We start from the raw sequence: 265536 nt of genomic DNA on the forward strand, positions 1-265536 counted from the left end.
TAACGCCACAGTATTTCCTGTTTCAGATGACAGGGCTGGATATAGAGAAAGACCAGATCATTGAGATGGCTTGCATCGTTACAGATTCTGACCTGAACATCATTGCAGAGGTGGGTGATTTGTTTTTTTTTTTTTTCATTGCATAATAAAACTAAGCATAAATCCCATGCATTCAGAATTAGTGTTTGTGACTTTATTTAATATATTTTACTTTTAGGGGTGATCTATGTACTATTGTTCACCTATAAATTGACATAATTGGCTTTATAGTTAAGTTCATTTATAAATTATGTTAACTTAATTCGTATCATGTCTGTTTTTATGCGTACTGTGCTATGTGTATATATGTTTATTATTGTCACTAGTATACCAGTGTCAAATTTCTATCCTATGACCACTAGAATGGACAATAAATGTTTAAACAAATAAATGTAACATTATAGCCACGCAGTGGAAGGGGGGAAAAAATGTGTTTTTCTTCCAGGGAAAATCCGAATATTGATGACTCGTTGCACTACAAATTTGTCCAATCAAATACAGCCTAGGACAAGAATGTGCCTCCCCCAAAATACCATGTGCATGTAATTTGTCTCACCCCAAATAAAAATATGTTAATGCAAGACAAATGTCTATTACACTAGGCCTTTAAAGCTATTGCATTGTTGGTTGTTGTAGGGACCAAATCTGATAATCAACCAACCAGACGAGCTGCTTGATGGCATGTCAGACTGGTGCAAAGAGCATCATGGGAAGGTGAGTACACATTGACACACCTGCGGAGTGTTTTCTGTTTGTGTGAATGTGCCTGTCTGTGCTCGATGTGTGTTGTGTGATTGTGTTCCTGTTTGATGTGCCAGTCAGGGTTGACTCAGGCTGTCAGGGACAGTCTCATCACTCTCCAGCAGGCGGAGTACGAATTCCTGTCTTTCGTCCGACAGCACACGCCACCCGGACAGTGTCCTCTCGCAGGTGACCAACAACCCGCTTAATGTTTTGTCTTCCTAATATGAATTTTTTCCTCTCACTTTTTGTGAGTTTATATCTCCCAGTTCTAACTTTTTCTTCAGAATTGTGAGTTATAAACTTGCTTTTACATCCCGAATTTTTTTGTTGTTGTTGTTTTTCAGAGTTCTGTTTACGTCTCGCAGTTTTGACGACCTTTCTCAGAATTCTGACTTTACGTTTTGCAATTCTTTTCTTTTTATGAAAAAGACTTTTTATCTCACAATTTTGACTTTTTTCCTTTAGAATTGCAAGTTATAAACATGTCATTGTGAGTTTACCTCCCCTTTTTTTACTTGCTCCTCAGAATAGCAAGATACATTTGCTTGCATTTGTGAGTTTTTTTCTTAGAATTTTAAGAACTCTGTTTTGACTTTTTTTATTTTATTTTTTTTTTTACTTTACATCTGACAATTCTTTTTTTTTTGCCACAGTAGAAAAATAAAAAAAAGATTTCAGATTTTTTTATTATTCAGATTTTTTGTAATTCAGATTTCTTAGAATCTCGTAATTCTGACTATATTCTGAATGAATGAAAAAAAAGTCTGAATTGTGATATATAATTTGTGTGGTTCTTCATCCACAGGAAACTCTGTTCACGCCGATAAGAAGTTTCTGGATAAGTACATGCCGCAGTTCATGCGACATTTGCACTATCGCATCATAGACGTGAGCACTATTAAAGAGCTGTCCAGGTATTTTCCCCATTTAGGTTTAATCAGATGACCGAGCAACCTCTGTTGCCACATTAATGCATGCAGACATGCTTCAGCATGAACTAAAGAGACTGTTTTAAAAAGTACAGGAAGTAGGTGGTAATATTAAAATACTTTATCCTTTTTTTTCCCCATTCTCTTTCCTAGGCGATGGTATCCAGAGGAGTACAGTCTTGCACCACAGAAAAAATCATCACACAGGTCTGTGTGCATCACATAGGTGTTTTACAGCGCAGCTGTATTATTGAATGCCATGTTAAGCATAGCAAAGGATCCTTTCATGTACTCCTTAAATATTTAAACCTAAAGAAGAGCTGTTTTGTCTAATCTCAGAATGATGTTGTGTCCGTTTGAATTTTCAGGGCGCTGGAAGACATCCAGGAGAGCATAAAAGAACTGAAGTTTTACAGAGCGAATGTTTTCAAAGTGAAGGAGAAGAGAAAAATAGTCGAAAATGGTGATAAGACATCTGTGAAATAATCTCCAAGATGATCTGGAGTGGTTTTAGGATCTTGTGCCGAATTCTCACGTTTGGATGAAAGCCTGTGCGAATTTTGAGAGAATGAGAGCAAAGCTTCACGTCGACGTCCCAAATGTTTGTTTCCTGTTTTATTCGTTGAGTCTGCAAGTAGCTTAGTTTAAAAAGAGAGAAAAATCCAAAAAGTTCAAAATGATGCAAATAACTCATTGTTTTGAACAAGTTGCTTTTTATCCTTTGTGTTCCTCTTTAGAAATCTGGTTTGCTGCTGGATCATGTCAGTGTGCAGTAATGAAACAAAAGTGTGTTTGCATAAGTTCTTCTGTCTGAGAGTGTTGTCATTACACCCCTTGTTTTTTGAAATAAAAATCATTTGTTGCGGTTGTTGGACGGTATTCAATATGGTTTTGCTGAAATTTTGTTGCTGGCCTATACCTACAGTAGTTGAACCATACAGCAGATGGCAGTATACAGTCAGGTACAGTAATATCTAGAGCACCGGTGAGTGGGTTGACGAGTAAAAATATAACGTTTTTGAGACCTTATATTCAAGTTCAATATTCGCTTAAAAGGATATTAAATTGAGGAAAAATGGGAGGAATATTATATTATCTAGAATTAAATGAAAAAGCTGGCTGAATGGTATATAGCAACTACCATATTAGTTTCACTATTGCTTCATCTAGACATAAAGTTATGCTGTTCCGAATTTCGCCTTTCTCTTTATGGCAGGCGGATGTGCGGGAGGATTTAGTGACGTCACCCGACGCGAAAAGTTGTTTGAGGCAGCGTAAGTTGCAACGTTTAATTACAAAGACTGAACTTATTGTCTGTAGAATAATATGGCTTTGTGAACGTGTACAAAAATACAACAAACCCTAATAGCACAGGTACATCACAGAGATGTCTATTTGATGTCTGTATTTACATCTGCAAGACATTTTTTAGAGTGTTTGCTTATCTGCAATACGTCTATTGGACGTTTCCTATCAGATGTCAAATATATGTTCAGAAAATGTCTTTATGATTTAGAATGTATGTAAAACTGACATCTGAAAGACGTCTGTCAGACGTTTGTACACAGCAGATGCTTTCCAGATTAAGAGATCTTTAACAGACATCTTGCAGATGTACGTGTGCTATCTGGGAGGGAAAGTAAGCAGGACCAAACTGCTCAGGGATTGAATTTTTTGTTGTGACAGGGTTTGACAGTTTCCCCTAATAGCACTCCTACATCAAGGAGACGTCTGAATTTACATCTAGTGTTTGCTCATCTGCAATACGTCTATGGGACGTTTCCTATCAGATGTCTAATAGACATTTAGAAAATGTCTTTAAGATGTTTATGATTTAGGACAGAGGTGCTCAACCCTGTTCCTAGAGACCTGCCTTCATTCAGAGTTCAGCTCCAAACCTGATCAAACACACATGAACCAACTAATTAGGATCTGAAGGAGCACTTGATAATTACAGAGAGGTGTGTTTGATTAGGGTTGGAACTAAACTCTGCAGGAAGGTAGATCTCAAGGAACAGGGTTGGGCACCCTTGATTTAGAATAAAACTGACATTTTAACAACATTTTGTATGTGCTTTCCAGATGAAGTGTTCTTTAACCGACATCTTGCATACCTGTGTGTGCTATCTAGGGCTTAATCCAATAATTCGGAACTTTACCATATCTGCTATTTGTTCTTCTAGCTAAACAAAACACACAATCTAGTTTCATTGGGATGTCATTGCCTCTTTAACACTCTGTCGAGATTGGTAAGCGTTGCTCTCAAAAGTCACTTTGTGTTTTATGCTGTTTTAATGTGGCAGGGACTGCCGGGACCTCAAATCCTGTTTGGTTGGAGCAGCCCAAGGTAACATGAGCGCTCTGCCTGTCACTGCTGCCACTGGAGTATCGCAGGTTTGATTCTACTGGGGAAACTTTAAATAGAGAAACACTGGGCCAATGCATAAACCATGTACTGTAGCTTGTTGAAAAACTTCTCTCATCTCTCCCCATCAGAACCTTTCTCCCAGAGGATGCAGAATATCCTCATTAGTGTTCAGGACAAACAGCTCATATCTGGACATCTCTGTTTGTCAGTGAGTGTTTGCTCTAGTCAGGTCAAATTATTTAGAAACACATTTTAAATTGTTTAGCAGTGCTTTTATCCAAATCGACTTGCAAATTAAGAAATATCTCAAGCAAATTCTCATGAGAGCCAACAAAATTTGCAGTACACAATGCCAGTTTTCATGTGTGGGCTAAAGTAGTAGATAGCGTGTTTATTTTATAAAGTCCCTTTGTTTATTGCCATGGATTAGGTAAGTGGTGCATCTTCAGCAGGTTCTTTAAAATTCCGATAACCTCAGCAGATCAGGTAAAGATTAGCTTGTTCCACCTCAGTGGAACAGAGAAAGTAAAGGTTCTGGAAAACAACTTTGTACTTCATTGTGAGGAAGCCAACAAAATAATTTTTAAAGGGATAGTTCACCCAAAAATGAAAATTACTCTATGATTTACTCACCCTCAAGCTGTCCTAGGTGTGTATGACTGTATTGTTTCAGATGAATACAATCAGTGTTTTATTAAAATATGTACTGGCCTTTCCAAGCTTTAAAATGGCATTTTGAAGAGATTTTGAAGCCCAAAAATGTGCATCCATCCATCATAAAAAGTACTCCTCATGGCTCTGGGCAGTTAATAAAGGCCTTCTGAAGCAAAGCGATGCGTTTGTGTAGGAAATGTATCCATATTTAAAACTTTCTAAACCGCAATCTCTAGCTTCTGCGAACTGTCGTATGTGCATTCACGATAGAGTACCATTCTGGCGAATGATGTAGGACATAGACGTAAGCTCTGGTGAGAAGTGACGAATGCAGAAGCACAAAGGAGAGAGTAAAACAAAACACCAGTCACAAATTATAAGTGCAAAAAGAGGATTTGTAAAGAAAAATGTCAGGTGATTGTAAAATAAGCCAAGAGGATACTGTCTTTCTTTTGCTGTAAACAAAAATTTGTTCTTGCAAGACTAGCATATTCTGACAGGAACGCCACTCTCTAGTGAACCAATATACGACAGTTAGCAGAAGCATGAGATTACATTTTAAAAAGTTTGAAATGTGGATATTTTTCTTACACAAAGCAGGAGATTACATCTCAACCCCAATTATAAAGTTTGGAAGAGACAGGACATTTTTAATATAACTCAGACTTTACACCTAGGATGGCTTCAGAGTGAGTAAATCATGGGATAATTTTCTTTTTTGGGTGAACCGTTCCTGTAAATGTCCACAAAATGCTTTTTATTATTTGGAAAACCAGCTATGTACTTGTCTTCTTAAAAATCCAGAACTCAGTAACCTACGATGTAACATTAACAATCATTTTTAATTTCCCAAAAAACAATTGTAAAGATCTTTGCTGCTCCTAATGTAACATAGAAAAGAACCTTTAATTTTAAGAGTCTGCAGTCTCTGGCTTGTCAATTTCAGAAGAAAGTGGTACATTCCTTTTTTTAGTCTGCTCGAGGTATCGCTGCTTCATCTTGCAGGTAAAGGCCACCCAAAACCCAAACCATTTTGAAGAGACCTCAAACCAGTTTTTTCCAGTCCAGGTACAGTAGATGGCTTTTTTGTAGCACTACTTCACCTAATCATGTTTGTTTATGATGCAACAAATTTGATTAACGTTCTGCTGCGTCCCAGGACATGTATAGGTGGGAGTGTCTTTTCTGTGCACATGCTGTTTTGTTTTACACACTCTCTCTCTCTCTCTCTCTCTCTCTCTCTCTCTCTCATCTCTCCTTCTGACAAGGACCAACAGGTGGAGTCCAATTATTTGGTGATTCTCCTGATGACTGCACTGTCCTGCACTGGAGCAGTCCCTTCTGCTGAATGTGGTTAACTTGGTGGTGATGTAATTTTTAAAAAACCTTTAGTCCTCTTGTGAGAGGATCTATTTAACCCAGACATGTGAGTTATAAGATTAAGCTTTTTTTGTGTTTGTTTCTTTCTTTTTTTGTAAGAAGCTGTAGGGAGGTAGTTGCCGTTTCTTTTATCTACCTTTTTCTCCTGTTTCACAAGTTCGCTTGCCCATTCAGTCCTGATGGGCAATGGTAAACAAACTTGGCTTGCTGTCCTTAATGGAGGCTCAAACCTGAGGCCGAGTTCAGTGCCTAGTTGAATTACCTAGAGGGAGAATAACCGAAACAGAGGAGAAGGGGGAGGTGAAGGGTTGCTGGAAGAACTGATGCTGGGACGGTGCAATGAGAGCTGCTTATATAGACTCGTGTTGATGATTGACAGGACTGAATAAATAGGCTCCTCCCGAACCTATGTCTGGAACTTCATTTAAGGTTAGGCAGGGAGGTAGTGTATGAATTTGTGTTTTGTTTTGTTTGTTTGTTTGTTTGTTTGTTTTTGTTATAAGCTTAGGTTGATTGCTTTGTGGAGTTAGTCTGTTTCGTTTATGTTGGTATGTAATAGTTCTATAAAATCGTATACCAGTTTAACATGTTCTAGTGTGTGCCAGAAGATTGTAGTTATTAGTAATTTCTAGATTTAGTAAGTTTAGTAATTTCCTTATAAGTGGCTTTTTATACTCGGGTGGGTGTGTGTTCAGGCATCGTTCGGTTGCTGCTGATCATTTCTGAATGGCCCAGCATACGGGGGATTTCCTGAGGGTGCCTGATGACTCAAATTAAGATAGATAATTAAGACTTTAGGAGTGAATGAATGTGATGAATCGGCTTCTCGTACACCAGCGTGAAAACGTTCTCTACACTCACACACAAAGCAGAAAGTGGATTCTCTAAAAACTGTAATTTGCCTATTTACGCACTTAATTGCTTACTCTAATATTTCCGCTGTTTGCATTCATTCGAGGGCAGTAACAGGAAAGTGTGGATCATGACGATGGACTAAGAACAGATCAATACATCATGAATTCACAACCCTGAACCAACAGGAGCTCACGTAATTACTGACGAAGCCTTGTAATTTATCACTTTTATTCTGACAGGCTCCTTACACTCATTAAAGGTTCATTAAATTTATGTTCTGAAAAATAGCTCACATTTTCGGTAATTTAAGTACCTGCCAATTATCAGCAGCTGAATTTAGCTAGACCTTAATATCACCGAATGCTCCTTGTGTTGATATTTATACATTTGAAATAACCAAAAATAATACAGCCCATGTCTTTGTAAGTGCAAACTTTTGTGTTATTTGTTATTCTTCATTATTTGCAGTGAGACGTCTCCCAAAGCCCTGAAACAGATGAGACGCGGATCACATCGGCTTTGATCAAAGCTCTAAATCAAAGGTGAACTCTGAACATGAATCTCACAGATGTTTGTGACACATGTCAGGTGAGATAAAGTGCGTTTTTATAACTTTCAACTATATGAGCATTATCATTTCACCTGTATGTATAGAAAAAAATCCACATTTCATACTTAATTAGGATGAGATTCTCTAAATCTGGATTTAGAAAGCACAGTTTTGAGCTAAATCTCACACATTCACAGGTACACACAGGCTATTTTTGCATGCTAACATGCTACTTTGTGCATACAGAGTTTCAGATTTATAAGTAAAATACGATCTGTGGAAATTTAAGTTCCTAAATAATGACTACAGCAACTCCTTAGCGTAAAGCGCTTGATTTATGTTATTTAAAAAAAAAAAAAAAAAAAAGATAAGTAGATGGTGCATAGTACATATAATGCCATATTCAATTAGTAAGTAGTCAGCTAGTGTTCCATTCCGAACGTAGCCGAACGTAAGTAATCATAATTTGAGCTGATGTTTGGCACTATATATGGGATGACATTTAGCTGGAAAATTAGTCTTAAGCACCATGAATTTCTGCATCAATCATTTGTCATTGTAAACGCAATCCAGTGGAAGTATGCTAGCGTTAAAGCATTTAGCTCTATTATGCTGTCAGTCAGCGCTGATGTCAGCATTGTTCTCCAGTCCTGCCTGCCAGTCCAGACCTTTATGAGGAGAGTTTATCCAGTGGAGCAGCACAGGCCAAAGTGACAGACGCCACTCAGATCCTTCCACCCGCAGACCTGCAACACCGACTAACAGAAATGTTCTGTGCTTGACTATAGACACATATTGTAAGTAGAAGCAGACACTTTTTTTTGAAAGAAAATATGATTTGTACATACAGTGTACCCAGCACTTGAGACATTTAGACGTTCATATTAAGTGTCCAAATACATTTTCAGTCCACTGCAAATATTACATATTATTTGCCAATAAACATTTATTTCCTAATTTTGTCTACAGGAAAGGCTTTGATGCAAACGTCTGGAGTCACTTGGCACAAAATGTGTTCGCAGTACTCAAAACCTTTCTTTGAAATATGACCTGAAGTTTCATCATTGCAGTTGATTTAAGGTGAAGCTTTATAAATAACAGGTAGGTTCTGAGTGAAAAAATAGAAGGAAAAGGTGGGGGGGAAAACACGAGCGCCGCGAAAATCAAAACGGCGGGAGCCTGAGGGAATTGTCCTTTAATGAAAGGAAAAATAGGGCATGTTACATGCTAAGTGAGAACGGGATTAGATGTGCAGAGAACAAGAGAAGTTGAAAGGAACAGGTCATGTGGTTATTCAAGGTTGTTCTGTTTGGAAACTTTTGCAGAAGTCTGACAAAGCACATTTAAACATCAAAATTCAGATTTATACTTTCAGGCCATTTTGAATGTAATGAGGTGAACCGGGTTAGAAAATGATACGTCTGTTAAATCAGATGTGTTCAGCAGTGTCTATCTGGATGTGTTCTCAACAGGATAATTATAACTTTAGTTTAAATTGATGTACTAACTAAAACTAAAACTGAAATAAAATTAATTAACTATATAGACATAATAATAATAATAATAAAAAAAAAACTACTAAAACTTTACTGAAAATGAAATAATGAAAATGGAAAAAAAAAATGTACAATTTAAAACTAATTTAAAATATTAATAAAATCTATAATATTAATACTGGTTCTCAAACATTGCCATTTGTGGTTGGGTGAATGTAGGATTTTTATTGATTAGATTTCAAATAGGAAATGTATGGAAGTCTTTTTCTACCACTGATTTTATATTTATATTACCTATTAAAAAAAGGTCATTGTGAATTTTATCTCACAATTCGGACCTTTTTCCTAACAATTTCGAGTTTGCACCCTGCAATTCTTCTCAAAATTGCATGATGCAATTCTGATTGAGTTTCCATCTCAAAATTCTCTAAATATAAACGTAATTGCAAGTTATAAAGTCAGAATATAAACTCGCAATTGTGACTTTTTCAATTCTGACAATTGCGAGTTATAAAGTCAGAATGGTGGGATATGTTGGCGCCAATAGCCTCATGGTTAGTGCGTCGACATATCGCGCCGTTGCGCTGCGGGCATCCTGAGTTCGAATCCAGGCTCATGGACCTTTCCCGATCGAACCCCCTTCTCTCTCTTCCACTATACTGTCCTGTCTAAATAAAGGCATAAAAACACCAAAAATGAATCTTTTAAAAAAAAAAAAAAAAAAAAGAAAAAAAGAATACTGGGATATAAATAGCAATTGCGATATATAAACTTGCAACAGTGACTTTTTTTCTCGCAATTTTGAGTCTGCATTTCACAATTCTGACTTTTTTTTTCAGAACTTTGAGATAACTCACAATTGAGAGAAATAAAGTCAGAATTGCAACATAAACTCACAACTGTAACTTTTTTTTCTCGCAATTTTGAGTTTGCATCTCACAATTCTGAGAGAAAAATTTAGTGATACAAACTCACAATTCCTACTTTTTTCTCAGAATTGTGAGAAACTTGCAATTGCGAGTTATAAAGTCAGAATTGTGAGATATAAACTCGCAATTGTGAGTTATAAAGTCAGAATGGTGGGATATGTTGGCGCCAATAGCCTCATGGTTAGTGCGTCGACATATCGCGCCGTTGCGCTGCGGGCGTCCTGAGTTCGAATCCAGGCTCATGGACCTTTCCCGATCAAACCCCCTTCTCTCTCTTCCACTATACTGTCCTGTCTAAATAAAGGCATAAAAACACCAAAAATGAATCTTTTAAAAAAAAAAAAAAAAAAAAGAAAAAAAGAATACTGGGATATAAATAGCAATTGCGATATATAAACTTGCAACAGTGACTTTTTTTCTCGCAATTTTGAGTCTGCATTTCACAATTCTGACTTTTTTTTTCAGAACTTTGAGATAACTCACAATTGAGAGAAATAAAGTCAGAATTGCAACATAAACTCACAACTGTAACTTTTTTTTCTCGCAATTTTGAGTTTGCATCTCACAATTCTGAGAGAAAAATTTAGTGATACAAACTCACAATTCCTACTTTTTTCTCAGAATTGTGAGAAACTTGCAATTGCGAGTTATAAAGTCAGAATTGTGAGATATAAACTCGCAATTGTGAGTTATAAAGTCAGAATTGCGATACATGAACTCAAAGTTTTGACTTTCTCAGAACTGCATGCAGTTCTGACTTTTTCTCAGAATTGTGAGATATGAACTCTCACAACTACTTCTAAGGAAAAAAAAGACTGATATGTTCTCAGAATTGCAAGTTTTTTTGTGAGATATAATTGTGACAACTCAGAGTCAGAATTGTGAGTTTATATCATGCAATACTGAGTTTATAACATGCAAATGCACGTTTATACCACAATTATGAGGAAAAAAAGTCAGAATTGTTTGTATCACGCAATTCAGAGAGAAAAAAGATCAGAATTGTGACATGTAAATTTGCAGTTGAAAACAGGCTTCCATAGAAATGTGTAATGCATTTTTAGAAAAAAAAAAAAAAAAAGCATAATAAAATTTTAATTATATTAGTTAAATATTTTAAAGCAAAATTCAACTGGAATTCATGTTTATTAATATGTTATTACAATGTAATAGTGATGAATGGGGATTTGTAGATTGGCTGATATTAATGAAAACAAATATATAAAATTTAATTTACTGTATATAGTACATAATGTGATCACAGATGGCACTGTTTCCTGAGGATGTGCCTCACTATAGGGAAGTTCATTTTTCCCTGAAAGATCAATAATTGAAGCCAGTGGCAGGTAACAAAGGCAGGTGTCATTCTGATCGGGTGAAGGTAGCGGGACATTTAGAGAATTAAAGTCACAGTGATCTTGTGCTAGACATCTTACAAAGGCCTGGCAGGCTCTTTATATCTTTCTTCTTTTCTTTTATTAGAACGGCCTCTGAAGGTCATCTCAAGCATTAGAGCGGTACTGCGCTGTTCCACGTGTCTTTGGGGGCTTTGGGACCGGAGGAATAAAACATCTCATCTGGAGCCTTTGAAGCGGTTTGCAGCTGGTACGTCTGACTCACGTCTCTTCTGCCGCAAATCGACAGATCTTGTTGGGTTTATCCAAAAATCCCTAAAAATTCCCTAACATTACGCTATGCCCGTCAGGTAGATGGTTAGATGTGAGCTAGATTTTAATTAGATTAATCCTTCTGACTGCAACAAGAAAAGAAGAAATTCATTCTGACTGGTTGCAAAACAATGCTTTTTTATTTCCCCTTCTTGTTTTTCAGTGAAAAATAAAAAGATAAATAAGATAAGTTATATTAAAATAAACTTACTTGAAGCAAAGGTGTGTTTGATAATTGAACATATTTCAAAATCTAGATTTAATGCCAATTTCTATATAATATTTAATATATTAATGCCATTTATATATTGGTTTTGTCTTTGTAGGCATGAATGCAAATTAAATTAGATTCATGTTAGATTCATGATTAAAACAAGGCATGTTTTAATAACGTAATGATACTATTTTAGTATTGTGTTATTGTTAGTATAGTGTTTTTATATATATATATATATATATATATATATATTTATTTATTTTTTACATTTATATATATATATAAATGTAATAATTGTTTTAATATTTGTTTATTTACTGGAAAACAAAACAAAATACTGATTAAAAGATAAAACTGATTCCACATTCAGGACTGCCCCCAACCCACACGCACATAATTTACTCTCAACCTCTTTAGAGCTTCTGAAAAATTATGTCCCATTGATTTTGTAGGCGAAGAGCAGTGGATGAAAGTTCAGGCAGAGTAATGTACACACAGAGTGCTGCATGCCAACGAGAGAGTGAGAGAGAGCTGAGGAAAGATGCTGACGTGATTTTCTGTTCTATGTGATTGTCTCATCTTGTAAGTGACGTTATGGATTGAATATTGACATGCACTTGAAACAGCCAGCACAACAAGGACGCCGGCATTTGGACAGAAATCAGTGCAGCATTTTGGAACAAAGCAGTTGTGAGGAGAGACAAGCGTTGTAGGAAGGTTGCAGCGTGTCTGTAAAGGTTCTCGCACGGGAACAGGAGGTTTTAAATTATGCAGGGCTAGCCAAATAGAGTCAGGATGTCACTCTGCAGTATGTCTGTACGGGACAGGAAACACGGATAGACGGACCGCTCGGGGGGGGAAAAAAAAAACAGAAGGGCCAATCCTGTCAGTGGCTTTGACACATTAGTGCCGTTTATAAAAGAAGCCGACTCTCAATACGGACAATGCTGAGGTCAGCGCTCCACCTCAGCTGCCCTGCAGGAGGGATTGTGCCGGGCTGATGTCCACTATCAGCTGTGCGATTAATCTCTTTATATGGCCTGGTCCAGTACAACAGATCTGTTTAGTGTAAGCAGAACACATTTAGCAGTCTGTTTACTAAAGGTCAGTACACTCCGACTAATGGCAATCATTACGAGCCATAAAAATCAAAAGAGTAATTGGTTATATGAGGATTCAGGTTGAGGAGCTTCGCTTCAGTCAGCAATAAATGAAAAAAGGAGGTCATATATTTTCAGTCTTGCTGCAAATTGATTGAAAATTCAATATCCGCCTGTCTTAGATGATAGAAACTAGTGAGTGTGTTCATATTTAGCTTTTATCATTCTGAAGATTCTTTGAGTGGTTGTCTTTCTCTTGTTCATGATTCATCTGAGTGATTAGATGGTCAGTATTCAGTTTAAGAGGGAAAAACTAAAGCGGGATGCATTGTTTGGTCTTTTATTAATCGGACACTGAGGACAAAGTTAAAAATGAAAGCAAAATTGACCAGATTTACTTCATAATTGGCTTTAATGTACAAGATCTATCACTCCACATTACGCCAGAGAAACAAATGTTTAATTGCTCCGCCTCTAAAAAGACTTTTTGGCTGATGTCCTCCGGGCCCATTGTTCTGTTACTTAAAGTAAACAAATAGCCAGATTTCAATTCAGGTCTAATCAGTGCGGATTTGTGGTTTTTAACACTGCATTGTCCTTATCCGGTCAATTCCGGGTGGATAAAATACCAAAATCATTGATTATCTTGTTTGTTTCTGACTCCTAAATGTATGTCACATTACGAAAGTAAATGGTTTGCAAATGCCATTTCATTTTGACTTTTTAATTACAGCGTGCCGACATACAGCCATATTGCACAGCCGTAGGTAATCACAGTGTGCCAATATACTGCCATATTCCACAGCTATGAGTGTGATATTGCATTTATACAAGTTCAACAGCATGAGTGTGTAAATGCAAAAGAAACAATAGCGGAGTATTTTTTTTAAAAGCCCTTTTGTACAAATTACTACTTTTCGGCACAGATTCAAATCTCAATTTGACAGTTTATTAATTATTAATTATTAAAAATTAATATCTCCGTTATTAATTTGAAAACGTCAGTTTAGAACTAGTAACGAAGGAACATTGAGTTACTTCATTAACAGCTTATTGTATTACTGTATTAAAAGATTTCTGATGTCTGTCAGATTTACCCAATATTAATTATATCTCATGTTTAACCACTATAGAGATATCAGAGCCAGTGGCAAATTCCAGAAGATCTGGCCGAGGTGAGGCTGCTCTTGGCGGGTCCATAAGCACTGAACGGCGGCTGACACCAGTGTGTCACCAGTTTAAAGGGGTCCATGGTTTTCCCGTGAAATTGGGCTACTTTAACACCATTGCCGCAGGTTGTTTGTTATGTCCGCGGGTTGAAGCAACCTCAGTAATGTTATATTTGGCCCCTGCAATGCTTTTTTTACAGGGAACCATGCAAAAAATGTGTATTTTACCCCCCAACGCAATTTTTACTGGGGGACCCCCCTTCGCAACGTGATTGGGATACTTTTGGCTAGTTTTGAGTAGTATTTGGCTGGATTTTGTTAAGAAAACCTGGCAACCCTGGCTGACCCCCTAGAGCTCACATCTCCAGAAACATCAAAGCAAATTTTCAAATAGACGTTATCTTTATTAACAAACAGCATATTTGAAGTCTAAACAAGTACATTCTCATCTAAAACTATAGTCCATGACACAAAAACAGTATTACTTAGAAAACTGTAGTGGATTTGGGCCATGGCACTTGCTGTGAGAAATACCACAAGCATAATGATACAAATGGTAAAACGTTTGGAATTGTGATATCAAGAGAATATTGCACTCCTCATTTTTGATTAATTTAATGCTTCCTTGTTGAAAATAAGAAATCTTACTGATATATCTATATTGGCTGTTGCAAAAAAAATCATTCATAATACACAATCTCATTTTTTGCTTTACTGTATCTCTTCTTTGTGCCCAAGGTAAGTTTCCTCCGTAATGATTTGCAGGAGCTTGAAGTATTTGTCCTAGAGTGATCTCCACACTGCTGGTCTGGTGTTGTTGTTTTTTATGGGACGCTCTGAAATGGCTTTTTTTGATAGACATCGCCGGTTTGCCTCCAGGTCTGCTGAATTGAATATATCCCTGTGTACTCAGCATTCCAGTGTCTCCGTATCACCATGACAACTGCTATTGTCTGCTGTCACTCCCGGTCGTTTTTAACATCTCATAGTTCAGTATTCAATATTTTATCACCTGTGACCTATTTTAATCTTTGCTTCCATGTGATTTTTAAAAATACATTTTTCCATTCACTGGAGATAAAGGCACTGCAAAGTGCAAAACCATTTGAAAGCCTCTCGTTAATAGTTAAAGTGTCTGTGCGCCCATCCCATCTGAGCCTGTGGCCGCTGACTGATCAATAACCGATCTTGTGTCTCACTGACTCCAGATTGCTTTGCAGTCCCACCGCTTTAATTGAGCGTAACTTTCTGTGCTTTTCTCACAGGATGATCTGGCAGATGGTTTTTAAGAGTTCCTGCGTGGGTTGAGTGGGTGAACTGCAGTGCATCCCGTGTGCCAGCTGTGGTGGGCATGGAGCCCCGTGTGCTTGCGCTGGATTGGTCTAGAGAGGATTTCTCACACACTCTCATTCTGATCCATTCAATACACACTTGGAATTCAAGTCTGATTCATCTCTGGACTAAACGTTTTGAACTTATTTCTCTTTTTCTGCCTTAAAGTCTTATGGTACAAAAGCTGGCACTAGGTTGGTACCCTTGCAAAAAATACCTTTATGTACCATTTAGGTGCTAAAATGTACTTTCAGGGGAAAATAGGGTACAAAGAAGTACCTTTTGAAAATATACCCCCCGCCACCAAAGTGTAGGTTGAGCATGCATGGTTTTCGTTTAAATTAATTGATTATTTTTAATTTAATTAAAATATTTTTTTATGCTCATAGTTGTCTGACCACATTTTAAAGGGGTCATATAATGGCAGCTATTGGCTACCAAATCTTTGAGAGTAAAAAAAAAAACATATTCAAACAGAACCAAATTAAACCCTGCGACTCGTGACAATACACTGATGTCCTAAGACACAAAACGATCGGTTTGTGGAGAAACTGAACAGTATTTAATTTGGATTTTACTCTCAAAGATTTGGGAGCCACTGACTGCCATTATATGACTGACAGACAGCAACGGTTTGAGTTAAAAAAATCTTTGTTTGTGTTCTACTGAAGAAACAAAGTCACCTACATCTTGGATGCCCTGGGGGTAAGCAAATAAACATCAATTTTTCATTTTTGAGTGAACTATCCCTTTAATGCATGTTGGCAGTATATGTACACATCTACCATATAATGATAAAAATCCATGCAGTGGTTTTTAATTAATCTGTAAAAATAATATCCCCTTTTTCAAATCGAGCTGTTCTCAGATGCCTGTCATCCACAGAGGCCTCTCCCACGATAGTTGATTGACATGAGCGTCTTACCTCAGACCCGCCCTAAATCAGCTGTAACAGTCCAACCTCCATTGTTTTGATGCCGGAGCAGGGATGTAAGTTAGACAAGAATATCTCCAATTGAACGATTGCAGTGTTCTGCTGCTGGATGTAATAATGAACAAAGTAGTTGTCATTTACTCCCGACATCTGAGCCGCTGAAGACGTATGTTTGTGAAGGGAATGCGCCTCCCAATCTACATAAATGCGTCTATGTTCGCACAAATCATTCGTGATCCAGCTTCACCTGCAGAAGAAGTGAGTATAAGGGTTTTTGTTTTGAATCTCTGCAATCACCTTTCCTAATAAGCGAGCAGAGCTCATTTGCACTTAATGCAACAATCCATCAGAATGAGTTGATTTTTGCAGAATTCTTTTTGACAAGGTAAAAAGGGTGTTGTTTTACACTACAATTGAGAATTTTTAACCAAAGTATATTATAGAATTTTCATTAAGACCCTAAAGAATCATATCAAATTGTGGAAAATGGGCATCCGACGACCCCTTTAAGTTCTCTTGTGAGTAGGAACTTCGCAGCAGGACTTGAAGGTATATATCTCTGGCTCTGCCCCTTTCGCTTCTTCCCACTGTGATTAGTTTGTGTGCTTATGCTGGTGTTTTTGTTGCATTGCCTCATACCAGCTGTGTGTGTCTGTGTGTGTGAGTGTATTGCACTGAATCGCTGCATTTTTGCTGACCATCTGCTTTACGGTGTGTCCTTCAGGGACAGCTCCTCTAAGTCAGAGTCAATTCAACACACCATACACAAGTCAATATCTACCCTCACACTCTCAAAACACCTACAACGCTCTTTAAAAATGCAGCGCTCTCTGAAGTACACAAACATTCGGGATATCAGACAATGTAATTGCACCTATCGATCAGAAATCTTATTGAATGTTACAGCACAACTGTTGTTGACATCCTAATTGTATTTATTCTCTCTTGTGTAGGTGTTATGGATAATCACGACTGTCATAGTGCAGGTAAATTGCCTCTGTATTGTTTTTAGGTGTAGTTCTCTACAGTGCAGCTGTGCAGGAAACCAAGCTTCAAGGTGACTTCTGTAGCTGCGCTGGAGCCAGAGACACAGAATGTGTCTGAGACGGATCAGTTACAGGGTGACAAATTCAGCACTGAATCACAACTAGTCTGGACCTCTCATTCACTTCCTCTCGCTCTCTCTTTCCCATTACTTAGACCACAGATAGCTCATGTTGTGTTGTTCATGTCAACCTCTATATCATGTTATATTTATGTGATATAAATTAATTGATGCATGTAGCATCGGTAAAGAAAAGAGTTTGATAGCAATGAATAATAAAGTAAAAAATGATTCTGTTGATTGTTCTAATGTTCTATTTGTCTGTCCATCCAGCCATCATTCTAACATTCTATTTGTCTGTCCATCCATTTATCCATCAATCCATCTATCTATTAATTGTTCTAATGTTCTATTTGTCTTTCCGTCCGTCCATCCATCCATCCATCGTTCTAATGTTGTCTGTCTGTCCATCCATCCATCCATCCATCTGTTGATCATTCTAGCATTCTGCTTGTCTCTCCATTCATCTAACATTCTATTTGTCTGTCCATCTGGCCATCATTCTAACATTCTATTTGTCTGTCCATCCATTTATCCATCAATCCATCTATCTATTAATTGTTCTAATGTTCTATTTGTCTTTCCGTCCGTCCATCCATCCATCCATCGTTCTAATGTTGTCTGTCTGTCCATCCATCCATCCATCCATCTCTTGATCATTCTAGCATTCTGCTTGTCTCTCCATTCATCTAACATTCTATTTGTCTGTCCATTCATCCATCTTTCTAACATTCTATTTGTCTGTCTGTCTGTCTGGCCATCCATCCATCCATCCGTTCATCTATTTATCCATCATTCTAATGTTCTATTTGTCTCTCTGTCTGTCTGTCCATCCATTCATTATTTTAACATTGTTTGTTTGTCCATTGATCCATTCATCCACCCTCCATCCATCCATCATTCTAACATTGTTTGTCCGTCCGTCCGTCCATCCATCTATCTGTTGATCATTCTAGCATTCTATTTGTCTCTCCATTTATCTAATGTTCTATTTGTCTGTCCGTCCATCCATTCATCCATCCATCGTTCTAACATTCTGTTTGTCCGTCCATCCATCCATCCATCTAATGTTCTTTTTGTCTGTCTGTCTATCCATCTATCTGTTGATCATTCTAGCATTCTATTTGTCTCTTCATTCATCTAACGTTCTATTTGTCTGTCCATCCATCCATTGTTTTAACGTTTTATTTGTCGGTCTGTCTGTCCGTCCGTCCATCCATCATCCATCCATCCATCCATCCTCATTCTAACATTCTATTTGTCTGTCCATCTGTCTGGCCATCCATCCATTTATCCATCGTTCTAACGTTCTATTTGTCTCTAAGTCCGTCCATCCGTCCAACCATTGTTCTAACGTTTAATTTGTCTGTTCATCCATCCATCTGTTGATGATTCTGATGTTCTTATTGTCTGTTTGTCCATCCATCTGTCGATCGTTCTGACATTCTGTTTGTCTCTCCTTCCATCCATCCATCCATTCATCCATCTTTCACCCATCTAACATTCTGTTTGTCTGTTTGTCTGTCTGTCTGTCCATCCATCCATCCATCCATCCATCTTTCTAATGTTCCATCCATCGTTCTAACGTTTTATTTGTCTCTCTGTCTGTCTGTCCATCTATCCATCCATCCATCCATACACCCACCCACCCATATAGATTTAAGCATAAATACATTGTCTGAGCAATAAAGTCTAAACTAGTTTGAAGTTGTGCACTTTGTTCCATTGTTCATTTCAAGTGTAGACATGGTGTTCATGGACATTCTGCACATGTCAGATCAGTAAGTAAAACATGAGCATCCATTAGTATCTTGGTTCATGGAAAAATCAATCGTGTTCTGTCAGAGCAGGAGGAGTAAAATCAGACTGGTGTAGCATGTCTTTGGTCTGTCTGTCAATGCTTTTAGAGTCAGTATGCAGCTACTGCTGAGTGTCTTGGTCAGAGCAGAGCTGTAATCTGGGATCTCATGTGGATGGGCTGCTGGTGTCAGTGGAGTTGATGTGAGAGCTGCTATTACAGTACTGAAGCAAACTGAAACTCTATTTAAAGTGAATTGTGGCCAGCAGCCATGTTCCTCATGGAAGGGGTAAAAAGTTCATGATCAAACTTAAAGTGTACATTCTTCCACCAACTGACTTCAGTGGTGAACTAGAGACAGGAATTTCAAAGTTCATAAGTTCAGAGTGTTCATTTATTTATTTAGTTATTTATTTATATATTTCTTTATTTCCTGAATGTTCAATATTATATATATATATATATATATATATAAAATTGGTGTAGCTGTTGGGCAGTTTTACTTTTTATGTCATATTTTGTAATGTAATGTATATTAGATGCTTAATAACCAAATTGGACTTGCAAGATTTTACATATTTAAATAGTCTGTTGTATATTCTTACTGTGCAGTTTTTGTTTATTGCAAAGCAAGATTTGCATTTTAGTTTTCACATCACAGTTGGAAAGTAGGAAAAATGTTGTTCTGTGGAGCTCTATTATTCAGTTAAACAGCAGGGTATTGGAAATGAACAGCACGTTTAACTGCACAAAGCCTGGCAGTGTGGCTCTCTGTTGTATTGAGTCATTTGATAACGGTAACATGTCTCAGACTCTGCTGCAATCCAGGGGTCCCATGCGTGGCTTCACAGGAGATTCAGAGCTATTTTTGCAGGAAATTTGGGTCAGCGGTTTATTGTCCTCTTTAACCAGCATCTTACATCCACTGTAACATACAGCAGAAGTTCCTTGAATGCCACAAGAGGTCAGGAATAATCGGATTTCTTTGTACAGAACTCCAACAGACATTTTCTCTCTTTCTGGACCAACGTTAACATATCAAAGACATATTGACTTCTTTTAAAAAAAATTTACAAGAAAATAATATTTCCGTCTTTCTACTTAAGAATGTAATGTTTAATTCTAAGTGTTACTTGAGGTTTTTTTTTTTTTTGTAATTATTTTTGAAATTTTACCAAAAAAACTTTTGCAGTGTATCAGAATCTTCCAATTGGGATCCATTGCATAAGATGTCCAAATGTCGCTTAGAGGACTTGAAGATCAGTGTCTGTCTTGTAAAAGTAAGTCACACTTTTTTATATAGTTATTTACAACTTCATATAAACATATTTATAATTAATGTACATATTTTTTTTATATTTATTAATTATATATGATGGCGTATTACAGTATCTGTATGCACGTATGGTCTCTAAGAGGGGAAAAAGTCCTCTATGCAGGACAAAAATGATTGCTGTTTGAAAATTCTGAGGTGAACATTTTCATTTCACTTTAGCCAAAGTTAAACATTCCAACTTTGTCTAATATGCTCAGAACACACATTTCTAAATCACATTTACTGTAGCCAACTGTTTGCTTGGACTTAATTAAGGGCCCATTTGTTTGGAAAGACAAGACGGCAGCAGCCGACCAATGGGCTCAAGCGCAACTAATTCTCCTTAAATATTATTCTCATATCCTTCCCAAGTAACTCATCACTCGATCAGCTAGTGACGGCAAACAGTGTGAGCAGAATATTCCCACACTGCTTTGAGAGACGTGAAATCCATGGCCATTAGGACCAGACCACTGCAGCAACATCATCTGCAAGTCTAATGATGTTGGCAGTTCATGCCGTTGCGGTATTTAATGAATTTAAATAACCCAATTTAAACAATGACATGCGTGTGCGGGGAGATTGATGTGCCTGTCAGTTAAGGAAGGTTTGTCTGATGATGTGGGATCCCATCTCACACTGTAGTTCCCATAATGCACTGCTGGAAATGGGGGGGAGGCTGTTAAGCGAGGTTTGGCCGTTACTCATCTCACATAAAAACGCCACGAATGCTGAAGCTCGCACATACAATGCACACCTACTGATGAAGAAAATCGCTAAGATAATCGCTCGGGGTTAATTAGTGCAAAACCTAGTCTGCCATTTGGAAATAATCCTGTCAGATCTCTTGATTGTTTACTTGGTTTGTGAAGATGTTTGCTTATTTTATTCATTCCACACTTGTCTAAACACACATGTTCTTAGCCTTATTGATGATTCATCAGTGCAGGTTATTCATGTTGACTTCAAGCAACTCTTTCAGTAGCATGCTATAGCCTTCAATTCGTTAATGCATTCAATATAATAAACTAACAATGAACATTTTTATAGCGTGTCTTAATCCTAGGTTCATATTTATTTTATATACTTACTGAAAATTCATGCTCATTCCTAATACATTAATTTAATTCATACAACATTAACCATAATTAATAAATACATTTATTAATACCTTGTTGTACAATGTTACTTCTATCTGATTTAGCCATTACAAATAACATTTTTGGCGTAACGTAATGCTTAAATATTTTTTCATTTTTTGACATTGTTTACATATAAATAAACTAACTGGTTAAGTTAATAAATGGTTCAATTGATACCATGTTGTACACTGCTGTTTCTACCTGTTCTTGGCATTAAAAATGGTATTAATCGGTGTAACCTAATGCAGTCAGGTTGATTCATTCATATTACAATATTTTTCACTTGAAAGCTTATTTTTTTCTTTTTCTTTTTTTTTTCTTTTTATGGATTACATGATTATATTATTCATAATTTATTGATTTTCCCCAATTCCTCTTTTTCATCTTTAAAATTTTCCTTTCTAAAATAGCCTACCGCTAACATACTGTACATTCTTCAAGTTTTGTGGACATTCACGCAAAGATCAGTCACTAGTCAAGTGGCGACACAGCATGTGACCACTGGATTTACGAAAATCATTTCAGGTTTAAGAAGAGTTTCAACATACTGACACATTAATTTTTTATTTTAATTATCACTCTGTAGGTTATTTAACTATTATTAAGTCTTTAGTCTTTCAAACAGATTAAAATGCACCAATTCGCGCAGACTTTTTGTCATCTGATCCTCTTTCACCTAATATCAGACTTTTAAGTCTAATTAAGACTTTTAAGACTAATTACCAGACTTTTAAGAATCAAGTACCCCTGAGATTTGAAAATAAATATTTTAATTAAGTATCACATTTGCATGTTCATTGGTTCTCTGACATAGGTTATGGTCACATGACATGCAGGTAAACAAATAAAATATTTCTTTTGTAAGTGTTTTTTTTTTTTTTTGATTTTTAAAATTATTTATTTTAGTTTAACATTTTTTAAATGTAATTAAATATTAGCTTTTCATTAAACTCGTAAAGCCCCTGGAAACCTTGATGTAATATAAGGTTTAATGCACAAGCACAAATGTAATATATTTTCTTACTCTTTGTATTTTTATGTCAATATGCTACAAGATTATCCTACTAAAATCAATGTGATGAATCACATTGTTAGGTCAAAAGTAATCTAAAAGTAATATGATTATATTACCTACAATGTGTAATGTAATGGATTTTAATACAATTTTTGTCGTGTCATTTGGAATCAAAAACGGATTACAATTTGTAAGTAATCTACCCAGCTCTGTTGATATATTTAAAAATTACTATTATTTTCATATTGTGTTAATGCTATTAAATTGCTTCTATTTTATTTCCTGTCTTTCAGATTATAAATATTCATACAAAGACATTCTCTAAACTGCAACTAATGCCATGTTCCTTGAAGCTTTGTGATATCAATGTTTTTCAATACTCTCTGTTGTCATGTCTTGTTTATATCTTCTGTCTGGATCACTTTCATGCTTGGTTTCCTGTCTATTGTGTTTGGGCTTCCCTTTTTTTCTAAATAAAATGATTGACTTTCCTAATACTCGCTCTCATGTTGGACGTCTGTTTCCACTCAGTTTGATGAGCTTAGGTTTGGCACAAACACTAAATTTTTCTGATTTAACGCATGTCAGTTGCAGGGAGAAAAAAAAACTCTAGACATCCCTGAAAGCAATTGCGTTAATTAAAGCTCACATCACAGCGGTGTATGTGTACAATAATGTGTTAATATGCTTGGAATGGATTCTGTTCACTCTCAGATATTGTTTTTTGTCTTGCATACAAAAAACTGACTGACATTTATCTGTTTCTGTTGTTTTCTGTTTATTAGGGCTCTCTACAAAGAAGACAGCAAAGAAGCTCACTAGGTTTTTGGAACAAGACACTCATTTTTCTTGTTCTTACTCCGAGGCCTTGAAAATGGCCTTTGAGAAAATAGACCTCATCTTTGAAGGGAATTGAATTGCAGGGCCTTGAATTTTTTTGGCTTTCCTTTCATTCAGTCAGTGTTCCCAGGTATATTAAGGTTGCATTGTACTTTTAAGAATCATTCCGTTTCAGAAGCGGTCCATAAAAGCTTTGATTCACTCTGATCATCCAGGCAGCCACTTCATAGCTGTGTCCTGATTGTGCTTTCAGATTGAATCAAGGGAAAATACAAAGATGAACCAGTACCATCAGAGCTGGAGAATGTGGCGTGGACCTCTGGTTTTTCATCACCGCAAATTCTAGCAACACCGCATGCCAAAAAGATTAAGTACATGGGAAAATCTGCGGAAAAAGAATCATATTCCCACTTTCAAGTTAGGATATCTTTCAAATTCCTCCAATGTCGTAACAGAGAAGGATCTTGATTAATCCCTGCTATGCTCTCAGGGAAGGTTATTAATTGAGTGGTTTGATGAATGAACACTTGCGTCTGAATTATGGGTATTCTGCAGCAGTAGAGAGCTTGCAGATTTACGGCGCTCTCCCTGGTGATGAGGGGTTTAACTTCTCAGTCTGGAACGCTAAAACCAGAGGAGGTTTTGGAAGAGAGTTGTTGTCTGTCCTCCCTTTAATGTGTCTGTCAGAAGAGCGCTGGGTAACAATTCAGAAAAGAAGCTCATTTCCATCTGAATCTGAGGCTGAAGTCTCACTGGCCGTTCACCATCACCAATTTTGTCCCTGACATTTTTTGAGTCCTGGAAATGAATGAATGAATGGATTAATGGATTGTTTTAAAGTTTTAAGGCCTTCGTGAATAATGCAATGACCTCGGTGTGTTCTAAAGAAGCTTCGGAATTTCTTGTAGGGACACGTGGCCATTTTGTTTTTAGACATTTTCTTTCTGTCTGACCTAAATTTAGTTGCTAAACTTGAGTGCCTTGTAACTGAGGCCGTGATGAATTAATAATCACGGCAAAGAACTTTGTCCTCAATCTTTAGAACTCAAAATAGTTGATTGATAGTGGAGTAAAACATATTGTACTTTTTGTGGTTGGCTACACCACAAGTAACCAAACCAGCCTGGAAACTCTTACGCTTGATATTTTAAAGCCGTCAGATGCTTTAAGATACGGCATCTGCCTGGTCCAAAATATGAAAATTCTGTAAAATCGGCATCTGCGGCAAACTGTAATCAGGTCATGGCAATAAGTCCTGTCCTCCTTCACTGCTCCTTTTCAGGAGACCTTCATGAATAATCAGAGAAAAAAAACAGGCCACTGTTGCACTTTGAAGTTTTCCATGCAACTAAAAATAATCCCATAATGCATTATAATGAAAAACTATTTGTTGGTTCCATCACTGTGGATGTAGTCAGAAAGCTTTAGCGGTACACATACCCAAATCCAGCCGCCTTGGAGAGAAACTGAGGACATTGTACTTGAAAGTGTAAGAGGTTATTTGCATTTTGACTGACATGTAGGGTCAGGGTTAGCCATCAGATCATCACATATGAGTTATATAGATATATATGTATGTACACACATCCTGCTCTCTCTCTCTTTTTTTTTTTTTTTTTTGCTAACTTGTACATTTTTCCTGTTCCATTCTTATAGCATTCTGCTGAATGGCAAGTGTCCCATTGTGAAATCAATGTAGTTTTACAACATGTCTGGCTTTTAGACACTGAGGCTGCATTTACACTAGTGTGTGTTTTTTTTTTTTTTTGTTTTTTTTTAAACGCATAACTTTTGCTACAGTTACGCCTATCGTTTACACTACTCTGGCGTTTTCAACCCTTGAAAACAGATTTTTGAAAACGCTACAGACCCCGTTTTAGTTTGAAAACTCTGGGGCTGCGTTTCAGTGTAAACGTACCAAAACTGAGACTTTTGAAAACGGTGTGGCTACCCACATTCGATCTGCGTATCCTTGATGATCATGTAAACAATAACGTTATGCTCATTATTGTACCCATAGATTTCTGCAGGTCGATGCGTCATTCGACCGCTCCAAGCATGTAGACGCGTCCGCCATAGGGCATCTACCTATACATTTCTTTGGTTGTACCTGTGTGAATGTGACATGTGTTTTCGGATGTGTGGTGTAGACGGAAATCGTTTCTGAAAGCAGAGAAAACACTAGTGTAGATGAGGTTCGTTTTCATTTTATGCCATTTTAAAATGAAAACACACCAGTGTAAACAGGGCCTGAATAACCATGTTTTCTTTTTCCTACAGCTTTACCTTTAACATTTCCTCTTTATACGCTGGGACATTGAGGTTCTTCCTAGGTGCAGTCACATGTGGGGAAAAAAATGTTCATTGTTCGCTGTCAATAGTGTTGCGATGTCTAAAGCACAGCTCACAAGGCAGTCATTCTTAAACCAAGTGACTTTCTGTTGGTCAAAGTGGTTATTAATTAGCTTGACAAACCTGAAGCTTACTCTCTTTGATTTGATTTGATTTGCAGGGGTGACATTACAATCTGAATTGTGGTAGCAGTGGGTTTGTTTACGTATTTTATTAAAGCATAAATCTGTACCCTGGTGAAAAAACCAGCATATGCTGGTAGGTATGTTTTAATGCTGGAATGCTGGTTAGGTAGGTTTTGATGCTGGTTTAAGCTGGTCCTTTGCTGGTTTATGCTGGTCCTTGACCAGCAACATGACCAGCAAAAACCAGCAAAGGACCAGCTTAAACCAGCATCAAAACATACCTACCAGCATATGCTGGTTTTTTCACCAGGGTACACCACCATTCACCTTTTACTAACAAATACTAAATGTCCTTAAATAGTTCACAAAAAAAAATGTCATTATATACCATCATAAATGATTGTACATTTCATTCAAATAACATTTACTAAGCTTTTTCCCAACACAGACTGTTCACAGAGTCCATATCTGGCTTCCGGTCTTCCGCCCAGCTATTTTTAGCTGTACAAAACAGTTCATTTTGCTGCTTGATATTGCAAATTGGTGTGTTATCATATTATTTTATGTTGTATTATTACCTTAATTCTGAGCACACTGGTTTGTAGTGCAAACTGTTTTACCGTTTACTGCACGTTGTTATTCTTCTGGTTACTTTCCGCTTGCGTCACCCTTCCGTGTCCAAACGCTCAGATACCACGAGAAAACAACAAACGGCGCTAATATACACTCACAATATGATTTAATTCTACCCCCAAAAATCATAATGTTCCCCTTTAATTCTATACCGAAATCCCAGGTAGTCAGACAATGAAAGTGTACATATAAATAAATAAATAAATAAATAGTGTTTGGGATGCTGTGAGCAAGGTGTACACCCTAAATTTGAAAACGTTTAGCTTAAATGTTTAATCTGAATAAACAGGTTGTTGAAATGGTATTTTCAAATGAAAAAAAATTAAGGTTTGGACCCGGAAACAGCATTCGTTGGAGCTGCAGTGTTGCCTAATCCACAGTTTTCCCGCGGAATTGGGCTACTTTAACACCTCGGGTTGTTTTTCATGTCCGCTGGTTGAAACGACCTCAATAACGTGATATTTAGCCCCTGGAATGCGAATTTTACTAGGGAACCCCTGCCAAAAAACGTGTATTTTACCCCCTGGAACGTGATTTTTACCGAGCGACCCCCTCCAAAAGGCTTACATCCGCGTTGAAGAAAAAGGTGGACACACAACTGGTTGCAGTCCTTTTATGACAAAAAAAGCCTTTTCCCTGAAAAATAAACAACTAGCCTAAATAAATAAATAACAGAATAGTGGCATAACGTAAGGGTATGTAAATAATATAATTTACATTTTCGGGTGAAGCATTTCTTTAATTGCCACATTAGTAACATGAATAAACTATCGATCTCACCAGCCAAATTAACTACTCTTTGCGTTAAAAGTCTCTAATTGGTGACTTTATATCTTTAATTAGACCATTAACAATTAGCAGTATCCTTCATTACTTCAAAATGTCATTAAATTTAGCTTTACTTTTCATTTTTATATTTATTAAAAAATGCATTGGCTACTGATCTGTTAATGGCTTTTAATTAAATTTCGGTTATTATAAAGTACAATCATCTCATTGCAGGAGCAGTAGAGAGACTCGCATCCAACGGTCATCTATCTACAATACATGTGTCCCGGACAAGGAAATCTGCAAAGGAAAGTGTTCTCCTTTAACTGCAGAGGTCTCCCCATCCCCTCACACACCTTTACCAGCCTGTGGTTCCTTCCTACACAGAGCAAGAGGCGGAGGAGAGGACGGAGATCGGAGATACGCATCCTAGTTGAAGTCAATGAGAACTTCTCTTCGGAGGAAACGGGCGTTTGTGAAGGAGCGTCAGGACGTTTGGAGATCTCAGAGATGCTTTTGATGGTCTCAGCCGGTGATATCGCTCCGTTCATGGTCAGAACAAAACTGAGAGACCATTTCAATGACTCAATGTGCTCGTTTTGAGGAGCAAAGGAGACGTTTCTGTAGGATTCTCAGTCCGGAGACGTGATGTCTGTCAGCGTGCGTGCCCTGCTCTTAGGTAAGTTTCCTCCTCGTGCTTGTGAGTGATGTTTTTGCAGCTCCTGTCAAATGTGATTAGTTGTAGAAATTTAGTAGAGCGGTAGACTTTGTAGTAGTTGATTTGGCTGGTCATATCGATAGTTTCTAATAATGTGACTTTAAAATCAATTGGCAACAATAAGCGATCAGATTATGGCAAGCCGTTTTAACATTTTCTATTAGCGAACTAATATCTATTTTTATTTTACTAGTAGGGCTACTTATCTTAAGTACTCTTAAGTATTCCAATAGTGACTAGTATCTTTTTGTTTCCCTAGTAACTATTTGCTAGTGTGCATTAGTATCTTTCTAATTAGTCTAATGAATTCTATCCTGGTTACTAATCGCATATTTTTATCATTGAATTATATGGGGGTCTGTTGTTAAGAAGTCAACTATTTATTTCCGATGCTATTCCAGTTGTTACTGGTGTCTTTTTAAGTTTTACTAAGTACATTTAATTGTTTACTTGTCCTGTGTAGTTAACTAGTCAGAATTATTTTATAGTTCAATCTTATTATTAAAGTAGAAAGTAATTAAATGTTAAAGTGGCATGCCATAACCAGGTATTGGGTACTTAAGTCTTCCTTTGTGTGCTGTATTATTCAGCATCCGGATATATTATGCATTAATTTATTAATACCTTCCTGTCTATGAATTAAGCTTTCATGTGTTGTCCACAAGTGTTCTTGAATGTGTGTTTCTCAGCCTTCTCATAAACTCTCTGCATTGCAATATTTTAACTGATACTGTACTGAAACTCATTCAAGGTTGAAATTGAAGTTTAAATGTACTTTTTCCTTTATTTCGCCATATCTCTACAATTGAGATACAGATATTTAGTATTTAAGTTTTACGACACTGAGTGAAATCAGGTGAAAAGAGACGCATTTTTGGTTTGAAGCAGCATTGAAATGTCTCTGCGCATTTTCCAGACTGCACATTTTTGTTAAGTCAGGTTCCTTCTATCATTTTATGTTAAAATATGTAATAAAAAACAACTGTTTAAGGCCAAAAGCTATTTAAATGTCAGAAGTCTCTTTCGGTTATGTTCTGTTGCAGTAAAATAGGCCAGTGAGTCAAAATCATCATTGTGAACAAAGAATCGAATGACATGTGATGTGAAATATTGCTATTATCATGTTAGGGTATCTTACATTTCCTTTCAGTCCTCTGTAAGATGATTTGTCTTGCACACCTTCGCAAACACAGACCAATCAAATCAATTGATGTATGTCAAACACTATTGTGACAACTGTTTAGAATAGTTTGCAGTGACTGAATATTGAATTTTAAGGAACTGTGACTCACCGACCTTATCTGGCACATTTTACCTGATGGCCTATTTTACCTGACATCATCCCAGATTTGCATGTCCTTAAGGAAATGGCAGTTCTTAGTTGCATGTCAGCGAAATAGTAGTAGTAAAGTTGGAAAGCGTAGGTTTAGGCTTTGTTTCTGTGTAAGTGAAATGCAGCATCAGCCCTAAATGTTGCTATTGTCATGACATTTATATGTGTCTTATTTCCAGCTGTGGGAGAATCAATACGAGTTTAAAGTTGTAAGGCGTTCTACTGGTAATGTGAATCTGGATGATAAATGAAAAAAAATATAGGGTGAGAGTTGATGTTATCTGTTGGGAATTAATTGTATTGTGAAAACTGTTGAGAGGTGTTTGGAGTAGAGCGGTTGAAAATTAAAAGGGCTTTGAGTTATTGTATCTTGATGAGAAATTGCATAAAAAACACTTTTTGATTTGGAATAACTTGCACCGATTAATCATTCCCTGTAAGACCACAAATATGTCTTGTAGTGTTTTAATGTTGAGTAGTTCTGTGGCACTGCATGCACTCTAAAATACCACAACCTGTGTGCTTTCTTTTACTGAAGTGTTGTGACTAAACAATAAGCGGCACAGAGAGGCACGAGGAGCTTGAGTCCTCAGACTCGCGCACATACAGCAGCAAACGCCACAGCAATTATCATGATGTGCGCTTTCATTAGTTGCATTAAAACAACTGTGCTAGACAAGCCGTGCAAACAACACAACATATCACGACACCATCATCCACACCCTGCAGATACGCCAACACAACACAAGACTAGCTATCTGTCTGCCTGTCTGTCTAATGGCATTGAATTTTCATTGGTTTGGGCTTTCTTCTGGAAATAATTGATCATTGCCTAATAGTAAAGAACATCTTATTCCCTGTAGCAGCAATTATCACTCCTGCAGTCCTAAATAGATGTTTTGTTTGTTTGATTGTTTCCTCTCTTCACTGTTGCTTTAATAGTGGAAATTCACTCATGATGAGGCAGCAATGGCAAGGTGATGCCAAACCAAAAATGTGTTACTATTCAGGTTATATTCTCGAAGGACTAAATAGGTTTTTTGAGACCTACACTACCAGTCAAAAGTTTTTGAACAGTAAGATTTTTTTTTTTTTCATGTTTTTTTTAAAGAATTGTCTTCTGCTCACCAAGCCTGCATTTATTTGATCCAAAATGTGGCAAAAGCAGTAATATTGTGAAATATTTTTACCATTTTAAATAACTGCTTTGTGTTTGGATATATTTAAAAATGTAATTTATTCCTGTGATCAACGCTACATTTTCAGGATCATTTCTCCTGTGTCACATGATCTTTCAGAAATCAAGAGACATTTCAAGAAACATTTTTTATTATTATTATCAATATTTAAAACAGTTGAGCACTTTTTTTCAGGATTCTTTGAATGGAAAGATCCGTGCATCAGCATTTATCTGAAATAAAAAGCTTTTGCAACATTATACGCTCAGTCAGTGCAATATGTTTTTTGTTTGTTTTTGAAAGAAATTATAAAAATTAATACTTTTATTTAGCAATGATGCTTTAAATTGATCAGAAGTGATGATAAAGACATTTGTAATGTTACAAAAGATTTCTGTTTCAGAAAAATGCTGTTCTTCTGAACTTAATATTCATCAAATTTTTTCGAATTTGTTTTTAATAATAATAATAATAATAATAATAATAATAATAAATATTTTTGAGCAGCAAATCAAAATATTAGAATGATTTCTGAAGGATCCTGTGACTTGCTTAATGAGGCTAAAAATTCAGCGTTGAAATCACAGGAATAAATTACATTTTAAAAATACATTCAAATAGAAAGCAGTTATTTTAAATAGTAAAAGGTTTTTTTTTTTGCTGTACTTTGGATCAAATAAATGCAGGCTTGGTGAGCAGAATTCTTTAATAACAAAAATCTTGCTGTTTAAAAACTTTTGACTGGTAGTGTACATTCAGATTTGATATTGTTTATGCTGTTATATTGTATTGTATAATATTTATTTATTTATTTATTTATTAATTATCCAGTTTTAAGATTTGTGCAACAAAATGTTAGATGTATACAAATTAGGCATGCACAGTATATTGGTACCATGTTCAATTATCTGCCTTTTTCTTTTTTTTTTTTAATTTTTAAATTTAATTAAATTAAAGTTGTGCATAGATGATATTTGCCATCATGTAATGTTCACTTCAATAAATAAATAAATGCACCTAATAATTTAACAACATTGTTAAATTTAATATTTAGCCAGTTAAATGAATATCCATTAATTCCAAAAAATGTAGCATTTAAATCAATTAGTTGGTGTTTTATTTTTAATTTATATTGACAAAGTAGTATAAAATATTAACATCAGCCCATTATTTATTTTTATTATGGACTTTATTGATATCAGCCAGAATTTTTATATCACTGCATCCTTAATATAAACAAAAGCTTCGCATTGCTTCACATTCACATTTGTTGCAGCATCTCAGATAAAGAGTTTGTTATGAAGCAGATCTTAGATCACTCTATTTTTAGACAGATCTCCAGGGGCAGCAAAGTATCTGTCAAGTATAAAGATGACATGGGCATCTAGAACCAGAGGTCAGGAAGTGACATCCTGCTGTGTGCTGCCTTCCCTTTCTGCCTCTCTCTCTCTTTCTTTCTCTCTCGCTCATTCTTGCTCTCTCGTTCTCTCTCTGCCCTGTGAATGTTGCTGTCAAACAGACTTTAATAACAAAAGCTACATGTAGCGTTCTGAAATATAGAGTATCTCCTTACTTGACCTCAGTGTCTCTAACCCTACCCTTGATAAGACCATGACCCGTTCACCGCCCATTCACCGCCAACATCTGCCTTTACTTAAACAAATGCAGTGAGACAATGGGATCATTTGCGTGCTGTAAAAGAAGAATCTTTCTCCGTGTCATAGCAAATGTTTTTCTCCCTAATATTTCATGGCAAAATTACATTAATATTTAATAGTTTGTTTATAATTTATTAATTTATGCTTGCTAAATGGATGTCCCCGCATTACTTTTTTAGACACCATAAATACTGTATAGTGGCTTCAGTAATGAAACCATTTGTACAAAGAAACTCAATACACTTCCCACAGGATTATGAACCATATTAAAGCACCACCAACAAAAGCTGGGAGAGACTAGCCTGTGTGGGTGCGTTTTTGGATGGCTTTTGTAATTTAGTAACTTAAGTCAGGAGCTGTACTGTCTTTTTTTTTTTCTTTTCAGCACCTAGCTCTAATTTAGCTCCTGATGAGCCCGGCTTCACATGGACTGTGTCAGCCGTGTGTGTGTGTGCGTCCCTACGGGGCCACAGTGCTGTCTTTAATTAGTAGAGCACATCACAGCAGGGCCGGCCCTCACTGAGAGCCGTGTCGTTCCGTTCAGAGAAATCACAGTGACATCCTTTCTCCCACCAGACACACAGCACCAGCCACTTACCTCCTCTGTACACACACACGCACAGTTTAACATGCACAGACTCGTGCACATGCTGGTATCAATCACACAGCTGTACATGTGCACAACACATCCAGAAAACAGTCCGGCAGTGTTGCTGTATGTGTGAGTGTGTGATGAGCTGTTTTGATGGGTGTCATGAAAGTGTGATGTTGTACCTTGCCTTATTGACCATAGGACACCTTACGCTTGGAAAACAACGTGACTAATAGAAGATAAAAAATACTTAAATTGATTATAATAAGAAATAGTTTTGAGCATGTGTTGAGTTCTTCATGTGACACTGAAGACTGGAGTAATGATGCTGAAAAATCAGGTATTCTGTGTTAACATAGAAATAAATGGCATTTAAATATTGAAATAGAAAATAATTGTTTGAAATTGTAATTTTTTTTTCACAGTATTACTGTTTTTAGTGTATTTTCGATCAAATAAATTCAGCCCTCCTTTATAACCTTTTTAACCTTTTTTTTTTTTTAAATGTATGTGTGTAAACAAGCTTTTTGCTGTTGCACTGTACGCTGTAAAAAACTATTTGAGTCAACTTAAAATAATTTGTAACCTGTCTGCCTTAAAATTTTAAGTTCAGTCAACTCAAAAGTTTATTCAACTTGAAACGTTAAATTATACTAAGTGACAACTTGGATATTTGAGTTGAATCAACTTAACATTTTAAGGCAGCTGGGTTACTTACCCATCTGTTAAATTTAGCAAACACAAATACCTAAGTTGTTACTTAGTACAACTTATTTTAGTTGACTGAACTTAAAATTTTAAGGAAGCAGGGTAACAAATGATTTTAAGCGGATTCAACAAATTGTTTATTTTTTACAGTGTACACATACTATACAATTCAGAATTGTTTCAGTATTTGCTTCGGTGTGCATACATTTATCAGTTATGTGGGCTCCTAATGTCATTTTTGGTTTACTTTTGGTGTCCTTTTTTTTTGGAAAGAATCTAATTCTCTTGAAAAAAAGCTTGCAGGAAGTACATTTTTGTGACAGTCACCCTTCAGTCTTGTGGTTTACTTTGCTGGATATAGGAAATGGTGACAAAATGAACACATTAATATACATTTTATGAAGTATGCGATTTATAATCGCGATTAATCACAGAAAAGGACGTGATAATTAAAAAAAAAAAATGTTATCTATTGACAGGCCTAATACAAGATTATATACTATTATATATGGAGTGCAACCACTAAATGCAAGACTTTTTAATAACTGAATAGCTTTGGAAATGTTTTTAGCATACTTTTTATTTTAAATACCCAAGCCAGTGATTGCCTTGCATTTCATTTCATTCCTTGTATTTGCATTTCATTCTATAGACAAAAATCTAATTACAATTTGTTAATGACTCCTTATGTGTTCCACAGGGGAAAAAATGACATTTTGATTGGATAGCTAAATTTTTCTACCTGATCTCATGACGGAAACGTACCTGTGGGAACTTTTTCGTGAGATGTGAAATATGTAACAATAAGTACATATCACTGCAATGTCCAACAGAAATGAATGTACTTTTTAAATCAAGTCATATTTATACTTTTCACAAAAAAAAAAAAAAAAAAACCCAAAATGATCTCATGATGAAAACGTACCTGTGGAAACCTTTTTTGAAAGACTCGAAAAACGTATTGCCATGTACGTTTCATGTCATATTCAGTGTGAAATGTCCACTGAGTGGCACTAAAAGATGTTAGTTTCTTTCCCCTGGAACAAATGTCCATGCTTTATGTGATGCTGGTTTTGAACATGTCACCGTAGTTCTGACTTGAAATAACTAATGCTCCATAACATTTTAAAATATCACTACAGCGTCCAACAGAAATGAACACTTGAGGCAGTAAAACAGCGAGCACTTGTAATCTTTTTTGTACAGCTCCAGTTGTAACAAGCTCACTTGGTAGCTCAGACGGCACGGAACTGGGATGCAAAATCCTTGGATACGAATCCTGTGAAAAACATAACTTACAATGAAAGAGCTGAAAGATAAGAGTTTGAAAAACAAGCTAAAATGGCATGGTTTTATATCACGTTTGCTTTTATTCATACTTGAGTAGGTTTAGGTGTAGTGCAGATGCTACGTTATTTTAAAACGTCACAGAGCATTAGAGTTATAGCGCCACTCAACGGACATTTCAAGTCAGAACCAACGTCACATAAAACATGACACATGTACGCTCATCTGTTCCAGGGGAAAAAAAACGAACACTCTTTTTAGTGCCACTCTGTGGACATTTAACATTGAATATGTCACAAAACGTACATGGCGGTACATATTTAGCGTCTTGCGCAAAAGTTCCCACATGTACATTTTCGTCATGACATCAGGTTGAATTTTTTTGTGAAATGTAGGGCTGGGCGATATGGCAAAAAATTAAAATCTCGTTTTTTTTTTTTTTTTTAAACTAGTCAACTTGAAAATATAACTGTAAATGCAACTTGAAAATGTAACATGATTGAAGTAATTTTTTTCTTTATTAACCCTCGATTTAAAAAAAAAAAATTCTATTTCAAGTGCACCACACATGAAGTTGTTGCATGATGTTAATGCTACACAATTCACTTGTTAAATGTCTTTGCAGAAAAGATGCGTGAACTACAACTACAAACATACATATATACATACAATATATACATATTATATGTTAAGAAATTAGGAAAATGCTTTAAAAAAAACCCTCAAATGTCAAGTTAATTTAAATTCAAAATGACGAGGTATAACACCAGAAGACTATTATTAACTATAAATGTTCTGTAAAAACAATGAACAGCAGCTTTCAGTCTGTCACTATGATGCAAACATGAAATAAGACACAGTAGTTTTTTTACAGGTTTTTTTTATTCGATTGCACTGCTTTTCCATTGTTTTTTGTATGTAAACATGGACGCTTTTGACTGAAGCCCTCGCGTCTCTTGCAGCATCTCATGCATGAAACTGCATTATAAAAATGTGGCCCTCAAGTTAAAAGAAGTTCACTCCCATCTTCTTGCATGTTTTTCCTATTCCACTGCCTGCGTCACGTCTTTGTCAATACAGTAGCGCATTCTGTGTGAATGGCGCCCTAAGCGGTTACTCATGTGCGCCGACATGCGGTTGGAATGTTCTTTTCTCTTAACGTTGGGTAATATTTCGATTCAAAATTGCAATTCCCCAATTTCTAAAAAATAAAATTGTGGCAAAACATTAAATTAATCGATAAAATCTGAAAAATCACCCAGCCCTAGTGAAGAGTGTAACTTTTTTTTTTTTTTTTACCTACAAAAAACATGCAGTATATTTGATAAATATTTTTAAGGATAGATAAATAGATACTATCATGAGAGCATAGAGTGGGCTTGTAAAGGATGTTTTTCCGGCCCTCTGCCTGTCCCTGTGCTTTTAGTGTATGTTGGTCATCATTGCTTTGAAGTGTCCCATGGCACAGGCCGCTCTGACCTACAAATCTCACGGCACTCAGAGACACGAGTGAAGAAAGCGGCCAGCAGATTGCGGAGGAGCGTTTCAGGCCCAGAGCTGGAATGATCTCCTTTACTTCTGGTTTTCCTGAGACACCGTGAAACGGTTTAGATTTACCGTAATCCAAACCACATGCTCTCACCTCACGCTTTCATTGTGGAAAAACCAAAGTATTTCTTTCAAAAATATTTGGGGGAGGTTTGCATTTCAGCTTTAACTCTGGATTTATAGGCGGCACGACGGGATGATGTTACCTGAGGCGCTGGCAATGATTTGCAGGGTGTTTTTTGGGAAAACACTTCTGATACTCTTAAGTTTATCTGTATCTCTCACTTGGTTTTTTATTTTACTTTTGACCACCCTGAAAATGAATTCACCCATTTGGATGTTTCTGTAAGAGTCGTGTTTCTTTAAAAACAGGGGAGGGTAAACAAGAACGAGTATGGAATATTATTTGTTCTAAGGTTTTTGTGCCAAGAATGAAAACTGAAATCACACCCCTCCTCCAGGACATTTATTAACTGCTGTCCACCAAAACATGGCGTCCGTTTGATAAATGAGCAAAACCTTTTAATATGAGAAGCCAGGCAAACAAAGAATGATGGATGTGTTCAAATGCATTAATTAATCTTGTGCATTACTTAGTTACAATTTAGAGCCTATGAATAACATCTGCTGTTGATTAACACAGAATTCTTCTTATTTTTTTTTAAATATCGCAGTAATATACAGTGGAAACCTGGCAAGCAAGTGGCTGGAGAGTAGAAAAGCAGAAATATGAAATGTTTTAAAAGCACTTATGTGAATTGTTTTTTGAGCTGTCTAAATATTTTTTTTTTCTCCATGCATGCACAAACTTTTAGTTATGCATTTCTGATGCATAACATTGTAGTTGCCACACATGCTGGAAGAAGCTAATGAGGATTTCTTCTCTCCCTATTTTTTTTTTTTTTTTTAACAGAACATATGGCACCAGCACTTCTGTTTTTTTTACGAGTCGTTAGACATAACTTCTTAATGAAATTGAGCCGTTCCACTGCACTGCACATGTGTGCATTTTTTTGCTCTAATTGCTCCTGTTGCATCAATGCGTTCTGTTCACCTACAGAAACAAAAGCAGCAGCAGTTTTTGCCATCTCACATCGCTCATCCCTTCAAGGCTAATACACCCAGAAGGAACACCCGCAGTCTGCATTTGGCAACTTTCTGATTATGGTGCAGGATTCAAGATGTATTTAATATTTGGTGTCTCTGGAACATAATACAGCACAGAAAGCTCTGGGAAAACGCTAGTGCATTTGATATGTTGTTTTTGGGCTTTTGCCACTCTTTAATGATATATAACATGAGACTGAAGGGAAACTGCAGTGGAAAGACAGATGGAATGGGATTAGAATACGGCACAGACTAAATCAAACCCATCACTGCATCCCATTTCGCATCCTAAATGGTATGCAAGCCTAAAATTAGTGCATTTTAAATCATTGTGTGCTAAGAAATTAGTGCTGGGTGAAATGGCCAAATTTTTCTCCGTATTAATATCAGTATTTAACACAAGTTTCAGCTACGATTAATGGGAAAATAAATGTTTTGCACATGTTCGTTAAACCTTGAGAATAAATGTAAACAAAACATGTTCACAATTCAATAAAGTCAGAATTTTGAAACGTAAACTCAAATTGACCTTTTTTTTTATTCTTTTATTCCATGGCTCCATAGACTGCTACTTGAAAACCATCATTTTCTACATCCAGATAAGCTCCACCCACAAAAACATCATCACTGTTTGCAAACACTGAATTGGTCTATTGAGACAGTATATATTTAAATTACATGTGTTTGAGTTTGTGCATTGGACAAAACCACGCCATTCATCCACATAGACATGCAAAACATGTAGACTTATCATCGACATGCACTGACTGGCTTTTGTCTTGTTTATTTCTGCTGTGTGATAGGCTGTTTGATTAATCCATATTAAGTAAAAATGTCCAGAGTAAATGTAAATCGCAGTCTTGATATGATATCATTCATTGCCCCGGTATATAAGAAATGGTATTCTAAAAAACATAACAGGTTGAAGTCACACAGTTCCCGCTTCTAAACTGCAGTATTAGCATGTAAGTGGACCGCTGAAGGGCCTGCCTGAAATAACCTGAGTCTCTTGTCAGTAAAATTGGGCTCAGCCTCCCCAGCCCTTAGGAGCTGACACCTTCCTCCTATTGTTAGTTAAATACTGAGGTCTTTGTGTGTGTGCTGTGAAAAGCTGTATTTTAAAAGGACTGTCTGGTGTTATTTGCGGTACGGAGGAGGACGAGTCAATACAGGTGCTGCCGCAGCCGCGCGTCGGGCTGCTGTTTCCTGCTGCGTCTATTCTGAGCAGCTTTACCTTGGCGTTCATGCGGTGTGACAGCTTAACTGCAGTGCGCGTCCGTGCTGGAACAGACGAAAGGCGAAGGTCTCGCTCAGATGCCCGGTCTTCCTCAGCGTGAGACGAAATCTGGCATTTAAAAAGAGGCATGCCATTTACTGCGTCCAGCAGCAGAGGAAAAACAAGATCCTGGGAGAAATCTGGCATGGGATAAAGGTTATGTTGATAAAGTCGTTTTTGCTTGATTTTAATATTTATAGACCAAGTTGAATTTCTAATAGAAAGATATTAAGTTTTATTGGCTCTGAGAAATAAGGTGGTTTAAAGGCATAGTTCACTTAAAAAAAAAAGACTGTCATCATTTACTCACTTTCATGTCGTTCCAAACTTGTATAATGTTAATTCCAATGGAGGGAAAAAATGAGAAGTTTAGTAGTATGTTGACGCTGAATTTTCAGTGTGCTTCAAAAACACCACACAAGTAATTGTAAGTTAATGTAGTCCATATGTTGCAACCCTCTACAATGTGCGTAAATCTTCACACTGGGCGACTAAATGATGTCTAACATTAGCCATTGGCTAATTAATTCTTATTGGAGGCTAAGTTGGAGGCTAAGCATAAATTTAGCACAGATGTATTTTGTCTCACCAAACACTCTGACTGAGCGCTTTAGAGTTTCACTCTCCACCAAGCAATCTGTGCTATTTTTCAATTAATTTCAATTTACGCGCAGCGTATATGACATAGAGGGTACTTTAGTGTGAAGGCGCACGGCACGACGCTTTGCTGAGAGCGCTGTTTCTAAGACACGCAAATAATGAGAGAGAGTCAAAATAACGACATCCGTTGTTTTGTTTTGTTTCTTTTAAATCCCTATAAATCATTAGCATTTTCTCATATCAAGCCGTCCTTAGATTCTTGTCTGTGTGATGTCACACAGGCCCAGGCCCCTCCCACGATTGCTGACTGACATGGCCGTTTTAGCGTAGACCCACCGTGAGTGAGCTTTAAACAGTTTGCCATTGTTTCGACACCAGAGTAGAAGACAAGACAAGAATGTCTTGTAAGCGATTGTTGGATGTAATAAGTTGTCATTTACTTCCGACATCTGAGCCATTGAAAATGCAGTGAACTACTTTTGTTTTTGAAGGGAATGCATCCCCCGATCTACCTAAATGTGTCTGTTCACGCAAATTATTCTCGATCCAGCTTCACGTACAGAACAAGTGAGTAAAAGATTTTTTTTTTATTATTATTATTTTTTTTTTTAAATCGCCTTTCCTAATGTGCTAGTTAGCAAGTTCCGCGGCTAAGGTGTATAGTCAAACTGCTCGTCACCCCAAGGAAGAGAGGGGTGGGGTGAGCAGAGCTCATTAGCATTTAAAGGTTTTAATTTAACGGCATTTAAGCATTTAACGGCTCACTGTAAGCAGAGCTGTTTTTGGACAAGGTAAAAAGGGTGTTGTTTTACACTACCATTGAGAAATTTTAACCAAAGTATGTTACAGAATTTTCATTAAGACCCTAAAGAATCATATCAACTTGTGGAAAATAGGCCCCTTTAAGAACAACCATAAGATACTGCTGGTTTCTCCAGTAGTGGGTGGAACTAATGCACAAACCGCAGTCTCATTGGCTGGCACTCATCTGTTGTCGCCCATGGTTTGCTTTCAGCAAATCAGTTTGAGCGAACACAGACAACGTGATTAATATTCATGACCCCAGCAGCTCATTAATTCTTAGTGAGTTTTCTATTGTTATTAGTAGTAGAATCAGTCTGGTAAGTAAACTAAAAAAAAATTACTTGCCAGTGGTGATTCTATTGCCAAGTTGTGCGTAGAGGGTTGTGTTGTATTTAAAGTCATATGACAGCTTTGTTAGAGTTATTTGTTATTATACTTAACTAATACTAAAACCATTAAACAGTTAAACTTTAGGTACTAAAATAACATCAAATAATAAAACTAAAAACTGAATTTTAAAAAATGACATAGAAATATTAATGACCCAGCAACTTAGTTACAGAAAAACTACCCAGCACCTGGGTAAAAAAATATTAAAAATAACCAAATAAAATGACCCAACAGGCTCAACCCAGCATTTGAGTTAAAGAAGAAAAAAAAAAAAATATATCTCCAACATCACCAAATATCCTTTTTTTCTAAACATCTCCTTTTGTGTTTAGAAAAATAAATAAATAAATAAATAAATAAATAAAAAGACAGGATGAGCAAATAATGACTATTCCTTTAATCACTGGGAAACATCATAGCTAAGATCTTTCCTGAAGTCACAATAACAAGAAATCCATCGAAGCGAGCAGGACGCACAAGGGCCTTCCATTGGCTGAATGTCTCTTGATTAAACAAGCATTACTCATGTCAACAGCGTATGTCTTTTTCTCTCTCTCCATTGACCTCTCCTCTGTACTGCTCCTGTGACTTTGACTAATGCTGAAACCAGGGCAGAGTTTCCACTGCCTAGCTTTAATGAGCTAATTAAGTCCGTGGCTTGCAGTTTTAAAGTAGCTGTTGGTAGGCAAAGAAAATCTCAGCAAACATGCAGACTTTAGGTTCGCATGGAAGAGCATCTCTGACAATATAGACAGCACAGGCTTCTCTCAGCGAGAGAAAGAGAGATTTTAGTATGGATCAAACCTCAGTATTATGCAATGATAATAAGCAATGTTTCTTGAGCACCAAATCAGCATATTAGAATGATTTTTGTAGAAACCTATGACTGAAAACCTTATGGCTGAATGGTTGATAATTCAGTTTTGCATTACAGGAATAAATTCCATTTTAAAATGTATTAAAATAGAAAACAGTTATTTTAAATGGTAATAATATTTCACAGTATTGCTGTTTTTACTGTATTTTAAACAAATAAATGCAGCCTTGGTGCACATAAGAGACTATTTTTAAAAATGTACAAAAAAAAAAAAAAAAAAACATTTACAGACCTCAGAATTTTTGAACCGTATAGAAGTGGACCAGACTTTATGCCAGGAGTCAAAAGCATGACTGTGTAAAACTAGACCAACCAAACGAACTGCATTAGCACATCTCAGCATTTATCTGTCTATTACACAGATTATTTAATGATGATTGTTTTAATCTAGCGTGTCAGTGCTGTGTCTGCAGAAAGACCTAAACAGTACGTCTAAAAATAAAATAACAGTTGAAATGTGTCTTCAGGGTAAGTTTGTGTATTCTCATTAACGTGCAAAGATCTACATGACACAAGAGATTTTGACCAACTTTGACGGCGTCGTCCGATCTCGTCTGACTCATGTGAGATGAGTGATGCATGAGGGGTCTGTTGATAATGAGTCTGCATTCTTTGATGTCATGGATCAGCGTTAGAAAGGTCCGAGATGACCTTGCATTATGCAAACGCGGGACACCTCACTCTTCATAAGGGGATGACTGTATAGATTCTATGTGCATCGTCGAGTACGTGAGCAGAAAGCTAGCTGGAGGGAACAACTGTGTGTGTGTGTGTGTGTGTGTGTGTGTGTGTGTGACTGCTCATCTCATGCTGTGAATGTGTGAGAGACAGATGTCAAGGTTAGCTGACAAAAAGGCACAGTGCATTCTGCCTTAGCGTCTGATCTTCAGAAAACGAGAGGAAGACAGAGAAGGCTTCTGCGCAATGCATACTACACAGTATATACTATATTCTTTCTATTTTTTTGTTGTTAGCACATTAAACAGCATACACAGGGTCCAATTTTTTTTGGGCACATCTGCCACTGGCAAATCAATGAAAAAAAAATGCAACAGTAAGTATTTCTTACCTGCTTTTATTAAGATATTTTGTTAAATAATGTTATTTTATTTTATTTTATTTTATTTTTTTGTCCCTGAAAAAAATACTCAACTGTTTTAAATATTGATAATAATAATAATAATAATAATAATAATAATAATAAATGATTCTTGCAAATCAGCATATTAGAATGATTTCTGAAGGATCATGTGACACTGAAGATTAGAGTAATAATACTGACAATTTAGCTTTGATCACAGGACTAAATTACATTTTAAAATGTATTAAAATATATAACAGTTATTTTAAATAAAATATTTTAAAACCTTTTGGCTGGGTGTGTGTGTGTGTGTGTGTATATATATATATATATATATATGTGTGTATATGTACGTGTGTGTGTGTGTGTGTATATATACACACACATATATACATAGTAAATATACACAGTACACAAAAGCATTTATTTTGGATGCGATTAATCACACTATTTTATTTTTTATTTTATGAAATGAAATGAAATGAAATGAAATGAAATGAAATGAATGAAAATTTCGTCATTTATTCACCCTTATGGCATTCCAAACCTGCATGACTGACTTCTGCTTAACACAACTACTGAAAAAATGATGATTACCAATTTTAAAAAAAATGATTACCAATTTTCTTCAAAATATCTTCTTCTGTTCCAGAAGAAAGTCAAACAGATTTGAAACGACATTAAGGTGTTGACAGAATTATCAGTTTTGGATGGACTATCCCTTTAAGACACATACACTAAAATTCAGACAAACATTCTTAAAATTAGATCGACACCATTTATTATGTTGCAGTTCCTAGAGGTTTCTGGCTGATTGGCTAATGCGTAATTTTAAACATATACTAAACAAAGCCAATTTTTTTCACATTTGTGGCTTGGCGAGTGTTAATTTTGGACCCCAAGTATGTATTATGCAACACATTTTCCAACAAATGTTTACTACATAAGCTCATCACATTGCATGTTTAATTCAGTAAGTTGCATCTAATTAATCTCAGTAATAGCTATAATTATTCTGCATTTTAATTCAAGTTGTCTAAAAATAGCAGCTTTTAGCAGTCTGATCTAATAATGAATCCAAAGGTTGCATTAAAAATCAAGACCCATAATACTTCTGATTTATTCGTCATATTTGGAATGGAGGTTCATGTTGATGGCAGTGGTTTTTGAGATATAATACTATACAATATGCTTTTTTTGTAGCTACTAAACATTGAACATCTGCATAACAGATTAAAGGAGTAACAAAACATGCACATACTATGCACACTGTATTGCGTGCTGCAGATGTAGTGAGAGTAGTGTGGTAGGACTGAACAGGCAGAGAGAAGTGAGTCTTGCCTTTTTCGGAGTAAGAATATTTGATTTCCTTTCATTATCTGCCAAATTGCCGCTGTCTTCTCTTCTAAGTAGAGCCAGGTGTTTGGCAGGCTTGTCTCTTTCTCTTCTACTTTCCTTTCTTTCACCTTCCTGTCTGCCTACCTGGCTTCCTGCCTCTATGCAGTACTCTGGCTCAGCTGGAGAGGTTCGTCTCAGAGGACATCCCATCGGACCCCTCCCCTCGCTCTGTTATATTACAGCATGTCATGTTCCCCATTTAAATGTCAATTGGACTAAAGATGCCATCACTGCAGTGTGATCACGTCCCCTGTCCGTGACACTTTTATGAGAGGCAGAGCGAGACTGTAATAACAGGACACACACCCGCTCTTACTGTCCTGAGTGAGCGAATGAAAATAAATCCAGGTTACATTTCATTCTAAAATTAGAAATTGCCTGTTTTAGAAAGTTTAAGGTGTTCTCCATTATGAGTTGTATCTCGGCCAAATATTGTTCTATTGTCCTAACAAACATTACATCAACGGAAAGCTTGTTTATTAAGCTTTCAGATGATGTATAAATCTCAATTTTGAGAAATTTACACTAATGACTGGTGTTGTGCTCCAGGGTCACAATTATTTTGTCAAATTACTGTAGTATGCATTCGATTTCTGTGCTTTACAGTAAGGTTTAATTGTCATAAAAGTAATGTTAATAATCTAAAAATTTGAAATTTTCATATTTTCATGTATATACACTACCAGCCAGAAGTTTTTGAACAGTAAGATTTTTAAAGTTTTTTTTAAAGAAGCATCTTCTGCTCACCAAGCCTTTATTTGATCCAAAGTACAGCAAAAAACAGTAAAATTCTGAAACATTTTTACCGTTTAAAATAACTGTTTTCTATTTGAATATATTTTAAAATGTAATTTAGTCCTGTGATCAAAGCTAAATTTTCAGCATCATTACTCCAGTCTTCAGTGTCACATGAATCTTCAGAAATAATTTAATATGCTGATTTGCTGTTCAAGAAACATGTTTTATTATTATTATTATTATTATTATCAATATTTAAAACAGTTGAGTACTTTTTTTTTTCTTTTTTAGGATTTTTGATGAATGGAAAGATCCAAAGATCATCATTTATCTGAAACAAAAAGCTTTTGTAACATGATATACTCTACCATTCTATACACATATATATACATATATATGTATATGTATATATGTGTGTGTATATATATATATATATATATATATATATGTGTGTATATATATATATATATATATATATATATATATATATATATATATATATATATATATATATATATATATATATATATATATATATATATATATATATATATATATATATATTTGGTAAAGAGATTATAGAATTAATACTTTTATTTAGCAAGGATACTTTAAATTGATCAAAAGTGATGATAAAGACACTTATAATGTTACAAAAGTTTCATGTTACAGATAAATGCTGTTCTTGTAAACTTTATATTTATCAAAGAAAAAATATGCTCAGCTGTTTTCAACATCGTAATAATAAATGTTTTTTGAGCAGCAAATCAGACTATTAGGATCATTTCTGAATGATCATGTGACGAGTAATGATACTAAAAATTCAGCTTTGAAATCACAGGAATAAATTAGATTTTAAAATATATTCAAATTGAAAACAGATATTTTAAATAGTAAAATCTTTTTTTACTATTTTTACTACTTTTTACTGTTTTTGCTATATATAATTGCTCAAAATAGTTATAAAATTGTTTTTTTAATATCTATATAACATTTAAAGTGTACTATATAACATATTATTTTTATAAAAAATAGTTACAAAAATTACAACAATATATGTATATGTATTCATATCACACACACTTTATTTAATTAGAATTTTTAAAATCTTATAAAATTACCATTAGAGTTATAGCAAGCTTAAGCCTATTTATCAATTCACCTGAAGTCAGCAGCTTTCATAATTAATGTGGCTTTTTATGTTTGTTTGTTTGTTTTACCTCTCATGTGCTCAGAGAGAGAGATGTGCTTGCTCAAGTCAATTAATGCTGCAAGGGTCCTCACGAAATCAATGCAAAACTGCTGCGCTGATTTAATTATTTCCCGTCTCACACACGGGAGAAAGAGAGAGAGAGCAGCGCTTAGGAAGTGAACCAGAAAAAGAAACACACTCAGCCTGACCCTGAATTTTTGTCCATTTTAGCAACAACATCTCCTTTATCATTGGATTTTTGCACAACCGCAGTTAAATGCTTGATTTTTTGTGTTTGGTTACAGAACAAAAGTGTGCTGGAACACTAAAGCCACATGCTTTTGCATAAATTGGGGTTTGAGGCACATAATCAATAATACATAAATTCCAATTGCTAAAGGTCACTTATTGAGCTCATTTCCATAGTAACAGGATTTAAGTACGTCCCCAAAGCTTCGGACCAATTTTAACATGACGATTGTGCAGTATCGATCAATTACCAGCATGATGCAGTCGATTCAAAACGAATAAAGAAAATAGTTTAATAAATATTGACTCAACTCTCTGGAGTTTGTTGAAGTCAGCACTCTGTCTGCATTAGTGCTCCTATTTTGTTATAATTTTTTTCATCATGAAATCGTTCTATTGAAGTTTAATTTAAAACTATTACATTTGTAGATGACTCAGACAATATCTGATTATGACTATTTGATCAGACATGCATTTTTAACAACAGTTAATGGTTAAAGAGTATGAATACGTAAATACCATATGATAACTGGATAGGGCATGCAATATAATGAGGTCATATAACATGACATGAATGGAACAGATTGGAATTAAGTTGTTATTAACTAAACATCCCCTCAGTCATCTGCTCTCAAAGCCGTTGGGATGTCAAACTAAGTTTTCACGCATCAAATTTAAATATGCAAATACACAAATGAGATTTAAAAGCTATGGTGCAGGGCATCTTAATTACCCATCATCCCAGTGGTAAATAAGAGATGCACAGTCCATGGTCTGTCCAGATGCTGCAGGTGAGATGATGTCATTGCCCAGGTGTTTGCATGCTGTGAAGCCTTCCTGTTGGTAATACTGTGCGGGTGAGGTATTTCAGGTCTTTAAATGTGTTTTGTGTGCACTTTTTGTGAACAACAGCAGTTTTTCCTCTCTTTTTTCTTCTGGTGGGTTTAGGTTTGTTGTGATGGCTCTGTAATGAGCTCACACTGTTCTGTCTGCTCATAATAACTCCCAAAATGTTCGTATCTCTCCACAGTCTCCGGTGGATATCTGCGCAGGCCTTTGAAGTTCTCTCGCACTATTCTGAGTTCACTCATGTGATTCATTTAGCTTCAGTTTTGGGTCCTCTGTTTTCACCGCACTCCTGAACTGATGCAAATACGAGAGGCATCGGAGCGCCAATTAACTTCGAAGCTCATTAGGAAACAAAACAGAATGGAGTGGCACCTACAGTAATGGTACGGAGAGTGAACACAGAGGAGCAGATTTGTTTGTCTTTTTAAGTTCTCTGCTCTTTTTTCCCCAAAGTTCCACAGCATTTATTAAGAGGTGGTTGGAGAAATATTTCATAATATTTCACAATGAGCTTCTATTATTCTCCTATTAGTCCCATAAAATGATTTATGCTGCAGCTGCTTTGTTAGTTTTATTGCAGACGTTCCTCAGGCGTTTTTTGGTTTCCAAATGAATATTTAACAAAAAACAGCTTTTCACCCCAGTGAATTTAGGTAGATTTTATTTTTCTCCATCTAACACCTAACGTTTGAATATGCAAATGCACAAATGAGATTTAGAGCTTTTAGGACAAGCGTAATTTCAGTTTTTTATACAACTGTATTTGAGTTTGACAGCAACTGGTCAATGATTTGTTACTATTTTAGTTTTAATATTATAATATTAATATTTTTTGATGTTTTTATTTTTAGATTTTCTGTTTTCATTTTAATTTTACTTAAAGTTTTAGTAATGTTGTTGGGTTTTGTACTTTTAATACTTTTTAAAAATATCTCTGCATTGTTTTTACTATTTTTATTTAAAGTTTAGTTTTAATTATTGAAGTAGTTTAACTAAAATAAAGAATGAAACTTAATTTATTTCAATAAAGTTCATGGTGACACTTTACAATAAGGTGTCATTTGTTAACATTAGTTAATATATGTGAGAGTCTGGACCACTTAAGTAGCACGGGTGTATTTGTAGCAATAGGCAAAAATACATTGTATGGGTCAAAATGGTCAATTTTATGTCAAAAATCTTTAGGGTATTAAGTAAAGATCATGTTCCATGAATATACTTTGTAGATTTCCTATCATAAATATATCAAAACATAAATTTTGATTAGTGATATGCATTAAGAACTTCATTTGGACAACTTTAAAGGCGATTTTCTCAATATTTAGGTTGTTTTTTTTTTTGTTTTTTTTTAAACATCCTCAGATTCCTGATTTTCAAATAGTTGTATCTCAGCCAAATATTGTTCTATTCTAAGAAACCATACATCAATGGAAAGCTTTCAGATGATGTATAAATCTCAATTTCCAAAAAACATGAACAAAAAAATGAACAATACATTTATTACACCATTTATTAATCTTTGCTATTGTTAATTAACAAAAATACTGTTGCTCATTGTTCACGTTAGTTCACAGTGCATTAACTAATGTTAACAAACACAACTTGTGATTTTAATATGCATTAGTAAATGCTGAAATTAACATTAGGATCAATAAATGCTGTGGAAATATTGTTCATTCTAAATGTTAAGTAATGTAGTTAACTAATGAACCTTATTGTTAAATTGATTTGAATTTTTTTCTAATTTTAGATTTAACTGCAACTGTAATGACTCTGGTTCACGTTGTTCTTTTTCATACGTTCTTCAAAACATCTCCTTTTGTGGCCTGAAAGAGAGGCATTTACTTCTCTGTGGATTAGAAGAGTAATATCGTCGCTGCAGTTTTTGTTTGATTTCATGCATTGTCTCTTGTGTAATGAAAGCAAAAGCTTGAAACCATTCAGAGAGCAACAGTAGAAATGAGATTTTTCAGTGTCAGTCTTCGTTTCTTGAAAGCACACGGCCGTCTGAGTAACTCTCCATATTTGGATGTTCCTCACACAGTTTCTCTGTGATATTAATGAGATGCTACAACAGAATTAATCACCGTCTTTGTGGCTTTCCACTGTGAAAAGCTCTTCATTAGAATACAGCTCCTTTATGCTGCAGTAATTCAGTGTCTTTCTTTCATAATTCTGCTTGACGATATAATTCAAGCGTTTATCATCCACAGACAGAGAACAATGTCCGTTATATTTTTCTCGGTGGACTCTGTGTTCAACTGAGCACTGCAAAAATTTTACTCCACTCAATAAATTCCACTAAGATCAGGCTGTCTTGACTGGGGTGAGTCGTCCTGATGTGGCTGAAACAGTGCTGATCTTTATGTACTTCCACAGGATTTAAGGTTACTATAGATGTTTAGTTACAATTTAGTTTGCCTAGTTTGTACTTTAACTTGCTATGCTGTGCTGTACTTGGAGATGCACCGATATTACAAATCTAGCTGAAATAACAAGCCAATACCAATAATTAGTTTCATTCATCTAAATACTAACCTAAAACCAGTTGTTATAAATGCTACAGGTGAATTTATACATCACAACATTATAAATGCACACTAAAGTGTAGGGTTAGGAAGATTTTTCTTTTGAAAGAATGTAATGCTTTTATTCAGCAAGGATGCATTAAATTGATCAAAAGTGACAGTAAAGACATTTAAAATGTTTAAAAAAAAAAAGAGATTTTAAATATGAAATGAAGTTTCTATTAAATATGTACTGGTTTATAAAATAATAAATAAGCAGGACTAATGTTTTCAACACTGATGATAATAAAACTGGAGAAAATACTGCTAAAATTTCAGCTTTGTCATCACAGAAACAAAATTACATTTTAAAATATATTCAAATAGCAAACAGTTCTTTTAGATCATAATATTCTTTCACAAAGTTACAGTTAAATTAATACAGATGTGGTGAGCCAAAAGATATGCCTGTAGAAAATGTACACATTTAAGAAATATTTAATCAAACAATTATTGGTGTATTTAAAGATGAACTAGTCAGGAGCGTTAGATGACAGCAAAGTAATCTGATTGTTTAAATATCCATTACAACCAATCTTGTGCATCCCTGACTATATTATACTGTTTTACCACTATATACTATACTACTGACTACTATACTATACTACTAGTTTTTCTGAACTGTTCTTCTACTTTGAAATAAAAATTTGTTGATTCAACTTAAAATTATTTGTTCGTTTTGCTTTAAAATGTTAAGTTCAGTCAACTCAGATAAGTTTAGTCAACTTGAAATGTTAAGTTGTACTAAGTGACTAAGTGAAGAAAGCTATTTGAGTTCACTTAACAAAAAATTTGGTTTGTTATGTTAAACATAAAAGCTGTGTAAGTTACCCAGCTATCTTAAATTAAGTTGAATCAACTCAAATATCTAAGTTGTCACTTAGTACATCTTAACATTTCAAGTTGACTAAAATTTTTTTTGAGTTGACTGAACCTAAAATTTTTAGGCAGTCGGGTAACAAATTATTTTAAGTTGACTCAACATATTGTTTTTTTTACAGTGTAGTGCTACACTACTGAGCATGTAGTTAGAAAATAGTGTCACTTCTGTTAGTTACATTTAGTTCCACCACCAGATATTAGTGTGCAGAGAAAGCGAGAAAGAATCAAGCTGGCCTCGGTGGGACTCAGTATGAATCCGGTAAACCCATGGTCTGTGGCCAGTGGTGTTGGCAGTGTAAATGGTCGGCTCTCAAGGCCTCTGTGAGCCCAGACATGGCACATTGACTCAAAGGGGACTGGAGGGATCAACAGAACATGTTTCTGACGATTGTACAAATGTGTTCCACAGCCTGAGCCTCAGAAGTCACATATGTTCACAGACATACCGGCCAGCACCCCTCACATGTGCCAGCTTTTGGTGCTATGCTTCTGGACCATCCGAGGTGGGTACTGTTTGTAATGGGTATGAAACTGCAGCAGATGAAAGCAGATTGTTTTTGTATCTTGTGGGCACTGGCTGGAAACGCAGATGTCCTGGAAAAATAATAATTGGATTGTAAACAGGCTTCTCATTACTAACATTCTGATTTGATCAAGCTTGATAGCTGGAACGGACAATGACGCTGATGGGACGTTTGCTTGAAAATGCTGATTTTCTAAAGCAAGACATGAAGCTCATTAGGGAAGTGTTTTGGGAATAAATATGTCCATTAGACTTCAGGAAGTTTTGACCGTACTAATAATGCATCCTTTTAAAAAGGAAAAAGAGATATTAACAATGTTGAAATTTGTTTTAGCATTGGATCAACCACAAAGCTTTAGCTCCTGCTGCACTCTTAAAAACCTTTAACATTCATGAAACCTTTTTATTGCACAAAAGGTTTTTTTAAGAACCGTTCACTCAAATGTTCTTTGGGAACCAAAATGGTGGTTCTATGCCATCACAGCTGAACCCTTGGAACCTTTAGTTTGGAGCATGAGGGTTTGGACAGCCAGAGCTCTGCAGTGCTCTCAGAGACGGCCAATGATGAGAAGTTTATTAAACACATCACACAGGCTGTTAATAACAAATGGGAGACACACTCTGAGGCCGTATGGGAGCTAGAAACAACTATTCCACTGGTGTGTGTGTGGGTGAGAAAGAGAGAGGGCATTCTTTACACACAGCTTGAGGTGTTTCCCATCTGCCACATGGTAATTCCGACAGCTTTCACAGTAACAGAGATGGATGAACTGATTACATTTACAGTTTTCTATCACAACTGCCCGTTCTTCCTGTTCTCCTGTTTCTAGATATCCAGCATCATTCTTTCCTCATCTGATGCTTTCTCAGAAAAACATACAGTACATTGATAAATGTTTCTTGAGCACCAAATCAGCATGTTGGAATGATATCTGAAGGATCGTGTGACACTGAAGACTGGAGTAATGACTGCTGAAAAGTCAGCTTTGCATCATAGGAAAAAAATACATATTAAAATATTAAAAGAGAGTACTGTACTGTCATTTACAATACATTTTACTGTAAACCAACCCAAACCTGGTAGTACAGTATATACAGTAAAAAATGATTTAACATATAATTTAACTATGATAGTGTGGTGAAAAATGCATACATTTATATCTAAGAAGAAAATGTGTATGTTTTTATAATACACTATGCTGTTTTATATACATATACAGCAAACATTTTTGGTTACTACAGTGATCAAAGGTACGGAATCACTCATAACTCGAGTGTCTTAAATCGTTGGTATCCTTGGCTCATGCTGGACAAAATGCACGCCCTGACAAAATTTTCGGGTATTTTGCATTTTTTAAAAACTACTTTTGCGAACTAGCCCTAGGCTTTAAATATAAATAATTATCAAAAAAACTGAATTTTTGACTCCTTGTCACAAATGGACGCCAAAACTACTTTGCCAAACTCATAATGCGTATGTAAGAGCTGAATCTGAGGTCACATGAAAAAAAAGTCACGTGACTTAGCCACTTGGTGGCGCTACAAAACATAAAAACGGCCATAACTACGCAACCGTTTTTCCTATTGACATGAAAATCAGCACGCACAATCTTAGTCCAAAGTGCCTCAAGTGTCTATAAGGACATTTGCGTGTCTAAAAAAAAAAAAACCTGGCTGCCATAGGTCAATGAACTTTGAGCACCTGTTAGACAAGCTTAACGGAGGCCGATCGGAATGAAGCTCTGTAGGCCTGTTTGACTCACGGCCCTGGAAAAATCAGCCACAGGGGTGGATGATATCACATTTTTCAAGGGAGTAAACGATTGTATATTGCACTGTTTTTAACACATACGCACAATATTGGTATCATACAATAGACCTCCTCATTCCGAACAGCTTTGCCTCTAGAACCACTGCTCTCGAAATGCTCAATCTGGAAAAAAAACACTGCAGCACAATTCTCTGGACTCTCTAGGTCATTGGTTATCAAAAAAATGTACATTTAGAAAAGGGGCCTGTCCAAATATTGAAAAAAGCCTATAATTCCTAAACGCGAGCTCGAAAACATGAAACTTTGTAGGCACATGCGTTTAAACAAGCATGCAAAGTTTTAGAGAGATCGGGCCACAGTAGGTGCTATAACAGTCATAAACGTTATAAAACATATCTCTATGGTAAACTGCCAGGATTTGCTAAAAATGCTTTTTAATCATTGATTTAGGTGGTTACGGGCTTGCTAAATATGTTATGTCTTAAATGCCTTAAGTGCTTGAACTCCGTTAATTGCTGCTTGCAGCTGTATTTTTTATATTTTGTTCTAAAAGTAGCAGCTTGCAGCAAGAAGGAAACTCTATCGCCCCCTTGAGTACTGAGGTTTGCTGCTGCCACAGTAACGCAAGAAAACACGTTAGCTATGTAACTGACACCACACACTTGCACAGAATATGTTTCTGCCATTAGTTTACTCTGTGGTCTCTCTTTCTGCTCCATAGAGGGGATCCAGTTTATAAATGGAGGAAATACTTTTGTGTGTCTAACACTTCTCTCCTTTTCCCTTTCTCACTGTCAGTTTCTTATTATGATTCCAATATAATTCTTCACTATTCATGCATAGCTTGACCACCCGTAATTCCTTTATCGATTCATTCATTTACTCATTCGTATTTGTGAATTGAAACCCATCATGTTGGAAAAACTCATCTTACGTTCAGGATAGAGAGTGTTTGTCCACATTGAGTTCCACGTTTTTTTTAAACTCAATATTCCATTACCGTCGTGGCTCATAATATCCTGCTTTGATTGGTTTCAATTGTCTATTTGTGAGTAAAGTGATTGCAGTTTACCGCATCTCAGACCGGAGACCACCTCTGATCTGTTCAGGAGCCAGATCAATTTCCATATCCATCAAAACCGGTTCCCTTTTGGATTAGCTGCCAGCGCCGTCGTCGTGGCTGATCTATACGTGCCTCGGTGGCGGGCAGAGGCAGATTACGCTCAGGTTTGAGACTCCTAATTCACACAGGCGTTGGAGTCTTTCCGCCCACCTGACAGACGTGGAATGCCCAGGGCTCTGAATGATGATCACAGTTAACATGACAAGCTGTGACTATCAATCGCTGCGGCCTGATTAAAATACTACGTGACGAATCGTATTTACCGGCCAGAGGTGCTTTTCATAGGAAGCGATGCCTGGTTCCACATGTGGGTGTGAAGCTGAGGTCAGCGGCGCTCTGTCGCATTCATCATAGATCTCCCGAGAGCGCGCTGTCATTCTGCGGTGAACGCAGACTCGCTTTATGAAAGAATAGTAGTGGAAAACCTCCTTGCTGGCAAGCCGTGATTTGTCTTTTATAAAGAGAGAGGAATTGAGAAAAAAATTAAAAGAGAAAATTGTCCACTAGTGCATCTGCACTTGAGTTACAATGCGTTTCAGCGGCTTGGTGGTAGAACATAAATCTGAGTGCAGTCGGAGTCATAAACTGGCAGGATATGAAACCCCAGCGTAGTGCATGATGGGATAGTTTACTGGGTGCTGTAAAAGTGCCTCAGATCACCAAATATCCCAATTATTATCTCTTAAATACTTGGCTAGTCTGTTTTTCTTGCGTAACGCAGAATTCCACTCTGATTTAAAAAGAAAAAAAACAAAAAAAAAAAAACACAATGCTGGCAAGAAATCCTGATATACAGGTTGAAATCAAAATTTTACATCCCCTTTTCAGAATGTGCAAAATGTTAATTATTTAACCAAAATAAGAGGGATCATATAAAATGCATGTTAATGTTTTAGTACTGATCGGAATAAGATATTTCACATGAAAGAAGTTTACAATTAGTCCACAAGAGAAAATAATAGTTAAATTTATAAAAATGACCCCTATAAAAATGATTCCTAATACTGTGTTGTTACCTGAGTGATCCACAGCTGTGTTTTTTTTTTTTTTTTTTTTTTTTTTAGTGATAGTTGTTCATGAGTCCTGAACAGTTAAACTGCCTACTGTTCTTTAGAAAAATCCTTCAAGTCCCACAAATTCTTTGGTTTTTCCAGCATTTTTGTGTATTTGAACCCTTTCCAACAATGACTGTATGATTTTAAGATCCATCTTTTTACAGTGAGGACAACTGTGTTGTCAAACACTCACTAATGCTCCAGAAGAAAACATGATGCATTAGGAGCTGGGGGTGAAAACTTTTGAACAGAATGAAGATGTGTCCATTTTTCTTATTTTGCCTAAAAATCATGTTGTTTCATTTAGTACAGCCCTTCAGAATCTACAGTAGATAGCTACATGCTTCCTAGAAGGCAAAATGAATAAATTTACCCTGATCTTTAAATTCAAGAAGTTTTCAATCCCCGGTTCCTAATGCAAGGTTTTATCTTTTTAAACTTTTGAACAGGACCATTGTTATAAATTCATTTATAAAATAGTTTTGTTTGTGGACCATATGTAGTCATCTTTTATGTAAAATATCTTATTCAGGTCAGTACTAAATAAACAATAACATGCAGTTTGTATGATCCCTCTGTTTTTTTGGTAGAATAGTTAACATTTTGCAAATTCTGAAAGGGGGGTGTAAATGTTTGACCTTTTTGACCTAGACAAAATACTGAAAAAAAATTTGCATGTGTTTTTTTTTTTTTTTTTTGTTGAGTAGCATATTGAATGCATAAGGTTTTTATGCCACATATAATATGATATGCATCTCAAACTTGAGGAAAAAGTTCTGATAGCTTGCAATGTAAATCAATAAGATTTTTAAGATGAAAAGAAGTTTAGAAAATTTTAATTAAAACGTGGATATAAATAAAATAAAATAATATTAGATGTCACTATCAGAAATCTTCCAATAATATGTCTCGCAATAATATGGAAATATATAATGCACTGCAATGCAATGATGATTGAGTGATGAACAAATAAACGTTCCTCAAAAACCTGATCATATTAAATACTCAGAATATAATTTTTTTTTTTTTCTAAAAATGATGTATGGATAATCAAGTAAACCCAAGCTGCTTCACTCCAGTAAGTGTTCATCATTAAATAGTACTAACAATATAAAAGTTATTCTTACATTTACTTTTTAAATAAAGTAATGATTTCAAAGCAGGAAGATGTGTACCATGACCTGAAAGCAGACATTTTTAGAAGTATACTAAAAGTCTTTTTAGCTGCTAAAAAACTGAACTGTCAATTAGATGACAGAAGGCATGTAGATTTTTCAGCAAAGTTTTTATCACTGATCATTTTAAGGCCTTAGAGGTTTGTGAATCAAATATCAAATATGATACAGTAGGCTTTTTAGGGTTAACCTTGGTCAGTCAGCAGCATAACCAGAAATTTTGGCTGAAAATCACATGCTTGTCAAGCCTGGTTTATGCTAAATAGATTTTCAGCACAGATTTTCTTGTGTTTCGCCTGCAGTGCAGCATTCCTGTGAAGGATTTTGTTTCGTCACATCTTAATGGCGGAAAAGACATTCAGCTTTGACAGTCTATGGCTCGCTGCACATCTCTGCCCCTTTCCCGCGTTTAATATGACCCAGGCTCGAGAGTATGTGGATATTGAATTATTGAGAGTGGATAGCTTGACCTTTGCTAGTGATATGAATCAAACATTAGCGAGAGATCCAGCTGAAGAAATTTACAGAGGCCACATCTAATAAACGGAGGCCAGCAGGGTGAAGAGAAGTGCTGAGGCCGGAAAATCCAGAGATCCATTACCCAATAATTCATCTGGAGGAAAGGCGGCCTGGGTAACCGCAGATGCAGTCGATCCCGGGGTGGAGCGGCAGCAGGAATGGGCGGGAACAGTCCTGTGGGAGTCCTGTGGCTTGCTGTGATGTGCTCTGGTGGAGTGCTGTCATGATTTGTTGTGTTAAAACAATCTCCACTGCATTAAGTACTGTATGCAGCACCGTGTTTGGATTTAGCTCTGATAGCAAAGCTTTAAAGTCTTATGTTTCCTATATTGTTGTGTATAGAGAGCAGGGCTGGGCAGAAAAATAAGAATTTACCCACCGTTCAGTTCATGAGATGAGGGATTGAATTGATGGTGGAATTTAAATTTCTGACAAAATGGACACTACTGTTCAAAAGTTGTTGGGTTCTTTTTTTGTTGTTGTTTTTGGAAAAAAGATTCTTCTGCTCACCAAGGCTATATTTATTTTAACAAAAATACAGTATAATTCAATGTAAAATAACTTTTCTATTTTAATGTTATTGTAATTTATTTGTGTGATGGCAAAGCTACATTTTCAACAGCCATTATTTCAGTTTTTAGTGTCACATGATCTTTCAGAAATCATTCTAATATGCTGATTTGCTGCTCAAGAAAAAAATTATTTCCTATCAATGTTGAAAACAGTTGTGCTGCTTATTGGTTTTGTGGAAATTTCCAAAAAAGTCTTTCAAACATTGATTTTAATTTGTCTAATATAATTTTAGACATTTTTCTCCATATAATGGACTGTTATGGTGCCCTGAGTTTGAACTTCCAAAATGCAGTTTAAATGCGGCTTCAAACGATCCCAAATGCAGTTGTAAATGATCCCAGCTGAGGAAGAAGGGTCTTATCTAGTGAAACGATCGTTATCTTCATAAAAATAATACAATTTATACACTTTTTAATGTCAAACGCTCGTCTTGTCTTGCGACCTCTGTTTTTTCCCAGGTCATGACAGTTAGGGTATGTCGAAAAACTCCCATCTCATGTTCTCCCTCAACTTCAAAATCGTCCTATAACACTGTTTTATCTTTTTTGTTAAGGGTGTTTGATGATCTTTGCATGTTTACTTTGCAAAGACTGGGTTGGAACTTCTGCAGCGATGTAGGATGATTTTTTTTTAATGATTTTTGAGTTTTTCGACATACCCTAACTGTCTTGAGGCAGAATAGACAGAGTTCAGGCAAAGCAAGACGAGACAACATTTGAGATTAAAAAGTATTTACATTTTTTTTTTTTTTTTTTTTTTAATGAAAACATACGATCGTTTCGCTAGATAAGACTCTTCTTCCTCGGCTGTGATCATTTACAACCACATTTGGGATAGTTTGAAGCCGCATTTAAAATGCATTTTGGAAGTTCAAACTCGGGGCAGCATATCAGTCCATTATATGGAGAAAATTCTGAAACGTTTTCCTCAAAAAACACAATTTCTTTACAACTGAAGAAAGAAAGACATGAACATCTAGGATGACAAGGGGGTGAGTAAATTATCTGTGAACTGTTGTTCTGGAAGCAGACTTTAATGTATCTGAAAATACCCATATGTTTTGTGTATTATAATATTATGGGTAATTCATACTTAAAAATGAAAGAAATTTACTAGAATTTCTTTAAATCTTATTTACATCATTCTACTCCTTGCAATTACAAATATAATTCTGTATTCTGTATTCAATTCAAAATATAGCTGCAAGCAGCAATTACCAGGGTTCAAGCGCTTTTAGGCATTTAAGTACATATGAAAGAAGACATTATTTAGCAAGACTGTAACCACCTAAATCAATAATTTTGCTGTGGTGCGATCCCCTTAAAGCTTTGCATGCTTGTTTAGAATCTCCTGTCGCATGTGCTCACCAGGTTTTGTGAAGTTTTGAGTTTTTCTTTAGGCTTTGTAGGATTTTGAATAAATTTGGATAGGCCCCTTTTATAAACTACCCCATTATAGCTTCCCAAAGGGTAAATTTCAACTTTTTTTTTTTTTTTGGATAACTAATGACCTAGAGAGTCCACAGAATTGTACCGCACGCAGTGTTTTTTTTCCAGAAAAACCTATGACTAGTTGGCAAAAGTACGTTTTTTTTTTTTTTTTTTTTTATGTTTTACGTTTTTACATTTTCTTAATTTAAAGGGGTCATCGGATGCTAAGTTCACTTTTTCTTGTTGTTTGAACATTAATGTGTGTTGGCAGTGTATGTACAAATCCTATAATGATAAAAATCCATGCAGTGGTTTTTAATTAATATGTAAAAATAATATCCCCTTTTTCAAATCGAGCCGTTCTCAGATGCCTGTCGGTGTGCCGTCACACCCACAGAGGCCGCTCCCACGATAGTTGATTGACATGAGCTCTTGCCTCAGACCAGCTGTAACAGTCCAGTAACTTTCCTTGTTTCGATGCCGGAGCAGGGATGTAAGTTAGACAAGAATATAACTCTGATTGAGCGATTGAGGTGTTGTGTTACTGGATGTAATAATGAACATAGTGGTCATCATTTACTCCCGACATCAAACATACGTTTGTTTGTGAGGGGAATGCGGCTCCCGATCTACATATATCAGTCTATGTTCGCGCAAATCATTCATGATCCAGCTTCACTTACAGCAGAAGTGTGTATAAGTGTTTTTTTATGAATCTTTGCGATTGCCTTTCCTTATAACGTGGTAGTTAGGAAGTTTAGTGGCTAAACACGGCTAAATGCGGCTAAAGTAAACAAATGCGTCATTCCACAGAGAGAAGAGTGGGGCGGGGTGAGCAGAGCTCATTTGCATTTAAAGGAACAACCCCTTAGAACGAGATGATTTTTGCAGAGCTCATTTTGGCAAGGTAAAAAGGTTGTTGTTTTACAAAACCATTGAGAAATTTTAATCAAAGTATATTAGAGACTTTTCATTAAGACCCTAAAGAATCAAATGGGCATCCGATGACCCCTTTAACAAATAATTTGATGGACAGCTGTGGTTCTAGAGGCAGACTTGTCTGGGATAAGGAGTCCTTATAGGCAAGTCCTTAGAGACGCTTGTGGCACTTTGAACCATGACCGTGCACTGCGATTTCCATGTTTATAGGACAAATGGTTGCATAGGTATACTAATTTTTAAGTTTACCCTCTTACAGTGCCACCAAGTGGCCAAACTCCTTGATTTTTGTCTCATTGCGTTAAGGAGTTATAGGTATTTTACTACAAGTGGCCCCAACCCTTTCAAACGTTTTGGCATTGCTTTTCGACGGTGAGTCAAAAGTTCAACTTTTTTTGGATAATTATTGTTATTCACTCTTCAGAGAATCTTTCTGCACTGGTTTGGTTACGATCAGGCTCCTAAAAAACCTAGGACTAGTTGGCAAAAGTTTTTCAAAAAATCCAAAAATTTTACCCACACCATCAAATCTGAGGCGTTTTTTTGTCCGGCGTGAGGCAAGAATTCCAACAACATAGGTCACTTGAACCTGTGACTGGCGGTTTAGGAGCTATGAGCGATTATGGATGTAAATTTAAGTGTAAAAGGCATTCTAATTTTAAATCTACTCTGACGCCTGGTAGTGAGATATATAGTTTCTTGTTTATCATCAAACATGTCAAGTCAAACTTGCATTATCAGTCTCATTTAAAGTCAAAATGCCCTGGAAGACAAGAACTTTTTTTAACTTCTTTCCAACTAATGATCACTGTCTTGATGTAAGGGCAGCGTCCTGTAGTCTAAGTCGTGTAGGAGCAGTGATGGTCTGTACCATTCTCCACTGTCTCCTGAGGTCAACAGTCCAAACACAGCTGGAATGTGTACTGACGTTTCAGGACGACAGCGGTGAACTTCATACTGTCAAAAGTCACAGATGTTTGAGTTTAAACTTTCTGCTGGAGTCAGAAAAAGCAACAACTTGTCTTGTTATTTTATTTTTGGCTTTCTGGGTAAAATGAAGTGTCAGATGATATCTTCTTGTAAACTTTGTTTTAAATATATGTTGTTTTTTTTCATTCATCATTATTTGTCAGTGATTGGAGGCCAGGTTGTGTTTCCCGTCTGTGTCAAGCACTAGTTATATTTTGCTGGCTCTAAAATTAGTTCTTTTTCCAGAGACACCAGAAGCAAATCCCTATTATTCTGTTGCTGGTTCCTTCAACTCAGTGAACAGAGTCAAAATAAGACCCGGGAATATTCCTTCTTATAGATTGCAATCACAAATGATGCTGCCATTTACTTCTTATCTCATTATAGTCACTGACATTCATGCTTAATTTAGTCATAAAGACTCAATATTATAGAACGAGATGATGCATTTAATTTATTACAGGAACCTGAAAACGTCAGAATCTCATGTAACTGCAGGAAACGCAAGAATATGTTGTAAATTATCTTTAATGGTGTCCTCGTCAGAGCCATCTTCCTCCCGGCCTGACAGTTGACAGACTCCAGGGACGAGGCACAAGTCAGCACAGATTAGAAAAGCCCGGATGATAAACGGCCTCAAGTGTATGGCAAGACTGACTTTGGGTGGGGTCAGTCTTGCAACATTGCATCGCTGAGTTTGTTTAACGGCCTAGTCTTGGGGGTCCTCCACTGCACAAACCCAGCCTGTGGAGTATGTACACTGGAACTTGTCCCAAGAGACTCTGCTTCTACCGGTGATCTTTATGGTCCTCGTAAAAACCATAGCAGGAAATCTGTCTCCACCCTGATTGTAAGGTCAACTACACTACCTCCTCTTGCTGTGAAGAAATGCTTTGTGACATGGCTGAGCGTTTTAAAAGATTCAGCCTGTATTTCTAACACTATTCACAGGAACTGATGTGTCACTTGATGTTCAGTTGACCCTTCTCCCCTTCTCTTTCTCTGTATATATAAACTACAGTGTGCGTGTGTAACTTTTGGTGACAAAGGTCAGAACTCATTTTATGATGTAGATTTTTGAGGTGCATTCTTGTCATGAATTAATCTATTACTGTTCCTACATAATTTGTAACAAAAAACACTGGTAAAATATCTATTTAGGACCTTTCCAATGATATATAGGTGGTCATGACTAAAATAGGATTTAATTGTAATACAGTAGAGTAAACTTAGGCGTCCATCTGAGGGGACGGTGACAGTTAAGGTACTAACATGTACCAGTTAGGGGTAGGTAAGGTACAAAGATGTACCTTTTCACTTTTGTACCTTAGGGTACTGCCTCAATGACAAAACTTTACCTTTTTTCTGAGAGTGTATATATTTCATTAACTGTTGACATTTTTAGTTCTTTATTGGTAAAACTGAAAACAATTTTACAGTGTGTGTACATATTCAACAATATATAATGTTAACATTTTTTTAATTTTTTGTAATCATATTTTTGATCAAGAAAATGCAGCCTTGGTGGTGTATTTTTATTTTTTAAACATGTTTATTTATTGAATTTTCCAAATTGTATGTAATATTATAAATATTACAAGAATTGCTATTAAATTTCACAAACAATTGCAAATAAACAGCAAGTAACACATTGAAATATATTAGTTGTGTGCAATTGTGTCTTCAAAGTTTTTTTTTTTTTTAATTCACATCCCAGTCTTGGTTAAATAAATTACTTAAATACATTACTTACACTCACTATCAGAAAAAAGAAAAAATATATCTATTCTAGATTTTTACATTGACAATATAATCAATATTCTATTTGTTAAAGCATTTTTTTCTCATCAAGTTTAAACAATGTATGTTATTTGTGAATTATGTTCAGCTATTCTTTTAATAGTTAAGTTTGAACAATTTTTTTTATGTTTTTGGGGTCAAAGCTCAGTAAATATAGGTCACAGACACAGAGATTTACTTTAAATTTTACCAAGCTGATTATTCAGTAAAAACTCCCACAGATTAAGTTTTATTTTGACAAAACAATGTGATTATATCTAAGTGTGTGAGTTGTTTACTTACTTTTTTAATCAGTCTTTCCATTAATGCCTTTATATTGCAAACATGGAACCGACATGAACACAAAAGGTGGAATTTAAAGGTGCAGTGTGTAATATTTAGGAGAATTTATTGGTAGAAATGCAATATAACATACAAAACTATGTTTTCAGAGGTGTGTAAAGACCTTACATAATAAGCCGTTATGATTTTATAACCTTAGAACGAGCAATATATATCTACATACACCGCGGGTCCCCTTACATGGAAGTCGCCATTTAGTGCCGCCATGTTTCTATAGTAGCCCTAAACGGACAAACTTCTAAAGAGCGCGTTTCGTCAGTACGTTGTTCTACCAGCATCGTGATCCCATCGCACCCCCTCCTCCCTTTCCCCTCCCACAAGCCACCGCATCCCAATGCCGTGTTCGGAAAGAAAGTTGTGTTTTAAAGGCAATAAACATTAGATGGAAAAATATATATATTTCATTACTTTCTCTCGCAGTTATATCATTAATTATACTGTATATAAATTGCGGGCATCAGGGGGCCGCTAGTAATGTGCATGGCATTGAAACTGATTTCGTATGCACGAACGCATTTCACTTTCACTTTTCATCATGATGTTTCACTGTATCCGATGCCAATTTGGTAGACGTCGCCCAACCCTACTAACTGTCATACAAAAAATCTAACTAAAGTCAGCGAATAAACCTGAGACAGTGATCAATGAGTAACAATAATATTCGCAATAACATATTGGTTTACTGAAAACCAATATGTTAAGTAAATATAATTCTTTGACTTACCTTTGTACAGAAACCTCATCGCTTGATTGGCTACTGTCAGGTGTAACAGACGATGACATTTTTGTTCTGTGTCAGCTTCTGTAGCTTTTGTATGCGTTTCGAAAGGGCGGGGTGAGCGGGGGACTTAGCCGTTGGTTGAAATTCGAATCCTCACTGCTAGATGCCACTAAAAATTACACACTGCACCTTTAAGGCATGAACCAATCACAGCTGATCAGTTGATCATATCCAATCATATCGCGATGGAGGCATTGCCTCCTCTCACAAGACTTTCCCTCATTAATTTTCAATTACCCCCCACCAAACTCAACGCACGCTTTAGGGGGTCTGTTAAAACTCGATGGGCTCAAGGGAGGTGAGAGAGATGCGGACTCCTGCTGTAACTTTACCTGCTGGTTTCACTATTGGACAATGTTTCTTTAGAAAAATTAATTATTATAATTTTTTTTTCTTCTCATCCAATATTCTGAGGAGACCTTGCCTCCTTGGAGGAAACGCCACTTAAATATATGTATATAATAATCGCTGATGGTAAAATCTTGGCCTGCACTGCAGTTCATTCTTATTGGCCACAGCTTCTCCAGCAATGATTTAATCATTTGTTGTTGTTGAATCAGGGGAAACATGTCGTCATGGTTTTGGCATTCGACCGGCTCCATCACAGCCTGTGAATTCTGATCGAGGATGACAGGGATTGTCAGCTCTGCTCTACACCACATCGTGACTTAAAGTACAGTAATTGTGGCATTTATTCCCTAATGGAGAAATACAACATTTCTGTTCCTCCAGACTGTTTCTTTGGGTTACTGTGGAGTCTCCATAGGGGATTTCAAATGTGGTTAGTGATGTAGAAATCTCTAAGCTCAAAACAAACCTGTTCGCCCTGCGTCGAGCAGCCAGGTGGACAGACGGTATCCGTGGCTGTCTTGTCTCTAACTGTTATTCACCTATCCATGAGTGATTGCACCGTCTTGATGTATCTGCTCACGGTTCAGTGGCCGTGAACGAGAGGAGGCTGATTTAGTGCTAATGAGTTAAGTGATGACAACACAATTAATACTGTTTGCTTCGGTTATTCTGACAATGAGCGCTTTTGGTGTTCCAGGTCCAAGCATGTGTAGTGCTGGAAAAGATGTTTTTAGTGCTGTTTTAATGCTCTATCTATCTATCTGTCTATCTGTCTGTCTGTCTGTCTGTCTATTTATGTATCTATGATAAACCCAATATATATATAAGTTTTCTTGAGAAGCGAAATAGCATATATTAGACTTTACAGAAAATATAATGTAAGTACATTTTGTTTTGTTCCATTTGCAGATTTTTGCACTAGTTCCAAGCATAAAACTTGCTCCATTTATTTATTTATTATTGTCTCAGCCAATTTTTGCAGTGTAGAGAATATCTAGTGTTTGTTTCAGCAGACTGAGGCTGAGGTTTGCACTGATTCTGCCACAGGGATTGTGTTTTATTTATTTGCGGGCAGTTTTAAGCAATTGGAGGCTCTTAAAGGATTGTTCTGGGTTTAATTACAAACTAAACAGAAAATAATTTAAAATCATCAATCACTTTAGATGATTTTAGATGAGCAAAAATTGCTCTTATAATGAAGAGTCTCTGGGGAAATGTGCACCTTTTCAGGGGGCAGTCATGGCCTAATGGTTAGAGAGTCGGGCTTGTAACCCATAGGTCGCTGGTTTGATTCCCACACCAGCAGGAATTGAAGGTGGGGATTGTGAATGAACAGTGCTCTTTCCACCTTCAATACCATGACTGAAGTGCCCTTGCACAAGGCACTGAACACTGTGTGTGTGTGTGTGTGTTCACTTCTCACTGCTATGTGTGTGCACTCATGATGGGTTAAATGCAGAGGACCATTTTTGAGTATGGGTCATTATACTTGACAATACGTCATCACTTTCACTTTTCACTTTCACTTTCAAGTATAGAACCTGAAGAATATGTCATGAATAACAGTCATGGTTTCCACAAAAAAAATAAGCAGTATAACTGTTTTCAACAAGTAATGCCTATAGAAAATGTAGCTTTGCTATCACATTAATAAATTACATTTTAAAATATATAAACCTATAAATTAATTACTTTAAATTGTACTTTCACAATATGAAATTGTTTCTATGTTTTACTATAATTCTGTGTAATTCTATATCTTGAATCAATTAAAAAATTGGGCTTTGGTTAACATTAAAAAACGTATACATATTTAAACCCATTTTTCTTCCATTGTAAGTACAGTACTGTAAACACAATTTTTGCTTGATTCAAACTTATTTTCAATGGTTTTTAACGGCATTGACCTGATGCTGTTGATCAAGGTTGACTTGTTTTGAAACTGGAACATTCCTTTAATAAACCCTCCAACAAGCGGCCTTGTTTTTCTTCGGTAGACAAAATATATCTTCTAGACAAATGTGTCAGTTCAGAATAGTTCAGACAGTTTGATCACTACGCTTTTCATCTATACAATGTTCTTTGTTATTTTTGTTATAGTAAACAACAAAAGTACCTAGCGTGTCCAAGCTGAAATGATTTTTTATCCTCTGTTGTGTTTGAAAGCAGCATCTCAGGGTGGAAAGGGGCTCCAGACTGATTTCATTTGATGGCTCGTGATGTTTCGAGCGTTTGACCGACGTCTTGCGGCTGTGAAATTGATGATGAATTGTGATGGAGGTGTTTGTTTTTATCATGGTGTGGGTGAAGATGGATGGATAACAATCACAGCTCTAATGGCATGACTGATTCTTCCCTGCACATATGGCACTGCTTAAATGTGTTGTATTACAGAGTCTTTTCACGTGTGCTGTGTTTGCTTGCACTCACATTTACTGGAAAAGAGATTGGACAAATTGGCAAAGGATTTCACATCTCAATCGTAACTGCTGGGTGGAGAAGGTAAAAGGTTGGCTTTTTTGTCTAGTGCCCTGCAGGAACGAAAAGCTCTAGCCCACTTTTTCCACACATTGTTTTAATCTAGCTGCAGCGGCTGAAACACTAGCCCAGCGAGAGCTTAACATGAGAGCTTCATTCATCTGCTTCCAAACTCCCGGCGTGCTTTGGACTCCTCGCATGTGGAGAATGCTGCAGATCGCGGCCATGAGCCGTTTACCTGAGGGACAAAGGAGGTCATGATAGAGTTTAAAAATGGCTTGGTTTTGGGCTGAATCCAAATCTAATGTTGTTTTATTGAACATCATAAGGCAAAAAGTGTTTCCTTGTTTGTTTAATAAATTTGTTTGAACACAAGGCTCCAATGCATAGTGCTGTTGTCACTCATTTCATATGCAAAGATGTTAGCCAATCATAATAGGGCACATTTACATATAGGCTCCAAAACTCTAAAACGAGTGGGCATCATAGGCACTCACCCAATGCAAAGGCTGTTCCAAATGATATTCAGCATAATTATGCTGTCTTTTAAGAAGCCTTGCCAAATTCCAACATGTATCCGTCATGAAGATGGCAATTCCAGAACGTTTAGCTACAAGCTCAGTGGAAAAAGTCCATCCAAGTTATCAGACACCGCAAGACAGGTTTTTTTTTTTTTTTTTTTTTTTTTTTTTTTTTTGAAGGAATGTGCTTACAGTACATTTCATTCAGCACCAAAAAGTAATGCTAAAAATAAAAACATTTTTACTAAAGCCAAACTACTGGGAATCAGATATCCTATTCAGTTTGGACATTTTGTAAAAGACCCTTGGGAAATACAGTTGAAGTAAAAAGTTTACATACACCTTGGAGAATCTGCAAAATGTTAATTATTTTACCAAAATAAGACGGTTTATACAAAATGCGTGTTATGTTTTTATCTATTTTTCACCTGAATAAGATATTTCACATAAAAGATGTTTACATATAGTGCAAAAGAGAAAATAATATTTGAATTTATAAAAATGACCTTGTTCCAAAGTTTACATACACTTGATGTTTAATACTGTGTTGTTACCTGAATGATCCACAGCTGTGTTTTTTAGTATAGTGATAGTTGTTAATGAATCCCTTGTTTGTCCTGAACAGTTACTGAACTGCCTGCTGTTCTTCAGAACAATTCTTCAGGTCCCACAAATTCTTTGGTTTTTCAGCATTTCTGTGTATTTGAACCCTTTCCAGCAATGATTATATGATTTTGAGATACATTTTTCACACTGAGGACAACTGTCTCATATGCAACTATTACAGAAGGTTCAAACACTCACTGATGCTCCAGAAGGAAACACGACGCATTACGAGCCTGGGGCGGGGGGTGAAAACTTTTGAACATAATGAAGATGTGTGCATTTTTCTAATTTTGCCTAAATCAATCTCATTTTTTTTGTTTAGTACTGTGTTTCAGAAGCTAAAGAAGATACTTTCATGTTTCCCAGAAGACAAAATAAGTAAAATTTACCCTGGTCTTCAAATTCAAATCTTTAAAAGTTTTACCCCCTGGCTCGTAATGCAGCGAGTCTTCTTCTAAAGCATCAGTGAGTGTTCGAACCTTCTGCAAGGTGTATGTAAACTTTTGACTTCAGCTGTAGGCTGTAAATAGAAATCTGTATCGTTAATCCTTTTGATTTTTTTTTTTTTTTTTTAAACTTTACAAAAAATCTGATCTTTCATTGGAGAATAGGAATTTAAAATGGGGGGAAATCTCATTATAAAATAAATGGTTTTCTCTAATACACATTGGCCACAATTAATCATACAGTTTTATTCAATACCTTTTGCAACCTCCTTTTGCAAAGCTAACAGCTCTGAGTCTTCACCTATAACGCCTGAGGAGTTTGGAGAACATCTGACAAGAGATCTAATTATTATCTAGAGGTACTTTACTTTATTTAAACAGTTTTATTACAACAGTAAGCAATTTTTGCCATAATTAAAAGTAGTGTGAGCCAACCACTGCAGATGAGGTGCTATAAATACATGAAAAATGCTATATTACACGCTGGATACGCTGATGTGCTCATTTTTTCAGAGCTCTACCAAAGTTTATTACCCTGAGATCACCAGGTTTTGGATGAATGATGATCAAGGTCTTAAAGGAATGATTCGCCCAAAAATCAAAATTCAACCTCATTCCGTACCTCTATTACATTATAATGGAATTCTGTTAAATATCTACTTTTGTTTCTCAAGTATGAGAGTGAGAAAATGAAGACAGAACCACTTTTGCATGAGTTATCACTAATGGTTTGGTCTTAAAGCTGGTTTTAATGCAAGTGCTGCTTTTGAGTGCTGCGGTGTACAAATAAGAGCACTAAAAGTCTGTTTTTAATTAGCGTGGAATGTCGAACGTTCAGCAGTTGAGTTGTTTCCACATTGCTCTTTGTGAACACCCAGAGTGCTTTGCTGCCATGCTAGTGAAAGGCACCAGACAAATTGTTCTTGTCACTAAAGTGGTTTGCCCGTACCGCACGATTTTAAGAGCATCCGTCATTCTTTGCATCGCAAAATGGAAGGTCCAACCAGATGATCCAAACCACAGTTATTTTATTGTGTGTACCAGCAAATTTATAACAAAACTGTTTAGACTTCAGGGCTTACATTCCAATTAGTAAACTTTTACACACTATTGTCCATGGTATTTATTTATTCATATTTTTATACCATTCTGCATGTGGTGAAACAACCCCAGCCATGTTGTCTAACCCCTAGCATAGTAAATTGCATTAGATGAAAAGGGAACTCGACTTGACTGCGAGGGATACAGTAATTTGGCTTTTGTACGAGCCGAGCTGTTTGTGTTGAGCAGTCAGCAATGGATTCGGGAAGACAAAGATGCATTCTCCCTCTTCCGCTTTCCCCCACAGTCAGCTACATTTTCTACCTAATGGGCATGAAAGTTGCAAATTGCAGCAAAATGGACGTGGCAGGATAAAAAGTGTATTAAAGTATTGATCGGAGCAGGTCAATGGCAAACTGTAGCCCTCCATCAAGCAGACAGTGGAACGTGAGCAAGTCTGGTCTGCTCTTTTTGTTTGCACTTTGATTCGGGGTGACTGTTTGTGTCCGGTATTGATAGATATGTTTAGCTATTGATTTTAAGATTTCTGTGGGAAAAGTGCTATAGTTATTGATAAAATGCAATTGTGTGCGGGGGCCGGGGAGGTGGGGGATTCACTAAGAATGAATTGTGGTCATGATAGCGCTGTTTATGTGCAAGTGCTGTCTGTATTCACTGGAACAATGATGTGAAAATGCACACTTTGTATGCTATACTATACAACATTGCTTCACCACTGTGATCCAGATACCTGAATTGGCTCTTTAAAATGCTGAAAGTGCACTTGACTACAGTGCACGGCTTGATATGTACATGATTACTATTTTTTTCCTTCTCATTTGATTACATAAATTACTGCTGTCAAGAATGTAAGAAGAGAATGCCATTGATTAGCTGACATTGACAAGTGTATATATATATATATATATATATATATATATAAATGTGTGTGTATATATATATATATATATATATATATATATATATTTGTCAATGTCAGCTAATCAGTGGCACGGGACGGTTTTAAAAACTTTTTTTCTCTTTTCATAGGCGGAGGTTACCCCAACTCCAGTAAGAAACCTAATGCTAGTGTAATCTGTTAACAACGCATATTATATACCCGGCTTTTTAGGCAAGTACCAGATGTATCATGTGTCATGTGTCATGTGATGAAATGTTTTTAATACGACGGTAATAAAACCGACATTTTACATTTTTGACATGAAAACAATTTAATAAAAACATTGTAAGTTAGGCCTGTGTAATTGTAATGATTTCATTTCAAACAACGAATAAATTCTATAGAGAAAGTGAGCAAAGAACACAGTATCAACGGAGCTTTTTGAAACTCCGAACCAGTAAACCGCTGCGTTGCAAAATGATTCACTGTTTCAAAGCGCCCCAGTCGGATCGGGAATCATTTGATTCAGAACGGGACTTCAAAGCGCGTATCACGAATGATTTGATTTAAAGAGGGTTCGCGGGATGCTTTTATCCCCACCGGCGATTTAAAAAAAAAAAAAAAAAAAAAATTTCAGCAGAGGCAGGGATGCATAGACCAGACGGGGAGAGATATATGTATATGTATACGTGTGTATGTAGTATTGTAATTTTACATTAATAATGTATTAATATTCAACAGTATATTTTATTTGTGAACTTATGTTCACCTATTCTATTTAATAGTTTCCTTTTTACTATTTTTCAATTTTTCGGATCATCATTTATCAAAGCTTGGTAAATTGGTAACAGAAACAGAGATTTCACCACACTGATTATTCACTAATAACTCCCACAGATCATGCCATTTCAAGTCTTATTTGGTGTGGTTATATCTAAGTGTGTCTAAGTATTTTTCATTCTGACTGATTTGCGAACATGGAATTCGCACAAACACAAGAGGTGGGATTTATCGCATGGACCAATCACAGTCAAACATAACCTGTCTTATCTAGTCATATCGCAGTGGAGGCATTGCCTCCTCTCATGTGACTTTCCCCCATTTATTCTCAATTACCCCCCCCACCAAACTCACAGCATGCTTTAGGGGGTCTAAAAAAAACCTCAATTGGCTCAGGGTAGGCGAGAGAGATGCAGACTCCCACTGTAACTTTACCTGCTGGTAAAGTTGTCAGACAATCAGTAATTGATACTTTTTAATTTTTTATGTTATGTTTTGTTATATTGGCATGGTTTTATTTTTGTACTGCGATTTATTTTTATTATTTTTATTTTTCTCTCTCATCCAAGATTTTGCACAGACGTGGTGCTTAATTAAATAAAGACTCTGTTTGACTGGACTGTAGCAGTAGCAAGGTGGACTTGATGTTGTCAGACATATCAGAAATCAGGTTTCCCTCTGGGCTTTGATCCTGTGGCTGATCCAGATCAGGTGGAGAGAGAGACAGCTGAGTCCAGCCATCAGAGTTCTCCTGTGATCAATCTTTCCTTTTCATTCATTTCTTTGCTTTCAACATCAGTACCACAGGAAATCCTGAAGGGTTTGTTCGATCTGCTGAGGGGGTAAGGTGATACTGTATCCCCAAATTCTTTTTAGTCCAGATGTGTGAAATATTGCATATGGTGTCGTCAATATTGCAGCGTTTCACGCTGGTTGTGTGCTTGATCCAGAGGTATCTGCTCTGCAGTGCAGCAGGTTTCTACAACATCATCTCATTAAAGAAGAGCAGGACATACAGTAGTGTGTGTTTTCATGGAAGTGTCTTTATATGCTGTCAGCTTTGTGTGTCTGACTGAAGGAGGAACTCTATAATGAACAGTGAGCCGTACAGAGAGATGGCAGCTTCCTCTCTAATGGACATGCACTCATTGACCTCAGTTTCGCTCTGATTACTAGCATTCTTCTGTGAGTGCCTAAAGAAGAACTTGTAGCTGGTCAGGATGGTCTCGCAATAACCATGTAGTTTACTTGATTGCAGTTTTTAAGCACTGGTCAGTTTAGAGATACAACTTTTGTGCTGTGTTTTAAAGAATTAGTTCACTTCCAAAATAAAATCTTCCTGATAATTTAACCCCCCCCCCCGTCATCCAAGATTCTCATCTTCAGTCAAAACAAAAATTAAGGTTTTTGAGAAAAACATGACTGTTCATTTCACGAAATAAGACCCTTATTCCTCAGCTGGGATCATGTAGAGCCCTTTGAAGCTACATTGAAACTGCAATTTGTACCTTCAACCTGCTAGTCCCCATTAAAGTCCACTATATGGAGAAAAATCCTGGAATGTTTTCCTCAAAAACCATCATTTCTTTTTGACTGAAGAATGAAAGACATGAACATCTTGGATGACGTGGGGGTGAGTAAATTAACAGGAAATTTTTATTCTGGAAGTGAACTAATCTGAACTTTAAACAAGTTGCATGTTTTAAAACCTTCTGTGAGAAGTTTCATCTGTTTTTTCATCAAGTTCATCTAGTTTTTCCTGTTTACCATAAAAGAACATGCTGAAATTAACTTCATATCACCTGCTGTGTGAATGTTTTACATAATCATATACAAACGTATATAAAAAAAACCCTACCAACCCCAAATGTTTGAACAGTAGTGTATATATTTTGGCATTACCATATTTTTGCATAATTAGCAAAAATTTACATAATTTGTATAATTTTTTTTAGTGAATCAGGTGCAGTGTAGACTGTTTGTTTGCAAAAAAATGATTTGATTATTCATGGATTTGGTTTGATGCAAATAAACTAGATATTAGTAGATACTAGATATCTAGATTACTAGATATAGTCCACATATTTCAGATGTACCCACCTGTAAATATCACTGGCTAGTCACGTTAAATCAAGTAGGTGCCCTGTACCAGAATAAGTTGGACCAAGTTTTATGCCAGTGTTTAAAAGCCTTGGTACTAAATGAGACGATTTCCTGCGAAAGCCCAGGAATGACGCAGGGCCATGTTAGTTTTGATTAAAAGCAAGTACATGAAGCTTTCATCATATAAACTAACCTGTGGAGCTACTGTAGTTCATACAGCAAAAGTTTGATTATAAGACTCGGTTCGTTATGTTCCTTGTCACATTGCGTTCGGCGTGTACCAACAGTGAGGCAGATGATCGTGTTGTTTTCTCTGCGTGTCACCGAGAGTGATTGACACATGCGGTGTTCAGCTGGAGATAATGAGCCTTTTCACATGAGTGTCATCGCCTGCTTGAACACCTCCAATTCAAATGAGATGCTCATCAGCCTCCAGAGGCCCAGCTGAAAACCAGCGAAGACAGGAGTCCAATCCCTGCCTCAAGAAGTATTTTGTATTTTGTTGTGCCTTCTTTTCTTTTCGTATACCAAGCACCCTGTGGTTCGGATGGTAGCGTAGCGGGTACCAGGGCAGCAGGTAGCGTTCATGGGTGTTGATGCCACGAGCTGGAATCTCGGCAGCAGCGGGAAGGGATTAGAGAATTCTTCCTGCCATCAAAGTGTCGCCTGCAGTCACTGGAAAGAAAGGCTTGGGATTTAATGGGAAGGAAACATTCCTCACCTCAGACCAGATAGAAGGCAAAGTGTTTATGTAAAATATTTGATTGGGAAATGTTAGTGGTGTGATTTCATTAGATAGATGAGCTCAACAAAGAAGATAAACTCAGATCTTTAAGCATGATATTCCTATCTCTAGATCTGATATTTTCCTTAACTGAATGTCCCTGAGGTGATCACAAACATCATACCAGATGAATATATTTGAGATTTGATACCATGTGTGAGTGTGTGTATGTGAAAGTTTACTTATTAACAAGACACTGCCTGTCTTACGACAGCGTTTTAGTGCTACGTTAAAAAATCATTTAAAAAATATTTCAACATTATTCTCAAAATATGAGTTTAATCTCGTAGATTAAACTCATATTTTGAGAATAACGTTGAAATATTTTGAGAGTAAAAGTCGGAATTACGAGAGTGAAGTCAAAATGTTTCGAGAGTAAAGTCGAAATGTTTTGAGAATTAAGTCGAAATTACAAGAATCAAGTGGAAATGTTTCGAGAAGTTGAAATGTTATTGAGAAATGAGTGGAAATGTTTCGAGAATTAAGTCAAAATGTTTTAAGAATTCAAAATGTTTCGAGAATAAAGTTAAAATTTTCGAATTAAGTCGAAATTACAAGAGTTAAATCATAGCAATTAAAGTTATAATATTTTAAGAGTATAGCCTGTGCATGCAAATAGCCCGGATTAGGAGCACCAGGAGAAGTTTCCAGGCCACCAGAATTTATCTGAATAAGTGTAGGATTATTAGCGGAAATCATATTGTGTTATAATCGCAGGGACAGTATGCTTGGAAATAATATTTCACATCTTCAATTGCATTCATTAGCCTACACTGTAAAAAATAAAAAACACAATTTGTTGAGTCAGCTTAAAATAATTTGTTACCCTGTTGCCTTAAAATTTTAAGTTCAGTCAACTAAAATAAGTTTAGTCAACTTAAAATGTTAAGTTGTACTAAGTAACAACTTAGATATTTGTGTTTGCTAAACTTAACAGATGGGTAAGTAACCCAGCTGCCTTAAAAAAATTTAAGTTGAATCAACTCAAATATCTAAGTTGTCACTTAGTATAATTTAACATTTCAAGCTGAATAAAGTTTTTTTGAGTTGACTGAACTTAACTGAACATTTTAAGGCAGCCAGGTAACAAATTATTTTAAGTTGACTCAACAAATTGTTTTTTACAGTGTATTTGTAATGCGCCAGCCACCCAATAATAGCAATAAGCTTTGTGCTTTTGGTACTTTTAATATAAAACAGTCTCAGCTTTCAAAATCTATCAGTTTTATGGTGAAATGTGTCTTGCAATAATTTGTTTTCACACTCTTTAATGTGGCGGGACAGATCGCAGTATTCATGTGAATCAACCATCTTTTTAATCACAATGAGACATTCATTTTATTAAATTATACTGTTTTTTTTTTTTTGTGAAATTTCTTCCATTTACTACACAAAAACATCTGTGGCGTTGTCACACTTAGACGAAGCACACGAACAACGACGTAAATAAACGAAAAGTATTTAATAAATCCAACAGGGAACACAGGAGACACAGGAACACAGGGTAGTAACATTAACGTCCGACAAGGCAAGAGGGGAAAACACACGCTATATATACACAGACTGATTACAACCACAGGTGCAGACAATAAAGGAAATACCAAAACACACAAGGCTGTAGGGGGAATTGATGGGAGAAACCAACTAAACAGTTCAGGGGTGTGACATTACCTCCCCCTCCCGGAAGGCGCGTCCTCGCGCCGACAAACAGGAAAACAAAATGTACAGTCTTAGGAGGGGGCTTCGGCGGAGGACGGACTCCCGGGAGGAGGGCAATAGATGGAGTCCAGGGTGGTGACGGAATAGTCCAAGGAGGTGATGATGGAGGGAGGAGCCAAGGAGGAGACAGGAGAGGGCTGGAGCAGGAGGAGCCAGGTGAGACCCAGACCGCAGCCATGATGGAACCCCACGGTGGAGCCGATGGAGGGAGGAGCCATGGTGGAGGAAGGGCTGACGACACCATGGGGCCGACCGATGGAGGCGGAGCAGGTGGTGGTAGAGCCTGAGGCGGAGACGGAGAGCCGATGATCCTGGGCGACACCGAGGATCCAGAGGGCCCAGGTGGAGCCCAAGGCTCTGGCGACCGAGGCGGAGGCGGAGATCCGGAGGTCCGCGGCGGTGCCGGAGCGACAGAGGACCGAGGCTGTGCCCGCGGGAGGGAGGAGGTCCACAGAGCCGGAGGGACGGAGCGACGAGGCGCAGCTGGAGGAGTGGAGTCCAGAGGCGAAGGTGGGGCGACGACTGACCAGGGCGGAGCCGGAGGGACGATGGAGCCCGGTGGAGCTGGTGGACCGACGGGCGACGGTGGAGACGAGGGAGCTGAGAGACGGGGTGGAGCCGCAGGGTCGAAGGGCCGAGGTGGAGTCCAGGACTCAGAGGCTGGAGGCGAAGATGAGGGATCCTCCAGCCATGACACTGATGGAGACTGGCAGACCTGCGGCGAACCCACCGCACAGATGGTGGGCTGAGGGTGAGCAGACGGGCTGCCAGGAGACAGCGGTGGCGGGACTGAGGCCGCAGAAACAGTAGACAGAGGGAGGGTGGGTGGGAAATCCAGGCAGTCATGTAATTTAGATGGTGGAAGGAGAGCGGGCATGTCTTCATATATATCTACAAAGACATTAGTCAAATTTTGTTCCAGACAAATTTGTCCCAGATCCAGGCGATGCTCACCCTCAGTGGTGGTGCAGTGGGCGGTGCTGTCCTCAGCACCCTCACGCCCATCAGGAACGTCCACCGTCGCAGGCACTGTGGCCGGCTCTCGCACCTGGTCAGACGCAGATTCCTCTAGCTCCGTGGCGATCGCTCGCTCTGTCACTCTGATGGGCGATGGCTCCAGGGTCGCGCTGGTAGCGTTGGATCCGTCTGCGGTGGGCTCGGGCTCGTGCTCCGCTCGTGATGGAAGCGAGTTTCATGGAGTAACTGGTGTAAACACGACGGAAACAAAAGACTGAAAAAAACACGACAAACAAAACGGGGAGGAATACGCAAAAAAAACTGTATCAGTCGGACGTTCTGTCACGCTTAGACGAAGCACACGAACAATGACGTAAATAAACGAAAAGTATTTAATAAATCCAACAGGGAACACAGGAGACACAGGAACACAGGGTAGTAACATTAACGTCCGACAAGGCAAGAGGGGAAAACACACGCTATATATACACAGATTGATTACAACCACAGGTGCAGACAATAAAGGAAATACCAAAACACACAAGGCTGTAGGGGGAATTGATGGGAGAAACCAACTAAACAGTTCAGGGGTGTGACAGGCGTCCAATCTTTCATTCCTCACATGTATTAAAAACAACAATAAAACATTCTAAAGGTTGAAATGTGGACTCCAACTTGTTGTCTTTTCTGAGATATGTAAGTGACTATTGACAGTAAATGAAAAATACAGTAAATGAAAAAAATATTTAATGTCTTCCATTTATTATCTGTAGCACGCCAGCCACCCAGTAATCGCAATAATTTTGTGCTTTGTTGCTTTTAATATGACAGCTCAGCTTTCAAATTTTGTCAGTTTTATCACGAAAAACAAATTATAGATGAGTTTTTCTCTTCATTTCAAGTTTTTCGCACAATATAAATGTGAAGGAATATCAGAAGGAATTAAAAAAAAAAAAAAAACAGTATAGCCTAATTTAATGAAACGAATGTCTCACTGTAATCGGAAAGATGACTGATTCAGATGCCACTTAAATTGAGGTGAATACAGCGATCTGTCACGCCACATTAAAGAGCGTGAAGCATACATTATTGTAATAGACATATTGTTTGTATTTCACTATAAAACTGACTGATTTTGAAAGCTGAGACTTTAGAATATCTCCCTGTGCTTTTGCATGCGCAAAAGGCTAGAATATACTCTCAAAATATTATAACTTTAATCTCGTAATTGCTACAAATTAATTCTCGTAATTTTGACTTAAAATGTTCTCAAAATATTTTGACCTTTTTCTTGTAACATTTTGACTTTATTCTTGTAATTTTTACTTTATCGTTGAAAATTTCGACTTTATTCTCGAAATATTTTGACTTTATTATTATAATATTTAGATTTTATTCTCGTAATTTTGACTTGATTCTCAAAATGTTATGACTTTAATCTCATAATTTTAGATTTATTTTTTTTTACGTGGCACTAAAACGCTGTTGTAGTATCTCATGTTTTTCAAAGCAAAAATGATTTCTGTGTGAATGTAATGCATAATTTTACAACATAATCTTACGTAGCTAACATATTTGCAGAAGAAAGAAATATAGGAATTGGAACGACAAGGGTAAGTAAATGGTGGGCTATGGGGTGAACTTTCCCTTTAAAACAAGTTTAATTGGGTAAATCGCTATCTGTAAGTATAATAGTAATGTTTGAGTTAGTTTGTAAACACAACTAATCAGGCATCTGTCCAATACGAATCCATTTTCAGCTCACTAGTTTTTTCTAAGCTAGAAACACAACTGTAAATTAGACGTGCTCTGGGGTTGTTTTTCGCCTGGTGTTTTGTGAGAATGAGAGAGCAGAACCATGAACCTGCACTTGACCTGTCAGCGCTGCGGCCAAAGAGCGATTGTATTTACTGCTGCGTTTCTGGACACTTGCTGTAATGCACCACTGGTCTTTGTCTTTTTTATAGCTCAATGGACTCATCTGGGCAGCGGAGACATAAAATACAGCTTTAATGTGGAGCGTTTCACTCTGGGAAGATGTTCACATGAGACGCCAGACTTTCATGTGTGATATTAAACTTTTAAACTGCGCAGAGTGTGATATTTCAAGAGGATGTCCGAACCTTGACAGATAAATGCAGTGTAAATCGGCTTAAGATGAACCATGTGCGGCGCTGCGCGGGTAAAGCACATTTATCTGTATATGTTCTTGCCTTTCTCCTTTCTCTCAACCCTCAAATACACTCAAGAATACATCACCCACCTCCCCCTCTTCCCGTTCGTGTGCATTTACAGTTTCCAGCAAAGCTGAGTGAGCACAACAACAGGGAAACAAAGTGCCTTCTCTCATTCTCTCAGTTTTCACCTCTGTCTTTGCTGAATCGAGAAGGCAATAGACTGGCCTCATCACTCCAGAGTTTACTCTAGTGTTTTTTCAGAAAACTATAGAAAATAAGAGTACAATTTTAGATGTTCTGAAGAAAATGAGATTTACATGTAGTTCCAAACCTGCACTCTGAAAAAAATGGGTGTATGATCTTTTACAAAGAAACAGCAAATAACACGGTGAATTAAACTTAAACTTTGGAGTTGAAGACTGAAATTGTATCTTCTTGTATTCATAGTGATGGCATTAAATGTTGCATGCATTGCCAAAAAAAAAAACATTTTGTTGTCCAATATAAATATCTAAAAATCCTTAAATCAAGGTACATTTACTTGACATGCAAATATAAAATGAAGCCTTGAAAACTGAACTCTATTAAGTGAGTTGATGCTTAAAACAAGAACAAATTTCTGTGGGGTATGAAAACTTTTGAATTAAGTAGAATTTTCTTTGCCCATTGGCAGATATTTATTCTTGTTTTAATCGTAAATTCATTTAAATATTATCTCATGTCATCTTGCTTCTCAAGTAAATATATCTTGATTTCAGAATCAGACATTTGCACTGCACATCACTTTTTGCTGTGTTTTCAGAAAATACAGTGAAAGTTATTTCCATGACGGCATTTTAGTACCACGTTTAAAAAAATATATATAATAATGATAATCTAAGATTACGAGATTAAAGTCATAATATTTCAAGAATAAAGTTGAAATTACGAGAATAAAGTCAAAATACTATGAGAATAAAGACAAAATATTTTGAGAATAAAGTTGCAAATTATGAGAATAAACTCTAAATATTACGAGAATAAAATCTAAATTATAAAGTTGAAATGTTTTAAAAATAAAAGCCATTGTACAAAGATGTTTTTTTTTAACTAAAAAGTAATAGAGATTTGTTAGAAGTTGTATTTTATTTTACTTTATTTTAGTATAAAACTAACAGCATTGCATTACACTAAATACATGAAACTAGACAACTTATTTTATATAAACGAAGCTTGAATCAATGAAGTGAAACAATCAATTAATCAATTTTCGCACCGTCTGAACGAACTGACTCACTAAAATGAATCAGACCTCCCAGGCTTATATGAGGGAGGAAGGATGCAGAGATTTGATCTTGCTCAACTGTAGAGCTGTGTAAATGAATTAGTAATGTAGCATAACAAAATGCTTCGTCGCTAGTTTTTTACCCGCATTGTATTGCGCAACTTGCTAGAAAAGCTGTAGCACAAATGGTGTGGAAAAGGTTGCTCAGTGAAGTTTAGTACTTCTGAACCGCAACCCTCAGTATGAGTGATAGTCGTAGTGATGCAAGAGCCATTAATTAGATCTCAGCTGCAAGATCTTCCGTCTGTTTTCCTCTTCTTGCTGGAAATGTGAAGGTTGCTGTTGGGTGAGAGATCACAGCTCTTTCCCCTGGTGAAGCCCGAGTGCCAGTGTAAAGACAGGGAAGGCTATGTACCATGACTTTGGACAGTTTGAAGGGTATGGATGTGATATGTGCTATTGGCTGCTCTATAATAAGATTGCTGAGATCTGTGGGGAGGAGAATTTACTGGAGCACAACTCCCCCTAGGGCATCTTCATAGAAATCTGCTTTTCCACCAGCTTTTGGTGCATCTCAGCCAAGCTGCTTGGTTCCTATTGTTAATGAGCCGCTCTTTCACTCTCCTTCCCCCCAGCCTGAGCCACAATGCGCCAAAAGGGGCTAGAAAATCTCAAGCTGCAGCTGATGGCAGTCCAGGAGAGGCAGAACATGACAGATGAACACTCAGCCTTTCTCGCTCTGCAGGCATTAACATGGCCATTTCTTCCAAACCTTTTCCAGCTGAGAACTTAACATGACCCGGTCCACTGGCACCTTCCTTACCATTTAAAAATAGATACGTGGATACCTCTGTGTGCTTCATAGATTTCATACTGGTGTAGTACTTATAGAGAAATGCTCCTTATGTGTGTTTCCCAAATGCCTTTGGTGCACCAATGAGCACACAGTGGCTCATGATTGGTTGACATGAATATCTTGAGCCAATCAGTGATCACTCTGTTTTCAGAATGGAATGCTAGCATACTGTTTACTTCATACTACTTAGCGTAAAAAAATATTATGAAAATACTTTAAAAATACTATGTGATATTGTGCATTATGCAGCGATTACGATTGTAAAGTGTCCTTGATATTTGGAAGTGCTCATTATAATAATAATAATTATAACAATACATTAATTGATTAAATAGTGTGGTGTTTATTTATTTTAGTGCTGTCAAACGATTAATCGGATTCAAAATAAGTTTACATAATATGTATGTGTACTGTCTATATTTATTATGTATGTATAAATACACATACATGCATGTATATATTTAAGAAAAAAAATGTGTTTATGTATTTAATATACTTGTATAATATCAATTATATGAATGCAAATATACACATGTAAATACATGTAAATATTTTCATAATATACTGTATACTGTATGTGTGTGTATTTATATACATTATACATGATGAATATGCACAGTAGACACATATATTATGTAAACAAAAAACTTTTATTTTGGATGCAATTAATCGCGATTACTCATTTGACACCACAAATTTATTTCTTTATTTGTGAATAAATAATAAAATCTAAATACAAATATGTATTTATTTATCTTAATAAGATAAGAATTAATAATAAAAATATTTAGCATTTTTAATCTAATCCTGAGTAAAACCAACTTTGCAGTCCAATCAAATGAATTGTCAAGAAAAAGATCTTAAGATTTGTAGCTGATTACTTCTGGTTTACTTGTCACACTGCATATGGCTGGTCAGGTTGAGTGCATTGCATTATGGGAAATAGTACATAATAGAATGTTGTATTACACATTTAAATAAATGTAGCATTTCATCCAGGTATACTGTGAAATAGTGAACGTCTGAACTTGCACAATTTGTTCTGAGAGCTAGCTTTTCATATTATTATACTGTATTTTAAAACCTCTGTAAGTCACACATCATTTTCTTAATCTTAACTTCGAGGCAGCAATTGCCAGATCTCTATGATTTTACTGCATATCAAAGATAGATTTCCACGACACCGCAAGGCCATGCAGATGAGGATTTATCTGATCTTATCATTTCCTTTGAAGAACAACCTGATCATCGCAGTGTGTCCCATATTAAATCTGTGGCCTGCAGAATTCACCTGTTTACATCAGAACCCTTTTTAGCCGGCTTGCATTTTAACCCATTTAACACCGAGATGCTTTTGCTGAAAAGTCTCTTTGATGTTCTTAAAATATCACATGGTATGACGACATCCCGCATTAAGAGGAAAAATTAAATGTTCAACATGCACCGTTCTGATAATTAACGGTATTGTGATTTTAATTAAGGTGATAATTGTGTTCGAATGAGACTGGGGCCCTATATTTTTAGATTTCCATCTTTTCTTAAAATTATAGTGATAATACATGAGATAGAAAAGATATAATTTAGCTTAATCCACACCGTTGAGGACAGACTGTCAAAGTAGTAATTTGTGGTTTTCATGAAGCTTTTATAAAAAATGGTAACCAAAGGTATGAGTGTTCCTGTCTTTTTTTTCCAGCCCAACATCAATGATTATTGGTATGATTTTCAAAAGATTTGGCACAGTAAATGTTTTTGAAGTGTCATACCATAATTTTTTTTTTTTTTTTTTTCAAATACTCATAATCAGACTGTAGTTACTTTTTTATGTATTACATGATTTATTGGATCACAAAACCAGTCTTAAGTATCACAGGTATATTTGTAGCAATAGCCAAAAATACATTGTATGGGTCAAAATTTTCGTTTTTTCTTTTATGCCAAAAATCATTACGATATTAAGTAAAAATCATGTTCCATGAAGATTTTTGTAAATTTCTGCATTAATAAATTACTGTAAATATATAAAAACTTAATTTTTGATTAGTAATACACATTGCTAAGAACTTCATTTGGACAACTTTAAAGGTGATTTTCTCAATATTTGGATTTTTTTGCACTCTCAGATTCTAGATTTTTAAAATAGTTGTATCTCGACCAATTATTGTCCTATCCTAACAAACCATACATCAATGGAAAGCTTATTTATTCAACTTTTAGATGATTTATAAATCTCAATTTAAAAAAAAATTACCCTTATGCCTGGTTTTGTGGTCCATGGACACATTTAAATTTATTCAATTATACAAAAATTGTAGTTAATCAAAAGTAATCTGGTTATATTACCTACAATGTGTAATCTAACGGATTGCAATTTGTAAGTAATCTACCCAGCTCAAATGCAAAATTTGGATACACAGGTGACTAGATTTCTACTAGATCTGGTAACAATTATTTCTAGTGTGACAAATAAACCAAAAGCGATCCGAATCATCTCCTTGACTATTATTTGTTTAACTGCCAAAGTGAAGACATTTACCCCAAACTGAATTAATGTGAAGTAATTGCATTTGAAGCATTTACGCTCTGCAATATGTTAACATACTATTTTTATATAACAGTATGCAGTGCACTTTGATCATTGCCCAAAGCAAAGACATTTGATAATTTGTCTCACATTATCAGGATTATTCAAGCAGAAGGCTGTTGCATATGGCTGAGGTGTAGAGTTGTCTGCTTGTCGTCTGCCTGTGTGGGCATTATTTCTGCAATCAGAATGCATGCTGGGAATTAATTAGCTTGGCCTTCATTTAGCTGCCTCCCTGTGTTAATGTAGAGAAGTTCAAACGCAAAGGGTGTTAAAGTACAGTCGCGGCACGGTGGGACATCCACTCTTCGCGTTTTATCGCTTGATGAGTGGAAAATGTGCCATGATGGGAAACGCTGGGAGGCTGTGATGGTTCAGAATGGGGGGAAATTGGGGTTGTAACACAGATTAGCACAGATTCCGTACGCCCACAGATTCAGCTTCAACCGCAATAAATTCAGAAGCACAGCCTTCTTCGTCTCCAGCAATTGCTAATAGTCTATTCCCTCCCCTTCTGTTATTGAGCTGATTTGCTGTTCAGTGTGAAAAGTGGCCGCTTAGCCGTTAAACCTTTGTCCAATTCCAGGAATTTATTGGAGAATATAACAATGATTGTCTTCATGGAGCCTCTGAATCATCTCCTCTCTGCTCTGGATAAGAGCGCAGTGGATCAGTCGCATGAAACCCCCGACGCCCCTCTCTAAAACCTCCAATCTACCTCTGCAACCTGCAGTAAAGCCAGCTAAAGCCCTTCAGTCCTAACTACTCCCTGGCATCGGGCCTTAACGCATCCTCCTCTCTCTTTGTCTCTCTCTCCACAGTATTGCTGAGTGTGCTTCAGGCAAACGGCCAGACGGAGATGAAGAAGGTGGTCGGAGACAACGCCACGCTGCCGTGCCACCATCAGCTGTGGCAAGCCGACATCTCCCTGCTGGACATCGAATGGATGCTGCATAAGTCCAGCTCACGGCAGAAAGTGGTGAGCGCGCGTGCTCGTCCGATCTCCCGCCACTGCGACATTGCGCTGCTGAAGCTGGCCTTCGCTGTTCGCCACAGTCCCTGATCTGCAGTGCAGTGCTTTTTTGCTGCGCTGATGGGAAGGGTTGTCTTTCTGTAAACTGCACCATCAACTGGTGCTGCAATCAGCAATGTAAAAACTGCTCGCTTTTAATATGTCACTGCTTTGCCTCGCATCACCCCTAACAATTACTTTTATGACCTAATGATGTGGAATTGGCCCTGGGACAAGTTTTACATTTTAATCTGGCCACGACTCAAGCTGCTCCCTGAGGTCCTTCCCGACACAATATATCCAACAAGAAGGGGTCAAACCTTTTGTCGATTGAACTTCCTGCCAGTTATGAATCATTTCAGAGCTATTTTTCTAAATGGCATGTAGCTTTTTAATGAGAGAAAAGCTTGATTTTAGGGGTGAGTTTTTGTTCTGCTTAAGTGACATTTTTGAGGACTATCTCTAAGACCCTTTAGCGCCACCAACAGTTCAAACTTTCAGCTGGATGGTTGTAGTTCATACACTACCATTCAAAAGTTTGTGGTTTTTAAGATTTTATGTTTTTGAAAGAAAAACACCAAGTCTGCATTTACTTGATCAAAAACAGTAATACTGTGAAATATTATTACAACTTAAAATAGCTGTTTTCTTTTTTTCAAATGTATTTTATTCTTGTGATGCAAAGCTGAATTTCCAGCATCATTACTTCAGGTTTTAGTATCACATGATCCTTCAGAAATCATTTAAATATGTTTTAATATGAACATTTCTTATTATTATCAGTACTGAAAACAGTTGTGGTACATAATATTTTTGTGTAAATCACACTGACCTGTAACTTTTGATCAGTAGTGCAACTTTTGAATCGAATGACCTGGTATTTATTTTATTATTATTTTTTTTTTTTTTTCATTTTATTCATTGGATAATTTTTCCAATTTTGACTAGATTTTCTATCATTTGTTTGTTTGTTTAAGCAGACTGTCGCCAATTTTTTGTCACATTATTCTGAGAACATGCAAGTCAAAACGATTAAAACCCTTTTTGATACAGATGCATCAATAGTATTGTGGGTGATATTGGTAAATAATTATTTTCATGTTATAGCAAATATTGAAATCCTATACAATTTTTGGAATGTAAAAATTCTAATGTTCTCTTTTTAATTAATTGAAATAAAAAAAGAGATATTCATTTTAATATGAGCTAAAGTTGAAATTATGAAAATAATCAAAGTGAAGCCATTTTAAGATGATTTTGGTGAAAATGGCTGAAAAATCATAGAAACAACCACTAGTAATATGATTTAATGGCTTATCACTTTTGACCAATTGGTGGCACTCTTGTCAAGTCAGTGTGGTGTGTTTTCTGTTTGTGGTGACAATAGCACACACAAAGTTTGATGTCAATATGTCAAAGCTTTGCAGAGATACAGCCTTATTTGTTGCGTTGCTATCCAAAATGGGTTTAGTCTAGTATTATGAAATCAATTACTTTTTGTCAACACAGTCTAAAGATGATCTGCTTTGATTTTGGTGAAAATCAGACGAACGGTTGAGGAGGAGTTTGGTTTTCAACATAAATCAAAATGGCAGAGAGGAAGTTCGGCCGACATTATTAATGTTTAATGAATGATTTATTACTTTCGACCAATAGGTGGTGCTGTTACCAAATTTATGTGGCGTGGTCATTGTGCAAGTTTGGTGTCAACATGTCAAGGTTTTGCAGAGATACAGCCTCAGATGCAGTTTGGCATGATTTGTTAAACAATAGCGAACCGTACCCGAGGCTTAAAAAGGCGGTCCACTTATTATTTGAGAAAAATGTGTGTTTGTGTGTGTTTCACTTTCCTGCCAAGGGTGACTGACGTGCTGCAAGCAGAAAGCTGCATGTCTCATTTCTGTTTGGCTTCAGCATTCTTTAGAGCATTTGCAGTACATTCGTAAGATAGACGTAAGTGCTTTTATGCACTGAAGCTTTGTAAACAAAATGAACGGTCCAAAACTTAAATATATAAAAGTCCAGAGAGCAATGTTTCGCATTTTGCCGCCTTCTCCTGCGCTGCTGTTACTAAGCAACAGGGTAAACAGCTGCTGGCTTGATGACATGAACTGCGGTTCTGACCCAAAAAAAATAATATAAACGCAGTCCAGCGGGGGCAGGGAGAGGGGGGAGCAGTTGAACGCAGGTTCGGACCAGGCAATCGAACCAAGTGTGAAAGCACCCAAAGACACAAGTTTCATAACGATACGCCAATGCGTTCGTAAAATATAGCAATTTATGCCAAAACTTGGGTATGGTTTGACTCTGCATGCTCCACCAAATCTAAAGATACCAGTGATTTTGGCCAAAGCATACAGAAGTTATAGGAAAAAAAATTTCATATCTCCTGACCATTAGGTGGCGCTGTGCTGAAAGAGTGCAAGTAGCCTCAGGTCATGGTTGTTATAACACACACCAAGTTTGGTCTCAACACGCCAAAACATTGCGGAGATACAGCTTTACATCTATTTTTGCGTGTTTTTCGTCAAATTCGTTCCCACATTATTTGAGAACGGTTTGACTAATCAACTTGAATTCCATAACTTTGTGCCAGCATGGCCTAAAGATGATCTGAGCCAATTTTGGTGAAAATCAGACAAACCGTCTACGACAAGTTCAAAAAAGTTGCTTTTTTGATTTATTAAAAATAGCAAAAAAACTTCACATTAAGAGTTTTACATTTTGGTGTTCTTTTGACTCAATATGAGCCAAGGATTCAGAGGAAAAATTATTTTCCTTCTAGACCTTATGGTTCAAAAGTTATTAGCATAAACATGAGTGAAAATTTGTAAAAGTGGTGGTGCTAGAGAGTTTGAGTTAGAGACTCCAAACTTGCTATGTTTAATGTTGAGACTGTCCTCTATCTCTGTGCCAAATTTCATAACATTCCCACAAGCAGTTCTGTAGGCTGCCATAGACTTCCAGAGCAGAAGAGGAAGAATCGGCAGAAAAATATATTATTTTAATTGCTTAATTATTGGTGTTTTGTTATATAATGGGGGGAGAATTACCTTTTATCATTGAATAGGGCAGTTTCTGAAAAAAATGCATTTAATGTTGCTTTACAGAATGAAGTTGAGTATCAGGGACACCGAAAGACAAATATAACCAAGCGAGGAAAGGCTTGATTCACAGTGACATCAGAGTTTAGCAGACTCCTCCTGCAGGCTGTGTGACTCAACCCTCACTGGATTGCGCCCCTAGCGCAAAGACTTTCACAAGCTTAATCAAAGCAGTATTTATTAACTCGCAGTATGTTTCCTCTTTCACCAGGTGATCACATACTTTGCGGGTCGGATCTACGACCCCAACGAGAGCGAAGCTGGGCGGCTGTCCCTGGCGGGAGACTATCTAAAAGGCGACGCTTCGCTCTTGATCAGTGACCTCTCGCTCACCGACTCCGGAGAGTACATCTGCAAGGTCAAGAACGGCGGGAAGTACTACTGGAACACAGTCAAACTCATCGTGCTCTGTGAGTCTTTGGCCCCGCAGCTTGGCTTTAATTAACTCCTCTTGTAGGCCTGGGGAATGATAAAGACATGACAGATGCTTATGTCACGGAGTAAGGGGTCCAAAAATAGCACCAGGATGTTGTCCCTGGGCGTAGAGTGCCAGTTGTGCCCTGATCCTGGCGTGAAATGACATTCAGCGACTGCGTGACAATAAGAATGACACATTATGCATGATAGCATGGGAAAAAGCAGTCATCACATGTAGGAATTTACATAATCTACAAGACACACTACATTCGAGCTTCCAAAACACATAAATCAGTCTTAGATACTCAATCAACATGTATCAGTTCGAGTACGTGTTGAATAAACGCATCCTCCTGCATAGAAACATTATACGTCTGTTTTCACCCCATTGTTTCTTTCTGTATTCCCTCATTCCATCTTAACCGCTTCACCAGCTGTATAAAGACATTTAAGAGCACCACAAATTTACGCATGCATTTGTACAAATGGTCCGTGGCTTTCAAACGACACGTTCGATTCCGAGGGGCAAACATTAGCATTTGTCTTGTTCAACACTAAGATAATGGCTTGGCAGAGGACGCAACTGCAGCTTCCTCTGTGCGCCGTAAGTGATCCTGACAGAGTCGGGAGATGGAGGGGACCTGCATCCCACTCAGCGGCTGTAATTGCATCCCCCCCACGAGTGCCGGGGCAGAATTGTCCTTGCTCAGCAGATAGAGGCGGCAGGAGCAGATGCTGATGGCCGAGGTGGGCAGGAGCGGGGGGTTGAGGACCGAATGGCGAACGGGTTGTTTTACAGATTCACGTTATAGAGCTCGTTGGCATCACACTGGTTTTTAAAAGGTTCATGATGTGAGGAAAAAGAGATCTAAATGGGGAATGATGCAAAAAGGCTAAAAGTGCATGTGTGAGTGTGCAGATCTGATTTTACATAGTCTAAATGCTTGTTCTATTATAATTTAAACTATACATTTTGCAATATTGGATTTTTTTATATGTGCGCCAATCCTTTGTTAAATTTCCAGCTACAACGCCTATTTAATATAAAAGCAAATTTTTTATTGGATTTCCAGCTAAAATGCCTATTGTGATATAAAATTCACAGGATTATCCAGGAGTATATATTACCATGTGGTTATTTAATATAAAAGCAAATTTTTTGCTATAAAATTAAAAAAATATAAAAGCTAATTTCTTGCTAAAATGCCTATATTGTGATTTAAAAAATTGACATGAGTATCCAAAAATATGCATTACCATGTGGATATTTAACATTTTAGACAATTCTTTGTTGAATTTCCAGCTAAAATGCCTATATTATGATATACCATCCACAGGATTATCCAAAAATATGCATTAACGTGATTATTTAATATGTAAACCAATTCTTTGTTGGATTTACAGCTAAAATGCTAATTTTGTAATACAGAATTCTCTGAATTATCCTAAAATATGCATTACCATGTGGTTATTCAACACAGAAGCCCATTTTTTTAATTTCCAGCTAAAATGCCTATATTATGATAAAAAAAAAATAAAAAATCACAGATTTATCCAAAAATATGCATTACCATGTGGTTATTAAATACAAAAGCATTTTTTTTGTTGAATTGTGGTTAACATAAAAGCCTTTTTTGTTGAATTTCCCGCTGAAATGCCTATGTTGTTATACAAAATTCACTTAAATTATCCAAAAATATGCATTACCATGTGGTTATTTGGTTATTTAACATAAAAGCCTTTTTTTGTTGAATTTCCAGCTAAAATGCCTATATTGTGAATACAAAATTTACTTAAATTATCCAAAAATATACATTACCATGTGGTTATTTAATATAAAAGCCTTTTTTTGTTGAATTTCCAGTTTAAATGCCTGTATTGTTATACAAAATTCACTTAAATTATCCAAAAATATGCATTACTATGTGGTTAACATAAAAGCCTTTTTTGTTGATTTTCCAGCAAAAATGCCTATATTATGATAAAAAAAATCACAGATTTATCCAAAAATGTGCATTTCCATGTGGTTATTTAATACAAAAGCAAATGTTTTTATTGAATTGTGGTTATTTAACATAAAAGCCTTTTATGTTGAATTTCCAGCTAAAATGCCTATATTGTTAATATAAAATTTACTTAAATTATCCAAAAATATACATTACCATGTGGTTATATGGTTATTTATTATAAAAGCCCATTTTTGGTTGAATTCGCTGATACAAAATAACTCATAACATCATGTTTAATTTACCTATACCATGTGTGTTTTGTCTGTTTTGCAATGTAGTGAAGCCGTCCAAACCACGCTGTTGGATGGAGGGTCGTCTGCTGGAAGGAAGTGATGTCAGACTAAGCTGCAAGTCCACAGATGGTTCTGACCCAATCAGCTACAAATGGGAAAGAGTCTTAGACAAAGGAAAATATGCTGGCAAGCTGCCACCGCTGGCCCTAATAGGTGAGCTCCTAGAAAAGTAATAGCATTTCATCATTTACGTCTGTAAGCATGAGGAAATTTAAGAATGATATTTATTACTAATAAATTTGGGAGAGCATGTGTGCCATATTAAGATAATGAAATGTAGGTGAAGATGATCTTTCGACTGTAACCTGTTGGCCACATTTTTAAACGCTGAACTAACTCGCTCTGCTCCAATCACTTTAATACTGCTTTCCCATGAAGAAAAAAATGCAGCGTTAAGTTTATCTTCCAAGCGTGGGGAGTAAATCATGTGGACATCTCCTCTCTGGAGGAGCAGAAAATAGATGAAGACACTACAGGGCCAATTGAACACCGCAAGCATTCTCAAATTAAATTTACATCAATTCCATCAGCACTTTTTACCCCACATGCTTCACTACCTCCTCAATTAGCCCCTCTTATGAGATCAGCTTGGAGATGTGACGTATGTGTAATGTAATGTGCGCTCTACTCTTCATCAGGCTTTATGGAGAATTTTGCAGAACATGCTCTGTTCATCCAACTGTGCACTTTCAGTAGTTGTTTCACGTCAGAAATGAGGTTTCAATGAAATCAACACCAACCAAAAGGTTGTAGGTTCAATACGCAAAGCTTGAAGTGTGAAGCGTTTCTTAATCAGGCCCATTGTGATGAACTGACAAGCAATAAATCTTGTCCATGTCCTAACCAGCCATAAAAAGCAACATTTTGTCGAATGCTTCGTTTTTATTAATCACGTAATTTGATAATGCTGCTTGACATCACACAGTCACAGCCAATTAGAGCTTATTTGTGACCCTGGACCACAAAACCATAAGAGTCCAAGAGAGTCATAGGAGTCCATTTTTTTAAAATTAAGATTTATACATCATCTGAAAGATGAAAAGGTGAAAATAAATAAGCTTTCCACTGATGTATGGTTTTTGGATAGGACAATATTTGGCTGAGATACAACTAGTTGAAAATCTGGAATATGACGGTGCAAAAAAATCAAAATATTGAGAAAATCGCAATGCATAATACTAATAAAAAATTTAGTTTTGATATATTTATGGTAGGAAATTTACAAAATATCTTCATGGAACATGATGTTTATTTAATATCCTAATGATTTTTGGCATTAAAGAAAAATTTTGACCCATACAATGTTTTTTTGGATATTGCTACAAATATACCCATGCTACTTATGACTGGTTTTGTTGTCCAGGGTCACATTTGATATTTAATATACAGGTACACTGCTGTTCAAAAGTTTGGGGTTAGTAAGATTTATTTAGAAATAAATACTTTATTTAGGATTTATTACATTTAAGAAATAACTGCTGAACATTCAGCTTTGCCATTATAGACATACATTTTAAAATATAATAAAAAAGAAAAATTGTTTTATTATTATTTTTTAAATTGTAATAATATTTAACAATATTACTGTTTTACTGTATCAAATAAATGTAGCCTTGGTGAGCAAAAGAGATTTTTTTATTTATTTATTTATTTTTATCCCAGCAAACCAACAAAATGTTAGATTAATATTGGAGAAACTGGATTTATTGCTTGTCATTTTGTGTCTGTTTGGATGCAATTCATTAGCCTATCAGATGACAAATAACTTTGTGTTCTTTCATCTAAAGATCTGAAGAACCCTGAGATTGTGACACTGAAAAATCTGACAAGGGAAAGCGCGGGTGTTTATAAATGCACCGCCAGCAATGATGTCGGAGAAGAAAACTGCACTTTAGAGGTCAAAGTCCACTGTAAGTACCTGTGTGTATGGATGAATGGCATACTAGCGTAGCATACTGTGAAGACTACCTGCTGCTTTCTAAAAATAGTGCACAGCGTGCAGTGATAAATGCTTTAAACCGTAGTATGCAACATTGTTGACACATTACCTCATTGCGCTGCATTTTTTAATTTAGCGTGTGCCATCCAGTTTTCATTACCTTGGAAATAAATATGCAAATTGAATTTTTTTTAGCTAATTTGTCAAAAAAATGTTTCATTTTTGCAGTCTGGTCAAAAAGTAGTCAAGGCGAAGATGCTACACTTTTTCTGCTGCTTTATTTGTCAAGCTGTAATTGTTAGGTCAAATAGAGTGCATTGCTTTGCATTGTGGGAAACATTAGCTTATCTGACTACATGTAATGCTATGAGTAGTATTATGTACTTTTTCTGAACTTAGCCAAGTGTGTTTTTTGTTTGTCTGCGCACATTAATACAGACACAATTAAAAAGCTTTATGCAAATCATAAATCATACTCCTATTTTTTTTTTCTTCTTGCTTCCGACACTTAATTTAATTACCATCAACTCAAGTACATTGCCAACACACTGTATATTTTGCGAAGATGGCAGTGAGATTCTGACCCGTTCTGCTATGCAGTGTGATGTTTCAGCACTATTTAACATCCAAATAAAGAATTCATCCTTTTCTTTAGCACAGTGTTTCATTGATTTAATTCCTTCCTCCAAACCTTTCTCAAAGAGCTCTGCTGCATAATTAAATATCAGATGATGGAATTAGAAGAAATAATTAATTATGTGGCGAAAAGAGAAATTTATTCATGCAAAAAATGGAATATTATTAAAGGAAGAAACGTAGTGAGTGCGGTAGGTTGATTAATGTTGCGCTGTTTGCTGGAGTATTCTCATGGTGAGATGCACTCCTTCAGGTATCTGCAATGCAGAGGGGGCTGCTTGCTTGTTACAGGCTGTTTGTTAGGCTATTCTGAGCATGGAAACTTTGTTTTATGTGTCTTTTCAAAGAATGGAGAGTGTTTTCCATAAATACAGTAGTGGATACTGAGTGTTTGAGTTTTTAAAAAGTTTTAAACGCTTCTGGGCTCTGTGTTTGTGTAAGATAGAATAGAATAGAATAGAATAGAATAGAATAGAATAGAATAGAATAGAATAGAATAGAATATTCTGGGTACTTGCTTACTGGCCTAAGTCAAAAGAGTCTTAAGCTTCTATAGAATTTTGGTCTGTAGAAATTGCATGGGTCATTCCATTTATGTCGCTTTATGTTGATTTTTTTTGAAACACAAGGTTCTAGACAAGGTACACACCAATGTTTAATTCTTTTTTTGAACCCTTAGGTCAAAGAGTTGTTTTTTAAATGAATCAAAAAAATTTTTTTGATTCATTTGACACTATTATCTATCTATTATCTATCTGTAGAACTGTTTTATAGTTAAACTGAGTTCACTTCATAACTAATTAGGGCTGCCCTCAACTAAAGATTTTTGAAAGTGGATATTTCATTCTCTATAGATATATTTTTCATATCTGTAAGGCAAGCATACCCGGAGTTTCATGCTCAGGTTCACAGAGACAGAGATGGCAGAAAGCGCATCCTGTTTGATTTCATTATTTTACAAAAGCGCAACATCTTGTTGTTATTGCGAGTACACACAAATAAATGTTGATTCTTTGCAGATTGGAAAGATGTATTACTCTTATCTGTATGATCAAAAATGACGGAGTATTTTAAGAGCATGTGGCCTCCGTCTGTCATAAAGCTACTGTTCAGCTTCCACACTCTTGACTCTTGAATAGCGTACATTTTTCTAGGTTAACATTAGATTAAGCGGACCTGTTAAATTGCTAATACATAACTCTTTCAGATGAAAAGCCATATTTGTGGTCATTAGTTCCGCCTGCTAGCCGAGAAACCATTGGTTCTTAAAATATTAAAAATTCCAGAGAAGCTCCATTATTTTGACAGGAAAATACAGCAAAGAATATCGTTTACATGTAGCGCGTCAATTCTGCACGGTATGTAAGTCTCTCTCCCTCTGAATTATTTTTTTCATGTGTGTGAGACAAAGCGACGGCTAGAGTTTACACTTCGTCAAATACAGGTGCACTGCGAATCCATTCAGATGAACTGAAAAATAAAATGATAATGTGACGAGTCGGCTGCCTCCCCCCTAATTATCATCATCATCCCGTCCCTTAATCATCGCCCTTCACTAGGCTCAGGAGTGGGTGTGTGAGAGAGGAGGGGCACCGAAACAGCCAGGTCTGGTGGCGTGTGATGAGGCACACCTGACGTGAATGAAGCCTCATCACTGCCGCTGTTGAAATGCCGAGCGCGCCTCTCCTCAGGAGACCAGTCTCTTCCCCGTGTATGCATGCTGGTGTCCTCGTGGGTCCAGGAAGGGAGTGTTGAGGGGGATTGAGCGGCGCCGAAGCAACGAGCTGCCGGACCCGCGGTCCGGACGAGTACTGCGCCTGTTAGACGGCTGACGGGCGAGGATGCCGGGCCGTTGAATCCCCCAGACGTGCTGTGGGCCAAGGAGGACGAAGCCGCTGGATGAAGCCGCCGCTGGCTTCCGCCCCTTACCTGGACCCTTTCCCTTTCAAACACTGCCCCTCCTTCACGGAACCCCCAGCACGATGAGGACACCAGAACCCTTGTTTATTTTGGACACTTTTTATTCCCCTTTTTGGACACTTTTGTTTATTTAATGTTTAATAAAAGCCTCTCCGAGGCCTGACGTCACGCCCACTGTGTCTGTCGTTTGCTCCTCCCGCCACAGATAATAATATTATAATAAATTATAGTAACACCACATTTTATTGTCAGTAACGGTAACGCTGTTGTAACGGGGGAAACAGTAATTCATTTGATTACTTGTTACTGAAAAAAATAACGCAGTTAGTAACGCCGTTATTCCCATCACTGCCTATAACTAATGAACTTTTACAACATTCACACTGTTATTGAACTGAACAATCAACTTTGAACTGAATTGAGCTGAATAATGACACTGTTATCTTCTGTAGAGCTGCTTTACAGCTGAAATTGTATTTGTTTGATAAAAGAATTTTGCAACATTAATACTGTTATTTTCTTGTGTATTACTTTGAAGCTGCTTTTTAACAATCTTTGTTGTAAAAAAAAAACGCTATATATGAAGAGCTCAGATGCAAAAGCCTCTAAGTGCAATCTGAAATTTCCATCTAAAATGAGCATTTTTATCAGGCTCCAATATTTATGTTCAGTTATTGCACTTTAATTGCATAGAAAATGACCTATACATTGCCATACATTAGAGTGAAATTTCTAAACCTAAACATAGGAGCCTGATAAAAATGCTCATTTTAGATGAAAATTTCAGATGACTTTTCATATGTAAATGTAACTTGACTTGACAATAATAACAGTGACATTTTCCTTAGCAATCACCATAACTTCTTAGAAAACAGAAACAGTTGTGATGTTTCGGCTCTTTTGCAGATGTCCGTGGGATGGGCGTAGTGGCTGGTGCCGTGGTGGGCGTGTCTTTCGGCGTTCTCCTCATCATCCTCATCGTCTGGCTTGTTTTCCGCAAGAAAGAGAAGAAGAAATATGAGGAGGAAGAAGCACCCAATGAAATAAGGTTAAAAAAAAAACTTTTTAAAATGGCATATAGAATGTAAATGCAAATTACATGCCTGACACCATTTATAATGCTTGTTAAAGCAGCAGCTCCATTTCTCTTTGTTGACTTGCATTCATGTCTAGGCTAATTTGCCGGTGTCAGGATGAATTATAGACGACAGCGAGATACACACATATACACTGCTCTCGCTGAGGTTAAAGAGATGCGTAACAAGGCCTCAGTGTAATAGAAATCACTTTCCCTAAACTTGTTAGTCAGTAGCCTGAAGGGTTTGAGTGTTTTAGTGGATTTATCAGAACATTTTATAAAACGTAAAGCCCAAAACAAAAGTTTGTGAATGTAAATGCTTTTAACTACACAAACTCTAAAGCTTTAGAGCCCTTTTAGACATGCCACGTTTTAGCACAGACTTGAAAAAATGCATTTAGGTTGCTGAATAGAAATTCTTCTTGCTAGTTGCTCAACCCATATGGCATATAGTTATAGACATTAATACTTTTAGGCAAGGATGCTTTAAAGTGGTCTAAAGTGATGACAGACATTTATAATGTTACAAAAAAATTATATTTCACATAAATGCCTTTCTTCAGAACATTCTATTCATCAAAGAAACTTGAAAAAGTTCTACTCTGTTTTCAACATAATAATAATAATAATAATATTTATAGTAATTATAATAATCATAATAATAAATGTAGAATATAAGAATGATTTCTGAAGGGCTATGTGACTGGAGTAAGGATGCTAAAAAATTCAGCTTTGAAATCACAGGAATGAATTACATTTTAAAATATATTAAAATAGAATGCAGTTATTTTAAATAAAAATATTTCAAAATTTTACTGTTTATGCTGTACTTTGGATCAAGTAAATGCAGGCTTGGTGAGCAGAAGAGACTTTAATAAAACACAAAAAATTGCTGTTCAAAATCTTTTGACTGGTAGTGTACTTATAAGTCAAGGCTTACATAACTACTTATTTTCCTCATTTATTTTCCTTTTTTTTTTTTTAGATATACTTTTGATTATGCTGCTCAAAATATATTTTACAAACTAACAGATTCACTGGAAGTTTATATTTCACTGTATATTTAAGACAATAGTCCATCCTAAAATTCTCATCATTCACTCACTCTTATGTTGTCTAAAATCTGTGTGACTTATTTTTTTTTTGCTTCTATGGAACACAAAAAATATATATTTTGACAATTTTTGGTAACCAACCAGTTTTGGTTCCCATTGACTTCCATTGTGTGTGAAAAAACTAATACAAGTCAGTGGGAACCTAAATTTGTTACCAGCATTTTTCAAAATATCTTCTTTTAACACATGTGGATGAGTAAATGATGATAAAATTTTCATTTTTGGGTGGACAATCCCACAAGCTACATACTCTATATTTGAAATTTGGGGCTTAAAAGGAAACTAGATGTGTATTTTTTTGCTTTATAAAGATTTTTTTATGTCTTTGTGTTCAGAAATGAGTCACATTGAATTATGTTGTTTCCAGTGAACTACTGTCCTGGAGGATGAACAGTTTGAAAATAAAATGTTTTTTAAGGGAGCTGACATGTTTATAGTTAGCTATCTGAATAATAACACTTTCAATTTGGCACAGACATTTGAAGGCCCCTTGAGTATAGATAGAGCTAAGACTGCATGCTTGCAATCCACTGGCCAAGCCAGATAAAAAAAATCTCTCTTTATGTTTTAGGGAAGATGCGGAGGCTCCCAAAGCCAAACTGGTCAAGCCAAACTCTCTCTCCTCCTCCCGATCTGGTAGTTCTCGCTCCGGGGCCTCCTCCACTCAGTCTATGGTGCACAACAGCGCCCCCCGTGGGCCCAGGCCTCGACTGCCTGTCGTGGCTGCCCTTAAAGAAAGCGGACAGCCCGAAAACTTCCCTCCGGTACCACCACCGTACAACCATGTGGTCCCCAAACCTCCGGAGCCCGGCAGTAGCCCCAAAGCCAGCCCGGCAAAGCTCAGCCCCGGGAACCTGGCGAGGATGGGCGCCACGCCGGTGATGATCCCCGCCCAAACCAAGGCATTCCAAACTGTGTAGGAATAATAAACACCCTAAACATACACACAAACAGATAAATACACACACAGCAGCGAGCATCAAATCCCACATCTGGTATCAGGAGCATTCCCAAAGGATTTCCCACTCCCTGCGGAAAACCCAGGTGGTCAGGCCTTTTGATTCAACAGATTCGACTGTGTTGGAAAATAATGCTTTTGTTGTTTTTATGTGCACACTGAAGTGAAAGAAGACCCCTTGTGGAGCGTAAAGGGTAAAGACAGAGAAAAAAATGTGTGGTGGGGGGGGTTGGATGTGGAGGGCTGTGGCTTGTGTTGTTATGATGGTTTAAGCAAACAAAAGAGGCAGATATGAACACAGATACAACTCTGCCTTTACCCAGACAGACAGCCTGTCTACCTGACCGCACACTTCCTGTCCTCGCTGGTTTTGAACTGACAGCTACAGAACTGGAGGAGAAACTCACAAAAGCGGACTCTTTCCGGCACCTGCTCGTTTGCCCCTACGAGGATTCACATCTGCCACTCATTTCCTCAGCCAATCAGCATTCGCCAGGCGGCCCAGTGGGCATCACACCTCAACAGCCAATGGCAGGTCACCTGCTGGGCACAGACGCTGCGATTGGCCCAGAATGAGGAGAATTCGACACACTACGACATAAACAGTGACAGTAAATTTCTTTGTTCTTCATTAGACCTATAAATATTCCATACGAATAGACGTATTCCATATTTAAGAGGTATTTATAGGAATTCCATATATTTTTAGTTCAAATATCTAACAGCATTCGTAATGTGTGTGTACATTCCCTTTAAATCATTCATTCACATTCTTCAGGATAATGTAAGCAGTATCTTCAGTAATGAGGTTGATCGTCTCAGTGGGGAAATGGTTTGGCTCCGCTTTGGTTCTTGGTATTTGCAATTGAAATCAGATGTCTGGTTGGCGCATCCCATTGGATCCAAGTATGATGAGGTTGGGTCAGGCTTATTCTGTGCTGGTTTGTATGGATCTGGAGTGTCTAAATGATTACGATGAAACTGAAAAAGCAGGCCCACACACAATCTGCATGTGTGGAAAGCTCCGGTTTTCCGCAGAATTCGAACATCGTTCACAAAGCTCTGCATTTGTGGTTCTCAACCTTTTTGACTCAAAGTCCACCTTTTTCAACACAATTAATCAAAAGATTTCTTAAGCGTATTCCAACCTGATCGCATGGCAGTTCGTATATATTTTATGTAGAGAAGCACTGATTGCAATTTCTTGGTCGATTCTGATTTTCTTTCTAAGAAGAATAATTGACAGCATATACAAACAAAAATATATACTTTTTTCCCAATGCCAAAAAATGTACATAATAAAAAAATTATTAAATTTTTTTTTTATTAAACAATTCCCCCAATCTAGACTAAATTACAGATGTTCTCTATAAATTAATTTACACTGCAAAATTTCAAATGCAAAAATTATTTTTAATAAAATTAATGTTTTAAAAATTAAAAGACTGTTTTAATGAGTGAGTCTTTAGTCTTTATGAATGGGTTTCTGAATCATTCAAAAACATGGAATCATTAAGAAAACACCGACATGCAGCAGTTCTGCTGTGGCTTTGATTGGAACTATTTTCTGCAATGAAACTGAGCACAAACAGTCAATATTGTGTCTAAAATTCTAAAAGTCACTTAATTTAAACTTTAACTTGTTTTTTGAAATACTATTGTATAAAATCAATGTCACATTGCAGTCATGTTGATATTTGGGCAATCATATTGGTCGTGCAATGTTGCGTACCTAAATCATATTATAAATTATAATTATAATTTTAATTAATAAAACATATTATTAATAATTCTACCACAGTATGCATTTATCCGATCGATCGGTGCATCTCTAATTTTATGAGGTTGCTAATTTAAAATTCGTACAATTTTTTGCTAAGTCATACATATTTTATGAGTTCCCCAATTCGTATTAACTTGTAAGAATGACCTGCCCCTAACCCCGCCTCCAAACCTGCTCATCACTTGGGACTAAACAAATCGTATAAAATTCGTACGAATTAACCACCTCGTAAAATACATACGAATTGGTCGTGAGATAGCATTGGGTATTCCCCGCTAACAAGAAACATAAACACAAAAAGGTTATTATTTCTGAAACATTTTAGTTGGACATTCATCTAATGTTTATTAAATATTACTACTTGTTTCAGAATGTTCAAAAATAACATTGCCATGTTTGCAAAATAAAATTGAATGCTCCCTTAACATTCACGTAACCAAAAAATACATAAATAAATAAAATAAAATAAAACTTGGATGTTCTGACTGTTCAGAGAACATTAAAAAATAACGTTTTCATAATAGGAATGTTAGCAAAAAAAAATTGTTAGCTGGGTTTCTGCTGAAATTATGGAAACGCTGCTTGTTTTGAAACATTTTATTACGATAAACTGCGAGTGTTAATATATTAAATTTAGTACTGTCAAATGATTAATCGTGATTAATTGCATCCAAAATAAAAGTTTTTGTTTAAATTATATATATATATATATATAGATAGATAGATAGATAGATAGATATAGATATATATAACATAATAAATTTACACAGTACACATGCATATATATGTGAACAAAAACAGGATGTGATTAATCGTTTGACAGCACTAATTAAATTATTTAACCACAATTTATTATTGTGATTCAAGAAGATCCAAGATTCTAATATGTTCTTAAAAACAATAGTTATTAAAAGGTTAAAGTTTACATACCTGATTTTATTTGTGTGTTTTTTTTAAATATTTTAAATAGGATTAAATCATTTTAAGTCATCCTTTGTTCACTTTGTAAGTTTGCTAAGGCCATTGCTCTACATAACCCTTCATTTTTGTGTTTGTTTATTAAATATTATGGTTATTTGCTAATGCTTTCAGGTACCAAAAAGAATGTAGTACTTTCTGCTCAGTTTAAGACATTGTATATCATTTTATTCAAAAAAATCAACTGAAAAAATGTGAAAAAAGTGCAAATTTTGTCTGGGCCTGCGAATGAGCTTTGAATGTGTTCGATATTGTATAGCTGACTATTTTTTGTCATTTCAGCAATTGAGTTTTAAGATTCATTTTATTTTTAGCTGTTTTAGCTTAAACACATTAATGTAACTGCGGTAGGTTAGAAGCTTTAAATTCTTGAGTGCAGATTTTATATACATTAATCTTTTTTGTATCCTAGTTATATTCAGGTTACTCTAATGCCATTGCAATATATTTTCTCTGTTTTTCAGTTGTTTCCCCTTCTTAGATTTCAATGTTTGATGAATTTGAATGCTCAGAGAGGCGTTCATACCCAGACCCAGCTGGAAAAATGTGCTTTTTAAATCCACATTAGTAAACAGCAGGGGACCATAACATGGATTCCTCTCCTGAAAGAGACAGTCTTGTTATTTGTGTCTTCAGAAATGAATTAGATGGATGAACAAGATGTCAGAAAATATTCAAAGTGACAGGTCACCCTTAAGGACAGAACAATGTCTTCTTGCCGGATAACCAGGGAATAAGTGTCTCTGCGTGGAACAAGACTTAGATGTCAATGCTGGAAGAGGTAAAGGAACCAAAGGCTGACCTTATTTATCTAAATCCAATCCCTCACAACTCCAATGCAAAAGAACACAGAATGTGCACCCATTTCCATTGATTTAGCATCAACCCACAGCCCGGTCGATTCCCCGGCTTTGAAGTCTCTTTCCACACGCAGGGAAAGTGAGGAAATGAAGTAATATTAGTCAAAGTACTTCCTCGCAACCCGCTGTTCCTGTTCGGCTGAGTCTGCTGTTGATATGTGCTGAGACGCATGGTTCAGTTGAGTTAGTGTTCGGTCAGTCACAGCTGAACAGTTTGAATGCTGAGCTCTAATGTTAAACACCCTGCATACAATTGCTTGAGAGAATGTGCATCTAAACACTATTGGCAATGGACCTGCATGACACCGATAGCTAGAGAAAGACGAATATTTTGGCTCAGTGCTAATATCAGTACATTATATACTAAGAATCGCATTATTAAAGGGTTTTGTTTAAAATGCTACCAATGTAAATACTTTTTGTATTAATACGTCGCCTTTCATTACACCGAATAAACATTGAATGAACTCATTCTCATCGGTTTTGCACTTCTACAGCTGTTCTCTCTATACAGTAGTTTTGTTTGGTCAGTCTGGTGTTTTGACTGCATGAGTAGGCCATTTCCCGCTCAGATATTTTTTAAACAAATGGTAAAATACATTGTACATATTTCCTTTCTTCATTACAAATGTATATTTGTACAGTATCTTAATGATTTTCTTTTGGTTTGTAATAAAGCATTCAGTGGCAAGCCAATGAAAATGGTGTCATTTTCTGTTCATTGCACAGACGTTTCAGGCGTTTCCATTCTTAAAGGAAAACAACAATTTACAAATAGTTTATTCACCCCCTTGTCATCCGAGATGTTCATGTCTTTCTGTCTTACGTCGTAAAGAAATTATGGTTTTTGAGTAAAGCATTTCAGGATTTTTCTTCATATAATGGACTGAAGTTGTGCCCCCGATTTTGAACTTCAAAAATGTAGTTTAAATGCAGCTTCAAAGGGCTCTAAACAATCCCAGCCGAGGAAGAAGGCTCTTATCTAGCGAAACGATCTGTCATTTTTTGGAAAAATAAAAAATTGTATACTTTAAGCACAAAAGCTCGCGTCGCACAGGCTCTTGGATGCGCGTCCACGGGTCATTCTTAAACGATTTGTTCATTTTGAACGAATCTTTAATGTGACTCGCGAAGAACGAGTCATCTTGGGAAGTGATTCGTTCAGTTGCGCATGCGCAACATCCTTTTAGGTTCTGTACTGGAATTAGTTCACCTGTTTCGAGTCTTCGGGTTTTTCGAGTCGTTCGTTCATCTTATGGGACTGTCATGTGACGTGTTTGTTAAATTTAATGAAATGACTCGAAAAAAGATTCGTTGATTTTGCTGAACCAGACTCAAAGGTCCAAGTCGGTAAAATGATCCGAACTTCCCATCACTACTACGAATCACGTTTAAGTTAATCGTCTGTGTACTCCGGCTCAAAAAGGTAGAGTATGGCGAAAAACTCCATCTTATTTTCTACAACTTCAGAATCGTCCGACATTGTTGCACCTTGTTGTTTGTGAACAGCGTTTGACTTACTTGCACTTTCTTAGTCTTTGCTTGTACGCTTTGTAAACACTGGGTCTGTAGTTCCTACGTTCGGCGTGACCTTTCCACGATTCAATAGTACGTCGTAAACGCACATGCCAGAACCTGCACTACACGAGCTTTTGTGCTTAAAAATTATACACATTTTTATTTTCCAAAAAAAAAAAATGACCGATCGTTTCGCTAGATAAGACCCTTCTTCCTCGGCCTGGATCGCTTAGAGCCTTTTGAAGCTGCATTTAAACTACATTTAGGAAGTTCAAAATTAGGGGCACAACTTAAGTCCATTATATGAAGAAAAATCCTGATATGCTGTCCTTAAAAAACATAATTTCTTTACGACTGAAGACAGAAAGACATCTTGGATGACAAGGGGGTAAGTTATTTGGGAACTGTTGTTGTGGAAGTGGACTTCTCCTTTAAAAGTAGATAAGCTGCCTTTTGTCTATGTGGATGAATCAAAATCCAAACTCCAAGCAAATTTAAATACACCCTTGAAATGTTACTTACGTATTTATGGCTGTAAAAATACATTTTCTGTAGCAGCCATCCATTTGATGCGTTCCTAAAGTTGAGAGTCGAGTCAGTTTGGATTAAGTTTCTGGAGTGTCTTATGGGCTAAAAATAAAAAAAAGAAGAAGAAGAAGAAGAAGAAAGGAAGTTAATTATTCATTCCTTAATCCTTCCATTGTGGTGTAATTGTTCTCTCAGTCTCATTGTGATTCAGGCATGTTTCATCAGTATGCAGTCTGACAAATCATTAACATAGAGTCTGTGAGTACTTCACACTGCTGTTAGGCAACGACTGACCCAAATCTCTTATACAAAAATACAAAAAAATCCAATCGATCAGAGCCCTTGTTCTGAAATGGCTAAAATCCGCCTTCCTCACTTACTTGTTACAATAAGATGATCTCGTATAGTTTTAGGATGCTTGGTTGCAGTGTTAGTGCAATTGCGCCCTCTGCTGCCCACAGTGTACATTTAACTGCAGTTGAATAAAAACAATTGTATAAAATAAGGGGGAATTAATAAAACATAGGCGTGTGGGAAGACCATTTATATCTAGTAGAACAGTCTATGTATAGCCCTTTAATATAGTGTGTTTTATACACTGCCCTCCAAAAGTTTGGAAACGCCCTAGAAAAGTGGGGTTTTGTTCAATATCAACACAAATTCTTTTTAATTGTGATCATTTTGCACTGATAAGGGACAACACAAACTACGAAGAAAAGAATTTTATACACAGAAAAAAAATTAAATTTTCGATTCATCAAAATATCCACCATTAGCAGCTATTACAGCTCTGCATAATCTGGGCCTAAATTCATTGTATTCTAAATGTAATTGGCAATCAATTGTTGAAGCTATTAAGGTGTGCTGACCCAAAAATCTTTGAAAAACCTGGGCCAAGTTTAAACCAGTAACCAGGCATCACAGCTGGCAAAGGGGCATGTCTGACTTTGACATGTATATGTTGCCATTATTATGTAATCAAAATGAAAATTATTATTGTTGGTCTTCAATGATAATGTCAAGTTACTTTAATTTATTTACTCAAAAAAAAAATTATAAGGATTTATTTATCGTCTAAAACCACACTTTTCCAGGGGTGTTTCCAAACTTTTGGAGAGCAGTGTATTCGGTTCCTGAGGAGGAACTGAGTTAAAAATGTGAGTTTTGTTGCTCTTATAGTAGCCTACTATTAACAAATTTAGCTTTTAGAAGACTAAATTGTTCAATCAATGGGAAAATGGCTTAAAATATTGACGACTCATCCTGAACTAAAAAAAATATGTATTTTTGTCCACTCATATACTCTTTAAAATGTCCCTTCCTCAAATACCACCGGCCACTAGTGCATATATGGCTTTAGGACAAGTAATTGAAGACATTTGTCAAAGATACATTGTATTATATTTGTTTTGATACAGCTAAACCTTGCTAAATTACAAAAGAGACATAATTTTTATGTTTAATTTGCTGACTCTTGGTGGACAAAGTTGTAAGTCTGACTCATTTTGAATAGTCAAAAGATTCATTCAAAGAACTGGATTAAAAAAGTCATTTCTCATTTGTGATTTACCTCAACTCATGATCAGATAGAATATTACATGAACTAAACCACTTTTGTGTGAAACTGAATTGGTTATTATACTGTAATCTAATGTGTACATTTCGAGGGCAAAAACCTTGACAAAATTTGTGTTTATTCTTATTATTTCCGGCCATGTAGGTATATTAGGCTAATGTCTTCATTAATACTGCTCGTATGTATATTTACCACCTAATAACTTTAGTTTATCGAAATATTGTGGCCTTACTAAGTTCTTCTCTATATGATTTAGCAGCTTCCACACATTTTCTAATTTTCTATTTCTAATTTATGCACAGTTTCTGTGGTTCAGATAGAATAAATTAGCATAACAACATATTCAGTAGTATGTTAACGCTGCAATCCATGCTGTTGTTTACATCCGAGTATCGCCAATATGGCCGCGCATGGGTAACTGACCATATCCTGAGGTAAGTGCAAACCCTCTAAAGTGCATATGGCTTTAGGACACGAGAACACACTTGTCAAAAACGTTTAGACCCGGCTAAACCTTGCTAAGCTACCAAACAGTCATAATTGTTATGTTTAATTTGCTGTGAATCCTTCGTGGACAAAGTTGGAGGTCCGCTTCTGTTTGAACAGCTAGTTCAAAAGATTCATTCAAAGAACCAGTTCAAGAGTCATGTGATTTACGTCAAAGCGTAATCGCGTGAAATATTGCATGACCCGAACCATTTCCATGTGTAATTTCATATAATTGATTATTATAGTGTAATTCCATGTGTACATATCTGTTGCAGCCACGGGTCATTATATCATTTCAAAACAATGACAAAATTAATTCCACATTTTCATTTCTTAACTGAAAAAGAACAAGTTCAGAGCTAAAAACGTTTGTTTTAATAATAATGAAAATATTCTGTTTACAAACCCACTTAAAAGCTCTCTGATCATACCAATCAAACATGTCCGATAGATTTTTCGGTTCAATGAATCAGACTCGAGAACCTCTAAATCTAATTTAAACGAATTCTTCAATAAATCTTTTCGAGTGGTTACGTGAACCGGTTAAACTGAATCACAGGAAAGATTCGAATCACAAGAACGATTCGTTCACGAATCGGACAACGCTTTAAAGCGCTAAGACTTATGGGACAAAAATAATGTTGAGTTTATGAGGTAAAGTGATGTCATTACGAATACCGTGCTCGTATCACACAGAACTATTTCATTAAGACGCGCTGATACATAATTCATTATGATTTCGTACGATTACACGAAGTGTCACTTCTTGAAATCACAAATCATTCGAATCACTTCCCAACCCCTGCAGTCCAGCCCACGTCCAGATCCGCAAACAGCACCTCCCGTCCTCATTTCGTCCTGAGGCGAACTTTCCATCTCACGGGAGGTTAGATGCACTTTACACGAGCAGTCGAGGAAAATGGCTTGTACAGTTGGCGGTCAGATTATTCCGCAGTTAAACGTGGAGGAGGCGACGGAGGACAGCAGCAGCCCGTCCAGGAGCATCTCCAGCCGGAGGAGCAAAACATCCTTCTCCCCGTTTAGCTCCAGGAAACATCAGAGGTAAGACACACTGTCTCTAATTCAGTACGATGTTCCAGGTGTTCAATATATAATCAGTCTGGTCGCATTAAAGCTGATTTTGGTGATATAGGAACAGTTAATCAGCTGTGGTGAAGTTAGTTTAGACAAACGTCAGTCATTTTGACAAGTGTCAATCATGCTGGCATCTGGACGTGTATCTACTAACTACAAAGTTCAGTGACTTTTGCTTAAAGCCATCAAACAAGCCACTCATTTTACTATTCCTCCATTTATTTCTCTTTCAAAAATCACATTTAATTTCTGAACCCCCTCCAAAAAAAGAAAACAGAAGAGAGCGAAGCTTCTAAATGGATTTTTTTTTCTGTCATCTTTGAAGTCATTTCAATCTTTGCAGCTTTATTAAATCTGCAGGGCGTCCAAACATTCTGTGCTTGCAGAAGAGCAGAAGCAATCTGCTGAAATTAGATTGCCAGCAATTACAGCAAATGCTCAAGAGGACTTCCAAAACCTTGTTAGCGGACTATTTAATTAAATGCTTTTAGTAGATCTGTAAATAAACATGAGCTAAGCACATATTTTACAGCCTAGTTAGGGGTCGGCAATGACCTCTCGGTGCGCCGACTGTTCGTGGAACCGATTTGGAGGTTTACAGCTGTAGGGAACATGTGAAACTATGTGTTGGTCTCGATTCAGAGACAGGCAGCATGTAGGGATTGATTAACCATTGAGCCGGTGTATTTAGAGGACACTGCAGTAGGAATGAGAGCTGCAGTGTTTTCAGTGGCAGATCTAAATATCAGATTTGTCTGAAATCAGTCCATCTGACCTTCACTATGAGTTTGTGGGTTCACAGATGGACGCTGTGGTGGTCCTAAAGGGCTCCATGCAGTGTTAACCTTCATGCGCACTTGTGTTATGATCTATTCTATGTGAATTTGTGATACATAGATAGATAGATATATAGATGAGCTTAATCTAAAAATTAAAATTTGTCGTGTTTATGTTGTGATTAAAAAAAAAAAATCTTATGACTTATATAATTTTTTTTTTTTTTTTTTTTTTTAACCATGATTTACAGAAAACACCCACTAAAATGTCATCAATTGTTTTCAATCTTTACCAATTTTTGGATTTGTTAACAGAGAATGTAGAGTGAAAGTCAGATGGCTTAGTAACACAATTTTGTCCTTGTACTATAATATCATGACCTACAAACCTTGTAGACACTGCTGGCTCTCTACCACTGCGATGAGAGGCTGCAGGAGTAGCAGACTTCAACTCTTTTATTAGCTTGATTACCCAGTTCATATACCGAAGAAAACCGCACAGTATACCAAATAATTGAAGTCATCATCGATCAGACGTTGCTAAATCAAATGATTAATTTACTGGGAGTTTTACCCAGCTCATTTGTTCTTGTAACCTTCTCATTCAGATTGCCAGGAACTCAAGGACAGCATGCTTTGGTTAAGGCGTGACGTTATATCGGCTGCCGTAGGAGACGTTTCCTTGGCTTCTCTCCAGAGAATCCCAAGGTTGATGCATCATGACAAGGCTTTCTAAAGGATGGAAGACTGATGTGTACAGATACATTTCAGGCACTTGATCCATCCATCTTGGTCTTGATCTGTGAGCATGTTGATATAGTATGAACTCGTGTTAAGTAACGTATTAAAGAGAAGTGTTGTGGTACTTAAGGAAGCCAGTTTCCTGCTGAGAATAAAAAGATATTTGCAGCTTTTTCTCATAGTTTTTGTGCTGTGCTAAAATCTTTTATCTAATTTGGTGTTCCTGGTCAAAAATGAACAGCCTATTAAAAATTGCTAATAAATGTTGGATTATTTTTCAGTTTTTTTAAGCTTTATTTTACAGTTACATTTTTTGGAAGCATTCATGATTACTTTTTTACGTGATTAGACTTAATTGATTTTGGCCATTAACGTATAAGAATGAAAATTTCCTGATAATTAATCACCCCTATGTCATCCAAGATGTTCATGTTGTTCTTACACTGTAAAAAATAAAAAACACAATTTGTTGAGTCAGCTTAAAATAATTTGTTATCCTGCTGCCTTAAAATTTTAAGTTCAGTCAACTAAAATAAGTTTAGTCAACTCGAAATGTTAAGTTGTACTAAGTAACAACTTAGATATTTGTGTCTAGTAACCCAGCTGCCTTAAAATTTTAAGTTGATTCAACTCAAATATCTAAGTTGTCACTTAGTATAATTTAACATTTCAAGTTAAATAAACTTTTTTTGAGTTGACTGAACTTAAAATTTTAAGGCAGCCAGGTTACAAATTATTTTAAGTTGACTCAACAAATTGTTTTTTACAGTGAACTTCAGTTAAGGCTTTTAAGGCTTTTGTGGAAAACAATATAGAATTTATCTCCATATGGTGGACTTCAATAGGGATCAACGGGTTGAAGATCCAGATTGCAGTTTCAGTGCAGCTTCAAAGGGCTCTACATGATCCCAGCCGAATAAGGGTCTTTTCTAGCAAAACGATCTGTCATTTTCTAAAAAAAAAGTATATACTCTTTCTATTTATATACTTTTTAACCACAAATGCTCGTCTTGCACTAGCTTGACCTTACACATTACAAAATCACGCTGGAAAGGTCACACGTGACTAGTGATTGACCGATATTGATTTTTTTTTTTAATAACCCTTACCGATTATTTGCATGTTTATGTGCCCAATAACCGATATGCAGAACTGATACTTATTTACTGTTATAAAGTAAATAAGTGACTGAGTGAAGTAAGTCCATACTTCACTTTCATTTTTCCTCCTTAATCTTCATATTACAACAATAAAAACCTTTTATTTATAATTTTTTTATTTATAAAATGCATCAGCTACAACACTAAGCAAAACAAATGAATAGAATGTCTAATGTTTTCAAATGGAGAAAATAAATAAAGGACAGGAGTCAAATCAACTTCATTTTAAACTACAGCTTTAGTAGGTTTATAAGCTGTTTAATATAAAGAGTGAAGAATAGCTCACTGGATAATGTTAATTCACTGAATAATATTCTCTGAAATATTGGAATATAACTAACAAAACAAAGTATTTTATTGCATTTCTAAACTGGTGTGTTATATCAGAATCACTCATATTTTGTCGTTCTAGATTCTGACAAAGCGCTGTTTACACAGAACTAGACTCAAACTGCGATCGCTCGCGGAGATAATAAATAATTAATTTCCATAGAGTTGTATATATTTAGATGTGTATTAGCGAAATAATGGTTCTATAGTAAATGTTAATATAATTTAGGGTGTTTTAAACAAGTGAATCTTGTTAAAAGTTACATGCGGTGGCTGCTGGAACATTTCCTGAGCATCAACCCAGTGAGTGAACAGCAAAATGAAAGTGACCTAACGAGATTAATGATAGCCTATACACAACAGAGAATTAAATTAAGCGCTTTCATTTCCAGCATGTGCTCATTCATGGCTGTGTATTATTTAATTCAGACAAATGTACGTGTTTATTAGGACAGATTATCTAGCGTGACTCTGTTCGTCTGTTTCTTAGATCCAAAACTGCATAAACTAGCTACATATCAGGCATTTATGTAACACATCTAATATGTACATTAATGGCTGTTATGTTAAATAAAGTTTACTAATTACAGCTAAGCAAGTGCTTTACCTATGCATGCCGGTTTTTTTTGTCTCGTCTCCCCCCAGACGCGCTGAAATGGCAATCCTGCCAGTATAAACACCCACAAGATGGCGGCGTTTATCGGTGAATCCGATATTACAAAACCGATGACCGATGGACCTTTCTCACATTTCCGGGTTTCTCATAGCGGGTAATAGTTGGGTAAAATCCGAGAGCAGTGAATGGGAGAGTACCACAAATATATTTTTTGCATTCCCATTTGCTTGAATAACAAAAGAAAAACTCACCGATACTGTTGTCATGACTTTCATTCAAAGGAAAAAAATAGAGAGAGACTGATATCGGCAGTCAGAAGAGAGAACTATGTCAAATTTACCATCCCTCCAATAGACGCAGCATTAGAAACACCCTCTCGCATTTGTGTTAACTAGTTTTTTGTAATTTAATAAAAATATGATACAAAGAATAGTGTTATAAATGTACATACATTTTTTTTAAAATCTAAATATGAAAAAATTTCAAGGATTTATATGATGATAACCGTTAAAACGCGTCATCACAGTCTCGTGAAAAGGGTCTATTATGGTAAAAAGCTTTAATATAGGGAAAAATAGAGGTAAATCAATATATCGGTCGTTGGTAATGTGTGCAAAGCATTTGTGAGCTAGTGCAAGTTGAGTATTTGTGGTAAAGTATATACATTTTTTTAGAAAATGACAGATTGTTTTGCTAGATGAGATCTTTCATATTCATGATCATGTAGAGCCCTTTGAAGCTGCACTGTAACTGCAATTTGGACCTTCAACCCAACGGCCACCATTGAAGTCCACTATATGAAAAAAATCCTGGAATGTTTTCCTTGTTATCATTGGGATATCATCAAACTGTGTAATTCTAACGTTTGGTAATTTTTCTGTTCAAAATTTGTGATTGGCAAAACATTAAATTTGAAATAATCGATAAAATCAGAAAAATTGCTCAGCCCTTGGCTGAAGAACGAAAGACATGAACATTTTGGATGACAAGGGGATGAGTACATTTTCAGGAAATTTTGATCCTGGAAGTGAATTAATCCTTTAAGTAACCAGCTAGTAAGCACCTACAGTACCTTACAGTAGCACACTTTCTCCTTTGTAAAAACCTGCTCAGCAAAATCTGTTTACAGAGTATTCTGGGTATTTTAATAAATTATTACTAAACTGCAAAAAGATACCACACATACAGTGAAATCATATTGTTAGGATCGTTATTTCCACAGGCCTATTCTGGATCACTTTACCCATTGCGCAGTACGGCCCATTACAGTTTTATGCACGTTATTGATTGTTAGTCCATTACCTATGACCTCTATGAGACACCCAACATAGTCCTGCCCGAATTAGACATGGGTGATGACATATTCTGTCTGTGGTATGGAGCCATATCATATTTTGCTGGTGTGCATTAGACAGTAACGAGATAAGAAGTCTATCTGCAATCTATAAGTTCTGTTTAGTGCACACATCAGACAAGAGAATGAAAAGATATGAGCTGCTTTTCTAGAGCTCTGTTCCTCTGTGTCTTTGTCATAATTTAGTGCCTTCCTTTTTGCAGAAGACTGACTGATCTCTTTCAAGGCAAAAATGATGAATATGAAATGAAGTCACTGTTTTGCAAGTCATGCTGGTCGGTTTGTCCTTAAGAGCTGCTCAGACTCATAGAAATGTGTCCTTGATGAGTTTTTGTGAGTCGGATTCAACAGAGAGCCTTGAGAAACCCACCCCTGCTAGGGGCCTTCAGCATTCCAGATAACACACAGATAATATGAGAGAGAGACCAGCACCATGGACAGCAGCATCACATAAGTCATAAATGCTTCACTGATAAACTAGTAGCGCTTGCTTATAATTATTTAATTAGTGACCTAGAAATGCAAATATCTTATTTTGGGAGGTATTATGATTATTATTAATATTAATATTTATTTTTTGCTGTATTTAGTTTTACATGCTCATTTGCTTCACTTTAATGTCTAGAGCAGTCATTAAATTAATCTTTGAAAAACAGTAAAAATTAATAGTTAAATTGAAAAATTAATATTAATAGCACCGTTAAATATAACCTTTAGCAATTCTCAAAATATATCCATTTATACTGTATTGTAATGTAAAAATGATTAATATTAATTATTAACGTTACGATACAGTATACATGGAGATTTATTTTGAGATTCACTAAAGATTACAAATTATTATTGTAAAAATTATTAGTGTTCTAAAAGATTAACTTTAGCTTTAGGTGATCTGTATAAATAAATGTTTATAAATTATTAACCTTCATGCGCACTTGTGTTATGATCTATTCTATGTGAATTTGTGATACATAGATAGATAGATATATAGATGAGCTTAATCTAAAAATTAAAATTTGTCGTGTTTATGTTGTGATTAAAAAAAAAAATTATTAGTGTTCTAAAAGATTAACTTTAGCTTTAGGTGATCTGATATATATATATGATTTTATAATTTTTATATATGAAATAAATATTAAATTTAAATATTTATATGATTTTATATATATATATATATATATATATATATATATATGATTTTATAATTTTTTATATATGAAATAAATATTAAATTTAAATATATATATATTTATTTATTATATATATGATTTTATATTTTTTATATTTTTATATTATATTATATATATTTTATATATATCTTTATCTTTTATATATATATATATATATATATGATTTCATAATTTTTATATATAAAATAAATATTAAATTTAAATATATATATATATAATGTCATGATGTACAATAAATAAAGCTTAGAGAGAGAGAGTTTTTAGTCTTTAGTTTTAGTCTTATCTTAATCTTATTTTGGGACTTATTTTGGATCTTAGCGTATTTATATTCTTATTAATCTGTGTTAATATCTAAATGAATGTATTTGTCATTTAGTGTAAAGTGAATGTCGGCCTACGTAAAAATAAAACTTTCTGCAAAAGGAGCAAATTCAGTCTCTTGATTTACAGTACATAAAAATATTTACAGTAGATTTCATTACAGGACACCAGAGGGCAGCACTTATACGTATTTCATAACTTAATCTCATCTTGAATGATTATCATATCAAGACCTTTAACAATAGGTTACTATACAAAAATGAAATTTATTCCATAACAACTCTGAACTTATAATTTACTGGATAATTACATTCATTTAAGTATAAAGAGAAATAAAAGAAGGCCAGAGACAGGAAATACTGTGTTTTTCCATGCATGTGGCATTTTTTTTTTATCATGGTGAATCAGGCTGGTGACTCAGAAGGAGCTAAATTGAATTAGGTCATTGTACAAAAAAATCAAGTTGCATAAACAGTGAGTGGATGTATGCCATCTCAATATAATAAAATAAAAAGATACACAGATTTTTTTAGGCTGAGCCTTTCTTCTGTCCCTATAATGGTGTTACTCATGATGTTGCATAAGTTCCCAAACATTCATCCAGTGTTATGTGAACACAGCTGGACGACCCACACATTATTATCTGAATGGTCTCTAAGTTATATTAGCCTCTAGTGTTTGTGGTAGTAAGATTCTTCTGTCCTCTTGCATAGCACAAAAAGTGTTTTATATGTTTAGAATGCATCATCTTTAGAGAGCAGCAAAATTCTGAATGCTGCATAGTCGTTCTTGAGCTATTTAAAAGAATCTTACAAAAGAAAGTGGTATTTTTCAGTGACAGCTGTCAGTTTGATGTGTTACACAAATGCATAAAAATATGACGCAGTCGCTATCAATGGGAGTCAAGCTCAGGCAAGCCTAGCAGCCCACAATGCAATGACTGTGCAACCTCTATCGATTTAACCACTGTCACTATGAACAACCCTCGAGGCTGAGACTATAGTGCAGAGATGCATTGATGTTTCCTCTGAATCCACTTCTGGTGGTTTTTAAAAATATATAAAACAATGTAATGTTTTAATCATCGCTTTTTCTTAACCTCACTGATGGTGTCATTTGTAAGTCGGGCTGAAAGTGGTCACGCTGTTATGTGTCATTTTCCCTTTTTCAGTTCATGAATGTGCCACGGCCCCAAAGGGAAACGCTATCTCACATTAAGCTTAACGCCAGCGGTGGCTGACTATAAATTTCACATTTCAATTTCTCAGCATTTTACGGTGGTGGAAGCTTTAAACACATCACCCCATGAGGAACATTGTATATGATTATGCTGTCCGATTCAATCCCGTTTAAGACATCGAGTGAGTTCCTGTAGCTGCTCGGAGACTGAAAACTTTTAACTTTCCTCTGGACTGTGAAACCGTAAAGCACAGAATACGGTACCACAATACAGTGCGGTTTAAAAAGTTTGGTATCAATGGGATTTAAAAAACAATAATACTCTTAATTGGAAAGGATGCGAGAAATTGATCAAAAGTGACAGTAAACAACATTTATAATGTTTCAAAAGATTTCTATTTCAAAAAAATGCTGTTTGTTTGATATTTCCATTCATTAAAAAATCCTGAACAAAAAAAAAGTATCACTATTTTTATAAAATATTTTTTATTAAAAAAAAAATAATAATATAAGATATAAGAAATTAGTGCTGTCAGTCAATTAAAGATGAACTAATTAATCACACATTTTTCTGTAACTGATGGTAATTACTGATGTAATATAGTTATATATATATATATATATATATATATATATATATATATATGTAGTAAATTTATATTCTTATATAAGTTCTTTATTGTGTCTTCTCATGCTCAATAGCATGTTTATATAGTCTGCTGTAATGCTAGCGAAACAAATTACGGGGAAAAAATGAAAGCTGAGTTAATTGTGTTAAAAAAGAAAATGAACCAATATACATTTTAATAATAATATAAATAAGAAATAAAGATATTAGGAATACATTGTATTTTAAAATATACTAAATTATTAATTAAATTAATTTGTAATAATATTTTACAGTATTGCTGTTTTTGCTGTATTTTTTTTTATCAAATAAATGTTGCTTTCATGGGCAGAAGAGTTTCAAAAACATTTACCAACCACAAACTTTTGAACATTATTGTATTTATTTCTCCTTTTTTAGAATTATAATTTATGTTTTACATTTTGAACACTTTAACACCCAAGTTAAGCACTTACATGTGCTTCACACATGTAATTTTAGTTTTTAGGATGGTTGGTGCTGTTATGAACCTTGAATTGTGGCACCAGATGTATTCATTGTGAAACAGTGCTGTGCTTGAATATTATTGGGAGTTATTTAAGGGGAACCCCAAGGAAGTTTCTGTAACTGTCTAAAGGTCATGAATTTTTAACGAACCAAGTACTTTATTGTTTGTGATTAAGACTTGTATGGCTTAATAATACATAAATGATGTCTCCTACTGGAATACGTAGTAGAAAGCCCATCAAAGGTTTACGTTACTTAAAAAATCTACGTCAGTTTATACATATTTGGACTATGGGTCAATATACAAGGTGTTAAGACTCCTTGTGGGGAAAATCAATGGTACGACATTTGGTTTAAGCCTACACTTATATCCATCGCCACCCGTAAGCTCTTTCAGTAGTTGTGGCATTGTATCAGTATTTTATTTTCTGAGTTGTGTATTTTGAGTTGTGCAGTAAAAATAGCAACAGGTAGTGTCAGTAGATCATTGAGTGCAACCATTTTTCATCATTGCACCGAATTTTTGGCCAGCTGCACTGGCCAGCGCTGGTAAAATAACATTACCCTCTCACCCACTGATCTGCTCCCGCTGTGCTCTACTCACATGCTCTGATAATAACAGCTTTGTAGGACTATGTATTATTTGGATAATAAAGTTATATCTGATTCTGTTGCATAGAACTAAAAAAAAATAATACACTGATGTTTAATATTATTATATTTAATGTCCAATTTTATTGTGTTATTTTTAGTAAAAGTGTGGTTATTTTATTGGTTTGTGTTTTTTAAATTTAGTATTTTTTAAATTACTGAGTTAAATCAAAAAGTCTTACAAAATTACTTGATATTATTTAATAAAATAATAAAAATTATTACAAAGCATTTTCGGTTTCCAGAAGTGCATCCAGAATTTTTGGTTTCGGACCAGAATTTTCATTTCATTGCATCCCTATAAAATATGTATAAAATATTTATATATATATATATATATATATTTAAATGTAAATCTGTCATTGGTTTTCTACTACATATTTCAGTAAGAGACATCATTTATTTTATATTAAGCCATATACGTTTTTACACCCGGGGTTCCTTTTAACAGATAGCCAATCATAAACAATACAGTACTTGCCTCATTAAATATTCATGACTTTAGAAAGTTCTAGAAATTTTCTTGTACTTTTTGACTTGAGAGAAACTCATTGAGATCACATTGTTTCTCCACTCTGGTTTTATGTTTGTAGGGCCGCTGTGTGTGGTATTTTGTACATGTAGGTGAAAGCCACCAAGCACAGGATGAGACAAACCTGTTATTTTCTCTCAATCAGAGAGACAGAGCGAGAAATAAATAGAGTGAGATCCACCCTCAGTGAGAAACTCCCAAGCACTGTGATCTTTTATAATGGGCTGCTTTTCTTTTGTGCATAATAAATGCTTCTTTAATTACCTGCCAACAGTAGGTTTTTTTGGCAGAAGTGTGCTCTTGTTCTGAGAGAAGTGAAGGCAGAGGCAGGTTTGTCCGCCCTCTGAGCTGCAGAAGGAACGTTGTGTGGGCTTCTGTTTATCATAATATGCTAATGGTGGAAATAAGGTCGAACCGTAGAGCCTGAAGTCAGTTATTTTCTTTATTTGCACAATGGAAACATCAACCAGCTTCAGCAGGATCTGAGAAGAAACTCTTGGTTAGAGGCAAAAATAAACCTAATCCTTCACCAAACGGTTTTTACAGTAAATGTGACTCTTGTGACTGTGACAGCAGTTTTGAGATCACTAAGGGGGATCCTGGCCTTCAGAGTTAACATCAGAGCATCTTCTTTATATCAGGACACGTTTTTTGTAATAGAGAAATGCTCTTAAATAAAGCAATGGAGGATGTCAGCAGGGAAATCCTCTCTGAGTTTTGAGTTAAAGCCTCACTCCAGGATCTCTGAGTTTATCGTCAACCCAGAAGTGACAGCTCTGCACAAAATCTATAACACCCTACAGTGACAGACTGCTATTTTTAGCAAGCTCACAATTCCGTCTTGGTGGTCCCTTAACATAAAGTCAAGCTCACTGTAAACCTCTAACTCACCATCTGTAGCTGTAAGAGAAGCCATAATATACTGTTCCATGAATAGGAATTCAGTGTAGCCTAAAATTAAAACTAACTGTTTGTCTGTCTGTCCATCAGTAATTTTTGGAGCTTGATGGTGCTTGTCCACATTCCAGTGCATTGTATAGAAGACTTCTGCTAAACATCTTTTTTTGTTTTCCATGCAAGAAAGCTAGAGTGTGAGTAAATGATGGGTGAACTGAATCTTTAAAGGGCTTGCTGCTTGTTTGAGAAGCTCTTTGGATCTTTGCAGTCCTGTTGAGAGCTGGGAAGTTTTTAAGGAATTTCTCAGAGATGCTCATGTCTTTATTTTTCAACACTGACATTGTGTGATTTGCATCCTAATGTTACTTCAGATACTACAGACTCTTTGTAGGCGTGTATGTGTGTGCACCTGTTTCTGCTCAGTACATTTTAAAAGGGCTCGACTGAATATGTCAATTGAATCCCCAGATACTTGAAACTCTTTTAAATGGTGCCAACTTATTTCTGTCTCACCCTGAAGAGTCAGTCTACCCAAATCTCAGAAATGAACCAATTCCAACCAAACCAGTGAGGATGATTTAGAGCTGTGTGGAGACTTTTGGATTTGGTTTGGGACTCTGGAGTCAGTGCTTCTGCAAGGTGAATTCATCTCTGCGCTGCCTCTGATGGAACTTTTCATATTTAGGTTCTGAAGAGTCTGTACGATTTATAAGAGAGTTCTGTCTTTGATGGCTTAGATCTTGATGCTGACTCTTAAAAAACAGTACACTGTTTTTCAAGAACTGTATTTTCAAAACATCTAAGTACCTAAAATTGCACTCAGTTATTTTTTTTTTAAATAAATAAATTTATTCCAGAATTCAAAATATTTAAAAGTTCAAGTGTTACATTCTTGAAATGCTGGGTTGTTTTAACCCAATTTTTGTTCCGATATGGACTAAATTATTGAATAAAAATTTAATAATAAAAAAAAACCATTACTAAGATGTTAGTCCATATTTGACTTAAAGTTGGGTTGAAACAACCCAGCATTTTTTGTGTACACATAAGGAAATAAATTTAAATGTGTTTAAAAGAGGTCAGTATAAATGCGAGATGACGGCACATGTATTTAAAGGGTTACTCCACCCCAAAATTAAAAGTTTGTAAAAGACCTATGAAGTGATGTGAATACTTTTTGTATGCAAAGAAAAAAAAAAGATTTTATTCAACAATTAGTCATCAGCGTAGCGTCATTTTGGAGAGTATCCGCTGGACGCAAACTGCGTATGCTGTTCTGTGTCAGCCGCACCACACGGATACGTTTTCTACGTATATATTTATGCTTTGATTTGAACAAAAACAGCATTTTTTTTGGGTCTTGAGAGACAGTCACAAGCCTAGTTTTCATCCAAAATATCATAAATTGTGTTCCGAAGATGAACAAAGCTTTTACGGATTTAGAACGACATGGGTGTAAGTGATTAATGAAAACATTTTCATTTTGGGGTGGAGTAACCATTTAAAATAAGATTATTTGTGAAGCAAAAGTGCAATTATAATAGATAAATATTTATTATTATTTTTAGAGAATACATCTTTTCTATCTTAATTTTAACATTAAATAATGTAATTATTTGAAATATTTTTATGTATTGATATGTTATTTACTAATATTTCATTTGTTATTAATTGTATTAATTTTTAGTCATTTTATTAACTTATTTGTATTTATCAGCGAATTATTTAATGCATAAAACTCAAATGTTTATTAGGTTTCTAATATAAAAATGAATGAATGAATAAAATAATATAATATAATAGCCGCTAAACTTGCTACCTATATATATATATATATATATATATATATATATATATATATATATATATATATATATATATATATAACTTCTGCTCACCAAGCCTGCATTTATTGGAACCAAAGTACAGCAAAAGCAGTAAAATTTTGCAATATTTGTACTATTTAAAATAACTGTTTTGTATTTGAATATATGAGTAACTGAGTAATTTTTTGTTTGAGTTTTTTTTTTTTTTTTTTTTTTTTTTGATGAATAGAAAGTTCAGAAGAACAGCATTTATCTGAAATAGAAATCTTTTGTGTCATTATAAATCTTTTCATCATCCTTGCTTTAAATCCAAGCTTTTGAATGGTATAGTGTGTAATATTACAAAAGCTTTTTATTTCTTTATTTTTTTATTTATGCTGATCTTTAGATCTTTCTATTCATAAAATAATCCCGAAAAAATGTACTCAGCTGTTTTAAATATTGATAATAATCGGAAATGTTTTTTAAACAGCAAATCAGCATATTAGTATGATTTCTGAAAGATCATGTGACACTGAAGTCTGGAGTAATGATGCTGAAAATTTAGCTTTGATCACTGGAATAAATTACACTTTAAAATAAATTCAAATAAAAGGCAGATATATTAAATAGTAAAAATATTTTACAGTATTACTGCTTTTGCTGTATTTTGGAAATAAATACAGGCTTGGTGAGCAGAAGAGAATTCTTTAAAAACATTATTTATGCACATTATATAGAGAAAGTACATAACAGAAAAATACAGATTAAGAAAATTATTTTTGTGTGTGTTCTAGATGTCTGTGAACTTCCTGAATGGCAGCTGTGCAGCCATAAAACAGAGATGGAGCCCAACAGGTTTAGGTGTGTTTACAAGAGAAGTAACAGAAGGAGAGAAGAACACCTGGAGACTTAGAGAGGGGGAGAGAGAGAGAGAGGAAGAGAGAGATTGCTGCGCTGACTGGGCAGCAGCGTGACGTGTGTTCAGTGTCTCGTGAATAAGTGCTGCACCGTTTCTTTCCGTGTGGGCTTAATGCAGTTCGACTGCAACCTCTCAGTTGTGTGGAGAGAAAAGTGGAGGCTGTTGGCGCACACTTTGACGTGTTGTTTCACGCGCTTGGGGCCATGTAACGGTAAAGCCCTTTTATTCAAATGCTGTGCATGTCCAGGTTACTGTATGCATGTAAATGAATCTTATAGGGTTTGGTGTTGACGTGCATGTCGCTGTGGGACTCCAGTTCACTTTCACTTCTGTGTGTACTGTATGTTGGTGGAGCATGACTTCAGGGTGAATTCCTCCACTGCTTTGGAGTGCAATCAGTATATAACACTTAAAAATTCATGCACATCTTTAATGAAGTACATGTTTTGAATCGTATTCTGCTCAGAAACTGAACATTGTTACCAGTTAGTTCAACTGCGTGAGGATGAAGAGAATAGTGTCCTTTTTTAGACAGTACCCTGCAAAGTCTTGTATCCAGAAAAAGCATCGTATTTCTGATGGACGTTAATGTTTCGCTTGTTACCTCTCTCTCCGTCTCTCTTCAGCCTTTTGAGACTCTGCGTTATTTAGCATCATGCTGGGCAAACACATTTCGAACCCTCTGGCAGCTTCTTCTTCCATATTCATGAGATCACATGTTTATGTCCCTGAAATGCTGGGCTAACGACTGGCCTCCCGTTGAGGTCATTGTGTCCACGTCTCGGCTGCCCAGCTGTCGGAGACAGGGACGGTCCTGCGTCCATGCAGATGAGTTGACCTGAGATAGATATCACTGCACCTCTGACATCGCTTATCATTTTGATAAATCCTTTTCATATTGTTATCATAGTTCAGATTAGTGTGTGTTTGATCTGTTTGTTTACTCAAAGGATGTTTTCTATGATGGAAATGTGCCATTCAACAGCAAAAAAAGGGCCTTTTTGAGGGTTTTAAATGTGCAGAAATGTTTCTGTCCAAAAAAATTAGATAGAACATAAATATTCTTTTTCCAAAGTTTGCATGTCTGTAACTCAAGAAGTATTAAAGATATCTGAATATGATTTTAAATTATGGTTTTCTTTTGGAATCTTCACTTTTGAGGCCCTGCATGGTTCAATCCCAGAGATATGGGGATCTCAATGCGGCTCCATGTCCAGATTGTTCAATAATCAATTTCAGTGGTCAAAAACCATGTGTTGGTCACTTTGTATACAACTGATATTTGTTGTATTTAAAGAGGAATGGTACTTAGACAGGTATGATTTATGCAATTGTTTTGATAGAGGGAAACAAGATACATTTCTAGTTTTAACATTTGGTTTTTGACCACTGAAGATGTATACAATTTAACGATTTACTCATGGAGCCATATTGAGATTGCAGTATCTTTGGAACTGAACCATACAGGGCCTTAAAAATAAAGATGTTAAAGGGAAAGTTTATTAAGGCCCAAAATCTAAAAGGGCATTAAGATATCTTTAATACTTCTTGAGTTACAGGCATGCAAACTTTAGAGAAAAAACTTAAAAAGTGTTTTTTCTTCTTTTTTGAATGGTCACCATTGACAGATCATAATCACAAAGATTGCTAAAGTCGACATATTTTAATAACAGACATACCAATCTCTCTGTAAAAATAATATAATGTTGCTGCAATCTTTTTGAAGTCATTTTTATGCCCCTGTAATTTGGATCCGAATCTCTACTCAGTACTTACCTACTCAGTACGTAATTAGTAAAAATCAGTAAATTTTAGTTAAATTAAAGTTCAGTTTAATCAGTAAAAATACATTTGTAACATTTAATATTTTGGCTTTCATCACCATATATGTTTATCTTTCTTCAGAAAAAATATTGACCAAATTTGGTTGACCCCTCACGGTTATAATATAGTAATATTAAAGGAGAAGTTCACTTCCAGAACAAAAATTTACAGATAATTTACTCACCCCCTTCCCATCCAAGATGTTTGTGTCTTCCTTTTTTAAGTCGTAAAGAAATTATAGCAAATATCTAGCAAAATGATCAGTTACTTTCTTTAAGAAATGTACGATTTATATACTTTTCGGCCTCAAATGCTCGTCTTGTCTAGCTCTGTGATGCACATTCGAACTCTGTGTAATCCGGGTCAGTACAGTTAGGGTATGTCGAAACAATCTCATTTTCTCCTTCAACTTAAAAATCCCCCTACATCACTGCAGTAGTACCGGCCCAGTGTTTACAAAGTGAAAGGAGGATCAAACACCCTTTACGCAAAAAGATAAAACAGCGATGTAGGACGATTTTGAAGTTGGAGGAAAAAATGAGATGGTAGTTTTCGAACATAACCTAACTGTATTGACCCGGATTACACAGAGTTCGCATGCACAACACAGAGCTAGACAAGATGAGCGTTTGAGGTTAAAAATATAAAGTATTCATACTTTATTTGTTTATTTATTTATTTATTTTTTTTAGAAAATAACCGATCGTTTCACTAGATAAGACCCTTCTTCCTCAGCTGGGAAATTTAAACTTGTGGTAACCATAGAAGTCCACTATATGGAGAAAAATCCTGAAATGTTTTCCTCAAAAAACATAATTTCTTTACGACTGAAGAAAGACACTTTTTGTTCTGGAAGTGAACTTCTCCTTTAATAATAGAACACACTAATATTAATATATTTCAGGTTATTTGAGCTGTAAATTCATCTAAATTATTCTTTAATTGATGAGACTATTGATATAGACATATAAATTATTTTTGCGTAAATTACGACAAATGGATATGGATTATAAATTAGCAGACAAAATTGGCAAAATATTTTATTACACTAAGCTCATGTTAAAACATTCAGTCTTGTGACTTTTTGGCTATTTGTACCTAAATGGTGTGTATTTTAATATGTAATTTATTTTGGCTTTTCCCCATAGGCTTTCTGTTCTGAGGCAATTCGGAAGACCTTAGTATTTAATTAAATATCTAGGGTTCAATTTATGTATTTAAAGACATTTATTTAAAAAAAAGTCACAAAAATTGAAATTCTGTCCTCATTTACTCACCCTTAAAATCTCTATGACTACCAGTGTTGTTTTGGACTCCACTGCCTTTTATTTTATTGCCAAAAACAGTTAAAAATAGTGCTATTGTGCAGTCAGTGATTTGTCCTGATTATATTCCGCCCTGGCACTGAATAGACCTGGATTTCTCTACAGGGGGACCATTTTATAACATTTAGACATCACACACTTGTAACAGTTGAATTATATTTCGCTATTCACGCTGACAATTTTAACATTCTCTTCTTGCTCATGATGAGCTTGGTGTTAAATTAATACAGATTTTTACAATGCTGGTGCTGTTAAGTGTGCCAGGTTAGCTCATTTATAAAATGACATCAAACAAATGGCATTTCTGTTGATTTTTGCATTGTAGTTAATGATTAAATGCACAGCATTTTACCGGGTTTCTAAAGTGAGCCTGGTCTTTTCAAGCATGATTCAGAATTGACAAATGTATTCAGTAAGTGCTGTCAATCAAATGTACTTTGGTTCGCAGCAATCATGAATTCCAGAGCGAGGCTGCTTTGTTTTGTAAATGAAAGGCTTGACAAATACTAAACAAACCATTGCTCTTTTGCAGCTCATGCTGGGACATTTTTAGGTTTAAGCTCACACACTCCCCTTCTAACTTGTTATTCATCCATATGGTTGTAGACTCCCGAAGCTTCCATTTTTTTAAGTTCCCAAAACATCACATCAGACTTTCAGAATGGTTGTCATGGTAATGTTGCATTGAGTAGTATGTTTTCTTATAAGATCAGACATAGCTTGGTTGCAAAGAGGCAGAAACTCGGAGATAATGTGTCATTTTAGATGATCACCAATTGCTTTCTTTCTTTTTTTCTTTTTTCTTTTTTTTTTTTGTTGCAGTTTTTAGGTTAAAGTTTTTATGAATATCTTTAGGGAAAATCTGTCATTTTCATTTTAGATGATTTTTTTTTACAGTCTTGCATTGTAAAATTAATTTTAAAAATGTTAAAAATTAATTGAAAAATGGCTGTTTAATTGAACAGATGTGTAACTCAGGTTTAGGTTAATATATTAGAGAAAATCTGTCATTTTCATTTTAGATGATCACCATTTGCTTTCATTTATTTACAGTCTTGTAGTGTAAAATGAATTTTCAGTTTTAAAAATAAATTGAAAATGTTTATTAAACATAAAAGCATAATGAATAAATTTGAATTTTTAGGTTAAAGTTTATATGACTATATAACAGAAAATATGTATCCCCTTTTTTGTGCAGTTTTTTTAGGTTAAAGTTCATATGAATATATTAGAGAACATCTGTCATTTTCATTTTAGATGATCACCATTTGCTTTAAATGTTTTACAGTCTTGCAGTGTAAAATGAATTTTAAAAGTTTTAAAAAATTAACTGAGAAATGGCTTTTTAACTGAACAGATGTGTAACTCAGAATTAATTTTTAGGTTAAGGTTTATATGTATATATTGCAGAAAATCTGTCATTTTAGATGATCACAATTTGCTAAAATTAATCCAAATAGCTGGTGTTATCTTAAATAAAGCAGAAATAAAATTAAATTTAAAATGAACACATTAGATGAAAAACTACAACTTAAAAATGAGAAATGTTACCTTGCAAACTAACTGAAATGAAAGTATTAAAATTACTTAAACTAAAACTGAGATAAGTAAATTAAAGCTAAATAAAAAAGACAAATTAAAAGAGACCAAAATAACTAAAACCTAATCTAAAATTGAATGAAATAAAATGACTGAAACCAAACATTAATAAATAATACTAAAATAATGCTCATTATTTTTTTCTTCTATAATGTAAACAAACAATGTATCGCAGAGTTAAAATAGTATTAGACGAAGGGTGATATAACATGTTGCTTGTAGTTTTCAGGATGCGTAAGTAAGACATATAATGGCTGAGCAGTTGGAAACCCAAGGAAACGTGTCTCAAACTCAACTTTTCTTTGTCTGGCACATCTATGATATGATGACACAGTGACTGGCATATCTATGACAGGATATGACATGTGAACCAGCAGTGACTTCCCACTCAGTGCACATGCTGTCAGGAGCATTTACCTTATTAGTTGATTCCTGTTTTTCTTTTCTCTGTTTAGTGCATCAGCTACTGTCAATGAAAATGTAATGCACATTTCATTATGTTCTGTCTAAAACACTGTGAGCTCACTTTAAGGTATGTTTGTTTTCTGTTTAGGCTACACAGCGCTTCAGCTCTTGTCCAGTCTTCTAGATGCAGTGACTTGGGCCCTTTTTGTGGTTGTTACTGCTAAATTATTCACACAAACCTATTTTGATTACTCAGGAAGGCCTCTAGGCATCATTTCCCTCTTTTTAACGGCTAGAATTTCATTTTAGTACGTTTCAAAGGGCACCTGACATTGTGTGTGTGTTCTGTTAGGAGTGTGTGTGTTCTGTGCAAGAATGTTTTATTATAAATGAATGTTGAAAACGGCATAGTATAGTTTGCTGAACTGTTTGGTTGATGTGTTCTTTTGTCTGTGTGAAAATGTCTTCATTTTCTTTTATATGCGATCTGAAAGAGCTGAACGTTTATTGTCACTGAGAAATAAAAGATGTGAAAAATGAAGTCAGTTATGGAAGAGGAACTAATGTGTTCTCGATTTCTCATTTTTCATGTAAGATCGGTCACATTTAATTTAAATGCTGATCCTCTTGAGCTTATGTTACATTGTGTTTGTTGTAAGATTGAATATTTTAATATTCTATTAAAATATTATAAAATATTATCATATTATATTTTAATTTACTCCCATATCGTAATAATGGCTGATTTCACATAGCTTAGATAATTGATGTTTAAAAAAAATATGTTGATGGGTTTTGCTGTCTGGTGAAACACCTTTTTTATTATTCTAATTAATCTTTATTAATATGATTCCCTTCTGCAAATACTTCACAAGCTTTCAGAACAGATACGATTTTTGTATTCCAGTTAATTATTTTTTATAATTTGTGTTGGTTGAGGATATTTCTATAAGTAATAAACAAAACTGTAAAAGCCATTGGGTTGAATGAACTTGAACACCCACATCCACTGCACTTGAACGTAGTTTTTATGTAACCCTTACATAACCTTTAAAAGCAGAGTGAGTGAAAGCTGCAAAAAAGCACAGTTTGATGCTGAAAATGAATGTGTGGGCTATTTAGTACTTATTGAACTCTGTAACTTAAAAAAATGCATATGCTCAGAGGACATTTTGAATAATGTGGGTTTAAACAACATTGGATGGCCATTTGTTAACATCATTTCATATATTGTGATTATATAAACATTTTTTCCATTTCCATCTTTTAAAATAGTGAATTTAATATCTTTCAAAGTTATCTATATGTGAGCCATAAGGAGCAATTCGATTACAGTTTGGTGTTTAATTTACACTGCGAAACAAGAAGTGTTTATTTTTATTCTCAGAAGACAGGATGTGGATACAGATGGCCAAAGGTGTTAATTACTAACACACTTAATATGGCATGACTCAAGGACAGGTGTTGTCAGTCTGCTTGAGTGGTTGATCATTCATCGGTGACATTTAAGAGCGCAACAGTCTCATTCAGAATCAAAAAGAAGGCCAGTTGGCACATACTTTTACTCCAGTGTAGTGAATAAATACATCAGGAGCGTTATGGTGTGGTGAGGAAAAACTGTCACATACAAAACAGATTGAAGCAGCCATCTGCCAAATAAATCCAGCATCCTGTGGCATGATGTTCCTTATCCAGTTAAAGAGACTCCCCAAAGATAAAGCTTTGAAGCACATCACTAAGAGTTTGTGTAAGAAAATATTGGCATACTATAAATAAGTCAGCGACTCATAGCACAGCAGTGTAAACTATAATGAAAAGAAGCAAGATCTGTAGACACTCTGGGGAATGATGTTAGATTTGCTGGTGTATTTTTTAAGGCTTTGTTTAGCTCAAATGATGACAGCATGAAAAACTTCAAAATAACTGATGGTAGAAATATTTGTTTACGTATTTGTCATCTTTTATGTACTGAGAAATTCCATATATGCTGGCTGAATTAGATAACATTGAGATATCTTGATTATTAGACCTTAGTCAGGTGTAACATGTTTAAAGGACTGTACTTTAGCTTTCATTTTAAAGTTGCTGACTGTCTTAGGTCAAAATAACAACATGTACTACCCATATTAGTGCTTCCTGGTAGGTATTTTCTGTCAGACAAGATATTTGAGATATGTTTTCACCTTAGTTATAGATGGTTGTACAGCATCTCCTGCTGCCAAGATGATTTTCTTATGATTTTTTTTACCTCAGTAATGAAGGTGGTTGTACAGTTTGATTGGCATTTCCCACTGGCAAGATGTGTGCTAGCTGTGCTTTCACCTCATTTATTAGGGTGGTACATTTTTTTGGAGGTATTTCTAGCTGTCAAGATGTGCCTCTCATGTTTTTACCTCAGTTATAAATGGTTGTTGACGTTTTTGACGAGTATTTCCGGCAAGAGTGTGTGTCATAATTGTTTGGCCATTTTCAGACGTATTTTCTGTTCTCAGGGTGTACTATACAATGCACATTGTGATTCGTGTTTCCAGCTGACAAGAAACGATGTTTTAACGTTAAAAGTAGTTCGCTTTGAGAAAAAAAGCTCGTTTGTTCAGACAAGCACGACAGTTTAAACAATCACTTATTCTGCCCCACGTTTCTCCGGCTGCTGCGGCAACCTCTTTTAAACCACGAGCCTCTACCGGCTGCTTTTATACTGAGAGAATCGGGCGCCTCAATCTCAGAAAGAGGGGTGATGCGCAGCGCTCAATCTGCGTCTATGACATATCCGGTCGTTTTTTAACACACAGATATTTTAATCGCAAGTCTTTGTGGTTGTCTTTCGCGTATAACAAACCCAGTTCACGTTGTTCAATAAAATGATATTTATTTTGTTTCTGTGCGACACTTCGCTCCTTCAATCGGAGTGGATTCGTCCGGGGAAAAGGAAACGTGAAGATCTTAACGGAACAGTGTGGGAATAAACGCCGCAACAGTTCCTCAATCATTAACGTTATTTAAAACTTAGAGGCAACGGCTACATGTTAAAAACGAAGATGTTGGTTATTTAAAATGTAAAAGGTAAGATTTTCTTCATTTCTGTTTAGTTTCATATTTTTAACTTTTTTTATTTGTACCGTTAACGATTGTTAACAGATCAATACTGTTTTAAAGAGATTTTTTCCGGTTAAAACGATAAAGTATAGCATGTTTTACATGAAATATCGTTATGCCCTTTGGTGTTGCAGAATGACTTTGCCTTCTGATACAGTCAGATGTAGTGCTTATTATGGTTTCTTTTCATAGAGTATTGTATTATAATGCCACATAGTAAGTCGTACAAAAAACACCGTGGCAGTACTCTGGTATAATGATGGTAACAGATGGTAGTGCCATGGTACTTTAATAATACCATGGTAATTTGACATATACTACGGCATTGAAATTTGTGTACCATACCTTTTACATGAAATGCCTGAAAAAACCCTGGTGTTACTATGGTACCAGTTCCAAAAACCCTTGGTAGTGCCATTGTACATTTTATAAGTGAAGACAGGCGGAGATACAAACACTAAAAATAATACACTGGACACTAAAATATGATTTATATGCATTTTAATGCATTTTTCTGGTTTCTTAAAAAAAAAAGGTTGATGGCTTCAATTTTAAAGCCTTAGTTATTGCATAAAGTTAGAATGGTCAGAAGCACAGTACAGTTAATGTATTGTTGTACAGTTTGAATATTTCTGGTGCCCCACACGTGGGGGACATGGTAGGATTTGTTTTGCGTATAATCTCAAAGAATGCAAAACTAATATATTTGGCATTTACTGCCAAGAACAAGACCACAGACTTATTTTTATTAAAAAAAGAAAAAAACATTGTCCATCTTCAGTGGAGCAGTATCCGGAGTGATCTAACAGTGTGTGGCAGGTTACTAACCCGCCGTAGGGGTCAGTCAGCAGATTGTGTGATGTGTTGAGCAGGCAGATGGGCAGCCCGTGAGTGTGTGTCTGCTCTCAGTGGGCTGCGGCTTACTGCACTTCCTCCTGTAACATGAACTCGTTCGCATGTTTACGCCTGACTTCCTTACACACGCCTGAAGTGCAAGCTACATGACGCCGTTATATTAACACTGACACGCATGGCTGGCTCTAAATGGGGACATATCCTGAGGAATCAAGCTTCCTAGATTTTTGGAGATAAGTACAATAATAAAAAAAAAAACATACTGTTATTGTCAGAACTCAAAACGTTCTCCCCATTGACAAAAGATTTTATTGTAACTAAGTGGATTATATGCACTACCGGTTTAAAATAAGATTTCTTAAATGCTTTTGAAAGGTTCAAGGGTTTATATGATCAAAAATAAAGCAAAAATAATTTTAAGAAATATTGCAATTTAAAACAATTGCTTTCTATTTTTAAAATATTTTTTAAATGTTATTTGTTCTTGTGATCCGAGCTGAATTTTCAGCATTGTTACTCTAGTCTTTAGTGTCATATGAGCATATAATATGCTAATTTGGTGATCAGTTATTGTCAATTATTATTATTGATGTTGAAAACAGTCCAAAAAAAGTCAAAAGAACAGCATTAATTAAAAAAAAAGAAATCTTTTGTAACATCATAAATGTCTTTACTGTTATTTTTGATCAATTTAACCTGTCCTTGATGGAAAAAGAAATATTAATTTAATTTAAATCTTACTTTTCAAATGGTAGCTTATTATTGTTCTCACAAAAATATTAAGCAGGAAAACTGTTTTCAACTTTGATTATAAGATTTTTTTTTCTTTAATGTATAAATTGATTGTGCATGATTCATGTTAGCACTTCTGTGACCTAATTAAATGTGTGAATGCACTGTGAACAACCAGTGGGATAAATCACAAAGGTTTGGTCAGTGTTAATTTCTCAGTGGTTTTACAGTAACACTCCAGAGCAGAGCAGGAAAGTGCATGTGTGTGAGAGAGCAAATGTGTCACTTTTATTACCCAATAGTGTCTGGTTTGTTTGCATGTTGTACTCTGTCCTTTCTGTGTCGTCTCTTCTGTAAAGTCCTAATGTATTTTATTTTTTTTTTTTGGTAGATGATTATGCGCATGTTTATGCTCTGTCCACCTAGTACAGTGGTTCTCAAACACACCTGATTAAATCAAAACCAGCGAATTTCAAACAAATAAATATATATGCACTTCTGGAAATTGTAAAGTAATGAAGTGTGTTAAAGAAGTTCACTTCCAGAACAAAAATTTACAGGTAATTTACTCACCCATTTGTCATCCAAGATGTTTGTGTCTATCTTGCTTCAGTCAATAAAAAAAAATGTTTTTGAGGGAAGAAAAAAAATTCAGGAATTATCTCCATATTGTGGAGTTCAATGGTGCCCCCAATTTTGAATTAAAAAATGCAGTTTAAATGCAACTTCAAATGGCTCTAAACGTTCCCAGCCGAAGAAGAAGGGTCTTTTCTAGCAAAACAATTGGTCAATTTCAAAACAAATTGACAATTTTCAGTTGACGACTTCTTCCCCAACTTTAAAATTATCCTACATCGCTGCAGAAGTACCGACCCAGTGTTTACAAAGTGAACATGCAAAGAACATCAAACGCCCTTTACAAAAAAAAGGTAGAAACAGCAACGTAGGACGATTTTGACGTTGAATAAGAAAACGAGATGGGAGTTTTTCAACATACCCTAACTGTATTGACCGGGATTACACAGACTACGCATACACATCACAGAGATAACACAAGATGAGCATTTAAGGTTAAAAAGTATATAAATTGTCAGTTTATTTCAAAAATGACAGATCGTTTCACTAGATAAGACCCTTCTTCCTCGGCTGGGATCATTTAGAGCCATTTGAAGCTGCATCTAAACTGCATTTTGGAAGTTTAAATTCGGGGGCACCATTGAAGTGCACTATACGGAGAGAAATTCTGGAATATTTTCCTTAGGAAACATAATTTATTTACGACTAAAGAAAGAAAGACACAAACAATGACAAGGGGGTGAGTAAATTATCTGTACATTTTTGTTCTGGAAGTGAAATTCTCCTTTAATAAAGTCTTGGTTGCGCAAATCTTTATTAAAAAAAATACAACATGCTTTTTATGTTTTAAATTATTGCAGTTATTGCAATTATTTTCCAGTGTTTGCGAACTGCTGACCTAGTAGATCCTAAGACCTTCCTCTGACCTCTAGGGAGTTATGCTGGTTTTCTGGACAGAAGGTTTTTTTAAGAAATCCACTATAAGTCCCAACATGTCAGCACTGAGCCATCTCACAAGAAGTGCTGAACTTAGCTCAGCCCAGGTGCGGACTCCCTGAGCTCTCTGATCTGCATTTTGGTTCTGGACTCATGTAAGACTGAGTAGAAGCAGAACCATGTCAGAAACCCTCCAGCTACCGGCGCTGCAGATCCAGGGCCCGGCAGACGGGGAGTGCAATGGATGCGAGTTGGATTCGGCCCTGTCCAGCTCGTCCAGCCTGTCTCTACGGCGCAAGCGTTTTAAAATGCGCCGTATGAAGAACGTCATGAGCGAGAAGGAACAATTGGAGAAGGAACAACTTCAGCATTCAGGCTCCAAAGAGTACCTGCAGCTTCCGTCCATTGAGATCACGCCTTCCAGCGACGAGGACGCGGCGTGGTCGAGCTGTTCCACACCCAGCGCCTCGCCCCAACGCAGACGCTTCCTCCTGCGCAAGTGGCTGAGAGGAGGCGAGAAAAAAGAGCACGGCAGTGAGAGCAGGTCTGTATGAGCTCGAGAACGACCTGTCCGACTGAACCCTCCACCCCGACCCTCCTGCACTGCCTGATCTCAGCACACAAACCCATCCATTCTCCATTCCCGCTGTCCATCATGATTAATGTGCACCATTTTCATTTGAGTCTTCGTGTGAGCTTGCTCTGTTACATTAGCCGTAGCAGAAAACCTTTGTGTTTGTGTCTGAGTGTGTTTTTTCCGTCTTCTCTGGAGGGACTGAAGTCTCTGCTGTGACATTTATAGGCTGGAGGGAAGAACAAGCGGCCGCCTGCTGCTGCCAGGAATGCTGACAGAAGTTTGTCTGGGGACATCTTAAATATGCATGACTCTCGCTGGCTTTTAATAGACAAAAATACAACATGCAGTATATACGTATGTGCTATGACCTAAACATTTGGTTCAAGCAGCTTTAACAATAGCTGAGATTAGAGTTGAAGTACACAACCAGTCAAAAGTATGGACACACTTCACTAAATTTCTGATTTATTTATGAAATAGAAATAGCTGGAGCAACATTTGAGATGCTGGGCAGAATATCCAATGATTTCTGAGCAAACTTTTCAGTCAGGTATTTTATTCATACAGAATAAAAGATTATCCTCCTCAATCAAGTGTTTGTGTTTTTTATATGCCATTTGGAAATTTTATTTGCATAAATTAAAGCTGTTTGCATCTGGAATTGCATCCCCCAACTACTGAAGTTTCTTCTGCTCACCAAGGCTGCATTTATTTGATCAAAAATACAGTAAAATGTAGGGATGTCACAATTCTGAATATAATATTGAACTGTTCGGTACGACATCCACGGTTCAGTATGCGCTTGTGAATTGCGTTTTTTCGGTTTTGCATTTAAACAACTTCCTGGTACAACATGCAGAGCATCTTCCATTCTAATGACATGAAAAAAGTTAAATTTCTTTTTAAAAAAACTTTATAAAATTTATGACCCTGGACCACAAAACCAGTCATAAATGCTAATTTTTTTAAATTGAAATTTTTATTATTAGGATAATATTTGGCCGAGATACAGCTATTTGAAAATCTGGAATCTAAGGAAGCAAAAAAATCAAAATACTCAGAAAATCGCCTTTAAAGTTGTTCAAATTAGGTTCTTAGCAATGCGTATTACTAATCAAATTAAAGTTTGATATGTTTAAGGTAGGAAATTTACAAATATCTTCATGGAAAATTATCTTTACTTGAAAGACAAATTAGAAGATAATTTTGACCCATACAATGTATTTTTGGCTATTACTACAAATATACCCGTGCTACTTAAGACAGGTTTTTTGGTCCAGGGTCACATTTCATAAATTTCATGACTTTACTATTATTCTAAAATGTGGAAAGTACTAGGTGTGTTTAAACTTTTAACTGGTAGTGTACAGGGAATTCATGATTTAGAATTTATATTCCAACGTGTAGCCAAATGTTTGACCTGACCTGAATCAGTTATCTGCTGTGTACTGTAAGCTGTCAGGTGTTTACTGGTAGAAAACCTTTTGAAATACACCAATGTTTACAGATGTAGGGCTCTGGTTTGTTGATCTGTTAGGTTGTTTTCTCACCTGCTTCCTTTTCATGCAGTATGAAACCCGGGGAGCCACTTCTGTGGTTAAATGCACAGGATGTTTTTCTGTCATTTCTTTTCATAAGTGTACTTTGCACGCTGTACTTCACACTTGATAATCATGTCAAAGTTAACTGGTTATATGTACGCATTGTTGTGTTGTTTGAGTTTACAGCACTCTTATCAAATAGCACACTCTCTGCTGTCCTCTAGTGGAAAAGACTAAACGTTTTCCTTAAAATTTCTAAGACGCATGATGGAAATTTGTAACCTACGATACACTAAAATGTCAAACTTTGTCTTTCAATGTTGTTTTGTTTGAGCATTTTTTGTTACCGTAATTAAAACACATCACTATGTGTCCTCCTTTTGTCTCATTCTCAGTATGAGTGAACATCTGGTGTGTATTTCTTATGTTGTGATTGTAATGTGATGCTCTGTGTTACAGCAGTCAGCAGAGCAGCCTGCAGAGCAGCCATGAGGAAGAGTCCACGCGCTACCTGAGCCCCAACACCCGCGACGACAGGTACACACTTTGAGATGTCATTATCAGTGTGTTTTACATGTTAAGGTATCTGAAGGCTGATTGATTGAAGCATTCGTCTTACTCATCTTACATTTATGCATTATGCTGCTATTATCGTAGTTCCATTATATGTCCAACAGGGGTCAGTGATTGGTCAGCTCACCGTCTGGCTGAAGGCCAGTTTATTCACCTGTGATGGGAAAATATGTTTCCTATTTGATATATCTTATTACAAGTGGCGAGCCATATTAGCATAGATCTGAAATCTAAAATTATGGTCATCTGCACACTTTTGATATACTGTAAATGCACTATGCATGACAGCCTCTTTGTTTAAAAAAAAAAAAAAAAGGAACTTAAAAGGTACTTTTTAGTTTATGTAAATTCTACCTTTTTTTTCATGATAGACCCTTTTCACATTTCCAGGGTTTTCAGGGTTTTCAGAGTTTTCAGAAGAGGAAGTTGCCATGGTTGGGTAAATTTCTATATTGGTGAACAGAAACTACAACAAATATATATATATATATATATATATATATATATATATATATATATATATATATATACTGTGTTCTCATTTGCTCCAGCAGCAAAAGAAAAATCCATAGTAGCGTTTTTATGATTTTCCAAAAGATGAAAAAAAACAAATCAAGAGATTGATTGCTGTGATTAGAAGAGAGAAATATGTCAGATTTGCCGTCACTCCATCACTATAATTAAGTTATCTTGAGAAAGCCAACTTACTGATCTACTATTTAATTATCTTCTTCTAAAACAAATTTTGAAAATGTATCATCTCCTAGATTTTTAAAGCTACAAACACCAAACTCAGTCAGATATCTTTTCTAACTGATCCAACTTATGGTTTTCATAAACCAGACGATCCAAACCACCAAACATCCCATAGACTTTCATTGAGGGGGTCAAAACTTTTGTTCAATGAGACTTGGTGTATTTAAGCTGTTTATTGCTATAGCAAAGCTTAACAACTCCCTACTGAAAAAAAGCTGATTGGCTGTTTTGGCTGGTCTCCCAGGCTGGTTTTAAAGTGGCCACTTTTTAGCTAGTCAAGCTGGTCTTAGCTGATCAAGCTGGGAGACCTGCTAAAAGACCAACCAAGCTTAAACCAGCAACTTTTAGCTTGAACTAGCTAAGACTATGCAACCAGCCTAAGCTGGTTTTAGCTGTTTTTTTTTTTTTTTTTACGGAATCATCTGGTTTTAGCTGGTTTTAACTGGATTAGCATAGAAACATGCTAATAACATGCTAGTAACTTGTTAATCATGTTAGAATCATGCTAGTAACACTGTTTCGACACTGTTTACCTGTTAATACTGTAAAGCTCCTTTGACACAATCTGCAAAAGCGCTATATAAATAATGCAGACTTAACTAATCATGCTAGAAACATGTAAGCAGCATGCTAGTAGCATGCTAATCATGCTAGCAACATGCTGGTAACTTGCTAAGCATGTTAGAATCATGCTAGTGACATGCTAATTAAAGTTCAATCGTGCTAGCAATATGCTAGTTCATGTTAAATCGTGTTAGCGACATGTTAATTCACACTAAATAATGCTAACAGCATGGCTAAACCACCCTGAATTATGTTAGGAACATGCTAATTCATGTTAGAAACGTGTGTGTTCCCATTCTGTCCCAAACTTCAATTTCAACAATTAAATTCAAACTATAAGCTTTTTATTGATATTTCAAACTTTCTGCCAAGGCTTTCTGAAGCCAACTTCAAAGATTGTCTGTGAACTTTACTCATCTAGTTAAGTTAGACAAGAATTGAGCGATCGATTGAGGTGTTGTGTTGCTGGATGTAATAATGAACGTAGTGGTCGTCATTTACTCCCGACATCTGAGCCGCTAAAGATGCAGTGGATTTCGTTTGTTTGTGAAGGGAATACGCCTCCCGATCTACATATATTCGTCTATGTTCATGCGAATCATTCGTGATCCAGCTTCACTTACAGCAGAAGTGAGTACAAGGGTTTTTTAATGAATCTTTGCGATCGCCTTTCCTAATAGTGTGCTAGTTTGCAAGTTCAGCGGCTAAATGCGGCTAAAGTAAACAGGCTTGTCACTCCACAGAGAGAAGACAGGGGCGGGGCGAGCAGAGCTCATTTGCATTTAAAGCAGCCTCGACTAGAATGGGATGTTTTTTGCAGAGCTAATTTTGGCAAGGTAAAAAAGGTGTTGTTTTACACTACCATTGAGAATTTTTAACCAAAGTATATTATAGACTTTTCATTAAGACCCTAAAGAATCATATCAACTTGTGGAAAATGGGCATCCGATGACCCCTTTAAAAAATGAAAATCTAAAACACTTTACTAGGTTTATGATGTTTATAACTGTAAACACGCCTTATTACACTCCGAAAAGGGTCCTTTGCAACTATAAATTGTTGCTTTAATTAATGCAATGCAACTTTATCTTATTTAATATGGATATTATTTCCTAATTGTTTTAATTTTCTCTTTATTTTATCGAAATTGTGTTATCTTGTGATAATCTTAGTGTTGTTATATCCAATATTGTTATTTTATGTAATATTTAATTACGTTTTTTGTTTTTTTAGTCTGAGGTGGACATACGCTGATCTGGTGTATTTTATATGACACATAATTTGTGAATTCAGGGATTTAGCCTTTGTCATTTCAGCAGATGCTGAGAAAGTTGACATGATGTGAACTTCCTGCAAGCAGCTGGTTTTAGTCTCAGTGTCTGTTCTCAAGTGTGGTTGACAAGTATCTGTTTTTGGTGGTTCATGTTTTGCTTATGAAGTTGTTCTTCTTTCTGTGTCGAGTTCTGCATCTGTCGTCTGGTTTTGAGTCTGACCACAGATCTCACTCTCTGTATTGTGCCATCTCAAAAACAACTCTTGTGTCTTTCACTTTCTCGTGGCAGGGCTGCAGAACAACACATTGCATCTTTTGAGATCATATACTGTATTTTTTGTCATCATCTCAGAAATATCATGTACTAAATCAGGTGCTACACATTTTAATCAGCTAAGCAAGTTTTGCAGTGAAGGCTCAGATTTTTAGCTGCGCTCGAATGTTCTTGTTGAGCCCAGCTGGCCAGAGAACACGCCGGTCCTTGAATATCATATGAGCGTTTTTTCATCTTCAGGCTTCGGGCGCTTTTTCAGTGCTGCTTTTATTGGACCTCTTAAAACACAGTGTTCTTTCTCATTATTTATGAAATGTGTCTTGTGAGCTGCTTAATTTTGTTTTTTGCTATTAATGTTCATGAGCATTATTTGCCATGTGTTTGTCTGATAAGAGATCATTTGTGTGTTTGTCTGTACAGAAGTGTGTGTGCATCTTCACACCTGCTATAAAGTAGCCAGCAACACATTTTTGTGCACTCAGCAACCTGATTTCAGCTGATTCCTGAGCTTATTTTTAAATCACTTTTGTGTTGTGACGTAAAAGCAGCTAATGCTCATTAAAGGTGATGAATGTACAGCCTGTTTGTGTCCCGTTAGACTGAATTGATCACAGCAAAGTGCCTCAACATACATACAGCACAGGCTCCCTTTTAGTTAGCCGGTGTGAATTTGAATTGAATTGGTTAGTTATTTCACTAATCTACAGTAATTATGCCCATTTTTGTTAATGTAAAATAAATGATTTCTTATCTGAACTATAAAACTAAGTACTGTTAAAACAATTAAATGAATTGTTCACCCCAAAAATAAAAATTCTCTCATCATTTACTTACCCTTATGTCTATTCAGTTTTGATCGATTTTGTTTTCTGTGAAACATTAAAGATAATTTGCTTTTTGTTCGTTTGGTTTCAGTTTGGTTACCAAAAATTTATGTTCCACAATAGAAAGAAAAAGTAAATCATGACAGATTATTTATTTATTTTTTTGGTGAACTATCCCTTTTTTGTCACAAAAAACCCCGTTTGTCACAAGGTTTTCAGTACTGGAACTGGAAAATATGTTTTTAAAATAGTATGTTAATATTCTAAAAGTAATAAAATTAATGTAGTAAAATATATGATATTTTAATATTATTTAAAAATTAATAAAATACACTACCAGTCAAAAGTTTTTGAACAGGAAGATTTTTAATGTTTTTTTTTTCTCTTCTGCTCACCAAGCCTGCTTTTATACAGCAAAAAACAGTAAAATTTTGAAATATTTTTACTATTTTAAATAACAAAATAATTTGAATATATTTTAAAATGTTTTTTTTTTCTGTGATTTCAAAGCTGATTTTTTTTAGCCCCATTACTCCAGTCACATGATCCTTCTGAAATCACTGTAATATTCTGATTTATTATTATTATTATGTTGAAAACAGCTGAGAAGAATCTTTTCAGGTTTTTTTGATGAATAGAAAGTTCAGAAGAACATCATTTATCTGAAATAAAAATCTTTTGTAACATTATAAATGTCTTTATCATCTCTTTTGATCAATTTAAAGCATCCTTGCTAAATAAAAGTATGAATTTCTATAATTCTATATTTCCCCCACCCAAAAAAAAAAAAAAATAGCTTTTGAATGGTAAAGTGTATAATGTTACAAATGCTTTTTACTTCAGATAAAAGCTGATCTTTGGATATTTGTATTTTTTAAAGAATCCTGAAAAATTCTGCTGAACTGTTTAAAATGTTGATAATAGTAATAATAATAAAATGTTTCTTGAACAGCACATTAGCATATTAGAATGATTTCTGAAGGATCATGTGACACTGAAGACTGGAGTAATGATGCTGAAAATTTAGCTTTGATCACAGGAATAAATTACGTTTTAAAATATATTTAATTTAATATATTTTATATTAATATATTAATATATTTATTTTAAATAGTAAAAATATTTCACAACATTACTGCTTTTGCTGTATTTTGGATCAAATAAATGCAGGCTTGGTGAGCAGAGGAGAGGAGAGGAGAAATCTTTAAAAACAAAAACAAAAAAAACATAAAAAATCTGTTAAAAAACACAAATTTCCATGGATATTACGTTTCAGATTGTTATTTAATTAATTTCATCAAATGTTTCTGGAAATGCCCCAGGGAATGCCCCAAGAAAAATGTGCCAAAAAATCTAAAAGAAATTCATTAGTCAAAAGCTGTAGAAACCTTAATTACTATAATTATGAAAACTACACTTACAGAAGTTTTATATAAACTGCTTGAATGTCTGCTTCCTTAAATATAAATTACAATTCTGCATCCTACTTGCCAATTTGATTCAGATTCAGTCGAATCAACAGCCAAATATACTCACCTTATCGCATCTGACTTCTCTGGTGTTTATTTATACGCATTTCTGGCCACTAACATGCAATCTCATGTTTCTCCGAGACTCTGATGGTCATATTAGCGTCTCTGCTGGTGGTCTGACCACTGCCACACCTCAGGTGAGGAAACAAGCTGTACTGATTCACAGCACACACACTGAGAAAACGCAGGATCTAGGTCAGCGCAGGACAAGATACGGCCCGCGCGGAGAAAGAGAGAGAGAGACGGAGAGAGGAGAGGAGGGGGTGAAGTGAGTTTAGTAGTGAGGAGTCTTTATCCCGCTAGGGTGTGTGTGAAGCGTGTGCGGGTCCACATGAGTTTAGAGCATCATGGTTCAGAGCAGGACTTTATCGTGCACCTCACCCGTCAAACTGGGCTGTCACCCGCGGGTGTCGACGCTCAGGAAAAGACTGCACTTTCGCCGGGATCCGTGAGTACTTTTTGTGCTTTTGCATCAAAAACGGCTTTTGAAAGGTGATGTGTAAAGACTCTAACTGGCAGGCAGAAATTCATGGGCAGCTGATCCAGGCTGAATTACTGTAGCAGATACGGTTTCCTGTGATCTATTGAATTACGCTTCAATCTTTTACAGTAGAGACTTCAAGAGGACAGAAAGTTAAAAAACACTCCTGATTATTCAGTGTGTTGATACACAAGCCATGTTTGTGTGGTAATAATTTGTTTTCCGGCAGTTTTGAACTGAAAATCATATATCTGTGCATTATCTGCATTTTTTATGCCTTTTAATACACATTGTTTTATAGTTTTCTATGCTCTCACATAACTTGAAAAATGCATTATTTTAATAATATAATGCGTAATGGTTCTTGTTATGCCTTTTAAATGCATAATGCACTAAAAGCATGTGATCAGATGTTGTAACATGTTATTATGAATCATAACTGGTTAAATGTATTTATGATAAAATATAATGCATCGCAGTGTGTGTTATAAATTGTTTGACTTTTGTGACTTTTGTATCACTGTGGCGTACTGTGTAGTTTAAAAGATATAAAATGGTGATGGTAAATAGAGGAAGCATGGGGTTTCAGTAGTCCACCCAAAAAATGTAAATCTGTCTTTATTTTCTTACCATTGTCCAAACCTATATGACTTTTTGTCTTCTGAGCAACCCAAATGGAAAAATTTTGCATAATGTACTGGACACTTTTTCCCATGCAGTTACATTGAATCGGCACAGAACTTTTCATGCTTCAGAAAGAATGCAGAAGTGCCATAAAGTAGTCCATATGACTCATTCACTGTATTCCTGGATTTCTGAAGTCATACAATACCATTTTAAATGATTAACCTTTTTGTGACCAGATCGCTGAATCAGTGAACAATCAGTCCATTTTGTGAACAAATCATTCAGTTTTATGAATTGAATATTTTAAAAACCATATGATTCAAAAGAATGATTCATTCTTGATTTGGATATCACAGCTTCTCTTGTAAATATCAAGCTTTTCAGAGAATACCAGCTTAGGATATTCCAACACAAAACCAGTCTTAAGTCGCTGGGGTATATTTGTAGCTAGGGATGCACCGATACCGACACTGGTATCGGTATCGGGCCCGATACTGAGCTCCTGTACTCGTACTTGTTAAAATGCCCCGATACCAAAGGCCGATACCACACAGCATGTGACAACTGCGTATTTAGGCAAAGAAACGCCGACAACAGAACAACAGACAGCAGAATGGAGTCATTAGAAATTAAGGATGTCTACGAAGTATATGTATGCAAATAATATAATGTTAAACATTCAGTATCAACGCTTGTATAGCTGGTGCGCGCGAGCTGAAAGGCAAAGCACGCAGAATGGATTGAGCGTGCGGCGGCGAAGATGCAAGGCTTGTCGAGTTAAGATCCCGCCTTGACATCACTGGAAAGTTTGTAGTTTGGACGGATATGTCAAAAACAAGTAAGTAAAGCAATGCACAAGTTATTTAACGGTAGAGAGAGAGAGGGAGAGCGACAAAGAGAAAGAGGGAGCACGCACTTTTGTTGCGTGATCTTTATTGATGTTCGCATATTTAGCACACGCATCTTTTGGATTAAAACAAATTCGTAAATATGAAACAAAATTTATAGAGGCATTCACTATAAACATCATTTATTTTCAACCTTAAGCAGACACGACTGTACGACGAAAGTGAAACTAGCAGTCTGTGTGAAATGCGCTAGGCTGTACTGTACTTGAGTGCATTGCGCATGTTTTGCTGGCTTCATGAGTGTTTCTGCATTATTTGAGTCTCTTTAGATTATAGCCCAAATAGCAGCATATTTCAGATAAAAAAACGCGACTTATATTTCTGAAAATATCAGAGTGGTTCCCTGCATTATTACAACAAAACATGTGATTACAGTACTGAGCCGCTGCAATGGAGCAGTTTAATGCTATTAAATTAAAGATGATGTACCACAGAGCAAAAAAAAAAAAATTTGAACAGTGAAAGTAACAAAAAACATTTTAATGGGCATAATTAAGTGTAAAAAAAATAACTAAGGGATATATAGTCAAACTAAAAATTATTCAGACACCAGCTATACACCACCTAATTTTTTATATATATATATATATTTTTTTTTACTAGTGGGTGCAGGACACAGTTTATGATAATGTGATAATGTGAAAAATGTCTGATAATGTGAAAAGGTATCTGAATAAATTTTGGTTTGACTGTATCTATTTGATAAATGAAATTAACCCACTAATACATATTCTTTTAGTTTCTGTACCCAATATTTTACAAATTTACTGGTAAATTTTAAAATATCGGTATCGGTACTCGGAATCGGCAAATACCAAAAATAAAAGTATCGGTATCGGGCGAGTACTGGAAAAAGTGGTATCGGTGCATCCCTATTTGTAGCAATAGCCAAAAATACAATACATTGTATGGGTCAATTTTGCTTTTTAAAGTAATGACCAAGCAGCCGCAGGAAGTGAGCTGATCACAGCCTATGTTTGATCAATTTTGCCTTCTCAAATCATCACGACTTGCCTAAAATAAAATCTTCAAGCACATCACAATGTTATTTTAAACGTTTAACTTAGATAAATGCACGCTATTATGCAAATACAATCGTTTGTTGGAGAGTGGTAGCTAAATGCGCTTTGCAGGACATGGAGGCGCCAGCGTAATCACTTGTAAAAAAAAAAATTAAATATGGTGTAATCTTTGCTCATAAAGGTAAGCGTAATATATCATCCGGAACTGTAAAGAGTCTAATTTTATTTGCGTGCACTCACAATATCAACAAAATGTTGTGCTTTTGTAAAAATAAAGAAGACAAACAAGATGTCTCAGTGTTGAATAGGAGCGCTGCACAAAAATGAAACGAAACTCAGCGAATACTTGCCTTACAGTTAGGATAAATACATCTATAGCAAGCTTTAAATTATTACTTTAGTACTTTAAAACTAAAAAATTCAAATCGAAAACAAAAACTCTTTCATTTTAAAATCCGTAAATTCTCTCTAAAGGCGCGTCCAGTGAGCAGATGGCAAGTCAGGATCGTCATCTTTGTGACACTGGCTCAAAAAAAACACTAGTTTTTTAATAATTCATTCAAGTATGTCCTTATTTCCCTCTAACACATTCATGGTAATTACTTTTCCCGGAGCTTTGCAAGCTTTAGCCTATTGTGTGCATTTGAACGCGGATCTCTTCCAGCGGCTGCAAAGGCACTTGCGCTCGCTGCTGCTGCCGGCAGGGACACTAAACATGGCCACAGCAGAATAATTGTTGCAGAAACACTGTATTTTATGCTTGTTATAGATTGTGTGACGTCACGTGCAGTACTGCCGGTGGCAACCGACCACTGCGGTTGTCATTGCGACCGTCACAGCCCTAGGTAACCCATAACAAGTAATGTGAGTTATGTAATCAGATTACTTTTTTTTCAAGTAACTAGTATAACATTACTTTTGAATTTATAAAAAAATATCTGAGCTACTTTTTCAAATAAGTAACGCCAGTTAGTACTTATTACAGTACAGTTTATAATTATCAGGAGTAATTATTTTGCGTTAAAAAAAACAAAAAACAGATTCAGCTTAAAATGAATAAAAACAGGAAAATGGAAACTCAGAATGACACAAACCTGCAACTATATATTTTTAAAATACCATTGATGTATGGTTTGTTAGGATAGGACAATATTTGACCGAGATAAAACTATTTGAAAAACTGGAATCTGAGGGTGCAAACCAATCAAAATATTGAGAAAATCGCCTTTAAAGTTGTTGAAATTAAGTTCTTAGCAAATGCATATTACTAGTCAAAAATTTATGATATATTTATGGTAGGAAGTTTACTAAATATCTTCATGGAACATGATCTTTACTTAATATCCTCATGATTTTTGGCATAAAAGAAAAATTGATAATTTTGACCTATACAATGTATTTTTGGCTATTGCTACAAATGTACCTGTGCTACTTGTGGTCCAGGGTCACAAATATCCTTTATGTATTTAATCCCGCTTTATTAACTAATGTCTTTGCTGCTGCCCTGTTCTTCGATGATCCAATTCAACCATACTAATAAGCAAAAATTATCTTATATACACTAACAATTGTGTTACTAATTGTGTACTAATAAGCAAAAATTATCTTATATACACTAACAGTTGTGCTTCATTTTTTTTATTGCTATAGAATTTAGAATTTTTTATTGTTATGGAATTTACTTTTCTTTTAGCCTGAGGTACATTCATTTCGCTTTTGGCGTGAAAGGGCTTTTACATTTGCCAAAAATGAGAAATTTTTATAAACAAACAAACAAGCAAGCCCTGCCCAGATTTAAAAGGAAAGCAAAATTAACTTAACACATTACCATAACGCAAAATTGTAATGCACTACTTTTAAAAGTAACTTTCCCCAATATTGTCAGAAAGTCTTCTTTTGTGTTCTACAGAAGAATGACACAATGTTCATTGTAATTGGTGAACTATCCCTTTAACAAAGTGATGCTATACAGAACGAACGTCACACACACACACACATACGCACAAACAATTGAGTGAGAGGATGAGAGAGTGAAAGAGTCATGTCATGTTCTTCTGGTCGACACGAGCTCAGGGTCACTGTGTCCCTGTCACTGTAACTAGACTAACTAGATCTGTTTCTCTTCGGGCACAAAGCTTTGATGAATGCAGATGTGTTGCGTGTGTGTATGTGCATCTGCGTGCGCGCACTTGTGTGCCTGTTCTTTAATTAGCTGTTGTTCAAGGCAGACTTATTAAGGAAATCACTCTGCCCACCTCACTCTCTATTCCTCTGTGTATTTAAGGTGAGATCAGACCTTGTACATTGGACAGGGTTTTTGTTTTGACATGATCAGCAACATTCTGAGTTGCCCTTTCTGCTATAGTTTGTTATGGAATGCTTATGCTGCAAAAGAAAAGTGCAGCGAGCCTATAACAGGAAGCATACATTATTCACTGCTTTCTCTCCCTAAAAAAAACTTCCTGCTATATTTAACGTTTCATATTTCCTAACAGCGTAGTTTACTATTGAAGCCTGTTTCCACAACTGAATAAAGAAAAAAGGTGATCGTGACTAAACTCACAATTTTAATTTTAACTTTTTTTTTCTCAAAATTGATAAAAATGTGCAATTCTGACTTTTTTTCTCAGAATTGTGAGATATAATCTTGCAATTGCGAGTTATAAAGTCAGAATTGCGAGATATAAACTTGCAAATCAGACTTTTTTTGATCAGAATTGCATGATATAAACTCACAAATTGTGAGTTTGCAAAGAATTGGTAAAAATGTGGTAATTGGTGCCTGTTTAAAATCCTTTGTAAAAGTGCTATGCTGCATCAAAGCCAGACTAAATTGATGTCTGCTCAGACCCACCTCAGCTCCTAGTATCAAGTTATACAGTTGTAATTGCTTTGAAAAACCATACATTAAGAGCTGGGGGGTGAAAATTTTGAATGGAGAATGGAGAATGGAGATGTGTACATTTTTCTTGTTTTGCCTAAATATCGTATTTTTTTTTATTTAATACTGCCCTTCAGAGGCTACAGAAGATACTTACATGTTTCCCAGAAGACAAAATAAGTTCAATTTACCCTGATCTTTAAATTCAAAAAGTTTTCACCCCCCTTTTAATGACATTAATAATTAACATAAGTGAGCGTTTGAACCTTCTGTAGTAGTTGCAAATGACTCATTGTTGGAAAGGGTTTAAATATACAAAAAATGCTGGGAAACAAAAGAATTTTTGGGACCTGAAGGATTTTTCTGAAGAACAGTGGTTTAACCGTTTAACCGTAAACAAGGGACTCATAAACAACTATCACTAAACAAAAAAACACAGCTGTGGTAACATTCAGGTAACAATACAGTATTAAGAATCATGGGGATGCAAACTTTTGAAATGGGTCAATTCACCTATTATTTTCTCTTGTGGACTATATTTTATGTGAAATATCTTATTGAGGACAGTACTAAATGAACGATAACATGCATTTTGTATGATCCCTCTTATTTTGGTAAAATAATAAACATTCTGAATGATTCTGAATGATTATATGACCTTAACTGTACATCCACTAACAGTCAGAAAAGTCGGATCAAAAAGGAGAAGCATTTTTTGCAAAGCATGCAACTTTTGTTTGCATTTCTGCTTTGTTTGCTTCATTTGCATCAAATACTTGCTGGGGCCACTGTACATACTGTATGTGAACACAATGGATCAAGAATTTTAGATTTGTTTAGTATTGAGTTTCAGATTGATCGGTCTTTCCATCAAGATATTGGCCGTCAAAATAGTTGTAGGATGTTGAAACACATTACTGCTTGCCTTTGTTCCTGTAATAATTTTCAGGGTGCTTAATGTGCTCTGGTTGCCTCATTTGTTCTTGTGTTCGTATTTAATTGGCCAGATCCCTGTGAAAGATGTGCAGGCTGTCTTTCATCTGAGATTAGACAGAAACCTGCAGCAGTAGTGTCCTGTTACCAGAGCTGATGATTCATCAGAGAACTGCAGACTGATGTTATCTAACACCCCAATCAGATACTGCTCTCTCTCTCTCTTGCTCTTTCTTTTCCACTGAGCTGTAAACAGAGTCCCGTCTCTTATAGTACGCTCATGGGCACTTCTGATTTCCTGTTAAACGTAATCTTTCCTCTGTCCTCTCTTGATGTCTGTCTGTCTGTCTGTGGGCACTGAGTTGCTTTACTTGCAGATTAAACTAACTCTCAGAGTCCTTTGGGTTCTTTGTCAGGAAGAGTGGGCTGTATAGAGCCAGTGAAAGTAGGTCATGAGCGACTGATTGAGTTCTCCTTCCTGTGTGGGATTCACCAGTGCTGCTGTATAAATCTCAGTATAACACCAGAGACCTCAGTGTTTGTATCATAATTCATCTCCTCAATTATCCGTGAGGTATGAGTAGATCTGCATGGAATCTGCACTGAATTCCACAGATTTCTGTGGATTTTGAGCATAATTCATTAACAAATACTGTATTTTCAGTTAGTTTGTCTTAGTTAAATTTTCCACCAATTTTTCCCAAAAAATTTGTGCAAAATTTTTTTAAAAATTATACAGCTGTGAGTCACAAAATGATAATCCAGGCCAATTATTAGGCCAATATTTTGCCCTGGCTTCAGCTAATAACAGCCTTGTCAGTGCATAATATCAATTCTGTGTGAATTTTCAGTAAAAATTGTTAAATTTGTTCTCATATTGGCATTATATCAGAAATTGCCTCTTAGTTGAAAAAACAGCTGACAAATAGTTCACAAAAGTAATATCTTCTAACCCTCTGAGCTCATTTCAGTGGTATAATAATCTGTGTTGTTTTTGCTAGTCAGGGTTGTGTGCAGTGCAGAGGTTTGTGTGTGTGTGTGTGTGTGTGTGTGTGTGTGTGTGTGTGCATGCAGGGATTAGCTGCCTCACTTCACTTCTCCAGTATGCTCACTAACCGAGCCTGACAGTCACCTCATCACCTGACTGCTCATGCTCTCTTCTCATTGGCTGGCTCCCATCAGCCTCCATGTGGCAGTGAGCTCAGTGATGCTGAGGGGGTGGAACTATGTGGCAGCTCTTGGAGGCTGTTGGGCTGCAGGGCTAAACATAGCAGGACTGGACCTGCAGAAATAAACTTCAGCCTCCACTAGCTTGGTTCTGCAGGCACGCTGGAGCCAGAGATCCTCGTCTGCACTTCCCCACTCAGACCCCCAGAGACCCAGGAAGGGCAAAGGAACATGTGCAACCGATGACGCAACCGACTACATGTGCAATGCTGATATTTCACATCAGCGCTGACCTCCACTGGACGCTGGGAAACACTAAAAGCACTGTAGATGAAACAATATAATTTAAAATGCTTTTTTTCTATATTTGAACATTCCTTATTTAGACATCAACTGCCTTTGGGACAAGAAATATCACTTATCAGATCACATAAGAATAAGAATATAGATTTATGAAAGGATATTATATAATGGACCTTTTCACATTTCCGGGTTTCTCATAGCGGAAGTCTACATAGTTTGGTAAAACCCGAAACACTGAGAGAGAGTGATATTGGCATTCAGAGGAAAGAACAATGTCAAATTTACCGTCCTTCCCACAGACAATACCATTAGAAACACCCTCGCATAAGTATTAACTTGTTTTTTCGCAAATTGATGAAAAGGTGATATAATACAATATATAGTGTTATAAATATACATCAAATTTTTTAAAACAAAATATGAAAAACTTTGAAACGTGTAATCACATTCTTGTGAAAAAGCTCCATTTAATTGCAAGGTGGAGTTAACATTGTCCATTTTTAATTTTGTCCTCACAAACCTATAGTTGTACATTTTATTTTTAGATAAAATTGTTTTAGCATATAGTGTGTTGGGTTCACATTCAGAGCTTGTGATGGAGCTGTCCATTCAGCACCACAGTGACATGCACTCACTCTGATTGGCTAATGCTATTACAGGGACTCATTCTGATTGGACAAATCCTCTGCAGGATTGGAAAATGGGAATTATATGGCTGTTTTTAAGGTTTAATGGGTGTGTCTGGCAATCTTCGTAAATGTGCTTGAGTGCTGATCACTTAAGAAGTATCATAGTAAATAGCAGTCGAAATTGAGGTGTCCTCATTCTAGTCTCAAAAAACCCCCAAAGTGTCTTTTTGTCTCTCTTATGTATCTTTCTAATAAAAGGGATAGTTCAGCCAAAAATGAAAATTCTGTTATTAATTGCTCACCCTCATGTCGTTCCACACCCCTAAGACCTTTGTTCATCTTCAAAACACAAATTAAGATATTTTTGATGAAATCCAACACGTTGAAGTCCCAGAAAGGCAGTAAGGACTTTGATAAAATAGTCCATCAGTGGTTTAACCGTAATGTTATGAAGCTACAAATTTTTTTATTTTTTTTTCACACACACAAAAAAAAAAAAAAATACTCACCAATTTTAATTTACAGAATCATGGTTACTGTATTTAAGATTGTTTGGAGACAGTGACTCAGCAGTCTTGTCTTTTATACTCAGTCAAACCTAAACACCACATGCCTCAATATGAGTGAATACTGACAAATTCGGCCCTTTTTCTAAACAAGTATCAAAATTTAGCGAACGTTTATGTGTTCAGACAGCTTGTGGATGTTTCTGTGACCTGTGTGTCAGTGGGATCGGAGAAGCGGTGCTAGCCTGTACACGTGACTTGATATTTGCAATAATATCAGCACATATGTGTGGCATATAGCAGCTCAAACTTAAATAGAACAAGACATCAAACAATACATTTCTCTTATCCTCACACACAGTGTTTACCCTCCATCTGTATTAAAGGATTAGAGGACCAGCTGTCGACTGCCTCGTAGTCCCTCACACACACAGCAGAAGTAAGACCGGACAGGAATCTCTTTGAGTCAGGAAGGAAGCAGGGGGGAGTGGCCTAAAGGAACTGAGCATGCTCAGTGAGCGCCGGATTGAGACGAGAGCTGCTCATGCCCTCATCTGCAGGAAGAGAGAGAGAGAGGCTGCTGCATTTCAGAGAGGTGCACATGAGCGCTTTACACACAGGATGTGGAAGTATGGCTGGCCCGGCACTTTCATGCAGAATGAGGCATTCTGAGTCGGGCTGATCGCCTGTGCTTGGGATCACCCGAACCGACCCGGATTAAGATCCAGCTCGGGATGCCTTGGGAAAGGCGGCCCGTGAAATGGGAAGATGACACTGTGGGATCAGGACAGCCTGTACTGCACTAATGAAAGGCTTCAAGCTCGCCTGGTAAGATAGACGGGCAGATGCCAAAAGGGTCTTCGCCGACTGGTGTTCATCTGTGTGTACGTCTCATTTTAGTGTCGCAGGAAAGAGATTTTGGCTTGCCGTGCTTGTCCTAAACACCTGCATTGTGCGGTATGCGCTCTGAATCTGTCGCTGTCAGAGATCTGCAATGACGTATTAGTGTCCACTTGTTTACAACAACCAAGTACAGCGTTGACTTGGTCTGATGACTGAATTTATTCTTTGTAGCTCCGAGCGACTGGCAGTCACACAGCTGAGGCTGACATGGTTGAGTTTAATGCTAAACTTTTAATGGTTATGTAACAGTGCCCTCTCAGATGGCAGAATGATTAGATAGTGTTGGATAGTGGAAGCTTATTTAGGAGCATTGAGTTCAGGACAGATTAGTCTTTGAAGTTGCAGTGACAGTGCGGTTTTCATGTGAAAATTTCATATTGTTTTGCAGTGTTGATCCTAAATTTAGTTTTCATATACAGTGGTAGATGTGAACAAAACAAACTGTCATAATGTGCTTAAAGTCATTTGTGATACAGTTGCTTACCTGCAGGATGAAATTTAAAAAATGAGGAAAACAGTAAAAATGTGTCCATTTATGTTAAGTTTTTATTATGAAGCAGTCGCTTGATTAATGAGATTTTATTGTTGAACTGTGTCTTGGACACAACTGTGTCCACTAACTGTGTCTTGGACACAGTTTTGTCAGTTTTAATGCAGTACTTTGTTTAAAGTCTGATAGACATGCTAAATGCAAGTGTTTGACAATTAAATGTTTGTTTACGGTGCAGATTTGTTGCACTATATCAAAAGTTAATAAAGCATGTGTTTAGCATCTGAGACAGGTAGTGTCTCGATCTTGTAGTCTTGAGACATTTAACAATCACATAAGAGAAGAAAAAAATCTACACAGGAAAAAAAAGCTATTTTTAACATATTAAAGTTGATAAAAGCCTCAAACACCAGTTATCTTGACATCCTTACCGTACATAGAATTAGCATCGTAATCGCAGTAGTGTCATATGACTGTATATCAGCATTGCTGTTTTTAATCATGTGCTAATATGCAGCCATATCTCACGTCTACAAGTGTGATATTGCATTTATAAAACAGTTTGATGGCACGAGTGTGTAAATACATAAGAAACAACAACGGAGTGTCTTTGAAAAAAACCTGCCTTTCTGTGGAACTACTTTCTTCCGACATGGATTCAGATCTCAAGTTGATAGTTTAACAGCTGAGCCCAAGCCTTCGTTACTAATTTGAAAACGTCAGGAACGTTAAGTTGCTTCATTGAAAGCTTACTGTTTTACTGTTTATGTTTAACCACTATAGAGACATCAGATCCAGCTGTAAATTCCAGAAGAACTGGCCGAGGTAAGGCTGCTCTCGGAGTGTTGTTGAATGGCCACTGATGCAAATTTTTAAATAGACATTATCTTTTTTTAACAAAGCCGCATATTTGAAGCCTAAACAACTGCATTCTTGCTTAAAATACAGCAAGTGCTGTTATCACTAGAATATTGCACCTCTGAAAAAGGCTCTCAGCCAAATCAGATTTGAGAATTGTTGTATAAATGTATATATTAGCATTTTCTTTAAAGCTTAATTTAGTTATTTAGTTCATTGAAATGCAGGGCAAATCCAGCGTTATGGATGTGACATTTCGTGTTATGGATGTGACATATGAATGCTTAGAGAATGCATGTGTTACAAATATACTGAACCATCTGTTTATATTTTAATAAACCCTTGTGGATAGAGTCTAAACATCAGAAAAATATCAGTCTATGCATGAGTTTTCTGTGTTAAAAAAGGGAAATATTCATCCGTTATGTGTGTGAGAAAAAAGAACACAGTTTTTTGAGAGACTACATACTTTGTAGGATTTCTGCGAAGTAAAATGCACAAACCTGATGCAGTAATACCCAACAAATAGAGAAGTGATGGCTCTTCACAGAACATATAACTGTTACTTAATTTTAATTTTGATGTGTTTATTTATGAGGAATATGTACTGTTATGGATGTGACAAGCCTGAAAATAGCACTTACCAGAGTATGGAAAGTCATGTACTAAAAAAATGCTTAAAATAACTATTACTAACTGTGCTATTAGTATAGTAAAAACCTTTGGAAAAAAACTTTTTTTTTCATGGTAAGGTTGACCGTTGCATGGAATTACCCCTTGGCCACTAGTTCTAGTCTGAGATTTCCCAGACACTCCCCCTGTCTGCCATTGGTCAAAAAAGAAACAATCCCGTGCCAAACTCACATTATTAGTTGATGGAAATTAGACCAGTAATGCCATGATTTTCTTATATATTCCATGGTACTGAATGATTCATATCCATCTTGTTTTGCAACACAGAAGTATTTTCTGTGAATGTGCGATGGCTGATTCATTAAATGCTGTAGGTAAATACCTAGAAGAATAACAAGTGCAGTAAACAGTTCAACTATTTGCACTGCAAACCAATGTGTTTATGATTATGACAATACATTGAAACAATATGATAAGAAATACCAGTTTGCAGTATCAAGCAGTATAACAAGCTGTTTTGTACAGCTAAAATAACTGGTAACAGATGACTCCGGAAGCCGTGCACATTTACACTTACAAATCACTGCGCTTACGTTAAAAATAAGCAGATTCAATGGTATTTTGCAGTGTATTTCATGGAGTCACCATATTACATGTCAAAAGAAACCTTCATTGGTGTATCTGTTGAGATTTCTGCTCATTAGCCGCTCTGCGGTAGCAGTGTGGACAGTCTCAGCATCTGTGTGCTGCTGTGTCCTGCTGTGTCCTCCGGTGGGACTCTCGCTCCCAGCGCTGTTAAATGAGCACTGCAGAGTGTGTCCTTGGATCCACTGTGTCCATCTGTGTGTTTACTGCATCCAAATCCAAGAGACATGTTGATATACAATTATGAGTCCCTCATGAAAACTAATCACAGATTTACTACTCTTCTTGCCATTTTGTTTACTTTTATATGATTTTTTTTTAATAATCCTATTTGATCCAGATTTATAGTGTATGTTTAGTAGAATACAGTATGAAGAGGATGTACTTCCTCTCTAGTGCAATCTGTCTCTACTGCACACTGCTGAGTATAGACTGTATACTGCATATAATTTTAAAGAATTGTGCGTGAGGATGTAGTATGGAATGATAAACGTATCAAATAGTAGTATGCTGCAGTACAACTTTGACATATGATCTGGCTGTTTGGTGTCTATAATTGTTAGCCTTGGTTAAATATGTCTTTTTGCAGTTATATAAGATGACAAAGACATTTTTGTTATGGTTGATTCCTTATGGTTCATTTGACTCATGGGAAATAGAGGTCACTTGTGTCGCACTGTGGGATATGCCATTCCAAGCAGTGTGCCCTGATGTATACTGTACATTTTGGCAGTTGTACAGTAGAAGATATGCTGGGTATTCTATGCAAACAAAATTTTGAATGCTTTTCACAGTATACATACTGTTTGTTATATAGTTATATTACAGTAAAGATGGGCTGTTTGTTTTAGTTATGTTTGTGTTTTATTCTTTGTTTGATTTGTTGCTGTTGCACAGCTAAAAAGTATTGCCATGTATTACACCGCACTGACTGAGCAGATTACAGGCCTATTTTAAGCAGCGACGTGCTCTCTCTCCTTCTCTCTCTCTGATTCACTGTAGATCAGACTAATTTGATTTGATTCACACATTCATGATTTGATTCAGTCTATATTTTTATTGTCTTTTTCCCATCTCAGTCACAATGTTGTGATTGTCAGATTATTCCTGAATGATTACAGTTTGATGTGACCAATATTTGATCTCTGTGATATTAGAGGCTAATTTAATGTAGTTGTGTACAGCTGATCTGATTTAAGTCCAATTTTTATCTTTATCTTTTTGATCTCATCTGACACTGATGTATTTTGAGTGATCTAAGTGAATTATGATCTGATGCAATTTTATCAGACCTTAAACTGGACAGTTGACAGTCTAAACAGGTGTTTCTGATCTTATTAGACTCTTGTCTAATCATAACCTAATTTCTGATTTTGATCTGACTCTGGTCTATATGCAATAATTAAGATTTTTTGAAAAAGTCTCCAAGCCATCCATTTATTTTATTAAAAGTATGGTAAAAATAATTATATAGTGAAATATTATTGCAATTTAAAATAACCGCTTTCTATTTTAACATGTTTTGAAATGCAATTTATTCCTGTGTTGCAAAGCTAAATTTTCAGTCTTTATTTTCACATGATCCTTCGGAAAACATTCTAACAAACTGTAAAAAAAAAAAAAAAAAAAAAAGTGTTGTTTCAACTTAAAATGTTTAATTTAGTCAACTAAAATATTTCAGTTGTCACTTAAATTAACATCAGGTAACTTGTTTGCGCCGACATGTAGCTGTGCTCGCGGTGACCCAAGTTTGATTCCTGTCTCGAGGTCCTTTGCCGATCCCACCCCACTCTCTCCACCCCAAAAAAAAAAAAAAAAAATTAAGTAACTTAAAATTTCAAGTTGACTAAACTAAAAAATTTAAGGCAGCGGGGTAACAAATTATATTAAGTTGAAATAACTTTTTGAAAGTATTCTTTTTCAGTATATGCTGTTTTGCAGTTAATGGTTAAATAATGGTTCTTACTATCATAAATGCTAAAATAACCTGTTTTTTGCTACTTATAGTTTTTGTGGAAACCATAATACTTTTTTTGACAATTCTTTGATGAATAGAAACTTGAAAACAGCATTTATTTGAAATAAAAAAAGCAGTAAAAACTGTATTCAACAACATTTCTTTAGCAACAAATCAGCATATTAGAATGATTTCCGAAGGATCATGTGACACTGAAGACTGGAGTAATGCTGAAAATTCAGCTTTGCAGCACAGGAATAAATTGCATTTTAAAATATATTAACATAGAAAGCAATTATTTTAAATTGTAATAATATTTCACTATATAACTATTTTTTACCATATTTTTAATAAAATAAATGCATGCCTTGGTGAGATTTAAAAAAACATAAAAAAAAATCTTAATGATTGCATATTAGACCAGAGTCAGATTAAAATCAGAAATTACTTTTTGATTAGAAGAGAGTCTAATAAGATCAGAGTTTAATAACCAGTTTAAGGTCTGATAAAATTGCATCAGATCACTCAAATCACATCAGTGTTAGATGAACTAACACAAAAAGATAAAGATAAAAATGTGACTAAAATCTTACTCAATATTTTACTATATAACTATTTTTATTTTCCTGTCATCACAGAAATTCACGCATTTATTTTCTCCTTTATCACCCCCCAAAAAACACCAGCACATTGCTCTTCAACAAGACACAGGATTTGAGACATCATTCACACATATGCAATAGTAATATTGGATCGATACAAGTTGTACAGTCCATAATGCATTTGTGTGCCGATTTGCTAGCATATGCATCACAGAGAGCGAGCGAGTGAGAGCAAGAGCGGAGTGGTGTGATTGGACAGGGGGAGGGGTAGAAAGCCAGAGACTGGCTTGTTGACGTTCAGGCTGCTGACGTGAGCGGCTTCATTCAAGAAACCCATGAATATTAAATTAACTCCAGCCGCCACACTGTGCCGCACAGCAGCCGTGGTTTTCACACCAGCTCACCGTCCTCCTGCCCCCGTTGACCCTGACAGAACGATAGCGAATGACTAACAGGACCTCAGAGGAAACGGCCGTGCAGAAGAGCGAGAAAATTAGAAAGCTTGCTTGAAAAAAGCAGGGATGCTGGATTCAGAGATGATAAGCTCCGCCTACTCTTTTCCTCCTCTCTCGTCACATCACTCCATCCTTACACCGCAGCCACACTGAATGAATGAAGCAGAACCCACCGTTTTCGCGTAGCCCCTCATGGCCACCAGGTTTGTCTGTGTGTGATGATTTTTTTTTTTTGCATGAAAATCATGAAGAGATCGTTGTTTTTGCATTTGCATGATGGGCAGTTGCGCTTGACATGTCCATTAACAAGAATTTCCAGTATTTTAGTTCTCACAGATGCTTTTGCCACCTTACAGTATTTAATAGAATAATTTCTTTGATGTTACCAGGAAATAAACTCATCATTCTTCCAATTCCAAGACGAACTGCTTGCAATTAGATGAGCTGGATGTTTTTAGAAGAGTATCTGATACGCGCTATTTGATCAGAGCAATGCATCACATTTGCTGCATGTAGCGAGCGTTTTTTCCATCACATAGGAGTGTTTTCACCCTTTTAGTCAGCGTGAGAAAGATGTTTATCGCTGCTTTTAGCGCTCTGTGATGTAGGCTGGCGTGAGAGAGCTGCATCCTCCAACTGGTGGTTTGAGAAAATGTCTTAGATCATGTATGTTGGTTTTTTAGTCTCAACCTTTAAGCATATGTGTGAAAACTGCATTTGCACATGCACGTGAAAACGCCTTTGTGGCCTATCATTAGGCCTCTTGTGAGCACCGAAATGACTGTTGAGAGGCGAGGAGAGCCGTATGGACACCAACAATGCCAGCTTTTTTTTGTAGAGTGTTTGATGAAGACCTTTTCTCACTTTATAGGCGTGAAGAGAGAGAGAGAATCTCTTTGGCTAACTGCTTATTGGTTTCTGTTCTGTATGTACTGTAGACTGTCTAGTTATTTTTGTATTTTTTTTTATAATCACACAGTATGCATTTCATGTACTGCACAATTAGTGGGTAGTATCTTTGAGATACTATTATAGTTTTTTATTAATATTTTGAGTTGTTTTTTATTTACATATTTTATTTTTATTTATTAACACAAATGTAACGGTCCAAACATAGCTCAAATTTGTATATAACACAGGAATATTTAATACATAATAATAAAATAAATTTTTAAAACATCCACAAAAGATGAAAAATATTAATATTCCTTGTAATATAATTGTGACAATTTTTTGTTATTTTAAATTATTTTTCAGCTTAATTTTAAATTAATTTAGTTTCAAAAATGAGAAATGCTGCCTACAAGCTGAAATAAAATATGTTATTTATATTTTATATTATTAGATAACATTTCTTTTATTTTAGGTAATAAAAAAGTTTTTTATAATTTTGGTTTTAGTTAACTATAATAATCCTGGTGAGTAGCATGGCAGTATGTAGGGGTACACAAAACATATGAGACCCTGGACCACAAAACCAGTCATAAGTCGCACGGGTGTATTTGTAGCAATAGCCAACAATACATTGTATGGGTCAAAATGATCAAATTTTCTTTTATGCCAAAAATCATTAGGATAATAAGTAAAGATCATGTTCCATAAAGATATTTTGTAAATTTCCTACTGTAAATATATCAAAACCTAATTTTTGATTAGTAATATGCAATGAAGAACTTAATTTGGACAAATTTAAGGGTGATTTTCTTAATATTTTGATTTTTTTTTTTTTTTTTGCACCCTCAGATTCCAGATTTTAAATAGTTGTATCTCTGCTAAATATATGGGGTCACGTATTGGTATCATGTCAACTAATAATATATGTTTTTACATTTAATTTAACTGTGCATGCTTGTTTATCATGTTTTTACATTTTATATGTTTTGCAATTATCTAATGATCCAATGAAAAGTTTTCATTTTGTATATTATCTTGCCTAAATTAACTTACGTTACATTTAAAAATATTAAAAAATCAGCAACTTAGCAGTTCATTTGCCAGAACTGTGCTTCCCATCCTCACTTTGTATATTAAATCCGATGATGTACAAGAAAACATTTAAGCAGCTGATCTAACAGATTCTTGACAGCATGACAGATGTAGGTCTATGCACCGGTAATTCGATGCCACTGCTTTTTGTGAAGGTTTCATCTGCAGTGATTTATTCGCCATCAAAACCTTCTAGAACACATGGACGTGTGTTCTGGGAGGGAACGGCTGCTTGAGTGCTTGAGTGTTGCTGCATGAGCAAAATCAGAAGTGCATTAAGCTATAATCATGAACCCAGAGAGATTGTGAGGTGTTTTATGAGTTGCTGTATTTTACAGTATCTGCTGTCTCTCCCTCCCTTTATCTCTCTTTTGTCACACTGTGTTTGTTTTTCCAGACGGGCAGCTCTTAGCTCAGGTACAGAACATTAATAATTAAAATAGAGCTTGGTGCCCTTTCTGAGGCACAGATGAAGGCCTGACAGCAGGAAGATGGAGGATTGGTGCAGAGAGAGATTGAGACAGAAATAGATGAAGTGCTTCCCCTTCTGATTAAAAAAAAAAAGCTTTTCATTTTCTCTATTATCTACATCATCTTAACCTTTGCAAGCACATAGTTTGATTTAGAGATTCTGTGTGTTTGAGGTCAGCCGGTGAGTGTCATTCTGATGGTTCTTCCCAGAAGATGAATGTACTGTCTAGAGGTTACTCTTCATTAGCCTAGAAGAATTAATGGAGTTCTCGGTGATGCGTTATTTTAAGTATCAACTTTGCCTGAGATGTTTCTCGTAAAAGCTCTTTGGAGTAATAAAATGAGGCAATAACATGCACAGTATCAGTTGGTACTGTAAAATTTAGAGATATATGTGACCCTGGACCATGAAACCAGTCATAAGATATATATATATTTTTTTAATGTGGAATCTGAGGGTGCAAAAAAATCTAAATATATTAGATTTAAATATCTTCATGAAACATGAACTTTACTTTACTCCTAATGATTTTTGGCATAAAAGAAAAATCGATACTTTTGACCCATGCAATGTATTGTTGGCTGTTGCAACAAATATATTCATGCTACTTACGACTGGTTTTGTGGTCCAGGGTCACATATGTGAGTTCATATTGCATACATATTTTGGTTGCAGATGGAATTGATAGAAACATCTAAGCATGCACTGAGAACTTGTTGAATATTATGGTCTCAGGAGAAAAATATAATGGTGTGCACACCAAAAGTGAACTATTTGTGTGAATAGATTACAAGTCAATGCAAAGATGTAAAATTTCCATTAACACATGATAGAACACATTGCGTCTTCTGTGCAAGTTGAAAAATTTAAACTTGAGTGGAAAATTCGCAGGACAACAATCAGTGACGATCTTATTGACACATCCAGTTTAACACATCTGATTGCGTCAGAAAATGGACAAAAGCATTACGCAATGATTTTATTTGTGCGAGAGACATGAAAAAGTCTAGAGCAATAATGCAGTGAGAATATTCACTTCCTGTTTGGTGTGCGCACAGCATAAGAAGCAGGAGACTAAAAGGTCTATATATTGCTCTGTTTAATTTAGTTTGTTCTTTCTTTCTTTGTTTCTCAGTTTTGTGCTTTTTTGTGCAGTTTTGTGAAAGATTATCTGATGTTTAGTTCCTGTTTTTCTGGTCACCTTATGAATTTGCGTCACATTTTTTTCTTCTAAAGATAATGCGATATTATCAGTGATGTGGAAGTTCCCAGCAGAACTGCAGCGGTTTTCAATGTGCCCCCCGCTGCTGTGTTTCTTGTCAGAGTTGTGAGATGTCAGTCTGAATACATTCCTAGAAGCTGACAAGGCAAAGGTGAAACGCCAATGAGTGTCCTGCTGGGAAATTGTGTGTGCACATGTTTGTTTTGGTGGTTGACTTCTGTTGACTTTTTAATCGAAGCTTTTTACATTCTGAAACTTTTACATTTTAGTATGTTTATTATACCCTTTGCTTGTTTAAAGAAAACTAGAACCTTCATCTCCCACATGAGCACTGCAGATTAGTATGGCTGGAACTCGTGTGCTAAGTGTCCAGCCGTGATCCAACAAACATTTGTATTCCTTTTAAAGTGTTTTTTACTGGATATTTGTCTTGTTTCTGTAGCACTGCCAGTAACTCGAACCGCAGCTCGCCGGCCTGCTCACCCGTCCTGCGTAAACGCTCGCGCTCCCCAACGCCCCAGAGTCCAGAGGGAGAGAACATGGTAGAAAAGAGCTCCGATCATTCCTCCGATAAATCCCCCTCCACCCCGGAACAAGCTGTCCAGCGCACCTACAGCCAGTCGCTTCACACCACCCGCCCCGCAGGAAAGAACTCCAAGGTAAATGACTGTACTTACTGTACTTCCGCTCTCTCCGTTTTCATATACTGCATGTCTTGCACATTTATTGCTATGGGATCAAATTCCTTACCAGTGCAGGTTTTTAAACTCAATTCTGAGTCATATTATGCAGTTGCAGATGATTTATACCCATAGAGATGATAGTCCACATGTTCCTTCGTGATAACAATGTTTACAGTTTTAGTTTTCCAGTAAATTGACTTCAGAAACCCAGTGAGCTGCCTGCTTAAAAAACTTTTTTTAGACATCATATTATGTTAGCAGCATATTGTTTGTGGATAAGGCAGTCACAATGTAATAAATAAATCTATTTTTGAATTTAAATATTTATTTAATATATGCACTATATTTGATTTAATATCAAATATTAATATTATTTAATGAGGATCTATTTAAATATTCCCATTCTCTTAATACATTATATATATATATATATATATATATATATATATATATATATAAATTGACTTTTCATTAAAAATACAGAATAAGCAGTAATATTGTGAAATATTATTGCAATTTAAAATAGTGGTTTTCTATTTTTAATATACTTTAAAGTAGAATTTATTACTGTGATGCAAAGCTGACTTTTCAGCATCAAAACCCCAGTCTTCAGTGTCAAATGATCCTTCAGAAATCATTCTAATATGCTTTTTTATTATCAATGTTGGAAACAGCTACTTAATATGTTTTTGGGAACCTGTGATACTTTTTTTTAGGATTCTTTGATGTATAAAACATTTAAAAGAACAGCATTTATTCAAAATAGAAATCTTTTGTAACAATATATACTACCTTTCAAAGTTTGGGGTCAGTCATTTTTTTTTTCTTTCTTTCTTTCTTTAAAAAGAAATTCAAATTTTTATTTAGCAAAGATGTGTTAAATTGGTAAAGTGTTAGTAAAGGCTTATATGTGACCGTGGACCACAAAACCAGTCATAAGGGTCAATTTTTTTTATCTGAAAGCTGAATAAATAAGCTTTCCATTGATGTATGATTTGTTAGGACAATATTTGGCAGAGATACAACTATTTGAAAATCTGGAATCTGAAATGTTGAGAAAGTCGCCTAAGCAAAGCATATTACGGTTTGATATATTTACAGTAGGAAATTCATAAAATATCTTAATGGAACGTAATCTTTACTTAATATCCTAATGGTTTTTGGTAAAGGAAAAAAATAATTTTGACCCATACAGTGTATTTTTGGCTATTGCTACAAATATACCTGTGCTACTTTTGTGGTCCAGGGTCACATATATTGTTAGAACAATGTATTTACTAAGTAAAAAAGTATGTCCTACAAAATGAAATCATTTGAGAAATATGCCTTTATGCGTGTTACAAAGTGAGGCACATTTCATTCTGCTCTGATTTGAAGTCAATAATCGTTGCATAATCATTTCATATTCATCAGCACCTCATGTACAGGAGTTAATCACAGAACATCTCTTCTGCTATGTGGAGAAGCTTTGCCACCCAACAGTGTTTTTCTTTTTTCCCATTTCTCTGCACTTATTCATACAGTTTTGTTTCTGTTTGTTTTCTGATTATCTGTTCTTCCTCTCATGCATGCTAGTCACACAAGAGACTGTCTAAAGTAAGCATCACTCTTTTCTGCTCTACTGTACCTTCACCCTGCCTGTGTGCCATCCCATTATGCTCTGCTTCACCTGTCTGTGCTATTCAACCAAGTATTTGCTAAGCAAACCAAATGTTTTGAATTGTCTGATATGCTATAAGAAAATATAAAAAGTAACTGAGAAGCATCACACCAAATCACATGATTTCAGTTACCAGTGCCATAGTAGAGACACATTAGTCATATCACAGAGGCAGAAAAACATGTTAGTAAAAAATCTCACACCTGACCTCTTACTCTCTATGAACTTTCTCTCCAGTATGACAGATTAAACCTGATTAAAGTAAGAAATCAATATGTGTGCCCTTGAGTCCTGACCCGTCCTTGAGAAGAGTCCGCAGTAGAGAACCAGTAGCTTTGTCCAATGCTCTCATTACACTTCTGTCTCCATTCTGCTGACGTTTAGAGACAAAGAGAGTTTTGCAGAGATTGCTTTTAGGTCTTTATATTTGTGTATATACACTGTAAAACTGTATCATAATCACTGCTAAGGTACTTTTGAGGTAGCTGTGGTTTTATAGATCTGTTCTTTATAAAATGTACAATATGTCGAGCAACATTTTGAAGTGACACTAAGTTTCATTTAGTGTAAAGACTGCCCCCTTGTGGTAGCTTTGTGTATGAGGAATGGGCTATGATACAAGCGCTGATGAAATCCCATACACAAACAGAGCTTTCCCATAATCCCTTGTTTTATGATATACTCAAATGAAATGCACTTATACCTGTGCTGATCAAATGTTTTTTGATAGATAGATAGATAAGAATCTTAATGGAAAACACAGGTATACCTGCAGATTTTGAATTAAACCTTGTGGTGTATGTATAATATGTATACAGTCTAATATAAATGTTTGTATATTCCCTTAAAGGGCTAGTTCACCTAAAAATTAAATTCTATCATTAATTACTCACCATCATGTTGTTTCAAACCTGTAAGACTTTCATTCATCGTCAGAACACACATTAAGATAGGGTACAAAGGGGCTAAAGGCACACCCTAATAAAAATATGTACGTTTGTGTTGAACATTTATGGAGCAATGGATTTTGTGTGAAAATAAATCAATAAATCAAGTCGTTCATTTGGTTTAAAAATCTTATAAATGTATGAGGTGGCAAGGGGGGGCCTTTTACCCCACACACGGGGTAAAAGGCTCACCAGCGTGGGGTAAAAGGCACACAGTATTGATACAATTGCTAAAATGTGTTTTTTTTTAATAATGTCTAAGTTAATACTCAAAGTTTGTACTATGTTTGTACTATTTTTAGCTTATTTTAATAAATAAAATATTTTTTGTTTAATAAATATACTGTCATTTAAAATGTTAATATAAAACATATTTTAAAATACATAAACAAAATCATTTTAAAATGTAAAGATTTTTGAAAGCATTAAAGGAGATCCCATAGTAATTTAATATAGATTTAGTAGTAGCAAATGATATTTTATTATATGATATGATTAATATTTGTTTTTAAATATGATGGTTTCATTCTAAATATGGTGATTATCTGTAAGATGGGCACCCAACATAATATATGATATTTACCTTCTGAATCTAGTAATGTCATGTCAACAAATGGAAAAGTCTGCCATCTATTAATTATCATTTTAATTATTGTGCCTTTTTGCCCCAACAGAAAGGGCACTGTTTACCCCAAATACTATACTTTTACATATTCTTTAATGCGTTATTTAAAAACTGCTGCTTTAAATCTACAACATTTTTAAAAACACCAAACATTAGATGAAGCAAGCGCAGAATCGATTTCGTGCTGCTGCCCACGATCGTGTCAAAGATCAAAGAAATATCTTGAGAAGCGGATGTTTTGAAAAGTGCTACACCACATTTTTCTGCCATCTAGTGGTTTAGAAGGCGATGCAATCTGAGAACTTTCTGACCCTGCATAGACAGCAACACAACTGACATGTTCAAGGCCTAGAAAGGTAGTAAAGAAATTGTTACAACAGTCCATGTCACATTAGTGGTTCACCCTTAATTTTTTGAAGCTGCGAGGAGTATTGTGCGACAAAAAGTATTCTCATAGCTTCATTAAAATTAAGGTTGAACCACTGATGTCACATGGGCTATTTTAACAATGTCCTTACTACCTTTCTGGGCCCTGAACTTGGTACTTTCGTTGCTGGGTCAGAAAGCTCTAGAAATATCTTATTTCAGTTTGGAATGACATGAGGCTGAGTATTTAATGACAGAATTGACATTTTTGGGTAAAGTATCCTTTTAAAAACTCATTCTAATGTTTCTCTGTTCCTCTCTCATTTCTTCCACGATCAAAATCGGATTCTTCAAACTCACAGAAAAGTCAAAGCTGGTATAACGTAAGTCTATTTTGTTATTCTTTATTATGTTCTGCTCATATCGAATGATTTTTAATGTTGAATGTTGTGTTGTGTGTTTGTATGATCTTATAGAGTTCATTCTTTAGAAAATGGATGTTGTTTTTCTTTATTTAAATACTATATTGTTGCTCATCCACATGGCTTTATCAGTTATGGAATGATGGGAATCATGTGAATCTGGGAGGTTGTTTGAGTTAAACTGCTTTCACAGACATTTCATGTTGGAAATGACTACCTCTTTCTTGTGTAAGGCTGGATGTTTGACCTGACATTTCCCAGCATTTGTTTTCCTGTGGGAAAGAATTGATTTTTTATTTTCTTCGGGTCAGCCAGCTCCTAATGGCATTTTTTCATCATTTTACAAGTGCCTTTGTGATGTTGTGTCAATGTGTTATGGTCGGTCATAACCTCTGGGCCATCTCGATGAAAGTGCATTGCAGAACAGCGGAACAAAGACTGCAGTGTTCTTTCTCCCAAATAAACAGTGTTTCTGTTTCCGTCATGGATCAGACTGTGTTACAGCTTGAGCATAATACATTTAAAAATGTATATGCGTGGTATAACTCGGGTAATTTGATTCTGGAGGAATTTGATAAAAAATATTTAAGTTCTTTTTTGAAACTCATGTCAGATTTTTCTCTCTCTAGAGAGAGAGAGAGAGAGAGAGAAATCTGAGAAGCAACGACTTAAGAAACGTTACATTTTACATATTCCTACATTTTATATTTTAAAATGTAAAAGCAGAATTGAATGTTTTCATAATGCACGCACAGTATTTTGCATTTCTTTACAGGCATATTTTTTTTAATTTAACGGACAAATCCTAAATATATTATATGTGACCCTGGACCACAAAACCAGTCATAAGGGTCAATTCTGAAGATTTATACATAATCTGAAAGCTGAATAAATAAGCTTTCCATGGATGAACACAAATTAACATATATTTAATGCAATTCAAGAGGCTTCTGACCCTGTATAGACAGCAGTGAAAGTACCACGTTCAAGGCCCAGAAAGGCAGAAGGAACATTGTTAAAATAGTCCATGTGACATCAGTGGTTCAACCTTAATTTTTTGAAGGTACGAGGAGTATCACATGTCAAAAAGTATTCTTGTAGCTTTTTAAAATTAAGGTTGAACCATCGATGTCACATGGACTATTTTAATGATGTCCATACTACCTTTCTGGGCCCTGAACTTGGTACTTTCACTGCTGTCTATACAGTGTCAGAAACAGTGTTGGGAAAAGTTACTTTTAAAAGTAATGCATTACAATATTGAGTTACTTTATAAAAAAAATTGTCTTACTTATATAGTTACTCTATATGGAACGTAATGCGTTACTTTTTGTCAGCTGGGCTGGTCTTGCTTATTTATTTATTAATAACAAAACCCCAAAAGTCATATTTCTGGCAACTGACCCATGTTAAAAGTAAAATGAATAAGTCTCAGGCAGAAGAAAGTGGCTTTGCATTGCTCCTCACTCCTGATTTCTTTAAACATGGGGATAGGAGAGATGTCAATGAATAAATGGGAAAACAAAGTAACTGGCACTACTTATTTTAAAAAGTAACTCAAATATTTCATTATAAATCTAAAAGTAATGCGTTACTTTAATACTTACTTAAAAAAGTAATCTGATTATGTAACTTGCATTACTTGTAATGCGTTACCCCCAACACTGGTCAGAAAGCTCTTAGATTTCATCAATAAAAAAAAAAAAAAATCTGAGAAGCAAAGACTGAAGAAAACTTCTCATATTGTCTACATTTTATCTCTACATTTTATATTTAAAATTTGATTTCTTGAATTGAATGTTTATATAATGCGCAGTATTTTACAGTTCTTTACAGGCATTTTTTTTTTTTTTTTTGCAATTTAACAGACAAATCCTGATTATATTATTATATTATATGTGACCCTGGACCACAAATCCAGTCATAAGGGTCGATTTTAATTAATTTAAAATAAGCTTTCCATTGACATATGGTTTGTTAGAAACTATTTGAAAATCTTGAATCTGAGGGTGCAAAAAAAAATGTTGCCTTTGAATTTGTCCAAATAAAGTTCTTAGCAATGCATATTACCAGTCAAAACGTTTTGATATATCAATGGTAGGAAATTTACAAAATATCTTCATGCAACATTATCTTTACTTAATATCCTAATGATTTTTGGCATAAAAGAAAAAATAATAATTTTGACCTATACAATGTATTGTTGGCTTTTGCTTCAAATTTACCCGTGCTACTTAAGGTTTTGTGGTCCAGGGTCACATATTATAGTATACTGTGTTATTTAGTAGATTTTCATTGCTGAAATTACACTGAAAAAATAAAGTTGAATCTTCAGTAGTAGTAAAGAAGTAGTTTCAGAAGTAAATGATCTGTGCTCAGCTGAACTGATCAGATTTTGAAATGTGGATGATGGTTCAAACTTGGCTCAAAAATGTAAGGTTGTTACAAGGACACTGAATGGGCACAAAACTTCTGCATGTCTCCATAAACAGAAGAAAACAGGATGTGTGGACGCTAGCATCTGTGTGCAGATAACAGTGCCTGTTTATAAAGATCAGCAGGAAACAATGATGCTGGGACTCTCTCCAAGTGTGAGCTTATCAGAAAATATTAAACTGCTCATTTTTGTTTTTCCTGGGTGGGCAGACATCCACAAGCTGTAAGATGTCAGCTGTAAACACTCTTCCGAAGTCCATTGCGCCAGTGAAGAAAAAGCATTTTCGCCACAGGACTGTAAATAATCACATCCCGTGTGGTCGCAGGGAAGATCAAGTCAAGTTTATTTGTATAGCGCATTTTAAAATCCATTACGTTTCAAAGCATCTTTACAGAAAATGCATTAGTCCTTAACCCTGAGTCAACTCTGAGCAACAGACTCATCCTTCTACATCTCCAACGACCGCACCTGGTTAGATTTTGACGATTTTGGTTTCAATTAAAGTACATACATAACAGTTACATTCGTTTGCTCATATTCACCAACATGACCCAGACTTGATGTTAGGCAAACAACCCAACATTTCTCAGAGCTTAGGGACTTTCTTAGAGCTTCCGTAACAAATACGATGAGATGGTTCTACCGAGTGTCTTGCTCCTGAGCTGAACAATGTGTGTGCCTCAGTAGTGGCCTCAGATGTTTTGCTTGAGAGGGGATTGGAGGAGAGGCCAGAAAGAGAGAGATGATTCACCCATTTGGCATTCCCTCAACATCCCCCCTTCCTCCAGCGCAGGAAGTTAACTCGAGTTCGTTCACCCCGTGAGAGTGCGAGTACGAATACGAGGGAGAGAAGGAAGACTGAGGCGTTGTCCTTGGCCGTGCCTCAACACTAACACCATAAAATGACTTGTGCACAATGGGGGCCTCTGTGATTCTCTCTTAAACTTTCTTTATCTCAGTGTCCTATATTTTGCTCCACCTCCCACTGTTTTGATCTCTTACTCCCACCTCATGAAACCAAAAAAAAAAACCCTCTGTTGTTCATGCTACTTTTTTTGGATTTCGCAATGAAATTACAACATTTGTGCTAGTACCTTGTTCAGGCATTAAGACCATCAGGGTCTTTACGAAACTGACACCAGCAGCTATCACTGCAGTATAAATGGTGTTTTTCCAACACTTCTGGAGAGACATGAAATCTAGGTTGACCTGGGATGGGGAGGGGTGTAATGACAGTCCTAGGAGAAGCATATAAATCTCACAGCTCTTCGATCATGAGTGAGAAAAATGTACAGCCTGAAGCAAAGAGCTTACTACATCTGACACGGCTCCTCCTCTCTCCTTTCCTTGGCATTCTATTGGCCAGATGGCTTCCCTAGCTCCTCCCACTCCCTGTTTCTCACACACAAACACTCTATCAGGCCACTCCCACTCCTCTTGGCAGAATTGTTTTGTAGAAAGTCTCAGTGAGAACTCTTTCCTGCCATAGTAAAGGGTTGCTTGAGCTCAAGCTGGTCTTTCTGTGAGATTTAATGAGAAATTTCACATCCTCTGGGAAGAAATTTACTCAAAAGCGACTCGCAGCAGATGAACGCATTTTGGCCTGCAAGGATATTAATGCGTGTAATTTTGACTATGCATGCTTAAAGAACTTTTTTTTGTCTGAAGAGAAGAGTTTTTTCCCAGCAGGTGGTTGTTTTTGGGGGTTCTTCAAGCAGTCAAACACTGTTTTTGGATTTGTGTAAATAGATGTTCGCCTCTGGATATTTCTAGGATAATGGTCTCACAATGTGGTTTTTCTTATTACAATGTGGAATTTCTTCTCGCCATGCAAATGTTCAAGTTAGATAACGTAACGGAAAACCTTCAAAAACCATTTGGATCTGAAACATTGTGAAGTGGCAACGTTCCTCCATTATTGGCTGGATCTGAAACTGCTTCTTGTATTTTGTAAATTTGGTGGATCAGCAGGCATCAACTCTAAAACAAGAAGCGGCATCAAGAGCATCAAGGGATCAATTATAAGCAGCAGACATTGTTACCACTAACTGTCCTTTGTGTCTTGTTAAAAATTTGACTCATTTCCTCAAGGAAAGCATACTCCATTTTCATTGTCAAGAACGATGAGTGTCTCTTAATGTGAGGAGTTCTCCTGCTGTCTGTGGAGGATTGTTTGGCTGGTGTTTAGGTGCTGAGACTCACTTAAACAACAAAATAGGTTATGCCAAAGTACAGTTGCAGAGGTTACTCCGGGTCATTTCAGAGCGTGGCCTGGTGAAGCTGGACTGGAGGTCAGCGCGCATGCCGTGAAGCATTGCACCACTCTTAGGAGCTGAGACAATAAGTGGCAACGTCTCCAAAACTGGACAGGAGTGATGGAAGTCCTCAGTTTTGAGGCAGAGTCTGATTGGCTCTATGACTGGGAGGCGGTCCAAGAACCCGAAATGCCCCCGTGTGATTGGACGGACTGGGACTGGGATTCCGAGAATGTTCCTGCTGTAAGCAACCAATCAGAAAGCAGGAGAGAAGGGAGGCGTCTCCCTTCTTTTTATTTGGCTTTGGTTTAATTAGATCATGAGCATCTCACAAATGGTTTGCTGTTTCAGTCGGGACAGGAAGTACTGTTCTTTGGTGTAGATAAAGCCAACAGAGCTATATATATATATATATATATATATACAAACAAATGACACCCATTTTCTAGAATGACCCTTTCCAGTTTGTCTGTAACAAACAATGTATGAGGTCTTCGTACCTTCTTGGGAATGCTGAATGTTTTAAAGTCTCTGTTTGGATGTTTGTGGCTGTATGTGTGTTTATGTTAGGGGTGTAACGGTACACAGATGTCACGGTTCGGTACGTACCACGGTTCGAGGGTCACGGTTCGATACGATTTCGGTACAACAGAAAAAAAAATCTACTATGCTAGATTTCTTTTTATTTATTTTAAACAGACAGTAGTACAAATTACAATTTTTTCCACCTACATGTGAAAATACTAAATATATCAAATTAATGTCATATATAGGTTATAAAATCTGCAGTACATATATACATACAAGGAATAAACGCTTGAAATATATTTAATTTAGTTAACTGACAGACAAGGGAAAAAACTGTGCAACACGTAACATAGCCTATATTTGCTGAGTTTCAGTTCAGTTTTGTGACAGAAAGCAAACTCAAATGGCAGAAAGCGACAACCTGTTTGTTTTTTTGCTTTTTTTTGTTTAAATTAATTTTGCTGGTATGAGGAAAGTTGAAGTAATCGTGCCGGTGAGGGTGAATAGCCTGTTATCGTCATAAGGCCTCATGCACCAAACCGAGATGCCCGTACCGTGACGTTTCGATACGAATACATGTATCGTTACACGCCTAGTTTGTGTGTTGTACACAGCTGGTCTCATTCTTTCTGTCCTCTTGTCTCTCAGGTTTTGAGCCCCACATACAAACAACGAAATGAAGACTTCAGGAAACTCTTTAAGCAGCTGCCCGACACAGAGCGCCTCATTGTGGGTGAGTCTTATATTTGGTGTGTGATTGGAAACAATGTATAAAAGATGGAAAAGTTTAATGTATGAAAGTGGCCTGTGGATGTTGACCTCTGACCTCTCGCCTCACCTTGACAGACTACTCCTGTGCCCTGCAGAGAGATATCCTCCTGCAGGGTCGCCTCTACCTCTCTGAAAACTGGATTTGTTTCTATAGCAACATATTCCGCTGGGAAACGCTGGTGAGTTGATGAATTGCTCTCATCTTGGAGGGCATCAGTCTCTCATGCCATAGTCTTGCACTGCTGGATCAGCAATGCTAAGCCAATTTCTGCCCTTCTTTTGAAGATGTAGTACTTCATTTGTCTTTTAGCTCTGGAAATAGTGATATGCATTGAATATACTGTGCTGAGATGCAGCTGCTGCTGGTTTGCTGAGTTTGTGTTGTCTTGTGTGTGTAGCTGACTGTGAGGTTGAAAGATGTTTGCTCCATGACGAAAGAGAAGACGGCTAGACTCATCCCCAATGCCATCCAGCTGTGCACGGACAGTGAAAAGGTAAACACAGGCCTTTGACTTTTACATAACACCAGTAGTGTACAAACACTAAATATCCACTTATTTTCCTCCAGCACTTTTTTACCTCATTCGGGGCAAGAGATCGGACATACATGATGATGTTCAGACTCTGGCAAAATGCTCTACTGGACAAGGTTGGACAAGACATGGCATTATATCCATTGATTTGTCAAAAACAAAAAAAAAAGATTTTTTATGTCTTTTGTTTTTGTCTAGCCATTATGTCCCAAAGAGCTGTGGCACTTTGTTCATCAGTGTTATGGGAATGAACTGGGTCTGACCAGTGATGATGAGGATTATGTACCTCCTGATGACGACTTCAACACCATGGGGTGAGTTTTCCCCCGTCGTGGATGTTCAACCATTTCGATGATTCATAATTTACAAATCTCCACCCTCTCTCACAGGCTTTTTAGAAGAGCCTGAGAAAACAGATGTTCCTTTGTAATTTTAGGGATTTCTAAATGATCATATGACACTTTAGACCGGAGTATTGACTGTTGAAAATTCAGCTTTGCACCACAGGAATAAGTTATGTTTTAAAATTTATTAAAATATAAAATAGTTATTTTAAGTTGTAATAATATTTCACAATATTGTGTTTTTACTATATATATATATATATATATATATATATAGTACAAAAAAAAAATTTTTGAACAGTAAGATTTTTTATGTTTTTTTTTAAAAAGTCTCTTCTGCTCACCAAGCCTGCATTTATTTGATCCAAAGTGCAGCAAAAACAGTAACATTTTGAAATAATTTTTAGCATCATTACTCCAGTCACATGACCCTTCAGAAATCATTCTAATATTCTGTTTTGCTGCTCAAAAATGTATTATTATGTTGAAAACAGCTTAGTAGAATTTTTTCAGGTTTCTTTGATGAGTTCAGAAAGTTCAAAGGAGCAGCATTTATCTGAAATAGAAATCTTTAGTAACATTATAAATGTCTTTATCATCACTTTTGATCAATTTAAAGCATCCTTGCTAAATAAAAGTGTTGATTTCTATAATTTCTTTCCCCAATAAATCAAAAAATTTATATTGACTCCAGGCTTTTGAATGGTGTAGTGTATAATGTTACAAAAGCTTTTTATTAATTTTATCCATCAAAGACTCATGAAAAAAATGTACTCAACTGTTTTAAATATTGATAATAATAATAATGAAAAATGTCTCTTGAGCAGCAAATCAGTATATTAAAAATGATTTCTGAAGGATCATTTGAGACTGGAGTAATGACTGAAGTAATAAATAAAGACTGGAGTAATGATGCTGAATATTTAGCTTTGATCACAGAAATAAATTACATTTTAAAATATATTCAAATAGAAAGCAGTTATTTTAAACAGAAAAACTATTTAGCAATATTACTGTTTTTGGATCAAATAAATGCAGGCTTTTTGAGCAGAAGAAAATACTTTCAAATACAACAAACCCAATCAGATGCACCTAGTCAAACTTGTTATATTTGCTGTAGGCATCTTTATTTCCCCTTTTCACCCACTGTCCATCAGTCCATTCCATTGCTATCTGTGGGAGAGGGTCTATTCTGCTGCCCGAGCTGGTAATCTTGACCTGCAGCTGTTGCCCCTCTCCCTGGTGCAGGTACTGTGAAGAGATTCCCGCCGAAGACAACGAGGTCAATGACAACTGCCCCAAAACCCCGGACGCCAAAATGGACATCAGTCCCCAGCTCCACAGGAAGGTTTTCCCCAACAGCAGTCTGAATTCCACAGACAGCACGGACGCTCCGGTCAACGTAAGCACCAGATCCCTTCACACAACACATCACTGTGTTACTGTGGCTATAGTAGTTTATATGATATTAATGGTTTAAAGTTGCCATACCTGACCGCTACACCATAATGTTAGGATGGCAAACACATATTTTGAACGTTTGATATTCTTTCTGTCCGTGTAGTTTGACGTGCCCCCAGTAGAGGATTTCAGTGGCTGCGTCCCAGAAGACCTCCTACCACTGCCGTTACCTGACAACAAGCTGTCAGAGACCAGTGGCTCTGCCCATGTCCCCGTCCCCTCACCCTCCCTTGATTTCAACGACAATGAGGACCTCCCCACTGAGCTCAGCGACTCCTCAGAAACACACGATGAAGGTGTGTACGGTCTCTCAAAAACTGATTTTTACCATTTCTGTATTCTGTACCACATAGTGTTTTTTCTGTGTTCTCAGCAGGGGAAGTGCAGGCCTTCCAGGAAGATCTGAATGGGAAACTGTACATTAATGAAGTGTATAAGTTCAGTGTGGATAAACTGTATGACATCCTCTTCACTGAATCCCAGTTCATGAGGGAGTTTCTGGAGCAGAGACGCTTCTCAGGTTGACCAACTCTGTCTAACTATCTGTTCTTCTGCCTACAACTGTCTATCTGGCTGTTACTGATTTGACCTTTTTTCTCATTTCAGATGTCGTCTATCACCCATGGAGGAAAGAGGACACTGGTAATCAGACCAGAGAGATCATGTACACCATCTCCCTCTCCAACCCACTCGCCCCAAAGACGGCCACAGTCACAGAGACGCAGGTGAGCTCACCTGATGAGATAAACAAGTCACATACACCATACGGGACATGTTTAATGTCATTTTGTCTTTATGATTATCCTATGAAAAGCTGTACTTTCTTTGTTTTTCTTTAGACTTTGCACAAGGCCAGTCAAGTTAGCGAGTGTTATATTATCGACGCTGAGGTGATTGCTCACGACGTCCCGTATCACGATTACTTTTACACGCTCAACCGCTACATGCTCACTAGAGTCGCCAAGAACAAGTGCCGCCTGAGGTAAAGCTAGTGCTTTATATTTATTCTTTCTTTTACCAAACATAATTATAACGTGTAAAGGTTTGCAAGAACGTTTTATAGCATGTAAGGGTAAAAAGCTGTTTTTTTATTTTATTTTATTTTTTTGTTATTAATCTAAAAGGGTGTCAGCTGAGCTACGCTACAGGAAGCAGCCATGGGGACTGGTCAAGGGCTTCATAGAGCGAAACTTCTGGAGTGGCTTGGATGAATATTTTAGGTATTTAGGTAAGTTTTGGTAGAACAGGGACTAATAAAACAAAACCACAGAATAAAGTCAAAAATGATCAAGATAAATGTGACCCTAGACCAAAAAACTAGTCATAATGGTCAGTTTTGTGAAACTGAGATTTAGGCTGTGTGTCCACCAAAGCGTTTTTCCCCGTGGCTGGCGTATTTTTTCGATTGTTCTCAATGGGAGCGCTGTGTTTTTAAAACACCAGGAGCATGCAGAGCGTTGGGCGTCTTTTTTGCGCTGATATATTTGCAGTAGGAAATTTACAAAATATCTTCATGGAACATGATCCTTGCTTAATATCCTAATGATTTTTGGCATAAAAGAAAAATCAATCATTTTGACCCATAAAAATTCATTGTATACATTGGCTGTTGCTACAAATAGACCCGTGTTACTTAAGTTTGGTTTTGTGGTCCAGGGTCAGAAATAACATTTATGCCAATAGTGGACTTTTAAAAATTAAATCTAAATTTTGAACATTTTATTTAATTTCGTTGTAAAGAATAATGATAAAAAATAGTTTTGCTTACAGTGTAACCAATAATAAAATAAAAATATCACATTTATGACTGTTATAGTGCCAGCTATGGTCCAATCTCTTTAAAACTTTGCATGCTTGTTTAGAATCACCTGTCACATGTGCTCACCAGGTTTCACAAAGTTTTGAGGGTAAATTTAGACAAGCCCCTTTTATAAATGGCCGCATTATAGATTCCCAAAGGGTAAATTTCAACTTTTTTTTTTGATAATTATTGACCTAGAGAGTCCTGAGAATTGACCTGCAGTGTTTTTTTCCAGTATGAGTAAAAAAAAATCTCAGTCATTTAACAAACAATGTGCTTGACACCAGTGGTTCTAAAGGCAAAGTTGTCTGGAATGAGGAGTCCTGAGGTATGATATGACTGCCGCGTGTATGTGCGAAAACCTAAATAATGTACAATCGTTTACGCCCTTGAAATATGCTATATCGCCCCTGATTTCTTTCAAATTTCTCACAGACCTTAGGGGCTGTGAGTCAAACAGGCCCACCGCGTTTCGTTAACCTTGTCTAATGGGTGCTCAAAATTCATCTGCCAAGGGTGGCCGTTTTTTTTTTTTTTTTTTTTTACGATTTTTGTCCTGTGACCTTAGATTGAGCTCTTACATAAATGTTCTGAGTTTGAGTTTCGGTCAAAGATCTAATTCCGTTCAGGAGTTATAGGCATTTTACTAAAAGTGGCCCCACCCCTTTCAAACGTTTTGGTGTCCCTTTGCGACGGTTAGTCGAAAGTTTAACTTTATTTAATAATTATTCATATTCATTCTCCAGAGAATCTTTCTGCACTGGTTTGGTTCTGCTCGAATGAAAAACCTAGGACTAGTTCGCAAAAATAGGCTTTCAAACAAATCTGAAAATTTTGATAATCGAATCTGAGCCAAGGATTCCAACTACATAAGACACTTGAGCCTGTGACTGACGGTTTAGGAGTTATTAGCGATTCCGTACTCTTGATCACTGTGGCGTCCCCGTCAGGCTGGTTGGGGCGAGCCTTGGTCATGTTGTCAGCAGTGTGAGTACTACCATCCCTCCAGAATAAAAAAAAAACAATGAAAATGATATCTGTTTCTCTCTCTTTGTTCTGTGTGTGTAGAGCTGGAGTTGAGTAAGGTACAGCTGGTGCTATCTGAACAGTCTCCCAAATCCAAAGCGCTACGCACAGCTACAGTGAGGCGAAGGAAACGGCCGCTGACGCACATGAGGCAGCAGCACCTGGACGAGGCACTCAGCCCCGTCACCACACCTGAGGATGAGAAAAGTGTCATCCAACGCATCAAACACGTGGCAGGTGTGACATTAGCCAGATCTCTCTGAGATACGTCTATGTATCGCACCTGGATAATAATGTTGGTTTTGTGATGTTGATTATAACGTACAGTATGTGCTGTCGCAGGATCCACACAGACCAGACACATCCCCGATCACGGCTCTGAAGGCCTGGCTCTTTACAGCGTTTCCAAACTCCTTCTTATAATCAGCTCTGTGTGAGTATTCAGTGAGAAACCGTCTTTTCTCAACTGTTTTTCTCCCAAATTGCTAATTTTAGCACATAATGTCTAACTTAACCTTTAATTTAAAGGTGCCATGCAAAGGAAGTTTCTTATTATGATATACAAGAATATCATGTATACATATTGTAACATGCTATAGAAGTGTAGAATAGGCACCTTTAAAGTCTTCACTGCACTTTCATTCAGTGTCTACTCTGGTCTGACAGTCTTCGTATTGTGTAACTTTTGCACCCTCTGTTATATTTTTAGAGGATGAAAAGGTTTCTCTGATTATTTCACGTTTCATAGTGACGTTATAAGTAACTCACACTGTTGGTCAGCTGGAATTCATTACGCTCTGTTGTTCTTTGGGTTCATGTCTTTTCTCTCTCCTGTTTTCATTGCATCTTGCAGGATTTGTGTAAGGTATTCAATGTTTTCATCTGTAACGTGAAACGTTTTCAGCTGCATTAAGATTTATGGTTCATGAGCTGATCAGAGTTTGTCCTTTTCTGCTCCTTAGTCTGGTGCTGTTGGTCTTTTTGAACATGATGCTGTTTTATAAGCTATGGATGCTGGAATACACGGCTCAGAGTTTGACCTCCTGGCATGGTCTCAGGTCTCATGAAAGGTAACTAGATTTTTGAATGTATTTATTTGTTGCTTTTAAGAGGTGGAATGTAAGGTTTTTCAAAACTTTTCTAAAATGTATCACGTAACTCCTAACCCGTGCTGTTTATGTCACTCTGCATAAAATCATTTTAATCTGTGTTTTTTGTTTTGTTAGTAGTAAAAATGTAAAAGCACTTACAACATCAAATCATAATTTAACAGTATTACATAAGTTCTTACCTCACTACCCAAATATTTTTTAATAAACCTACAGTACACTACTAAGATTTTTTTGTCTCTTTTGCTCAAGCCTGCATCAAGATTTGTTTGATCAGTACAATTTTGAAATATTTTTAAAATAACTCTTTTCTATTTGAATATATTCTAAAATGTAATTTATTCCTGTGATCAAAGCTACATTTTCAGCATCAATACTCCAGCCTTCAGTGTCACAGATCCTTCAGAAATCATTCTAATTCTAGCAGCTCATTTGCTGCTCATTTAACATTTTTTTATTAAATAAAAAGCTTTTGTAACATTATACACGATACCATTCGAGTCAGATTATTTTTTATAGAAATAAAATTACAGAAATAAAATTTAGAAATGAATACTTTCATTTAGCAAGGATGCTTCAAATTGATCAAAAGTGATATTAAAAACATTTATAATGTTACAAAAGAGCTCTATTTCAGATAAATGCTGCTCTTCTGAATTTTCTATTGATGAAAGAAACCTGAAAAAATTCTGCTCAGCTGTTTTCAACATAATAATAATACTAATAAATGTTTTTGAGCAGCAACTGGAGGAATGATGCTAAAAATTCAGCTTTGAAATCACAGGAATAAATTGCATTTTAAAATATATTCAAATAGAAAACAGTTGTTTTGAATAGTAAAAATATTTCATAATTGTACTGTTTTTGCTGCACTTTGGATCAAATAAATGCAGGCTTTGTGAGCAGAAGAGACTTCAAAAAACAAAAAATGTTACTGTTCAAAAACTTTTGACTGGTAGTCTAACTCAATATTCTAAAAGTCTGTCTTCTTTCTATTTCAGATTTTGCTTTTTAAGTCTTATTTCTCTACATTTTGTCAGAACACAAGTGGAAAAATCCTGATTAAGAAACTGATTTTTGCAGCGTATGAACATGAATGATACATATGTAAGGAATGTTTTTGGCTCTCTGTGTTTTGCAGTAAACTTCCACAGACACAGATTGAATGGGCTCAACTTTTGGAATCTCAGCAGCGTTACCATGAAAACGAGCTGGAGAAATGGAGGGAAATAATAAAGTCATCTGTGCTGTTGTTAGATGAGGTAATCTCAAGTACAAGTTTGAAAAATGGGAAACTTTCAGAACAGCATCATATCAATAAATTACTTTAAAAATGACTTGAAAGTGTTCCATATGGCTATGTTCTAAATCTTTTGAGTGAACTGTTTCTTCACTAAAGGATTTCAAAGATGTGTTTGTGTGTTTACAGATGAGAGAGTCCCTCATGAAGCTACAGAAAGGTATCGGGTTAAGAGACTACGATTCGGACACTGAAGAAAGGAGAAGTCGCTATCACTGACGAACAGAGTCCCGGCTCAGCGAACGTAATGAACATCTCCACGTGTAAGCGTCCAGATGAGCTGGGCCGGGGCTGGAGGGAGGCGGGGCATGGTAAGTGGGCGCCACTGACTGCAGTCCGACTGCAGTGCTGTGAGGCCTTTCTGACAACAGACACTGAAGGAAACCCAGTACTGTAATTTCTCTGTCTTCTCTACGATGAAAGAGCTGAAAACAAAAAGGAACGCGGCAATCGGTCTGTTCACCCAGGGCTAAAACAAACGCACCAAAACAATTCAACTGTCGCTTCAAAACGGACACAGACTCTCTGGTTTAAACACTCGGAAAACTTGAGAGGATGTTGGAACTCGGCAGCATCCCTTTTTTAAACCTTTTGGAGTCTGGGACCAGATAAAGAAAATACAGAGTTACTATCAGCAAGTGTTACGTGGACATGTACACATTTATTTATAAAAACAAAATATGGAATTGAATGATATTATGATACACATGAAAATATATTATTTCTATGTAGAGTTATATTTGTTGCCAGAGTTCATTTGTAACAGGCTTCCATGGAGAATCAAGGCTGGTTCCTTGATAGCTTGCGCCATGGTGCATCAACTATATGCAACTGGTATATCCTCCCTTGTTTGGAGGAATGACTTCCTCCGATTGGTTGATTTGCAATGGCGAAAGAGCCAAGGTCACTCAAGTTCCATCTACGAAGCGTCAATAGCTGCATTCCAGTTTCCATACACCTGTACAAGTACATACTTGTATAAACTACATATCAACCACAGTTTGAGAGTGGGATGCAAATTTCACACCGAACAGGAAAACTCATCTTTTAAAATTTTAAAGACGGAACGATTTGTCGGAAGATTTTATGGTGACACAGAAGCCATGCAGACATGGTTTACAATTAGGCTTTAAAATTCATAAAAGTTGTTCATTTGTGAAAGTTATCATGATGAACAAAACATGCGAGAATCACCAACCATTGCTGGTCACAGAGCTTACTTTCTGCAATAAACCAAAAGCCAATGGAAAAATCCTTTTGGGTTTTTGTCGAGGAAACTAGCAGGTGGCCTGCAAAAATGCTCTATTGTATGGAAGAGTATGGAAATTGGGATGCAGCCCTCAAGTCAACCAAAACTCTCATGCAGTAACGGTTGTGGAATATTAATTGTTAACTACAGCAGGTCCAATCCAGCCAATAGCATCCATTCATTTGTAAACGAGATATTGTTACATGAATGTGTTTCTGTTCTCCCTCAGGGTTCATTCATATCCTGCGGGATGCTGTAAACAACTTCATATTGCCAAGCTTTGATTTTAAAGCCATTCCATGTTTTTTTTTTGTTTTTGTTTTTTCCATGTTGTATACTGTTTTTGTGTTTTGATGCTGAACCAGCTGCTGGACGGGTGAGAGATGCACAATGGTCATGTGATATGAAAAAGTATTGTTTTTATGAGCATAGTGGAGCTGTGTGCTTACAGAGAGACCAGCAGTGGGTGTTTAGACTGAACTGTGAAAAATCCAGGTTATGCTTGAATTTACAAAGAGAAACTGTCTAGAAACTATGGCAATATAATAAAAAAAGTAAACCTCATGAAAATGGTCAAATTGACTCTTAAACTCTTGAGGTGTCGTACGCAAAAACTCTCATACAAACTCCCACACACAAGTACATGATGTGTTTATAGTAGGAGCTGAGATCTATTAATATTGAGCCATGGTGCTCATATGGGCCACTTGGTTTCTTGTCTAGGTTATTTTCTGACCCTGTTCTGCCTTTTCCTCCTCATCAGGAATGTTTTTAATTCTTAAAAGGCCAGCATACAGTATAATTAGAAATGTATTTAATCAAGTTAAACCATGCAGAAATTTCACAATCTAAAGAATGATTTGAATATTTAAATATCGGGTGGTTTATGTGGAGTCCTTCACTTATTATTCCACATAGAGGCCTGGTTTCTAATTAATGTAGATTTTGCCATGGAATCAATTTGTTTAAAGTTCATTAAAGGAACACTCCACTTTTTTTTTTTTTTTTTAAATAGGCTCATTGTCCAACTCTCCTAGAGTTAAACTGTTGAGTTTTACCGTTTTCGAATCCACTCAGCCGATCTCCGGGTCTGGCGGTAGTACTTTTAGCATAGCTTAGCATAGATCTTTGAATCCGATTAGACCGATAGCATCTCACTCAAAAATGATCATATATAATGACGATATTTTTCTTATTTAAAACTTGACTCTTCTGTAGTTACATTGTGTACTAAGACTGACGGAAAATGAAAAGTTGCCATTTTCTAGGCTGATGTGGCTAGGAACTAAACTGTCATTCCGCCGCAATAATGCCGTACCATGGGTGCTGCAGCGCCTGAAAGTGACCGGCACTAAGTTTGTGTAGATGCAGAGTTGAAGCCGGCAGAGTTGACGGCTGTGAAATATTATTGCGCCTCCTGCACCCATGGTACGGCAACAACATTTCTAGATTATTACGCCGAAATGAGAGTATAGTTCCTAGCCATATCGACCTAGAAAATCGCAACTTTTCATTTTTCGTCCGTCTTTGTACACAATGTAGCTACGCAAGAGTCAAGTTTTAAATATAAAAAAATATCGAAACTCTTTGCCCATTTTTGAGTGAGATGCTAACGGTCTAATCGGATTCAATTATCTATGCTAAGCAATGCTAAAAGTGCTACCGCCAGACCCGGAGGTCGGCTGAATGAATTAGAAAATGGTAAAACTCAACTGTTTAACACTAGGGGAGTTGAAAATTAGCCTATTTTCAAAAAAAAAAGTGGAGTGTTCCTTTAATAAGCCCAGTTGTCTCTGGTACTGTTTAAGCCAATGTGTGACCCTGAACTACAAAACCAGTCATAGGGGTCAATTTTTTTTTTAAATTGCGATTTATACATCATCTGAAATATCAGCTGAGTAACTAAGCTTTCCATTGATGAATGGTTTGTTAGGATAGGACATTTATTGGTCGAGATACAGCTGTTTGAAAATCTGCAATCTGATGGTGAAAAAAATCTAAATGTTGAGAAAATCACCTTTAAAGTCCAAATGAAGTTCTTAGCTATGCATATTACTAATCAGAAATTAAGTTCTGATATATTTATGGTAGGAAATTAGAAAATATCTTCATGGAACATGATCTTTACTTAATATCCTAATGATTTTTGGCATTAAAAAAAAAAAAGATCATTTTGATCCATACAATGTATTTTTGGCTACAGCTACAACTATACCCGTGCGACTTACGACTGGTTTTGTGGTCCAGGGTCACATATACAGTATGAACTGATAAAAAGACCAGTTGAGAATATGTGAATCTGTCTCAGATTGACTGGTCTAATGTGTTCACTATGAACCAGCCCATTTTGTCCTGTGAGGTCCTATGCATGACTTTTGGAGCCTCTGCAATTCCATGTTGGCTTTAGTGGCAGACCTCTTATTCTGTTTTATAGCAACAAGGGCAATTAGGAAATGTAAAAATAGCATCTGCAGGCCGTAGTTATCAACTTTCACTGTTTATTCTAAGGGGTCAGTTAGCTGCTAAGAATAGACACACACAAAATGCATTTTTCATGATGGTTATGTTGCTAAAAAATCAATCCAGAACAGGGACTACAGTTCATTCATGTCTGCATTCATCCTCATTGTCATTAAACCAATATGCAGTATTAAATGTGCAATGTGTGTTCAAGTAGAGTGTGTAAGTACCGCTGAAACTCCACATGAACCGTGTGTGAATGTATTTTCGAGCTGAAAGACGATCCTTCATTTGGAAATAACCTGCTGGTTTTGGAAGCACGGGTGATTTAGAAAGCATAATGTCTTTTGATGTCAAGCACTGGGAGGCCACAGCAATGGTGCCACATTGCTCACTGTCAGGCCCTAAAAGTATTATTTTTTAGGTTCTGCTAACAGTATTGTTTTTTTAATTATAGCCTATGTGCAAAGACAGGATGGTTGCTTTTCTATGGCCATGACTGTTATGGTCCAGATGGATAGGAGATTCTAACGTGTGTGTTTTTTTTAAGGTCATGTCAAATTCCAGGAGCAAAACATTGAGATAAAAAAAATACACCAGGTTTATTTTTTTCCTGAAACATTAAAAGAAAGAAAAATGAATATGTATTGTAATTACAGCATTGAGGCTTTTTTTTAATTATTTAAAAATTTCTTTACAAAAAAATGTATATACACAAGTATACTGAAATGTATGTATATGTTGTGTACAGTCGGTGCATATCCTACATGCGCTGGCCGCACTGTGGGATCCCTGAGAAACTTTCAAAAAAAAAAATATAACTATACAAATTGTGTTGTCAAGAAATAGGCGGAATGAATAAAAGTATTTAAAAAGAGATTTTTATTGCAGGGTATTACTTTCTACGTTTTCTGCGTTTTAAATATTTTTATATATTCTCCCAACATACTAAAACGTTTACTCTGTCATTTTATTGCTTTAACTCTGTTAGTGTTTGTCTCCATCTTGTGGCTGATGATAGCACATACTGCATATTTAAAAAAATAAATTTTATTAGCATTAACCTTTGTAAACCGGGCTGCTTCTGACATTTACACCACTGTGTCAGAAGTGTCCCTCTTTACCCACATTAACTCTATATTTAAGATATCATAATTGTGACCCTGGACCACAAAACCAGTCTTAAGTCGCTGGGGTATATTTGTAGCAATAGCCAAAAATACATTGTATGGGTCAAAATTATTGATTTTTGTTTTATGCCAAAAATCATTAGGATATTAAGTAAAGATCATGTTCCATGAAGATATTTTGTAAAATTCCTACTGTAAATATATCAAAACTTAATTTTTGATTAGTAATATGCAATGTTAAGAACTTTATTTGGACAACTTTAAAGGTGATTTTCTCAATATTTTAATTGTTTTGCACCCTCAGATTCCAGATTTTCAAATAGTTGTATCTCGAGCAATTATTGTTCTATCATAACAAACCATTCCATCGATGGAAAGCTTATTTATTCAGCTTTCAGATGATGTATAAATCTCAATTTGGAAAATTTGACCCTTATGACTGGTTTTGTGGTCCAGGGTCACAATTGTCCGAAACTGATACTCCTTTTATACCATAATGTTGTAATGAATAATTACTTGATTCTAATTTATCTACAAAATAGTCTTTCGAAGACACAGAAGGTAAATTGCAGTAACTGCTCATTTAGAGACATGCTCTACTTGGAGATCTCCAGGGCTCTTTCGTCTAAATGCCCCAATTAATCTCAGTTTTTCAGGGAGAATAATTCCTCCCAGGCTCACCAAAATGACCCATATAATTGGTTAACAGAACAAAGAAAGGTTGCTACAGATAAAGAAAGATTTCTATGTGAAACAACACTGAGGTAAGTAAATGTCAAATTGTAGTTTATGACCGGAGATTTAAATGCAAATCAATCAAGTGGATTTCTTTCTTCATATTTCGCCGCTAAATACAGTGTTTTAGCTAAAACCTAGTGACATTTAAACAATCCTTCGTGTCAGAACACAGTACTTTCTTTTCATTTATTTAAAAAAAAAAAAAAAAAAACATGTGGTGGGGAATTTTGTTTATCGTTAAACCCAGGGTTTGAAATTAACCAGGGAAAAAATCCCACAGAAAGTGAAAAAAAATCCCTCAAAAAAATAAATAAATAAAAAACTCTTTTTTTATCTATAAAGGTAATACTAATAGTGACACGACGCCACAAACTAACACGCTATTGGTCAGTCTATGGTGGTCGAGTTGCTCGCCTGCAGTAAGCGTCACGTCGATGAACACCCGCCCATGATTGCCGTTCTCCTCCTCTTCCAGGAAGTGAAAAAAGGCGTCAAATAAGGAGGAACAAGGGGAAACACGTCCTCCTCACATCTGTCCCCTTCCCTCATTAATGCGTTAATCACATTAATGTTTTAGATTGTCGCGTAACGCAGCTGTATGATGTCCACTAGAGTGCGAAACAGAGAGATCTGCGCGGACTGCAGCGCGCCCGGTAAGACAAAACAAACATGAAACAAACGCAAACAGACTGTACTGAAGAGATCCTGTAGGGTTTTATTCAGTCAGATGTTTATAAAATGAAATTATCGGAGATTATTCTCAAGAAAACACTGTAATAATCCTCTCAGATTACATGGATATTGGTGCATGACGGTTCGCGGTTAACGGACAATAACGATATTCCCAATGGAAAATACCGCTAACTGATGATGATCAGGCCCTCGGCTTTTTTTTAAATCTTCAGATCAGTTATAATTTCTCTGCGAAGCAAAACCCATCTTTGTTTTAATAAAAGAAAGGAAAGACCGTACAAAATGTATGAAAACCATAGTTTCCATAAGAACGTCTAACGTTAGTTGCTATTAACAGTTATTGTTGTTAAACAATGTATCGATAAACCAATATATTATCGAATTACTAGCCAGTAGCCAAAAGGGAAGTGAAAATGTTTTTATTCATCATGTAATCACTGTTATTTTTGTTATGTTATTTTTTTCTCAACTAATACCTACACACTACACTACATAGCCTACATTGTGACCCTGGACCACAATATTTGGCTGAGATACAACTATTTGCAAAAAAAAAAAAAAAATCTAAATATGGAGTTAAATTCCAAATGAAGTTCTTAGCAATGCATATTACTAATTAAAAATAGTTTTGATATAATTACGGTAGGAAATTTACAAAACGTCCTCATGAAACATGATTACTTAATATCTATTGATGTTTCGCATGAAACAAAAATTGATCATTTTGACCCAAACAATGTATTGTTGGCTATCGCTACAAATATACCTGTGCTACCTAAAACTGGTTTTGTGGTCCAGGGTCGCATTTGTTTTAGTTTTCTGAAAAACAATATGTGGAACCGTCTGTTTTAGCTTTTATATATACACAAGAATAATTAATCTACACCAATGAAACCGTAATTATACATTTTTACTTATGGTATTGTTGCGATATTGCGATACAGCAGATCTAAGTGATCTACATACATCTTTATTTTGGACTAATTTGACTTTTTAAAATGCTGTTTGTTGCTCACATAAGAATGAATGTGTGTAAAAATGATAAAAATTCAGAAACTGTTGTTTATTATCTTCAGCAATATTAGAGAATGATCTTAAAAAGATCTTGTTCTTCAATGGAAACAAGCACATCTGGCCATTTGTACAAAGCCTTAATGTCACAAATGAATGCTTATACGTGACTCTGGACCACAAAACAGTCATAAGTCACACAGGTTTATTTGTAGCATTAGCCAAAAATACACTGTATGTTCCATTAAGATATTTTGTAAATTTCCTTCAGAAATATATATATGTGTGTATATATATATATATATATATATATATATATATATTTAATTAGTAATATACAAGAACTTCATTTCAACACCTTTCAAGGCGATTTTCTCAATATTTAGATTTTTTTGCACCCTCAGATTCTAGATTTTCAAATAGTTTTATCTTGGTCACACATTGTCCTATTCTGACAAACCATACATCAATGGAAAGCTTATTATTCAGGTTTAGATAACGCGCGAGTCTTAATTTTAAAAAATTGACCCTTATGATTGGTTTTGTGGTCCAGGGTCAAATATATATTTTGCAAAAACAAGTTTTGTAGAGCACATTAGGAGTATAAGGAGGAAAAATGACTTGTAAATAATGTCAGGATCTGCCTTTGGAGGGGAATTTGAAACTCGTTGTGCAACACTTGTTCACTCACAAAGCTTTTCTCTCTCCCTCTCAGATCCTCGTTGGGCCTCGATCAATCGCGGAGTTCTGATCTGCGACGAATGCTGCAGTATTCATAGAGGTCTGGGCCGTCACAGTTCTCAGGTCCGGCACCTGACCCAAACTCCGTGGCCCTCCTCACAGCTCCAGGTGAAGACCCACACTGCATGCTTTGATGGGGAACGGCTTAGCTTTGCATTTCCTGAGGTTCATTAAAAGGAAATGGGGCATTGTATCTCAGTTCCTCAGACTGAAATAGAACAGAGCGGTCTGCACAGCTTCCCGCATCAGCCTCTTCTACTGCTCTGTTTTTATTCTAGCTATGTCTTTTCATACCACGCCGCAAGATGAAGTTGTTACACGTCACGTCCAGCGACTTGAATTATAAGCAAGAGCTGAACAATTGATGCTGCATTAGGCTAAATTCAGACATGTGGTTAATTGCTCAAGCTGCCAAAACATCTGTGTCGACACTTCTCATGTATCTTGCTGATGTTGGAGTTAGAGAAATGCCATTGCAGCAATTTCTGTTCATTTTCTGTCTCAAAGTAAAAGTTGAGGTGATGTTTTTGGTGTTTATGCACAGATGGTAAAGTCCCTGTATAATAATGGAGCAAATTCAATCTGGGAACACAGTCTTCTGGATCCATCCTCCATCATGAGTGGAAAACGCAAAGCCAATCCTCAAGACAGAGTCCAGTGAGTCCCATATCGTGACGTTTAGAGCCAAGTTAGTCCCTCAGCATGAACATGCTCACTTTATTGTTTATCTTCTCTCTCAGCCCCAACAAAACAGATTTCATAAAGGCTAAATATCAAATGCTGGCGTTTGTTCATCGAATGCCATGTCGTGAAGATGATAGTGTTACCGCCAAAGACCTCAGCAAGGTAAGAATGTAGTAATAATGAGATGAAACTGAGAAAAAGATCAGTGTTTGATGTGATCTACAAGTTCTTGAGACCTAAACCATGAATTTATCCTTGTTTTTAGCAACTTCACTCTAGTGTTCGAACCGGGAATTTGGAAACGTGTCTGAGGTTGTTGTCGTTGGGAGCACAGGCTAACTTTTTCCATCCAGTAAGTTATTGCTAAATTTTCTATTCTAGGTCATCTAATATTAAAAACAACACATTAAAACAATAACTGTACAAATACTTAAAATAAACCCTCTCTAAATCTAAGCATAGTTGGGCTAAACCAGTCTCAGATCATAGTTTAAGTACCTGTTTTTTTTTTTGTTTGTTTGTTTTTAAGTAGCTCAACTTTGACCAAATATGAAAATGAACTTTGTTCTGCATGACAGTATATATAGATGCCTGTGTGTTGATCCACTGCTAAGGCTGAATAAGATTTCATTGTTCTGTAGCTAGCAGACCAATGCTGCACAAAGTGACTGGTGCAGGTCTGTGAGTGCGTGTGAGTCTGTGTTTGCGTGTATGTGTCAGAGTTCAAAAATTGTGTGAGGAGGAAGAGGGGTGTGGGGGCAGAGCCGGAAGAGAGTTGAACTATCAATAAATATCAAAGTTAAACTATAAATAATAACAGTAACTTCTGCTATTAATCTTGTAATATTTTATTCAAGCGTTTTCTCATAATTAATACTTCACAAAAAATAACAAAGAAAGAAAATAATAACAACAAATAAAGAAAAATAATAAGAAAGGACAGAAAAAGAAAAATAATAATGACAATAAATAATTAATAAAAACAAATAAAAATTAAAGAAAAACAACAATAATTTTTTTTTTTTTTTTTGGCATACTATTTACGCCTTTTCATGAGACTGGGCTCGAATGAACAGCTGCAGTCACAACTGCGTTCAGGACACTGGAGCGACAGAATCAAAAATGGCCTGTTTTTAAATAAATATGCCCAGTCGAAACTTGTCCAGTTCATGACACAGTTAAACAACTAAAAATGACTTTAAATGCTTTGTTAGCGAGTGCAGAGAGCGCGTTTGGAGCGCGCGTCGAGTTTGTGTGATCTCATCCACGACACTGACGGCAGCTCCATGAATGTATGTGAATCATTTCTCCTTCTCCATTTATGTGGGTGAATTAAATCCATCATGATTATGTAGGCAACTCGATGTTCTGTGCTGTTCTGTTCATTCAGCGCAGCTTTGAATACGAGGATGTGGTTGTGAATCCTGTAAAGGCGTCGGCTATGTATGCGGTTCTGACAGTCGTATAATAATAAAATGCTCTATGAACACAACTCTATGAAGTGACGTTGCCATACTAGCCTTTACCTTGTGCTCTAAAGTCTTGTTTTGTGTTAAACATTGCAGAAAAACAGTCTTAAGTAGGGATAACTGCAGGGTAAAGGTGCAACGCGTCAACGCGTTCCATACCAATCAATGTATTTCCATAGTCAACATAATTGATGACGTTGACGAATCGCTGCAGCTCTAAAGAAGTACCAACCCAGTGTTTACAAGTCGAATGTGCGAAGAAATTCAAAAAATGGTAAAACAATGATGTCAGATGATTTTAAAGTTGGAGGAGAAAATGCGATTGAGTTTTTAGCCCTATCCTACCTTTTTGAATAGAAGTACACAGATGAAGAACTAACTGTGCATGACTTTTCCCAACGTGATTATGTAATGCGTAAAGTTTTGGATGCGCATTGCAGAGCTAGTGCGAGATGAGCATTTGTGGTTAAAAAGAAAATGACCAATCGTTTCGCTAGATAAGATCCTTAGCTAGGATCGTGTAAAGCCCTTTGAAGCTGCACTGAATCTGCAGTTTGGACCTTTAACCTGTTGGCTCCCATTGAAGTCCATTATATGGAGAAAAGTCCTAGAATGTTTTCCTCAAAAACCTTATTTTTTTTTGACTGAAGAAAGAAAAAATTAGTCTGGAAGTGAACTAATCCTTTAATGATGCACTCCATAGCATGTAGGGTTGTCAAAAGGTACCGGGTTCGGTACCGGGCTCACACATAAGCAGAAACGAGAATGTTTGAAAGCCGTGTGTGTCAGCGGATCTCTAATACATCTGCCAATAGACAGATCCACTGATAGACGCGGCTTTCAAACGCACCCGTTGTGCTTATGTGTGAGCGTTTATCATTGTAGCCAATCCCAGTCATGTCTGTTGAGCGTGTGAACACTATGGCCAATCAGCGATGTTTAAAAATCGGCTCAACAGTGCTCATATGTGAGTGGGAAATGGACGTTTTTAAAATTTCAGTACCGAAAGTACTGAACTCTGTACCTTTTGACAACTCTAATAGCATGTATGTACTACTCCGTTGAATGCCACATCATTTGTTTTCTTCAGGAGAAAGGAAATACTCCATTACATGTGGCTGCTAAAGCGGGCCAGCTGCTACAGGCGGAGCTGCTCACTGTGTATGGAGCAGATCCCGGAGCACCAGACAGTTCTGGCAAGACTCCTATTGACTATGCCAGGTGAGAGAGCATTAGATCTGAGGGATCAGTACAATGAGTCAGCGTTTTCAAGTATGTTTAATGTTTTGTTATCTCTTATGTCTCATTATAGGCAGGCAGGACACCAGGAACTTGCAGACAGACTGGTGGAGATCCAGTTTGAACTGACAGACAGACTAGCATTCTATCTGTGTGGAAGAAAGCCAGGTCAGTCATAAGTATCTCTGTAATAACAGTACAGCGTGTACCTCAAAGACTTGAGAACCTAAACTTTTTTTCTTTTTTTTTTCTCAGATCATAAAAACGGTCAACACTTTATAATTCCTCAGATAGCAGACAGGTAGGATAAGCTCCCTTTGTGTGACACTTGTTTTTAATCTGTTTTTGATAATAATACTTAATTGCATAATTTTTCTTTACTGCCTTCCTATGGATAAGAAATGTGTAAGTATAAAAGTATAAAAGTTGCTTGTCTGGCTAGTCTAAATTTTCATCAGATGATAACAGCTCTTATAATTTTATTTTACATACAGCAGTCTTGACTTGTCAGAATTGGCCAAAGCAGCAAAGAAGAAGCTTCAATCAGTAAGTTGTGCAAGAGTTTGTTTTTGTTTCCACACATTTTGGGTTTATTACATTTCTATTCCAGTATTTACTTGACACCATTTCTGTTTGTATAATAACCTCGTTGTGCTGCTCTCAGCTCAGTAATCATCAGTTTGAAGAACTAGCCATGGATGTTTATGATGAAGTTGACAGAAGAGAAACAGATGCAGGTTAGAAGTGTAATATCGTAATCTCTGTCCATTTTCCCTTAAAGTACTTTTCCTGATTTTATCCTAACATTTTGAATGGTGTAATTCTTTCGCGATTATAGTTTGGCTTGCGACCCAGAACCATAGTACCTTGGTCACTGACACCACAGTGGTTCCTTTCCTCCCTGTCAACCCTGAATATTCTTCCACTAGGAATCAGGTATATTGACAAAATGCACACCCACCTTCTAAAACGATTGAGTTGGTTTAATAATGTTTGAGTTTGCTTGTTTGTGGTGTTTGTTGCAGGGACGTCAGAAGCTTGCAAGGTTTAATGCACATGAGTTTGCAACGCTGGTTGTTGATATTTTAACTGACGCTAAGCGTCGTCAGCAAGGAAATGCTCCTGATAATTTCAAAGGTGATGAAAAGGGTCTTGGGCTTTTCTTTTGTCCTGAAGTGTATGATGCATTAAGTTCAATGTCCACCCTTTGTTTCTGCCCAGATAATGTGGAGTTAATTCTGAAGGACATTGGTAACCGTCGTGGCAGTGAAAGTCCAGAGATGGACCAGCCTGATTATGACAGTGTGGCATCCGATGAGGATACTGAGCAAGAACCAACATCTGGAAAAGATGAGCGGACCAAGGTACATTAGGAGTTCCTCTAGGTCAGGGGTGTCCAAACTCGATCTTGGAGGACCGGCTCCAAGCCCAATTAGACACACCTGAACTAGCTAATCAAGCTCTTACTAGGCAAACTAGAAACTTCCAGGCAGGTGTGTTGAGGCAAGTTGGAGCGCAACTCTGCAGGACACCGGCCCTACGGGACCAAGTTTGGGCACCCCTTGACCTAGGTGTATAATAGTGTACCAGTGTTTCCCACAGAATTTTGTGAGACTGTGGTGGTGGACCTCGGTCCCACTAGGGGGGTGTGAAAATTTTTGAGAAAATTTTGTACATTTTAAAGTTAAATTCATCTCTCTGGTGCACTCTGAGAGTTAAAAATTGAGAGCTCCAAAACAGGTCAGTGTACAAACTAAACAAAGAAAGAAATCTGGTGAATTGACTTGTTCTTAAAGTTTACAGGGAACTCAGTCAGTTGTGATATAGTGTCTCAGTCTAAAGTACACTCACACTGGTCAATTTGGAAGCCAAACAAATTAGAATATTATAATAATAATAATTTTATATTATTATTCCTATGACAGGAATAGCCATATATTGTAAAATAATTGCACTGTAAAATAAATTAGTAAGTAAATACTTATTAGTAATTAGTAAGTAAAATAAATGAAATAAAATTTTTATTATTTTACCTTATTCTTCTGTAGGAAAATTACAATACTTTTGTCCTGATTTCTACACTTGCCTAAACCTAAAACTAGTTTTGCCACATCTGCCAATGGCTGGTGATTTGAGAAAATTTATCAGCCCTAAATATTTTTTTTCCTGGCCATTAATCTGTTTTTGCAGTTGTACTACTACAAAAACTAAACGTATTTAATAATGAACCAAAGAACCAACCACTGAATTTTAATCACAATACAAACAAAGATGAAACACATGTAGCATGAACATTTTTTAATTTAAATTTGTCTGTATCATTGCAACATTTGAATCAAAAACAGAATGGTCTGACTTTAAAGCTTTGTGAAACTATGCTAAAACCTGCATAAAACAAAAACAACAGACTGAATTTCACTCTCTGACAGCAGGTGGCGCTTGTGAAATAGAGGGGAAAATGCCATCGAAACAAGGCGCTTGCTCTGCTTGTACAGTATTTTCTGTGCGCGTGTCTGTTAATTTTAGTCCTTGCTTCCAAGAGATAAACCTATGAGCTTTTATTTTGGCGGAAAACTCCAGCTTCAGTGCAAACAGGTTTACAAACGCGTCTCATTACAAATCTAGTGAAATATTGTAAACATCTGCCCATTAAAATGTTGGAAATTATGCTAATGTGACAATGCGTAACTGGTTGCAGTTGCATTCTCAAACGCGCGCTAAACTCACGCAAAAACAATGTTCACCGCATTGACTGTCAATCAAAGAGTCGCTCTGACTCTGACGCGGCAAACATCATATCACGAACTGATCGTCTGACTCTGAATGAAGTGCTTCACAAACAAGCAGCGAAACAGACTTGATGAACGGATAAAACCATATAACGCTTAGTTCGTTTGACGGACACTTTTCCAAAGCGATGGCACGAAACACAACGTTAAAGACGTCTATGTTAAAATGACGAGTATAAATATTTTCGGTTTATTATGAAACTGTGGCGGGACAGATGAGACTGTGGCCGCCACACTCTAGTTAATGAATGGGAAACACTGGTGTACAGTTGAGGTCAAAAGTTTTCAGAATCTGAAATGTTAATTATTTTACCAAAATAAGAGGGATCATACAAAATGTGTTTTTTTTTTTTTTGTTTAGTGATAGTTGTTCATGAGTCCCTTGTTTGTCCTAAATGGTTACACTGCCTGCTGTTCTTCAGAAAAATCCTCCAGGTCCCCCATATTTTTTGGGGTTTTCCAGCAGTTTTGTATATTTGAACCCTTTCCAACAATGACTGTATGATTTTGAGATCCATCTTTTCACACTGAGGACAACTGAGGGACTCATATGCAACTATTACAAAAGGTTCAAACGCTCACTTGATTCTCCAAACCATGCATTAAGAGCCATGGGGTGAAAACTTTTGAACAGTGTGTTGAATATGTACATTTTTCTTATTTTGCCTAAATATCACATTTAGTATTGCCCTTCAGAATCTACAGAAGATACTTATATGTTTCCCAGAAAACAAAATGTTACATTTAGTGAGCATTTGAACCTTCTGTAATAGTTGCATTTGAGTCCCTCAGTTGTCCTCAGTGTGAAAAGATGAAACTTTTGAGCTCAACTGTATAGGAATAAATTTAACTGTGATCTCTCCTCTCAGAGCTCAGAGTCTTCAGACTTGTCGGACAGCCCCATCACCGTACAAGAGTTCATGGAAGTGAAAAGTGCCCTCACTGCCTCAGAAGCAAAGATCCAGCAGCTCCTCAAGGTCAACTGCCATCTTAGTGAGGAGTTAAGACTCATGCAGAGCAAGGTAAGCAGTCAGATCATATTGCCCAGCACTCAACACTCAACACTTCCATCTTTCCTGCAAATGTCTGACTCTACTTGATCCCTTTGTTTCAGTTGAACTCTCTCCAGAATGAGAACAGCACTCTGAAATGGCAGACTCCTAATAGCTTGGCAAGGCCGCAGGACCTCCCACACAGAGCACCTCCACGCGGCTGTAGAGCCATGTCAATGTATGAGACCGGTTCGGGTCTGAGGCAGTACCACCCTAGAGGAGAAACCGTCTGCCCTGACACAACCCTGACTCTTCAGCCACTGCCATCAAATGTAAGTACAAACCAAACCAAATCTGGAATTGGTTGTGGCACTCCTGTTTCATTATTTCTTTGGTTTTAACTCATTTGGTAACCCAGTGAATCATCACTTCAGGTATGCTTTGATAGCCCCTATTCTCATTTTATGCATTCATATTTTTTTAAAAAAATCCCTTTGCCCACTCAAAACATAATCTGAACCCTTTCTAGATTGGGAAGGGTCCCTCGGTGACTGCCTTCTCCTCCCTTCCCACGTTCCCCTCAACTCTGTCCTGGTCCTGGGATGAGATAACCCAAAGGGTGAAGTACCTGCTCAGTGAACAGGCTGTTGAAAGGGCTTCTCTTCTATCTGTCCCCATTCACTTAGTGCATGAACAACAGATCTGTCCAACCAATGGACAACGTGTTTCTCAGCTGGACTACTAACGTTAAACAGTATGCACAGCGAGAGACGCCAGCCAATTAACATTACTCACAACTCTGCTTGATGTGTAAAGCAGTCACTGGCTCTCTGATATCTCAGACCCAAAACATACTCTACGCAAGTGTGTGAATGCAATTGCTTCTCCAACCTAGATTACACTAAAGATACACATTTTATCAGTTCCTTCATACTTTTTTTTTTTTTTTTGAACCTATAACCTTTGTGTTGCAAGTGCTACGGGTGGGCGAAATATTTAATGTTTGCACTTGATTTTAAGCATTGTGGTTTAAAAACAAGTCACTCTAAGTAGCTCTTAGAGTGACAGCAGTCTAATATTCCTGCTGTCTTTCATTCATGTTAATCAAACAACAAAAGAGAGAAAATCTCTCACTGCTCTAGACTAAATCACTTTTGTAACTTTAATAGGTAGAAAAATATAGTTAATTTACACAGGAAAGGATATGCAGTATTTTTTTTACATTTGATTACTTTATACAATGTATGTAGCATTTCTTTTTTATTTGTTCTACTCTGTGTGTGTGTGTGTGTGTGTGTGTGTGTGTGTGTGTGTGTGTGTGTGTGTTTTTTTTGTTTGTTTGTTTGTTTTTTGTTTTTTTTGTCCTATTGTTTATAATTAGTTTCTTATTCTTATTCAGTTGCTTTACTTGTCTTTAGTTTTTATTTATTTATTTTTTAATTTAGGCTATTATTAGTTTTTTTGTGATATTGATAGTGGTGACAAGAATTATGAATATGGTTTGTACAAGGTGCATAAAAGTGCTTGAAATACTTGATTTTTTTTTTTTATTTAATGCCTGGAAAACCCTTGAAAATAGCAATATTCCTGAAGAGGTACTTGAAAAGTGAAAATAAGTGTTTAATGTTTTCAACAAGCGCAAAAATCTTTTCACACTAAATTCACACAATTCAAAAAACATCATACTTTTTTGCTTATTTCAATTAATGTCATAAAACCAGTGAGCTAAGCCATTAGTAGTACTGACAATATTGTGTAAACGTGGCTGAAGATGCGAAAAGAGGAATGGATTGACCCAAACTTGTGACTTTGATCATTAATTTTTTAAAGTGAGTCAATTGCAAAACCAGAAAAAATTAAAAGAGCCATTCATTTTCGAATTGACATGAATTATCAGGAAAGCATGTAGTGATGGGGGAAACTGAGCTTTTCAAAACTCCAACTGAGTTAAACCATTGCATCGCAAAAAGATTCACTGTTTTGAAGCTCTCCAATTGGATTCCGTATTGCTAATCTTTTGTTTCAGATAGGGACTTCAAATTGTGTATCGCAAATCATTTCACTTAGGTCAAAACTTCACATATTGCAAATCATTTAAGTCAGATTGGGACTTTGAAGTCCGGATCTAATATTTCACGATATGCAGAGTTCCGATCAAAGTCAAATGATTTGTGATCCGAGCCCTGATCTGAAATGATTGTTTGCGAATCATTATTCATATCGGGAATACACAGCGTGTATCGTGAATCATTTGATGTAGATAGGAACTTCAAATCGTGAATCATTTCACATAGGCCAGAACTTCATGTATTGCAAATCATTTAATTCAGATTGGGACTTCGAAGTGCATATTGCTAATCATTTGATTTAGATCGTAAGGGGTTTGCAAATCATTTTGCAAATTGAATGATTCAAATCGACTGATTTCAAAGACGATATGCAAAGTTCTGATCTAAGTCAAATAAATTTGTGATCCACATTCCGAGCCCTGTCCTGAAATGATTGTTCGCGAATCATTATTCATTTAGAGACTACGCAGCGTGGATCGTGAATCATTTGATGTAGATTGGGACTTCGGAGTGGGTTCGGGAATCATTTCACGTAGGTTGGAACGTTGCATATCGCAAATCATTTAATTCAGATTGGGACTTCAGAGCGTGTACTGCTAATCATTTGATTTACATTGTAACGGCTTTGTGAGTCTTTTTGCGAACAGAATGATTTAAATCAACTGATTTGCGATATGTGATTTGAAGTCCCAATCTAATGATTCGCAATACACAAAGTTCTGATCTAAGTCAAATGATTTGCGATCTGTGCTCTGAGCCCTGATCTGAAATAATTGTTCGCAAATCATCATTCATATCAGGACAACACCGCAAGGATCATGAATCATTTGATTCATATCGGGACTTCAAAGCGAGTTTGCAAATCATTTCATTTGGAACTTCGCATATTGCAAATCCTTTGATTCAGATTGGGACTTCTGAGTGCATATTGCTAATCATTTGATTTAGATTGTAACATGTGAGTGACTCATTTTGCAAATTGAATGATTCAAATCAACTGATTCATGAAGCGCAATTTGAAATGCTGATCTAATGAGTTCAAATGAGTTCCGATTTAAGTCAAATGGTTTCCGATCCCTGCTCCGAGCCCTGATCTGAAATGATTGTTTGTGAATCATTATTCATATCGAGACTACACAGCGTGGATCATGAATCATTTGATTCAGATCTGGACTTCGGTCTGGGTTCGTGAATCTTTTGATTCAATTTGGGACTTTGAAGCAATATGGCGAATCACTTGTTTCAGATCAGGATTTCTGAGTGTTTTTTCAAATCTTTTTTTTCAGATTTTTTTCACTTTAAACAGTAGAAAACATCAAACCATTAAGGCAGTACAGTTATAAAAACAAAACAAAGGAAAAAAGTAAGTATACACATATACAAATCCCTTAAGAAAATTAATGGTGGTTTTACTATAGTAAAAGTGTAATATACTTTGTAATACTTTAGTAGTGATGCATTGTATTTTTGCTTTTTTTTTTTTTTTTTTTTTTAAATCTATTTATCTTTAGAATTTAGATTTTGAAAGAGAAGACATTAAGCAAGATCTTTGATTGAAGTCCTTGAAAGTCCTGGAATTTCATTTTACAGTATCTGTACGAACCCTGTATGAAATTTCTGTACTATAAATTTTTTTTTTATGTCACAAAGACCACCGTGAAATGAAAATACTCATATCGTGATATACGATTTTGGTTGTATCGCCCACCCCTCCCACGGAGCAATGGTTGGAAGAGAGACTTGAGTAAGTTAAAGTTTGTTAAACTGTTACCATATTTAGAGCTAGCTATTTGAATAATAACACAGGGCAGATAAATAAGGCAAATGTTTGAAGGTAACTTTATCACCCCCTTGAGTCTTGAGGGTTTGTTACTGGATTGGTAATGCGAGAACATGTTTTTACAGCGTGTTGGCCAAGCGTCTGTGTGCGACTGCTTGCGTGGAGTATGTTTCTAGGTTTCTACTTTACAGCTCTGTTATGCTGATGTTTTGATTCTACACCAAAAGCATGACTTTTTTGCTGTGTCTTCAAGCTTTGAGCGAGCACCAGTTGTCAGTAACAGGTAGCATCCCATGTTTGTCCAAAAAGCTGACGATTTTATTCCTGTTACAGGGATCCACATTAGACACCCAGAGCGGCATGCCAGAAAGTGGTTATGATAATGCACTGAACCATGTCGAGATGGACGAATCTGGGTTTGTCTTTACACCTCTTGTTGTTTAAAAAAAAAAAAAAAAAACATTTATTCAAATGTACTTATTTTTGTTGTTGACACTGAACTTTTCTACTTTACTCACAGCTCAATCCACTCCAGGGCGAGCGGATGGCCGGGCGACGGTACAGTGCCACAATCTGAAAACCCGTCTGAGGGTGAGTGCAATTCGTCTCTACCGTGCACAGAGGACGTCATCAGCAAAACAGAGCTGATCACTAAGAACATCCAGGAATTACTCAGAGCTGCGCAAGAGAATAAACATGAGAGGTAAGAAAGTTAGTCTGGCTTTTGTGTGGCGACAGCACGGGTAGGTTTAGCGGTGTAAAATGGGTGAAAGGACCCAGTTTTCAGTCAGAAACTCTAATGGCGTTCAGCCTAGGGGCCACAGTGTCACCTTTGTCTGTTAAGCATGTGATGGGATTGTGTCAACCCATGTAGATTCACAAATGGCTCATGCTTTGTTTCCTTTTTTGCTGAGTTTACAGCATGCAGCATGTTTAGTATTCACATAAGTATCAGGAACATTCATTTGGATCCAGTACTCTGAACACTGAGCCTCTGTTGCATGACTTGTGCTGGTATTGAACCTCCGGTCAGTGCAGATCATTATGCATTCATGTGAGAACGATACCATAGGTTAGCGTTTCACTCACCCAGATCTGCACTTCAGCTCTCCTTTCACAGTCTATAAAAAATGTCACTGTGTTGTTCTAGGTGGTTTTTACCACTAAAAACCACTCATTTTTAAAAATGGCATTTCTTAACCTTGTTTCAAGTTTGTATTTCTAAATATGACGGATGCTTGGATCATTTTGTGATTTTTTTGTTTTCATAGTGTGAATCAAGCTTTTGTGTTAATAATTAGATGCGTATTTGTTTCTACTTCACCATTTTAATCAATCATTGCATTTCTTTGTCAAAGCTTCGTCCCATGTTCAGAAAGAATTCTTGTAGCAGTGACAGAAATGGCTACGTTATTCCCTAAGGTAAGCTTTGAGCCAACAACTTTGCCTTAATGAACAGTATTTCTATTTTCAGTTGAAGTCAAAAGTTTACATACACCTTGTAGAATCTGCAAAATGGTAATTATTTTATTCAAATAAGAGGGATCATACAAAATGCATGTTTTTATTTTTTTGTTTTTTAATTTAGTACTGACCTGAATAAGATATTTTACATAAGATGTTTACATATAGTGGACAAGAGAAAAATAATAGTTTAGTTTATAAAAAAGACCCTGTTCAAAAGTTTGCATACACTTGATTCTTAATACTGTGCTGTTACCTGAATGATCCACAGCTGTGTTTTTATTTATTTATTTATTTATTTATTTATTTGGTCTAGTGATAGTTGTTTATGGGCCCCTTCTTTGTCCCGAACAATTAAACTGTCTGCTGTTCTTCAGAAAAATCCTTAAGGTCCCACACTGTTTTTTTGTTTTTCAGCATTTTTGTGCATCTGAACCCTTTTCAACAATGACTGTATGATTTTGAGATCCATCTTTTCACACTGAGAACAACTGAGGGACTCATATGCAACTATTACAGAAGGTTCAAATATTCACTGATGCCTCAAATATGATTAAGAGCCAGGGAGTGAAAACTTTTGAGCAGAATGAAGATGTGTACATTTCTCTTATTTTGCCTAAATATCATATTTTTTCCATTTGGTACTGCCCTTTAGAAGCTACAGAAGATACTTACATGTTTCCCAGAAGACAAAATAAGTTGTTAGGAAAATTTCCTTCTGGAGCATCAGTGAGCGTTTGAACCCTCTGTAATAATTGCATACGAGTCCCTCAGTGTGAAAAGATGATTTCAAAATCATAGTCATTGATGGGGATCATTTTTATAAATTCAACAATTGTTTTCTCTTGTGGACTATATGTAAACTTTTTTTTTTTTTTTTTTGTTCTTTCATGTGAAATATCTTATTCAGGTCATTACTACATAAAATCTTTTTGAATGATCCCTTATTTTGGTTAAATAATTAACATTTTGCAGATTCTGCAAGGTGTATGTAAACTTTTGACTTTAACTGTATACCCTTGTCTGATATTTTCACTTTTTCAGCAAGCAATAAATGGTTAATATGGTTCTGAAATTGTGTCCCATTACAGAGGCCATCCTCTGAGACCGTTCGCGGGTCCTTGCGCCTCTTGACCTCCAGTGCCAGCCGCCTGCAGGGCGAATGTCAAAAGGCCACACCGCACGACTCCCAGCAGGTTATTCAGTGCGCCTACGACATTGCCAAGGCGGCTAAACAACTAGTTACTGTGACTACCAAAGACAGTAACTGAGTTAGAGTACAAGTGAGCGCCTTTCCTGTTCAGTACATTTCACCATGTATTTTTATTTGCTATTATATTGTCCAGTATTATTGATGATCAACACAGCACATTTTGGTTTGTATTACTGCAAATAATGAATTGTTTTTGAAGTTTATGCATACATACACTAACATATCTTTTGGGGCACTAAGCCTTGATAATCAACGCCCTGTCCTAGCTTTATGGTTAATGTAAACTAATATTTGTTTTGCTTTCTATGGTGCTAATTAACTGATTTGTTATGTCTATTGCTCCTGTTTGTGGTTAAACAGAACAAGGCCTTTTGTTCATCTAATACCTGCACATTTCAAATATACCACATACAAAGTTTAAGTGAGACAAAACCGGAAATCATAAACGGCTGTTATTGCTGAAATTCAGCTGGTGTATTAAGTGTTTCTTTGTCTTGAAAACCAGCGCACTCAAAATGTGACCGTGATGTAGATGTCAGGACACACAATGCCTCATTTCTTGTGCAATAAATAACTTAAGCCTCGCTGCAAAATCCTACCTTACCTGTCCTGATGTTGCCATTGTGTTAAGTATTCAGAGTGTATAGTCTTATTATCGAGTGCTTTAGTATATAAGCTGTTATACCTCACTTGTGTGTTTGTGTGTGTGTGTGTGCGCGCGCATGTGTGCGTGCTTGGGTGTCTGTTATACACCTAAATATATAGTCCCTCACAAATGCAGACACATCGCTCATGATTTTAAAAATAGTGTTTTTTTTCTCCCTCACTCATTTGTACCTCTTCACTATCCAGTCTGTTGTAGTTTCTATGCTTTTTGCAGTTTAATCCTTGGCATATGTGTGGTTTTCATTCATCCAGGTCCTCAGAGAATGTCAGAGTTTATTCACAGACAACTGCGAAATGAAATCCCGTTACTTTTAATTCACTCCACCTGATGTTTTAGGGATGCTCTTGTGTTAATTTGTATGTCCAAATGATGTGTTCATCTGTTGCCTTGTCTGAAATAATACAAATAACACAAACAATTGCCTAACGGCCACCAGCTGCTGTGTTAGTGATTCCGGTATTATGTGGTAATCGCTTTGTATTATTCAGTACATGTATTATATTTATATACAAGTTATATATGTAAGCTGCTAGTTGTCTGTCATGTATGCAACTAATCTGGTGCGAGTTTGTCCTATTTCCTGTTCTAATATCTGCCGGATGTGTACACATGCACTTACCCGCTCAGTTCGGAAGGTCACGTTGGCCTTCATATGGGATATGCATCATGCAGTTGATGCTGCTTCAATGAAAGTCTTGTTACTAAATATAATAAATTTTAACTGTACTCAAGCTAAAACGTGTCATTTTTACAGTTCTGAAATGCTGAAACACATTTTTTGAAACCATCACTCATTTTCTCAAAACCTTAAACACAAATCCAAATGTTCAAACTAAATTCACAGAACCCCTGACTCCTCAGGCAAAATCAAACAATTGCTTCAAAACCATTTCACTTGTACTCAAAATCAAACAAAGCTTTCAAATCTTACACACATTAGTCAATACTGTACGTACCACAGATCATTCATTAGACGCTACATCAAAAAATTGAGAGAATAGTGTCCAGTGCATGTAGCTACAAAAAATAATGTTTTTTTTATGTAGTAATTATTTAGCAATAAACAAGATACATAAACATACACACAATCAAAAAAATCACACCTAAGTTTGGTGAATTTACCAAAAAAATAAATAAACGCACATATGTATATATATGTGTGTGTGTGTGTGTGTGTGTGTGTATACGTGTATATATATATATATACAGTTGCATTTTAAGTGGATCAAAACCTTTCATCACAGTTGTTTTAAGACCAAAACAATACCCGTTCTTGTCTTCTGACTACTTTGATAAACTCTATATATCTATCTATCTATCTATCTATCTATCTATATATATATATATATATATATATAAACAAAAAAACAGGAAGCACTTCTGGACCAGTGTTGTTTACATCTAGCGAAATAGTCTATATATATATATATATATATATATATACACACTACCGTACAAAAGTTTGGGGTCAGTAAGACTTGTAATAGTCTTTAAAGAAGTCTCTTATGCTCATCAAGGCTGCATTTATTTGATTACAAATATAGAAAAAATGTTTTTGCAATATAAAATAATGTTTTTTTTACTTTAACATACTTTAAAATAGAATTTATTCCTGTGATGAAAAGCTGAATTTTTATCAGCTGTTACTCCAGTCTTAAGTGTCACATGATCCTTCAGAAATCATTCTAATATGCGGATTTATTATTAGAATGATCAATGTTGGATAATATCAACAGTTGTGCTGCCAAATATTTTTTGGAACCTGTGATTTTTTTTTTTCAGGATTCTTTCATGAATAACAAGTTTAAAAAGTACAGTGTTAAGTACAGTGTACAGTGTTAATTTCTTAAAAAAAAAAAAGAAAGAAAGAAAGAAACAATAAAAATGTACTGACCCCAAACTTTTGAACGGTAGTGTATATATATATATATATATATATATATACACACACACACACACACACACACACACATTTTTCCCACTCGTATTCGCATTCTTCTGTACCTCTCAGATTGACAGATGCACCTGTGCCTTCTGTGCTCTTTGAACTTGTTTTGAAATTTAAATATTTCAAAACAAGTGTGATGCATTTTGAATTATTGTGTGTAAACAATGACAGCTGTGTTGCAGTTGTGCTTAACTTTTGCTTTCTTGTGTTTAGGGTTTTGCATCACAAGTTCATCACAGAGCAAACTGTGTCTTAGTGAGTGACAATGTGTTTTGCACAAAGAGTGCATGAGATCTGCAAACAATATCTAAACTGCCCAATCCTGTTTAAGGTTTTACAGAAAGAGTGAATTATTTGACAAATTGATTTAGGCTATTGAGAATTTAGTTTAGAGAATGGAGTTTAGTGTTTTAGCAAATGTGAAAAAACTGTAATGCATGTCCATTGTATTTTGCATTAAATAATTATACTTTTTTTTTCTCCACATACTGTAGTTACACATCCAAACTTATGCTGATCTGTCAGAATAAGTGTTAAATGTCAATAACTGTAAGGTTTTAAGTAAAATCATCATTAGGTTTTTTCACCGTGCCTTCCAATTAATCTTAATCAAACTGCAGTGTATATTTATATATAAGTGTTTCAAATTCTAAAGATTTCCAGGAAGGGTATTTAAAATGCTGGCATGATTTATTTACGTGGCCTCACTGAACTCATATCGGTCTTATTTCCTTCAGTCAGTCACTTTGTCAGTGGCTCTTCACACCATTTGAACATTTTTTCCACGATACCACGGAAGAATTTAAAGTAGAAACCAACCAAACACTATTTTAAAACATTTCCATTTTATTTAAATGATTTGCGATGGCACTTTTGCTGGAGCAGCAGTTTGCGCCGCTGTCTGACACCAACGAGATCGACACGAAAACATTTCTGGAGTCAGTTTCTTATCTGCCACCTTTTTTCGGTGAGTCGTCAACTTTTACATGTGATTTCATTATCGGAAGTTACAATAACTATGTATATTTTAGCTATTTTAAGGCCTGATTAAAGCCTATACATATAGAAGTTTATTTTAAACACAAACAAAGGATTGGAAGCAGCAGTAAAAGCGTTTAATACAGCAGTTTTTTCACATTTTATATTTTTATTGGAATTCTTGATGTCTGAAGTGTCCAAACCTGTGTAATAAACAACAAGGAGGACATTAAATATTGAGTGGACGTTTCTGGATGCCCTTCTTTTCCCGCAGCGGGAGTTAGCGGATGGTTTTCAATACCCCCTTTAACCACTCGGTGGCGCCAAATGACCATTGCGCTGTTATCACTCTGTGTTTCAGGGTCAGAAATTAACCTGGGCAAAATGTCCCACATATGTGACCTTGGACCACAAGACCAGTCATAAGGGTCAATTTTTCAAAATTGAGATTTATAAATTATCTGAAAGCAGAATAAATAAGCTTTCCATTGATGTATGGTTTGTTAGGATAGGGCAATATTTTGCCTAAATACAACTATGTGAAAATATGGAATCTGAGGTTGCAAAAAAAATTAAATACTGAGAAAATCGTCTTTAAAGTTGTCCAAATTAAGTTCTTAACAATGCTTATTATTAATAAAAAAATTACATTTTGAAATAATTACAGTAGGAATTTTACAAAATATCTTCACGGAACATGATCTTTACTTAATATCCTAATGATTTTTAGCATAAAAGAAAAATCAATAATTTTGACCCATACAATGTATTTTTGGCTATTGCTACAAATATACCCCAGCGACTTAAGACTGGTTTTGTGGTCCAGGGTCACATATTTGAAATGTTGGCCTAAAATGATGCTGTAGATAATTGCTGTTATTTAATGTTTTATGTATTTCCAAGTATTTTATTTTAGGCTTGTCTAGTTTTAGTATAGTATTGGTAGTTTCATATAATTTTAGTGTAACTGGGTGAACAGTTTACATTAAATGTTTCTTATAGCACTTCAGAATAGCTGCTCTTGACTACATTTACTAAAAACAAAAATTAAAAAAATTACAAGACCTATTTTTTTCTCAATATGTATTTAATTTGACTGTATTTTATAGGTAACACTCCATGCCCTCTATAATAGCGGGTAATATATATAAAAAAGTGTTTCATGAAATTATTTTTCAGATTGCCTTGGTTCCAAGGTTTTTGCACCGATTAAGGCTGACATAAATGGAAACATCACAGTAAGTCAGAGAACTAAGTTATGCATTATTCGTGTTTTTTTAAGGATTGTTTCTATCATATTCCTTTGAAAATGTATTTAAGCGTTTTCTGAATTCCTCCCAATTTCTTACAAGAAAATTAAAGCTGTCTATGACTCAGATCCAGTGAAGTATGAGACTCTTCAGCAGATTCTGTTAATCGAGAAAAGCACCTATGGCTCAGAGTGGCCTAAAGTTGGAGCCACACTGGCGCTTATGTGGTTAAAGAGGTAATGTGTTCACCTAGTCACACTTTCTTCACATCTTTTGTCCAAAATATAACAGCAAAAAAATCTCATTTTTATTGATATCTTTAAAATAATATAAAAAACAAATAACATAAATAGAAACTAGAACTGCATGATTCTACATAATTGAGAATTCTTAAAAATAAAGGTTCTTTATTGGCATTGATAGTTCCATGAAGAACCTCGAGCATCCATGGAACCTTTCGAATGCAGAAAAGGTTCTTTAGATTTTTCAGATGTTCTTCAAAATGGTTATTTTAAGAACTACTCACTGAAAGGTTCTCTGGGGAACCAAAAATGTTTCTTCTATATGGCATCACTGCAAAATCACCATTTTGGAACCTTTATTTTTAAGTGTTGAAATCATGAAAAGGTTTATTTCAGGTTTATTCCTGAATTTTACATTGCTAAACAAAATGCAATTACGTAGATGTGCTGACAAAATGTTTACTTAAGTTTATTTATAAAATGCAATCAAGAAAAGTAGTACGCATGTAAATATTCAGGGGCGCGTCGCGTCAAAACCAATTAGAATCTGTTACAATCAGTGATACACTGGTTGCGTCGCGTCGCGTCGCCTTACCCGTGTTACGTGCGGGATTGTTTGCGTTAAAATGTAGCGACAGCATTAAGGGCTATGCCTAAAAAAAAGCAGCCCACCTGTTCAATAGTTGTCCCGGAAGAGATGCAAATGAGCTCAAACAACGGTGCGAACGCAGATTTGAACCAAGATGTCTTGGGTGTGTGAATTTAGATCCTGATATTGTAAGTTAACCGTTAATTGAAAAGTTCTAATCGAAACATATTGTGCACACTAATTTTCACCTGTTTAAACAGTTTACCGGTCTTCTCCTCAGAGGCCTGCGGTTCATTCAGATTTTACTGCAAAGTCTAGCGGATGGAGAAAGAGATGAGAACAATCCCAATCTTATTCGCATCAATATCACCAAAGCCTATGACCAAGCCCTTAAGAGGTACCACGGCTGGATAGTCCAGAAGGTTTTCAAGGTGAGTGTTTTCTGTTGCTTTTGTGGGCAATATGTGCATGTTGATTTGTTTTAGCATGTTATGACGCCTGGACAAGTCTTGTAGGAAATGATGTTGTTAAAGGGGTGCTATTAGGCTTTTTCACTTTTTGAATTTTAGTCCATGTGTGGTGTGTATCTTTGGGCATAAAAAAGATCTGCAAAGTTACAAATCTCAAAGTCCACTCCAAAGGGAGATATTTCGTTTTTAAAAATGTCTTTCCAAGGACTTCAGCGAAACGGCTCCTTTGGACTACTGCGTTTATTTTCCACATGCAGTGATGTCACAACGCGGTCCATTAGAATATCATTAAATTAAATCCCACCCATGGAAGTTCGAATTGTTGGGGAGTGTGTAGGGACAAGGTGGGGGATTAACGATGCAGCACGGAGAGCCGCTTCAACGAGCCACACAATCATTGACTAGAGTGGCCGCTTCAGAGCAGCAACGCGTCACAGACGTGTACAGTACAGGGGGTCGAAACACATACCGATGCCGCAATCTACTCCGGTTGCCGCGTCGGAGCCATAACGCATCGTGTGCAGTGTGTGGTAAGAGATTTATTCATCATACAGTGTAGATAGCTTCACTTATAACGCAGATGTTTTTCAAAATACATAACGTTGCACTAGAATAGGCTAGGCTGATCAGTGATGTTTTTTTGATAATGTTAGGTTGCTTTTACCCTTATGCTGGAGCTGGTTTTGGGCAATAAAACTAAGTATGTAAAATAATTAAATAAATTAGCACGATAATATCATGTATTGGCAATCTCGCAGGCTGAGGATGGGACTCAGCACTACTGTAGCGTATTTACTCCATGCATCCTAGGTGTATATGACTTCCTTCTTTCAGACGAATGCAATCGGAGTCTAATAAAGTGCATCCATCCATAATAAAAAGTCCCTCACACAGCTCCCGGGGGTCTCTTGTAGTAAATCGATGTGTTTTTGTAAGAAAAATATCCATATTTAAAACATAAGATTCACTATTAATCTAGCTTGCGCTAACTGTTTTGACAAGGGGCGTGGCAGTACTGAAACACTGTCTAAGCTGTTCGCCAATCGCAACGCACTGGGACAGCTAACCAATCATAACACATTTCCTTTTTTCGGAAGGCTGGCCTTCATTAAACCCGGAACTAATCTAGCTATTTGTGCCAGGCTGGGAGAAAGGTATTGTAATAATGTAAATTATGTAAAAAATAATGTGTTTTTCGAACCACCAAGCATGAGAGCATGTTCTAGTACACCCCCAAAGCAAAATCAACACTTTGAAAAAGAGCATAATAGGACCCCTTTAATACATTGAGCCACTCTGTGAAAAGTCATTAGCTAGTGGTATGCAATAAAGTATGGCTTTTTTTTTTTTAAAGACAGTGATTGCTTACCCAGCATTTTGTTTGGTTCTGCTGTAGGCTGCGTTATTTGCTGCACCATGCCGGTCAGATTTTCTAAAAGCTTTATCCAAGGATCAAGAAGTTGCAGAGGAGGATTGCTTAGCAAAAATTCGTCAGTTCTTGATAAACTTCACTGCAACTGTAGATGCCATTTATGAAATGTATTCTGCAATGAATGCTGAACTGGACTACTTAGTTTGAAACATCCTTCAAAAGGTCAGTTTCTGAAGCTGTCTTTAATGCTGCACAGTTTTCATATACAGTATGAGGGCTTTAGAATTGTGGGGTCACAGACTCATTGATGATTAAGAGCTTTTGCCTTTGTTGTTGTATGACAGTAGTTGTTTATGCTTATATGAACGCAGCATTCATTTTCTAGTGTTTAGTGTTGATGAGGATGTGCTGTTTGTTGAAGTGATGGTGCTTTATCTCCATTGTTCAACAAGTTTGTGCTGGGGAAAGTTACTTTTAAAAGTAATGTGTTGCGTTACTCCCTAAAAAAGTAACTAATTGCATTAGTTACTTTTTACCGAAAGTAATGCGTTATGACACTTTTGCCTTACTTTCGTATTACTTTTTAGATATGTGCAGGGCTTGCTTGTTTGTTGTTAATATAAAAAGTTATATTTTTAGCAACTGTAAAAGCCCTATCACACCAAAAAGTGAAATAAATAAGCCTCAGGCTGAAGGAAAAGTAAATTAATGTCTTTACAGTAGAACGACAGAGGAAAGGGTTCTCTTCAAAAATAAATATGAGTACATATGAGTGCAGTTGCGCTGTATGTCGCTGTATTCCCGTTTTAATTTTTCTCAGCTCCTTCTTAATGGTTAAATTAAATTTTATTAATCAAAGAGCATGTCTGATTAATTAAAATCATGAAACGTAATTTCACATGAGTTTAGTGAAGGTTTAACAAAAATGACATGTTTAGGGCCCTATGAAATGTTTCTTTTTTTTCTCACCATTTGTTTTATTGTTATCAAATTCTCTGTTTTAGCATGTCTAATTATTTGAATGCATACTTAATTTATTCAAATTTATTCTTAAAATAGAATAAATATGAAAGGCTTATGAAAGCCTAAAATTGCATTTTAGATCCGTTCTCCACTCCGGTCATGACAGCAGATATGGCAGTTCATATCAAAGCAAGCGTTCTCCATTCTAATATGTTTTCTAATTTGTTTAATGGTACATTTTTAACATCTGCCTCCACATATATACATATATATGTATATGTGTATATATATATATATATATATATATATATGTGTGTGTGTGTGTGTGTGTGTATATATATATATATATATATATATACACACACACACATATATACGTATATACACACATGTTATGTCAGTAGATAAGATGTTCATTTTTTGTTAGTTTAATGTTTTAATGTTTTTTTTTTGTGCATAGTGCTGCTTTTCTTGGTTTTCAAATGAAATGATTTAAGTGTGTGTATCAGTACTTTTTTGAACATTTCCAGCACATTTTAACATGTATTATACCATGTTATATTATGAATAACAGTTTGGAATTATATACTAGGCCTATTTAAGAAATTTAAGTATTGTATAACATAGGTAGCTCTCAGCCACTTTCATTTTTAAAAAGTAGCTCTCAAATGAAAAAAGGTTGGAGACCCCTGGCTTAAAAAAAGGCAAGTGTAATTACAACTTTCACCCACTAGACTTCAGTGTTATGAAAGATGATTGCAATGGGCTGAAGCACTTCAATTTTCCAAGGCCACTGCATTTTTAAAGTGAATTTAGTGTTTTTAGATTTTCAAAAAGATTGTGGATACAAAGAAAGAAATTCTAATAGTGCATCTATTATTAAAAAAAAAAAAAAAAAAAAAAAAAAAAAAAATAGAATTGGTCTTATTTGTGGTGTTAAATAGCCTGATGTGGAGGCAGTTTGTCCCAGGTGTGTACATTTCTTTTATTACACTCACTGTAAATATTGTCTCCAACCATAATTTCTGAACTAATATATGTATTCACATGCATACACGATCATTTCATTGTCACTTTTTAGTTCATACAGAGATGTTCCACAATGAAAGAAAACATACTGCATTCTTTAGAATTGTGTGTTCTATATAATTAAATGGTGCAAATTGAATATTGTTAGTTTTTACAAGATAACTGCAAAGCATATGTAGAACTATATATTTTATTGAGAAGCTAACATGAACTAACACAAGCATTACATAAAGCCCCCAAGATAACATTATAAATAAATCTCAGCACTTTACATTTAAACCACAGTTATGTTGTACATTAATGCATACTTTTTAGAGGATGAACAGACAGTCTCTTGGTTAACAAAGAATAAATCCTGCTTCGAATCTCTTTAGTTTTCAGTGAGTAGAGGATGGGATTCACACAGGGTGTGAGGAGGGACGACAAAGACAAACACACTGTTCTTACATTTGAGTTTATAATAATTCCAAAAAAACCAAGACTGAAGATAACAAAAATTGGAATGAAGAATAAGGCCACTATTATGAGATGCTCTGTGCACGTGGCCAGCGCCTTATAACGACTCTGATTATTTTTCATTCTGAATACAGCGCTCAGTATACCCACGTAGGTCAAGAAAATAAAAATGAAAGGTCCAACATTAAAGAGCATAGCTAAAACAGTGGAAAAGTTCCAAAGGGATGTCACATCGTTACAAGCAAGTCTTAAAACAGGAGCTTTATCGCAAAAATAGCTGTTGACCTTAAGAGAGCCACAAAATGAGATGGCTGGGATGGTTACATAGCCATAGAGTACTATAGTACAAACAAAGATCCAAACTGTGCTGATTATATAAGCCATTCTGGTGTTTGTGTTTATAGACTCCTGTCTTAAAGGCAAACAGATTGCAATGAACCTGTCATAAGAGAGAATACATAAGGAAAATGGTTCGAGGGTTAAAAAAGTATAGTAAGTGTACATTTGCACAATGCACAGATTGAATGACACAAAATTATCTAGAACAATGTAAGTCTTGACCATGCCTGGCACAAGAGAGGTGCTGAGAACAATATCAACCAAAGCCAGATTACCAACGGCCATGAACTTTGGGACATGCAGACGGTGGTCATAGAAAATGATGGTGATCAGAAAGATATTGCACATGATTGTGATCACATAAAGCCCTGTGAGGAACATGACATAGATATTACTGTAAGACATTGAACTCAATGCAACAATGTAAAATCCTGCAGGCTGAATTATGGACTTGCTGGCATTTTGCATGGCCGTCCTTTTTTTACAACCTTGCTTTCGGTGGGCGAGAAACACGATACCTGTGAGAAACCGTCACAAATAGTCTGTGCCTTACATATCACCTTCATAACATTTAAGGACATAAGCCTTTGACATTCAACCAGAAATATAATGAAAATTTACACTTGACGTGTTACAGTGATTGTCTTAATTGTATACTTACAATGATGCTGTAGTTTGTGGATAATGCAGACGCTGTTGTCTTCCCTGCAGTTTCTGCCTCTGCTTCACAGTCCGGGATCACTGTGAATCCTGAATGTGAGAACATTTTGGACAATATATTGATCAATTGTTCCTCTAGAGGTGTCATTAAACAGAAAAGAAGCTCTGTATCTAAAAAGTCTTTAGAGAAAAGACATTCATTAGCACTTTTTAACTTAATATGAAATTAATGATGGTGTACCTAACTGCCTTAAGTCGCACTAATTAATCTGTGTATTGTTATGTTCATTTTTGTAACAACAAAAACTCCTAGCGGGATAATGCAAAGTGGCATTATGAGAAAAGCTTTAAAATCAACCCACTGGTTTATTTTATGATATAAAATAAAGAAATAAATTGTCACATTGCATAAGTATTCAGTACTGAATCACCTCTGGGAACGATTACAGCCTGAGGTGTTTTTGGATATGATGCGACAAGCTCTGCACACCTGGATTTATGGATTGTTTGTCATTCATCTCAGAAGATTCTTTGTCAGGTTAGATGCTGACTGTCGGTGGACAGTCATTCTCAAATCCACTCCTAAAGTGCCTTAGCTGTGTCTTTAGGGACATTGTCGTATTAGAAGCAGAACATTTGGCCTAATTTGAGATTTTGAGCACTTTAGACCAGGTTTTCATTAGGTTTTCATCTGTATTTTGCTGTGTTCATCTTTCCCTCCATGACCAGTGCCTGCCTCTGGAGAAAAAAAAAAGCCTATCACTGCACTTTACTGTTGGGATGGCTTTGCATATATAACAGTATACATATTTACAGTGTTGGGGGTAACGCATTACAAGTAACGCAAGTTACGTAATAATATTACTTTTTTCAAGTAACTAGTAAAGTAACGCATTACTTTTAGATTTCTAAGAAAATATCTGAGTTACTTTTTCAAATAAGTAACGCCAGTTACTTTTTTCTCCATTTATTGATTGACAAGTCTCCTGTCTGGAAATTGGGAGTAAACATGATGTTACTGTATTCTAGACTAAATGTGACCCTGGACCACAAAACCAGTCTTAAGTCACTGGGTTATATTTGTAGCACTAGCCAAAAATACATTGTATGGGTCAAAATTATAGATTTTTCTTTTATGCCAAAAATCATTTGGAAATTAAGTAAAGATCATGTTCCATGAAAATATTTTGTAAACTTCCTGCTGTAAATATATCAAAACTTAATTGTTGATTAGTAATATGCATTGCGAAGAACTTAATTTGGACAACTTTAAAGGTGATTTTCTCAATATTTAGATTTTTTTGCACCCTCAGATTACAGATTTCAAATAGTTGTATTTCAGCCAAATATTGTTCTATCACATTAAATACATGCAAGCTTATTTATTCAGCTTTAAGATGATGTATAAATCTCAATTTCGAAAAATTGACCGTTATGACTGGTTTTGTGGTCCAGGGTCACAAATGTGAACATGCATTAATTCATCTCACTAACAAAAAACAGATTCAGTATTCCTCAAAATCAATAAAAACAGTGAAATGCAAACTCAGAATATGACGCAAACCTGCAATAATTAAATATGTTAATTAAACCAAATATCTTTTATGTATTTAATCCCATTTTGTTACAGGTGTCTTTGCTGCTGATCTTCGATGATGCAGTTCAACCATACTAATAAGCAAAAAGTACTTTAGATAAACATTTGTGCTTAATTTTTTTTATAGCTGAAGACTGATCTCCTGCATAAATGTACTTTCCTTTCAGCCTGAGATGAATTCATTTCACTTTTGGTGTAAAAGGGTTTTACATTAAAATTGTTTTATATTAAAAACAAAGAAGCAAGCCCTGCCCAGACTTAAAAAGTAAAGCGAAAGTAACGTAACGCATTACATTCCATAAAAAGTAGTAACGTAATTAGTTACTTTTTTATGGAGTAACGCAAACTTGTAATGCATTACTTTTAAAAGTAACTTTCCCCAACACTACATATTTAACTGTAAAATTCTATAAAATGCAGGACAATCCTGCATGATTCAGACAATACCACACATGAGTGTTATAGAGGAAGACAGAAAAAAGAGACTGCATTACTACACTTCAGTGAAGTTTGAATACAAGTTTAACAGAATCATTTCAACATCAATCCTGAAACATATTGCTTTTTTTCCTTCAGTTATTACATTTAAAGATATCTTTAAATGTAATTTTCTGAGTAGTTTAAATTAATATGAGACGCCTGATGCTTAAGAAAATGTATAATTTACTTTCACTAACACAGTCAGGGCTTCACACATTTTAATCAAAGCTTTTGTAAGTGATTTCGGCTGCCCAGAAGCTATTGGATTCACCAGATGCCTTAATTCAAGGTGTTTTAATTCAAGGAGTTGATACAGCTTCTCCAGATGAGTTAATGTTTCAGTCTGTATTACTAACTAAATAAAAATACCCAAATGCAGGCATAAAAGAGTACCTTAAAGGTACATTTAAGTATTGGTACACTCACAGTGACAGCTTTTGTACCTTTTTTTTTTATGAGAGTATGAAGCTTGAGTCTGTAGCAGTACTACCACGTGTGGTATTTTAATAAACTGGCTTTTGTAGTTAATGAAGGTGTCAAGAGCTTAAGGTTTCATAACTTGTCAAGCCAGGCACATTTCATAGCACGGACAGTTAATGTACTACATTTTTATAGGTTCGAATCCATTCATCGATGCAAGTAAAAAAGCAAGTGTACTTACAACTATCACCCACTAGATTACAGTGTTATAAAAGGCAATTGCAATGGGCTGAAGCGCTTCAATTTTCAAAAAGGCCTCTGTGCTTTTATAGTGAATTTAGCCTTTTTACATTTTCATAAAATATATTGTGGATGCAAAGAAAAAAAATCTAAATAGAGCAACTATTAAAAAAACTGAATTGGTTTTATATGTGTGGTGATAATCTTTTTCCTAGGTGTGAACATTTTGTGAACACAGAATGCTTTGTTTTTACAAGATAACTGCAGAGCAAATGCAGAGCAAACTGGACATTTTATTCGAAAAAAAAAATATGAACACAAAATAATACCATCACAGAAGCATTACAGAAAACCTCTGAGATAACAGTATAAATAATCTCAGCAATTTACACTTGAGCCACAATTAGGTTCCACATTAATGCAAATTTTTCACAGGATGAACAGACAGTCTCTGGGTTAACAAAGAGTAAATCCTTTTTTGAATCTCTTTAGTTTTCAGTGAGTAGAGGATGGGATTCACACAGGGTGTGAGGAGGGACGACAAAGACAAGCACACTGTTCTTACATTTGAGTTTATAATAATTCCAAAAAATCCAAGATTGAAGATAATAAAAATTGGAATGAAGAATAGAGCCACTATTATGAGGTGTTCTGTGCACGTGGCCAGCGCCTTATAACGACTCTGATTATTTTTCATTTTGAATACAGCAGTCAGTATACCCACATAGGTCAACAAAATAAAAGTTAAAGGTACAGCATTAAAGAGTACAGTCAAAGCAGTGGCAAAATTCCACTGGGATGTCACATCGCTACAAGCAAGTCTTAAAACAGGAGCATAATCACAAAAATAGCTGTTGACCTTGAGAGAGCCACAAAATGTCAGGGTTGAGACGGATGTGCTGTAGAGTACCACAGTACAAACAAAGAACCAAACTGCACCAATTATATAAGCCATTCTGGTGTTTGTGTTTATAGACTCCTGTCTTAAAGGGAAACAGATCGCAATGAACCTGTCATAAGAGAGAATACATAAGCAAAGTGATTCTAGGGATAAAAAAGTATAGTAAGTGTACATTTGTACAATGCACAGTTTGAATGGCACAAAATTGTCTAGAACAATGTAAGTCTTTATCATGCCCGGCACAAGAGAGGTGCTGAGAACAAGATCAACCACAGCTAGATTACCAACAGCCATGAACTTTGGGACATGCAGACGGTGATCATAGAAAATAATGGTGATCAGAAACACATTGCATATGACTGTGATCACATAAAGCACTGTGAGGAACATGACATAGATATTACTGTAAGACATTGAACTCAGTGCAACAATGTAAAATCCTGCAGGCTGAACAATGGAGTTGTTGGCGTTTTGCATGTCTGTCCTTTTTTACAACCCAGCTTCCTTGCAGCGTGCTTCGCTTTTAGTGGTTGAGAATCCAGATACCTGTGAGAAACAGTCACAGACAGTCTGCGCTTGATAAATCACCTTTAACATCTGTGTTATTTGAGGACATAAGCCGTTATGACATTTAACTAGAAATATAACAATGAAAGTCTACACTTGACATGATACAAGGATTGTCTAAATCGTATACATACATGTGATGAGGCTGTAGTTTGTGGATAAGGCAGACGCTGTTGTTCTCCCTGCAGTTTCTGCCTCTGCTTCGCAGTCCAGGATCACTGTGAATCCTGAATGTGAACTCAACATTTTGGACAATATATTGGCCAGTTTTTCCTCCAGAGGTGTCATTAAACAGGAAAAAACCAAGGGTATCTAATATCTAATGTCTTGAGAGAAAATACATTCATTAGTGCTTTTTTTAAATCATTAATGTGAGATTAATGATGGTGTAACTAATTGCCCTAAAGGGGACCTATTATGCCCTTTTTACAAGATGTAATATAAGTCTCAGATGCCCCTAGAATGTGTATGTAAAGTTTCAGCTGTAAATACCCCACAGATCATTTATTATATCATTTTGAAAATGCCCATTTTGAATGAAAGCAAAAACACTTTTTAAGTATTAAAATAGAAAACATTTGAAATAATGTTAAAGTTGTAATAATATTTCACAATGTTACAGCATTTTGATCAAATAAATGCAGCCATGGTGACTAATGTTGAATCCGAGTCGAGTCCTAGAGTACTTACATTTTATATTACACATGGCATAGATTTGTCTGTATTTTAAAAAATTTCTGCATCCAAAATGTCTGAGTCTGAATCCAAGTTCATTCACTATTGTAGTCAGAGTCCAAGTCCTGATTCCCAGTATCCTAACTCTACAAGAGACTTATTTTAAAAACATTGAAATATCTGACCTGCAAAAGTATTCAGATAATAATAATAATATTTTTTGCTATTTCATTTTGTCTCCAGAGATGTTTGATCGGGTTCAGGTCTGCGGTCTAGCTCAAGAATGTTGACAGAATGGTTCCCAAAGCCACTCTTAAAAGTGTCTTGGCTATGGGACATTGTCCTGTTGGAAGCTGAACATCCGGCCTATAGTCTGAGATCCTGAGTGCTCTAGAGCAGGTTTTCATTAGGAATATCTCTGCATTCTGCTGTGTTCATCTTTCCATCCATCACCAGTACCTGCCTCTGAGAAAAAAAAAAAAAAAAAAAAATTTGGAATTGCATATGTAACAGTATACATAAATAACTTCTATTCACGAGTTCACCCTCACATCTAATCTGGTTGAGTAAACAGTAAGCATATTTTGGCGTGCTGTCCAGGGGGAGGGCTCCGAGCCTGGAATATGGCCCGAACCCAGAGAACTCCCCCCATCCCAAGTATAGGATGAGGAAAGATTAAGAGTGAGGAGTTGGGGTGGAGGGGGGATGCCGAAAAAACAGTCGAATGACGTAGGTAAGTCGGCTGTGTGCTTATTTATGACTTGTGCTAGCTAGACGAGTTGCACCTGTGCCAAATTAGTTGATTATCTGATCATGCTCCTCCCAAACTTTGTTATCAAACATCATTAAGATATAGGACAATCCTGCATACTTCAGGAGATACCAGACATGAATGTGATAAAGACTAAGAAAACAAGAGACCGAATGACTGCACTTTGATAACGTTTGACTACAAGTTGAACAGCATAATTTCAACGTCCTGAAACGTATTGCTTTTGGCTTTCAATAATTACCTTTAAAGATGTCAAGCTGGTCCTGTAATTTCTGAGTGGTTTAAATTGAATTAATATACAGGTGTAATAAACAGGTGTAATTCAAGATGTTTTGAGTTGACACAGCTTCTCCAGATGAGTTAATGTTTCCAATCTGCCGTTGGTCAAACAAACCATTAACAGAATGACCATTTTTTGGACGTCGAAATGTAAAATTGAGAACAAAACAGCCATTTCCTTATTGACACCAACTGTGTACACACTGTATAAAGAAATTACAATCCTAAGGGAAAACCACACTCATAAACAACCTAATGACTCCCCAAACACCCTAATTCTTTCTAAATAAAGACAACATTGACAAAGTTACTAATTTGTCTGTCTCATTAAGACAATGCTGAAACAAACAGCAAGGTCTAGTCTGTGTGAATGATTTCTGCTTTAATTAACCCCTGGTTGCTCTCATCTCATGTGGGTCAGGGTTAATGACCTTAGAGGAGACGCAACGTAAACACAACAATGTTCATCCTCATTTTTCTGCATTAAAAAAAGAAAGAGAGAGACAAAGCCCCAGGTCATTAACCAGATTATGTAGTTTGTAGGATCTGGAATTTAAGAGGTCAACTGGGGTCACCCTAAATTTGGTGGAGATAGAGATTATTAAAATATTGAGAGATGGCTGCAGTGATGTATGGCGAGATTAAAATCTGATGTCAGCTGCATCATTGTCTGCCACCTGGATTTTGCTTTTATAAAAGCTCCAAGTAGACAGCAAACTGACAACAGCCTTTAATATCTGTGAAAACCTTCAAATATTTTTTGTTTGGATCTGCTTTTGCCTCATGATTGCGTATGAAAGTATTGAAAGTGTGTATTATTCTACATTTAATGTTACACTGTTATTGACAAACCTAGTTTATATTAGCCACTGATGCACAGTGAAAGTACTATCCACTAGCTAGTTATATGGCTGCTACTGTTTCCTATCAGTTTTCCTAACATAATCAGTGCATTGATTGTTTATAAATTTACTAACATCTTAATTTCTGAAAGCAAGGTCAAATAATCAATCACAAAGTAGATAGTAAAGGTTTAGGTCATCCAAAAATTTATATTCTGTCACTATTTACTCACCTTTATGTTGTTTTAACCCCATGGTTAATGGCTTTCTTTCTTCAACTGCACACAAGGCAATGTAAACGGACTTAAAAACAAGATTGTTGTCATGAATTTAATGTCATGAAGTATGAATAAGTTCCATAAAGGCAACATAGTCCATATGACTATATTCTAGTCTATAATATAGCTTCATTTGATGAAATTCAGTTAATGATTGCATGCATAAGAAGGACAGGAGGAAAATATTTAAATCATTAGTAAAAAATAAATAAATAAATACCCCAAAACAATACAATAATAATAAATACAGTTAATGAAGATGTCAAGAGCTTAAGGTTTCATAACTTGTCTAGCCGGGAACATTTCATAGCACGGGCAGGAAATGTACTACATTGTTAAGGGTTCGAATCCATTCATCGACGTAAGTAAAAAGTGTAATTACAGCTTTCAGTGTTATAAAATACAATTGCAATATGGGCTGAAGTGCTTCGATTTTCCAAGGCCACTGCAGTTTTATAGTGAATTTAGTCTTTTTAGTTAATAATAAAATAGAATTGGTTTTATGTGGGGTGTTAAGTGGCCTAATGTGGAGGGAGCTTTTTCTCAGATGTGTACATTTGTTCTTTCATCACACTCATTATATTGTTTGTCTCCAACCATAATTTCTGAACTAATATATGTATTCACATGCATACATGGTCATTTCATTGTCATTTTTTAGTTCATACAGAGATGTTCCACAATGAAAGAAAACATGCTGCATTCTTTAGAATTTATGTTCTATATAATTAAATGGTGTACATTAAAGAGTGTTAGTTTTTACAAGATAACTGCAGAACTAAATATTTTATTGTTCAATAACATGAACAGAGTATAATACAGACACAGAAGCATTACAGAAAGCCTCCAAGATAACATTATAAATAATCTCAGCACCTTATACTTGAGCCACAGTTATGTGGTACGTTAATGCAAATTTTTCACAGGATGAACAGACAGTCTCTGGGTTAACAAAGAATAAATCCTGCTTCGGATCTCTTTAGTTTTCAGTGAGTAGAGGATGGGATTCACACAGGGTGTGAGGAGGGACGACAAAGACAAGCTCACCAGACCTACGTTTGGGTTCCAAATAATTCCAAAAAATGTTAAACAAAAGATGGTTACAATAGGAATGAAGAACAGGGCCACTATTATGAGGTGTTCTGTGCACGTGGCCAGTGACTTATAACGGCTCTGAATATTTTTCATTCTGAATACAGCGCTCAGTATACCCATGTATGTCAAGAAAATAAAAATCAAAGGTCCAGCAGTAAAGAGTATAGTTAAAGTAGTGGCATATTTCCACTGGGGTGTTGTATCGCTACAAGCAAGTACTAAAACAGGTGCATAATCGCAAAAATAGCTGTGGACCTCAAGAGAGCCACAAAAAGACAGGGCTGGCATGGATGCAACAGCATAGAAAACTATAACAATACAAAATAACCAAACTGCACCGATTATATAAACCATTCTGCTGTTTGTGTTTATAGACTCCTGTCTTAAAGGAAAACAGATTGCAATGAACCTGTCATAAGAGAGAATACATAAGGAAAAAGGTTCAAGGGATAAAAAAGTATAGTAAGTGTACATTTGCACAAGGCATAGTTTGAACGGAACAAAATTATCTAGAACAATGTAAGTCTTTATCATGCCCGGCACAAGAGAGGTGCTGAGAACAATATCAACCAAAGCCAGATTACCAACGGCCATGAATTTTGGGACATGCAGACGGTGGTCATAGAAAATAATGGCGATCATAAAGACATTGCACATGATTGTGATCACATAAAGCACCGTGAGGAACATGACATAGATATTACTGTAAGACATTGAACTCAATGCAACAATGTAAAATCCTGCAGGCTGAATGAAGGAGTTGCTGGTGTTCTTCATGGCCGGTCTTTTTTTATGACCAAGCTTCCTTGCAGCGTGCTTCGCTTTTAGTGGGCGTGAAACACGATACCTGTGAGAAACAGTCACAAACAGTCTGTGCCTTACAAATCACCTTCATAACATTTGAGGACATTTGAGCCTTCATTCAACCAGAAATATCACAATGAAAATAAACATTTAACATATAGCAATGCTATGATAATACATACATGGAAAAAGAATTGTAGAGGTTTGTGGATAACAAACCACGGTTTTGCCTCTGCTTCACAGTCCAGGATCACTGTGAATCCTGAATGTGAACTTGAGAAGATTTTTGGGCAATATATTGGCCAATTTTTCCTCCAGAGGTGTCATTAAACAAGAAAGAACCTCCGTCATCTAGTATCTAATGTCTTGAGAGAAAACACATTCATTAGCGCTTTTAACTTCATTATTGTGATTATTGATTGTGAAACTAATTGCTTTAAGTGTCACTAATTAGTCTGTTTATTTTTGTGTTCATTTTTGTAACAACAATAAAAACTCCCAGCAGGATAAAGCAAAGGCAGCCTTATGAACTAAATAACATTCATAATAATGTAAGTGTGAATCATATAATTTTATAATTTCACACAAGTTGAAAGGGAAATGCTTTGAAAATCATTCATTTTATAATATGAAATAAAATAATACACACAAAAATGAACAAACATTATAAAATATAGGACAAATCCTGCATGCTTTAGGAGATACCAGATGTATAAGTGATAGAGGTGAGAAAAGGGAATGAGTTGCAATGACATTACTGCACTTCAATGAAGTGTGAACACAAGTTACACAGGTGTTGAATTGACATCTGTTCTAAAACCCTTCCTTTTTGGAGATATTAAGTTATTGTTGGTGTTATTTTGGAGTAATTTACAGGAGTTTGTCATAACACTCACACGTACATGTATGTGCATAAATACACTGTATAAATGGTATGTATGCACAATTGATGAACTTTACAGTTATTGAACTGGACTGAATTTACATTGAACTGGCTTGAGCTGTATAATGACATTTGGTGGTTCGTGTACAGTACACGCATACTATTCTAGTGACAATATTTGTGTCACGTGCACTTTATGTCAACATAACAGATGTTTTTCCATACTATGGAAGTCAATGTCTACTATCAACTGTTTGGTTACCAAAATGTCATCAGATGCCCATTTTCCACAAGTTGACATAATTCTTTAGGGTCTTAAGGAAAAGTCTATAATATACTTTGGCTAAAAATTCTTAGTGGTTGTGTAAAACAACACTCTTTTTACCTTGTCAAAAAGAACTCAAAAATCATCCCATTCTAAGGGCTTATTGCTTTAAATGTAAATGAGCTCTGCTCACCCCGCCCCTCTCTTCTCTGTGTGGAGTGACGAGCCTGTTTACTTTAGCCGCGTTTAGCCACGTTTACCCGCTGAACTCGCTAACAAGCAATTATTAGGAAAGATGATCGCAAAGATTCATTAAAAAACCTGTATACTCACTTCTGCTGTAAGTGAAGCTGGATCACGAATGATTTGCGCAAACATAGACGGATATATGTAGATCAGGAGCCGCATTCCCTTCACAAACAAACATATGTTTGATGTCGGGAGTAAATGACGACCACTATGTTCATTATTACATCCAGCAACACAACACCTCAATCGCTCAATCGGAGATATTCTTGTTTAACTTACATCCCTGCTCCGGCATCAAATAATGGAGGTCGGACTGTTACAGCTGAACTGAGGTGAGACGCTCATGTCAATCAACTATCATGGGTGCGGCCTCCGTTGATGTGACACAACAACGACAGGCATCTGAGAACGGCTCGATTTGAAAAAGGGAATATTATTTTTACAGATTAATTAAAAACCACTGCATGGATTTTTATCATTATAGGGTAGATTTGTACATACACTACCAACACACATTAATGTTCAAACAACATGTAAAAGTGAAGTTTGCATCCGATGACCCCTTTAACAGAGGAAAGAAACTCATATAGGTTTGAAACAAATAGAGAGTGCATAAATGATGACAGAATTGTCTCTTTAATCAGATATGATACCACAATCAAGACTTTATTCATCATTTCAGTCAAAGTTTCCACTGTATAAGTGATTTGGTCTGACCAGAGGCTATTGGATTCAACCTAATTCTCTCTAAATAAAGACAACACTGACAAAGTGACTAATTTGTCTGTCTCATTAAGGCAATGCTGAAACACATACAGATCAGGTCTAGTCTGTGTGAATGTTTTTTTCTCTCTAATTAAACCCAGGCTGCTCTCATCACATGAGGGTTAGGGTTAATGACCTCAGTAGTGACACAATGTAAACACAACAGTGTTCATCCTCTAAACTGATCTCCCCAAAGTCAAACACACATCATAATACACTCAGAACTTACATTAAAAAAACATAACAATAAAAAGTGAGAGACAAAGCCCCTGATCATTAACAAGAAGATTTATTCAGTTTGTAGAATCTGGAATTTAAGAGGTCAAATGAGGTCACCCTAAATTTGTTATGTATTTGATCATTAACAATGATCATTTTCTTTGAGAGATGAGTTTATCGACTATAAAAGTTATTGAAATATTAAAAGATGGCTGCAGCGATGTATGACGAAAATCAGATGTGAATATTCAGCCTCCTCGTCTGCCACCTGGATTTTACTTTTATAGAAGCTCCAAGTAGACAGCAACCTGACTTCAGCCTTCAATATCTGTGAAAACCTCCAAACATATATTTTGTTTGGATCTGCTTTTGCCTCATGATTGCATATGAAATCAGTTTGTGCAAGTGGCATTCACATCGACATCCATATCCACATTTCAACATTCCACACAAGTAATAGACCAAAATAATAATTCACAAAAAAGAACTAGACATAATCAGTTAATAATAAATAATAAATTAATAGAAAATAAATAATGAGCAAAATGTGATGTATAAAGTGTAATAAAATACCCACATGCAGGTTAAAAAAGAGCAGTGGTGTTTGTGTAAGGCTCAGCATTTGGAAGCATGTTCTGCTTACTATTTAAAAAAATAAGTGTGTGAAACAGTGTGCATTATTATATGTTAATGTTACACTGATATTGAAGAAACTAGTTTCTGTTAGCCACTGATGCAGGCATGTTACTGTTTCCAAATGTCAGTTTTCCTAACATAATCAATTCATCGATTTGTTTTGATTTCTGAAAGCCTGTTCAAATAATCAATCACAAATAGATGTCAAAGGTTTAAGTCATCCAGAGATGACTATTCTGTCACTATTTACTCACCTTTATGTTGTTCAGCTAATGGCTTGCTTCCTTAAAATGCACACAAGGCAATATAAGCTGACATAAAAAGAAGACTGTTGTCATGAATTGAATTTTATGAAATATAAAGAAGTTTCATAAAAGCAACATGGAAGTAGTCCATATCACTTCTGTGCTATACAGTAGTTAGCATATGAAGTGGAATATGAAAACCTTTCATTAAATTTGTCCTAAAACCAAAAAGAATACCCGTTCTTGTCTTAGGACAACTTTGATTAACTTTTTTTGATCCACTTCAAATGTTGACTAATGTGTTCTGACTATTTTGAAATCCTATGATATAGCTTCATGTGATACGGTTCAATTTAATTATTGCATGCTTTGCTTCAGGAGCTGCTTCTGTTCTGGTGGTCGGTTGTGTACTCTTTAAACTTCTGAACCTTTTTTTTTTTTTTTTTTTTTGTATATTTGAGTCTGTAGTAATATAGTGAATGAAGGTGTCAAGAGCTTAAGGGCACATTTCTCATGTTTCTCATTCACATTTTATGGGCCTGATTCAGTATATCGACGAAAGTAAAATGGCAACTGACACCCACTACACTGTAAAAAACAATTTGTTGAGTCAACTTAAAATAATTTGTTAATAATTTGTTGCCTTAATTTTAAGTTCAGTCAACTCAAAAAAAAAAAAGTTTATTCAACTTGAAATGTTAAATTATACTAAGTGACAACTTAGATATTTGAGTTGAATCAACTTAAATTTTAAGGCAGCTGGGTTACTTACCCATCTGTTAGGTTTAGCAAACACAAATATATAAGTTCTTACTTAGTACAACTTAACATTTCAAGTTGACTAAACTTATTTTAGGCAGCAGGGTAACACATTTTTTTAAGCTGACTCAACAAATTGTGTTTTTTATTTTTTACAGTGTAGATTGCAGTGTTATAAAATACAATTGCAGTGGGCTGAGGCACTTCCTTTTTCCAAGGTCACTGCGCTTTCACAGTGAATTTAGACTATTCTATTTACTTTTTAGCACTAGTACTATATTGTTTGTCTCCAACCATTCTTAAATAATTTATGAACTAATGTATTCACATGATCGTTTCATTGTCATTTTTTAATTCATACAAAGATGTTGCACAATGAAAGAAAATTTGCTGTGTTCTTTATAATTTGTGTTCTTTGTAATATTAATTAAATGCTGCAAATGAAAGAGTGCAAGTTTTTACAAGATATGATGTTTTATTAACAAGGTTCGGGAGGAGCGCGTCAGATACCTAGCCTAATTAACACAACAGGAGTCCACTCAAGTCAATCAACGCTATGCATTCAAATACAGCTGACTTACCTCTATCCTTTTGACGGTTTATCAGCATCCCTCCACCACCCCATCTCCTCACTCCGAGTTCCCACTACACCTAGGGGGGGGGGTTCTCTGGGTTCGGGCCATTCCCGAGCTCGGAGCCCTTCCCTGGACAGCACGCCAAACATGCATTACTATACTCCGGCTAATTATATGTAAGCGTGAACTCGTGAAACAGTGCCTTGCGAAAATACTCATTTTTTTCATGTTTTGTTATCTTAAATGGCTTTCAATTTCTTTTCCCCCCACATCAATCTACATTCCATACACCATAATGACAAAGCAAAAACAGAATTGTCACAATTTTGGAAATGTATTAAAAATAAAACACTGAAATAAGTACATTGCATAAGTATTAATTCTCTTAACTCAGTACTTACATGAATCACCTTCACAGCCTCAGGTCTTTGTGTATGATGCGGCAAGCTTTGCACACCAGGATTTGGCAATTATCTGCCATTTTTCTCCTCACTTGTTCACCTCTCAAGCTCTGTCACCTTGGATGGGGGCAGATGCACATGTTTAGGTTTCTCCAAAAATATTTGATTGGGTTCAAGCCCAGGCTGTGGCTGGGCCACTCAAGGACATTCACACAGTTCTCTATAAGGCACACTTGCTGTGTGCTTAGGGTCATTTTCCTGTTAGAAGGTGAACCTGTCTGGGGTTTTGAATGCTCTGGACTAGGTTTTCCTTAGGCAACAGATTGTCATTTCAGCAACTAATTTGATCTAATCAGATTTATGCACTCACCCGGTATGTTGAAAACTGAAACGATTACACTCCAGAGTTTTCCTTGCTCCATGCGGTTGTGGTATGTTTTCAACATAATATACAGACAGTGTTTACAAAAACATAAGAAGCAGTTTCCTCCACTATGGACCGTACAGCAGCTGTTTTGTGGTCGCGCATTGGCTGTGGTGAAAGTATTGACGTAATTATAGCCATGATCACCCCGAATTAAAATTAAATTTTTTTTTAAAAAATATCAAAAATGTTTGATATGTTCAGGGCGGCCCCGATTTGTGTGAAAGCAGATCGGGAGGTGCAAGATTTGATCTGTGAACGTCTCACATTAGCAGATAATCCGTGCCTAACATCGGGACCGATCAAGGTGCTCGACAAGATTTTTGCTCAGATTCCCGGGAGGGGAAAATCAGGGCAAAATCGGGCTAAAAATCCCATAGTGTGAACCTGGCTTTAGGCTATCTCTATACTTTTCTGTGTTGAGCTTTCCTTTTACTCTGACGAGTCCTTCAGTCCCTGCTGCTGAAAAACAGCTCCACAGCATGAGGCTGCTACCAGCACACTTTACTGTTGGGATGCTACTGTGCAGGTGATGAGCAGTGCCTTGTTTTCTTCAAACATGATGCTTGGAATTGAGGTTTCAGACCAGAGAATCCTGTTTCTTACAATCTGAGAGTACTTTAGGTGCTTTGTTGCAAATTCCAAATGAGTTTTCATGTGTCTTCACTGATTAGAGGATTGAGTTTGGCCACACCACTAAAAAGCCCAGATTGGTGGAGTGTTGCAGTCATGTTTGTCCTTCTGTAGATTTCTCCTATCTCCACGTATGATCATACAACTTAACCAGAATGGCCGTCAAGTTCTTGGTCACCACTCACTAACTAAGGCCCTTCTCTATCACTTGCTCAGTTTGTCCAAAAGGTCAGCTCTAGAAAAACTGTTTCAAACTTCTTCAATTAAGTGTAACGAAGACTACAGCAGAATTTTTTTTTTGAACTTTTTCCTAGATGTCCTGTTTCTGAACTCTAAAGGCTGTTTTTTTCACCCCAGGGCTTGGTTTTTGCTCTGATATGAACTTTCAGCTGTTAGACCTTTTATTAGGACGTGTGTGCCTTTCCAAATCATACCCATTCAATTGAATTTGCCACAGGTTAACTTCACTCGAAGTGTAGTACCATTACAAGCAATATTAATGCTCCTGAGCTAAATTTCAACTGTCCCAGATAAGGGTATGAAAACTTATGCAATGGAATCATCAAGTTTTTTATTTGTAATAAATTAATGCAAAGATGTTAAAAACTTGTTTTTAGCTTTGCCATTGTTGTGTGGAGTGTAGATTGATTTGGGAAAAAAGTCATTTAAAACAGTTTAACATACTGTAAGGAAGCAACATAAAATGCGATAAAAATTAAAGGGTATAAATACTTTTGCAAGGCATTGTAACTGCAGAGCAAATGTAGAGCTATATATTTTATTAAAAAACAGTAATATGAACACATTATAATACAGTCACAGAAGCATTACAGAAAGCCTCCAAGATGATAATATCAATAATCTCAGCACTTTACACTTGAGCCACAGTTATGTGGTATATTAATGTGAACATTTTAGAGGATGAACAAACCATCTTTGGGTTAACAAAGAATAAATCCTGCTTCGAACCTCTTTAGTTTTCAGTGAGTAGAGGATGGGATTCACACAGGGTGTGAGGAGGGATGTCAAAGACAAGCACACCAGACCTACATTTGGGTCCCAAATAATTCCAAAAAATGTTAAACAAAAGATGGTTACAATAGGAAAGAAGAATAAAGCCACTATTATGAAGTGTTCTGTGCACGTGGCCAGTGCTCTAAAACGGCTCTGATTATTTTTCATTGTGAATACAGCGCTCAGTATACCCATGTAGGTCAAGAAAATAAAAATCGAAGGTCCAGCAGTGAAGAGTATAGTTAAAATAGTGGCATAATTCCACTGGGATGTCACATCGCTACAAGCAAGTACTAAAACAGGAGCATAATCGCAAAAATAGCTGTTGACCTCAAGAGAGCCACAGAATGTCAGGGTTGAGACGGATGTGCTGTAGAGTACCACAGTACAAACAAAGAACCAAACTGCACCAATTATATAAGCCATTCTGGTGTTTGTGTTTATGGACTCCTGTCTTAAAGGAAAACAGATCGCAATGAACCTGTCATAAGAGAGAATACATAAGGAAAATGGTTCGAGGGATAAAAAAGTATAGTAAGTGTACATTTGCAAAAGGCATAGTTTGAATGGAACAAAATTATCTAGAACAATGTAAGTCTTTATCATGCCTGGCACAAGAGAGGTGCTGAGAACAATATCAACCAAAGCCAGATTACCAACGGCCATGAACTTTGGGACATGCAGACGGTGGTCATAGAAAATGATGGTGATCAGAAAGATATTGCATATGACTGTGATCACATAAAGCACCGTGAGGAACATGACATAGATATTACTGTAAGACATTGAACTCAAACCAACAATGTAAAATCCTGCAGGCTGAATGATGGAGTTGCTGGTGTTCTTCATTGCCGTTCTTTTTTTCCGACTGAGCTTCTTTGCAGCGTGCTTCGCTTTTAGTGGGCGAGAAACAAGATACCTGTGAGAAACAGTCACAAACAGTCTGTGCCTTACAAATCACCTTCATAACATTTGAGGACATAAGCCTCATGATATTCAAACAGACATATCACAATGAAAATATACATTTAACATATTACAATGGTATGATAATTAATACATACATGAAAAAAGTATTGTAGAGGTTTGTGAATAACAAACCACAGTTTTTGCCTCTGCTTCACAGTCCAGGATCACTGTGAATCCTGAATGTAAATTTGAAAACATTTTTGGGCAATATATATCGTACAGTTTTTCCTCCAGAGGTGTCATTAAATATGAAAGAACTTCTGGTATCTAGTATCTAATGTCTTGAGAGAAAACACACTCATTAATGTGATATTACTGATGGTGTAACTAATTGCCTTAAGTATCACTAATTAGTCTGTGTCACTAATTAGCATTTATGATCTCCAACACTCTCAAGGTGGGAAAATCATATAGCAAAACAATACAATTAAAAGGTAAATGCTCTAAAAATCATTAATTTTATGAAATAATTAATATATATATAAAAATAAACAAACATTATTAAGAAATCCTGCATGCTTTAGGAAATGCCAGATGTGCATGTGATAGAGGAGAGAAAAGAATATGACTTCCAATAACTTCAGTAAAATGTGAACAAGTTGCAGAGCTTGATTAAATGAGCTGTTAAATTAACCTCAACCCTGAAACTCTTTGAAATAACCCTGAAATATTAAGCTGTTGCTTAATATTTTTTAAAGTTGCTTATTTTCTTTTCTGAATCAACTCTGAACTGACTTGAGCTGTATAATGATACTATTGACTTGTTAGAGCTGCTTTACAGCTGATTATGAATTTGGACATAGGACACGTTCACACAGCAGTGGAATACGGATGCCAGTCCTGTATTTGAGTTCTTAATACGGTTACGTTCACACTAAGAATGCAACAATAGAGTTAGTCCACAGTTCAATACCTTGGTTTTTAACCACGATTTTCGGTTCCGTTTGGTTCTAATAACTTGCCACATTTTGTTGTTTTTTGCAACAAATGAACAACAAAATACTCCTGTAAACATCTGTACACTGAAAAACGCGTGGGTTATTATATGTCTGCTTGATGTTTCTTTTGAGAGAGGTATTTTTTTTTTTTAATTTTACGCAAAATAGGATGGGTTTCATTCATACTGGACACCAGAGGGCGCACTCGGGCAGAAAATCCACATATGCCTCAAAGAAGTAGCACTGATTACATTCAGTTCCAGCCAGGAAATCTGGATACTGCCATAGGAATATGGATATAGGCATCTTTGTAACTGAATTTTGAACAAGATATAACGTTAAACGTTTTGAATGATGAAATGTAAGGACAATAAACACTTGTCTGAAATAATATATGGTTTATCTGTGTTCTTCAAGCCATCTTGTGTATTTTCATAATGTTTAAGTTTATCTGTAAGCCATTGCTAATTGACATACATAGAGTATGAGTATAGAATATAATGTCTGCCTCATTCTGTGATATGAAGCCACGTCAGATCACATAAGGAAGTTATTTTAAACACTCAACTGATGTTGTGAATTAAAAACAAGTATAACGTGCACACACACAGCAAATTCCGAGAGAAATACGAAATTGTTTAAATGCAAAACCGAAAAACCGCAATTCACAAGTGTGTATTGATCCATAGATGTTGTACCGAACGGTTCGATATTATATTAAGAATTTTGATATCCCTAGTTTACACACAGTACGGTTATTTACGAGCGTGACAACTGCATTCTATAACCAAACTCACACCTGTACATTTTCAGGACTCACAGGCTACGTTCACACTGTCAGTTTTTGTTTTGAGCGTCTCGAATACTCTCTGTATGAACATGCAAAAGGAGTCAAGCCCATATTCCTTACTAGTAACCATAGCGACAATGGCCAAAGTAATATCAAAGATGGCGATGTCCATAAAACTGAAGGTTTTATCACTTTCTGAGACAACAAGAGTCCAATCGAGCTGCAAGTTCATTCATCAAACCTTCATTAACCGACAGCAGCTTTTATATTTGGGTGGAGAGCGGAGCATTTGAGTCGTGCACAGAACACAAAACTGATGGAAGCGGCTCCAGTGGAGACTGGATATAAAACTTTAAGATGACACACACCTTAAGTTACAGAAACCACACATGAACGTATGCAACACACAGTTAGACGCATGTTTGTGCAGCAGAGCGGCTGAATGACGTGATGGACAACTAGTTCCGTTCACACAGCATGTGTGTTCCAAGAATGTGGTTGTGAGTCCTCAACGCAACCGTATTAAAGACTCAAATATGGAATTGACAACCGTATTCTGCTGCTTTGTGAACGTGACCACAGTTGCATTCTCAGAACGCAATTCCACCATTTTGAATTGAAAGTAGGTCTGTCATTTATGTGATTCATGTAATGCATATTGATTGTGATGACAATAGCTTTTTTTTTTGTTTTGCATCTTTTAACATATAGGAATACAACTATAATTCAGTGGGTGCATATTTTAAAATAATATTAATTTACAAAAATTCTTGTTCCTGTTCTTTTACTGTTGTTTTTTTCTTTATTTATTTATTCCCCTAAATCCATTCAAATCCTTCATTTATTTAGTTCCTTTAAAGAGGTCATCGGATGCCCATTTTCCACAAGTTGATATGATTATTTAGGGTCTTAATGAAAAGTATAATATACTTTGGTTAAAAATTCTCTGTGGTTGTGTAAAACAACACCCTTTTTACCTTGTCAAAATGAGCTCTGCAAAAATAATCCCATTCTGAGGGGATTGCTCCTTTAAATGCAAATGAGCTCTGCTCGCCCCGCCCCTCTCTTCTCTGTGGAGTGACGAACCTGTTTACTTTTACCCGCTAAACTTGCTAACTAGCACATTATTAGGAAAGGCGATCCCAAAGATTCATAAAAAAAACCCTTATACTCACTTCTGCTGTGAATGACGCTGGATCACGAATGATTCGCACAAACATAGACGGATATATGTAGATCGTGAGCCGCATTCCCTAATCCACTGCATCTTCAGCGGCTCAGATGTCGGGAATGACGACCACTATGTTCATTATTACATCCAGCAGCACAACACCTCAATCGCTCAGTCAGAGATATTCATGTCTAACTTACATCCCTGCATCGAAAAAATGGAGGTCAGCAAATAGGGTGAGAATTGCAACAAATAGGGTGAGAATTTTCATTTTTGGGTAAACTATCCCTTTAATTAGCTTTAATAACACATAATCAGGGCTTCATTCATTCATTGCAATTAAAGTTTTCACTGCATAAGTGATTTGGGCTGACCAGAGGGTATTCACAAAATGTCATTTTTCCAGATGAGCTAATTTTTCCATTCTGCCACTGGTCAGACAGTCCGTTAACAGTTAACCAACACCTACTGTATACATGCTGTATAAAGAAATTACAATCCTAAGGGAAAAACACACACTTCTAAACAACCTAATTCTCTCTAAATAAAGACAACATTGACAAAGTAACTAATTTGTCTGCCTCATTAAGACAATGCTGAGACACAAACAAATTAGGTCTCATCTGTGTGAACGTTTTGAGCTCTAATTAACCCTAGGCTGCTCTCATCTCATGAGGGTCAGAGTTAATGACCTTAGAGGAGACGCAACATAAACACAACAGTGTTCACCCTCAGAGCAAGTTAGGTGATCTCCCCGAAGTCAAAAACATAACATAATACACTCAGAACTTAAACGAGAGAGAGCCCACAGTCATTAACAAGAGGAGGATCTGGAATTTAAGAGGTTAGCTGGGGTCACCACAGATTTGGTATTTATTTGTTCTTTAACAATGATCATTTTGATGATCAGATCAAGACAAGCTTATCTTCTATAATGATTATTAAATTATTAAGAGATGGCTGCAGCAACGTATGACAAGATCAAAATCAGATCTGAATATTAATGAGATTTTGCATCAGATGTTTATCATAGTCTGCCACCTGGATTTTGCTTTAAAGCTCCAAGTAAACAACAAACTGACAACAGCCTTTAATATTTGTGAAAACATTCAAATATGTTGTTGGGAATCTGCTTTTGCCTCATGTTTGCTGATGAAATAGTGTATAAGTGGCATTCACATTTTTACATTATGAAAGACACACGTCGTGAAATTTAATTAATGATTGCATGAAGGACAGGGAAAAGAATTTACATTATTGAAAAAAGAACACTTTTACAGCTGTTTCAAAGAAGAAATTGCTTCAGGAGCTGCTCTTTGCGAGTGTTCTGGTAGGTGGTTGTGCACTTCTTAAACTTCTGAAACGCTGACACTTCCCTTTATAAATGTGTGTGCAGTTCTGATAGTTCCTATATTTTGAATTTTCAGAATGATTGTGTTTGAAAATCTAAAAGTGCAAAATGTTTTCAGTGAGGAGGTAGAAAATACAGTTTGTACAGGATAAAAGTCATTATGTCAATGGAATGTCGCATAAAACATGGAAACCCAATAAATGTGTATGTGTGTGTGTGTGTGTGTGGACAATTACACTACATAATGAAGTGTTCAAATCCCAAATAAGTTTTTTCTTCACGCTTGAGTCTGTAGCCATTTCAATAATCTTGCTTTTGCAGTTTATGAATGTGTCAGGAGTTTAAGGTTTCTCAGCTTGTCTAGCCATGTCATGTCTTTTCATATAATGAACAGGAAAAGTGTGACTTAAAAGAGAAGTCCACTTCCAAAACAAGGATTCACATATAATGTACTCACCCCCTTGTCATCCAAGATGTTCATGTCTTTCTTTCTTCAGTCATAAAGAAATTATGTTTTTTGAGGAAAACATTTCAGCATCATTTTCTCTGTATAATGGACTGATATGGTGCCCCGAGTTTGAACTTTCCAAAATGCAGTTTAAATGAGGCTTCAAACGATCCCAAATGCGGATGTAAACAATCCCAGCTGAGAAAGAAGGGTCTTATCTAGCAAAACGGTTGGTTATTTTCATAAAATACAATTATATACTCATAATACAATTTATATACTTTTTAATGTCAAACGCTCATCTTGTCTTGCTCTGCCTGGACTGTTTTTTTTTTTTTTTTTTTTTTCCAGCTCATGACAGTTAGGGTATGTGGAAAAACTCCCATCTCATGTTCTCCCTTAACTTCAAAATCGGCCTATATCGCTGTGTTGCCTTTTTTGTTAAGGGTGTTTGATCTTCTTTGCATGTTCACTTTGCAAAGACTGGGTCGGTACTTCTGCAGCGATGTAGGATGATAGACAGAGCACAGGGAGAGCTAGACAAGATGAGCGTTTGAGATTAAAAAGTATTTAAATTGTATTTTGTTTATGAAAATAACCGATCATTTCGCTAGATAAGACCCTTCTTCCTCAGCTGTGATCGTTTACAACTGCATTTAGAATCGTTTGAAGCCACATTTAAACTGCCTTTTGGAAGTTCAAAATCGGGGCACCATAGCAGTCCATTATATGGAGAAAAATCCTGAAATGTTTTCCTCAAAAAACATGATTTCTTTTATGACTGAAGAAAAAAGACATGAACATCTTGGATGACAAGGGGATGAGTACATTATATGTGAATCTTTGTTTTGGAAGTGAACTTCTCCTTTAAGCAAAAAGGCAAGTGTAATTACAACTGTCACCCACTAGATTGCAGTGTTACAAAAGACAATTGCAGTGGGCTGAAGCTCTTCTATTTCCAAAAAAAACAGTATGACTAGTATGTATTAACTTTTCTGTTCTTTTATTTGTGTTTTGCCTAACAGAATGGCCATTCCTGTTGGAAACCTCTGCTGCAGTTTGTTAACAGTGTACATGGTAACTGGCTTCTACACGTCTAAACAGGTCACTGACTTGGATTAGCAGCAAATCAGCTCATTGGAACTTTTTGGACAGTTCTTTTTTATTTTTTCAGCTAATAACCATTTTAGGCCTTGTTAAAATCGGTAGGCCTACATGCTAAATATGGCACCATCTATATGCACTTTGCAGACAAAGCAGCTTTTGGTTTTTATAAAAGACATAGTGGATACATAGAAAGCAAATTTTCAACAGTGCAATTATTAAAAAGAAAGAATTGCTTTTATGTGTGGTGATAAATAATGTAAAGGCAGCTCTTTCCTAGGTGTGAACATTTTGTGAACACAGGACATTGTTCTTTTATCACACTTACTATATATTGTTTCTCTCCAACCGTTCTTAAATTATCTATGAACTTTGAGAATGACCATGTATGCATGAACATTTTGTTGTCAACAAACAGAGATGTTGCACAATGAAAGAAAACATCTGTTGTGTTCATATTGTGTTCTATATGTATTGTGTGTTAATAACATTTGTCATAAGCTTTTATGACATTCAACCAGAAATCCAACAATGAAAATCTACATTTAACATATTACAGTGACTGTATTAATGATCATTACACATAGGCCTACATGAAAAAAAGGATTGTAGAATTGTATGGATAACAAACCACAGGTTTTGCCTCTGTTTCACAGTCCAGGATTTCTGTGAATCCTGAATGTGAACTTGAGATGATTTTTGGGCAATATATTGGCCAATTTTTCCTCTAGAGGTGTAATTAAATAGAAAAGAATCTCTGGTATCTAATAGTCTAATAATCTTAAATTGCCTTAAGTGTCACTAATTAGTCAGTTTATTTTTGTGTTCATTTTTGTAACAACAACAAAAAAAACCCAGAGGGATAATGCAAAGGTGGCATTATGAACTAACACTCAAAGTGGGAAAATCATATAACAAAAAACTAATATCCAAAGCTAAATGCTCTAAAAAACCATTCAGATTATAATATGAAATAAAAGAAATGAAAGCTAAAAATAAACAAATACTAAAAAAACATAAGATAAAATTATGCATGCTTTAAGAGATACCAGTTGTGGAAGTGACAACAGAGAAAAGAGAATGACTTACTGCTGCACTTCAGTGATGTGTGAATACAGATTGAGTAATTGAGGCGTTAAATGTCAATCCAGAAATTCTTTCTTTTTATTGTATTATAATAATTACATGTGGAGCTATCAAGCTGTTGCTGTAATTTTCGAGTCATTTAAAATAAATGAATTTGAGAGGCCTGAAGGCACTGTTTCATTTGAGACAAGAACAAACAGTGCAGTTACAGTAAAGCACATCACCATAGACATATGTCTTAATTTGGAGAGTAATATTTAAAAAGCCATTTTAAGCCATTTTAAAGAAAACTAAGAATCGGGACTTCTCTCGTTTTAATCAAGACCTTCTCTGTATAAGAGTTTAAGATGTTCGTTTAAGCAAGCCAAGTTTGTTTAGCATTATCAATCAAGAACATAATGACTTATGTCGGATACACACTGCACAATGCTAGCCCTGATTTTCACTCTAAAAACAGTTTTGTAGAAATTACTGACAAAAGGCCCAAACCAAATGTGAGTCACATTTTAGCGCGCAGAGTGAAGCATAGATTCGCCGCTGATGCCTTTGAGATATTTAGGCATGCTAAATAGCTCTCTGTGACTCAGAGTTGTGCAGAGTGAAATGTGTTTTGATTGGAAATTACTTTGAAGTTCAAGGGAAGGAGTCATCCAAATGAGCTGATGTTTCCAATCTGCTACTGGTCAGAAAAAACGTTAACAGAAAGACCCTTCTTTGGATTTTAAAATGTAAAATTTAGAACAAAATGCAACGGTCTCCTTGTAAGTGAACACCTACTGTATACATATAGTTAAAAGAAACTACAGTCCTAAGGGAAAACACGCACTCATAAACAATCTAATGACTCCCCGAACAAACTAATTCCCTCTAAATAAAGGCAGCATTGACAAAGTGCCTCATTTGTCTGGCTTATTAAGGCAATTCTGAGACAGAAACAATCGAGTCTAGTCTGTGTGAATGATTTCTGCTCTAATTAGCCCCAAGCTGCTCTCATCTCACGAGGGTCAGGGTTAATGACCTTAAAGGAGATGCAATGTTAATTGATCTCTCCAAACTCAAAAAGACATCAAAATACTCTCAGAACTTCAATGAAACAAAGAAAATGAGACTACAGCCCCAAGTAATTAACAAGGTTTGTAGCATCTGGAATTTAAAAGGTCAGCTGAGGTTAACAACAATCATTTTTTATCAGATAGAGATAAGCTTTTTCATATTAGGATGTTTTCTAAATATTAAGAGTTGGCTGCAGAGATAAAAATCAGATGTGAATATTAATGAGATGTTACATCTGCCGCCTTGATTTTGCTTTGATAGATGCTTCAACTGACATCTGGCTTTAATATTTCTCCAAACCTTCGAATATATCTTCTTTGGAAGCTGCTTTTGTCTCATGATTGCTGATGAAATTATTGTTATGTTGAGTGGCATCCACATTTCCTCTTATGAAAGACAAACAGTTGTATTTCATCATTTTCTTTGTGTTAATGAGCAGAGCCTAGTTATCAAAATTCCCAAAGTTCCTTTCCACAGTCGCTTTCTTCAAACTAGTCAACACATAAAGGATTTTAATGAGTCTCAGTTGGAGTGATAAAAACAATTGTTTTTAAATAACGTGTCTGTACCTTCACAATCCCAAATGCACAGACATCCAATAATTAGTAAGTGCCTAAGAGAGGTTATTTGTTTCTTTGGAGAAGTGCCAGATTGTTTTTAATCATTTAAATCACTGCATTTGCTGTAAATAAAAACACTTTTTGTTATAAAATCCATTTATTCATGCTATATGATTATTTTTTGTTACACATTTATTTTAAAAAAATCATTTAGAATGTATTTTAGCAAAAAATATTAATAAAGAGAGAGAGGTTGAATGTATTTTCGGGCTGTTTTGTGCCAAAATCACATACTATCAATAGCTACTAACTGCTAACTTCTGAAAAACTTTAAACTCTATTGAAAATAGGTCTTGCTGCTTGGCTGGCACTATGCTAATGTGCACCTGGTGTGTAAAAGATAATATAGAATGGTAATAGCTGGTGGTCTCAGCACTATCGAGAATGAGTTGGCACAAGACCAGAGGAACACAGAAGACTATGGCCATTATGAGAGAAAATAGCCTATTTCAATGAGTTTCATTCTTCATCCCATGCTCTTTTTTCATTTTTTGCTGCGGTCGCCATAAATATTTGACCGTTTCCTCAATTTTAGAAAGGCAGTGAGTTGGACAAAGTCATTTTGAATTTCACTCAGGCTTACAAGGCCAGTGGACTCTGAGTTAGAGGCCTAATTCTTTATACACAGAGAGTGACTACACGGGGTCTGGAGTAGGTCATGTGCGATTAATATGTTCATGTATGTGAGAGACAGGATAAATCAGGGTGGGAAAGGGGATTCGGCTTATTTGTGAGGAGCTGAATATAAGAGATGAAAGATGCTGAGGCTGAAGGTATTCTTTCCTTCTTTCATCTAAGGTCTGAACTGATGCCATCAGCACATATGACACCTGCAGCGTTCTTGGCCAGCATCAGCATCAATAGTTTTGTGATATTTTGAGAAACCTCAAAACTATGCATTCTGAAACAAATGAAATATTACCCCTGAAGGTGCAGGAACTTAAAAATATTCAAAGTAAATAACATATTATTGCTATTTTTTTCCTAGAATGTATAATGTAATTTGATATTTTTATTAAAATAGCGCTCTTATTTTTAATTAAACTATTTTTTAAATGACTCAATAAGCAACACTGCCTTTCAGGATAATAGTTGGCCCAAATCCTACCATATGATGTTTTCAGTGGTGAAACACAAAGATGAGTACACATAACAGTACCATAAAAGTAATCCATATGATTTGTATGCACTATTCCAAGTCTTTAGAGTTCATTGATTGCTTTATGTGATAAACAGGTCTAATTTAAAGGATTCATTTCCAGAACAAAAATTTACAAATAATTTACTCACCCCCTTGTCATCCAAGATGTTCATGTCTTTCTTTCTTCAGTCATAAAGAAATTGTTTTTTGAGGAAAACATTTCAGGAATTTCCTTCATATAGTGGACTTCTATGGTGTCCATGAGTTTGAACTTCCAAAATGCAGTTTAAATGCTGCTTCAAAGGGTTCCCAGCCAAGGAAGAAGGGTATCTATCTTATCTATCTTTAAATGTACAATTTATATACTTTATAAAATACAGTTCAAAACAGTTATGATGATGAATGAATGTATGATGAAAATCGTAGTACACTGCTGCCGAATGTTGACAAAGTCAACATGCAAAGAAGGTGAAACACCCTTTACAAAAAAGGTAAAACAGTGATGTAGGATGATTTTGAAATTGGAAGAGAAAATTAGGTTTTTCAATGATAGCCTTGGGCAGCGCGCCGACATACAGCGTCGTTGCGCTCCGGGCATCCCATGTTCGAATCCAGACTCGAGGACCAATCCCGCCCCCATCTCTCTCTCTCCCACTTCGCTTCCTGTCCTTTCTGGTCTGTCCTGTTGTAATAAAGGCAAAATGCCAAAAAATAAATTTTTTTTTTTTTCAGAAAATAACAGATCGCTAAATAGAACTCTTCTTCCTTCACTGTAAAAAACAATTTTTTGAGTCAACTTAAAATAATTTGTAACCTGGCTGCCTTCAAATTTTAAGTTCAGTCAACTCAAAAAAGTTTATTCAAGTTTATTTTAAAATTTATTATTTTATTTTAAAGTTTATTTTAAAATTTTTACAGTGTTGGCTGCAATGTTGCCAGTTCTGCAGTTTTCCATACTTTAGCACTGTTGCCACAGGTTGTTTTTCACGTCTGCGTGTTTAAGTGACCCTGGAATGTGAATTTACCAGTGGAACCCCAACAAAAAAACGTGTATTTTACACCTCGATTTTTAATAGGGGACCCCCCTCGAAACGTAATTGGGCTAGTTTTGGGCTAGTTTTGAGAAGCAATTGGGCAGGTTTTGTCGTGAAAACCTGGCGACCCTGCTCAGCTGGGCCCTTTGAAGCTGCATTTAAACTGCATTTTGGAAGTTCAAACTCACAGGCACCATTGAAGTCCACTATATGGAGAAAATTCCTGAAATGTTTTCCTCAAACATAATTTTTTTACGACTGAAGAAAGCAAGACATGAACATCTTGGATGACAAGGGGGTCAGTAAATTATCTGTACATTTTTGTTCTGGAAGTGAACTAATCCTTTAAGTCGGATTTACTCAAAATCGTGTCAAAATTCAAGTAAACGCAAACCTCATAGGTTCTCGCATCTATAGTCAATGGACAATATTCGAATTGAGAACTAGAAAAGCCTCCCACACACTGAGAACCAAAGTCTAAAGTCAATTTAGGCTATCAAATATATGCATTCAGCAGGATACAGAAACCATTTAAAGGTTAATGAAGCATTAGAAGCACTGCAGTGAACATCAATAACAAACTTTGTAATAAAAATTATTCGAGCTAACTGGAGGGAAATAGATTTGCACAGGGACATTTGTTTTCTTCTCAGTACCTACAGGATTTGTATCAGGGGTTGTGCTGCTGCACAACTGACCTTGTGTTTAAAATCAAACACCCAATCATAAGGAACCGAGTAATTAAACCTGGCAAATGAAGCAGGCTTGGGGGCGAGACTCAGGATTTATAGGACATCAGCTTGCCCTCTTATAGTTATGACCCTGATGGGATTAATCCCAGCTCTGCTATAATTATGTCACAGATTTGTCTTCAGTCATGCCTCTGTTCTTTTATTAGCAGCAAATTGTCTCCAACTATCATCAGTATTGGGGAGAGATATCCTCAAAGTAGATTATTTTAAAAAAGAGAGATTGAGAGGAAAAACTGAGTGTACACATAAACTGTACACTATTTGAAAGTTTTCATTGATAACAATTTCATTGAAAGTTTCATTGATGGCAGATGCTTCACTGCAATCAAACAATGCCTCAAAATGTGTTTGTATGGGAAATAGCTGATTTTCTCTCAGCCTGGATTTCATTCTGTTGCCTTTATTTGATTTTCTCAATCAATTTGTTTAAAAAAAGATGAAGCATAAACAAGAAGTATAACAAAACACAAAAAGTACAGTTATTGAAGATATCTTGAGTTTTATTGAGGATGCAAGTCATTTGTTTATAAAATAGTATTATGTCACTGCTCTATATTGTAATTTCATCACAAGGTTATCTGGGCTGCATAACAGTCATTAAAAAAATATGCAAAAGTTGATGAAGGTTAGAATTGCACATTTTTGTACAGTCAAATCTCCATATGCATAAATACAACGAAAAGTCTAAATTCAAACATTGGGGGGTGGGGGGTGGGGGACAACAAAAATGGACTCATCTTATTTTGTCTCACTCTGGACCAAGAGTGTCTTGGCACTGTGTACAAGGATAAAAAAGCTGAATTCAAGCAGTCCTCCAGGTAGTGCATGTAATGTTTGTGCATATACATTCACCTTAATGCACTTAAACATTCTCAAATTATGTCACGAAAGCTGATCATTTACCTATTTCATTAATACATCAATGCCCATTTTCAGCATTATAAGAAAAGTTATTGTTTATGTTTGCTTACATACCCAGTTTTATAACTGGACTGTTTAATTTAATAAGTTAATGCACTGAGGAGTATTACACATATCCTGCACTTTCCTATATTATTTGGAATTATTTATGTATTAGCATTATTTTTGAAACTGATGTATATACAGTTAGACTGCCTTAATTCCATAGCATCTTATACAAATAAACACTTAAAGCAAAGAAATGTCCCCTGTACTGACAAATTTTCTCTACTGAAACACGAAGTCACAGTCTTCGTCACAGTCGTGAAACATGATTTATTATTTTCTATTGCTTGCATTAAGATCTGTAATACCTGGAGAAAGCTACCCGTTAGCATTCCCATTTATCTCAATGGCTTTTATAACCAGCAAAAACCCAGCCTTCTTGATTGCTGGTCACAGACAGGTGGGAGGGGCATTCCCAATCAAAAATTTTATTGGACAAAAAAAAAAAGACACGCCCATGAGTGCAAGATGAGTCAGTGAAATTTCATTTCCATTTTCCCGAAATCTGCTGAAAGTTAATTTTGTTAACTTTTAAGAGTATGCTCGTCTTAAAGCTATGGACTTAAAAGCCACAAAACTCCAGTTTTGCCATTGTGTTTCATCAAACATTTCAAGGAGATGAGGTCACCCGGTTCCGCTTAAACGGCAACGTTTGCTAACCTGGGATCGGAGTCTTGTTCATATCTGTAATGATACACCTCCATTTGATCCCGGCAGGCCTCTCTAATGTTATTGAGCCACCTCTTGATGCCTCTTCTGTTCAAGTACAACACCATGAGGAACACAACTCCAATGAGGGCCAACACAATGCCGAGAAGCACATAAGAACGGGCATCCAACTTTTGGCACTCCATGTCCCTCTTTTGTAAATCCTTTATGTGTATATTCTTCTTCTTTTCTGGTCCCGCGCATTTCAGGCTGTTTGAGTCTGCGCATTGCGAGCTGTTTTTCAACCAATCATAAAACTCCTTAAATTTGTCACATTTACACTGGAACGGGTTCTGTGATAAGTAAACGCGTATTTCCTTAAATTCGTTTAATTTTGTTAAATTGTTGCCATCCAAGTTCGCAATGGAATTATTGGTCAGTATCAGTGTGGTTAAATTGAGGTTGCCGAACCCAGAAAGAGGAATTACCTCCAAACGGTTTCCAGAAAGGTCCAATCTCTGAAGATTACACAAACTGTCCGTGGACAGAGCGAGTGGTAATTGCTTCGCGCCCGAAGTCATTAAGGTGTTACTGAGGTTAAGGTTGCGTAGTTGTTCCAAGCCATAAAAAGCTCCAGAGGGCACAATAATCAAACGGTTGTGACTCAAATCTAAGGAAAGAAGTCGGGGGAGTCCACAAAACGCACAACTTTCGATCACCTGTATGTTGTTGTCCTGCAGTGACAGCGAGCGCAAGTCCATATCGGTCCCATTGGCTGAAAACGCTCTCTCGGTTAAAACTGAGATGTTGTATCTGTATAAAGTTAAGTTTTGGATGCTTCTGGGCACTTCGAGAGGTAGTATGATCTCTTCACAGCTCACCAATCCGTCATAACGCGTGTAGGTGTCGTTACATTTATGAGCTTCGGCGGACAGAACAAACAAACACATCAGCCCCACGCTAAAATGATATCGCTCTAAAGTATGAGGTAAAACGCGAAGTTGTTTTCTATTAATTTCCATCTTAATCTGAAGCGGATGTTATTCCAAAGGTTTAATTGCAGCATATGTTCTCTTCATAGTTCGCATTCACTTTGATTCGGGAAACCGTTTCAGCCATCGAGGAATGCAGTCCGGGTGGCCAGAGAGTGAGTGTTCAGTCCGGCAGCATTTTCTCTTTCTGGAGCTCCCCTGACGACGCCTACACTACAAATGCGATCAAGTGCTGTCTAGCAGCATCCCTGAGGTGAGCAAAACCTCGCCCACTTCACTCAGTGAGGGAGAGATACATAGTGCCCTGTAGTTAGGACAGAGTGGACACTGAATGCACCTAATGCAGTAACAGTGACCAAAGCATTTTAGAAACTTCTAAACAGGACACTTACATGCTCTGTGGGGAAATAAGCATGCTGCCTACAGACTGTTAAGCAGGGGGGTAAAAATAGCAATGGAATGCATGGGTACTGTCTCAAAATTTTACTCAATTAAAAGTATCCACATCTAATTGTATTTAATTGTTGAAAAGTTTGTATTGAAATGTGTATTGTTGGCTGATTGTTAAAGTACTATACTAAAATGTGCTGAACGTTTATGTGGGTAAATCCAGCATTATGGATGTGACCTTTGCATGGAATTACCCATATGTTGGTGCATGTAGAAAGACAGTTTCAATTTTCAGTGTACTGATATGTCACGCATCAATTCTAATAGACACTATTAGAAATTGATATAATAAGAGACATCCCAAATATAATAAAAATAATGACCTTTAACTCACAGTGTTACAAAAATAGATAAATTGTACATCCAGAACTTAATTATGCAACCAGAATACACAGTTAAACAAAATGGATTAATATACACGCTACTAGTCAAAAGTTTTTGAACAGGAAGATTTTTAATGTGTTTTTTTTTTTTTTTTTTTTTTTTTTAGAGGATGAAATTGACCCTTACGGTTTTGTGGTCAAGGGTCACAATGTATTTACACTACCAGTCAAAAGTTTTTGAACAGTAAGATTTTAAAGAAGTCTCTTCTGCTCACCAAGCTTGCATTTATTTGATCAAAAGTACTGCAAAAACAGTGCAATTTTGAAATATTTTTACTATTTAAAATAACTGTTTTCTATTTGAATATATTTGAAAATTTTATTTATTTCTGTTATTTCAAAGATGATGTTTTGGTGTCATTACTCCAGTCGCATGATCCTTTAGAAATCATTCTAATATTCTGATTTGCTGCCCAAGAAACATTTATTATTATTAGTATTATGCTGAAAACAGCTGAGTAGAATTTTTTTAGGTTTCTTTGATGAATAGAAAGTTCAGAAGAACAGCATTTATCTGAAATAGAAATCTTTTGTAACATTGTAAATGTCTTTATCATTACTTTTGATCAATTTAAAGCATCCTTGCTAAATAAAAGTACAAATTTATAATCCCCCCCTCTTTGGCTCTTTCTATTAATCAAAGAATCCTGGAAAAAAATGTACTCAACTGTTTATAATAACTGTTAATAAAAAATAAAGAAATAAAATGATCATAATAAATTTTTCTTGAACAGAATGTCAGCATATTACAGTGATTTCTGAAGGATCATGTGACACTGAAGACTGGAGTAATGATGCTGAAAATTTCCTTTAACAGGAATGAATTACATTGTAAAATCTATTCCGATAGAAAGCAATTATTTTAAATAGTAAAGATGTTTCACAATATTACTGCTTTTGCTGTATTTTGGATCAAATAATTGTAGGCTTAGTGAGCAGAAGCAGAAAAAAAAAGAAAAAAAAAAAAACATTAAAAAACTTTTGACTGGTAGCGTATATAATTAATTTGATATTTTTTCGTTTCCGCGCAGGAAAATGGTAACATGTAAATTAATTAGTTTAATTTAAGTCAAAAATATTATTTAACACTCACTGAATCAACCTAAATACATTAATTTATACTGTCAAAACTACTTTATGTGGGTTAAATCATATAGAAATATCTCTTTTTTACTACTTTTTGCAGTGTAGATATACTGTATTAAAAAAAAAAACCATGAAAGCAGTGCTGACTTTGAGCAAACTCTACCCACAGGACTTACATAACAGAATTTCTTCCACCTAGAAAGAGGGCTCAGACAACATAACATCTAAAAACAAACTGAAACATTAATGAAAGTGCAAAACAAAAATACAAGCTTCACATTGCTTTTAAACCCTCTTGTCTGTGCATTGTACTGTACACAGCCAACAACAATCAAGTTGTTGCATTATCAAAAGTGTTTTTTTATGCTTAATATCTGTGACCAATCCTTAAGACTATTATAATTCCTAAAACAGTTTATTAATCCCTGCACATGGATGGCTTAACCCTGCTCACAGTTTACTCATCCATGCTCATAGACCGCTAACCTGTGTGCAGTTTACTAATCCATGAGTATGTGTTTGATAATGTGAAAAACATTTCTTTCACCTATTTAACGCAGAAGCACAATAGCAGTTCTTTGTAGAAGGATGTATGCTCACTGATGCCATCTTTGATTTGCTGTATCTGTTCACAGTGTGGCCCCTGCAATCCAATCTATATTGTGAACGCCAGCTGTCTACAGGGTCTAATGTTACTCCATCTTATCTGTCTGTGGGGTACAATCTGTTGGCAGGTAAAGCCTTTTTCAACCCATTGCAATTTTTGCTGTCTGTGCTAAAATTGGTCCCTAAACAGTATTTTTGGAGAACAGTTTCAGAATTGTTTAATAGCAGAGAGAAAATCTCCAGGCACTGTACTGGCTATGACACAATATAATATTTTTACTGGTGCTGTCAGACAGACAATAAGCTCTGTAAACACTCACATGCTATGAGACATAAATGGCGAACTCATTTTGCTGACAAAGTTAAAGCTTCTGGCTGCTGCGACAGGATGGCGATCACAGGAAAAGTCCCTTTTTCTACCAGAGGTTACTCGAGTTTAAACGAGAGCACTCAGCATTCAGTCATTTTCTCCAGTCAAGTGGTGCATGTAGCTTTTAACGCTTGGAGATAATTCAATTTTGTGGGATTTCATTACAGTAAGCCATCCTCCATCCTTTAGCCACACGAAATGTATTGCTGATCACTTTGCTTTAAAATCTAACTTTCTGCTTTGAATCTTAACCCACTGTCTACATTAGCACTAGACTGAGAAGCAGCATCGTAATCATCAAAAATGCATGCATCAGAAGGGCTATAGCCTAAGTGATAGCTGTTATCGAGTGATGCACCATGATTATTTTATTCAGTCGGTACCTGACAAAGTGGCCTAATTGTACTTGTCAGCCTATGGCAAGCCGGTTTGAGGTGTGCAACAGATATGAGCTATCGTGTTCCAAATGGGCAACTTGGCCGGGTGTATTACTTTATCCTTGAGGCTGCCCGTCTGGAGTAACACAGTTGGCAAAGTGTCACAATGTCTGTCACTCATGTAGCAGGTTCTTAGGCAGAAGAGAGACAGCAGTGAATTTTGACTGATATGACCCCCTGGCCACCAAAAAAATATTATTATATAAAATATATATTATATATTGTAATATTTTAATTGTAATTTTAAAAAACTCAATTAAAATAAACCACCACCAAACCAGTCTTAAGTAGCACGGGGTCAAAAACGGGGTTTTAATATTTTCCTTTTTTTTTTTTTTTTTTTTTTTGCAGCCTCAGATTCCAGATTTTTAAATAGATGTATCTCAGCCAAATATTGTCCTGTCCTAACAACATTCCATACATCAGTGGAAAGCTTATTTATTCAGCTTTTAGAGGATGAAACTGACCCTTATGACTGGTTTTGTGGTCAAGGGTCAAAATGTATTTACACTACCAGTCAAAAGTTTTTGAACAGTAAGATTTTAAAGAAGTCTTTTCTGCTCACCAAGCCTGCATTTATTTGATCCAAAGTACAGCAAAAATGTTACAATTATGAAATATTTTTCCTATTTAAAAATAACCATGTTGTATTTGAATATATTTTAAAATGTAATTTATTCCTGTGATCAAAGCAAAAGTCTTCAGTGTCACATGATCCTTCAGAAATCATTATAATATGCAGATCTGCTCTTCCTTTTAGGATTCTTTGATGAATAGATTAGCATTTATCTCACATAAGATGCTTTTTTTTAACATTATACATTATACCAAAATCTTAGAGTCAGAAATTATAGAAACTTTTATTTAGCATGGATGCTTTAAATTGATCAAAAGTGATGTTAAAAACATTTATAATGTTACAAAAGATTTCTATTTCAAATAAATGCTGTTCTTCTGAACTTTCTATTCATCAAAGAAACCTGAAAAAAAATTACTCAGCTGTTTTCAACATACTACTACTACTACTACTAATAATAACAGTTGTGTTTTGAGCAGCAAATCAGAATGATTTCTAAAGGATCATGTGACACTGAAAACTGGAGTAATGATGCTAAAAAAGTTCTTAGCTTTGAGATCACAGAAATAAATTACATTTTAAAATATATTCAAATAGAAAATGTTACTATTTTTGCTGTACTTTAGATTAAATAAATGCAGGCTTGGTAAGCAGAAGAGACTTCTTTAAAAAAACATTTGAAATCTTCTAATGAGATTTACTTTAAGCATTTGAAATGCACATGAGTTTTGTGTAATTGTTTGTGTGGGTGAGTGAGTTTGCACCACATGTGCATTGTTTGAAAAGAGCATCAGTTCCGCGTCACTCAACCGTGTGCTTGTTCTATGCCCGTCACTTTAAAGTGTGTGGATTGGCAGCGTGTGTCTGGGTTTCTGCTTGCTGGATCAGTAGTAACAGTGTGCTCTGTTTGGGTGAGCTCCTCTGATAGCTCTGATTTTCCATTCTTCTCATTTCAGATCAGCCTGATCTCTCCACAAAATGTCTGCATTAAACCTGACCACACATTTCCGCAGATTTCCAAACATCCACTCTGGAGTGACTCAAGTTAATTGTCAGATAAGAGCACTTAACCAAACCAGTGCATTATCAAATGTCTCTCATGCAACACTTTAGAACAATCAAAACCAGACTGTTGAATTATTAATGTGTATACACGAACACAATCTTGTGGCAATTTGTAACTATTTTATGTTTTGGGGAATTGGTGACTAATTCGTATGAACTCAGTAATTTTAGTCTGGACCTTCATGCTTATACGCTTTCATAAGATTTACATCATACAGATTCACACAAAATTGCAGCCTCATAAAATAGTTACATTTTCCTGTTAGATATACAGCCAAAATGAAAAGGTTACTATAATTCTAGAGATGTTTTAAAATTATTTTGAGATCAATGTTATATTATTTGAATGGTAAAAGATTCATAATTAATGTTAGTATTTGAGTAAGTTCAATACAATTTATGCTGTGTACATAAAATGGTTATATTGTTATATATTATTAAGTTAGATTACAGTAACTTTTAATTCAAAAATTAAAACACCCAGATGCATTATGATAATGAGAGCTTGAGGAAAAAGACCTAATTATCATGAAAATAATAGCTGTGTCCAGCAATGAACTTTCTTTGTTTCATTTGCAAAATAACAAAGTGGTGGAGTGTAACGCATTTCTTAAGTATTCACATAGAAATGAGAAGTACTACTTTTTTTTTTTCAGCAGAATACATACCTTAAGTATATTACAGTAAGAAGGATAATACTTTTACTTAAGATTTTAATGCATGCATTAAATTTACATTTAATGTAATGCATACATTTCATTTGTATGTTTTTAATTTTCAGATGTTATTTAGAAGCAAACAAAAATGTATAGAAGGATTTCTGTCATTTACAAATTACAACTTGCTTTGCAAAAATACAATTTCCAGAACTAATTCTTGTTTTTATATTTACAAGTTTCAACTTATAATGTCAAAACTGATGTATAGAACAACTTCATTTCATTTTCCCAGCAGCACCATTTTCTCCAGAACTGTTCTAAAAGAAGAGAAAAATAAAGACTTTTAACTATTAAGATAGGGCTGCACAGGAAGACTTGCGTACAAAATACTCGAGAAATTATATTTCTGGATCATCAAGTTTTCTCAATACAATTGTTGACTATCTTGCATGATTGCACTACAAAATAAATCTAAATGTAAAAGTGTTTGTTGCACCGCAGTAACGCAATCGGCCTTCAAATGCAGCCTTCGGAGGGTGCTCCTTGAATTGGGACAGTCTTCACCGCACCTCCGTGACGCAAATGAGGCCTTCGTAGGTCGCGGTCTCTGAATTGGGACAGCCTTCGTCGCGTCGCCGTGACGCAATCGTCCTTCAAATACACACTTCGAAGGATGTAGCCTACAAATTGGGACGCAGTTATAGTCACGGTGCAAAACGGCCACAATTATATTATTTATGCCAATTAATATAATTTATTTTTTCTTTCTGGGATGAAATATTAGGGAAGCTTGTTTCCTGGGATTGAAAAATAAAAAGGCAAACGTGACTTTTTTCCTCATAATTCTGTGTTTATCTCTTACAATTCAGACTTTTTTCTCATAATTTTAAGGGAAAAAAATACAAATTGCTAGATATGAGATATAACCAGGCAGTTTCTGAACTGTGAGATAAAAACTTCCAATTAACCTTTTTATTTTTTTTTTTAATTCTGTGGTGAAAATGGGCTTCCATAAAATATGACTCACTATTTAATACTTTCTTGCCAGCTTGCATGCAAAAAAATAAATATATGCACTCAATTTTTTCTTTTAGAAAGTAAGATTCTCCCTGTTCTATTTTGCAGTACTGAGAGATTCACTTAAAGTATATCTCTTAACATCACCTTTCCGAGACTTCTTTAGGGCTGCATTGTAATTGCAAAGCCTGCAGGTTTTGTTGCCAGTGTTTGGTGTAGGTGTCCAACTGCAAACATCAGTTTTCCTCCAATGATTACGCCAAAGTGTGTTTTGTTTTTCACCCGTGACCCAGACAAAGGGATGGGTGGGTGGATGGTGAAGCCTGGAGGAGGTGATTATGGTTGGACGGCTCTTCTGCTTGCTCTGATAAGCATTAACAGAGGCTTTTATTTCTCATTAACTCAAGGTGCTTCCTCGCGGCTGGCGGAGAATGAGGAAATCACACGGGGACATCTGCGAGGACCTGTAAGACGCCAAGCACCTGTACTCAACCAGAACGTCTGCTCTCAGGCTGTGTCTACACACAACACAGATAAGAAACCTTGTCATTATAATATTACATCTGTCATGTTGACCCGCAGGCTTGATGCAAACAAGGGTGTCATCTAGTAGTGATTGTAGATACGAGCGTCTGACATGCTGTCAGCAGAATTTAAAATGATATGTACATACTCATCACTTTGTGGTCTCACACGTCAAATGCCTAGATAGTTGTCTAGGACATGTGTCAACAGATGTCCAATCCTTACATTTTCATTCAGAACTATATTATATAAGCTTATAAAACTGCTCACTATGAGATGCTCACATATTCTGAGCTCATGTAGATGGCAGGAAAACAAATCAGTAGCTTTGTTTAAAAAAAAATTCAGTGTACTTTTTATGTAAATTGGCTGTGATGGGTGAGTAGCCTTCCTTTAACTGCTTATTGCTGAATTTCTCCTCTGGCTGAATTAAACCAGGCACACTGAGTCATGACAAACTTTACCAAGTCAAGCATGCAGTTCTAAGACAAATAAAGCCACAGAGATTAAGGACATAATGTAACATGTCTGTGTGAGGGAGTAAATCTGTATTTCTTAAAGATTAGTTCACCTCCAGAATAAAAATTTCCTGATAATTTACTCGCCCTCATGTTATCCAAGATGTTCATGTCTTGTTTTCTTCACTCGAAAAGAAATGTAGGTTTTTGAGGAAAACATTCCTGGATTTTTCTCCATATAGTGGACTTCAATAGAGATCAATGGGTTGAAGGTCCAAATTGCAGTTTCAGTGCAGCTTCAAGGGGTTCTACATAATCACAGCCAAGGAATAAGGGTCTTATCTACCGAAACGATTGGTCATTTTCTGAAAAAAGCCAAAATGTATATACTTTTTGACCACCATGCTCATTATGTAGTCATGTTGGAAAGGCCATATGTGACGTAAGCGGAAGTACTGACCCAGTTACAAAGCGAACGTGCAATGAAGGTCGAACGCCCTTTACAAAAAAAGGTAAAACAATGCTGTCGGATGATTTTGAAGTTGGAGGAGAAAATGAGATGGAGTTTTTAGCCCTGCCCTACCTTTTTGAACCGAAGTACACCAATGAAAACTAACCACGTGTGACCTTTCCAACATGATTATGTTATGCATGAAGTCGTGGACGCACATTGCAGAGCTAGTGCAAGACGAGCATTTGTGGGTTTTTTTTTTTAGAAAATGACCAATCGTTTCGTTAGACAATACCTTTATTCCTCGTTTGGGATCATGTAGAGCCCTTTGAAGCTGCATTAAATGTATCCATCTACACTGAGTCAAATAAACAATGTGAATGCATACATATATACAGAGCTGGGTAGATTACTTACAAATTGAAGTCTGTTACTGACTACAGATTACATGATCAAAACTGTAGTTAGTAATTTAATCTAGGTTACTAATTTTAGGTATTCTGACTGCTTTTTAAAATATATTGCTTTTTATCTAACTTGCTTTAAACTTGCCATTAAACATACTATAAAAAGTAAAGAGAAAGAAAATATATTCCATTTTTTGAACATCATAAAATGCATTAAATATTACATTAGACCAGGGTTTCCCAGTGGGTATGTGAGTTGACAAAAAGGTAATAATTAATTAAATCATAAAACTGTAAAATATATTTTTAAAACACTTGAACACTAAAATGAGAAATATTTAATTTATTTACCTAATAGTCTGTGTGACCATTAAGCAACAACGAACTGCAAACAGGCAAATGTGTTGTTAAATTATTGAAATATTCAACCCGAATACAAGGTTTCAAATTCATAGTAATTCGTACGACTGACCACCCCGGACCTCGCCCCTAAACCTACCCCTTACAGAAAATGTACAAAATTGTATGATCTCTGTCAACTAATTAGCCACCTCGTAAAATACATACAAAATATATTCCTATAGATATTTTAAAGGGGTCATCGGATGCCCATTTTCCACAAGTTGATATGATCCTTTAGGGTCTTAATGAAAAGTCCAAAATTAACTTTTGTTAAAAATTCTCAATGGTAATGTAAAACAACACCCGTTTTACCTTGTCAAAATGAGCTTTGGAAAAATCAAGCCATTCTGAGGGATTGTTCCTTTGTATATGTGTGTGTGTGTGTGTGTGTGTGTGTGTGTGTGTGTACTTGTTTTTGCTACATTGTGGGGACCAAATGTCCCCACAAGGGTAGTAAAACCTGAAATTTTTGACACTGTGGGGACCGGCCTGCGGTTAGGGGATAGACAATATCGTTTTGTCAGTATAAAAACTATAGAAGTCTATGGAAAGTCCCCACAATTCACAAAAACAAACGTGTGTGTATGTGTATATATGTGTATATATATATATATATATATATATATATATATATATATATATATATATATATATATATATATATGTAAAATTCCTAATGTAAATATATCAAAACTTAATTTTTGATTAGTAATATACATTAGTAAGAGATTCATTTGGTCAACTTTAAAGGTGATTTTCTCCAATATTTTGATTTTTTCCATATATTTAAATAGTTGTATCTCGGCCAAATATTGTCCTATCCTAACAAACCATACATCAATGGAAAGCTTATTTATTCTGCTTTCAGATGATGTATAATTGATGATTTCGAAAAATTGACCCTTATGACTGGTTTTGTGGTCCATGGTCACACATATATATATATATATATATATATATATATATATATAGTCTGATTACAAGTATTTTAAAATGTAATTTAATCTAATTACAAGTGCTTAATTTTTTTGGAATCTGATTACATAATCCAGATTATATGTAATCAGTTACTACCCAGCTCTGTATATATGTCATGTAAATAAAATCTATTAATATTATTATATGGAAGTTATTTGCAGCATAATTTTTTTTATATTTATATCAATCAATTATTGATATCTACAACTTATATTTGAGCAGTATATGTATTTACCAGAATGACGTACCATAAAATACTATTAATATATCAGAATTTAATTTTTCCTGTCAGCTATTTAAATATTTTCACTTCACTTGATGGACTGTCACCATACCAAAAAAGATATATGCTGTGAAACCCCTTTGCTTTTTCATTACCATGAGCCGTGCAGGTTTATATTTTGACAGGTTTTTCGGAGGATATAGATAAGCCCGGTAAGTTTTCAGCTTCCTTGTAAGACTTGTCACGAATCTGTCAACCAGTTTCTAGAAACGTCTCTGGAGGCTTACAGCGGCCATGAAAAGTTTACACGCTGAAAGTATCAGCGATGAAAGTGACCTACAGAAACGACGTGTCAGTGGAGATTAAAGCTCATGCGTTTACAATGCGCTCCCATTGGCTTCACATCAGGGGACCGCTTATGTCCCAAAAGGCAAGGATTTGTGGGTAAATGCTGTTCATTCTGTCCCTCCCATTGCTCGAGTCCTTCAGAGCTGCCTCTAAGCAAAGGGTAAGGAGTTGAAGGACTCTGCCCCGCAATACGCTATTCTGGCACACACGCAAGGCTGTACTTTCACTGGGAGGTTTTTCATTCATCACGCACCACCACGTAAACTTAAATCGGCTGTCTGCGTGACAAACGGCTCTGCACCAACGCAGGTACACGTTTCTCATCAATCAAAAAGCAACAAGGTCATTTATATCTCACACTCAGCGGGAATCACACGTCCTTTTGCTTACTCTTCAAGGTCATCGAATCTTATAGATCAAGCCTCCCTATTAATGGAAGTGAGAATTAGACACACAATCATCCAAACTACCTTTTCGCAGACAGATTTTATGAAGGAAGATCAATCATCGCGCAGATCGATCTCATCATTCATAGGTGTCATGTATCTCCTGTCCCGAAGACGACTAAAAACCCTCCTAATTACTTTCCAAGTTATAAAAATTCAAAAGGGTTCCTTCTCCGTTCCTCTTCTACAGCAAGACGAAGGCCCCTGAGGCTGTTATCAAGCCGGGTCCCTGAAGCGTGGCCCCGGGGCCGGCGAAACACTACAGGAGTGCAGAGAGACACACTACTTAAACACTACTCCTGAGCCACGTGAATTAATTATGGAGGTGGATTCCATCTTCGCTTGGTCACTCTGGATGCATTATACCAGTCTATTGGCCGGAGAGTAACAGATACTTATAAAACGGTGTCACCTGTCAAAGAGGCATTAATTAGTCATCCGCAGTTGTAACGGAGCAAGCCGCGTCCAGACGGGCAGCGTATCATCTGGTTGCGTGTTCCAACATGGTCATCTTCTAATGCATCTCATTCAACCTCTGACATAAATGGCATCTAAATGCACATCGACACCTTTAGGACAACAGTGTCCCGATGCTTCTGGGGAACACTCAGCTGATGAACAAGATAGAAAAAGCAGCAGAACAAATGTGTTTTTACTTCCCTTACAAACTTTATTTCATCAAGTGGTTTCAACAAATTAAATTCACAGTTATAAAATGACAGTTGGCATTAGCTTAACTGCAGATTTCTGGAACCACCATCGTGCACAAATTTACAAACATGCCACACCTTTTGTAAATGTATTTATTACCCACACACAAATCTTGAATTTTTTTTTGCTAATTTGCAACAAAGGCCTAATATACGGAATTTTCTCTGAATTATAAGATATAAACTCTTAATTGCAAGTTATAAAGTCACAATTCTGAGAAATTAAGTCTATTTTTCTCAGAAGTGCAATTTTAGATCTCGCAATTCTGCCTTTGTAACAGGCAATGGTAAGTTAAGTCAAAATTGTGAGATATAAACTCATAAACTTAAACATATCAGTCTTTTTTTCCCTCTCAGAAATGGACTTCATAACTCGAAATCGAGAGTTTTTCACTCAGAATTGCGAGATAAAAACTCGCAATTACATTTTTAATTTTTTTTATTCAGTGGCGAAAACGTATGAAGCCCATACGTTGTTTTATCTCACAGTTCAGATTTTTTTCCTGCAATTGTGCTATAAACTCGCAATAGCAAGTTATAAAGTCATAATTGCAATATATAAACTAGCAATTGCAAGAAAAAAGTCAGAATTGCGAGTTTGTATCACATAATTCTGAGTAAAAAACATCAGAATTGTGAGATGTAAACTCACAATTGCGAGAAAAGAAGTCAGAGTTGTGAGATAAAAACTCGCACTTGCAAGAAAAAGTCAAAATTGAGATCTTGTATCACATAATTGTGAGTTTAAAAATCAGATAGGAATTATAATAAAGAAAAAAAAAAAAAAAAAAAAAACTGCAGCAGCTAAAACTCAGAGCTCAAACCGAGTCTTAAGTTCGAGAATAGGTTGGCCCCCATAGCGTTGTGGGCAGCCCGCCGACATATTGCGCTTTGGGTGTCCTGATGTCACAAATCCACCAGCCTCTGTTATCAAGTCAGTCACAAGACCAGTCACCTTTGCACACGACATGTCCCAGAATCCCTCCTGGCTTACACCTGCTCACGATCCACAATCACCACACCTGTTTGCTGTCAGCTTCATCAATTGTTCTTTATAAGCCCACACTGAGCTCTCACACATCATCTAGTCTCGTCTACACCTTCTGAGTGAAACTTACCCCATATCCTCGCCTGCTGCGGTTCTTGGTTGCTTACCAGTAATTCACCTGTTTTATAAGGAACAATGTTGCTTACCTTACGTTAGAGACGGGCAAATGAAGCCTCGTGAAGCACTGAGGCTTTCCTTTGACTATTTCGGGGAAAAGATTCAAAGCTTCGAGAGTGTCGAAAACAGAGCTCTCTGGTGGTTCGTAAAAAACAAAGCAGCCAAAATTCTGTGAAAGAAGCTCCGTCCGACGAAGCAGCCACACAGATCGACATGCACAAATAAAAGCCTACACTGTAAAAAAAACAATTTGTTGAGTCAACTTAAAATTATTTGTAACCTGGCTGCCTTAAAAATTTAAGTTCAGTCAACTCAAAAAAAGTTTATTCAACCTGAAATGTTAAATTATAGTAAGTGACAACTTAGATATTTGAGTTGAATCAACTTAAAGTTTTAAGGCAGCTGGGTTACTTGCCCATCTGTTAAGTTTAGCAAACACAAATATCTAAGTTGTTACTTAGTACAACTTAACATTTTAAGTTGACTAAACTTATTTGAGTTGACTGAACTTTTTAAACTTTTTGAAAATTTTAAGGCAGCAGGGTAACAAATTATTTTAAGCTGACTCAACAAATTGTTTTTTATTTTTTACAGTGTAACTGTGTGTGTTTGTACGTTGAATTTCTGTCTCTGATAAGTTCATGTACCCAAACTGTGGCATTTAATGCCAGTACGAATCTCAATATTAGTAGAAGAATAATGTACACATACCTATATGAATTGCATAGACATGCATGACCTTTACAAAGATTTTGAAAACAGAGCTAGAAAAAATATTTTCCAAATCTTTTTAGAACACAGTGAAACAGGGTTTTTGTTAAAAAATGTACACTTATGAATGTGTAAATAATCTTAATAAATAGACCAATAACAAAAGCTTTGTTATTCACATTATCATAATTTAAATACCCAAAAACTACATTTTCAAAATGCAGATTAAAATTAAAGAGTACCTTTTTTTTTTTTTTATAAACAGAGGCATCATACCATAAGTTTTTAACATAACTACAATGCCAGAAGATGTGGGGTACAGTTTCTGAAAAGCAAAAAGAGCAATTAAACATCAATATCCTTCTTAAATTTAACTTGTAAAGTACATCTGGGGACTCGAACCTGACACACAAAGCGAAACACGCACGTGATTGGACAGAAAGTGAGGCTTCATTTGTCATCAGTCACGTGACTCTGGGAAACCAATACACGCCCCGATACAGGGCTTCACTAGAAATTGTGTCGTATGCGCGATACGCACATTGAAGCTTCAGTGTCAAACGTAACATCACTACCTCATGTTCCTAGGATACTCACTAGATTGATGGACTCAAGGGACTCAGCTGTTCAGACTTTAATTCGGGATTCCTCCTCTGTAATTTGCTCTGTGGACATTTACCTGCAATCAGATAAGACTGTGAACCTTTTGAAGCCACCATTGGCTATTCTCCTTGGTTTATGCACTACTTTTTGTTTAGCTTGTGAAATCCTAAATAAATCACTGGTTAGCTGATTTACCTGCTCTCATTTGTCCTTGAGTCCATGACACTGCCTCGTGGACCTTTCCCGATCCCACCCCCCCTCTCTCTCTCCCACTTGCTTCCTGTTTCTATCTCTACTGTCCTATCAAGAAGAAATTGCAAAATGGCAAAATGGCAAAAAAAAAAAAGCAAAGCCAAATTACCATTAACTATTAAGACTGGATGGGCAGGCAAAATCATGAAATATATTCATAATACGTTACCATATTTAATCTATCAAATTACAACAGTTGATTTACTTTCAAATTATTTGCATTAATGTAAGTACTATTTTTTTTTCATCTAGAAAAGGGCTATAATTTAAAAAATTTTTGTTTTTTCCCCCCTGGATGCTGAAGTCAACAGTGGAGCTTGCTTTCTACAGCTGGGAGTGACCTTGGTGGAAGTGATGTGTGGCCTGGGCAGTGTCTGCGCACAAATTCAATTATTTATGGTGTGGCTGTGTAGAACTCAAGCGTTTGCTTAGAGAAGAATGTCCTCGTCCATCACAGAGAGCTTCAGAGAGTACGGCTGAATGAAAAGACATCTGTTCTACAGGAAAGAGATTAAGACAAGAGACATTATTTACACCAGCTGTAAACTGTGTTTAACTGTGCACAGGAAGTATTTAAAAAAGCGATTATGTAATCAGAATATGATGATCTCCTGAGGACAAATAACTAAAATGTATAATGAAATGGGCCAGATTGCTTAAAACAATTGACACTTTTCACAGACCGTGATTTATATTATGTTTAGAATACAATGGCTAAGGGAGTGACTGCAAATTTGACACCTTAATTAACTTCTTGATATGTTTACCTCTTTTATGAAGTCATACCCAACTACTTCTGCTTCTGAGAACTCTGAATAAATGTGAAATGTCCATTGCCGCTGAAAAAAACAGACCAAATGAGAACTTTATGTTGCCTGCGTTTCTGTTAGAGGAGATCTTTCCCGTTGACTGAACATGGTATTCCGAGGATTTGCTTTGTCCTTCCTCAACTTCCAATTTTAGAAAACTGCAGCTGAAATTACATCACCTTTCAAATAAACTTGACTCAGTTTCCCCTCTCTAATTCTCTCTCTCATTCTTTTCTGCTGACCTGTTCTCTTGCCCAGGGAGTTGGTTAAAATAGCTCAATGTTCTATATAGAGATGGAGAGCACTGCATTTAATCTGGACAAATAAATATGAACAGCATCTCTTTGTTTTTTAAGGAAGATAGATAGATAGATAGATAAGATAGATAGATAGATAGATAGATAGATAGATAAACAACACTGAAACCTTATCAAATCTGTCTCTGCTCGAGCTATCACCCTCCCACTTTGCTGGTAAAAATGTAGCTTGATTAAAGTTTAATGGCCCTGAGACCCTTCAATTAGTGAGTTTGGCTCATACATTAAAATAATGACTCTAATGAGGAGAGTAATGAAGACTTTATTATGCACATGGAAAGGAGATTAAAACTGCTTTATCAGCCATTATGTGTCACTGAGCTTGCTAAAAAAAGATGAAAAATAAGGTCAAAGAAAGTGTAATGAGCAACGTGTTAATATTTAGCACCTCTGCATGTCATGATATCCTTTTAATAATTTTAATTGACATTAATTTGACATTAAAAAGAGTAAAAACAGTAATATGGTGAAATATAACAACTGAAAAAATGGTTTCTATTTTATTTTAAAATGCCATTTATTCCTGTGATGAGAAAGCTGGATTTTCCACATCATTACTTTAGTTTTCAGTGTCACATGATCCTTCAGAAATCATTGTAATATGCTGAATTATTATTGGTACTAAATTATTAATAATGGAAATCATTAGGTTTCTTTGATACATAGAAAATTCAAAATAACAGAATTTATTTGAAATATAAATATTTTGTGACAATATAAATATTGTTATTGCTTTTGATCAGTGTAATGCAAATAAAAGTATTAATTTATAATTTTTACTTACTTACCCAGACTTTTCCATTGTAGTGCATCATGGTGTGACAAAAATATTAAGCATGAGCTGTATTAAACATTGATAATAATAAGAAATATTTCTTGAGCAAATCAGCATATCAGAATGATTTCTGAAGAATCGTGTGACACAACTCATATATCAGCAAATATTAATCTTTCTTCCGCTCCGTTGCAGTGATAGACGTTCCAGATATGTCTATGTTTCAAATGACTAAGGCACTGCAGGTCCGGATACGGAAACCTCAGCTGATGCATTATGGTCATTGTTATTGATTGTATTATATACAGACTGTCATTCGATATCTGCTAATTCAGCATAAATGGAAACGTGCTTAAAGTGACAGTTCACTTCAAAATAAGTTCTGTGATTATTTTTACTTACATATTTTTTATGTATGATTTTTTTATTTCCTCAGCAGAACATAAAAGATGGAACATTGGCCGTTCCTTTCCATATAATGAGAACAGGAACTGTTAAACTCCAAAATGCAGCTTTGCAACAACATGAAGGTGAGTTTAATATTCTTTTCATGATTCATCAGGTTTCTCTTAGCCATTTGTAAACATCTTAATAGTTTGATCCTGCTTGCTTACGTCAGTTCTCTTATGAAAAATATGTTGGGATGGTGATAACTCTTTGACTGCCTCTCTCACTCCCGCTGCCTGCCCTGTCATGACCTTGGCTTTGATTGACAGCCAAGCGCTGTGCTTGGTGGGACAGCTCACTCATCTCCCCAGCAGCTCAGCCGACAGTTTGAGACACTGACATCAGCAAAACACACACTCTTACACACATAAATCTCTTCCACAGCTCCGCCGTCAGTCAGAACGAGAGGTTCCTCTCAGCCAATCAGATCGGCTCTTTCATGAGTCTGTATATCATAAAACCTGCATGCAGACAGTTCACATAATCAGGTCTAGTTACCTGATGGAATTACGTGGTGGAAACCAGCTGTGGAAAATTGGCCAAATGACTCCGCTGGCTGTGATGTGTTCACAAACACGAACGCAGGCCAGACACACAGCAGGATGTGCCAGTGATCTATGATAGGCTTTTCATTATCAACAGAAGCATAAGAAGTATTTATGGTGGTAAAGTGACCCTGAAAAGTATTTGAACACTTAAGGACTCTAAAAGTGAAATTTGAACACATTAGACAATAAAATATCAAACTTTTTAAAGAATTAAAGTATAGTTTTTAATCAAAATAGTTCATAAATAGATGATTAAGTTTTTAAAGTATATTTAAACTATAATTAGAACTATAATTCAAAATTCAGAAAATGAAAGTTTAAAAATTATAATATCTGGACACTTTGTGGTTGTTAAACTAAGTAGTGTATATGCTTGATTACTTCATGCATTTTTACTGATCAGATAGCTATCTGATAAATAAAAGACTAAGTGGAAATGGCCTCCAAAAGGCATTTGAGACTAAAAGCAATCCAATAGCTAAGTGTAGGATTCAGGTCCGTTTAACACATTACCATGTTTAAGTCCTTTCTGGAAAATTCTTCCTAAAATCCGTATAGAAAAAAAAAAACAATAAAAAATAAAACTAAATTAAATTACTTTTTTATAATGACTGGGGCAATTTCACCCTAATAATCAGTGCTTAAAAAAAATTAATAAATAAATGATTTTTTTTTAACCCCCTAACTGTCACCATCCCGTATACGGGACACCTACGTTTACTTCACCATATTACAAATAAATCCTAATCTAGTCATGACAAACTATCATTGGAAAGGTCTAAGACTCCTAAATAGATATTTTACCACTGTTTTGTGTTACAAATTATGTAGGAAAAGTAATAGATTAATTTATAACAAGAGTGCAAAAGTCAAAAATCTACATCATAATAGGAGTTCTGACCTTTGTCACAAAAAGACATTCTTCGTTGCCTTTTTCCCTATCACGCTTTAGATATAATAATGGATAAGTCTCAAAATTCATTCTTTGAAAACCATTTTAAAATCAGACACTGCATTACCAATTATATTAATTGGTAATTATATTACAAAATATTTTCGTTCATGAATTATAAAAATTTAAGTTTGAACAGAGCATTTTCACATCTATGTTCAAAAATGGGAGTGACAGTTAAAGGGTTCAAAAAAACATTTTTTTTAAATTATTATTAAATTGTCATCACAAAAATGGTTTGGAAAGTGAGTTTTACTTCATCTTCTCACTTGGTTTTATATTTTGCCATCTAATGTCATAGAAATTATTTTTTAAGTGTGGCTTGAGTTGCCAGATATATTTGGGGCTGCTGTATTGGGGCAATTTCACCCTAATAATCAGTGCTAAAAGAGATATATATATATATATATATATATATATTTATATATTTATATATTTATTTTTAATTATTATTAAATTATCATCGCAAAAATGGTTTGGAAAGATTTATATTTTGCCATCTAATGTAATAAAAATGTATATATTTTTAAGTGTGACTTGGGTTGCCAAATTTGGGGCTGCGGTATTTGATTTTTTGTTGTTTAGTTCATCTACACAACTTGCGCAGTAAGCATCGCATACTGGGACACACTGTACATTGCTCAGTTTTGCTTTAATCCATGTAGACAGTGTCAGGATAAATACAAATGCCTGAGGAGATGGATAAACCCACCTGATATAAAGTCAGGTGGGCATTTCTGCTGCTACAGAAACCCTGCACTGTAATCAAAAGAGTGGGAGATGCATGTGTTAATCTGCTCAGGTCAGCCATACATGCCCTGTAATGCCACATGCTATGCATACATTTAGACAAGATGTCATGACACATGGCAAATGAGTGCATCCTCAGAACGGGAACACAACAAGCATCATCTTTCTAGAATGCTGAGCTAACTATGCTTGAGTTAATGACATTGATGTAAACGGAGGACGCTGCTCAATCCTAGACCAACTTTCCTGTATAAAAAAAACACACAGAGTGTCTATTTACACTAAGTGCAAATAGCCTGCCTTATCAGCAGAAGCTATTTACACTAACTCCGCCTACAAACGTGTGATTGGGCTAGCCAACATTACAAAAGACGCCTGCTGAACCACGGCTACAGTGGCATAGGTGGTAAACCGTGTAGTGGTGCCTTTTTGATGCAATTGACCCGAGTTCAAATCCGTCTTTTGACCAACTTGTTATTCTTCTCTTTCACATCACATATCAGATTGGAAATTGGCATTTACTTTAAGTAAAATGAAGGAAATAATCAAAAAGTGTAAAATAGGGGTAGGTGTAGGGAGTGCTTTACTGTCCCAAGGCAACATCCATTTAATAATTTTAATAAAAATGATCATTTACACTCTGTTACGGGGTTGCTGCGTGCTGGATGGAACGAGACGAGAGACGAGATAACAAGCAATATTTAATATAAACTTCAGGTAGCACAAGCTGGAACAGGCAGGAACACAGAGCGATAATCCACACACGTAGAACAAACAAACGTTAAAGACCGACAGGGAACTCAAGAAACAAACAGGCTTATAAAGGTGAACTAATTGTTGCAAACAGGTGAAGGGAATGACGCTAACGAGGGTAAAACCAAATCAGACAGATCGACGGGGGGAGACAATGGGAAAAACCAATGACATGCACAGACATGAATGTGACATTACTCCCCCCTCCGAATAGGCGCGTCTCGCGCCGTATAACATCGAAAGAGGAGGGAGGGTGGGCAGTTCAGGAGGCCATGGCGGGTCGGGGAGTTCAGGAGGCCATGGCCAGACAGACAGTTCAGGGAAAAACAGCACAGTCCAGGGGGGCGACGAAGGTGGGAGGAGCCAGGGAGGAAACAGGAGGGACCCAGAGCAGGAGAAGCAGAGGGAGACCCAGACCGCAGCCATGATGACCCACGGTGGAGCCGATGGAGGGAGGAGCCATGGTGGAGGAAGGGCTGACGACTCCAGGGGGCCGACCGACAGAGGCGGAGCAGCTGGCGGAGGAGCCCGAGGCGGAGACGGAGAGCCGAAGATCCAGGGCGACACCGAGGATCCGGAGGGCCAAGGCGGAGCCCTAGGCTCTGGCGACCAAGGCGTAGGCGGAGATCCGGAGGTCCGCGGCGGAGCCGGAGCGACAGAGGATGGAGGCTGTGCCGGAGGGAGGGAGGAGCCCAACAGAGCCGGTGGGATGGAGCGACGAGGCAAAGCCGGAGGAGTGGAGTCCCGAGGCGATGGCGGGACAACGACCGACCAAGGCGGAGCCGGAGGGACGAGGGAGCCCGGTGGAGCTGGTGGGCCGACGGGCGACGGTGGAGACGAGGGCGCTGAGAGCCGTGGTGGAGCCGCAGGGTCGGAGGGCCGAGGCGGAGTTCTGGACTCTGAGGCTGGAGGCGGAGCTGAGGGATCCTCCAGCCCTGACGCCGATGGAAGCTGGCAGACCCGCGGTGAGCCCACTGCACAGGTAGTGGGCTGAGGGTGAGCAGAGGGGCTGTCAGGGGACAGCGGTGACCAGACAGACAGAAGAGGGGGGGTGGGTGGGAATTCCATACCGACAGGTAGATCATGACAGGTAGGTATTTCTGTAGAAAAGTCTATTAAATCTCCAGAGTTAGTTTCCAGAACTTCAGTAAAGAAGTCAATCAAGTCCCCAGAGTTCAGTTCAAGCTCACCCCCAGCGGTGGTGCAGTGGGCAGGGCTCTCCATAGCCCTCTCTTGCTCCACGCAGCACTCCACCGTTGCGGTAGTTGTAGCCGGCTCTCGCACCTGGTCGGACGTGTTGGGCTCTGGCTCTGTGGCGATCCTTTGCTCTGTCGCTCGTGGCTCTGGCTCGTCATCCGCGGTGGGCTCGGGCTCGGGCTCAAACTCCGCGTGTCGGGGTGATGGTTGGCTGGGTTCTGGGTCTAGAGTGGGGCTGACGTCCTCCTTGACGAAGTCAATAGTCCATGACGATCCACAGGACGCCAGCACCCACTCGATGTAGTCCGGCAAGCTCTCTTGAGGACCCTCCCCGGATAGCAGCCCCTTAGTGGTGGTGTTCAGTCCTGCACGGTAGAAAGTGCAAAGGCTGCTATCCGGAAAGTGGGAGTGTTCTGCGAGGAAGATGTAATCTCGGGTGTGGTCCTCAAGAGAGCGTTCCCCCTGCTTCATTATGATGAGGAGAACAGTGGGGTCCATGGGGGTAAATCAAAAAAGAAAACACTGAGAAACAAAACAAACAAACACAGGGGAAAAACCCCGTTTAAACTGTTGTCGGTCGGTCTTTCTGTTACGTAGTTGCTGCGTGCTGGATGGAACGAGACGAGAGACGAGATAACAAGCAATATTTAATATAAACTTCAGGTAGCACAAGCTGGAACAGGCAGGAACACAGAGCGATAATCCACACACGTAGAACAAACAAACGTTAAAGACCGACAGGGAACTCAAGAAACAAACAGGCTTATAAAGGTGAACTAATTGTTGCAAACAGGTGAAGGGAATGACGCTAACGAGGGTAAAACCAAATCAGACAGATCGACGGGGGGAGACAATGGGAAAAACCAATGACATGCACAGACATGAATGTGACACACTCAATTCGTTATTATTGCATACTGTTTTATAATGTACTGCAATATTGAGTTACAAATATCTGCCAGTGGCACTAAGTAGTATAAAAAGCATCTAACTAATATTATTGCAAAGAAAATACTGCTATTTTTTATGTAATGTCAATAGAATATATCGCTATTTGCACTTAAATAGCATCTAAAAAAAATAATGTTAATCTTAATAATGATTTTTATTTAAAAACAATTTTGAACAATTTTCAAGGTCAAAAGTTTTACTGATATTATTCATTTTTGACTGATTAGAATCATGATGTTTCTATATTTTTGAGACTTTTGAATGAACTTGACATACTGTTTTTCAAATGAATACCATTTATTAATAAAACTATTTTTAAAATAAATGTTAATGACATATAATACCAAACTAATTTTTCTCAAGACTTTTTTGACCCTTTTAATGAGGTCTTTTACATTTGTATTTTGCTAAACTCATTCTCCTCCATTTTCGCATCACATGTCAGATTGATATTTATATATTATATATATATATATATATATATATATATAAAATTAATATTGATTTTTATATGAATTTTCATAATTTGCAAGGTCAGATTTTTTCTACTAATATTATTAATTTTTGACTGTTTAGAATCACAGTGTTTATTTTTTGAGACTTTTGAATGAACTTGACACACTGTTTTTTTTTTAGTAATACCATTTATTAATTTATTAAATGTTATTAACAGATAACGCAAATATATTTTTCTCAAGATATTTTTTTCGACCCTTTTAATTAGGTCTTTTACATCACCCCAAAAAGATCAAAATAAATAACTGTTTAACTTTTTATCCATTTATCATTGATAAAGTGTTTTCATTGTCTAAACAAACTGCAATTTTAAGCATTAATAATTTTAGTCCACATTGTGGTTATGTAATATCATTTCTCTCTGTCTGCTTATTCATCAGCAAATATCAAAATGAATAATTGCTTTTAATTCATCATAGAAGTATATTTCATAATTCATTGTCTGCATTAAAGGGATAGTTCACCCAAAAATGAAATTACCCCTTAATTTACTAATTTCTGACTTTCTTTCAGGCAAATACAGACTTATATTTTAAAAAGTCTTGGTTCTTCCAAGCTTTATAATGGCAGTGAATGGGTGTTGTGATTTTGAAGTCCAATAAAGTGCATCCATCTATCATAAAACATACTCCACATGGCTCCAAAGGGTTAATAAAGGCCTTCTGAAGCAAATTGATGCATTTGTGTAAGAAAAATATCCCTATTTAAAACTTTAGAAACCGTAATCTCTAGCTTCCACCAACTGTTGTACACATGTTCTAGAGAGAGTGACATTACAGCGGATGATATAGGACGTAGGTGTAGCGTGAGCTCTGATGAGAATATGCTAGTCTCACGAGAAACAAGTTTTGTTTACAGCAAAGGAAAACCAGACTCTTCTTGGCTTATATTGCAGTCCTCTGACATTTTTTCTATATAAAACCTTGTTTTGTACATCTAATTCATGACCGGTGTTTTGTTTTGCTCTCTCCACTGCGTTTCCATTTTTGTCACTTCTCACTAGAGCTTATCCGCCTGCGTCATCCGCTGGAACGCCACTCTTTCATGAACGTGCGTACAACAGTTAGCGGAAGCTAGAGATTACGGTTTATAAGGTTTTAAATATGGATATTTTCTCTCACAAATGTATTGATTTGCTACAGAAGTCCTTTATTAACACCCCTGAGCCGTGTGGAGTACTTTTTATGATGGATTTCTGCACTTTATTTTGCTTCTAAATCCCAACACCCATTCACTGCCATTATAAAGCATGAAAGAGGCATGACAATTTTTAATATAACTCTGATTGCATTCGTCTAAAAGAAGAAAGTCATATACATCTAGGATGGCTTAAGGGTGAGTAAATCATGGGGTAATTTTCATTTTTGGGAGAACTATCCTTTTAACTGCATCCCCATGTATCACAACAGTATTTGATTCGTATTTGCTGTATTGATAAGCCACTTCAGATAAGCCCTTAAAGCTTATGATTAATCTCCCAAGGTATTAAATGTTAATCTCATTCCATAAAAATATCATGAACATGCCCTTAAGCATAAAAAGTTATTTCTTACATGGAGGTCACACATCCAGCCATGCTGATTATCTGCCTGTTGTGAGTCTGAACGGCCCTGAATGTCAACATGAGGTCACACAAACACACAAAACACACACACATAGTGCCTGCTCTCCTGAGATATATAATCACATTATCCCCTGACTGTTAAACAGATTTACCGACGCAAGAACCTTGACCAGAGGCTCAAACCAACCACTGGAATAAACAGCATATCCAAAAACTCACACAGGCCGGTGGTTGCAAGAGTGATGAAACTGCTAAATCCATTCGCTTGGATTTCCCTTTAGCAGTTGTCATTCTTTTTTAAGAAGTACAGAGAAGTGGGTTTAATTTCTTGCGGGCACAGAGATCGTCCATAATACGAGAGTCCATTAGCAACATAAAATGTCAATGGCGTCAATGACCTTTAATGGATTATTGAACCAATGTACGGAGATGAGTGAAAATGAGCCTAGTATCTCATTCACAACCATTGTTCTGAAATATACGACCGATTTGTATTAGTGAGTGGGTGTGTGGGTGTTTGGTGTTACTTTTTGTTTTGTTTTTTTTTTTTAGCACAACCGACTTCAGCGGATCCCACTGTACAGGCCGACAGCTATATATTAAACTAAATGTTTTAAGAGGTTCTGCTGTTGTTTATGTACTGAAGCACATTAAATATGCAGGAGCACAGGATTCTTTTTCTTTTTAGTGTTTCATGAGAG

General features: G+C 36.1%; 10 protein-coding genes across 24 annotated transcripts in view; 5 read left to right on the forward strand and 5 right to left on the reverse strand.

Moving 5' to 3' along the window:
- The window catches only part of smfn (small fragment nuclease), a 3341-nt gene extending 750 nt beyond the window's left edge, over positions 1-2591 (forward strand). The window contains exons 2-7 of the mRNA XM_051120640.1: positions 27-110; positions 676-753; positions 858-969; positions 1589-1697; positions 1866-1919; positions 2081-2591. Of these exons, the coding sequence (XP_050976597.1) occupies positions 27-110; positions 676-753; positions 858-969; positions 1589-1697; positions 1866-1919; positions 2081-2198 (555 nt within the window). The 3' untranslated portion in view covers positions 2199-2591. The remainder of the gene's footprint in view (positions 1-26; positions 111-675; positions 754-857; positions 970-1588; positions 1698-1865; positions 1920-2080) is intronic.
- A 25122-nt stretch (positions 2592-27713) lies between these two features.
- On the forward strand, positions 27714-101459 carry LOC127171760 (CXADR-like membrane protein). Its single transcript, XM_051120619.1, has 7 exons — positions 27714-28135; positions 83878-84035; positions 87384-87582; positions 89877-90044; positions 91679-91801; positions 95293-95434; positions 97151-101459. Exons 1-7 carry the CDS (start codon positions 28105-28107, stop codon positions 97497-97499), a joined length of 1170 nt encoding a protein of 389 aa, XP_050976576.1. The 5' UTR covers positions 27714-28104; the 3' UTR covers positions 97500-101459.
- Positions 101460-105938: 4479 nt separating this feature from the next.
- On the forward strand, positions 105939-180351 carry gramd1ba (GRAM domain containing 1Ba). Of its 14 annotated transcripts, XM_051120590.1 has the most exons (21): positions 127835-128168; positions 131297-131844; positions 133878-133955; positions 159337-159553; positions 163538-163558; positions 169466-169550; positions 169664-169767; positions 169987-170082; positions 170157-170237; positions 170320-170435; positions 171690-171867; positions 172030-172222; positions 172300-172446; positions 172533-172651; positions 172766-172908; positions 173051-173154; positions 174796-174990; positions 175081-175186; positions 175716-175823; positions 177004-177124; positions 177292-180351. In XM_051120590.1, the coding sequence occupies exons 2-21, from the start codon at positions 131480-131482 to the stop codon at positions 177379-177381; spliced, it is 2667 nt and encodes an 888-aa protein (XP_050976547.1). In that variant the 5' UTR covers positions 127835-128168; positions 131297-131479; the 3' UTR covers positions 177382-180351. The 14 variants fall into 14 exon arrangements, with proteins under 14 accessions (XP_050976553.1, XP_050976560.1, XP_050976547.1 ...); XM_051120596.1 differs by lacking the exons at positions 127835-128168; positions 131297-131844 and adding an exon at positions 105939-106331; XM_051120603.1 differs by lacking the exons at positions 127835-128168; positions 131297-131844 and adding an exon at positions 120050-120163.
- Positions 180352-183187: 2836 nt separating this feature from the next.
- git2b (G protein-coupled receptor kinase interacting ArfGAP 2b) lies at positions 183188-200281 on the forward strand. Of its 2 annotated transcripts, XM_051120611.1 has the most exons (20): positions 183188-183392; positions 185159-185292; positions 185729-185841; positions 185925-186030; positions 186134-186220; positions 188428-188558; positions 188650-188744; positions 188832-188877; positions 189071-189122; positions 189241-189313; positions 189415-189512; positions 189602-189713; positions 189798-189940; positions 192235-192387; positions 192480-192689; positions 192887-192976; positions 196540-196622; positions 196727-196909; positions 197565-197628; positions 198762-200281. In XM_051120611.1, the coding sequence occupies exons 1-20, from the start codon at positions 183338-183340 to the stop codon at positions 198939-198941; spliced, it is 2208 nt and encodes a 735-aa protein (XP_050976568.1). In that variant the 5' UTR covers positions 183188-183337; the 3' UTR covers positions 198942-200281. The 2 variants fall into 2 exon arrangements, with proteins under 2 accessions (XP_050976568.1, XP_050976569.1); XM_051120612.1 differs by lacking the exon at positions 192887-192976 and having other exon boundaries at positions 183189-183392.
- Positions 200282-202362: 2081 nt separating this feature from the next.
- gltpb (glycolipid transfer protein b) lies at positions 202363-233006 on the forward strand. Its single transcript, XM_051120643.1, has 6 exons — positions 202363-202465; positions 203656-203714; positions 203829-203962; positions 204838-204988; positions 206424-206621; positions 232557-233006. The coding sequence occupies exons 1-5, from the start codon at positions 202363-202365 to the stop codon at positions 206604-206606; spliced, it is 630 nt and encodes a 209-aa protein (XP_050976600.1). The 3' UTR covers positions 206607-206621; positions 232557-233006.
- On the reverse strand, positions 208689-209654 carry LOC127171767 (olfactory receptor 24-like). The gene has a single exon (XM_051120636.1). It carries the CDS (start codon positions 209652-209654, stop codon positions 208689-208691), a length of 966 nt encoding a protein of 321 aa, XP_050976593.1.
- On the reverse strand, positions 212999-214272 carry LOC127171768 (olfactory receptor 24-like). Its single transcript, XM_051120637.1, has 2 exons — positions 214186-214272; positions 212999-214030 (listed from the first exon to the last, which is right to left on the reverse strand). Exon 2 carries the CDS (start codon positions 213959-213961, stop codon positions 212999-213001), a length of 963 nt encoding a protein of 320 aa, XP_050976594.1. The 5' UTR covers positions 213962-214030; positions 214186-214272.
- Positions 217804-218784, reverse strand: LOC127171773 (olfactory receptor 10A4-like). The gene has a single exon (XM_051120645.1). It carries the CDS (start codon positions 218767-218769, stop codon positions 217804-217806), a length of 966 nt encoding a protein of 321 aa, XP_050976602.1. The 5' UTR covers positions 218770-218784.
- Positions 225751-226998, reverse strand: LOC127171762 (olfactory receptor 10A4-like). Its single transcript, XM_051120623.1, has 2 exons — positions 226929-226998; positions 225751-226783 (listed from the first exon to the last, which is right to left on the reverse strand). Coding segments are annotated over exons 1-2 (1035 nt in total). The 5' UTR covers positions 226931-226998.
- Positions 233007-239045: 6039 nt separating the features above from the next.
- waif2 (Wnt-activated inhibitory factor 2) lies at positions 239046-241164 on the reverse strand. The gene has a single exon (XM_051120624.1). The coding sequence runs from the start codon at positions 240955-240957 to the stop codon at positions 239926-239928; it is 1032 nt and encodes a 343-aa protein (XP_050976581.1). The 5' UTR covers positions 240958-241164; the 3' UTR covers positions 239046-239925.
- Between the last annotated feature and the right edge of the window lie 24372 nt (positions 241165-265536).

Source organism: Labeo rohita, chromosome 10 (genome assembly GCF_022985175.1).
Source record: "Labeo rohita strain BAU-BD-2019 chromosome 10, IGBB_LRoh.1.0, whole genome shotgun sequence".
Taxonomy (NCBI): domain Eukaryota; kingdom Metazoa; phylum Chordata; class Actinopteri; order Cypriniformes; family Cyprinidae; genus Labeo; species Labeo rohita.

What these genes read in the sequence shown, in the direction of transcription:
- gltpb (XM_051120643.1), top strand. Translation starts at nt 202,363, where the DNA reads ATGGCACTTTTGCTGGAGCAGCAGTTTGCGCCGCTGTCTGACACCAAC. An exon ending in TTATCTGCCACCTTTTTTCG is followed by an intron (nt 202,466 to 203,655) that starts GTGAGTCGTCAA and finishes ATTATTTTTCAG; the next exon opens with ATTGCCTTGGTTCCAAGGTT. An exon ending in GCGCTTATGTGGTTAAAGAG is followed by an intron (nt 203,963 to 204,837) that starts GTAATGTGTTCA and finishes TCTTCTCCTCAG; the next exon opens with AGGCCTGCGGTTCATTCAGA.
- LOC127171760 (XM_051120619.1), top strand. Translation starts at nt 28,105, where the DNA reads ATGTCTGTCAGCGTGCGTGCCCTGCTCTTAG. An exon ending in AGTCAAACTCATCGTGCTCT is followed by an intron (nt 87,583 to 89,876) that starts GTGAGTCTTTGG and finishes TTTGCAATGTAG; the next exon opens with TGAAGCCGTCCAAACCACGC. An exon ending in TTTAGAGGTCAAAGTCCACT is followed by an intron (nt 91,802 to 95,292) that starts GTAAGTACCTGT and finishes GCTCTTTTGCAG; the next exon opens with ATGTCCGTGGGATGGGCGTA.
- waif2 (XM_051120624.1), bottom strand. Translation starts at nt 240,957, where the DNA reads ATGGAAATTAATAGAAAACAACTTCGCGTTTTACCTCATACTTTAGAG.
- LOC127171767 (XM_051120636.1), bottom strand. Translation starts at nt 209,654, where the DNA reads ATGCAAAATGCCAGCAAGTCCATAATTCAGCCTGCAGGATTTTACATT.
- LOC127171773 (XM_051120645.1), bottom strand. Translation starts at nt 218,769, where the DNA reads ATGAAGAACACCAGCAACTCCTTCATTCAGCCTGCAGGATTTTACATT.
- LOC127171768 (XM_051120637.1), bottom strand. Translation starts at nt 213,961, where the DNA reads ATGCAAAACGCCAACAACTCCATTGTTCAGCCTGCAGGATTTTACATT.
- git2b (XM_051120611.1), top strand. Translation starts at nt 183,338, where the DNA reads ATGATGTCCACTAGAGTGCGAAACAGAGAGATCTGCGCGGACTGCAGC. An exon ending in GGCCCTCCTCACAGCTCCAG is followed by an intron (nt 185,293 to 185,728) that starts GTGAAGACCCAC and finishes GTTTATGCACAG; the next exon opens with ATGGTAAAGTCCCTGTATAA. An exon ending in ACTCCTATTGACTATGCCAG is followed by an intron (nt 188,559 to 188,649) that starts GTGAGAGAGCAT and finishes GTCTCATTATAG; the next exon opens with GCAGGCAGGACACCAGGAAC.
- gramd1ba (XM_051120590.1), top strand. Translation starts at nt 131,480, where the DNA reads ATGTCAGAAACCCTCCAGCTACCGGCGCTGCAGATCCAGGGCCCGGCA. An exon ending in AAAGTCAAAGCTGGTATAAC is followed by an intron (nt 163,559 to 169,465) that starts GTAAGTCTATTT and finishes CTTGTCTCTCAG; the next exon opens with GTTTTGAGCCCCACATACAA. An exon ending in GCACGGACGCTCCGGTCAAC is followed by an intron (nt 171,868 to 172,029) that starts GTAAGCACCAGA and finishes CTGTCCGTGTAG; the next exon opens with TTTGACGTGCCCCCAGTAGA.